The sequence below is a fragment of the Lutjanus erythropterus genome, chromosome 10, assembly GCF_056507025.1.
Source record: "Lutjanus erythropterus isolate fLutEry1 chromosome 10, fLutEry1.hap2, whole genome shotgun sequence".
NCBI classification, from domain to species: Eukaryota; Metazoa; Chordata; class Actinopteri; order Lutjaniformes; family Lutjanidae; genus Lutjanus; species Lutjanus erythropterus.
Window position 1 is genome coordinate 8,638,472 of NC_139326.1, and position 215,945 is coordinate 8,854,416.

General features: G+C 40.1%; 8 protein-coding genes across 13 annotated transcripts; 4 read left to right on the forward strand and 4 right to left on the reverse strand.

Annotated features, from left to right (window-relative positions):
- The first annotated feature begins 42,969 nt into the window (after window positions 1–42,969).
- Window positions 42,970–65,797, forward strand: lzts1 (leucine zipper, putative tumor suppressor 1). Of its 3 annotated transcripts, none has more exons than XM_084728129.1 (9): window positions 42,970–43,177; window positions 57,270–57,616; window positions 57,741–57,878; window positions 59,662–59,824; window positions 60,575–60,966; window positions 61,807–61,980; window positions 62,123–62,254; window positions 63,732–63,926; window positions 65,061–65,797. In XM_084728129.1, the coding sequence occupies exons 2-9, from the start codon at window positions 57,386–57,388 to the stop codon at window positions 65,595–65,597; spliced, it is 1,962 nt and encodes a 653-aa protein (XP_084584255.1). In that variant the 5' UTR covers window positions 42,970–43,177; window positions 57,270–57,385; the 3' UTR covers window positions 65,598–65,797. The 3 variants fall into 3 exon arrangements, with proteins under 3 accessions (XP_084584255.1, XP_084584254.1, XP_084584256.1); XM_084728128.1 differs by lacking the exon at window positions 42,970–43,177 and adding an exon at window positions 53,668–53,877; XM_084728130.1 differs by lacking the exon at window positions 42,970–43,177 and adding an exon at window positions 53,927–54,076.
- An 8,508-nt stretch (window positions 65,798–74,305) lies between these two features.
- hspb11 (heat shock protein, alpha-crystallin-related, b11) lies at window positions 74,306–76,822 on the reverse strand. Its single transcript, XM_084728133.1, has 5 exons — window positions 76,584–76,822; window positions 75,239–75,345; window positions 74,830–74,898; window positions 74,695–74,738; window positions 74,306–74,597 (listed from the first exon to the last, which is right to left on the reverse strand). The coding sequence occupies exons 1-5, from the start codon at window positions 76,673–76,675 to the stop codon at window positions 74,505–74,507; spliced, it is 405 nt and encodes a 134-aa protein (XP_084584259.1). The 5' UTR covers window positions 76,676–76,822; the 3' UTR covers window positions 74,306–74,504.
- Window positions 76,816–83,628, forward strand: smn1 (survival of motor neuron 1, telomeric). The gene is made up of 8 exons (XM_084728131.1): window positions 76,816–76,971; window positions 77,386–77,457; window positions 77,546–77,665; window positions 78,878–79,069; window positions 80,044–80,226; window positions 81,434–81,511; window positions 82,690–82,797; window positions 83,365–83,628. The coding sequence occupies exons 1-8, from the start codon at window positions 76,924–76,926 to the stop codon at window positions 83,419–83,421; spliced, it is 858 nt and encodes a 285-aa protein (XP_084584257.1). The 5' UTR covers window positions 76,816–76,923; the 3' UTR covers window positions 83,422–83,628.
- A 7,178-nt stretch (window positions 83,629–90,806) lies between these two features.
- On the forward strand, window positions 90,807–194,113 carry rtkna (rhotekin a). Of its 3 annotated transcripts, none has more exons than XM_084728134.1 (11): window positions 90,807–91,307; window positions 179,391–179,652; window positions 181,056–181,109; window positions 184,302–184,419; window positions 184,526–184,750; window positions 186,156–186,250; window positions 187,873–187,979; window positions 188,154–188,285; window positions 190,413–190,578; window positions 191,344–191,448; window positions 192,879–194,113. In XM_084728134.1, the coding sequence occupies exons 1-11, from the start codon at window positions 91,197–91,199 to the stop codon at window positions 193,595–193,597; spliced, it is 2,094 nt and encodes a 697-aa protein (XP_084584260.1). In that variant the 5' UTR covers window positions 90,807–91,196; the 3' UTR covers window positions 193,598–194,113. The 3 variants fall into 3 exon arrangements, with proteins under 3 accessions (XP_084584260.1, XP_084584261.1, XP_084584262.1); XM_084728135.1 differs by lacking the exon at window positions 90,807–91,307 and adding an exon at window positions 120,660–121,313; XM_084728136.1 differs by lacking the exon at window positions 90,807–91,307 and adding an exon at window positions 151,141–151,602.
- Window positions 127,804–132,048, reverse strand: LOC146320008 (uncharacterized). Its single transcript, XM_084727701.1, has 10 exons — window positions 131,961–132,048; window positions 131,395–131,544; window positions 130,901–131,127; window positions 130,661–130,797; window positions 130,395–130,488; window positions 129,581–129,692; window positions 129,030–129,256; window positions 128,714–128,888; window positions 128,474–128,604; window positions 127,804–128,121 (listed from the first exon to the last, which is right to left on the reverse strand). The coding sequence occupies exons 1-10, from the start codon at window positions 132,046–132,048 to the stop codon at window positions 127,804–127,806; spliced, it is 1,659 nt and encodes a 552-aa protein (XP_084583827.1).
- Window positions 194,114–197,082: 2,969 nt separating the features above from the next.
- mblac2 (metallo-beta-lactamase domain containing 2) lies at window positions 197,083–203,350 on the reverse strand. The gene is made up of 3 exons (XM_084728137.1): window positions 202,909–203,350; window positions 198,905–199,119; window positions 197,083–197,790 (listed from the first exon to the last, which is right to left on the reverse strand). The coding sequence occupies exons 1-3, from the start codon at window positions 203,348–203,350 to the stop codon at window positions 197,617–197,619; spliced, it is 831 nt and encodes a 276-aa protein (XP_084584263.1). The 3' UTR covers window positions 197,083–197,616.
- On the forward strand, window positions 203,271–210,005 carry polr3g (polymerase (RNA) III (DNA directed) polypeptide G). Of its 2 annotated transcripts, none has more exons than XM_084728139.1 (8): window positions 203,271–203,401; window positions 204,511–204,642; window positions 206,836–206,965; window positions 207,702–207,767; window positions 207,853–207,912; window positions 208,001–208,062; window positions 208,295–208,417; window positions 209,578–210,005. In XM_084728139.1, exons 2-8 carry the CDS (start codon window positions 204,532–204,534, stop codon window positions 209,665–209,667), a joined length of 642 nt encoding a protein of 213 aa, XP_084584265.1. In that variant the 5' UTR covers window positions 203,271–203,401; window positions 204,511–204,531; the 3' UTR covers window positions 209,668–210,005. The 2 variants fall into 2 exon arrangements, with proteins under 2 accessions (XP_084584265.1, XP_084584264.1); XM_084728138.1 differs by lacking the exon at window positions 203,271–203,401 and adding an exon at window positions 204,066–204,332.
- An 842-nt stretch (window positions 210,006–210,847) lies between these two features.
- lysmd3 (LysM, putative peptidoglycan-binding, domain containing 3) lies at window positions 210,848–214,737 on the reverse strand. Its single transcript, XM_084728140.1, has 3 exons — window positions 214,578–214,737; window positions 212,327–212,603; window positions 210,848–211,797 (listed from the first exon to the last, which is right to left on the reverse strand). Exons 2-3 carry the CDS (start codon window positions 212,591–212,593, stop codon window positions 211,090–211,092), a joined length of 975 nt encoding a protein of 324 aa, XP_084584266.1. The 5' UTR covers window positions 212,594–212,603; window positions 214,578–214,737; the 3' UTR covers window positions 210,848–211,089.
- Between the last annotated feature and the right edge of the window lie 1,208 nt (window positions 214,738–215,945).

A 215,945-nucleotide genomic window follows, 5' to 3' on the forward strand; every position in this document is an offset into this window, starting at 1 on the left:
CCAGTCCACACTGGCCATGATGTTATCTCTGTCTCCTGGGTTGACTTCAGCAGTCAGAGTCAGCCCAGTCTAGGGGGGAAACTTCCAAAGTTATGTCCTCTATGTATTACCAACCTGTTCTCTTCCCAAGTCATCAAATATTGACATCTCTGTCATGCTCCCCAGTGTCTCATATGCACATGCACAAGGTGTCCTTTAGTGTCTGTATGAGATGCTGCCAGGCTAGGTTCAGGCAACAAAACTACTTGGTTAGATTTAGAAAAAAAAATGTTTTGGGTTGATATAAATGCGTTACATGACACACCTAATATTATTAGAGTTAAAACTTTGGATGTGTTGGACATGGTTTCATGTTGGACATGAGCCCCAGCCTCCTTGGTGAATGTCCTGTGTTTGTCTGACCCATCCATCCACCCAAACTCCTCCATATAGGACTTTCTTACTCCTTATACTATGTGACCTGATAGGAATGGGTTTGCAATGATGTTACTTGAATGCCTGGCGCAAAGTCCGTGCGAGGCACCGAGGGGCGTGACAAAGTGTCTGCATTTGATGACCTGGGAATGAGAACAGCCTGGTGTTATTATCCCTCCTCTGCTGCTCAACAAGTTAATGCAGTCACAATACAGAGACGCAGAAAGGATACTTCGTCCTCTAAAGACTCTAATTTTGGAAGATATCCCCTTGATTTTTGCATAAAACAAAGACAACAGATTTTGTCTCCTATGTTGGAGTTATGTGAGAAAGAAATGTCATCACAGCCAGTGTGGACAGAGACCAGCAACCTTTCATATTAAAAACTCCTCTGTTGGGAAATCTTACATGAGCAGATTTGCAGCATTTCAACTGGAAAGTGGGCAGATTTCTCTACTTTAAACTGGTGGAGCTAATGTCTTTAACCAGTCAGCAGTGTCCATTATTATATTTACTCTGCACTACAGCATATTTACATACAAGAACGGCCAGGCTGAATAATATTGGACCTTTATGTTAGACAATATATCAGTATATTTATACACTCATTTTACCCATGATGTATTGCTTTTCCTTTCAGCACATACATCCTTGGACATGTGCTAAAAAAATAATCAAATCCTCATGGGCATGTTTGCAAATGAAAGATGTATTTTTGTGTGTGTGCAGCCATATTTTTTTCCCTGCAGTGAATGAAAGTTGAATCTTACCGATGCACAATCAGTGTTTCCACCAAAATGTTTATGTCTTCAGGCGGCACATCAAGTACAGCGTAGTGCCACATAAATGCATGGTACTGCACCAAACATCTTTATGTTACAGACTGATTTAGAGAAAGGTTTACAGTCTGTCAGGGGGAACAGATGTGAAATTAAACTCTGCTCAATATGTTATTGTTAACCGTGGCTGCACCGTATACAGTGAGGTCAGGTCTGGCACAAATTACAGTCATTTCCTAAACTGGTGGGTTTACTGCTCTGTGCTTCTGGGAATATAAAATGTCAAACACTTCAATATAATATGTATATTTTTTCACGGTGAGCTCCACATTCAGCACATTTGAACAGTGATGCTGTGTTTGATGTTTCGGCTCAGTCTTGTTATCATCTTGAATGTCAAAAGATATGGTGACTCTGTGAGGTAAAAAGTACAGACAGTTCCATTTTAGGGATTTTACACCAGTCTTATAACAAATAGTCAAGAGATTTGTAACATCAGTCATCATTTCAGACTATCAAAGTATTTTGAAAAGATAAAATGATACAGAATACTTTAGTTATTTCTGCTTGATGTCTACAACTCACACACATCTTAAGCATCTCTTTTTTTTCTCAGATATTGTTCCTGGCAGTGCTGCAGGCTTTTTGAATTTCAATGTACCCCTGTAAAAGTTTACAAGCTTGTCTAAATTACTCTCAAGGTATTGAATACATGATTTAGAGATATGGTTGTTTAAATTAAAAGAAAGCAAGTCTGCTGGTGTTGGTTGACGAGCCCCCAGTTTGGAGAAGCAGGGAGGAGGACCACCACTGAACTGCTGTGGAGACGGTCTGCAGCACAAGGTATTTTTCTTATTAACTTAAAGTTCAATTAAAAAAAATCAATATCAATTTAAGCCTGCACAATATTTAGGATATTTTCACCACTTCACTTTGCAGCCTTTTCTGACAGGAATTGCTGTCATGAAAGTCAAATATCGCTCTCTCCTAATCAACTAACCTCGACAGGTGAAGTCAGTAATTTTATCTTGCACAATAAGGGAGTTGACATAAAGGTCACACAATAACAAATAAACGAGCAGATCGAGGCAGCAGTAGATCAGCAACCCTGGTTGCAATATTTGGCTTTGGCTGTAAAGACCTTTTCCTGTCAGAAAAGGCTGTCTGACAGCAAGGTAGTGAAAATATTCTATATTTAGGGCATGCTTAATCTGATATAGTTTTTTTTAGGTGGATGTTTTTTAAGTGTCTACAATATGTTTTGCTGCTGACCCTGTCAACAGCAGTTTGTTGGCCCTCTCTGCTTCTCAAAATGAGGGGCGGCCAACCGACGTCTACTGTAGGAAATACACTGACCATCAATAAGTATCCCTTTAAAGGCATACTACGCAGGATTTTCCCTAAATTTGCTTTTATTTTCTCATTATTTTGCTGTGTTCAGGATGTTTCCTGGGATCAGCATAGGTATCTGATGACCTGGGAATAAGACTCAAAATTCAGCTGTATTTCTGTTGCATTTACAAACAGCAACTGGCAAATCCTGCATATTGTACCTTTAAACAAATATATTCAATAATCTATGACATCAACGAAATCCAGGTTGATGTTCGAGAATCAAAAAGCATCTGACATCAACATTAAACAATTTCAGAAGGAGAAATCCATCAAAGATGAAGCAGAGCTGCCAATTCTCCTGCAGCCCCAGTGGTCCATAATGCAATACAGCCTTATTATAGTTCAGACCCCAGCACAGACACAACCCAGTGCTCATGAGTGTTTCTCCAACACAGACATGGGTCCTTTTATGGCACGAAAACCTTATTATTGTTCTATTCTTACCTTTTCGTATTAAATTAAGAAATATAGTATACATGAGCTTACTACAGTGAGCTGAGTTTGTCCGGTTCGACATTGGGGGCCACCTGCAGTCATTTACAACTCTGTATTTCTGTATTTTAACATTGTGCCTGAATAATTTAGAACTCAGTAGAGACTACAGCAGGATTATTACTGGGAGAAGGTAAAATGCAAACAGACTGCAGCATTTGTGCCTGCATGATAACAAGAGCGTGGTGATGTTTCTGGGTTGTGTACTGTGAGAAGTCACTGACTGACACTTCATGTTCAACCCTTTTTGACAACAAAAATGCTTTTTTTTTATTTGGCTTTCAATTAATGTGGAACCAAATAGAGTTCTTCATGCTTCTGCGACATGCCATAAATGTAAATCACTACACTTACCTGTGAGCCAATATATTCTGTTCCATAAATGCAACATGAAAGTGAACTTCTGCCCCGCTGTGTATATTTTACAATCTGCTCAATCAGAAAATTTACAGCTAAAAGCTTTCTGGGCTTCATGTTTACGCAGCTGTCACCAGAACAATGCTCGTCTATAACTCCCTGCCTATTAATCAAACTTTGATTTGGTCAGTTTGTTGCTTACTTTTCAAAAAAAAGTTGATGATGCAGCGTGAGCGATTATGTACTCAGCTCCCCATAAAGGCGATCAAAACTGGCAGATAAATTAAGGGTTTTGACATGTAGAAAATGCAAATAAACTGATCAAAATTCAAACCTGCCTGGAGTGGCTCTGAGTTTGGGGTGAAAAAGACAGCGGATCAGCACTTCTTACACAGCTTAAGTGAATGTATATGCAGGAGACTCGCGCAACACACAGCACAATTTGGAAATGTACCCGGGATTTTATAGAAGATATTCCTGGCGGAGGAGCACAGCAATGGGACAGCTTGAAAAAAGGCAGAACAAAGAACTTTTGATATGGTGACACTTTATTTTGCAGTACACTATGAAGACACAACAAGACGCATTTTGTTGATCAGATAAAAAGTAGAAATAATATGGTCTTTATTACACAATATTATACCCTTTATTAGGATTTATCAGAGTGTAATTTGAGACACATCACAACAGAACTGTGCTGTAAACTAAAGTAAATTTCCCACTGTTACACCCTTATTCAACTTCATCAGAAAGTAATTAGAGACACATTCCCATATCTGCTACTTCCCCATTTAAAAACAATATGCGAACCAGATCAGTAACAGTATTATAACAGTTCTGTTATAATAAAATCAAAGAAGTGTTAAACTGTAGAAAATAATACACTTTAGTTTACTCTTTAGTTCTGTTGTAATGTGTCCCTAATCACCCTCAAAAAAGTCTAATTATAGGATCTAATAAAGGGAAATAATACACTTTAGTTTACAGTGCAGCTCTGTTGTAATGCGCCACAAACTGTGTCCCTTTAATAAAGTTGAGGGTCTCATAAAGGAGCTAATATTGTTTAATAAAGAGCATATTCATATTTTTGGTCTAATTTGATACAAAGTACCGTGAGTTACGTCTTATTACGTCTCATTGCACTGTAAAATAATGCATCCATACTTTCACAGGTTGAAAAATGAACAGCGGCCACAGAGTTTGAATGTTAGAATGATCTGTGTGAATGATCATAACAAAGTGCTCAGCTGCACAACTTTAAAGCGCCGCACACCAGTTGCAGAGTTGTGGGCTGCTCCTTCTGTCTTCATGTCCTTGCATTCCTGTATTTAAACACAGAGCATGCATTCACGCTTGTCTCTGTGTGTGAACGCATGTGTACACAGGGCTGTGTGCATTAGGATATGATTGGGAAGGAGTGAAAAAAAAACATCTTGAAACAGGAAATTTGCTGGGCGAGCATTTTTTTTTCTTTCTCAAAAGAAATCCTCATGGAGTCCAGTTTGTTTCTTCTCTTTGCAGACGGGTAGAAGAGGAGAAGCGGAGGGGTTTTGGGGGCACGGGAATAAGAAAGCGGCAGGTAGCTGTACATTTCACAGTTGATTAATGAGTCAGTGGGATGATGTCTCTTATCAACGCTCTGCACATGGCGGCGAGAGAAGAAAGGTTTACTGGGGCTAGGAATGCTCCAATCACAGACGGCTCCCGTTGCCATCCCATCATTCCTTTCTGTGCTCACCCACCTGTTTTTGTGGGGCTCTCTTCTTCTTCTCTTCTGCACAGCAGTTTGTAGCTGATGCAACTGCACCCCTAACTCCGTGTTAGGTAAGGTGCCAATGAGTTTTGTCTGAGAAATGTGTGATACATCTGTGTATCACGGTCTTTGTTTGGAGATTACCACGGGAACTGATGTAAACGCTTGTAATAAGTTGTTAATGTGGCTTATGTCATCATGCAAGAGAAAAGTAAAGCAGGCTGCCTGCTGACAGCCGAAAAAGATCCGCCAGTGAAGTATTTGGTAATAGTTACAGATGTGCTTGAAAATATATCACTTTCACGCTCGACAGAACTGGATGTTTGATATAAACTGCTGTTTATCAGTTTGATACGCAGCCTGGATGTGTTGATTTTTGATAAATATGTATGGCATGCACTAATGGCTCTCTAAACCACTGCGATATGAGCTGAGAATGATAGTTCTTTCAATGCCTGCATGGGCAGAAATATCCCAGCCACAGCATGTATCCTTAGCATCGTAATGCACTGTGAAAATAAATTACAAGGGAAAAAAATGAGAAAAGAAAGAGCAGCAGACAAATAAATTCAGAGTAATGGACTGTATATATCCTTGCGAGATTAAATATTACTTTAATGCCAACAAAATATGTTCAGATGTTTTTGTCACAAGCAGCAAGCAAAATTATTTTCTTTGTGCTTCCATTTGTTCTCCTCAAGGTGTTAATATTTTACCATAATGTGAGAAATCCTTTCCGCTTGATCGATTTGCAATACGATATTAATGGCAGTTGTTGGGAATTAAAGTGATTATAAGGAGACAGATGCGACACCATTGAGTCGAGCGTCCTGTGGATGGACTGCAGTGCTCGCCTGGAAGACTTTCTGTCTTTCTTACACTCTTAGAAATAAGGGTTCCAAAAGGGTTCTTACTGAAGAGCTGAGGTTCTACCAAGAACCATTTGTTTCCCAAGAACCCTTTTTTGAAGCAACGGTTCATCAACGGGTGTTTGTAAGACTAAGGGTTCCATTAAGAAACCTTTTCATCCAAAGAACTTTTTTTGGAAGAGACCCTTGAAGAACTCTTTGATCAAGCATTCTTTGTATCGTTATATAAAACTGAATAGAACCCCCTGTGTGGGTTCTAGATGAAACTCTTTTAATACAAAAGGGTTCTTGGTAGAACTCCAAGGATGGGCTCTTGTGTGCACCCTTAGAGGGTGGAAAGGTTCTAGCTAGAACCCGCACAGAGGGTCGCACACCATGGAGGTGTTGTCTGTAGAACCTCTTATCGGGGGTTCTGGGTGAAACCACTCTCAGGTGGTTCATGGCATGACCCTTTATTTTCGGGTTCTAAGTGGAATCTTTATAAAAGGTTCTACCGGGGCTCTGCAGCTAGCTAGAACCATTTATGGCAGTGGTTCTTATATAGAGGTTTGGGGACTCCCAGAGGTCCATAGCACTCTGCCAGGGAGTTCAGGAAAAGTTTTCAGATTCATTCATTTAAATTATTATCAACTGATTCATTTTTTTTTTTTTTACTATTTATCTATTACAAAGGACTTTGTAGTTCAACAAATATTTTCATTTTTAATCTTAAGTATTACTTTCAAATCTAAAAATCTGTTTTTCTGTCCTTCTGTCCAAACAAATTTTCTTTAAAAAGAAGTGTAAAAAAGAAAAAAAAGTCAACTACATCAAGTTATTCCAAGGGGGTCCCTGGTATACTCTCTATCTCAGAGGGGGTCCTCGGCTGAGAAACAAATTGAGAATCTTTGCTTTATGGTTCTGGTCAGAACCTTCATTTCAAAGAGTTTAGATCAGAGATTGGAGAAGACTGAAATATATGAAAAAAACATACAAAAGAAAGAGGGCTGAGAAAGCAGAACACCACAGTAACCAGTTTCTTTTCTTTGAAGTTTGCATATTATTTTGCATATTATGTTCTGTAAGAGAAGGATTAATAATACCTGGCACTAAATATTAAAGACAGGAAATATATTGAGTCTTAATCAGGCAACATGGGAAGCTTCCCTTTGTTAATAGCCAACGCTACAGGTGTTTTTAAATTACAAAATCCTGCTTATTAGAATATTCGTCATGCATTTCGGAATTTCAGCATGTACCCCCATTAAATGTATTTTTCAAACACACATTAAATAAAAGAAACCTTGGCGGCAGAGCGGTACCCCAGTGGTGGTGTTTCCAGGCGGCGGCTAGAGGTAATTGAAAAATGTGAACTTCAACACCTTGCATTCTTGCAACCCTGTACACAAATATTTCTGCCTCTCCACTGAATCTCCTGTTATAACAAGACAGATTTGCTCAATATAAATGACACTTCTGCAGTGTGACATTTCTATTTTTTTTTAAACATTACCTAATAACAAGGTTGAAAAACCTTTCATATCTGTCTAATCTTTCCTGTCCTGTTGTACTTGAGAAATATTTACATCAAGGTCTGAGAAATTATATCTAGTTGGAGGTCATTCAAGACGTGTCATTAACATAGTTTGATATAATAAAAAAAAAATACCCATGTTAGGTGTTCACAAGGCCTAAAAATTCTTCTTCCTTCCTCTCTCACACACCCTCCCCAATCCTCACACACATTCCCCTCAACCCACACAACATAACCTACATGCATTTCATGGCCATGGAAAATGAAAGTGAGATTAATAATCGTGGCAATAAAATAGTAAACATCTTAATACATAATAAAGCGTGATAATAAAGCAGGGTGCAGTATGGGTAGATAAATAAATATACAAAAAGACAACAGTTCAGCACCTATTTCGAAACAAAATATAACCAAACAATCAGCACCACAAGGGAACTAATGAAAATAAATAAAAGTGAGTTAGCGCTGGCTCATTGGCAGCTAACTTGATGATCAATCAGTTGATTGCATTTATTTCTCTACCTGCGGCTTCCAGCGGGGTGTACCACAAAGCAAGTTAGCTCTGCAGCTCCGAAACATGTTTGTGAGCCCTCTGGTTGTTAATTTAACTGTCTTTAGCATTGACTAATAGCTGCTATCTAGCTACCTTTTCACAGTCTGGGCAAACTCTGCTGCGAGGAGTACATGAAGACGCCGTCGTAACATTGCAGGTACTTCTTTTTTTCTGTGGCAGCAAAAGCAACCCACAGCTGATCTACACGATTAATGACTAACCCCCCTGTCATGGCAATGCACCAGTATCAACTCAAAATGAAGTTGGTCTCCGATGACTGATTTGGGAAAATCAAATCTCCCCATCCCCCGATAAATTGTTTAAAGTGGAGGCGATGTCAGACTAAATACGGACATTAAGTGTAACAAGTTGACAATGCAGTCTGATGTCAGACTAAGTATCAAATCTGTTTTACTGAAAAAGTTTGTTTTGAATCATTATAAAAGTCTTTCCAAAGTCAATCAACTTACAATGTTTATGCAGCCTGGAGTTAAAACAAATTTTTACAGTGTAAAGAGACTGCATGATTAGATATGGATTCTTGCAAACGAATAGTGATAGCTGCAGCAAACAGTATCTGAAGAAGGTAAGTATAAGCCCATCCTTCAATACTGTCTCACTGTATCGCTTCAGGGAGTGCCACCATGGGGTCCCTGGCCTTTGCAGGTCAATATTGAAAACACCCCTACATACCATGTGTCCAGAACATATGCACATACTTAGCTGACACCTCCCCACATGCCCTCCAGCAATCATCAGATATAGATGCATCAAATTTACATGTTGAGATAAATGGTAAATGGACTGCATCCTAGTCTCCCGACCACTCAAAGCGCTTCACATGCCAACATTCACCCATTCACACACACACTGATACACTGATGGCCGGGCTGCCAACCTGCCCATCAGGAAGTGTATCTAATGTTCATTTACACACACTCGCACAGCGATGGCACAGCCTTCAGGAGCAATTAGAGATTCAGTAGATTTTCCAATTAGTGGACGTCCCGCTTTACCTCTGCTCTCCTTCTTTAGAACGCAGCTGGTGTTCTAAAGAATACAATACAATAAGTTTCCATCTGAACTCTCTCCATGTATTTGATCTGGTGACCCCTGAGCAGATCTTATTCCAGGTCTCTGTGGGTGCCAGCAATTGTGGCTCCCTTTTTCCCATTTTGTTTCAGAGGGAGTCAGTCTTATCTATTGAAAAAAAAATGCACCTATCTAATCCAATCTAAAAATGCATCATACATACAAGAGATGGTTTTGTCCGCTGAATGATTAATTTGCAGATTAATCAACAGCCTATCAACTGCCTTAGGAGCTTGAATCTTATCAAGGTCATCTTTTGCCACGTTTCCACTGCTGGAACTTTCCCCAGGGAACCTTTGGAGGAACTCAGTGTGTTTCCACCACAGGGACCAGGGCCTTAATTCACTTCTGGGTCCTTATTTTACCTTGTATAAAGTCCTTGCTCGACAGAGTAGTACTCGCCAAAAGTGCAGGAAATTTGTGGGTGGGACTTACAGCACTAAACATTTTTGATTGGTTGAGTCAAAAACATTGAAAAAAAAAATGGTAGCCACGAAGCAGTTTTGTCCTGGTTTTAGCTCATGGGACTAAAAGTTCTGGGATCTTTGGATGGAAATTTTGGCAGATATTTATGTGTAGAAAATGTCCCAATTATAAATAAAAAACAGGAGATGAAATTTCTTTTTTTTATCTGTTCAAAAGACTTCATAATTGGCTTGAACTGATCAAAGAGCTGATGCAGATAACTTCACCTACATCTTGACCAGTTCTTAAAATCAGTGTCCATGCGAGGGAGTGGATTAAGTCTCTTATGGACCCAATGAGAGTAACGGCTGAAATGAGATGTAAATCATATGTTGTGTGAACTTTGTCCATTTGTTCATGCTGCAGTCTCTCAGAGTAAGTCCCATGAAAGGGAAATCCTGCTGATTCATGCTGACCTGAACTGCTGGCTCTCTCCATCATCGTTGATCCATACAATAAGTGGATTCAAGTGGGCAGCCCAAAAGTGAATCTACAAGTCAAAGAGAGCTAAACCTCTCTCTTCCTTTGGGAGCTGCAGTGTCTTATATTCAATGCTTGGTCACTTCCCCCGCCATACAAAACATATGCACTGTCCCCAGAATGGATAAGAGTGTGTCTCCTATCTAGGTCATCTGTTTTTTTTTTCATTTTGAACAACAAAACATCATCAGCAAGAATTAATCTAAAACTTTGTCTGTTCAGCATTATATCTATGCTCACCACTGCTACACAAATGCGCATTTTCTCACATCTTCTTAGAACCTGACGTCCATTTTGGTTGTGTGGTCTGTAGACTGGCGTGGTTGGCATGTCTTCAGTGGGCGAGGCTAGTTCAGACAACCTGTCTTTTCATTATCAGGTTTCCATTTTAACCCAAACTATGATCCTTTCCTAAACCTAATAGATCTAATAAGGGGGTAATCTGTATCCCCAAATACTTGTTGCCTGCGCTATTATATTGAACTCTTTGGCACTGAGGTAATTTATGACCAAAGTCTCTGTCTTATCTATGTTAACTGAGTAGCCAGAAATTGAACCACGGTGTCCAATAGACTCTTTCATTGCAGATATTCAACTAAAAGGGGTTTGGGAGGTACACCAAAACATCATCAGCATATAATGGTACCTGGGTGGTGGTGGGTGTTGATTTAGTAGCAGGTTAGGTTTTCTTCTTTCTTCCTGCCCACTAAAATGTTACCTGGCTGAATGCAATAATTCACCAGACCCCTGGGTGGCGCTATTCAGTGTAATATATAGGCTGTGTGTTTCTTACCTCTTAGCAGAACTTGGCTTCTGTGTTGGTGGTGTCTTCAGTTGGTGTGGCTCATTTAGACACTGTCTTTTCACTAGTTTAGGTTCGTAAACCTAACCAAACTGCAACGGTCTTGTCAAAGGGCACTGCGTTCATTACTTCTGACTTGACCCTGGAATGAGAACAACAGTAGATACTACATTAGTTTGTAAGCCGTGCTGAATGTCACAAAAAAGACAGTTAGATAAGACACTTACGTTACATTTCGTGACTAGATCGAAGGCATCCGACGAGTCTCCATTTACTCCCACTCAAGACTGTGGGTTAGAGAAACAAAAAAAATTTTTTGTTTTGTTTTTTTAAGGACAGACTGTTTTGAATGAAGCATTGGAATCCTTCAGATATTTTAGTCTGAAAGAGCAAATGTCTGATGCATTTGAAAAAGTTAAATGGTTTGAAAAATTGTAAGAGTTATTCTGACTTTTCTATTACTTTATCCGACTGCTGAAACAAAAGAAATGTTTTAGAGGGATGGCAGCTCTGCCACATACTGCTGTCCTTCCTGACAATTCAGTGTCTGGTGAAGGAGGTTTAACTTTCAGAAGACCTTTGCACACAAGAGCTCAAGTGTCTCTGATGGACTGTAGGGTTATGTTGTAAATGCAGTGCTTAAGAAATGACTCAGTTATTTGTCAGTGTAGCCCATTATGAGTATGTAGGATATTCTAGATTTGAGAGATGCCACATCGCCAGTTAGGGATTGTTTCCCCTTTTATGTTAACACACAGTAAATGAGATACATGCATATTCATTTTTTAAAGAACTAAAAAGGCTTTCGTTTCTCATTTAATTGTGTTGTTATTTTATTTAATTGGTAAACTGCCTCTGTAGTTGTGTTGTGTTACTTATGATACACAGTTTGATAAGATAAAATTGTTCCAGTGACAGACAAGAGACAAAAAGAGACACTGCAACTGGAAATCATAACAAGGGCCATATATTTTAAAGCAAATATATTTCTCTTCTAATTACCTGTCAAAAATGTATTCAGTAACTTAATCTAACTATCACATTATTAAAGTAAGGTAAGTTGATTGCTTTCTGTTACATTTGGATCACCTCAACACCAAATGGTGAAATTGTTGAGCCTAATAAAGTACTTTATGTTTGTTGTAGGTTTATTAATTGTCTGTACATCTATTTCCTCCTTTGCTATGTGCATGAATCCACATTTAGAATAATAGTGGCAACTGTGTGCATTTGAATGCACTTTGTTAAGCATTTTATTCATACTTCACACTCAAACTTCAACTGACGTAAACTTATACGGTCTTGTGTTTTTACCCACACACCATCTGGATCACCAGCATCACCACCTACATATTTTTCAGCACTAGCAGTAGTGATATTGACGGGTTAGCCGGCTAACTGGATTTCTGTGTAGCTAACCATAGCAGGTTTTTTTTTTACTAGAGGTCAAGTGATGTAACCTGTGCACATTGCACAGGGTAATATATCAATCTTTATTTTAACATGAATTTTAAAATTGTAATCCTCCTAATAATCTCAATTTTGACTCAGTGTATCTATTTTTATTACCTTTATAACCTTTTTTCCTGTAACTGTAATGGAATATAGTTACCTTTATTTTGTATCCTAATCCTGCTCCATGTAATCCTTTACTCCCCAAACCTGGTTATTGGAAAAGAGGGAATTAGGGATGTATCTCTTTTTATGCTAACACAAAGTAAAAGAGACACATGCATATTGATTTGTTTGAAAAGAACAAAAAGGCTTTCTTTTTCCGTTAAATAATGTTGTTATTTTAATTAATTGTTAAACTGCCTCAGTAGTTGTGTTGTGGTATAAACGGTGTTACTTATGACACGTCGTTTGACAAGCAAAAATTGTTCCAGTGAAGAGGAGAAAAAACACAAGAGACAGAGGGAGAGACTGTAATTGGAAATCAAAACAAGGGCCATATATCTTTTTAAGCAAACATCTTCGTCGTCGTCTGGCGAGGGGAGTGGACAGCAGTATTGAACCAGACCACTTGAGATGTAATTCCTTGCTCCATTGAAGAAAGACTGGACATTTCTATTGTCAAGAACAAAAAAAAAAAAAGTGAAGGTGAAAGCAAGAGAGAGGGGACAGGGAGAATGAAAGAGAGGCATCAGCAAGAAGAAAGAGGCGTTGGAGAAGAAGTCGGGGAGAAGAGGGCTCAAGCTAGTGGAACTGTGAAACAATCCGATATAGATTCTGCCATGGCTGTACGACTTTGACTGCGTCATGCTCATCCCTCTGCCTCTCACATGTGGGGTGGTTATTGATGGAGCCGTCATATCCAGGCTGAACATCTGTAATGAAATTCTACTCCTCTTATTGGATTTGGCGATGGGATCTCTGTCTCCCTCACAGCTGTAGTCTGGCCTTTATTGTACAGCCACAGCAGTCCTGTGGAGGGCCCATATACACACACGCTATACACAGCGCTGTATGGAGTCCTGCGCATGGGGGATTATATTGCTGCTCACCAGTGTAGGTATTGTTTACCCTCTCTGGATTGGTCTGTCAACAGTGCATTTTCACTGCATTTTAATACTGTTTTTCACTCTCTGAAGAATGTTGGGGAATCGAATCAGGAGTTAAATTTTGTTTGCGCTTTGTGAAAACATATTATTCTTGCAAAAGGAGGAGGCAGAATGCAAACATAATGGACACAGGCTCCGAAAAGTAAAAAAAAAAAAAAAAAAGGAGCGGAAACTAGTAGCAGAGTTTGTATCAGCAGCTGCTGCAGGCGGCGTGCAACAAAAGGTGGTTTTGGTGGGAAGAGTTCTGCAAGTGGCATTATGAAGGGAGAGCAGGGATGTAGTAGTAATAGAATGAAATAGAGAATAGAGTTGAGCAGAAAAGAATAAAAGAAATGGTATAATGCAAAGCAAATTTATGAATAATTTATCAGTAATGCACTAGAATGGAGTCTGAATATTACAGTGGACTCCATGAAGAGCCATCGTGGCCACGGGAGGAGCTTTCATCCAAATTTCCAAAGGAAGGGAAACCAAAAGGCAAGAGAGCAAGAAAGAGGGACAGCACAAACAGAGCGAGGAGACAGAGTATAAAATTCACATGACAGGTCTCGTTATCTTGAATGCAAATGCCGGCTGTGTGTTTGCTGGAGTGACACATTGGTTCTTTTATTGATAAATTGAGGAGCGCTATGCTATAATGCTACCAATATACTTTGCAGAAGGCCCGGGTAAAGGACCCACTCTAAAGGCATAGATGATGACAGACTGTTTAGACCGCCTCTCATTACTCTTGCACCTCCTGGCCCACTGCGTTTACATGTTTATGACGTCCACATAGCGAAAGATTCATTATTCCTGCTGCCTGTGGTGATTTAAAATGGTATGGGTGGATTTTTGGATTACAGGAGCCCTAAAAAAAAAAAAAAAAAAAAAAAAAAATTCCTTGGTTTTTCTCACTTACTGGAATATTTGAATTTAGAGCAGATGACCCATCAAGACACCTCCTGTAGAGAAAACAAAACAGCAGCAATACACCAACAATTTTTGTTAGTTTCACTTGACTTTCTGCTTTTTCTAGGATGTTGATTACATGATTACAGTATTTCCTAAATGAGGTGGGAGGAATGAATTTTACAGCAGCCCCTTTGAAACTACTCATTAAAATTTCTTCTAAGGGACAAAATCTACAATAAAATAAGATCTATTTTAAATTTTACAGACGCAGAAACTGTTGGACTTGGTGTCATTTCATCTCCTCACGTTTTGATTATTGCAGGAGCCTCTTTATCCAAAAACTCTGAAGCAGCTACAGACCGACAGGGCCGTAGCCAGGATTTTAGAAATACTGAGGTCACGAGTCCTCAGCATGACGGGGGGTTCAGGGGTATGGTACATATCTGTGCATTTTAATGCATTTTAAGAGTAATAATGGATGACAGCAGCCATACATCACTTCTGTCAACCACCATACACCTTTTGGCTGTTAAAGTGCTGGCGCCAAATTGAAAAAATAATGTCATTCGCATGCATGTTAATATGTGTGATAGAATTAGTTTACCATAACGTCACAGTGGGCAGCCAACTAAAACAGAAAAATAGAGTCATTGATTGGCAAAGAAATAGCATCACTGCTTACCTGACTGGCCCCAGGATTTGGGGTCCCAGTGGCTCAAAAGCGATATGGTTTTCTTATTTTATTTATTTCAACTGGCAAAGTGGTTTGAGAGCGGTTATTTAGCCCAAAGAGTGGCAGAAGCATGATGCAGGAGCAAAGTACCCAGATGAGTTGTTCTCATCCATAGGAAATGATGTCAGTCTCAACAGATAGATGAAAACTCCAACACAAGATAGAAAGAAGAAAAATATGTCCAATTTTTAAAACTGCTCTTTTTCAGTTTAGTGTAACAATAAAATACGTTTAAATAACCCACTGAAAAGTCATTGGGTAAATGCATGGTGGAAATGCCCTTCTGCCAAACATGAAAGAAAAGAATAATGACAACAGCAGCAGCTGCCTCCAGGTGAAAGAAATCGAAACTTACTCAAACGTATTTTTCTTAAAAAAAAAAAAAACTCTCATATTTCACAGATTAAAGGAAGTTGTATAAAATTGTTGAAAAGGTGCATTGGCCTATCTTTGGATTATATATATATTAACACATAATATGCCCTCTTCAAAATAAGATACTCTAAATGTAATTTGCAATTAAATCAAAGAAAGATGTATTTCTCATTACTGATTAATAAATGAGGTATCATTTAAACATATTGTAATCACTGGACACACATCTGTGCCTTTCCTGTCCTGATACCTAAAGTTGCAGCATTAGGAAGCAAAAGGAATCAGAAAATCTTGTTGTTTCAAAAATCTTTAGCAGCACAATGACACAGAAGAGACTGACTTCTCTCTCATACAGGCAGACAAAACAACAAGCAGACAGCAACAAGCATAGGCTTTGTTGTTTATTCAAGACTGTTACTGTGCAGCATAACTTTATTATAAAAGTATCAGCCTGTTTCCCAGAAATTCCTATCATGAATATATTTGGCACTGAACATGTCGGAAACTCCTCGTTGATTCTGTGCACAGATGTCTGGACGTCACATTTGAAAGATGTAGGTTAATAGTCTGTGATCTCAGATCTTGAACACAGTTGTGTGCTTTAAGTGCAACTTGTATTCACACAGCGCTGACTGATCTTGTAGTAAGTGTTGCATGTATGTAGGTTACAGCCTCCTCACCCATGGAGTGAATAGAATTGATGTCATTTTAGTTTAATGTTTTGTTTTTTTAAAAAAGTTGAAAAGAGAGAGGAAAAGTAGAGACAACATAACCTTGGCCATAGCTACGGGCCTGCAGACAGAACTCAGCTGCTCTAGAACCAAGAACGACAGTCATGTCACACCTGTTTTGGCGGCCTTATGCTGGCTGCCTGTTTGTTTTAGACAATTTTAAGATTTTATTGATAAAATGGTGTCTGTATCCTGACAGGCTGGTCATTTGACAGGCGGTGGCACAGGAGGGGCATTAAGCGAGTGCACTTTATATCACAAAAAACACTGACTCTGGTCCTGTGACTTTAGGATAACATTAAAAATTATACTCGTAAATCCAAGATAGTGCCATGTGTATTATTATTTTCTCATTTTTATTATAGAAAATTGTTTTTTAAGGATGATTTTGTTTATTCTTGTTGAAAAATGATGAATTATGTTAATGCAACTTTGATAATCAGGCATTACATGTCTGTATCCTGGAGGATATTTTGCCCAGATAAAAACAGAAAACAGGGATAATCACTCATTTTTTTGCATTATCACTGGTGATAATGTCCAGATAATGGTCCAGAGTTCACGCTCAATACTCAAGGGGACAGAGCTTTTACCATCAGGGCCTCGAGGCTCAGAAAGGACCTGCCTGAGGAAACAAGGCTGTCTGAGTCAGTGTCTTCTTTAAAAACATATTTTTATTAGAAACATTAACCTGATCTGCCTGTTTATTTTATTCATTTATTCATTTATTTTTATTTCTTGCTCGTTATTTTAATTGTTCCATTTATGGATTTTATTTCTCTGTTGGTATTTTATTTAATTATCTCTTTGTGAAGCACTTCATAACTTTGTTTTTGTAAGTGCTCTAAAAATTACATTAATTTTATTATCATACTATATATAGATACTGCAATGATATTGTGATGTTAAACTAGATATTGCCTTAGATTTTGGATATTATGTTGTGACATATAATAAAAATGTTTATACAGGGAAAATTTACCTTATTGTTAAGCTCTTTTAGAGCAATTCCCTGAGTTCAGGTTTATACAGGCTATAGGAATATACAGTGTATGATAATAACAATAAACAAATACCTGGCAGAAAATGTCTGGCAAGAATAATGAGGAGCAATAAAAACAGTAAAAATGACAAAAAGGGGGGTTAACAAATAAGTAACAAATCTGACAACAATAAAAACAATAAAATGTAAGAAAAGTCAATTAAAAAATAACAAATAGCAGCCATGTCTACAATCAACCAAACCTGCACACTGTGCAACAACCATATAATCTAGTAGACACTTCAAATGATCTGCTGAGACATACCTGTCCAATTTCAAAGCCTCGTGTAATTTATTCAGTTCATTTGATGCAAAAAAAAATAAAAGCTACTTTACCCAGTTCGGCACTGATCTGAGGGGTTTCAAGGGGTTTGAATTTCTGTGAATGTGTTTGGTGACAGATGGATTTTGGTTTTATAGCACAAGTGTTGTGTTTTCCTGGCTGTAAAGGCTGTGTTACAGTAAAATTATGTAATTAACCGAACTTATCAGACTGTTCTAACTGTTCTATTATTTCCGTTTACCCAATTAGTCATTATATCCACATTACTGATGGTCATTTATCAAAAATCTAATTGTATTAATATTTTGTGAATGCACCAGTGGTCATCCTTACAATTGTGTCACAATATTGATGAAGGTATTTGGTCAAAAAATATTATGATATTTGATTTTGCCTTAATGCATCATATTCTATATGATCATTGTTTGCACTATTTACAGAATTTACAGAATGTTATTTTAAAAATTAGGTGTGCATTTCAAGATATATTTTGTTTATTGTGGTATAAGCCTAAAAATATTGAGATATTATTTTTCTCAGCCCTATTTTCTACACTCCTTTGGTGATACAAATTTAGCTTGCGCTAACATTCTTCATGATATAGCATTTCTACATATTCTTCATCGAATCCCACAACTTCAACATCTAAAGCATCATTCATACAAGACACTGTGAGATATGAAAATCCATTATGCAAATATATTCAATCCATACCTCTGTGTTGAAGGGGCCAATATAGGAGATTCTCTGTGCATTCTCTCTGTGGACATGCACATACTGCATATAACCCGATGCGTGTGTCTTCCAGAATTGTAATCATATTTACATGAACTGTACATATTCCAGCAGGGGGGCTGCATGAGACCCAGTCACCGGGGGAGGACTTTGAAGGCCAGCCCATGGAAAACATCACTATTATAAAGAGGGGAAAAATGGTCCAACAGTGTATATCTGTCAAGAACATCATGCTGCATATCTCAAAGAGATTCCAAATTCATCACACTTATTTCCTCCCTTCTCTTTCTCTGTGATGAGCAAGTGTTTCTCCTGACTGTGGGTGCTATAGAGCTGCACAACAACTTGCTGCCCCCTCGACCAATTAGAAAATTACTCAGCATATGAAATACTGTGCACCAGTGCTTCATCAATTACCGTAAAACAGAGTATTTCGCTGCTCAGCAAATCTGCTGCAACTGTGCCGGTGGTCTTATTTATTTCCTGGTGTTAACAGTCATATCATAACCGACTGCAAATAATATTAATGAATTATAAATGTCGCTGCACAACCAAAAGCAGAGAAGTGAAGTGGTCGTGATTGAGAATCACTAACATGTCAACTTATCAAACAGTATTGACAAAAATGCATTACTATAATTAATATTAGATTTGTCAGTATCAGCAGTTATAATCAAGGAATTAAATCATTTATTATCATTACATAACACAGGGTTGTACAACGAAATTACAATATGTACAGTTACTAATGTATACATAGGTATACATATACATGTATGTGTTTTTTAAATTTTGCATCAGGTTGAATGCAGCAGCAATAAAATGGTGATGATGACATGGTCATTTTCACATAAAAAGTTCGACATCTGCAGTGCACATCAGCTGGGACTGTGTTTGAGCATGAGGCATCATCAGTGTAAAAACAGAGTCATCCTCCCCTCATCCTGCCGGGGTCTTACATGTTGCGTCCAGTCAGCTCAGACTGTCAACCCTTGCATCGCCTTGATCCAAGATGTTGTAGTGGAGCAGGTCTCTGTAAGATTGTGACACAACAGTTTCTGATTTTCATTTTGTCCATTTTGTTCTTCTGACCGGGAATTAGCCAGTAACAGCCTTAGTTCAAGCTGTAGCATAGCTCTTATCCCTGCTCACCTCCTCTTCTCCTGGGGTGGTTCACAGAGCTGCGTCCAGCTGATCTGACTGCATGTTCAGTAAGCTGCTGACTGGATTCACTGCTTCACTGCTCATTAATCCAGAGCTTCAGTTTTTCAATGCCTATAAGAGTATTTCTATCATAGGTGATGTGTTTTACATTGCATTAATTAACTTAAATGTACAAAATGTAGCTGCTAGGAGTCCCTCACACATTAAAACACTAATAAAAGATTTCTCAATGTCGCAAAGTGGTGTGGGATCATGGGAGTTGTTATCATCACTTTTAAACAACCACTGTAGCTGATGAAAATCTATCTGACATGACTCAGGCAGAAATCATGTTCATGGACAAGGTATGTTTATTCACATTACATTTAGTCACATTCTCTGACTTTCTTCCTCATTCTTTGATGAATCTGACGTATTCTGGAAAAAAACAAGATTCCTGGGAAAGCCCATGAAAACCATTTCCCTTTTCCCAGGAAATATGAAACAGCAAACTTTTTCAGAATGTTCAGAACATATGGGAATATAATTGCAAAATATGTGGTTTCATTTAACTTTAATAAAAACATATTCAGTGGTTGTATGTGTGTGCCAGTGGAGCACACAGCGCTTTATTCAATTGATTAAAAAGACCAAAGTGCCATGAATTCAAACACTACTGACCGTTAGTGCAGTTAGTACAGTAACTGAGGAAATCATCTTAGGCAAACAGAACACAATTTCTGCCATACAAAGTGCAGCCTCTGAAAGAGGTATCAAATGCACTGAAAAACAAGCGGTCGTTGAAATGTTTGGAATCAAACAAACTTCCAAGCGAGAGCCCAAAGCGTGGAGGAATACAGGATTTATACTTTATCCAAAACGCTTCTTGGCAAAATACTGGAAGAGATGGCAGCATATGATGGCTTTACCCTCAACAGTTGGCTGTGGCAAAATGTGTCTCTTGCTGAAGAAAGACAGCCAAAATCTACGACCAAAGTGTTTTGACAGTGGTTGAAATTCTGCCTTGAAAACAAATGCATTTCCTGGGATTTCTTGGATATGATATCTGGAATGTGCTCCTGCTTGCAGTAGGGCTGCACAGTATGGTAAAAAAAATTGTGATGATGCAATATTTGAAAACATGTTTTCTTACATCTCGAGAATAAGATTTGTAGGCCAGAGCATCTTTGCAGCACTACAGGACTTCATTATATTATGCTGTTTTGTCACATATTTTTTCCTTTATCAAAAAATTGCAGATACACTTTCTGTTGATTTGGATATTGCAGTTGGCCAAATTAATTACTTTGTGATTAGTTGTGCAGCCCTCGTAGGATATAAAATTTCAAATTTTCAGGAAATTTATTAATCCATATCCCCAGAACAAGTCATAGCAAGGAGCAACTACCTAGGAATGGTTTGCAGGGAACGCAGAGTAACCGTAATTAAATTATGGGTTTCTCTCATTTGCAAATTGTTGCAAACATTTGGAATGATGTAAGTACACAACTTACCCATATATATAACATAGGTCTAGCTTTTTTTTTTTCTTATATTTTTTAATGTGGAATATGGTAACTTTAGAGAAAAAAGGGGGAAAGGATAAAGGGAAGATTTTGACTTCTAAAATACCTTAATGTCTGATTTGTAGCCAAGATAAAAACACAATAGAGTTAGGCTCAGATCAAAAACTGCAGTGAAAGCGTGGACAGAGATTTATTTAGTGGAAAGAAAATCTGAGTAAAGGTGAACATCATACAAAGCTCAGTGCAATGGTAGAGAGCAGCTCTGGGAATCTCAGAGTGATATCGCAAGTGCATGTGGATGTGCGTGTGTGTATCTGGATGTGTGTGTGTGTGTGTGTGTGTAGCCTCGCGTAAGGGTGTGTTGAAGCTTGTATTTTTAGGTCTTTGCCCAGGGCCGTTGTACTACCCTGAGTCTGTGTACTTTATGTATGCATTGAGGCATAGAGAGGGAGGGGAGTAGAGGAGGAGGAGGAGGAGGAGGAGGAGGCGGAGGAGGAGGGGATGAGAGGACCTGAAGGAGGGAAGGATGAATGGATGGAAGAAGAGGTAGTGTTGAACCCCTCCTCTCACCTCTGTCCCTGTCCCCCCCCCCCCTCCTCCTTTAGAGGTGAGCTTCAGGTTTGTATTCCGAATGAGCGTATCGGCCGGAGAACCACACTCCACAACCAACAAACCCCCGACCCCAGAGGACCCCACAGGGCCTCCAGCAGCTGTGGACGGACGTGCCGAACAAACCCAATGTCAGGTCGAAACACCTCCTCTTACAACCACACATCAGGCGGGGCTGAGATAGAGCGAGAAAAACGAGAGAAAGGAGAGGTGTGGGGAGGGGGGGGAGTGCCGGGAGGAAAGGTGGAGGAAGAAGAGATGCGGACAGTGAGAAATAACAAGAGAGTTGGGGAAACGAAGGAAAATGAAAGGGGGTGGAGGGGTGGGACAAGGATGATGTCTTACAGATAGTGATGAGAAGGGGGAGGCCTATATGCGCTGATGTGTATGGTGTATGTGTGTGTGTGTGTGTGTGTGTGTGTGTGTGTGTGTGTGCGTGCGTGTGTGTGTGTGTAGTGGAGAGAGGGGGCAAATGGGAGATGGATATGAAGAGGGGAGCAGAGAACAAGAGGGAAAAAAGGCAAAAAAGTGAGAAATCACATACCTGGGTGAAGATTTTCTTTTTTTTTTCATCAAGTCAGTTTTCTGTGCTTTCTTTCTCCCACTACAGCAGTTTCTTAGTGAATACTGATACAGCACAGACATAAGACCAAGTGCTGCACTTTGTAGCTACAACTAACAATAAATTTATGAAGGCAGCACTTAGTAATAAGTCATAATTACTCCTTCTGCTGAAAAGTGCTGCATTCTGTAAAGCGGGACGATTGGCAGAAAAGAATACCCTTAATAACCCGTAGGCTGTGTAATCATCAGTGTTGAGTAAGTTACTGAAATTTAGTAATTAGTTACTTATTTCTCTCAAAAGTAGTAGGGAGAATTAGTTTTGTAGAAACACTTTTGTAAAGTAATCAGCTGCTATGTTACTATGTAACTATGTCTGCTTCAATTCTCCTGTTAATGCACACATACCTATATTACTTTAGTGTTTCTGTGGTATAGTGTGGGACAAGACAGCTGTCAAATTTTAGTTATTGTACTTTTTATTGCTAATAGGAGTTATTACTATTGCTGGCCAGCAGGGGGCATCAACGACTAACTGTAAGCTATGTACAGCGCTCAAAAGTGAGGTTTCGGAAGTGAAAATCTCATTCACATTTAGATTATCAGTCATAATGTCGTAACCATCCAAGGTAGACTGACCACGAGCTGTGAGACTGTGAAACAATGTTGATTTCATACAAGTTTGTATGATATCAACATCGTTTTAAGAAAAACACTAGATTATTCACAATATCATGGAGAAGTACTGCATTAACAGCGATGTCTCTGGTGGAGCAGGTAGTTCTGCTAGCAGGCTCGCTAGTTAGGTAGCTAACATTAGCTAACATGAACAACTAATAATGTTGTTATGCTGCAGTGAATATAATTTATATACACACACAACTTAAACTCCAGTGTATGACAACGCTGTTATTAACAATGCAAACATTATGACATAACATTAATGGCAAAATGGCATTTGCAAAATAATCATTCACACAGTCTTGTTACTTTGCCTTTTTGCCTTTTTTCCATTTTGCCTTTTTTTTGTTGCCTGAATCAAGTGTCACAATTCATCTTGTTGCTGGTTGGCTTGGTTCCAGGCTTAAAACTCTTTATAAAAGAATGAGCAGTCACTGTTGAGTTCTGTTGTCTCTGTTAGACAGTTGGAAATGATAGACCCAAACTATGCTGGATGTTAACCAAACTTTGATAGTAGTTAATAAATAATACTATTTGATAAATGAAAGTTTCTTAAGTTAATATTAGAAATATTACAATCACTCCACCGAGGTCAAGAAACATTAGAAAATACAGCTAATAGGCTGCGTTTCGTCTGCTACGTCCTATCCTCTGCAGTCGTCAGTTCCCACCAAAAGTAGTAGTTACAGTATTAACATTTAGTAATATTTAACAGTAATATTTATCTGCAAACTGCAATAAATTTCTAGCAAATATTTCTGCTCATGAACTGGAACTTGTTTATTAGTTTGAATTAGTTTATCATTTACATTTTTTTGCTTTCTGGCGGAAAGTTAGATGAGATGACTGATACCTCTTTCATGTCTGCCTGTTACAAAATCTGTCAACCAGCACCTATAAAGCTCACAAATCAACACATTATATCTACTCTGTTTAATCTGCACCAAAGAACAAAGTATAAAAATGATTATTTGCCTTCTTACAGGGGGTTATGTGGTGGATTATTTCGTGGCTGGGAGCGGTAACTTCCTCAGTCAGTTTGGCTCCCACTGCCCGGAGCCAGGCTAGTTGTTTCACCTTGTTTCTCATATTTGTGCAGAGTCATCTTTATCAGCTACTGGTAATACCTTCATATCAAACAGACATGTTACTGAACTGAATTTATTGGCCAATGATAGGCCTATTTCAACAGTCTACTTCCTGAGTCAGATTACGTAACCCTTGGACAAAGCCAGGTTACCTGGTTCCCCCTATTTTCAGTCACTGTACTAAACTAAGCTAATTACTGCTGCATGATGTCTTCCGAGACAAAACTAACTCTCCGCAAAAAAGCAATTAAGCGTATTTCCCATTCGAACAATTCCTTTAAGTTAGAACTGCACAACTGGGAAGCTAGTTTTATAATGAAGTGAATCAATGTGCTCCAAGAAATCTACATGCCTTTATCATTAATGAATGCTGCCTCTCTATCGCCAACATGATGACTGTTCCGTCTTTTACAAGGACATCGCTTGAGACTGAGTGAGATGGAAAGAAATGATAGAGAGACATGGAGCTGCAGAGAGAGGAAGACGGTAAACATTTCATGGAAAAAGTGTGTGTGTGTGTGTGTGTGTGTGTGTGTGTGTGTGTGTGGGGAGGGGAGGGGGGGTGATTAATTGAAGAGGTCAAGTACGCTGAAAGAGAAGAAAGCTGCTTGTTGATGCTTATGGCTAATGGGGGAAGAAGACAATAAGACAATAATGGACAAACAGAAAGCCGATGATTTGTTCTCATAGAAATGGTTCCTCCAAATGCTTCCTGTCAACACAAGTGCTGTTGTCTTTTGCTTCAGTTTTAAAGGAAGTCTTCTTTTTTTTCCCAGGCAGCAGCATTAAGATTCCTTCTGTTTAACATACAAATATTTTCATAGCTAATACCCTGCAGTTCACATCATCCAAGGCCATGGCATTCAAAAACCTTTCATACTCTTTGTTGGCCTTCTGATCTAACTGATTCATTTAAGTGACTAAATAGCCTTTAGAAATGTGGGTGCATTTGAATATATTAGAGAATAAAAGCAAAGGTAAACTATAGCTTTAGTATTTAGAGGACAAGAACTCCAACACGGAGGCTGTAAATGTTTTTGGAACAAACTATATGATGCATAATCAGATTGCAAAACTGTTGGCTGGAATTGTCTTTCTTGTGGGTATCTTCACTTTAATCTTCAGCCAACTGGGACATTCAATCCACTGATACAGGAATAATGATACATCTTCGGGAAATGGATTGAAACCTTGAGGAGGCAAAGAGGGGGGAAAAAAATCCCAACATCACAAACTATGGTATTCAAGTGACAGTGACAGGTTTAGCGTGACAGAGGCTAAAATCTATTACGATATTTATTTTCACTCACTGTCTCTTCTCATTTTTCACTCTCTCAGCAGCACCCACATCTGCAAGTTGCAATAACAAGTGAGCAAGGCTGAAGTTCTCTATGTAGTTTAACTATACACAACAAAAATATAAACGCTTTTGTTTTTGCTCCCATTTTTCATGAGCTGAGGTAAAAAAATCTAGGACTCTGTGCACACACAAGGTTTATTTTTCTCAATTCCTTTTTACAAATTTGTTAAAGTCCATGTTAGTGAGCACCTTTACCAAGATAATCCATCCACCTGACAAATGTGGCATTTGCACTGTAAGAATTACACAGGAAGTGTAAAGGTAAAGTGAAATCAACTAATCTTTTCTCATTATCATGAAGTAAATATAAGGCTTTATTTATTCAAATTAATTCACCTTGAAATTTCTGTCTTTTCAAAACACTTCAAACCTTGTACACATGAGTTCTCCTAACTTGAAATCTTTTGAATCAACTCATTAAATTAAATTTCTAAAGAAGCATGATTAGCACATTAGCAAACTTCCCAGCATGCATTGTTTGAGAGTTAAAACCCTCCTGAGACTCTTCTTTTTTTCATAGTTTGAAGAAAACATGTATTAAGAGAACTTCCTGTGTGTCTCTAATTCGGTTTATGATAAGTCATGGTTGCTTGTTTTCACAGTTATGACATGCATTATTGCTTTGTTAAAAATAAAAACATAAAAATAAAACAAATGGAGGAAGTGAACATAAACTAGTTCATTTTTATGACTGTGAACTTAGTTCACAATGAACTATGAACTTCAACTAGCTCATTTTAATCTCTGTGAGCTGAACTTTGACTTGCAAAACACTGCTAATAAATGTATTTTTATTGTGACCAGTCCAAGGCACACCCAGTCATAATAATGCTGTTTAATCAGCACCTCTCTCTAAGCCACACCTGTCAGGTGGATGAATTATTTTGGCATGGGTGAAGTGCTCAACAAAATTTGAGAGAAATAAATCTTTTGTGCGCGCAGAAGAAGTCTCAGATTTTTTTTACTTAAACTCGTGAAAAAAACTCAACAAAAGGAAAAGAGTTGTATTAATATTTTTGTTCAGTATTAATTTCCTTTCAAAACATCTAGATCTGGACTTACAATTCTGTTCTAAGAGTTGCATGTCTCCGGCTTTCAGCTCCGTCCGCCCGCAGCACTCAGGTCTAATGAGTTGAAACGAAAAGGAGACCAACTGCTGACGTTAGTGGCTGAGCATTAGCTTGAACCAGGCCCCATACAGGCCCACTTATCTGTAAATCACCTGTGTTCTGCAGACCGTACGGCCAATTATATTGAGCTAAACCAGTACACCAGAAACAAATCAGAGCGCAGTGTTGTCATCCGCTTATTCCCGATCCTGAGAGAATTCCTGTTATTTTATTTAACCTTTATCTGCTTATAGAAGATAACATTATTAGGGTATAATGTATTTTTCAAAATCTGGCTTCTTTCTCACTTGCCCGCAAGGGTCAATCACCACTGCGTCGGGGAAGAGGGAATAGTGTGCAGTGTGTATCTGTGTCTGTATGTGTGTGAAGCGGCTCCAAGTCATTAATAATGTTCTTTTGGTCTGATATGATCGAGTTTATTTGAGTTTACCGCACAGAACAGCCAGGCATCAGTTCAATCTCTGCAGGATTTTTCCAACAAGATATGAGGGGCCACAGTGGAATAAAATAGTACATTTTTACTCAAGTTCAGAGGGCATACGAGGGAGCTGAACTCCCAGCACTGTTGGGTCAAACAGCTTCTGATCCAGGAATCTCTTTAAACTTTTGCAGCCAGTCTTAGTTTTAACCATTACAATGGAGTCCCCTCAAACACAAAGAAATTGACCGCAGTATTGATCCGCGTGTAAGAGGTAGAGATAACACTGACATGACATTATGTTGAGTAATTTATCTCTCGACTTGTGATAGAATGATTGACAGCAGAAGGGGATTCTTATCAGGGTCGAGTGGCCCTCCTATTCATCAAAATTATAAGTCAGTGCATGAAAATGAGAGTGTCTGTGCTGATAAATGGACTCTCTCCGAGCGTGTTTGATGTTAGACTTAACTGTGCTTTCTCACCGAGGAAGAGACGATTTAAAACAACCCGCACACACCCAAAAAGCTTGCTTTGAAACAAAAGAAAGTAATTACTGATATCAACTCAACAGTGAGTGAAACGTGTCACACTTCTGCACAGCTTCAACTTTTTTCTTCCGGGGTGTTTGTTTGCGTTTCTGTGTGTGCACCTGTGTTCACTGGTGTGCACTTATTGGTGTTTGTGTCCACTCTCCTGTTCTGCCTAGTGGTCCACTCAAATTACACACTCTATTATCTGGTCTCTCCAGCCAGCAAGCTCATTTGGAAATGAGATTTAAAGCAGCAATAAATATAGAATTATGTGGGGAGGGGGGGGAAAAAAAGGGAAAGGGGAGCGATTTTAAAATTGTTTTGTTGGGGGCCGGTCCAAATCACAACTGGGCGTTTGGAAAAAGGCAGATAGAAAGACGTAATGGCAGTGACTAACTGCTAGCCAGTGTTTTTGTGCATTCAAGCCCCCTTGCTGAAAGCAGTATTTTCTCCACAGTTTGAAATCCTTTTCCCAGGATAATTATCCATTGTAGATGCCCATCCTCAGATAATGACTGCCTCGCCACTGAGATAGGAAATTAACAGGGACCCAGTGTGCTGCAAGCACAATGGAAGGACTGCCCCCTGGATCACTCAGCTAATTTTAACCAAGAAGAGGAACGGGAAAGCTGTTGTTAATACTCCCCTCCTGCTTATAAGGAATAACATAATTTCATTTCATGTATGATATCATCTAGAAGGAAGAGAAAATGAAAAATAATGTCAGAGACCTTGGTTCATGAAGTGAATGGCAACAGTGCCCCCTTGTGAAGCAGATCGGCAACTTCTCTGCATCCAGCAACACAACACAGCAAAAAGATTTTTGCAGTGGCTCCACATTTTTCTTTTCTTTCATACATTAAGAAGCTGATTTGTGCGGTTCAGCCTCATACTGTCAACACACCTTAGTTACTTTAGCCATGCTAAAAAGGATTAAGTGATCAGGAAAGATCAGGACTGACAAAATGGCTGGGGAAAATGGGTTATGTGAAGTTGGGTTATTTTAGGGTACCGGCTCATGAGCAGTTTGTGGCGCAGAAGCAAAGACGGATAAAATAACATTATGAATAAAGTGCAATCACAAGCTGGTATTATGTCTACAGCAAGATTTTTATAAGTGCATTAGTGCAGCAGGGGCTCAGTTTTAATTAGTGTAGCAAGTATTAACACATTTGTTTAGTGCTGTGCTAGTGTTCACAGAGGTTTAATTATATGATAGTGAAGGCCATTTTTCACCAGCTTGGCCTCTTTGTAAAGTAATAACTACTGGCTTACACACTGCTCATGATTCAATTGAGACACTTGTTGAAGAGCTGGCAAGAGGCCCAAAAGTCAGCTATACGTTATAGGCATTAAACCAATTTACATATATTACACCACCAATCCTCAGAGGGGGGTTCTTCAGCTTGTCCCCATATGAGGACCCTTTTTTGTTCCTGGTAGAACCATTTATAAAGGTTCCACTTGGGAACCATTTCAGAAATCTACGTAAAACCCAACAAAAAGGTTTGTACACTGAACCATGTTTCCCACTAAACCACCTATTCTACAATCTAACCTTCCTATAGTGAAATGGTTCCACCAGAGAGCTAACAAGCAACCACTGAGGGGGTTCTACTGAGAACCATTTTATATTCCAAAGATTTTATGTTCTACAGAGAACTGTTTTATATTCCAAAGGTTTTATCCCACCCAGGGGATTCTACTAAAAACCCTTTTATATTCCAAGGGTTTTATCTCAAACCCACCCAGGGGGTTTTGCGCTTTTATATCATGTTATAAAGAGCCCTTGAAAAAGTTCTTCAAGGATTTCAACAATCCTTGAAAACATATTTCTTTCAAATCAGGTTCTTTGGATGAAAAAACTTCTTTAAAGAGCCTTCAGTCTTACAAACAACCTTGACAAAACATTTCTTTAAAGTAGGGTTCATTCTGGTTCTGGGTAGAACCTTAAGCCTTCAGGAAGAACTTTTTTTGAGACTCTTATTTCTAAGAGTGTATGAAGCAAACAGATATTGGAGGGAGGAGGTGTATTCTGCTATTCTGTTCACGCTACATGGTCATGCACCTTGCTACAATTTATAGCTTAGTTACACTCCATATAATCCCTATTACCAGATGCTTAAGACTTCTCAAGGCAGTTAACTGTTGTTAGGCTGCGTAGTGTTAACCACAGCGAGAGATGGATGACTTCATTTGTGAAATTTATATCACACACGTAACACCTGGGGGGCAAAACGGCTGGATCAGGGTGACTTTGGCAGTGGTCCATCTGTACGGCGTGCGGGTGCAGAGTCGCCCTGCGCCTCTACACCCCTGCATCAAAAATTTAAATCATCGGTTCTTCTATTAACCCCGCAACTTAATAGGATTATGGGCAAATCTAGTCTGAAAGGTAAAATGAGGGTGAAACAGCAGCTGGAAGGTTCAAAAACGAAGATTCAGAGAGAGCCTGAGGCACCCCCGACCTGCCTCTCACCTCCCTCTTCTACACAATTCCAACAGGTCAAGATGTATATTGATGAGTAGATTTGTACACACTTAGAAATAAGGGTTCTCAGTTCTCAGTTGAACCCCCTGGGTGTTTTCAAGATAAAACCCTTGGAATATAAACAGGCTGCTTGTAGTATACCTTGAGTGTGCTCCAAATAAAACACTCAGAATATAAAAAGGGTTAACTAGAACCTGCACGGTGGGTTCCGGATAAAACCTTGGAATATAAAAAGGCTCTCTGTAGAACCCCAAGTGTGTTCCAGATAAAACTGTTAGGATATAAAATAGTTCCCAGGAGGGTGTGGTCTTTTTGGCACCCTTAAATGGAAAGGTTATGGATAGAACCTCCAGAGATGGTTCTGCATGAAACCATTATACAATAGAGGGGTTTTCTGCAGAACCTCTCACATAGACCTTTCCTACCAACACTGAACCCGTCCTGGCTCGCTACAAGCACCCAACTGTTCTGCACATTTCCCAAAAAAACAAAAACAAAAGAGTGTCCCAGCTAGATCCAAAAAAAAGCAGGTTTCCCATGGGAACCAAAGTAGGTGTGTAATATTCTACAAGCTGTTGTGCATTCTGCAGCGCCCGGTGTTGATGACATCCTTAATTACAACGGTTCCGCTCAACGCTGGTGGAAATGCAGGCTGATGTACTTGATAGCACCAAGATCCCAAGTATCTTGAATGAACCAGTCCAAGAAGCAGAGTCTGTTTGGTAGAGAAGAGCCAGTTCCAACCCTTTAACTTGGGTTTTAGATAGAACTCTCTAGAGGGGTTCCAAGCTGAACCCTTACAACCGGTTCCAACAGGAAGCAAAAAAGGTTCTCCTATGAAGATGAAGCCAAGGAACTCTCGGTGGTTCTCGTTATCATCTTTATTTGTAAGCGTGTCCGTCTTTGGCCCTACACTTTTCCCTGAGGTGTATTAATCCCTCTCGGTGTATTAGGACGGTGCTGCTCTGGCTCTCTGCCCAACACCTTCAACACGGAGAGTCTGTTGATGAATTAAAGCCTCATCAAACTGTGGCTTAGCAGAGTTGAGCAATGGCACATTAAATCAATACTAATAACCCCTGTATGTGTTTTGTGCGCGTGTCTCAGTGACAACATCAGTATCTGGGTGTGTAATGAGTGCTATACTCTGAACCACTCATCAGGTGTGTGGGACGGACAGACAACTTCATTGTCCTCATCTAACCTGACAGGCTGTTACTGTGCGCTCTGACCGCTTGGTGCCAGCCTTATTTATATGCTGCCGGTGAGAGAGATCTTGGGAAGAGCAAATTGCCTTGCACAGAGAGAGACAGCCATCACTGCTTTGAAGTGTGAGCATCTGTGTGTGTGTGTGTGTGTGTGTGTGTGTGTGTGTGTGTGTGCGCAGAGCCTCGCTTCATCTCCTGCAACGGGCGGTTGTGCGTATTTATGCCAGGGGAAAATTCAAATCTGTTTATGGATTTTATTTATTGATGACAAGTTTATGTTGTCTGTTGTCGGGCAGCGAGCGTTGGAGATTTAGCAAGTTCAGCGTGAAGTCATGTTCTCACAGGTCAACAAGCAGGTGAATGTCTCTCTCGCTCTCGCTGGTTCACGCGGGCAGCTCTCAGCGGAGTTGTGATGCACGGGGCTCGGAGGGCTGCCCTGCCCCTGCTGTACCGGCAGCGTAACGCGAGGTCCCTGTAGTGCCTGACTCCCCGACTCGTGTCCCCGGCTACAGCAGCAGAGGAAGAAGCAGCCATACATCATAGGCCAACTGTGTCCTCTGAGGCAGTGACAGACAAAGCCAGCAGAATCAATAAAGCCTTAGCTCAAGCCCTACACTCTCAGAAATACAGGTGCTACCTAGAACCATAAAGGCTTGTCCTCATAGGGGAGCCTTTTTTGGTGCTTGGTGGAACCTTTTATAAAGGCCCCACTTGGAAACCTTTCAAAACCCAGCTTAAAGGGTTATACCTAGAACCATCTGTGAAAGGTTTCACCCAGAACCCCCCATGAGAGGTTCCACAGAGAACTCTTTGATGGTGTAATTGTTTCACCCAGGACCCTCCCTCAGGGCACTCCTAAGGGCATTTACAAGAACCCAACAGAACCTTTTTATATACCAACCCTTTTATCTAGAACATACTCAGGAGGTTTTACAGGGAACCTCTTTATATTTCAAGGGGTTTATCTAGAACCCAACCAGGGAGTTCTACTGACAACCTTTTTATATTCCAAGAAATGTGTGTAGAACACACTCAGAAAAACCTTTTTTATAATCCAAGGGTTTTATCTAGAACCCACCCAGAGGGATCTACCAAGAACTCTTTTATATCCCAAGGGTTTTATCTAGACCATGCCCAGAGAGATCCAAGAACCCTTTTATAATTCAATGGTTTTATCCAGAACACACTTAGGAAGTTCAACAGAGAACCTTTTTATATTTCAATGGTTTTATTTAGAACACATCCAGGGGGTTCTTCCAAGAACCTTTTTATATTCCACTGGTTTTATCTAGAGTACACTTAGGGCGTTCTACTGAGAACCTTTTTATATTATATGATAATCTTTATTAAGAACTCTTGACAAGAGAGTTCAAGTATTTTTAACATTCCTTGAAGAATTCTTTCTTCCAGAAAAGGTTCTTCGTGGAACCATTAGTCTTACAAACAATCCCAGACGAACCCTTTCTTCAAAAAGAGTTTTTTCAGACGCAAATGGTTCTGGTTAGAAATTCAGCCCTTCTAAGAGTGCACTCCAGTGCACTCAGACCTCACCTCAGCCTCTTTATTCTGTGTTCTTACTCAAATTCCACCTCTTTTTCTTCCCATCTTACATTTATTGTGCACTTTTCTCTCCACTTCTGTCTTTTCCAGAGTAACATCATTTATCTGTGTCTGGCTACAACTTCTGTCAATATTATCTCTATCTGCCCTTCTGCTCGGCCCCAGGTGAACATGCTGATACACAGTGGAACTGTCAGCCTTGACGGGAGATGAAAAAAATGAGAGAGGCACTTCAGAAAGAAAGAAAAGACCAAGGCCCGAGGATTACCGAAGGCCATTCAGCTTGTTAGTGCAGCAGCACCTACATCAGACAAATGCATACTTAATTTTTTTCAGAGGGGCTGAGTGATTCAAGCTCTGGAGGTGTGAATGTTCCCCAAATAGACAGTTTAAATGATGGAGGGCCTTGTGTAGTACCCACAAACCATTTCAGACAGCAGTGGAAATGCTATTAGAGAGATAGAAGGAGCACTGGGGAGTAGTTCACGGTAATTAAACTGGAGCGTCAATGTCACTGCTACCTGTTTACGACCCGAAAGCATAGCAGTTTCCTGTAGAGAAGAGGTTTGCCTTTCATTTATTACTGTCGATTACCATTATGAAGTCCTCCCACAAAGGGCTTGGATTTTATCTGGGGAAATGGTACTTTAATCTCTCTTGGAAATATTTCCCCACAAAAATGGTTCTTGAGAGATAATAGTTGTGTTAAAGTTGTAAAGCACAGATGAAGGGCCCAAATCGAAAATGCTATAAATATATTCTGGAATAATTAATATTTTAGAACTAACCGCTTATTCTGCCCTTGAAATTAAACCTAAAAAAGTGCGTGTAAGCATGTAAGATTTTACTCTAATAGCACGGTGCTTTGCTTCAGTGCCAGTCATCATTTTGCAGCCTTGTTTTACTCCTCTTTTAATTCATTTGGTATGAGATGAAGAAGCTCAAACTGGTTTACTGAAAAACTTTGCAAAACAACAACTTTAATTTTAATGTTTCAGTCAACCAGGGCCTGTGAGACATTTTGGAATAAAATATTACCAACATTTTAATAACATAAAGCTGCTTACGATTTAATGAAGCAACATGTAAAATATCGGTAACTCCAAACACAAAGCATATCATCATAGTAATCACTGACTCCTGCTCACTTCATAGGCTTTTCACATGGCATTTAGCAACAGCCTAAGAAAGCTTTCTCATACTACTTTATGGCTAAGGCGTTTCCAGGTCTGGTTCAGAGCCAGAGCCTAATTTTGAACCAGTTCTTTGTGTTTCCGCAGCCAATAAACAGGCTCTCAGCCCTGAAAACAGGTTCCAGAGTGACACCAACTCTTTGCTGGGAAAAGAGTAAGAACCCCTGAGTCAGAGGCTGGGGGTGGAATTATCATGAGCAGCCAAAAGGAAACATCCACCATTGCGTCTGACATTTTGAGCCGGGCAAAAAGCTGTTAATACATCACTTTAGTAAGTTTTAATGTTCAGAGTGTGCTTGAGATTAGTGTTGCTAGAGATCCAGAGGCACGGTCAGTTATGTAATACCTTGGCTCTCTAGCCTGTGGAAAAACAAACCAGTTCTTAGATGGTTCACAAGATGAACCAACACCAGACTAACACAAGGTTCTTGTTGGTCGAAACTGACACATTCTGAAGTTGGCTAACCCCCGACTTTAGCCTAGGGCTTGCAGGCCGTGCTCCAGAGCAGGGTTGTGGGGTTATTCCCTGAAAATCTACTAAACACCGTTCTAAAAGGGGCCGGCGTGTACCCCAAACAAGAGAAAGATCACACAAGAGCGAGCACATAAGGGTTCCCTTCAATACATGACCCAGGAGGACACCGCTCGCTGCAGGAGAGGGACTTCATTTGTCGTGAGTTTCTATGGTTACGCTGATGCTCTCGCTCTGGAACCTTCTCTGGACTGAAACTTTTCAAAGTGCGAGTGAGGTTCTCCCACTCTTTCACTTTAGATTAGGACGCTGTAGCTCGTAAATGTTTGAATAGTTTGTGAATCTGTAAATATCTAAATAGTTTGAGCTCCTCTCTCACACTTTTTCTCTGGATCTCTGGAGTAGGGTGGTCCAACACAGAGTCATAGGAGCACCATAAAAAAAGATTAAATCAAGTAAAAGAATAAGGAAATAAATAAGGAAATATAAATAGTTTTATTCAGTAAGCTAAATATTTAAATGGTTTGATCATGTAAATATTTAAATAGTTTGTTTGATCGGTTTTTGTTGGGTTTTTTGTTTATTAATATTTTTCTTTGTTGTCCCTGTAGTGGTAGCTTCTTTCATTGGAAAATAGTTGGCAAAACTGTTCACATCAGTTTCTGTATAAACAGACATGTAACCCGGGGCTAGAAGGAGTGTGGTGTGAATAATACAGCCGCAGGCTTAGCTTAACCCTGGGCTAACAATATGTGTGTGTAAACTGTCTCAGTGTTAACTCTTGGCCCAGAGCTGAGGATAGCCCTCAGCTTAGTGGTGGTGATGTGGAGTCATGCAACCGTGGTGTAGTTCATTTCTCGCGATTGCATTTGCACTTCAAAAGTCATAAAAGTGAGGATCATTAGTGATGATTATCTTGCTGAACAAAATGTGTCAGTATCATAAACCTTTGTTTGCTACAGAGCTTATTTTCTGCACAAATCCAAAACCCAGTGGAAAAATCACACTGGCCATTTGTGGAGGAAACAGGAGTGATTCTAACTTCTGGGGAGGTTTACAAAAAAATGCATCATCCCCGCAGTTTAACATCCCTGTTGTCGAGTTGGTTCAGAGAGCAGAGACAGCAGCAAAAAAAGTTTTCTTGCACCCATAACTGACCAGTGGTGAGAAGAGAACTGAAAAGTTACATTACTAAAACATTACTCAATTACAAGTAAAACAGTATTAGTTACTTTTTAACTGTTGATGTTAAATGTATTATCAGTAGCAGGCATTTGACGAAATGCATTTCCTTAAATCTAAATTCCTCCCTCTCAAACAAAAGCAGAGCCAGGTTTCATGTCCCATGAGAAACCAAAATGTTAGTGTAACTTAATATAGTTACTGTAGCCCCAAACATGGACTTAGCCTAAACCAATTCAAACAGGGACCATTTCACAGCCCACATTTAAAAGGCTTTCTGTTGCACTAAAGGGTACCTTGTGCTTCACTATCAGATGCTGAGGTGTGGTGACAAATCGTCAGTATGTGATAGAACTTGTTGCCAAACCTGTGCCTGCTGCAACATTTAGTTTGTTCTTCTGTCCTGGTCTTTACTGGCAATCACTTTACAATCAGATAACCTTACTGGCTACAAAAGTGCAGGTGAAAAGTTTGGATATTAATTCAAACTGCACTCAGTACTCAATTATGATTTTGAAAGTAACTAAGTAGCTTACACAGTGTATGAGTAAAAGTACAGACTTGAAAATATATTCATAAAAGTACAAGTACCCCAGACAAACTACTTAATTACAGTAGTTGGAGTATTTGCAATCAGTTACTTCTGCCCCTGTAACTGACATTGTTTTTTATGATTGGTTTGGTGAATTAACTGCGTAATTTTCATAATAAACGTCCGAGAACAAGCACACCCATTTCAAAACCAATACAGGAAAGTGTTAAATAATATTTCAAATTTTGATAAAATTTCGATTGTAATACTTTCTAGATGCTTACTATCATGTATCACCTTAAATTACATGGTTAGAAGGCTCTGGTGGATTTGGGTTTCCAGAGGCTTTAAATTTAAATTCTGGCCATAGTTTACATTGTTCCTTCAAAATGATAGTTGTAAATCATACAGATACTGCGTGTTTGCTCCATGAGTGATACTACTGTGACTTGACGGTGTCTATTTAATCTCCGGTGGGTAATGTGGTTTCATATTGGATTCGTGTCAGCTGCCTACAACCACCAGTCTGCCAAAAAAGGCATATGTGCAAACATGGAGCAGACTTACATAAGAAATTGGATTTTGAGATCAGCAGTGTGTGTGTGTGTGTGTGTGTGTGTGTGTGTGTGTGTGTGTGTGTGTGTGTGTGTGTGTGTGTGTGTGTGTGTCAGTGTTAACACACTGTTTCTCCCAAATCCTAAGAGTCTAAATGCATGTAAATGCATAAGGGACTATGTATTGAAGGTTACGTGTACATACAATACAATTATAAGTGTGAATGCGTTTGTGCAAGTGTGTGTTCAACTCAGCTGTTTCCAAACTCTGGCCACCCAACATTGACTGGGGTCACTTTCTTGGGCCAGCTGGGTCAACAACATTATGCTGGGTCTTTTTATTCAATGAGGTATTGATCCTCCTCCGTGTGTTTATTTGTATGTGTGTGTGTGTGTGTGTGTGTGTCTGTGCGTGTAGATGTGTGTGTCTGTGGGGGTGAGTGCAGATGAGCAGGGAGATGAGGCCGGGCCAAGAAAAGGAGGCACGTTCTGGAAGAGCAAATTTGACATAAAATCCAATCAATTTCTGCAGCCTGTTCCCAGTCTGACAGCCTGAGCCGCTCCTTCAAGTACAGAAAACACCAAACACAAAATGCACATGAGTAATCCCGCCGGTTCGTTCACTTTGGCAGAAAACACAAAAATCTCTTAATTGTTTCCCTGTAATGCAATCTTTAGAGGCCTGCTAGAAGATTTATATGACAGTGAGTGTAAACACACAAAGAACCATACACACACACTGTAAAAAAAAACAAAAAAAACTATGTTTAAATAAAAGTTAGTGTCTCGGCTGCCTTACAATTTTATGTTGACTGAGTTTGAAAACCCAAGTTGAGGTAATTCAGTTATGATTCAAATCAAATAAACCTTTCTAGTGAAATAAACTTGACATTAATTCAAGTTGATATTAAGTTGAACCTTCAGTCAACATTGATGAACATTACAATGAAATTTAATTTCCTTTCACATTTTCTCAGTTCTTCATTTCACACACAAAAAAACCCTCACAGCTGCAGCTGCTCCCACACAGACAATATGTGAAACTACTCCCAGTGAATTTATTAAATTTCAAGTGTAGGAACTGAATTCAATAGTAACCTTTATCATGGTTTTGCAGATTTTTTTTTCATTATTGTGAATGCAAACAACAATAACTTATCTTAAAGTGTATCAGAGACACACAGCAAGTTTTCTTCTTCAAACTATAAAAAAAGAGCATCTCTTGAGACTTTTAACCATAGAAGAAGAAGTGGGTGGAGTTTCAGGGTCTGAAAAATGATGCGCAAGTGCCTGAGACCTGCATCCTTTCTAATGGCCAGCAGAGGGCGACTCTGCTGGCTGCAAATAGACATCCGATTATATGAAAGTGACCCTATTTCTCATTGATTTATAACCTCAGTAAACAGTGTCCTGATGAGTCTATGGTCTCAATTACTAGTTTAAAATCTTCTATACATCATGATGTCCATTTAGCAAATGATGGTCCCTTTTATAGTAAAATAGACGGTAGAGCAGGATATGCTTTATGGCAGGGCCGTGTGATTAAGAAGTCATTCTCAGTTAATCCATCCACGGCAACACACAAAGCTCACAAAACTGATCAAATCTGGATCAAGATTCTCTTACTACATTCACTATTTCTCACTCAAAAAGTGACTGTTTAGCTGTAAAACAATAAAGATTACAACCAGGGTCATGTCTAAAAGGTAAAACAGGATTTGTGAAACTCTCACAAGATTTGTACACGTTGTTTCCTCATCATGCACAAAATAATTATGTTTTAAGTGTAACATAACAATGCTGTGATTAATATTTGGGTAGGTTTAGGGACAGAAAACGCCTGGTTTCAGTTAAGTAAAGCTCAGAGTTTGTGTTAGAAATCCCTCTTTTGCAGGTCTGGGGTTCCCCTCTATACACAACCCGGTGGCCAACAGAGCCTCCCAGAACTCAGATCAGACTCTAAAACTGTAGTCCACAGACCAGTTGGTGACATCATGGTGGATCTGTCCACTTAGTCCCCTGCCATTGGTTTTAACTCTCAAATAAAGCATGCTGGGAAGTCTGCTAATATGGTGATCATGTTTCTTTATCAACTTAATTTAATGAGTTGATTGAACTCTGTACAGTACATCCATCCAACTCAAGTTAAAAGAACTCAAGTTAGAAGAACTCAATTTCTGAAGTGTTCTGAAAATAAATGCTTGAAATTTTAAGTTTCATTAACTTGAATAAATAAATGCTTCAATTTCCAGGTCCCATAATTTCAAGGTAAATAGTTGAAAAGAAATTACCAACAAATAATCTCCAAATTACCTACAAATTTTATGGTTGATTATGCGAGAATTAGCGAGTACTGTTTTCATGTAGTGGGTGGTAATAACCAACTGTCATGTTTGGAATTTCTCTGAATTAACCCACAAATCCCCCCCAATATTTCATGGTAAGTATGATAAGTCACATGAAAAAGACACTTACAAAATTATCACACACTTACCATGAAATTTGTGGGTAATTTGTGGTTAATTTCTAAGAAGCTGTTAAGTGTCACCTATTTACCATTAAATTATGGAGCCTAGAAATTGAAGTATTACCATTAAATGTGTTTATTTACATTACATTAGTCGACTCCACTACATTCCTGGGTGATTTTTTACAGTGTACTACATGCACACACACTCTCATGCGCAAAAGGGTGTTGAGGTTCATGAATAATAAATAACTATTTTTAACAACCCCGCACTGCACACCATCATTGATACCTTTGGACTGAGGTATAAAAGCAGTCCCTTTCAAATCACACAGGCTTTTGAGGTAACCATGAAATTATACGTTAACATACACACATACACACCCACGCACATGCACAATCCCAAATGCACAGTCGTGCCCACAAATCCACTCATGCACACACAGGCAGATGATTATATGAGGACAAACAGGATACCAGTCAGATTTCAGGCCTTCAAAGAGTGAACAGACAATGACACACTGACTGGTGTACTTTGTCATGATAACAGACAGGTGTTTTGTCATTATCAACCCCCCCCGACACACACACACGATTAACCTGGATGTGGTCAGCTATAGCTGAAAAGTGGGGGGGTGATTATACTGTCAAGTGTCAGAATGATATGATTCAAACACACCTTTGTCACAACTAAGATTAAAGACCTGCATCAAGCACCTTTAAAAACACACAGTTACACAGACACACACATCTCTGGCACCCACTGAGTGTAAAGGTGATGTCCCTGACTGTGTTCCTGGCTACTGATTACTAAAGGAGAATATTTCAAGACAAATTGGCACACCAGGAACACTGAAGAAAGTCTGCAACAGTCATTATATCTCTGGCAAACATACCCACACAGCAAAGAGGAATGTCGTACTTTTTGTTCGCAGCCAGCAGAGAAACATCAAACTTCACTTTATTATATTAATTGTGTGAGAGAGAGTGGAAGTTTTGAGAGTTGCGATGCAGCAGTTGTCAAGAGTTTGGGGGCAACAGATTAAGGATGAGAAAGGTGGGTAGAGAGGAAAGAGAGGAGAAAGGGGGAAGATAACAAGAAGAAGAAAGACATGCAGACAGCTCCACGGGAGAATGATGGACACAGAGAGGCAAAAACAGAGAGATACATGGAGGGGATGTACTCGCATGTCAAATGGGTACACTGCCAACACTGCACTGTGGGGTTATAACCTGCGCACTACCACCCTGATCATTTATTCAACTCATCTGTTACATAAATAAACCAACAACAGATCTGCCCTCAGCTTCGTGTGTGTGTGAGAGAGCCAGTTGGAGCAGTGAAGCAGGTTAAATCTACAGCAGCAGAGCATGGTGGGTAACAGCATGACTCATCAGCCCAGTAGCCACTTACTGGCTTACTTGCAGGTGCACATATAAAGCATGGATACCCTTCATATTTTAACCAATATGGTACCAGTGCCTGGAATTCTGTACTTGTACCCAGCGTCACCTTTTTTCCCCAGTAATTTACTCTCTATATAATAAAAAATAATAATAATTTATATTGTGAAAAAAAGTCCAAACTTCTCAATTTCAATATTGTTAATTATTTTTGAACATTTTGTTATTTATTTCAAGCTTCAATGTTTTACAGGTTATGGACCCCTTAGTTAACAGAAAGACGTTTTTTTGCGTTCTCTCATTTGCCTTTAGCCATAGAGGTAGTTGCAGCTTGGCTGGGCTTTGAGGCACATTTGACATAGTGGCCAAACCATGTAATGACAACATCACATGATTGTCTGCAGCCCAAAATACTTATCCCCATAGATTTACATTGTGAAAAAAAAAACAGCTGTAGAATGGCAGATAAGTTTGTTTGAGCATTACAATCCCTGCGAAATGATTAATTTCACAATCAGAATTCAATTCATCCGGTCCAATAACATTTGGGAAGTCGAGAGAAGCTGCACATCACTTCATCACTTCATCCTATTCAAGTTAGCGGAGGCTAAACCATAACTTGGCTGCTTGTCCAAAGGAAGTCCCTTCATGCACTTGCTTTACAGGTTGCACAATGCAGAACAAACGGAGGCTGACCTCCAATTCTGTATCCAGTTTTCTATAATATATCCATGGTGTTGCACAGTGATTTAGTAGGTTAGCTAGCTCACACGATGACAGAAGGATTCATGGGTAGACTTGTCAATGTTGTGTAAATTGAGTTTTTTGTTTGTCTGCCAGGTATTGAAATTAGGCACAGACTGAATTATTGTGAAATGGTTCTCAGTAGAACCAACATAATTCAGTCAGTACCCTGAATTATCACACCACAGACACATGCATTATCAACAACTCAGGCAAATTTTAATGATTGAAAAACCATTTAGTACATAAAATTAGGTCGCAGCATCCTGAGTTTAATCAGTTTGTTCAATGCTATTTTTTAGCCATGTTACACTGTAGCTCAAGCCGCTACATCTGAGACTCACATGTGTTTCATTTGTAACATCAGACACTGTCCACTGGTTTAATTCCTCATGACTTGTTTCCTCTCCTGAAAAACTGATTTAAAAAAAAGCACAGTTTTTTCACAATTACAATTGTGGCTCCTCTCCCCTACTCTGTAATACCGAAATAATTCGGCCAGTGCCCTTAAAGGAACAGTTCACCCCATACAGTTATCAGTGTATACAGTTTTGGTATGAGTTGAGTTTTAAAGATATCAGCCGTAAAGATTCCCACCTTCCTTCAAACAGCATAGAACTAGATGGCACTTGGCTTGTGATTTTCAAAGCACTAAAGAAACACATTTGAAAAACTCAACAGCAATGTGTCTGTCCAGAAATCATGACCCGGTTGCTCAAAATAATCCACAAACCTTGTTGCGCGCAGTTTCATGTAAGAACTACTGCAGTAGAATCTACCAGAACTACTTTATTTTGTACTAGAAAGAAACAAGGTCTGTGTATTTTGTTGAATAAACAGGTCCTAACTTTTAAAAACAGACGCTGGTTTTGAATCTTTCACCTGAATTTTTTGATGCTTTAAAAACCAAGAGCCGAGTGCCATTTAGTTCCATTATATTGGAGAGAAAGCAGACATCTCTACAAAACTCGGCAAAACTCGGCAACTTACACAAAAAAATCTAATGGCTAAACAGCACTACAGGCCAAGGGAAAAATATGTATTTTGATTTTGGGGTGAACAGTTCCTTTAATGCTGTTTTTTTAACTGTTTCAACCATACTTCAAGCTGTTACAATTGAGACTTACTTGCACTTCAATTGTAGCATTGAACAGCATCGGTCAACTTGTTTAATCAATTGAAAAACCTCAAGTGATTTATAAGAGTAGACACATGTAGGTCATTTGCCGGAAAACATTAAATATGAAGCTAAAAGAAAAATCTCTTATATAAAATAGTGAAAAATGTTACAATCGTAGCGGCTCTCTTTTACTGAGTTCAGTATCCAACTCTAGCACATATGGGCTGCACAGGTTCATATGAATATAGTCAAACAAATGGACAGATGATAAAAGGAACTTTTGAAGCTGCACACCCTCAAACACACAGATATTTCACCACATGCAGATATTGTGTGTGGCTTAGAAGTGTGGGCAGCGATGATGTGCTGTATGTAGGCACATCGAGGCAGTGAAGTGACTTAAAATGAATAGCAAGCAGAGCCGCTGGGCGTGATGCCAGGAAAAGAGGAAAAAAGACAGGTAGAGAGAGATGGATGCAGAGAACGAGGGATGAAAATACTAAAGAAAAAGTGCACAACTAAAGGGAAACGCCTGTAAGAGGTGGACGAGGCAGAGGGAGGGAGTGTTGGATGTTCAGAGTGAAGGAGAGAGTGGGAGGGAGTTCAGAAGGGAGGCAACAAGGATACAGTGTAAAAGAGAGGGAGGGGAAAGAGAGAGAAAGAGCGTGTTTATGGAGGAGTGTGACACTGTGCAGTGTATGGGAGATGGGACGGACTGATTGCACCAGATACCAGGTGTTGAAGAGGGGTGAGAGGGGGAACCAGCAACCAAAACAGACATCTCTTTCTCTCCACGCCAGCAGTGGCAGCTGGACGTGGTTTGTCCACAGTGATCCACACAGATTTGGGAGACAGAGCAGCAGCGGCAGTGACTATAATGGAGGTAAGTCACCTCCAGCCAGACTTGAAGGAAGGTTATGACTGTTTGACTGGATGTGACAGGAGACAAATGATGGGACAGACTCAGTCACAGCTTTGCAACTTCAAACAGGAGTGAGGAGCCTGGGTGCCACTAGCAGAGATTTGAGCGTGTGCGATTTAAGTGGAGCTTGATGTTGCTTACATTAAGTTTTTCTCTACAAAGTAAAAAACCAAAATGCAAATTAGCTTCATTTTAATACCACTCTGAATTATGCCTCTTGTTTACATGTTTAAACATTCTGACTGAACCAAAGTTTCTCAGGGTGGAAGCAGTCCAAGTCTTTTTGCTACTTTTAATATGCAAGCTGAATTTCAAAGTAAAAGCATCTCTGTGTTTGAGGGCATGCCAGCTCTGAATGAAACGTCTGCTTTCAACTTTTTTTTTGTATTTCTTAGCAAGAGCACTGCCAATCACGTTCTTTACTTTCGGCACAGCCATTACTGGACAAACTATTGTTTTTAAACTGGTGAAATAATAGGGAGCAGCTTGGGGGTTTATTTAAATGTTACAGTACACACAGCAATTCAGGAGGAAATAAACAGCATTGTAAGCAGAGGTGGTTGTTAAAGGTGTTTTAAGCATGAATTAAGTGGGTTCATCTATATATGTCCCACCCTATGATTCTCGTGCCCCAATTGCTCTTAAATATTTTCATGATTTTGCTGTATAATTAATATTGCATGGGGAATCATTGCACAACCTCCCAGTTTCGCACATGTGTTGAGACATGAATTACTGTATATTATTGCTGGTGACAAGGTGAGTGGGTAAGTATAGGGCACCTGTTCAGGCATGTTCAGCTTGTAACACAGAAAAGCACAGGTGAGAAGCAGAAAAATCAAGGCGAGGGCGTGGAGGATGAAAGTATGAAGTCAGGTCTGTTGTCTCTTCACAGCAGAGAAATCTGAGCTGTTTATTTTCCTCATGTGAAGTACAGAACGCCTTTTTGATGGAAATATCATGACTTCACTGTTTGTTTGTTTTATCTTTTATATTTTCCTTTTTTTTTCGTGGGAATTAACACGGCTCAGTTCCGTATCTGTAGCGCGTGTGTGACAAACCATTGGAGCTGTCATGACCTGCTAAAGACGACGCTTCTTAAAATAACTGTCCCAGATACCCAGATGCAGTATCCTTTCATGAGTGAAAGCTCTGTGTCAGAGAAGTGCAGCATCCCAGTGTCTTTCAGCTCGTGATGATGCTGCAGAGTTCTCAACTTTTCAGCAATGACTCATGTAAACTTCCTCAAACTATAATTATGTTATGATGGCATTTGAATCAGATGAGCAGCTGTGCACAGCAGGTGAGTATCAGCTGTGACTTTGACACGTCGAACTGTTGAAAGAACCATGTAGAGTTTCCCCACAATGAGCAATTTAGCATTACAAGGTCAGGGAGCTTTTATTTTGGAGCTAAGCACAGGTATCGCCTGCAGCACATATTTCCAGCTGCTTTCAGAATGATATAGACCCCCGAAAGTGAGCTCATTGTGTCTTCTCTTACTCCCACATTACACCATCCACGCACACACGCAGCCACAGCAGATTAGGAGGATGGGAGGATGGTTATGCTCCAGAATGACAACCTTATCACTGAGTCTTCAGCTTGCAGGGTCAATGGGCCCCGGTGCCAGGAAAGGCCTCATTCTTTTCCACCTACCTTTGCATGTCAAACAACTGTGATACCGTATCAGACAAAAACATACAAGACAGACTTATAAAGAATGGTGTAGTGATTATGTATGACTATGTATTTAAAACTTATCATTCACTAGTAGTGTTAAGTTAAAAAAAAACATATTTTATTTGTATCTGGGACACAATTCTGCGAATATCGCAATAAAATAATGTCTCAATACCATATCAGACTGTGACAATATCTACCATCATATCTTATTATTATTATTTTATTTCATAAGAAATGTTACTGACTGCTTCATTGTTTTTGTTTTGCCATCATACCTGGATTCATTTCCAGAGACAATTCAACCCAGTTTTTTGGCACATGCAATAGGACCGCTCTCCCTCCTATGTCCATGGACCCCTTCACCTGCTGGACACGGGGCGTAATGCACGGTGCCATTGGCTACTGTACATGCCAATCAGTGTCTGCAAAATGTTCCTCCCTAGCTGCCCATTTTTCAAGAAAAACAAACAATACACATTTCTTTTTGCTGTTTCAAGTTAATTTCAAAGAAAGTTTTATGGTAGGGACATATTTTTTTCCACAGTAAAACTTTACACACTCAAGAAGACTCTTCTGATTTACTTAGATTTATGGCACATGTGTGACACATGTCTGTCACTCAATAAGATTATTAAGTAGTGATGAACTATGATCTTTTTATCATGGTATTATCATACTGTGAGTTTTTGGTATCATTACATCCCTATCTGATATTGTAATAAAGCCAGAACAAAAAATGTATCTTAAAATCAATCTGATACAATCAATATCCAATAAAATGTGCTTTGACTATAACATATACTTTTTTGACAACAAGCATATCTTCTTTGCTAAAAGCTCAGTCATTGTACAAATAATAATCTGACATCACAATAAAGCTTTTATGACAATCCATCAAGCTTAGATTTCCTATTTGTGAAGCTGTTGTATCATGCATAAGTGGCACAGCCTGTTCAAAACAAGTGAGGGGTAATGGAAAAGGTAAATATTCGTGGTTAATGGATGGGCGATAATTCAAAATGTCTAAAAATACTTCCACTTGTTACAATACATTTCCCCTTGCTGTTTATAGAGCAGGATAAAAGCCTTAGATGTAAATATTTCATGCCTATGGAGCAGGCTGGTGATCTGCCGTAGCTAACTGAAGACACATGCAACCTTTAAAACAATTTTTGGACAGAATCCAGGCCAATGCATAAAGTTTGAAGCATTACAGAAAAGTGCAGAGACATATTGTGAGGCAATAATCAATCTCGTATGGATGGATGCAGCTCAATAAAGAAATATAAAAGGAAATTTCTGATATTTAATTTTAGGACTCCTTAAATTCATGAGCATCAATTTCCATCCTCGTCGCAGCACTAAAGGCTCCCATTTAGACTCCATTAAAAATACATTTTGCTCTATACGCCAGCTGCCAAGGTTATGCAAATGCCTGTACTACAGGAGCAGTAGTTGGCCAGCCATACAAACCCAGCGAGCACCATTGCAGACAACCTCCTTATCTATTAGAACCCAAGGAGGCTGATTGTTTGGTTGACCTAATGTCTCATTTGGATGCATATAATGGCATCTGACTGCAATCTAATTTCAACAGGGGGTCCTTCACTAAAAGCTGGCCTCTAGTCAAACAAGACACTGAGATCGAATTAATGAGTAATAAACGTTATAGGGGAGACCAGGGATGGTAGTAACACTTTTGTTTGAGCATCAGTATCTTACTGGTTGTTTGTGCTAGATCCCTCAAATTTTTATAGGTGCCGTATCAGGAAGTTCATTCATTCATCCAATCCAATCTCTGAAAATTTGACCCATCATCATAGCTTCACACAAGCTCCACCTATCAAAGCAGTCCCGCTTGCAAACTTCATAAACATACATCTCAATAAATATTACAAAAAAAGCAACTTCAACATCACATTACTTTGAAATGTAGCCAGTTACTGAATACGAATTATATTGCAAATTGTGTAATTAGCAACGCAATCCCATGGTTTACAAAAAATGTTACCTAATCTGAACATGCTTGGATTACTTTTGAAATACATAAAAAGAAATGTGTAGTGTAGCAGTCTGAGGAAGAGCTGGTAGCTCACCAATAAATTTTTCAAACTGGAGCTCTTTCAGCGTGCAAATCTTTCCTTTTTACATTTTGATATTTTGTGGTCCCACACCCAACCCACTGGGCTTCGGGGATGTGCGTGTCTTTTTCATAGTGCTTTATACTTTTGAAATACTTCAAAATATAATATTGAAAATATGGCACCGTATGCTAAGAAATTGGACGCAACCATAAAAATTTGAGTTGCACAAATGTTCTTTGTTTCTTTTTAAACACATTAAAACATTTTCAGTATAAATTAAATGCATCTTTGCATGGGGTCTTTTTTGTGGAGCAATTGTCTGAGAAACTCTGTATGTCTGTACACTTATGAAATAATAGAGCATTGCTTATAATTTTAAAATTGCCATATTTTAAAGACGTTATCAAAAATGTGATAAAGTAATTCTCGTCCATGTAACTAAAATTTAATTAAGCATTTTTCAGATGTAGTCTGGGCTGATCATAGTCTCTTATTTTTTGTAATCTCATTACATAATCCTGAGTACATGTCATCCATTACCACCAAACCCTGCATACTGATGACATAACCACAGCACTTCTGTAATTACAGTAGTTACAACCAACCAACGTGGTGTTACAACAATCCCTGGTCTCCCCTACTCTGATTATTCAACTGAACATGTGGTTCTTGAGCCTCTCTCTGCATCCAAACCACTCAAACTTTGAACAGAGGAGACACTGACTGTCTGCTGGACAAGACAACAGTCATCAATGTATAATACAATGTCAGCTCCACAGAGTATAAATATGACCCTCTCACACACTCTGTCTTTCCATGTCTGTGTCCTTCTCTGTCTGCTGTTGCCTCCCCCTCTGTCCGTGCCTGGTATTCCATCTCCTTACTCTAGGGCAGTAATGAGTGTCTGGTATTCTGCTCTTCAGCATTGAAGCCCTATTCATGCTCAATCTCCTTTACAATGCACTAAAAGGATTACCCAATTAGCTACTATTGGATGCCATTGTGTGTGTGTGCTCGAGTGTGTGTGTGTGTGCTTGGTCAGTGGATAGATGTGTTAGCAGTGAAAGTAAAAGATAGATGGCTGTCTGTGCCCCACACTTCATTCCCAGTTGATGTTCTGCTGGAGGCCACATTACTCATCCCCACAGCTCAGCCACAGTGAGTAAGACACAAGACGAGGATGCGTGTATGTGTGTGCGTGCACGAGTGTGTGCATGCAAGTGTGTGTGACTGAGGCCATGACAGGCCACAGAGGATGACGGAGAAAGATACTTCTCAATAATTCAACCTATCAGCCTCATCATTTCCTGGAAATATATTCTCCTCTGACATGTGTGAGCTGTTTCTTCTTCTCCTCGCTCTTTAATTTGCGAGTTTAATTTCTATTGTGTCATGCTTGGGATAATGGGAAATGCCTGATCCACTACATGTGAATCATCAGTTACTTTGTGATCGATTCTGGTTATCTAACGTGTTACATCACACTGGGAGCGATATGTTCAGTGTCAGCGTACATTTAGAGGATCGAACACCATAATAAGGATTGATTTAGACTGATGTCTCCTCTAGGAAACTTATTTTAGTTACTATTCTGTTTGGTTCTATATCTAGCACCTTGGAGAACGTTCTGAAGCGGCATTTGTGTCATGCAAATGGGAAAATATTTGGATACACTACTGCCTTTTAAATTTTTATCTTATCTTTTTAATATTAACCACATTTCCTCTGGGAAGCTGAAACCAGCAATGAATTTTCTAACAAGTATTTGCTGTGAAGTCTCAGTCTGATGTAGCAATGTTGGCAAACATGCTGATGAGTCAACATGGATGTTGTGGAAATGATAACATCAGTTCAGTAGGGTTTTTTTGCGTTTGAAAGGTTGCTCTTCAGTAGTCGACTCCTAGCTCAAGTCTTTGATGTCTGACATCCCCTCCAGCACTTGAACACAACAAACTGGAAGCTTTTGCTAAACAAACTCCTTTTTAAAAGTCTACAAGATGCTGCACTAACATTAGTTAAAAGTGTTGGCTGCATGTGAAATATGAGAAACATTTAAGTTCAAGTAAATAAAAATAAGGTATTTTTGGAACATGAATTTGTAATGTTAGGTAGAAACTGACAAAAAAGATCAGTTTACTCATCATGAGGAATACTCTATGATGCATTCTGTGGCTTTGGGGGAGCATACGAAAGTCAGAAAAAAATACCCCTTGTGATGTCCTGGTGAGGGTTAACTTTTTAACAGAAATCCTGCAGGCATTGAGTGGAAAATACATCTACGTGAAGGGCTTAAATAAAAGATCCTAGTTGCATTATGGAAGTATGTCTGCTTCTGGTTCTTCAGTTTTGATGACTGGCAGGCCTCCTTCACCTAACCCTTACTTTATGTTTAAAGGGACAGTTAATTCTATACATTTTTTCCTCTTAACTGTAGTACTGTTTATCCATCTAGATTGATTAGGTGTGAGATGCCAGGTTTTGGAGATATCGGCTAGTAGAGATCTTTGCCGTCTCTTGAATATCAGGGAGCTAGATTGCACTTGGCTTGTGGTGCTCTAAGCACAAAAAAATCAAAACAATTGAAAACTCAACAGCAATGTCTCTTTCCAGAAATCATGACCCCGTTAAGATAATCCAACCCATTCTCATTCCCAGCTCGTCCAATAGTGACATGCTGTCATGGCCCCTTGGCGACTCGTAAAGGTACCTGTTAGCAGCTGTATGAGATGCAACAGGTTTTTGATGTAGTATAAGACAGAGAAGTCCACCTCTGGAGGAGGAGGGGTGCATGAATGGCTCAAACAAACACAGGGCCCAAGGGACCCAGGAGGTACCCAGGAGACCAAGATCTGTGTCCCATGTGAAACCAAAATGTTATTTAAAATTTTAAGGTACATAATGTTACATGTCATGTGATTTTTAATTTCATTTGTGCCTAAACCTCCCAAAACTGCAGCCCGTTCAACAACATTAACCACGTGTTAAAAAGACTTCCTGGCCACATGTCATACAGCTGCTAAAGGATTGTGCATCAGTATGAGTCACAAGCATGAGCCTCTCCTCCATGAATAGATGCACACTTCCTTTTGCACACTGATATGGTTGGTGGATGGTAGATATACGGTCATGATTTCTGGAAAAAGGCATTGCTGTTAAGTTTCTCCCTTTTTTCCCCTTTTAAAGGGATTTTTGGGGGAACAAAAACTTTATAGTCCATGGTATAAAAAATGAATGGGATAAAATATGCAAAAAACAGCAGAATGATCCTTTGAAGTTTGAGCGGTATGTTACAGATGGAAAGTGTTTCAGCAGGTTGGGCCTCCAAATAAAGAGTTGCTGTGTGTAAAATTCTGTGAGCTTAAGACGGCACACATAAACAGAGAACAATAAGCTGTCTGAGACTGACCTAAAAAAACAGACACAGTGAACTAGATAGATTACACGTGCATCTGTTAGAAATTACCATACGGACAGTGAGAATTAAAGTGATGCCATCTGGCAGCGTGGCAGTGTGGAGGTACAGTGAGAACAGAGACAGAGTTTCATGGACATTGTGACACAGGTATAAATCCTGGACCTTTATAGCACGCTGCTGCCTTCCACTGACTGTGGTAATGGATTGGCCATGCTCTCCGAGTGTGTGTCCCTTTAGTGCGAGTGTGTGCGTTTGTGTATGTGCATGTGTGTGTGTAGGGGAGGGGGTGGTATTGTCAGCTGGTCTTGTGTGGAACAGGGCTTTGTGTCAGGCAGGTCAGCTGGGGCTCGAAAGCTAGGATGACAGCACCCCGCCCATGCACACACACCACCCCCTGCGCACACTCTTTTGTGCAGACACAGAAAATCATGCAGCCAATCAGATGTAAGATTAGACATATGCATGTACCCACATACGCTCACACCCCCATGTCCCACCTCACCAAAGGTCTTAAATCACACTTTCCACTCAAAAGCCGGCAGGTCAGACCATTTGTACTGCTTATTAAAATATGCAATGATGGAGCGGTAAAAAGATTCTTAAATCACTTCAGTATTTGAATCAAATAGAGGTGGAATTGACCAATTCTCTCTGGCGAGTGAGTGGGAACATAAAAGTGAAATGGCAGGAGGATCATTGTCCAGACAAACAGGCTCGGGGTCTGAATGGGACTAATCGAGGAACAATGGTTGTCAGCTGAAAGGATGAGTGAGCGGTGCCGCAGAAAAATGATTATGGCAGATCTACAGAGATACTGTATTTTATTTTATTACTTGGGGAAAGACTTTGAAAACCCTTTACGGTAAAAAAAAAAAAAAAAAGTTTCAGACAGTATGATGTAATTTGTTGCAAACTGTAGTGCAATTCTGTCTGCACATGTTGAAAGATCCCACCAAAGGGTCACGCTGCTTCCCACGGTTGGTTTTTAGTTCAGTTTTAACGAACGGATGTCTTTATTGAGTTTTGTGAGATAATATCAATGAATCAATTGTGTTCTATCTGTAAATATGTGGTAAAGCTGTCTGTTTACTTCACAGAGTTAATGTACACAGTAAGCTGTAACAAGACAAACTTTTTATTGAATTAGACAAAAACTAGAAATAATATGTTTTTCATTTGATTGTAGGTGTACCCAGATTAGACACCTAGGTACCAGTATCAGTACACTAATTAGACACAACAAGCCATACTTTACATCAAATTAGACAAAAACTAGAAATAATGTTTATTAGACCCTTATTAGACTTTAGACTTTTAGACACAAGACAACAGAACTGAACTGTTAACTATGTGGTTCCCATTTAATTTACAGAACAGTTCAGTTGTAATGTGTCTCAAATTTCCCCCAAATAGAGTCTAATAAGGGTCCAACAGTGGGAAATAATACACTTTAGTTTACAGTACAGTTCTGTTGTAATGCCTCCATAGTTATCCTCTAAGAAATCTAATAAATGGTCTAATAGTGGAGAAGCAATACACTTTAGTTTACAGTACATTGCTACTGTAATGTGCCCAAAATTACCTTGTAGGGTCTAACTGTGCAGCAGCAATATACTTTAGTTTGCAGTACAGTTCAGTTGTAATGTGTCTCAAATTTTCCCCAAATAGAGTCTTAGAAGGGTCTAATGGTGGGAAATAATACACTTTAGTTTACAGTACAGTCCTGTTGCCTCCATAGTTATCCTCTAAGACGTCTAATAAATGGTCTAACAGTGGGGTAATAGTTCTTTTGTAATATGTCCCCAGTTACCCTTTAAGAAAGCCTAGGAATAATCTAACAGTGGGGGGAAAAAGACACTTTAGATTACAGTACAGTTATGTTGAAAAGTGTCCTAAACAAAGTCTAACCAGGGTCCAGCAGTGGGAAACAATACATTTTAGATTACAATACAGTTTTGATTTAATGAGTCCCTAATTGCTCTCTAAGAAAGTTGAATAAGTTTTTAACAGTGGAAAATACTACACTTTAGTGTACAGTACAGCTCTGTTGTAATGAGTCTCTAATTACTCTCTAATAAAGTCTAATAAGGGTCTAACAGTGGGGAATAATACACTTCATTTTACAGTACAGTTTTGTTGTAATGTGTCCCAAATTACCCTCTCAGAAAGTTGAAAAAGGGTCTAGTACTGTTCTGTCTAATTTAACTGAAAATGTTATGTCTTCTTAGTGCACTCTAAAATAAAGTGAAACCCTGATGCCTTTACCGATTTTTGTGTGACAATATCAATGAATCAGTTGCGTTCTATCTGCAGACACGTCTGCTTTCCTCACATTAAGAGAACGTATACCTTTACTTGTGACAAAAATGGGGTGCAAGATTTACACGTGTTTTGTCAGCAGCAGAGCTCAGGGGCTCATATCTTTCCTGTTGTTGTTGTTTGTTCATTTGGAACACAGTAGCTTGTATATTTTTCTGTCGTGATGTGTGATTGTATTTCATCCACAAGGTGTTTTGTCAACAGTGTGTACTCTGTGGGATGCTGAACGCTCCACTGCCTCAGAGAGACTCTAGACCGTGTGTGCACAAGTGTGTGTTGTTTGCGTGGATGTGTAAAGGTGTGTGTGTGTCTGAACAAACAGCAAAAAAGGCAGGATGGTGGTAAATCACTATAAAACTGAGGCTCTCCAGCCCTCTCATTGTGAGGACTAGTCATTTATTTAACACTCAAATATGGTCCTGGGCTGTTTGGGGAGAATACATCAACCGGCGCACAAGAGTCCACACAAAGAGCGGCACACTTCAACAGACAAAGAGCGAAAAAAGAGAGGCCAAGCGCCTTTTTTTCTCCTTCAGATGAAGTGTTGTTTGTTCAGGGTGGGTGCAGGGTACCGTGTGGGACGGATGGATGGAGGGAGGGACTGATGGAAGAAAAGAAGGGAAGGGAGGGGGGCTTGAATGGTTATTACATAGTGAATCGATGCAAAAACGTAGGGTGTCTGTGGGTGATAGGAGGGGGGTACACAGGGGGGTGTAAAAGATCTTTTGTGCAGGCTGGGAGTTAATCACTTGAACGGCACACGCCAGTTCTATGGGAGCACATGTCCTACACTGGTTCCCCCGGGTGGGGTGGGGGTGGGGGGGGTGCTGACATACACACACACACACACACACACACACACACACACACACACAGAGCTGAATTTACATGTCGGTTATAATGCAAAGCTGGGTCCAGGCCGACTAGAATAGCAGAAGACCCACCCCCTCTGCTGAACAGTTAGCAGACCCTCCTGGCTGTGGTGATAGTGGGAGCTTTGCATTTGCTGCTGGTTCATTCAAGGGCATACACACTCTCACATGCTCACAGGGAGAGAGACTTAACACACACATGTCTGACTGTTCAGTTTCTCCAGGACTGGATAGATGACTCTGCAAAGGCCTTGCTTAGAGATGGATGCTTAGTTTGACCTGGCAGTAAGTAAAATCTATTGTTTCATTACTTCAGTCCCATGTCAGTGGTGGATGCTAATATCTGAGAGTGATAGTGAAGGCTGGAGTTGAGATTAAGCGGCAGACATCCAAGCACAGATAGTAGAACAGAGGCGGCCACAGTCACGTCAGAGACTGTTTACATCAGTGGAACAGTGGACTGCTTTGCTTTGCACTATTGCAGGTACAAATTTAACATCATATACCATTACTCGACGTTTTCAGCAGCTGTTTACTTTTGTAGAATGTATGTTGAACATCATCCACAGAAAAACAAAACTAAAGCTGTGCTGTGCTTCTTGTAATTTAGTGTCATCTTTACTTTCCTGTGTTCACTTTAAAGAAGCAGTGGTGGAAAGAGCACTGAAAGTCAAGTAGAATAATGGACAATATGTCAATATTATATCAATATCATGATATGAGACTAGATGTCTTGTAGTGTTCCAGGTCTTGAAGGCTGCATTATTTATTTATACAGTTTAAAGTTACAGGAATAGTGTACATTAATATGCATTTCTGTAAATGTGGCAGTTTAGCCATCTTGGTTAATTTTCAACTGTAGCCCCTGGCCAGGTGCAATGACAGTACAATTGTAGTAAAGTGATGTAACATCCTCAACTTGCCAATATGTTCTAGCTGTTCTATGATATGTCTTTACCCACTTAGTGATTATAACTACATAACTGATGATTATGTAGTGTAGAATATTTTGTGAATGCACCAACTACAATTTTGTCCCAATATCGATGTTTTAAATTGTGTTATTAATTTGTCAAAGCATCATTAGTTATCCCTAATATTGTTGCAATATGAATATGGAGGAATGATATTTTATTTTCTCTGCCCAACCTTAGCAGTATGTTATTTAAGAGTAAATGTGTATATTGAGTTATATATCATGTATCACAGAACAGTCTAAAAAATTAGAGATATTGTTTATAAGTAACATCGCCTAGCCGTAAGTAGAAGTACTGTTAAATTACTGACATATTAGTCAGCAACAAGTAAAACTACTGGTTGTTTTTCCTGCCCATATGTCATGGTTTTCATGGGCCAATTTGAATCAGATAGCAGATGCAAAGTTTGGATATTAATTCAAATTGTAGGTCTACCCAGTAGTGAACTGATTTTAAAAGTAATTAAATAGATTATATAATGTAGTACATAGTTAAGTAAGAGTATAATGACAGAGGCTTGGTTCATACTGCAAGCCTTTGTGCTTTTTCTCTGTGGTTGTTCACATTATCTTTTAAATTTTAAAATCTCTGTTCTGAATCATGCACAAAACTCACACATTCACACACAGCACAGCGTCACATGGAGGCCATTGAAGTCAGCATTTACTGTTTTATTTATAAGTATAAACAAAACAAAACAAAAATCTGATTTGGGCACTTTTTTGCACTGTGAGCATAGCCAGATTTGAAAAAATAACAAGTGCCCAAAATAATGACTTAATTACAGTAATTAAATTAGTCGTAATTTGTTACTTCCACCTCTGTAAAAAAGACTATAACTATGCTGCCATAGCAACTACTCAAGCTTTCCTTCTCTTTTCTCTGTGCCTGTTTCTCTGTCTCATTCGCTGTCTGTCTCTGATGCTCCTATTATTCTCCTCATCGTGAAACATCTATTTTGTACATGTCTCATCTAGCTTATCATTGTTTGCTGGACGATGAAAAGTGACAGCCTTGATCAGCGCTCCCGCTCTCATTCAGCATTTCCCTCTTCAAGCATGCCCATCAAACACCTCAGGAAAATGACAGTGACAGCTATGTTTATCCTCACAAACAACCACCGTGCAACCAATAATTATGGATTAGCCTCCAGCCAAATGCAATGTACACTAATAATTGACTTACTGCAGGCCATTAGCCCCGTGCTTTGTCGGTGTGGCCATTATAAAATGCTTAAAGGCTGAAGACCAGGTGGTTAGAGGAGTTCATGGGCCTGATCCGCCGGTACGGAGCCGTTTACTATGACTGAGGGGACTTTTCCCCAGTGGGTTAGAGATCATGTCTAGCAACATCTGGGGTCTAGCTGTCTTTAAAGGGGAGGTGGGGACAGGGAATAGACAGCATCACTAGTAGAGCTGCAACAATAAGTTAGAGTAGATTGTAAAAAAAAAACAAAAAAACAATAGATTTATCATTTCAGTCATATAATGCTTTTTAAATGCTTTAAATTTCTTTGTCATTTTGTCTTTGTGATAGTAAATAAAGAGTCTTTGGGTTCTGGACTGTTGGTTGAACAAAAGAATCAATATGAAGATGACACACTGGGCTCTCTTTGATGTGCATTTTTCACAATTTATGACACCCTATAAACTAAATGAGTAATTAATCAATAATGAATGCAGTATGATACTGAAAATGAAAGTTAGCTGCTGCCCTAATCACCAGTACCTCTGTGAATAAATGTCCTTGTATTATAAGTGAGAATGTTAAAAGCACAAATCCATCCATGTTTTGTGTGCTTAATCTTTACGTCATTAAAGTGCATAAAATGTTATATTTCTGTGTGGTCTGTCTGTACTGTGCACAAGTACAATATCAAATAAAAATTGTTATATATCACTATTCAGATGGCAGCACCAGCCATGTGTTGAGAAGGTGTAAGTAGTCTAATTGCCAGTTTGTTTAGAGGAAGGGCACCTGAAGGGTTATTTGTCAAATTCAACGGTCGAGTCATAAATCCAGACACACAAAGCCAGGCAGAGAGCCAAGATGGACTTTTTTTCTACTTTGTTTGTTTTGCAAATGTGAACACACCTGCTTCAGCACTGCAAGTCTGGACAGAACAGGAAACAATAAAACTGAAGAACTCTAAGTAACTGATAAGCAACGATGAAAGTAATGACAGTAATTAGGTTACACTTTATTTTACAGAACGGTAGTAACATGCGTTGTATCGAAGTAGACAAAACTAGAAATAACATGTTTTTAATTTGACAGTTTTAGACCCTTTAGACCTTTGTTAAACTTCATTAGAAGATTAAAAATATCCCCCGACCTCTATAATTGTGGCCTTGTTGTTGATTGATCTACTTGTTAGATCTGGTTGAGACATTATTTTTAAATGGGGAAGGAGCAGATATATGATTTCACTTTTGTTCACAGTATACATGTGTCCCTAATTACCCTCTAATAAGAGTGTGTATTATTTCACACTTAAGTTTACAGTGCAGGTCTGTTGCAATGTGTCCCAATTACCCTCTAATAATGTCTAAAGAGGGTCTAATACTGTTTGATTTTATGCAAAGTACGGCTAGTCACATCTTATTTGTGTGCTGTAAAATAAGGTGCAACCAGAAAATCTTCTGTTCAAAGCTCAACAGCTATATTCTCAGCATTTAATGTCCCTCCCTTGTCTTGCAGATGAAGCCACTGACAGTCCTTCTCTGGGGTCATGAGTTGTGTCTCCCCTTCACTTCTGTGTAACTCGACCTCCTGGACTTCAGCCCCAGCCTCCGCTCACCTATGCCTGCAGGATCATGGGTAGCGTCAGCAGCCTCATCAACGGCAACAGCCTCAACAGCAAACACTGCAAAGCATCTGACTACAGGTTAAAAAAGGGAACAAACCATCACAGAAAGAGTGGAGGCTGCAGCCTCGACGGGTTATTAAAGTGCGGCTTCACTAACTGCTCCTCGTCCACCGCTCATCCCCATAAAGGCCTGTCCTACTCCCGGTCGGGACGAAGTGAAGACTTTTTTTACATTAAAGTAAGCTCATGTGCCATCGGCTGACAGCCAAACTATGGTTTTATCGGATAAGAAATATATCATACATACATTACAGTGCACTAACATTTTTTTAAAGCATAATGTTTATCCTATTCCGTTTAAGGTGAGCCATAAACCGAGGTCAGTGTACCACAGAGGAGGGTCAATGGAAGATCATGCAAGTGGAAAGAAGAGAGATGGGGATTCAGATGGGCGACTGCAACCAAAACTGCTGCTCATGTCTGGGAAAATGACTGAGAGGGTGAGCAAAATGGCCATTATATCTTCTCTTATACTGTACCCAAAAAATACCACTAGAATTTAAAGTAATAGTTCCACATTTTTGGGAAATGTCTATATTTGCTTTTGTGCTAGATGAGAAGATTAAAGCCAGGGTAGGTAAGGTATTTTAGAAACAGCTTGCTTTTTAGCCGTTTCCAACTTTTATGCTAAGCTAAGCTAAGCTAACTGGCAGCTAGCAGCATCTTCAAATTTAGCATGCAAACATGAGGAAGGTATCAACCTTCTCTAACGCGTCTAACGCTCAGAGAGAAATTGAATAAACGTATTTCCCAAAATGTCAAACTATTTCTTCAGGAATATGAGCTTTAGATGTTAGCTGAGATTTTATTTGCATTTTCAGAGTTTCATAAAATGTAGCTTTGTGCTTTATGTGATGTTGGAGTCTATGGTTCTTGAAGGCAACCATTAAAGGCGACATTTGTTGCTTTTCATTTGGGTGTCCAGGTAAATAGAGTTGATTGAAGCAATAAATCCCTCAGCGCATGCATATATTGACCAAGAAAGCTGAGTTCTCCTGCCCTTTGAGCAGTGCAGCAGTGCCTACATGCACCAGGATGCTTTACGCACTAGCTTTTGACACCTATCACCCCACTTACCAGCCTATGCTATAACTATTACTTTCTTGGCCGAAACACTGAGGAAACACTTCTATTGACTACATTTACCATCAGCACTGACTGGAAAATGAAACATGTCAAATCTCTCCTTTAAGCAGCCACGCTACTTAACTGCAACAGACTTTGAAAACCTTGCAGCGAAGTTGAGGATAAAACGTGCACAGCAGGTAGTTTAATTGGTAGCAGCCATTCCTCATAACCTGTGTTGAACCATCCCGGCTTATTAATCACCCCACCTCCCAGATTAATGACCTAAGAATGCCTTGATCTTCTCACAGAAGTCATTTCTGTGCCAAGAATACGTAGGCAAACTGAGTCTCCTTCAATAGGTCTTTATTCCTCTGGGGCACGAGGGGGGAGAAGGGAGAGGAATAGGAAGCAGCTTTAAAAGAGACAGAGCAGAAAATAAGAGAGAAAAGGGAGAAAGAGATCGAGGGGCAAAGAGAGTTTGAGGGATAGAAAGAGAGAAGAAAAAAAAAAAAAAAAACGACGAACGGCATCCCAGTCATGAAGTCAGTGAGAAGGAATGCTGAGCTCACAAGCTTTACCTCTTACACTTCAGCAGTAGCTCATATTATTAATATCACAGAGAAAGGCTATTCATCTTCCCTCAGACAGCACATGGGGGAGAGATGTAGGATGCAGAGGGGAGGAGAGGAGGACAGAAAAGGAGGGGAGGTACGGTGCTGCTTGTGACGTTCTTGGACAGCACAGATGGGGCATGTGGAGTATAAGTTCATCTATGAAATGAGTTTTCTCTTCTATGACAGATAGTGAATTTTACTTGCAACTACTGCTGTGTGGCTTTTAATGCTGCCAGCTTGTAGCAAAGCTATTCTGCATGCTTCACTGGTTCTATTTCTAATATAAAAAGACATGATTGGAAAAAAAAAACTCTATCCTTTTCATTTGCACAGACTTGCCACACGTGACATTTATCTCTGTGAAAGCCAGTCATTATGATTTTCAAGTTTCAGAATGTGACCTATCCTCGGCTCTTTGTACACTCGGCAACAGTACGAGAGGACTTGCTTTTCGCCGTGCTGTCAGCTACGATGAGCCACTGAATATAAAAACAAAAATAGTGCAGAGCACCCCTGACTGTGTGTCATTTCACTCCTCTAGACCTCTGCTGAGAAGTCATTGGTCCGTTCCACTGCCTTCAAGCCTGTGATTCCCAGGAGTACGTCCTCCACGGAGACAGGCCACAACAGCCTGGACCACATCCTCCGTCCCCCGGAGAAAGCACGGAGTCCAGATAACAGGCAGAAGCAAGACACCTTCTCAGGTCTTTATCTATGGGTTATTTTAAAAAATGTAATATGATGCAATTACTAATTACCTGTTAAAATATATAGCCAGTAACTCAACCCAGTATTAAAGTTATGTAACTTGATTACTTTTCATTACCTCAATACCAAATATGGTGCAATTGCTCAGCCTGACTGTACTGTTAAGTGTACTATTCACACTTCACACTTGAACTTAAAGTAAACTGCCATAAAGTCATTCCAGTGTGGAGCTTGTGTTTTTACCCACACACCATCTTGGTCACTGGCACCACCTACAGTCCTAAAATATTTTTCACTAGTAGGGGTACTGACAGGTTAGCTAGCTAACTAGATTTCTGTGTAGCTAATCTTGCCATTTGGTCTTACCTGAAAATGTTTATTTAAATAAAATGTTGTGTTCTTGGATGATGACAGCATTTTCACAGCTGGAAGGCAGAACTTGCACTGCACTGTGATGTAATTGTCTTTTCCTGATTAAAAGATAAAAAATGGCAAAATTTCCACCCACAGAAAACCTTTTTCTCACCAGAGGCCAGAGATGTAACTGTAATTGTAAGATGGCTTCAGTTGAGGCCAGAGTGGTGGTGTAAGATTTTTACATGACTCTATTACAAGTAATCTGTTAGATGTGGTCTGTTACTACCCAAGCCTGTGTGTTATGTTGATAAGCCTCTGCCTTAAAATGAGATTATGTGGTTTGAATGACAAATTTTAGTAAAATAAAATGTCAACTCTTTTCCTTTCAGGGACTCTCTCCGACTCTGGACGTAACTCCATGTCTAGCCTGCCCACCCACAGCACCAGCGGCAGCCTAAGTGCTTCCACAGGCCCTGTCAGTCACATAGATGGCAGCTCGGCTCCCGCAAACAGCCTCAGCAAGGGAGTGCAGCCTAATTTCCCTCCATGGGTCAACGGGAATAGCGCTAACCTTGACGGTAGCCACAGGGCAGGTTTAAACGGCGGGGGGCCGGCATCTAAGGCAAATGGGGACGCCGGCTCGCCACTTTCTGCAGATGAGCCAAGCCTTCTCTCTGAAATTTCAGGTGGGATTCGTTCCCCCATTACTACAGATGAGTCACTGATTGAACGTTTGGAGCAAAGGCTACTGGAGAGAGAGACTGAACTGCAGGAGCTGCAGGTACCCAGCTGTCATATTACAGAAAACCATCACATGCTCTTAATTAATGGTTTCACTTTATTTTACAGTGCACTAATAAGATGAAATAAGCCATACTCTATATTAAAGACAAAAACTAGAAATAATATGCTCTTTGTTATTAGACTCTTTCTTACACTTTCTTAGAGCGTAATTACAACAGAAATGTAAACTCATTCAGGAGAGGAGTGAAAACATCTTCAGCAGTTGTTTAATTCTTACGTTGATATTTCAGAATTAATTTCTGACATTGCTACCATATCGTGTGACACAATCAAACTGTAATGTTGACCAGAAAGCAGGTAAGGTTTGCTATTATCAGATATGCTGTCTTAGCTTGTAATATGGTCTAATGACCCTCTAGATTTTCACTATCGATTGTCTTTTCAGTACAATCGGGAAGCGGCAGATTTGTCAGATTGTCTACAATTTAACAACCTGGAACACAGCAGGATGTATTTTGTGTGAAAGGCAAATAAAAACAGAATGCAACAAAAAAAATTAAAATATTTCTCTACCTGTATAATTTTGGCCTGTACTGGTAGATCTAGTTCACATATTGTTTTTAAGTGGGGAAGTGTGAGTGTGTATGTGATTTCACTTTAGTTTACAGCACAGATCTGTTGTAATGTGTCTCAAATTACCCTCTATTAAAATCTTACAAGGTTCAAATGAAGTGTCTAATACTGTCTAATAAAGATCAGATTACTTTCAGTTTTTGGTCTAATTTGATACAAAGCACGGCTTGTTACTTCTTATTAGTGTACTGTAAAATAAGTTGTGGCCACAAACTTTTACTGAGATGTCTTCACTTTTGACCAGGTGAGTTTTGAGGAGAAGGAAGCGGACACCTGCCAGCTGTTCGACGAAAGACAAAGGTACTGTGCCGAGGAGATGGAGGGTCTGAAGCAGCGCTGCTCCACAAAGCTACGACAAGTGTCCCAAATGGCTGCAAAGACCCAGCAAACACTTCAGCTGCAGGTCAGGCAGCTCCAGGTCAGCCCACCTCCTCTTTTCATGTCTCCCTTTTTCAGTGCATCAATTAATATACAAAGAGAAAAAGCATTAGCAGGTTCATAGAAATTCCTCATCTTGCACATTTGCATGAATAAATCAAATGAAGTTAACTTTTGTGCAGGCAGAGAAGGAGAGGCTCCAGGAGGACGTCTCAAAACTAACCCGAGAGAAGGATCTTGTTGAACTCAGACTGAGGGCCTATGAGACAGAGAGCACACAGCTTGCTCCGACACTTGAGGAAACTCAATGGGAGGTGAGTCGTGAGTCAGATGTGTGATATCAGTTGAAACCTTGCAACATACAATGCAATCTGATACAGCCTTGAAGGCTGCTGCTGAGGTGTGGGGACATGAAGTTAATCTATCACTGAGGAGAAAATCAGCCATTTTGCATCCTATTAACAGAAATGTATCACAAAAAGGTCAAAGATAGCAACTTTTCCTCACTCTTTTGTCATTAGTTCACACTTTTGCCTTTAACCACGAGGAGCATCATGTACTTTTCGAATCAAAAACGTCTTACTTTGCGATCACTATAGTTCTCTTCATCTGCACAGGTGTAGCATCCCTGCCTGCACACGCTGTGAGATGAGAAAATCTTTTTTTTTTTTTTTTACATAAATAATGTATCAAACTACTGTGTCTAATGTGAAACGGGTCATTCATAGTCACAAACCCACGGTGAATTATCAACAACTCTGCAGTTCTTCTCAACTCTAGGTAGCTTTTTTAGTATCTTTGTTTCGTTTTTACAGCCTACAAACTTACCACTTTGGTATTGTCTCACAGCTGTTTTGAGCAAATAAGCTCTGATAAATCAACTCCATCAACTGTCGGTGATATGAAAACATCAGATTTCCACACAGTCAGAGAAGGTTAAAGTATGCTGCACAGGTGACGCACTACAGTGGCTAATAGCGTCTTACCCTTATCTTACACCCGGCACACAGCAGGTGGCGCAGGTGGCACTGCTATCTTACACCAGTGCAGTTGTGATTTGCCCCATGTTTGCAAGATAGCAAATGAACCTGCGCCTGTCTGTGCACCCATGGCTCAAGATGGAAAAGGTTACAGCGTGCCATGTTGTTGCATTGTGTGCAGTGATGCAGCTAAAAAACAAGAGCCAAAACGTGTTTACCAACCAATCATTTCACCTTTTCTCATCAGCACATGTTGTTATGTGGATTTTTTAATACAAAACTTAATTCCCTTTATGTATAATTCCCCATTTAAATGTTATCCATCTGCATTTTTGTAAGCCACTACATGTTTTATCTTGTTTTTTTAACACACACTTACTGACAAAAACCCCAACGCTGCTCAGCCTGAAGAATCTCAGTTGACTGAGGGGTCTCCCACTAATGATTTGAATCTTTGACTTTCAGGAGGCAGCTCTAGTTTTACTTATCTAAATCTTGAGCTTACTGCTGGCCTGAGGTGCAAATGTGAAAGTAACATTTCCCATGCACACTGCTGCAATATTATCTTTTAGAAAGGAATATAATTTACCAGCACTGTTATGATACAGTGTGGTCAACAAATTCAACAAGCCCCCAACCACCCACCACAAAATGCATAATTGTAAAAAAGTACATGACACCATGTTGAGAGAAATATATCAAAACAAAAATAACTCCTAAAAAAGCCTTTTACTGCCAGTGTGGGGTACGTATCACACACAATATTTACTCTGACTGTTCCATCTTCATAATTGTCTCCGTCCAAATGTAGGTGTGCCAGAAGACAGGGGAGATCTCACTGTTGAAGCAGCAGCTGAGAGACTGCCAGGCAGACGTCAGCCACAAGCTAAATGAGATCGTGAGCCTCAGGGCGTCACTGAAGGACAACACAGCCAAGGTGGAGATGCTCGAGAAGCAGAATAAAGACCACGAGGACAAACTTCACTCTCGCACCATAGAGGTTGAGGTCAGTCTGCAGATGATTCAATGTTAGTTGGCATTCAAATCGTGTGAATAAAAAGCCCACACAGTGCTCATGAGATGAAAGCACTTCTAGTGAGGAAGGATACCTGCTATTATGTGGCACATTCAGCTGTGACCTTCAGACTGTTTTCAGTGTCCATGTTGGAGCAGATTTATATAATCACAGCCCTAACAAGTGAGATTATGTGACACTTCACATGATTAGACATGCACTCTTACAAAAACAACTGCTAACTAGAACCATAAAGGGTTCTTTAGCTCGTCCCCATAGGAGAGCCCCTTTTGATTCCTGCTAGAATCTTTTATAAAAGTTCCACGTGGAACACTCTGAGAGAGTTCTACCAACAACCCAACACAAGGGGTTATACTTACAAGCATCTGTGAAATACAGGGAACCCTTCTATGATGTAATGGTTTCAACCAGAAGCCTCTGTGGGGGTTCTGTCTAGCAAATCCACCCAGGGGTTTCTTCCGAGAACCTTTTTATTTACCTTGGGTTTTATCTAGAACCCATCTAGGGGTTTTTAGAACCTTCTTATATTTCAAGGATTTTATCTAGAACCCACCCAGGGGATTTCTTCCTCCAAGAACCCCTTCATATTCCAAGGACTTTACCTAAAACACACTCAGTGGGTTCTACCAAGAACCTTTTAATATTTCGAGGATTTTATCTAGAACCCAACAAGGAAGTTCTATTGAGAACCTTTTATATTCCGAACATTTTATCTAGAACACACTCAGTGGGTTCTGCCAAGAACCTTTTTATATTCCATGGGTTTTATCTAGAAACCACCCAGGGAGATTTACTGAGAACCTTCTTATATTCCAGGGGTTTTGTCTGGGATCTGGGATATCAACAACCCTTGACGAACGCTTTCTTCCAAAAAAGGTTCTTTGGATGAAAAGGGTTCTTGTTAGAACGCTTAGTCTGGACCCTTGAACCTTTGACAAACCCTTTCTTCAAAAAGGGGTTCTTCAGAAACAAATGGTTCTGGGTAGAACTTCAGCCCTTCAGAGAGAACTCTTTTGGAACCATATTTCTAAGAGTGTGTTATGTCAGTTAAAATAATTCTGTTAATTGCTGCCTCAGTCTGAATAATTTCCATTTTGAATTCAGGTTTGTCAAAATGAGCTCCAGCGTAAGAAGAATGAGGCTGATTTGCTGCGAGAGAAAGTGGGCAGACTGGAGACAGACATTCAGGGGATGAAACAGGATCTGGCTACGGCCAAAGAGCAGCGGCTGCAGCAGCACAGTCCTGCCCAGACTCAGGCCTTGGACAGACTAATCCAAGGCTCAGACTCCCCGGTCCAGGGCCAGGGGGAGGAGAACAGTGGACACGTTTCCACGGAATCACTCCAGTGGGAAGTGGACAGACTGAAGCGGCAGCTCAAGGAGGAGAAGGAGGCGCAGGAGAGGCTAGCCAACAGCTTTGAGCAAGAGAGGCAGACGTGGAACAAGGAGAAAGGCAGGGTCATCAAGTACCAGAAGCAGCTCCAGATCAACTACCTGCAGATGCACAAGAAGAACCAGGACCTGGAGAGGATCCTGAAGGAGCTGACCGCTGAACTGGAGAGCCGGACGGAGCTCGGCATGGACATCAACTACAGCTCAGGGTTACAGACATACGACGACGTTATTGCCACAGAGATTTGACGGGAACACACACACACACACACACACATTCAGTGAAGAGAACTGGGCACTTGACTGTTTTTTCACCACAGATATTTATAATATTATAACACCCACTGCTAATTAGTATTTTACAATGGTTATTTAATAGAATGTGCATGTGTATATTTTGTGTCCAAGTCACAAAAAACAAGACAATTAAAAATAGCTTTTTGTGATGACACTGTTAGCACTTGCTTAAAAGTAAATTCTAAGTTATTTAATGCTCAAATAGAATATTTTTTTATTTTTTTACCATGCTGTCTGATGGGATCACTCCACTCATCGTTCAAACTTGATTTTGGGACCACTTGTTAATTGATAATTGATGCAGGCCGGACAAAAATGATTTATCTGTTTCATGATTAATGTCTGATGTTGACACATGATAAGCAAGATCTCGGCTTAACATCTGTCCCTTCCAGCATGGCCGGTGGCAGTGATGTATCATCTTTTGTGCGTCTGATTTCCCTCACACTGATTTATCTATTCATCTTTGCCTTCTGTGTCCACATTACTGTATGGTCCCACACTGCATGGAAAATAGTTTTGAACCATTTTACGAGTCATTTCACTACAATACACAGGTCTTATGATGTGAGTATTTTTGTTATATCCACAGCAATGTCAACAAACTGTTTTGCACTTCGAAATACACGTCAAAATCATTTGAAGCTGTCATGCATTTTCATCAGTAAATTCAGTTAAAAAGGGTTAATCTAAAGGACTGGTGTGTAGGATTTAGTGGCATCTGGAGGTGAGTTTGCAGATTGCAAATATGTCTTTTCACCCTCCCCTTCCTAGCAGGTAGGAAAACCCATGAAACTACTGTAGGCTACTGTAGAAACATGGTGGTGCAACATGGTGGACTCCGTGGAAGAGGACCTGTGCTCTCTGTATATATAAAAACCTCATTCTGAAATACCAAAAACACAACGCTTCTTATTTTCAGGTGATTATAGACTAATGAAAACATATTTATGAATATTTACTCAATTTCTGCCATATTCTGCCAATGGACACCCCTAAATCTTACACTTAACCTTTAAGTCAATATGCAAACAGACAACACTGAAGTTAATATATTTTACAATATCATCTGAATGTTTTTTGTCATTTTCTGGATCTTGGAAAAGTCAAGAACATTTCAGTGATCAGAAAATTCACCTTTCAAGGAAATGCAAGAACATGTATCAATTCAGGTGCCATATTAAGCCCTAATATCACTTGTAATAACAATTATTTCACTGAGTAGATATTTTATTACACTACTCATATTTCATGTTAATTCCAGAAAAAGAAATGGCTATAATACAGCATATACAAGAGCAGCAGTTCTAATGTTTTTTCCTCAGCCAAGGACGACTAACGAGAGAACTAAAGGATAATAAAGAAAATACTCATGTTTGCCCCTTGGAGTAATCTAATGTAGATATTTTTTTTTTTTTTTACATTTCTGCATCCATAAAGTAAAACGTGGATTCTGATTATTTTAAATAAAATACAACAAAATATGTATAAAATATAGAGAATATAAAATAGGCATAATAAAAAACATAAGAAGAACAATAATAGGCCTAGCCCCAGACTTGAATATGATAGGCTTATAAAACTGAAAGAAATAAATGACTGGTTGCTCTTTATACTCAACCGGAGATGAACAATGTGTTGGGTGTTTTTGCAAAATGGGGAAAAACTGGATAAACAGGAAGGCAATCTAGGCACTCCAAAAATAAGTGGCAACAATGAAGATGGAAATATTAAAAAGCCTTTATCGTAGTGGCTAAATCGTTTAAAATGCCAACATGTTATAACCACTGTAGGGCTTTGAGCAAACAAACACACCTAACCACACCGATATAGTAACACCAGCCAATGGGAGGCAATAACAGTCTGGGTCATGTGATTGATCAGACTCATAAAATTGTTTTTGTGGAAAGGAAATAGTTTAGACTAAAAGTCTAATCATAAAATAAATACCTGAAACCTTAATTAAAGGATAAATCTATAATATATTTATTGTAATAAATCTTCAAACAATAGAGATCAAGGAAACGTGTTAAGCTGAAATACTTGCAGCTTTGACAACAGAGCTAGAGCCAGCATTTCTATTCTGTGCCGCATTTACTGTTTTTGTTTACCTGTTTTTAGTTCAAATTAATGCCAGATGAGTTAGTGTCATAAGAAATGATAAATCATCTTTTAGAGGGAGTAGATTTTCATAATAGTTAAAGTGAACAATATGTTAATGGAGTCTGGCAGGCAGTAAGATAGGCAGTGACTGAACTCAAGCTACAGAGTACAGAACGAACCTCAAAACTTTTCCCGGACCTTCTGGAAGAATGCCACAGCCCCCCAGAGGTCCCCAGACCTGTATTTGACAACCACAGTACAAGAGAACACGTCTAACAGATACCAAGGGCAAATGCAAATGTTGGGATTCACTTTGGGTTCTGTGTGTATTTGGAAAGAGATAGATAGATTAAACGGGCTGGATAGAATACAATAAAAGCAAATATTTTAAGAGAAAAACAAAGAAAAATGGCTGATCTCCCCGTAATGTCTATCTCTCTCCCTATACTGTTCATCTAAGTTCGTGAGAGTTCGCTGGCATCGCTCCACTTGGAGACAAACAATCCTTCCTCGCGGCAGCCCCAACCATTTGGCTCTACTATTTTGGAGCTATTCCACTTCCCACAAGGGCAAAGTAGTTTGTGAAGCAAAAGTTTAACTACTTCACCCACTCAATACTCAGGGGGCTCACATGGACTATCAGGCGAAAATATATGCACACACTTGCGTTGGTCAGGAGTGTGTGGCAATCTGTGTAATGAGGCTGCTTGAGATTACTCAGCTAGCCACCATTACATTGCATTACCACAGCATGTCAGCAGAGATTTGGAGGCAGACAGACTAAGTGGAACTCGAAGGTGAGGTGCTGTAACCAGAGGCACTCAAACTGAAGTGACTGATAAGTGTTTTACAGCATTTACTGTGTGACTTAGCACCAAAAAGTGGTCAAATAGGGATGAAGCAAAAGGATAGTTGATACTGCAGCTATGGCACTGATGATAATTTCTTGGAAATTTAATCAATAAAGTCAAAAGTAGAGCAACTAGCACACCTTGAGCAAAAAAATAAAAATTCCTCAGTCAAACAGCAGGTATACTGAGATAGAATTGGAAATAAGTACCAGCAGAGAAGCTATGGTGCAAACACGGGCAATTTAAAAAGCAGCAAATATTTGTCATTTATGCATCAGAACTCATTCTAACACCTTCTCTAATTTACCTTTTGCTGGATGCTGAAAATCTGTTTATCTCAAAAAAGTGAATTTTACATCTATCACAGCAAACAGATTTGTTTACGGGGCTGTTTTTGCCAGAAGAAGATGGCAAGAAGATTTATCTTTGTTCAATAATCAACAGACTTATTATTGGACTAAAGTGTGTTATGTTTGCTTTTAACTAAAGCTACTTCAAGGAGCTTTTCACTGGTTATGAAACAGTCTCAGTTTTATACTGATGCCTCTATATGACTTACAGAAGTTTACAAGGCCATCTGTGAGAGGACTGACTATTCCTTTTCTTAAAAAAATACTTTTTTATGTATTGATATGTTTCATCCATGCACATACATTGTTTACCATGCTGCAAAAGTATTATGACATATATTTTTTAAGGGGAAAAAAAACAAACCAAAACATCAAATCAATTATTAATTAATTATTCTTACTGCAAGTCACCAGCAGTCGGATTTTTTTTAATTAAGACAAAACAAACCTGTAGTGCTTTTTATCTATCCAGACTGTTTTGGTGTGTGTTGCCTAGTTTTGGAAATATCAGCCAAAGAGATGTCTGCCTTCTCTCCAGTATAATGGAACTAGGTGGCACTAGTCCTGTGGCACTCAAAGCAACAAAAAAAAAAAAAAAAAAAAAACATCTGAAAAACTCAACACTAGTGTCTCTTCCCAGAAATCATGATCATCATGTTCAAAATAATCCACAGTTGTGAGCAGTTTCATGTGGGAATTACTTTTTTTCTGCAGTATAATGTACTGAAATCTTCTCCTAAACAAAGAAAGTGGTTCCTACATGAAACTGCTCACAACATCTGGGAACTATCTCGAGTTTATATCGAGTTTTTGGAAAGAGATGCTGGTTTTGAATTTTTCAAAACTATTTTTTGGCACTTTGAGCACCACAAGCCGAGTGTCAATTAGTTCCGTTATACTGGAGAGAAGGCAGCACCTCTATTAATGGAATGCAAAAATCTAAAAGCACTATAAATTATATTCATAAAAGAAAATTGATTTAATTATTTTATAAATGTTACTTTAACCGCTGCAAGAAAGAGCCGAACAGGAGATCACAGTCTGTATTGGCCCACTGTGGTTTGTGATTGATTTTAAAGAATAAAAATGTTTGGAATGATGACGATATGATTACGCTTTTATTATTCACACATAACCCAGGTATATTAGCACTGTGGAGGTTTTCTGAAATGTCTAAAACAGATATCAGAGTTGCAATTTGCAATGATTGCCCAGTGTCTGTCATGCAAGGAGGAGCCAAACCACATTTCTTCAACACCCCTCTTAAAAAGCGTCATCACGATCATTATGACTAATTTGTGAGGAACAAAGAGAGAAAAACTGTCAGCAGGAGTTCTAATGTTACCCCATAAATTAGTGCATTTTGAAAAATATTGTATTTTATGTCTGCATCTGTCAGTCAGCCGTTACCATAACGGGTATGATAATATTCTAATTCCATGACAGGACAGACTTGATGTTCTCTGTAATTAGGTATATGTAATGGTATCTGCGTCAAAATGAGTCAGAAAATATCGTCATATCAGATATTGGCAAAAGTTCAATAATGTGCATCAAGTACATGGACAATACTGCAGCTATAATGCTGGATTTGGGAGTAAATGTGAATGCTGTTGCTATATATTCAAAGCTGTCAAGTGCACTCTGTCAATCCCTCATTATCATTCTCCATTCCTCTTGGACTTAAATAATGAGAAGATTGTTTTCCTCTCCCGTCTAATCATCTAATTTCGGCCTTTATAGTGTTTCCTTCCTCGGGCAGAAGCTCTCTCCAGCTCAGCTTCTGTCATAACTAAGCTGATTGGACCAAATCAAAACTGAAATCAAATTAAGGCCCATTGTCAATTCGCGTGGCTCCGTCACTGACATGAAAGAAGGACCACACAGAGGAGATAAAAAGGAAATTCAAAGTCGCTGTTTGACATGAAAGAAAATAACGGAGCTGGGATGCGTGATGGGATTTCTTACTCAAAATAACCATAAGAATCCTCACCTACATGATTATATGCAAGTAATATAGATATTCTCATGTGCTTTATGGAATAAGTATACAGCCATTTTAAATGTACTTAACAGCAGAATAGGTCTAAATGCACACTTTTAATGCACATTATGACCATTCAGGAAGAACCATGACGAACTACAGGCTGTAAGAGAAGATAGTCGCAGAAAATAATATTTTAATGGAGGAGTGTCCTCCATTACATTTGCATGTTATAGGAGCAGCAGAGAGCTACCTGGTCCATAAAAGATCTTATGCTGCGTTCCAGACAACTCAGAACTACAAAAATTTCTGAATCCCTCGTTGAAAAGGGAACTGGCTAACGTACAAGTCACTGTAACTCTGCCTGGAAAAAAAATTTAAGCACTGGCTCGCTTTTAATAAGATTTTATGGAGAATCCGACCCAGCAGGCATTAAGAACTATAGAAACTAGAAATAGTCGATCAGAGGCATCAGTATTAAATTGAGAGTATTTCATAACCAGTTAAAAACTCCTTGTAATAGCTTTAATGTCTGTTGAGCTGCTTCATCCTATAATACCCTCAAGTGTAATGCCAAAACTTTACTTTTTGCATTGTGGCTACAAGTGTGTGACTGTTTTCTCCCACAACATTATGACAATTCTAGCTTTCATTTTTTTTTTTTAAATAAAATCTTCTTTTTTAAATTACGGCACGCAGAGGCAGTGAGGCAGGGGGGGTTATGATATGCATCTCTTTGAATGGACTCAGCTGAACATACAGAGTTTTGGTCCAGCAGATGTCTCGGGGTGATTGGACAGCAGTTAGGCAGCCGTCAGAAGACACTGGGTGATAATTTAGCCCTGCCCCGCAGTGACATGATAATAATGCACTCATATCCTGCTGTGATTCTCCTGATCGGCTGACAGTCAAGCACAAAAAAGGCTGAATTCATTAGTAATGGGACGGCGCGCTTGAAAACCTGCTCGACATACAAAAAAGGGCCCTCTGGTTAAATATTCACAGCAAACAAATGTAATAAATTCACAATTTGAACTGTTGTGGGGGAAAAAATTGTACGAATGGGAGTTCGCACTTCATTTCATGGCCCGACCCTCACCTCTAACATCATAATAAATATTCCATACCAGTAAATAATAGATGAGTCAATAACACTGTATCAGTTTCTACCTTGCCCTCATTACTCATTACACACTCACATACTCAAATGTGCTGTATCCCAGCCATACCCCTAAGCAATTAGTTGCTCTAAAATATCAGGGGGCTAGTTATTCAGGCATGTATTTCATATTTTTATTGGTTTATTCGGAGGCCTGCATGCAGACCAAGCTACAGCAAACACAGCCTCAGCAAATCCCCGAGCTCCTCTGCAGTCAGCAAAGTAATTGGGGAGGGAGTCCCAGAGGGTCCTCACACACTGCTGAACCCTTTGCTACCGACAAGTTGAAATGGCAATGGAGGTAGATAGGAGTCAGTGTTAGTGAGTGTGTGTGTGTGTGTGTGTGTCTGTGTGTGTGTGTGTGTGTGTGTGTGTGTGGAGGATATAAGTACAGGAGGTGGCTTGAATACGTTGTGTGAATAGACCCGCAGTCTTTAGAGACTCGCTGGTTGGCCGGGAAACCATCTGGTTCCCCCAACCCCCCAGCTGCATCGCCCATGGTTGCCCATTTCTATGGGGATGTAAAATTCTGCTCATGGGTGGGTGGGGGCGTTGGTGGTGGGGGGGTGCGGGTACGGATGCCAATTTAAGCCCCCACACTGCTCAAAATTAGTTAATTGACTCTATCTCTCACACAGAGAGAAATTTCCTTTGTAAGTAATTCTACCATTCATCACAATCCAACTATTTTATTCAAAAGCTTTGCCAACTATCAGCTTGTGAAACTAGCAGAAACAGTTAAATGTGGGATAAAGAAAAAGGCCCCATATGTGAATCCATAACATTAATACATAAAATGGGTTTAAAGGAGAAGTCTGAAATATATTTACTGTAATTTATCCTAACATTACACCATCAGAGATCAAGGAAACATGCTCAATTGAAATACTTGCGTATGTGACAACAATGCTTCTTGCACAAATGCTGCAGCCACAGTGTCCTCCTTTGAAACTTATATTCCAGGCAGGAATAACTGTTTTAGTTTGCCCATTTCACTTAAATTAAAGTTCAAATTCAGGATTCAGCAGTGATGTTTTCGTTTTCACTTTCCTGGTCGGTCGAAGATGTTCAGAAATATCCTTGCATGAAGTCCATTTTTACTTGCTCCTGTACAAATTGATTTATTTTTGGGCAGTTCAACAAATAACAAATACTAAATTAATTATAATGTTTAATCTAGGGCTACAATGTCTGTGAAATGTCAGAAAATAGTGAATAATGCCCATGCCAGTTTTTTAAAGTCCAAGGGGATGTCTTTAAATGTCTCATTCTGTCAATCTAAAACCCAAATATATTATGTTTTATGAGATAACAAACAAAGAAAAGAGGGAAATACAAGCATTTTCTGCCCTTTTGCACAAACATTACTTTATGATTAATTAGGAGGTGGGTGACAACACCACACTTCAACCACAGATTGAATATTAAATGTGATTTCAACTTATTTAATGTACCATCTATGGCTCCAACTCACTATTTCGATTGCAGCACTCATTTTTGGATGTGCAATTATTGTTCCTTTAACTAATTTCAGAATTTGAGGCCAATTTTTCAATCATATGATTTTTCTGCAATTGCAACGTCACTGATAAGATTAAGATGATAAAATTGACTTTGTTTAGACAAAAATTCATTGACTTTCGAAATCAATGTAGCTCACATATTCATGGGATATTCTTATCCGATTCCCAGTTATTGTTAGCAGCTCTCTGCCTGTCTGCCATGAGGGAGAAGATGTCAGTGTGTGTTATCAGGACAGACTGAGAGCATAATGAGATCTGCTCATATTTCACCCATTTTTGAGAATTGGGAGAAAGCATGTCCTGCCAAAAAAAGAATTTATATATATGCAATATGTAATTTAGCATTTATTTTTGGTCTGCTTTATTCTTCATATTTCTAAACTTGCCCTGCGCCAGAAAACACGTCCCAGATGAGAATTCACAACTTCTATACACACACACATACATATATATATATATATATATATATATATATATATATATATATATATATATATATATAAAAGCTGGACATGCTCCGGTATCTAACATCATTTATATTCATTAAATATTCATTCACAAAAATTTAAAAAATGAAATGAAATGAAAAAAAAAACAAAAAACATAGTACACCTAATGTGTGTTATAAATTATATTATATGTTGTTAATCACAAAACAAACTACATTATCAGCAGAAAGTGCAAATGGGCGACATTATAAAGGTATTTATTTCTGGAATGAAAATATATCAAGAGTTTGATCTGGTAAAATATGTTTTCCCAGCATAATTCACACCTCCTCAAAAAAATTATCAAGAACAAGTGATTTACAATTATCAAATAATTATATGAAGCCAGATATACTGTATAAACACACAAACAAGTCTTTAATTCACAATGATCAAGCATGTCAAGTTTGTACACCGACTCTGTGCACTGATACAAAATGATCATATCCTGAGCTGATGATAAAACGAAGGTGGGTTGCACTGCTGACATTTAGCTGAAAGAGAAAAATAAAGACAAATTGTTGTTTTATCTGTTAATTGTATTCATTCGTATTTTTTGTTTTACATAATTATATTTTCATTTTGACTTACTGAAACAGCATTTGACTGAAGATGTCCCTCTGTACGTTCAAAGTCTATGAGAGAATCAGCTTGTTAATCCCAATTTCAACTCTTTGTAATAAAAAACTAAATGTGCAAACAAATGCTGTAGATGAACCCCCTCACCTTTCTCTATAACAGCCTCAAACTGAGAAGCACTCCCTGACGTATTCCTTTCTATCTTTAGATGCTTGACTGAAAAATAAAAAACACACAACCAAACATTTATAAATGGAAGTATATGTAAATGTATAGTCAAATGTTTGTGCAAGAAAATATGTCTAATGCCGGGGAACATGTTTATATTTACAATGATTATGTTAAATGCGTTAAAGGTGGTAAAATTACATATGGTAAAATACAAATTACATTTTATGCAATGTTTGCAATCCATGTATTGAGGGAAATGATGCAATCTGTGTTTACAGGATGTCATGGGGACTTCAACTCAGATAATTCAGGCAATGACTCTTTGTTTGATTTCTCAGTTTCTTTGACAGTAACAGTGTGTATGACACAATCACAGCTGACATACCATTGTAGCTGTCCACTGTCACAGCAGAAAGTTTTGTGGGTTCAGCAAAGTGAATGATAAACTCTTGAGGAAACATTCCGGTGGACATCCAAAACGTTTTAGTGTTTCTGGGTGAAAAGGACAAACAAGCAACAACCAAATCTTAACACTGGGCCAGTGGGTTTTAAGTTCTGTAGCACTGAATCAAGAGAAAAAAAACATCAAGACATCAACTTTGGCTCAGTGGTGGAATATAACTAACTTCATCTACTAAAGTACTGTACTTAAATATACTTTGCTTACTTAACTTGAGTATTTCCATTCCATGCTCATTTATACTTCTACTCCACTATATCTTGGAAGAAGAGAGCATTTTAAAACTGTAGTATTAGTAATTTTCAGTGATGGAGGAAACATTAAGATCCTTTACTTAAAGATGCTACAAGGAGTTTTTAAGTGGTTAAGAAATCATTTCAGCTTAATTCTGATGCCACAAAATGACCTATAGCACACAGAATGAAAGAGTGAATGTTTACATTTTCCTTAGCAAAGTTATGATAACCAGTTTAAGAGAAGCAGGAGGCTATTTTCATTTAGATAATTTTGATTTTTAACGTTATTGTCTGTGGTTGTGGCAGTGGAAACACTACCCCTTGTGTCCACAGGGGCCTCCAAAATCAACATAAAATGAAAGTTCCTTGCAGCAGCTCTATGTAAAAGTAGCAGTACCACTGAAAATACGCCACACAAATAAAAGTCCTGCATTCAAAACCTAAGAGTACGTAAGTATTGTAACCAAACTTTACTGAAAGTATCAAACGTAAACGTAGTTATTGTGCAGTAAAATGTTCCCTGACAGTGTTTTAATATATACGATGTATATATGGATCTGAAAAAGTCAACTTTTCATGAGCTAGGAAAAAAAAACAGCCTTGTTTTACATTTTATCCAAGACAGTTTTAACTGCTAATCGTTATTTATCTTTATAAATAGGAGGAACAGGAAGGGTATGACAAATTGTGCTCTGAAAAGTAACTAGTTTCTAGAAACTACACAGTAAAGCTGTCAGACAAATGTTGTTAAGTAAAAGTACAATATTTGCCTCTGATACTTAGTGGAATAGAAGTTACATGGAAATTATCCAGTAGCTAAAGTACAAGTATCTTTCATTTGCACTCAATTTTAGTAACGCTGGTTGAGTAAATGTACGTAGTTATATTCAAATACTTGTACTTTAACTTAGCGTTAAGCAAAGTACCTGCATAACGCTACTTATATACACCACGACTTTCACTGTAGCGACTTAAGATTGACAAAACACTTCAGAAACAACTAGGCTAAAGCTAGCTAAACTGGTTGCACTAACCCGTCGGTGATGTTTTCTGGTGGATGATTCTCATCGCAGGATGAAGCCACGACAACTTTTGCACCCAAAGAACTCAGGGAAGAATCAAACATCTTCACAGACTCATACAATAAAGATTCGGATCTCTTGTTGAAGAAAACAGCCGCAGGTTTCGTAAATAATACACAACAATCTGTTTTAGCCTAGGAGAAGTCAACTAGCTACCGTCGTTGCCAAGCCAACCACTTCGTCGCACGATATATACGTCATCATCACTGCAGACGTCATCGGTTCCGACGCACGTTGCGCGTTAGTTGTTAGCAATTAGCAGTTAGCAGTGATATAAACACATCTTCTTCACATGGCGAATGGATGTCAAGACGTGCTGTTTACACGCGGAGCTGGACAGGTGAGTTAAGATGCACCACTGAGCAGAAGGTGGCAACATATGTGAACATTTGTAGGCTGGTATAGATGTGTTTGAGATGATGAGCTAGGAAGCTAACTAAGCTACAAACCAACGGTGAGTTTGGCTAAGTAGGGAAACAAAGAGAATAGAAACTGAAGAAATAAAACTAGATGTCAACAGTTTACTTGACGTCTTGTAGTAGTCCATATATTGTAAAACAAAGACTTGGACAAAAGGTTTTGTTGCGCTTTGACTTCCTGTAGCATCCTTTCCACAGTGCCTGGGACGTAAAGATAAACATAACAGAAATTAACAGCAAAAATTGAGCTATTTTTTGCATTAATTTGGAAAGGCGTGATAAAAAATAATCCTTTTCGTTTGCAGAGGCTGTAAATTTGCTCTCCTCTTTTTCAGAGTGATGATTCAGACATATGGGATGACACAGCATTGATAAAAGCTTATGACAAAGCAGTTGCATCGTTCAAGGTAAAAAAGGTGCTTTGCAGTGTGCATGTGAAAGGTTAATGTTTGTTTTCGCCACATATTGTATGTCTCTGCTCTTGCTTTGCACCAGACTGCCCTAAAAGGCGAAGAAGAGCCACAAGCCTCCAAGAAAAACCCACCAGGAAAAAAACGGAAGAACAACAAAAAGAACCAGAGCAGGAAAAGAACCAATGCACCACCAGATAAAGAGGTGTGGAACTGTAACTAAAAAACTATAGATAAATATAGAGAAAGTAGGCTAGGCTAGTAGGGTTGAGTAATTTTATTGACAGTTTGTTGGAGTCTGAATGACAGCACTAGAATCAACACTATAGGTGTCAGGAACCTTTAAACACATAAGACAGTTTATATTCTGTGTTTTGCAACACATTTAATTTTAATCCATACTTTTTGCTCTCCTGGAATTGATTTACTTCACCTCTGAGAGGTGTACTACGAAACGATATAAAAGGGTTAGTGATTTGTTGAGATCACGAGTTGCCCAGAGTTTTCAGTGGCTCTCCTTTAACCTCACTAGATCACCACAGTAACTTATGCTGTACACCTAGCCTGGATCTGAGGAGCTTATGTTCAGTTTTGAACTTAAATTGGTATAAAAAAGAGCCACCCTTTCTCAATTTCTTTTCCTGACAATATTTTCTATGAGCAATTTAATGAGGGAATACATTATAGATATAAACCTGTTGAGATGTACGTTGGTAATGTTACCGAACAAAGGCATGCACTGACAGTAGTGCAAACTGTGTGCATCATGTTGCCACAGGAACCTACATGCATTACGTTGATGATGCAGAAATTGCATACTTATGTTTTATGTTTGGTCCTGATTTGCTGCCAAGTCTGTTTTACACTTTACACTGGTATTGCAGCTAATAGAACACAAAACAGAAAATTGGTTAATCTATTGGCATTTATTGCAGGGAATATTCAATCCGTAAACTAAAGCAATTTCCATATATCCTGTCCCATTATGTGACAGAGTCAGACTTCTTGGAAATCATATCTAATTGTATCAAGTTTAATACACACATGTCATGTTAGAAATAAATGAGAGGCATTGAAATTGCAGTGAGTGGTAAAATAATTATATTAATGTACAAATTACACATAGAAATACATGATTAGAAATTGTTCGCCAGTATTTCTCTCTCACCCTTAACTGTAGCCACAGTCTTGCTTTTTGCATTAATATGTTTAAATATTCTTCCTAGCTCTCCATTATAACAGCCTGTTATAAGTAGGCGGCACACGATCGGTCAATTATGTGCAGAAGAAGAGTCAAATGACACGTTAAATGGCCTCTTTAATGGGAGCGCAGAGTCTGATGAAGAAACCCTCCAGGAGACAACCACGACAGCATGGTTACACTTTGTCTTTAATCAGAATTTCTATTGTGTCACAGTGGCAGGTTGGGGACTCATGCAGTGCATACTGGTCAGAGGACGGTCAGCTCTATCCAGCCACCATCGCCTCCATAGACGAGAAGAAGGGCACTTGCATAGTTGTTTATACGGGTTATGGCAATGAGGAGGAGCAGAACCTAGAAGACTTGCTTTCAGAGATTTCTGAGGGTGATGAGGAAACAGATGCCAAGGTAAACTAAAAAAAACAATATATAATTTCTAATCATATAATTATCATGAAATACAGTATATTTAGTCTTTTATTATATTGGATTTATTTGTGCATTGGATCTTTTTAGTCCATTTTATTTGGTGTATTATATATGTACAGTATTTTATTTACCACAAGCCAAATGCAAAAGATATTATGTCATGTCCAAACAGTGATATTTAATAGCGTTACTGAAATTTCTTGCTTTAAAAAGTGTAAAAGGTTTTACTGACAGCCCTTCAGAATCAAATGAAGACAGGTTATTTCTAGACTTACATTATGAATATTGATTGAAAACCCTTTCACACTTGCACTCTTAATTTGTAGATGCCTCACCAACTGTTCACTGTGAATGAAGCTAGACTGATTTTTCATTTTTAAAAAAAATCATTCTGGCAAAAAGCCAACTCAAACTTGTTATTTCTGTAACCTTTAGTAAAGAAAGGCAGTATCACTCCCTGTGTTACAGCTCACATAAGGTTGCCTTCCACTCTGCAAAATATGCACACCCCCAATGAAAAATGAACAGCATGTGAATAAAAAGGGATTAAATGATAGCCATGTTACTTTTGCCATACATAAATTCTACATTGTTTAAATTTATTTTGCTACCTTAGATGGAATGTAATGGGAAATTACAGATGAGGTCAGTTGAGGCAAAGTGAGATGAATATAAATTATAGAGCTTGATCTTTATCAAATAATAACTTATTGAATGCAGTGATTGTAACAAATTGCTTCACAGAGTGTAATCAATCCAATGATTCATTTGGAATTAGTAAAGTTGTTGCATTATATATACATTTTGGCAATCGATACGTACATATTTTGTACCTTTTTATTGTTTGTTTCCAAAAACAAATTCAAAAATATTTCAGAAATCCCCTTAGGTGTACTCACCAAGGTATAAAAAAAAGACAAAGACAAGTCAAAGTTATGTCTCTGCATTTAAAGGTAAACGAGGCAGAGTCGTCAACAGAGGAGAGCGACAGGTCGACCACACCAAACCAACACAAACACCAGCCCCACAGTAAACCTCAGAAGTCCAAGGGCCACAGAGAGCCTCCTCCTATGTGGATTCCTGGTTTCCCCGGGTTTCCCCCAGGTCCACCACCACCCATGCATGCTTTCAGACAGGTAAGACGAAGGACTCATTCCCCTTCTCATTAGTTGGTGACAAAATTTATTTTTAATCATATAATTATTAAGATTAAAATGTTCAACCTGAGATGAAAACAGTTTCAGATCAAGTTAGCTCTGTGCTACAGCTTAGTTAAGGATATAATGAAATGTAATCAATAAAACTAGAATATATATATTTATCTCTGAGGTGTTGTATTGCATTGTAATAAATTGGACTGTTGTGTATGATAATAGGTTTCATCTCTATATAAAGATGTATATTTTATAATATCTTAAAGGGTAATTTTGCTGTTTTTCAGCCGGAGCCCTATTTTCCCATATTTTTGTGTTTGAGTGACAAATGGGGAAAACAATTTTTTAAATTCCCACTGCACACGTTTAAAGTCAGTCAGCTAAAAGTGCTTATTTTGCCTCTGAAAGGCTCAGACTGTTATTATACCTGTTAAATATTATTATGTTATATTATTTATGAAAATAGTAAGTAACCAGATTCCATTTACAAAACAGTAATTTTACCTCTCTGGCCTACTGCTGCCTTGTTCAGATGGTTTGTTTGTGTTACTGTGCGACTTTTGGTCTTTTTGTTTTATGTTATTGTGTGACATATGGTGTTTTTAAAGGGTTAAAAATAAATCAAGGCAGCAGTAGACCAAGTAGTTAAAATTGCTCTTGTCAGTGGAGTTTTGTTGCTTTGAACAAAGCGATTCAGAAGCTGTTTCTGGTTAAACTAAAAGAACTTTAAACATAAGATCAATCTCACTGACAATAACAATCTGAGTCTGTCAGTGGCAAAAACAAGCACTTTTCATGCACATACTTTGATGGTGCACAGTGTCACTTCTGCCAGCTGCAGCATTCTCCCTCAATACTGGACCAGTTTTAAAAATTGTTGTCCAAATTACTCACTTAGACACACAAACACAGTAAAATAGGGTCCAGGTTGAAAAATACCAAGGTTACACTTTTACTCTTCCTTTCAGGTTGCTCTTAATATACATGAAAGCTGCTGAGATTACAGACACTGAATGACCTCAGACTGCCCTCCCTTTATTTTATGAAAAGTAGAGTTCACTAAAGAGGGTTGTTGGAGCCGTTAACATCGTTTTCAAGCAAAGTGATCTGATGTAATATCTGGTAACACTGAGGTCACAGTGTGTTGTTTTCACCGGTTTTTCTTTTTCCCTTGTGTCCTCTACCTAAGGGGGGAAGCAGACGATCAGGTGGTCATGGGCCTGTACCTCCTCCTTCCTGGCCTCCCATGATGCCTTTCGGTCCACCAGTGAGTTAGAATACATCTTTTCCACTAATTACAAGTGCAAATGCTAAACAGACACTGTTTTATTTACTCATTCATCTGGTAGCTTGAGAAGCAGCTGTCAATTTTGCATGTTACTGACAACAAATATTGCCAGGAAGGGTGAGCCGATTAGGAGTTTTGGAGCAGAGCACAGATCGCCAGGAGCAGTATTGGCTGTTACCAATCACTGGGTATATTTGAAGTCTTCTATTCAGGGTTTCTGCAGGTCCTTTAAAATTCTAAAATCCAATAATCTGAACAAACTCTCTTAGATACAATTTTGACAGGTCTTAAAAATTGTATTATTAGGTTAATGTCACATTTAGAAAGTTAGAGATGTGTGAGCTTTTAAATGTGTTTTTGGGATAAAAGTTGTGTTGATCACACTACAAAATAAATCTAACATTGAACCAATAAATGCCAATGCATGCTGTGCATGTACTTTTTTTCCAGTATGGATGTGAAATATGTCCTAAATCACAACCAAAATAGTCCTAAAAATGTCTTTAAAAGTCTAAATTTAACTTGTTGACACCTGCAGAAACCCTGCTATTTATTGTGTAGCATTATTATCTAACTATTCTCAACATTGTATATTAAGTATAAAGCAACTTAAAAAAAATGATCTTGGGAAATAGTTTGCAGTTTGCAGATATATATATATTTTTTGTGTGTGTAGAAAAGAAGGGATACTGTTATGATTTTAGCACCTTATTAAAATGCTGTAGTCAAAGAATAATGTATTTAGATGTAGGCTTATGTATTTGAACAAAGGAAAATAACAAAAAAAGAAAATTACCCATTTTAAACAACCTTAATGGTCATTCAAGTATAGTTTTCTGAGTTAATGAGTTGCACCTGCATGAAGTCTCTGTCCCTGTGTGTCAAACTCTGACACAAACAGCAGAGAACAGAAGTAGCATGACTGCAAATTACACCAAAACACAGTAGGGACTTTCAGCATAATTTTTTTTTCGGTATTACATGACTGTTTTGGTGCAAACATGTACCCACTTCATCATCTGATCGGCCTTCATAGAGACCATCATTTAAACTATTAAGAACGAATATCAGCTGATAGTGATCTGTGGCAGATTGCTTGGATATTATCAGCTTTCAGCATCTGCACTGTGATCACACCGTCGCTCTCTTTGCCTCAGATGATCCCTCCACCTCCACCCATGAGCCCTGACATGGTGGATGACGAGGCCTTGGGCAGCGTGCTCATCTCCTGGTACATGAGCGGATATCACACAGGATACTACTTGGTATGTGCACGAAAGATAACTGATGTATTCAGTGTGGCCGCAGGTTCTTAAAATGTCTAGACAATGTCTTAAATTCACTTGAGATGACCCAAATGTTCCAAAATTCAAATGTTACTTTTCATTATGTTGTTGGTAATTGTTATTTTTGGAGATGACGTGAAGTGTGATATTAATCTCTTAATTCACGTTCACACTGTATAGCACAGACATTTTTTTTCGCAAATGTTTTTGGACAGTGTTCTTGCAAAGGTTTTATTGCAAAATTGGCCTTAAATTGAACTAAATGGAGGCGTTAAAAAGTCTTGCATTTAACTTGCTGATACATGCAGACACCCTGTTATTATGGGCTGTTTTTTGCATTATGTAGTGGGTGTCTATGGTAATGTGGACACTGTTTTGCCTGTTCAGTTTAGTTTAAGTTACTCCATTTTTGCTGCTGTGCTTCTTAGCAAGAAGAGCTTTTTCATCAAATATCTCCAGCTTCATAATAGGTGGGAGTCCTTGATTTTTAAAAAAGGGGCTATATTAACATCATTTTCTTCTTCTTTTTTTTTTTCTTTTTTACAGGGGTTGAAACAAGGACGCAAAGAAGCTGCCAATTGGACAAAACTTCACCACAAATGAACTGAACAAGTCAAGATTTCATAGTTTCAGTTACCGAGGCCACCCCCTGGAGCAGCAGCCATCCCCCCTGTCGTGCCTCGTGTGTGTGTCTTTGTATGAAACAGAAAATGAAGTGCACATGCTGCGAACAGAACGTTCAAAGAGGAGACTTTTGTATTCTTTGTAAATAGATTAAATAAAGGCTATGAGAGCACAGTTCATAACTCACTCAGTATTTTGTTTTGATTGCACTGAGGGAAAGACTCACTGTTGTAAAATGAGACTTTATTGGATAGTAGGTGAGTGGATTTATCACAGTTTTTCAGTCAGTTTTCTCAGTTATTTTGCTAATTTGATAAAGAGGTAATTGTGTGCTGGAGGTTGGACGATATATATGTGACACATTTGATGACGTGTGGTTGTAATGCCAAGTATTGTCCAGCAGAAGTCAGACTAGTATAATGTATTCACATATAGGAAAATGTGGCATGAATACATAATATCTTGGAGTTTGAACCTGTACAGAATCAAAGCCATACGGAGAAATATTTTCCACTTTTAATTGTGTCTCTGCTCCACACTTGTGTCTCTTGGCATGCTAAGAATCTGATTGCCAGCCAGACTGGAGTCCTGCTTCAGTCCCCCTGGTGCTGTCCACACAGTTAATTCAGAGAATCGTTCCAGTATCTGCCTTGCATTCGAGCTCCATTTTCCCCGAGGTGTTCCTTCGAACACCACCCGTTATAGGATCGCATCCATCATAATGTTTTTCAACTCGCATCAGATGGGTGCGTATTTCATGGTAACAGTAGGCATGGCTTCAACTAGAGTCAGTATGACACATTGGACAGGTTGTGCAGATAAAGATGGATTCTTCAACAAAGTTACTGAGACATTAAGATCATTAAGAGACAGTTTGTCCTAACATCCTCTGCGCTTGACAGTCCCAAACAAACATGAGACTTAAATGCAGGCAAAAGGACCTTTTATAGGTCAGAGAGAGAACATCATGTTAATACCACTGAAATTGCACACATGTTTTAAAATTGCCTACAGTATGTTTAAACAGAATGAGAGCCTGAGGTCTATTATGTAAGGATTAATGTGTAATTAACAGGTCATTATGGTGAAAAAAATCCAAAAAGGGTGACACAGGCACCTAACATGAAGCAAAGGGGTCTTGAATCATCCTTAATTAAGCATATTTGACTGTTGGAGAGAAAGACAGTTGTCTTAAAAGTTGCTAAAACTATCAGGAAAACTCTGATCCAATATTTACATGAAATAATCTCAATTTTTTTTCATTTACACAAACTTCCTACACTTATTACACTCACTATTTGGGTTTATTGCACTGTTCCTCCGTTTTTCTGCAAAGTTATTGAATATAACAGTCATTAAGGACAAAATGATTGTCAAAGTAATGAAAAATTTGAAATAAAGCACCTGAGATATGGAAAAAAAAATACCTCTGGTGACGCCAGCCCTAATATTCATCCCTAGGAGTATATATATTTTTAATGATATTTTAGATTTGTTTCTAGTGAGATATTGAGTTATTTCAATTACTGCAATTTGTTCAGTGCTTAAAAGGGCACGCCTTTCTTACTCTTATGTCAGTACTTTCTTTCTTCTTTCTTACTGCTGCTGAAAGACTTTGGCGCCAAAGGATTGGTCATGGTTGGAGCCACGGTGTTGAGATCCAGTCCACACGGCCGGCAGACCAAACTGTGAAGCTCAGCTGTCAATCGTGACAGCCTGGTAACAATCTGGTAAGAAAAATGAATACTTGAAGAAACATCAGCTTAATAAAAACTAATCTAAAATAACAGAAACCATGTTAGAGATGTTGGTCCATCTGCTAACTTGGAGGGAGTGAGATTTCTGACCTATACTGCAGCCTGCCACCAGGGGGTGTGCTCTCATGTTGTGCAAAATAATTGGGCAAAATAAAGGGGGTGTTTCAGCCTTCACACAGCAGAGCAAAGTCCCCTCCACCAGTTTAATTCTGTTTAAAGAAGGAGCTAGACCTGTCACATACTTTTGTTTCTCATCACAGTGTATGCAACACTTCAATAATTGCCTCCTCCCCTTTATGAGATTTGAGCCAAACTGTGTATATATGTGCAGGAGAAAGCGCAGCATTGCGGCTGTAGTTTAATGATTTTTTTCCCTTAAAATTGATCCTGGAATGTTTGAGGTTTAATAATGTAAGAACAGTGGAGGGAGCAGGGCAGAGGTTGCAAATACTGCATGCAAGTGTATATTTAGAATATACAAAAACACATGTAATTACAGTGGGAACAGCCACAATCATTCTGCTCAGCCTGTAGCTCTTTCATTCCAAGAAAGAGAAGCCAAACAGATTTCCCATATTTCCTCCACTGGTGATTTGCTGCCTGTTTACACCCACTCCTCTGCTTCTGAACTGGTGGGCACTTGATCATGTACCGTCTGTGTGTGTGTCTACGTGTGAGAGAGAAGCGGAATAGGATTGTGTGCAGCGATGTAACAGCATGATTGTCTCCTGTTTTTTACACCATGTGATCTTCCTCCAGCTGCTCCACGGCCGTTGCTCTCTGAGTGAAGAGCGGCCTCTTTGTTTGTGTGCCGACTGTGGTCGGCATTTTATAGCCCACTGTGACTGTGTCAGCGTTGACTGCTGTATTTGATTCTCACTGTAGCAGCTGCTTTTGTTTTCGCCTGTTTGTGTGCACTGTGAATTTGTGTGGGCAAAAAGAGAGAAAACAGGAGAGAAAAGAGTGACAGCAGCAGGGGAAAATGTAGTTTGTGGGATTTACAAATAGAATATGCACTATAAACGAGGGGTGATAAACCAGACCTATCTTTCCCCCACAGATGGGTTTAAAATCTGCCACGGCAAAGCCTGCACATAAGCCCATTGCTTTCCTGACTCTGCAGCAAACTGAGCTGCCCAAAGGGCTCGGCGGAGCCCGGCGAGGAGTTAAAAGGGGGTCAGACGTAGCTTGGGAAAGCACTGTTCCCCTCTGTGACTGTCTACCCCCTACTGACCAGAGCGGCATGAGGCATGTAAACATAATCTGCATTTCACATACTCCCTTCTAGGAAACACACAGACATCCAAGTGAGATCACATTGCTGCATGAGTTACAGCGCCTTCAGCTATTTACCCAAGCTCCCGACATCAACAAACATCCTGCGCTTAAATAAGAGACTTGAGGGGAGATTAGAGAGACAGGGGCTGCACAGAACCCCTTCCCCTTTTCCATATAGAGACTAAGCACCTCACTGGAAAGCTGCAGTCATTATAGCATATTTAAGGTTGTGGTGCAAACACTATTAACCCCAACGGAGGTGAGTAAAAGTATTTTGAGGCAGGAAAAGATAAATTTGGACCATTAAGTGTAATTGGTGAGAGTTTGGTCTGTGCTAAATCACTGAATTAAAATGTATGCAAGACTTTGTTTCACTTTTAGAAAGTTCTTTGTGCAGAACTGAGGTTCTAACCAGAGCTGTTTGCTGCAGAGGAACCCCTTTTTTAAATGGGAAAGGGTTTGTCAAGAGTTCTCTGTAAGATTTGGGTCCCACTTTTGGGATAAATAGTTTCACAAGGATTGTTGAAAGCATGTGCTCTGTCTGTCATGCTAATGATTCCACTGGTCCTACACTTTTAAAAATAGGAGAACCCATAAGAGAACCCTTTTTGGTTTCACCTAGAACCCCCAGAAGGGTATTATCTAGAACCTACCCCCAGGTTCTACCAAAAACCCTTTTCTATTTCAAGGAATTTATCTAGAACACCCATGGGGGTATTTTGAAAATATCATTGAAGTGAAAAGTTAATAATTTAATGTTTTCAATAGCAAACATTTAATTTTCAAGCACCCAAATTATGACAAATCAGGGTTTCTAAAATTCAAAGATTCAACTTTATCTAAAGAAGAAAAGTAAATTATCTCAACAAAACGTTATAGGTCAGTAAAACCTTTAGTTTACTTAAAACCTTGAGAGTTTGAGTCTGATTCAAAACTCAAAAATCTAGTGAAGGCAGTTTAAATCATGAAATTTCTCAATTTTTCTTCTGTCCCCCACAGAGAGGGTTCTGGGTGGAGCCATTACACCATACAAGGATTTGTTTTTGTTTTTTTCTGGTACAGTCTTTCATAGAATTAGTGAAAGAGTTACAGGTGGAATCTTTCAGAATCCAAATGCAGAAACCTAAAAGGGTTCTCCTATGGGGACAAGTTTTATTCCTACAAGTGTAAGCACCAAACTCTTGAGTAATCTGGTTGAAACGTCGCATGGGAAATGCAGCACAATTTATATTTTTTCTTTTCCAAAGAACACAAACAAGTGTCTACAAATAGACAGAATGATTAAGCAGACAGAAAACAGATGCAGTAACAAGGCTGTTTATGATTCAGACAAAAATTAACAAAATGCGCTCACCATCGCAACATGATACCATGATTCCAGCTAAGTGGATTTTCAGAGTTAATTGCCTACCCAATGTTAATCAAAGCAGTTATGTTGTAAATAGTGGGAAAGTCAGAGTGAACAATGGCTCGCAATTACACAAACCCCGGTGAAGACTTTATCTTAATGCATTGATTTCCAGCCTTGCATCACTAAAAGCCTTTCAACTTATTTATGGCCTTCTGATTCTTCTCTCTTTTAATGGCTCACACTTTGTTTGGATAGTTTCAGGTGTTACAGCGGGTCACGGCTGGGGTTACAAAGCGTCTGAATGTGCAGAAAACGGATAAATAGAGCTTTGTTGAGCACTGGCTTTTCGCCACAGAATAATTCCTGTAATATCAACACTGAACTGGCCAACAAATCACTGAAAAGTGAAAGAGAAGAAAAAGGTCTGACACTGGAGCATTTCAGGCAGGATGTACAAAGTGTCAGCTGGCAGTGTGTCAGGACGCTGCTTTTTTAAAAATTATAAAAATGAACATCCAAACACGCGCCTACCGTGAGACGAGGGTCACGGAGCTGTATTCCATTACATTTACACATAATAATTAGATTAGAAATACATTTAGTAAAAATGGGTGGTGATGCTCGTGACCAGAGTGGTGCAAGTAAATGAAGTTTGGGTGTATATTTAAATGTGTATAATCACATCTATTCATTTAAACGTTCATTCACACGATACAAAGGAGAGAATATCTGGACAAAAACTAACTTATAATGATCATAAAACATTATATTAAGCAGGGGTGGAAGTAATTAACTACAAATACTCAAATTACTGTAATTAAGTAGTTTTTTTGGGGGTACTTGTACTTTTATGAATAGATTTTCAAGTCTGTACTTTTACTTGTACTTAAGTATGCACTGCAAAATGTAATCTACTTAGTTACTCTTAAAATCATACTAGAGTACTGAGTCCAATTTGAATTAATATCCAAAATTTTCATCTTCATTTTAGTAGCCAATCAGGTGATCTGATCACCGAAAACAATTACATACACATGAAAAACAAAATGAAATGCTGTGGCATGTTCAGGATGAATCATTAATTGATTAATTGCTGGTAACAATTTAACCAATTAAAAAATGAATTCATGGATATTTAATCAATAGACATGGCAGTAATTGCACCTCATTTGATGGAATAGGAAAATTTACGTTACTTTAAAAAAAAGTAGTTAGTAAAATAATCCTAGTATCACAATGTTAACATAATCCTCCCCCTCCCCAGATCCCAGGTTATATGTGAGGCCCAGTATCTGTATAAAATGTGTTGTCTTATGAGACTGTATAAGCAGCATCAGCTTGTGTCATGAGGCTGGGACTTCCCAGCAGACACCTCTGTCGCTCTCTGTGTGGATGTGACCTCTGGCTCAGTGAGACTGATCCTCACTGACTTTCTGACCCCTCAGACTTCCCCTCACAGCAGGTTCAGTAAAGTCCTGGTGCCGCCAGAGATTGCGCTTCACATTCCTGCTGGATCTTCATGCTCTGCTGCAGACGCTCATAAATAACATGTTGTACCATGAAGTCAAAGCCCGCAGTACCCTCCGCTTTAGGCTGCATTATTATTAGTATTAAGGAAATGGGAATTCTCAGAGGATAAAGAGAAGCAAAAAAATCATCATTACTGGAAAAAAACAGTACATTTAAATTACCCAGCTGGACCCACTGATGGATTTATTATTCAAAGAAAGTTATTATTCAAAGAAAGTTGGCCAATGTATTAAAGACCTAAAGATTTCCAACACTATCAAACATGCAAAATTAAACTCAACACAAAAAATCATTTGATGGAATAGGACAGTGCTAAAACTGGCTGTTTGAATGTCACCCAAGACAATAGCTTTTATTTGCTAAGTCCCTCCACAACAGAAACTTTTATTGAATTTAATCACAGTGGTTATTGTCCTTAGTGTGCTCTTATTTTGAAACTACTTAAAGGGAATTTTAATGACATCTTCAGAGGGTTAAATGGACTGCTTATTAAGGATAGGGCTGAAACTAGGTCTATTCATTACTGATAAATCTGTTGATTGTTTTCTTGATCAATCAATTAGTTGCTTGGTCTACAAAATGTCAGAAAATGGTGAAAAATGTTCTCAAATGTCTTGTTTTGTCCAAAACCCTAAAGATATCAGTTTACTGTCATAGAACATGAATTTTAATCTACAAACTAAATTATTTTTTTTATTTTTAGAGTTTAGATTATTATTTAAGATATAAAATTTAACAACTCACAGGATAAGAGCAAAGTCAAGGTATATTCACAGCATTGTCACTCTCTGCTAAACAGTCTCATCCTGCAGAAAAGTGAAATATCCAAAGAGCTAACAGAACAATGGTGAGTATCAGGGAGATAGATGATGAGATAGAGAGATAGAGATAGATAGATGTCAGTAATCTGACACGACCTTGTTGATTAATCTGTGAATCATTTTCTCGACTGACCAGTTGCTGAAAAATGTTGATCGAAGCTCACAATGATGTCCTAAAATGTCTTGTTTTGTCCAAAACCCCACAGATACTCAGTTTACTGTCACGGGTGACAAAAGAAACATGAAAGTATTCACATTTGGGAGGCTGAAATAATAGAATTTGGATTTTTTTTCTTTAAAAAAAATGACCCAAAATGATTAATCAATCATCAAAACAGGTGTCAGTTAATGTAACAGTTAACAACTAATGGGTCGCAGTTCTGATTGAGGTAAAAACACTGAATAAAAACTAATAATAATAGAAAATAGACAAATTTCGATTCATTCTAGTTTTTTACGCAGATTTTGTTGCTTGTATTTATGGCAGAAGGGAAAACATTGGCCCTCAGATGTCAAATGTAGTTGAATGACTCGGTGTTTTACTGAATGACTTGCACAAACAGGCCCGTGAGAGTCATCAGAGATGTTGCAACAGTAAATCTAAGCAGTCACCGACACTGATCGCCGGTAGAGGTCTCCGGATACAGGACAGGCCAAAGTTGGTCTCAGCCGCACCACATGGGGTGTCATCGTGTCACTGGCGGACGCACACGGGCCAGTGTTTGGAAAAGTGAAAAGTCAGCTGTGAAGGAAGGAAGAGAGAGTGAGTTTTTTTTTCCCTCCTGCTTTCTTCAGTCTCGGCAACCCACATCAGAAGAAACCAGGGTGGTTTATTCAGGAGGGGGTGTTTGCCTAAAGTCTCTCGGGACGTCTTCTTTCTCCGGTGGGGCCGTTTTGTGCCGCCTGGATCTGCGCTGGGCTGGGGTTTTTTTTTTTTTTTGGCACTTTTCGAAGCGGTTCCTCTCCTAATAACGCCGCGCACAGGACTATCTGTGAAGTTGCCAGAAAGCGGAGACGATGTTTTGCCGAAATCAAACAGCGAGAGCAACCGTTGCCCGCGGCTCTGCCCTTGAAATGGAGATACGACGAGGGAAGTTCAGAAAGAGCGTTTTCCTGGACACATCACAGGTAGAGTCTGATTGTCCGCCAGTTATCACCACCGTCTCTCCACACACTCTCACACAAACAAACACACACACACACACACACACATGCACACAGACGCGCTGTGGGGGATTCTCTGTTTACAGCTCTGACTGATCTCTCTCCCTCTGCAAACTAACTTATTTGGCACTCGTTTAATCTTGTTCTGAAGGCATTTTGAGTGTGTGCGCTTCGCTTTGTGCGGCATTTTAATTACGCTGCACCGGGGAGCTGTGCCGTGGCGTTCAGGTTCCCAAATTAAAGCTCTTAATTGCTGCATTTCCCAAACTACTTTGCATTTTACTCGAGCCTTAACAAAAACCAATAATATTCCTACAGAGACTCAACAGTGTGTGTGAGGTGCTCTGCAGTGGGCTGATGGGAACTTAAGCTTTGTGTTGTCTTCCAGCTCCCAGGATATTGTTTTAATATTCCTCCTTCATGGTGTAATATTGTATATTTCTGTTGCGATGCTGCACCCTCGGATGGTTATTACATGACATTTGTTTTTCATAATGGCTCATTTTTAATTTTATAAAATCCATTATCCTTTTGTAATTTTGTTCTCAAGAGATGTCTTCTTCACTTGATATTCACCTTGTACAAGTGTTCTCAAACAATTTCTTTGAATAACATTTAAAAACTGCTCCTCTGCAGTCGCTCTCTTGCTCATCCTTAAAGGGAGAGGTCACCTCAAAATTAAGAAATGCACTAGACAGTTTTGGTGTGAGTTAAGTTTTGGAGCTATTGGCCATAGAGATGTCTCCCTTCTCTTGAATACAATGGGACAAAGTGGCTCTGCTCAAATAGCCAAAATAAAAACTCAACAGCAATCCTGGGCACAGATCCCAGGGGGGATGAGGGGAACATGTCCTCTTCGACTTCTAAAACACATGAACTTGTCCCCCGACAAATTATTTTGAAATAAATTCTGTAATTGAAAATATAGACTCAATAGAAGCCAACACTTTTTGAAGGGTTTTGTTAATGTCCCTCTCACTTGTCCTGCTAAGTGGTCTGAACAGCATACGTCACTTTTGTCTGGTTAAAATCAGTGCTGTGACAGCGGCGGGTCAGTGTGTGAAGAGTACGTCAGTGGCAAACACTTCATCACAAGTTATTTAATGACGTTAATGTGCCTGTTGATCAAATCGAATCAGAAAAGAATCTCAGTGATGGTGTAGTAGTCTTTCCACTTGAAAGTCCACCAAGAGCAGAGTGTGTTTTAACATGAATAATTCACATTCACCGAGCTGACCGACTGTCTAATAATGAACATTGTGAGCAGCATAAAGTAAAATAGGAAGTGGGGCTAAAACCAACCACAGCGAGCACAAACTGCAATCAAAATAGAGGCAGTGACTTCGCTCCGCTCTCATGGTGGAACCCACTGCAGTGGGTGTGGACAAGTAAAAGAGGTAAATAAAAAAAGAGAGTGCCAGTGGCTGCACTCAGAAAGTTGAGCAGTGAAGATGTCTAGTGGCAGTAAATGTACAGTTTGCCCAAGAAAACATTGCAGAAAGTATCCAAAAAGTTCCCATGTCTGACCTCCTATCTGCTGGGTGAAGTGATCGGAGAGCGTACGGGGTGAGCCTCTCATCCATGAGTAGATGCACACTTCCTTCTGCACAGTGATATGGTTTGCAGGTGTAGATCAGTAGAAAGAAAAAACGGGTCCTACATGAAAGTGCTCTCAACAAGGTCTGTAGATTATTTTTAGTAACCAGGTCATGATTTCTGGAAAGGGACATTGCTGTGAGTTCAATTACATTACGGCAGCCAATATCTCCAAAACTCAGCAACTCACACCGAAACAAGATGGATAAATAGCACTACAGGCCAGAGTAAAACTGCACATTTTTCATTTTTGTCTTGACTGTAGCGTGTGGTGGACAGTCACCTGTGAGGGAGCTGCCATTTTAAAAAAAAAAGACCGCAGCCAAAAGTTGAGAACTAGGTCAGAGCTGTGGCCTGTGTATCGCTCTCAGCTGTTTATCACTGGATTAAACTGCTGCTCTTCATGCATGTTTTCCTCTTCCTCTCTGCAAAGCTCCCATGTCAGCATCTGCTTCATATTAGCCACCGTTTGTCGGCAGAGCACACAGACACAGAAGTGACTTCCAATCTAGCCTCTAATTATTATTACTCACAGACCACTTTAATACTGTTTTGATGGAAAGTCCTCCCTCTGTCTATCTCCATTCTCATCCTTTCTCTCTGACACTTGTCTGTGAGCTGTGTTCCTTTCTTAGGGGTGTTTGTGTCTGTTAAATTAAAACTAAAACCACATTTTAGATGTACACAGTTTTTAGAGGATTGTTTTGGTAATACTAGACTGACGTTAAAAAAGAGGGGTGTGTGTGTGTGTGGAAGAGAGACGGGGGGCTCAATGGTAAGAGGATACTTAAGGAATGTTAATGGTGCAATACGGCAAATGGAAAAGATAGGGTATTGATCCTGTCTCTCTGCTTTCCTCCCTGAATCTTTCTTGTTTTTCCTCCTTGTCTGTGTGTGTGTGTGTGCAGGCATACACATTGTCAGCTTATGTGTATGAGTTGTTTATGATTCATGTCACAGGAAAACACCACTAATCCCCGGGGGAGCCGGGCACACTCTGTCATATTGATCTGCCGTCAGAATTAGCCTGATCTGGTGTCTGAGTATAGTGAGTTCATATCTGACACACAAGCTGGTAAAGGCTAGTAATATATACCACTTCCTGGTGTTGCATAGTGTTAAAGGGATAGTTTGAAGTTTTTGAAACGGGGTTGTGTGAGGCACTTATCAATAGTCAGTGTATTAACTACCGTAGATGGCGGTCGGCACGCCCTTAGTTTGGAGACGCAGCAGGAGCATTGATGCTTGAAGCTAAGAAATGTACTGCTGGCACAGGGTCAAAAGCAAAACACATTTTTAGCCACCTAAAAATGTCAATATCAGTTTAAGTGTACACTATATTTTGAATATTTTCACTGCTTTTCCTTGCCATCTGACAGCCTTTTCAAAATCGTTTTGCAAAAACAATAATTTTACCTCAAAGAACGTGGGAGGTGCAGGTATGCTGCTGCCTCAGTCTGTTAGTTTGTTTGTGTTATTGTGGGACTTTTGTGAACTTTTTATGAGCACAATAGCACAAACAAACTAACTGATCGAAACAGCAGTGGACCAGCAACTCCCGTTTCCTGTGTGTGAACCAACTGTGATGTCATCTATTGGTTTGTGGACTAATGTTGTGAAGACTCGTGTTTGGCACTATGGGAGTTGCCATCTTGGCTTGGGTGGTTTTGGCTCATCTGTTCATGTGGAAATACCGCCGGTCTGCCTGGTCACAATTTTTCTGTATTACAATTAAACAGTCACTAAATGATGTTTCTGAAAACGTTTTAAGCAAGCTTCCTACACCGCTACTCCTGCTGCTTCTCCAGACTGGGGGTGTGTCGACCGCCATCTACTGTAGGTATTGCACTGATTGTGGCTAAGTACCTCATACAACATCACTTTAAAAAATCTGCACTATTCCTTTAATGTGGTTACGCGTATACAGTTTCTCAGGCTGAGGCGAATGATGTCATGTGTTTTCGGGTTTATTTTGAGCTGGTGTGAGTTGATGAGAGTCTACAGAGAGTACAAACAGTGTAAACACTTTTCCTCAGAGGCATCGTGATAAGAGAGATGAGCAGTGGCATTTTTTCTTTTTTATTTATGTTTTTCTTTTTCTTTTTTTTGGCCAGCGGGGTCTGGTGAGGGTTAGATGAGGACAGAGCATAAGTGGAAAGAGGAGGACTGTTGTTTACATATTTTTTTTTTAGGAAAAAGGGGATAAAAAGGGACTGACCAGGCTTATGCTGAACCACATTCATCTTTAGATCAAGCTTCATGGATATTCCACCCCTCGCTCCTCTTACTTCCCCCTGTTTAGTCTGTGTATTAGTTATTTATCAGGGTAAAGACTTCCTTTCCTTTCACAACAACAATCACTGCTTCCTTAACTCTGTAATCTGCTCTCCGCTGGTTCTCATACAAGATTAATTTGTGTCTCTGCCTTTGTTGCCAATGCTAATGATCTCCTTTCAGAGACCGGGTCTCTCCTCCGGCTCTGTGTGTCAGGACTCTCTCAGTGCCACCGTGGAACCAGCCAGTGGCATTTCAATGAACCAGGCCACCTCAATGTGAAAGCAACCCATTTTCACCCTGCCAAGGGATATCATGTTGGTGTGTGTGTGTGTGTGTGTGTGTGTGTGTGTGTGTGTGTGTGTGTGTGTGTGTGTTTGTTCATTTGTGGCAACATTTGAACCTCTTATATAAATATGTGTCTGTAAAGGTGTTTTGTCTGGAGTTTGTGTCGGTCAATGACACGTTATCAGAGAAAGATAGAGAACAGCTCCTTGTTGGCCTGAACCCAAAGTGAGTAAGAGTTTGTTTTACACACTCATTTGTGTGGATATGAGCAATGGAAATGTGTGTTCACTAGAGAAAACATACAGGTTAGGACTTGCTCACCCACATTAGGCCACTTGTTCCCAACATGGGTGTCCCAACCCCTATTAGGAGTCGCCAAATCTTTACAGGTGGCTGCGAGAATTTGCAACTTGCAAGGCTGCTGAGCCCGGTGCTCTTGCTAGCTAACAGCACCGAACAGTTACAGTTAGCGAGAAGCAAGCCAAAGCGACATAAACCAGAAATATTTTCTTCATGAAATGTGATTCAGCTTCACCCAAATCAGTGATTAAAGATACAGAATTGTGCTTTTGTACACTGAGTAGTTCTCCAGTCTGAATGTTATTCTCCCTCCATGCTCTGCTGCTTCATTAGTAAGAAAGCATTTCATTGGATGCAAATTTAGTGTATTCCCCTGAGTGCAGGATGAGTCATCAACAGTTTTGAGGAAAACAAACTCTGAAATACCATTGAGAACACCTACAAAGACTTTTTTGGAAGAAAGAAGAACTAACTAACACCTACAAAGACGTTTTTGGTAATTGTTGGGCCAGATACTGGTTTAAAGGTGACGTATAGCACAATAAAAACACTTAAACATTGATTTTGACTTCATGGGAACCTTAAATGGACACTGAGCATCCTTTGAATGGATTAAAATGCTTACGAAACACTTGCTAGTGTGTGTCTGTGTGTGTGTTAAAAGTGCCTGGGGGAAAATGCCATGAGCATGATTTTGTAAGACTAAATGACTGCTATTATTAATCTAGAGTCTGCAGATCCAGACTTTGGGGATTTCTCTGGACTATGTGCCTAATTACAGCAATCAGTTATGTACATAACAGATTAAAATGTTTAAAATATTGCGATACACCGAGTTTGAACGTTTAGACATATTATACCCTATCCAAGATATTGTTCCTGTGTGAATATGATTCAAATGTCTCAGCATTATCAAAAGAAGACCTGACAGTCTATCTCGCTGTGTTCCTCTGAGGTTTGGTGGTGCTGAATCATTCTGCTGTGTGCGTATCAGAAATTGACAGGCTAATATGGCCAGAGAGTGGAAGGAGAATGAGAAACGGAGCAAACGATTACACGCTCATGCGGCATTTGTCCAGAAATCCATTCTGCAGCCGTCCTGTCGATCCTCTGCTCGCTGCTCTCAGGGGGAGCAGAGAAGACATCTGCTTTCTACATCCCTCCTCTCTGATCCACGGGGGCCACCAGTGTGTCTGTGCACTCTGCTCCCTCTCAGCCCTCGCCAGCTCTGCTGCTTCAGCTGAAGCCACCCAGGCATGCAGTGGGAGCCCGGGCTGGAGTGCGGTTATTATTATGGAGGTGGGGATGGAATGTCCTCTGTTTCAATGCTCCGACTCCGCATTTTTATGTTTAACTCAAGGATGGTCCCTACTAGTCCACGCCGCCGCTGTGGCTACCACCAGCTATGCAGGGCCAGGAAGTGGTTAGATGTGTGTGTGAGGACACACCCATCCACCCACACTCGCTCCCAGCCTGAAGGAGTGTATGGCAAAGGTCTGGGAGTCTGCCATTTGTCTTGAGTAAAAGCTTTAACAGCTTTGGGCTGCGGTTTGGTTGGTTTTGGTGCTCTGCCCTTCTCCACCCTGTAGATCCACACACTCTCACCAGCAAGTATCCAAGATGAACACACTGGTGGCTTCAGTGAGATTTTGGATATGATGGGTGTTCCCTTTGCTCAGCGTGTCGTCCCCCAACCTCGAAAGAATGTGTCGGTCACACCAGTTGTGCAGTAACGCCTATCTTGAAATTTGAGCGAGGTGATACGTGAGGGTTTTTTGTTCTTCTTTTTTTTTTTAAGTCAACAAATAGTTCATCCTAAAATCAAAAATAGCTACATATTTTCCTCCTCCTTTCCATCTGTAGTGCTATTAATCCATCTAGATGATGGCGATATCATCCATAGAGATGTCTGGCTTTTCTCAAATATAATGGGACTAGATAGCATTAGCCTTTGGCTAAAGGCACCAAAAAACTCTGATGTCTCTTTCCACAAATCATGATCCAGTTACTCAAGACAATCCACAGACCTTGTTATGAGCAGTTTCATATAAGAAACTACTACTTTCTTACTACTTTTCTGCAGAATACAGCCATCAGCTGTATCACAGTGCGAGCATGCATCTACTCATGGATGAGAGCTCAGTGGATGAAGCCTCTCCTCCATGAGTTCCTTTCACATGGTGATACGGTTGGCACATGGTAGAGAGAAAATAGTTCCTACCAGGTGAGTGTGCTTTTCTGATAGTGGTGCTAAATTCATACTTTTAAAATGATACCGGTGCCTGAACAGGGTCTGAACCGACACTTGAAAACATAGAAGCACAAAATGACATCTAAATATTTAAATAAACACAAAAGTCTTTAACAGATTGTCTTCAATTAATTCAGTTTAATTCACATAATAAATAAAGGCCAACTTAACAAAAATAACTTAACAGTAAATAAAAGTGACAGTACTTGTAACGGCAACATGAATAAAAATTCCAGCTTCAAAAGTCAGCAGTTCTTTTGCAGACACTGTCTAAAATGAGAAAAGGCTGGTGTCATCATCATTATGCATAAATGTCTAGACATTATGACACATCACATCTAGTGTTCTTTATCTATGCTCCTCATCACCGGGGTCAGGGACGCCCACACTGCCGGCAGATGTGCTTGACACAGGATCACACAAGCGACTGGGCACGATGCATCCTTCTGCTTTCAAGTGAGTCCCTGTTCATCGCCAGATGCTTCCCCCTGTACACACAGTTGTTCTTAAACATTTAGTGAATGTCCCACCTGGTGTTGGAATCCATTTGAGTGAAATACGACCACACTTTAGACCTTTTAGCTCAGCATTTTAACCATTGTTAAGGCTGCTGCAAGCTAACAGTAGGCTAACGTGACTTTGCTTGCTGCCAGAGCCATGTAGAGAGAGTGTTGCGCTAATGTGAACGACACGTTTGATGAACGTCTGAACCAGAGGGCAGCTATTTCAATCAACAGCTTAGGTTTGTGGCACTGAAATTAGGTTGTTAATTTGTGTTGTATAAATTTGTGTATGAGTTTTGGTACCCAACCCTACATCCCACATGAAACTGCTCACAAGATTATCTTAAGTAACTGGGTCATGATTTCTGGAAAGAGACATTGCTATTGAGTTTTTTAAAATGTATTTTTTTTTTTTTTGCTGCTTTGAGCACCACAAACTGAGTGCCATCTAGTTTCATTATACTTGTGAGACGGCAGACATCTCTATGCTCGATATCTCCAAAACACTGCTACTCACACCAAAACAATCTAGATGGATAAATAGCACTACAGAGAAAAATATGTATTTTTGATTCTTGGGTGAACTTTCATACATTTGCAGAAAAGAAAGTTGCTCTTATCGGAACCCATTTCAGCTCGAGACATGTTTACTTTTATTTTCTCCATATTCTGATCTTTCGGGTATGAGGAATACTTTGCTTTTATCAGTGGAAACGGATGCGTTGTGGTATTATTCCTCCCAAGTCTGAGATATTGTGTAACTGATATGTGTTCTCCAGATGCTTGGATGTATGGTTTATAGTTCACGGAGGCAGACCTGCACTGTAAGCAGCCTCATACTCAGCAGCAGCCTCTCAGTGTGGCTTCTGCTAGTGTTTAATGTGGCCTGGCAGAAAGCTGTGATGAACTAAGCCTGTTTATGTAAGCATAGGTTTGCCTCCCCATATACGCTGAGGGAGAGAGGTCGTATAGATGTTGCCAGGACGACACGGAGAGGAAGCACCTCAGACCATGAACCCATTGAGAAAAGAGTCGTTTTCAAGGAATGCCAAATCTTCCCCCGAGTCTCCTTCTCAAGGCAGCTCTGTGTACCCAGAGAACAATGGGCCGTCACTGCACAGTCGCCCCAAACCGAGCCATGTGCTGGGGCATGAAATGCTGGGTAAAGGGGCTCAGGAGCCTGGGGGTTAAGAATGGATGCATTCGACCAGATTTCTTCCACAACTACAGTCTCAGAATTAACACAACTGGTGTGCATAGAGTTCTGTGAGAGTTACGATACAAGATTTATAACCCAATCTAAATTAGCGTGGGTCTACCCAGAAGTCAGAGGTGGCAAAGGTACACACATTCTGTACTGAAGCAGAAGTACAGATATTTGTGTAAAAAAAAAAAACTATGAGATAATAAAAGTAAAAAAGCAGAAGAATTGATTCAACGTCTGTACTCATGTACGAGGATCTGAAATGTACTCAGTCTCAAAGCAAAAAGTCGCCCTCTGAAGGACATTTTCACTGACTGTTTCTGTACAAAGCTAACTTTCTAAGCATCGAACTCCCTCTCTGTCTGTTTCGTCTTTTGCATCACTTGTTGTCTTGTTACATCTTTTTTGTCTTGTTACATCTTTTTCATCTTTTACAATGTTTTTTGTCGTGTATCTTATTTTTTTTATCTGATTATGTCATCTTGTTACACCTTTTTTGTTTTATTCCTTTTACATAGTTTTTCGTCTCCTGTTTTTTTCGTATCTTTATCTCTTTTTTCATCTTGTTTTCATCTCGTTAATATATTTTTCCTCTTGTCATGTCTAGAAAGTACACATATTTGTGTTCAAATGTAGGGACTAAAAGTAAAAAGCTGTCAGAAAAATAAATACTCAAGTAAAGTACAGATACTTGAAAACTCTACTCTGTGTGCGTGTGTGTGTGTGTGTGTGTGTGTGTGTGTGTGTGTGTGTGTGTGTGTAGCCCCAGGCTTTCTGGCATGTTGAGCGCTGCATGGGGTGCAGGGGAGATGCCAGGGAAAAGTTTACCCCTCTTAAGACCCTTCCCCTCAAACAAAGCTCGACCATGGGAGCTTTCTGCTCGGAGGCTTTCTTGGTATGTTGAGGGATATTTTAACTAGCAAATGTTTAACTTTTTTTATTGCCCAGGCAGGGTATGTGTGTACATCATTGTGGAGCACTGTTCCCAGTCAGCCTGTGAGTGCTAGCACAAATGAAAAATTGTTTAATCTCAGTTGCTTCATGCCGTGAGTAAAATTCAGCCAGTGTCCTGCTTTTGTTCCCATGGTAATGACTGGGCTGTTTGTCTAATAAGGCTGGTGGAAAAGAGAACAAAGCATTATTGTCTAAATAAAGTACTTAATAAAGATTCTTACTTCACATTGTGCTCATTTTATATCATTTCATGCAATAAGGGAAGGTTATTTTGTAGTTTATAATTCAACATAATAGACTTATTGTCTGTAGGGGAATTTTATACATCAAATGTAATTCACGTAATGTCCTTGCTGTTTTTGTCTGTTTCTGTCTCTAATTGTTCATTTTCACTGCGAGCCATCTGAACAACAGCTGATGATCCTCATATTCTGTACATTTATTCACTTGGTGTTGGGCCTCAAAATGCCTGAGGGTCTCTGTTCTTTCCTATTTCATATGATCCACAATATCAGCCTCACAGTTAGCGGATGTCCTCGCTACAGACAAGGACAGTACTTTCTTTCACAGCCTTATCTTATCTTATTGTCACTGACCGGACATGCTGGACAAAGCATTATCCAGTATCTAAGATTTAGGGAGATTTATTGTCAGAATATGTCAGAAATGGAACATAATATTCATACAGCATCATATATATGGCCTTTCAGATTCTTCACTGTAGATTGGACTTACTTACTTACTAGTCCAACAGCAAGTACGCAAACTCTGTGTCTGCATTTTATTTCACAAAGCTCTCACCAATTACTAAAAGCCAGTCCAACATTTACCCTTGTCCGGTGGTCGTACGTCTTTTGTGGTCATTTTGTGTCTCTTTGTAGCTGGTATGCATCTTTCTGTAGTCTAGTTTCTCTTTGTGGTCATTTTGTGTCTCTATAGTTGTTTTGTTTTTCTTTGTGTTGTGTGTATTTTTGTGGTCATTTTAGGTCTCTTTGTGGCTTCATTAAGTGTTACTTTTTGTGGTCATTTTAGGTCTCTTTGTGGCTTCATTTTGTGTCTTTTGATGGTATTTTTGTGGTGTTTTGTGCCTTTTTGTCATCAATTTCACAGGTTTAGTCTCTTCAATGTTATATTTCGTCTTTCTGTAATTGTTTTGTTTGTTTTTGTGGTCATTTTGCATCTCCTCGTCATCGTTACGCATCATTATACATTTTTTGGGTGAAGCTCAGAGGGACCCCTGATCTTTTGGCCCCTGGGCCTGTGCCCGGTTGGCCCATTCAGTAATCCATCCATGCTGCTGAGCCTGGCGGTTACATTGTCCACTGGTACGACAAACCTCCTCTCGGTGGTCCAGAGCTCCTGTGCTAGCCGTGTAAACACCAACCAACCAGCTAACAGCCACTACATGTGAAGCAGTTTACTTCACTGTCCAACAGGAAACTCTGTGAATCACAGAGCTGAGGTTGAGCAGCTGGAGGACATCAAGGGGAAAACCAGTGAACATTTTCTGAAGAAAATATGATCCAGTTTCACCAAAATAAATGACATAGTTGGTGGTGTTGGTGCCATAAAGTGGCCACCCAAGTTACATAGTGCGAGAACAGGCGCACGGGGCACAGAGTGGGAACAAGAGACACCATTCACCCTATTTTAAGTCGTAGCTTAAAATGTAGCTTTGTAGCTTCAAAATGATTTTAATGCTGTTATTTTAAGTTGGAATAGTTACATAATGTTGCTTCAGTGTTTTGCTTGGAGACAAATTGGCATTATGAAAGTAAAATTTGATTTCCATCTCAGCTTTTTTTGGCAGTTTTCAGGTTTAGCAATGGATATCATGTTTTTATTGTTTTCTCTCCCACATTTGCTGCTTTGTTACAGTGTTGTGAGGCCATTCACTCGTCTATTTCCAGCCTCTCATATCTTTAAATGGATACAGACTTGACTGCTTTAATGTGAGCTCCGTGCATGTTTTTAGTCAGAAGTGTTTTGGCCTTGGAATGTGGTTAGCAGCCCGTGTGTCTATGTGGCAACTGGTGTCAGGGTGCAGTTTAACAGCTGAGGGTCTGCTGCTGATGTTGCAAGTGGACCCCACCCAACCACAGTGTGTTTTCCTGGACCTCAGTCTGAGCAAGGCGTTAATAGAGAGAGAGCAAAGATAGATAACAGACGTGTATGTACACATATAAGCACACAAAGAGGAAGTGAGTCACATGCACTGCCAGCATCCAGGTCGCAGATGTCTGCACATTTAAAACCCTGCGTATTTTTCTGCAATGAATGAGAGCTGCTGTTTTGAACTCTTCATTAGTCATTCACGATGATGGCAGTTTGTCAGCCTTCGTTTCACACACACATACACACACACACCTACAGACAGTGACTAAGCCACAGTGTCTCCTTGAGCAAGGTCCACTGGATTTTCTCAGACATAGACAGGCTTTTGTTCACACAGTGTACGCTGTCCTGTGCGAGGCTGTCACCGGCAGTGACTCGGGCGGTTATGGAGAGATGGATGGAGGTGGCGTAATCACTGGATTCTTTCCCGCTCCCCCAGATGGGAAACTTCCTCCATGCATCATCAAACCTGTCTGATTCAGTTACCACCTTGGCTGGTGAGGTGGATAATGCAGGGTAACCCAGAACTGTTGCCATTCAAGTAGCTTCTTGTCTATTTTTACTGTGTAATACTGGAGAAATATTACGGTGGAATGACTTGGGATCACCTGAGCTATTTCAGACAATATGAATGGCACTGAGCCGGAGAAAAAGAGGTATAAAAGAAACTAGATTGGAGCATAAATTATCTAATACAGTAAAATGATATGTAGTTTTAGTAGTTTTTTAGTCTAACATTAAAGGGACAGTTCAGATTATTTGATATGGGGTTGTGTGAGGTAATTTATCTATAGTTTGTGTTTTAGCAACAAAAGATGGAGGAGGAGAAGTTGGTCTACTGTTACATTGATCTGTTTGTTTATTTGTGTTATTGTGTGACTTCGGGAAATCCGATCTATCCTTTTAAAACACAGAAGCTACGCAATAACACAAACAAACTAACAGACTGAGGGAGCGGCAGACCAGCAACACCTGTGTCCTGTGAGGTGAAATGAATGTTTTTGGCTTATGGGGTTTGGTTGGTTTGGAGAGCAGGATACTTGGCTCACACAATGGTGTTTTCCTGTCAGAGAAGGCTATCTGACGGTAAGGTAAAGTGGTAAGAATATATCGATATATATCTTGTTAAAGAATCGTACTGCAGGTAAACCCTCAGCTCTTTACCTGCTTCCTGCCTCTGTGAGCTTTCATGTCCTTCCACTGTTTCATTCTCCCCAATCTATCAACCTGAACGCCTCCCGTCCCCAGGAGAGCCACATTATGTGGGCCGCACCACTTCTTTGAGGCTCAGGTCCCCTGATATCGCAGGAAAATGGGTCTTTTTTGTCACGCACTGTAGGGCTAACCCACTTTCCTGATCCAGATTACACAGAGAAAGTCCTCCTTTATCTCCACCTCTAGACAGACATGGAAGATTACTGTTTGTTTTATCTCTCCATCTATTTTCACTGTGCGTATTTGTGTACACACCCCACCAGAGACCCTAACCGTAACCTATCGAGCATGGCGCTAACAGACTGTAAAACAGGACCTGACTACCTCATGCCAAAGGTATCTTCTTCCTGTGAACATAAGACCCCCACTGCGCTCTGCTCTGTTAAACATTGACAAAAAGACACACACACACACACACACACACACATAGACACAGATTCCGATGTGTGGTTTCATTTACAGTCCAGGACACTTGTTGTCAGCCGGCTTTGAGTTATCACAGAGGGCTTAGAAACATGAGAGGCTTTGTCCCTATGTGGAAAAAAATGCCATTCTCTGACGAACATGCTATGCTGGGTGTTGAGACATAGAAAAGAGAAATAGTCGGACATGCTGGAATTTTAAACCTGGTTGCCTGCAGTTCCAAAAGTAGTAAACTGCAGGTGAAAGAAAGGTGCTTTTAAGTCAAACTGGGAAACAATAGAAAAATGGGAGCCCCGAGGCTTACTTCAGGCACACTCGCCCTGAGCCAATGTAGTTTAAAAGGCTTTATTAGTTAGAGCATATCAAAGTTTAAAAAATAACAAAAAGAGGATGCTTACTGGTTTCGACCCAAACTGGATCTTCTTCATGGAAAGAGGAGTCAACCAGAGTGGATGTGATGATTTCTTATGCGGACAATTAGTGGCCTGGAGGCTAAATTACACCAGCATGTCACACAATAGATATACCACAAGTAATAACAATAAAAATGAAATACAGTGGAATCCTCTTATAGTCATCAACTCTGTCCAGGTCAAATTGATCACTGCTATTAAAACCGAATTGATTTCTTTTTGGTTAGTTCTCTGGCAGCGCCATTCTTTGCAGAGTTTGCATGTTCTCCCTGTGTCCATGTGGGTTCTCTCCAGGTACTCCAGCTTCCTCCCACAGTCCAGAGACATGCAGGTTAATAGGTGACTCTGAATTGCTCATAGGTGTGAATGTGAGCAGGAATGGTTGTGTGTGTCTGTGCCAGACCTCTATGTGCAATGAACTGGCAACTTGTGCAGAGAGCCCCCCCCACCACCACCACCTCTCACCCAAAGTCAGCAGGCATTTATATAGCAATGTTATCATGCAGAAACCTACGTCATGTCACCTCAAAAACCCCATAATGAATGTAGCTCCTCTTTAAGACTTGGATATACCAAAACATCAGATTTAAAAATCCAAGAGGACTGTCTGAGGTAGTTCATGAAGATGATCGCTAGCATTTTTGTAACTTTATCCATCCTTTTTCTGTTTTTTCTTGTAAATCTTACTTGATTTGACCTCTCTGTTAGAACACTAGTCAAAAAAGTAACACACAAAGCAGATGTAGTGGGTTTTATTACATTGTGTACGGACATGGGAAAAAAAAAGGTCAATAGCTGAAAATATGCCTTAGACTTTACAAAAAGGTAGTATAAACCAAGACCGACAATGAAAGTCACTTTGCTCTCGGAGTGGATCCATTACAACACTGTACGCTCCAAGTTTAGCCTGTAACTTCACCAGGGACAAGTCATTAACCTTCAATTCCACACGGTCATTAAGGCTGAAGAATATGGGGCATGTCCATGTCAGCGCACTGTGCTACACGCTTTCTACGGTTCTTTCTATTCCAGCCTGTTCTCTCGTTTCTTTCCGCACAAAGAGGCTTTTTATCCTGTGCACCTATACATCACATAACTACCTGATGTTATTGTGAAATAGATGGAGCCGGGGCCTCTCTTTCATACAGAGGAATGCACTGTGAAAGGAATCAATACTGAGGAATGTGAAGAGGTGTATATGTGTGTGTGTGTAGGTGTAATGTGCATGCCCATTCCTGTGCTGATTTGGACTATTGTTTTCATTTCGTGCAATCTCACCAAGTTACAAAGTGATGAGTTCAAGCTCAGTCACCTCCTGCCCGCTGTGAACTGTGTATAATACCCAGCAACTGCTGGTGTTTAGCTGATGGATGTAGGCATTGTATTGCAGTTCCGTCCTCGTACTCTTAAAAAAAAAGACTCTTTGTAGCAACTAATTGAGAGCAACATTGAGCCTGAATTCAAAAGTGCGTCGTAGATGAAAGGAGATTTTTGTGGCGGAGGAGATCACTTGGATGTGTGCGTGGAGAGAAGAGGGCAAAGGGGCACAACCACCGATGATGTTGCTCTGTGTTTTTGATGATGCCGAGCAGGTGTTTGACTTTATGAGAGCAGATGGGTCTATTATGCATGTCTGCCTCTCCCTGCATGCTGCATGGTGTACTCGTCCCTGCCAGCATGCCCGTGTTTTAATGTGTTTGTTTACTGGGCCCGGTGGCAGACGGTGCGGTGTCAGATCTTGTTGTATCGTCGTGTTGTTCCTGCACTCTCAGCAATTATTTTTTTATCGTGTCTGTTGCTAGTTTTCCATTACTGCCCACCTCAAGAAAAAGACAGAAATCACCTTGTTTAGATGTTCGCTCAGGTGGATTTGGACACTTAATCACCTGTACTGAAGGTATGAATGAAGCTGTGGATGCTTCGATGAGCATACTATGGACTATAAAACGTGGACAAAATAAGCTTCTATGAAAAAGGACTTATTTATTTTTAGTTTTTTTTTATTTTACTTTTATTTTAACAGTCCCTGGCCAACGTTGCATCATATTAGAATACAACATGATACACAACAATCCACAATAAAACTCCATCACCACATTCATTATGATGCCCTTGAATTCATCAGCAGATATGAACATTTCTAATTTAAGATCTTTCTGTAGATTATTCCATGCCCAAGGTGCATAAAAATGCAGTTTTCCCCAGATCTGTCAAACCTCAGGGTCTACATTAAAAAGCAACCACTTGGAGGAACTTAGCTGTTAATTACCAGAGCTGAGACAGAGGTAGGTTGACTTATGGCTTTACAGATAAAAATATACCATTGCTGTTGTCTGTGAGTGGTCAATGACTTGCAGCCCACAAAATCATAAAGAATGCAGTGGTGAGAAAGGGTTTTGCATTTGTAATAATGCAACACAGAGATTTATGGTACACTAACTCGAAAGTCTGAGTCTGTAAAATTGAGGGGCCTGCATGCATCTCTAATACGTCACCAGAACGATCGCTGACAGAAAAGTTTTTTTGTCGAAGTAGAAATCATATAACAAAAAAATGTCCCTAATAGGTGGATCGGGTTGAATGCCAGTTAGCACCATTTGTCAACATTAAGAGGTCTGGCAGTCAACACTTTAAAATCTGATAGCAGCATAAGGCAAATCATTACTGTCAAAATTAGTTTGTGTAGAATATATTTAATGTGCTTTCTGGAAATAGTCCAAAAGGAAGTTGAATATATTTTGCAGTGATGAGTTCCTTCAAAATTAAGCCTTTTTTTTTTCTTTTGAAGTGTTGAACCTAGGGCTGCAATATTTTCATTATCAATTAATCTACTGATTGTTTTTATGGGGCAGTGATGGCCCGACTGGTGACTGAAAGGATGCCAGTTCAATCCTGTGGACAGGCTAGACAATCTGGCTGGGGAAACTGAAAAGCAGCACTTGCCCCTCCCTCATTACCACCACTGAGATGCCCTTGAGCGAGGCCCTTAACCCCAACTCTTCCAGTAGACAAGACTGGTTGAACTGGGCAGCTTTCACTCTCAGGCAAACTTCCCTGAATAAATAAAGTTAAAAAGAAAAAAACATCTATAAAATGTCAGAAACTGCTCATCACAATTTCCCAGAGCCCAAAGTATTCAGATGGCTTTTTTTGTCCAACCAACTGTCCAGAACCCAAAGACTCTACATTTACTGTCATAAATGACAAAGTAAACCAGCAAATACTTAAAATGTAAGCAAAAAATGCTGAATATTTGCTCGTTGTAACATCTCAACGCAAAGATTTGCTGTTGTTCACTGTTTCATGTTGCGAATGAGTATCTATGAATTTTGGACCCTTGAAGACGTCACTTTGAGCTCTTTGGAATTTTTATGGAAATCCTTTTACTATATTTAAAAGACTAAATGACTCATTGATTTAATTTAAAGAAGATAGATGAATTGGCCGTGTAATCAGCCAAGTATCTAGGTTACTTTATACAAACTACCATATATTGTATGTATTTTGCTTGTAAAATTCTGTGTACTGTATGTGTAGCCGACTGTATGTGTTTTATGTATTCCAGACTCAGCTCTCATCAGGGGATTCCCCACAGTGGTGACTCTCTGGCCAGATGAGAAAACCAGCTGACTAAGAGATGTGTGCAGCTGATGATTTGTGTGTCATCCAAGTAAAAAACACAAAACCCAAATAACTGATGTGATTTTGAAAGGAAGGCAACTAAAATAACACCAATAAACATTTTTATTAAATTTAATTGCTAAATTCAATGCAATGGATGCGTAAGAAGATGAGTCTGGGTGAATGAATCTTAATTTAAACAAAATAAATGAGCAGAATGATTCAGGCATATTGACATCGTGATTAGTTTGTTGTTCAGTCAAATGCCTCATTAGACTTTCTTCTCCCTCACTTCTGGCTGACCAGAAACCAGTAGACTTTAAAGACGTCACGCTCGTCAGTCTGAGATCTGCTCTCCCTCATGTCTTCTCTGCAGATGTTTAGATTCTCATATTGTTTCTGCAGATGTTTACATTTGTGACTTCTGTTTTCGATTTTTTTTCTCCCCAGACAGACTTTTACTACAAACAGCAGCCTCTTTGTGCGAGCTCGACTAAAAATATTTATTATGGTCTGACAGAAGTGACCTCACGGCAAATAAAAGTGCAGAATTTCATGTTTTTCCTTTTGAGCCTGACTGTTTATAAATGGAACAACGAGTTTTGTTGTGTCTGCTCGCCCTCATGTCTGTGGAGCTCAACCTCATCATGTCTGCTTTAACCGTTTTTTTCTAGTTTAAGTTTTTATATATTTAAAAGCCGATCATCACAGTGTCACAGAACACAATGAGACTAAAATAATGTGGAGATCATTGGGCAGCTGTGACAACCCCTGCACTGATAATTTTTAAGTCATAATTTGACATATTTGGCTATTTAGTTTGGTACGACAGAGGGGCAATTAGTCTCCATTAAGACTTTAACCGATTAAAAATGCATTAATCAATGACTAATCAGTAGTCGAGAAATGGCATTAATTGTGACTCATTTGACATTGTTTTGTCTGGCGGACGCATTTGTTGAATAAGAACATTTAAACTAAAAATCAGTTTTTCAGCATTTCCAACTATTGGTTAAGGAAAATGCACAAAATTTGCAACCCTAAACTCCTATTAGCCATAGTCCTGGTGATACAGGTACAGTCGAACCTAACCGCTTCCCTGTGTTCTAGTACTTCTTCCCAAAATGACTGAATAAGTTTACAGTCACAGATTGCATGTAAAAATGTTCCTGTTCTTGTCTGACATTTCCAACAAAAATTAGTGGTCAGTAAACTCATCCTGTGGAGCTTAGAAGGAGTAAAATAAAACCCATGTATCAACTTAGTATGTCTGGTTTAACTTGAAAAGGAATACAAGCGCTCTACCATCTTGAACACTCATTCACTTTCTGAGTCTCTTTAGAATTGTTCAAAAATCAAGAATTGATCTACTTCAAGGGACAGTTCACCCCCAAATCAAATTTTTTTTTTTTTTCCCCTGGCCTATAGTGCTATTTATCTGTCTATATTGTTTTGGTGTTAGCTGCTGTGTTTGTGATATGTCTGCAGTGGAGATGTCTGCCTTCTCTCAAATAAAATGGAACTAGAGGATGACACGGGAATGGGTTTTCACTCCTGTCTGATACCACTCTGACAAAAATACTCGTCCTGATCCCAGAAGAATGACTCCCATCCTATCCAGTTCACGTCAATCCACAGTCCACACCTGTCATGCACTGGTCAGGTGGCTGCAAACAAATGGCAATACAGACCAAAGGGAAAATATGGAATTTTGATTTAGGGGTGAACTGTCCCTTTCATATGTTGTTATAACTAATGAAGTACTGTGCAACATCCTGGACTGGTAGTGTTTCCTGTGGTGGCTCATCTTGCTGTGTTGCTGCTTCTGCTCTGCAGAGGGAGCCATTGCTCCATTTCAGACTCTGCAGCAGCAATGACGCACCTTTCCCTCTTCTTATTCACCTTTTTCACATTCACTTTATATTCACCTTACAGTCAATGATAGTAATCTAAGAAAAGCATTCACCTTTTTAAATACTAAATGAATTGCCTCAGTGTACAATATCCTCCTAAATCCACAGATATCCTACTCTGATATTGCAAAGGCTGCACCCCTGAGGGGTGGAAATCGATGGAGATGAATTGCCTAACGACTAAGTTTCTCTTTCACTGAGCTGCCTGCTTCTTCAGACTGATGAGATGCTGCAGTCTCCTGTGACTGGTTGAGGTAGCGCTCCTGAAAGTCAGCAAGAATTTTGGGAAGCAGCCAGAGTGCTCTGCTCACTCCTGACATGCTGCTCAGCTGTCTCTATAGGCATGTGTGTGTCTGTGTGAGAGTTCATGAGCCTGTTTTTCGTTCCTTCGTGGCAAACAGTACACAGGGCGATGCTGAAAAATAAGATGGCTCTTTAAAGGGATAGTTCAGAGTATTTGAAGTGTGGTTATATGAGGTACTTATCCATTGGTGTATTACCCACAGTAGCTGGAGGTCAACACACCTCTAATTTGGAGAAGCAGCAGGAGTACTGGTGTAGGAAGCTAAGGATTTGTGTTGCTGTGGACAGGGTCAGCAGTAAAATGTATTTTAGCCACATAAATCAGTTTACATTTATGCAATATGTAGAATATTTTCACAGCTTTATCTTGCTGTTAGACAACTTTTTTCATCTCAACCGGACTCCTTTGGACCTGTGGACAAGGTCAGCAGTCAAAATGCTGACATCCTTCTGGATGTCTCAACCCCTCGCCCTCTGATAGTTGTCTGACTTAAAATAAAAAAAACTGTCATACCGACAGGCTTACCGGTCTCTTTTTTTTATTGACAATTTATTTTCAGGCTGTACTCATTTTGTCAGCGTCATGCAGCCTTTCTGTGCTTTCATGTTAGTTTGCATTTATTGCATTATGTCAGTGAAACTAACAAACAGTTTATCAAACTATTTTCTTATTGCTATTGATGACGTGTGTATCACTGATAGATATCACTATCGATTTATCGTCTAGGCCTAATTTTGGCCCCTAAATTAAAATATTAAACTCTATATGAGTTTAATTGTACACTGAATATTTGCACAGCTTTATCTTGCTGTCAGACGAAGCCACTGTTATCTAAGCCAATTATCACTCTCTGCAAAGGAAACAGCAATTTTGCTTCACAGAACACAATAGTTGCTTGTCTACAACTATCTCAATGTGTTAGGTTGTTTGTGTTATTGTGTGAAATCCAAACTGACCCTTGAAAAACCAAAGTCACACAATAACACAAACTAACTAACAGATTGAGGCAGCTGTAGGTCAGCAGCTCGTGTTTTCTGTGAGGTAAAATTACTGATTTTGCCAATGGAGTTCTGTCGGTTTGCAGAGAGTGATATTTGGTCTATATAACAGCCCTTTCCCTTTGGAAAAGGCTGTCTGGCAGCAAGATAAAGTGGCAAAAATATTCCAAATTTAGAATACACTTATACTGATATGGAGTTTTTTCAAGTGGGCTCTTTTTTAAGTGGCTAAAATACATTTTGCTCCTGAGCTTGTCCACAGCAGTACATCTACTAGTTTCCTGCATGGGTACTCCTGCTGCTTCTCCAAATTGGGGTCATACCGATTGGCATCTACTGTAGGCAGTACACTGACTATGGATAAGTACCTGATACAACCCCACTTCAAACAGTCCAAACTATCTCTTTAAACCAGGTGTTAAAAAGACTCCCTGTCCTGTTATCTCTGTGTGCGATGAGGCAGACTACTCCCCCTTGCTTTTCCAATCTAATCCACAGACTGTGACGCATACATCCTCTTCTTCAATCTGGCATTTCCAGTAGAAGAAGAACACCAGCTGCATGATTTATGGGACCATGTCCAACATTTCATTTGCAGCATTACTCAAGTTTTACTCACAGATATTGAGTAGAACGTTCTCTATATGACATGCATCATCGTAACATCCCCTCTATCTAATCTAAAAGTTGAAGTTAGATCATTCAGACATCACAGACTGAAACTGATACACCTAATAACAAGGTAAGACCGTCGATGGTGATTTACAATGTCATTACAGCGTCTCTGTGTCTGAGTTATGACTGTGTAGCTGTCAGCGCAGGTTTTTCATGCTCCATAACTGAGAACTGACCTCTGGGGGGATTTCTCTCATGATACGTCTGGTTTCACAGCTCGTCACGCGCTGCTGTCATCGAGGCGAACAGATGTGACCCAGTACCTGCCGTGACACAGCCGTGGAATTGAAGTCCTGTGATATTCAAATCTGTGGAGGCAGATTTTTTTTTTTTTTTTTTTAGTAGACTGACTTTTAAACTGTTGCTGCTTTATCTGTCTGTCCCTGTGCTGATCAGAACATTTTTCTCTCTTCGCAAAATCACAGAAAATTTCATTCATGTTGCCATCACAAAAACTGTAGACCTTTGAGAATTTCTTTTTATTTGTGTTGCATGTTTTACTGGAACGGATTTGAAACTTGGTGTTCTGGCAGATCCTGTTTTCAGTGACTAAACATCAGTTGAAGATATCTCTCTTTCTCTCACTGTTGTTGTGCAACCAACTGTCTGAGGAGGGTTAAAATATACTGAGATTGAAGCTCTGTAATAATTCTGTCTTGCGATCGCTTGCGTGTGCACATATGTGTGTGTGAGATTAGACTTTGGTGGTCAAAGGTCACTGTGACCTCACCAAACACATTTTGGCCATAACTTAAGATTTCATATACTAATCATATCATTTAAATAAAAATGATGAGGTGATGACATTTTGATACCTGATATCTTAAGTTACAGGTCAATATAGTGGTAAGATCCATATTAAAGCTACTACAATGAGTTTTTAAATACTTATGAAACTGTCTCAGTTTAATACTGATGTCTCTTTATGACCTACATAAGCAAATGAGACAATCCGTGACAAGATCGGCTATTTCGATGTCTGCCACTGGGTCAGATTCTCCAAATCAGATGAAATGAGCCTGTGTTTACTTTTTCCCAGGCAAAATTACAGTAAGGAGTACATGAGCTAGTTAAGAGGAAGAAGGAGAGGATTTTTATTTAGATAATTTTATTTTTGAAGTTATATTTTGTGGTTACGGCGGAGGAAACACTACCGCTTTTGTCCACAGGGGCCAAGTCTTCACTACATACATTATATGGGTCTGGACAGACATGAATTCAAACTGTAACTAGACTGATTGGTGGAGACAAACAGTTGCAAGGCAGTAATCCCATATTTTGTCTGCTCTGTTTTATATGACCACTGACAGCTGACGTCTCACTCTTCTTAACTGACTGCTAGGGGCCACAAGCGATCGACAACGGCTTCACTTTTAAATCTTGTTTCAGTTAGGGACGATGTATGTTTGGGTCAAGTGAATGTTGAAGATGCTGGCGGTTGTGGTGGCATTGCAGTAGGTGCTTCACCATCTGTTGCCTGGTGGGGATCTGCACTTTACTTAGTGCATTTCTCTAGTTTTATTGTTCTTTGTGGATTTTCCAGCAGATTTTGTTTGTAGTGACTGTAAATCAGTCTTTATGCAGTAAACTGTATTGAAAGTGAGAATGAAAGCTCTGTAATGATTCTCTTATTTTATTTTTGTGGCTGTTTGCTTGGCAGGCCACAATCAGACCTTGATCAGTTCCGTCTGTCTCATATTTTGAGACACTTCTGCCACAGTTTAATTTTGTGTGTGTCACTCTGTTCACATGCTTCACAGAGTGTTTGTTTATGTCTGTTTATGCCTGGGTGTGTATTTGTGTATGTAAGTGTAGGTCTGTGTCTCAGTTGCTGAGTGGGAGGGAGTCGGGGTGTGGGTGGGGTTCAGTTTTCAGATTGGGTCTAGATGACAGTCAGGGCTCTTTGTTGTGGTTTGGGGCCCGGCCGGTCTGGGGCCCTCTCCTGTTTCCCTGCCCTGTTCTGCTGTCACACTGTGTGTTAGACTAAAGGCCGACTTTAACCTCTCAGTCGGCACAGACTCCACAGTCGTGAAAATAAAAGGTGGAGCTGCTATCTGAGGCGATAAGATGGTGCCGATTAGACGCTCCAAATGACATTTGGATGATAATCATCGGTCTGTTTGTTTTCTTTACGCTTTCCAGAGTATCATATGGATCTCCTTAGGGTTCTTTTTTGTTTTCTTTTGTAGACTGGCTGTCTGACCACTGGGCTTTCTCTGTATTCTCATTTATGGAAGCCAGTTTCTGCTAGAGTGTTGAAATAAAACATGCTGCAAGTCATTGTGATGAGAAGTGTCCTCATAATAATGATTTATTGACTCAAAATAACTAAAATCTCAAGATAATGACTTACTTTCCTCAATATAATGAAAACATTTTTAATTGTTTTGAAATACTAAGTTGTTATTTAGAGATAGTTTCTCATTATAATGACTTACAGGATCTTTTTTTTTTGACGTGCTTCCATGCTGAAGCACAGACTAGAGGTGACAGTTTATGCTGATAGAAACTGATGACCAACACTATCTTTTACAGTGGATTTTAAACCAACTGATCAATCAATAACTGATGTTTTAAAACATGAAAATTGTACAATAAATACTTCCACTGCAAAAACCAAAAAGCTTGATTTGGTCCTGTCAGGTGGCTGTGAGGGCTACTTTATATTTTTGAATGGTCTTTCATGCTTTTAGCTTGTTGAAAATCCTCGTTACAAATAGTTTGTGCATGATAAACAAAAGAATATAGATACAACCAGTCAGCGGTAAAAGAAATTGGAAGCTTAGCATCAAAGTCTGTACTGATTCAACATGTTTCAGTGTCAAGTGCACAATAATGTCTATAACAAGATGGAATTAAGACATGTTGCTTCAGCAAAACTATTCTTAAAACTTCAAAATAGAAATAGAACATTGAGGAATTGAATCACATAATATCTGCTGAACATAATGATAAATCACTGTTTAAACCTGTTCAGTCTAACCACTGCAGAGGCATTGCTGTGGTTCAATAATCATCTCAGGTAGCTTAAGCTCCTCTGGAAGGGAAAACAAATTCAAAATCGAAGAGTATTTGGTGGAAAAAATGGTTACAACAGTATTCTACTCTGCCATGCAGCACTGTGGGGACATCAGCTAAATGGAAGTTGTAAACATTCAATTATTCTTCTTTTTGGGCCAAAATGTTTCAAATGCACATGATAAATTTGGTGTCTGAATTATACTGTTTCATGTTAAAATAGCCATTATTGAAGGGAAGAAGAGAAACATCAATACAACAGGTGATTCCAGACTTTTGAATGATAGCGTGTATATATATATATAACACTTCCGTCCGTAATCTGTCTTTGGTGTGGCACCACTGGCTGACAGAGTGACCCTCAGCTGTGACTCCAGCATGTTTCCTCCAGCTGATTAGGTGTACGGACAGGAAGTTTTCCATATTCCTCCACACATCCGCTCAGAAACAAGAAACGCACCGGCTATTGTTTTTAAGGAGTCCAACCCCTTAAGAACGTACTGCACAGGAGTGTGTGTGTGTGTATCTGCGTATGCGTGTGCAAGTGTGGGATTTCATCCAAATTTTCTAATCTTTTCATGGAACAAGTGATTCCTGTCAGCGCTGTGTTTACCTAATCCTCTCTGTTTTGATCAAACCTCACTCAGAGTCGGTGTTGGATTAACTGATTGTGTAATGTATTGCTTTCACTCCTCCCTCGTGGCGGCCAATTAGCACATCTGGCCCCGCTGCAGTCAGACCCGGGCCTTTAGTCACACGCTTACTAATCCACATCCCATCAGTAGGTAATCACCATTTTAACATCAGAAAATCCCGGTCAGGCCCGAAGCTGTCAGGCCTCTGCACCAACCACTAATCTACTGTCTCTGAATACCTGATTCTGCCTCGTCCTCGGTGGCTCCCGGCCAAGAAGCAGCGTTGTTCTGTGTTTGAGCGAGTCGTCCGCCTGCCTGCCTGCCTGCCTGCCAGTGTGCCCTGTCATTGAGATAATAGCTGTTTTCTGTCTGTTTTTGTTCAGCCTCTGGGCTTTTGTCATAAGGTGTCAGTCTTTGTGTTTTACTGCAGGGAGATTTACCTGCAGCGTGTTCTGCTCCGGGGAGCTGCCACCGGTGTAATCGGGAGACTAAAGAAAGACTAAATGGATTAAGTGGCACTGGAAAAATGAAATGTTGTCCTGTTGCATGTTCATCCTTTAAAGTTGAGGTGAAATGAGAAATGCATTTTTAACCTTTTTACATCACATCCTCTGTTGTGTTGTGCAACTATTTAACAATATATCAGAAAAAATAACTTTCCATTTCTTCAAATTTTTATGTCAAAGTCATGGAAAATCTGTTCTTTTCTTTTTAATGTAAAATAAAATATCATGGCCGCTTACATAAGCTAGAACCAAACACTTTCAACCAATAATATTGTGGCGTCTGCTACACCTTGCTGTAACTGGCTGGTCAACAACTTATCAACACTGCTGTGTGAATAATGATGAGGAAGCGTGTTGATCTTTTAATGCTGCCCTTTATTATCTGAACAGGAAGAGAATATGTGCTGTGCTGTGAATGGCTACTACTGCTGAGCCGTGATTGGCTGGCTCTTGTTGCCTCAGCGACGTGTCCGTGTGATTGCCCGAGAGCCTTTCTAATGCTGTGAAACCGTAAACCACTATCTTTTCCTTATCTTTTTTGTTCCTATGCAAACCAAAGTAGTTTTCTTGCTTAAAACTAACCAAGCTGCAAATGAAAACTGAAAAGTCAACAATGTCCTTAAAGGAAAGTTAACAGTGACATATAGCTTCACACGGGACACAAAGTCCACATGTGAAAGTTCAATCATCCACCATGACCTCCTTGTTAAACTGCCAGCCGACACTCACGCTTACAGCCAATTGGAGCACAGTAGTTGTAACCAATCACAGCAATATAGCTTTACTTGTTGGCACAATAGCTAACCGCTCACTGTTGTTAGCTTGGATAGCCACACACCTAATGCTAAGTTAGCTGACTAAGGAGACAAGGACAGCAAGGAAGACACGGTTGTACTGTCTTACCTGTCGTCAATCCTTTTACAGTCTCTGAAGTGGTGTACGGTCTCTGTCTCGCCATGTTTACTGAGCGCTCCGAGTCAGGCGGGTTAATGGACTGCTACCATGTAGCTGTATAGCTGGGGGGGTTTGCGTTAATGCTCATGCACCACTATTAGCTACTGCAACAAATCCCTCCTTTACTGCCTGTTTTTACAGGAAACATGTCAACATGTGGAAACAAACAACACTCTGATTTCCATTTTATGATGACTTTAAAAAAACATCCACATCTGTCGATGAAAAAGTGAGAACAGCTGTGAGAAAAATGGCATCGCTTCATTAAAGCAGCTACGCCTATTTTACCAGAATTCAGTAGTGTTTAAATTCATGTTAAGTGAATATTTTTCCAGTCCAGCTGCACGCCAAGATCCACTTTCAGAGAGGACTGACTGGATATGAATCGAGTGCATGCACGCACACAGTGTTTTGTGAGCACCCATAACCCTCCCTGTGTGCATTCACCTCAGCTATTTCTCTTTCCACCTCAGAACAATAAATCTCTTCTCCTACCGTGTGTGTGTTGGTGTCTGCGACAGATTAGCCGGGTGATTTAAACTCTCGAGGGTGGAGGCTTTTCTTGGGGAAATGACCCGGCTTGCTGCTGCTTGCACCACCGGCTCCTCTCCCCTCCTCTCCTCTGAGGTGAAAGGGCTTTTACAGCTCCTTTGTTTTCACTGTTTGCCTGTGTGAAAGACTTTGGAGAGGACATGTTTTCAGAGTGATGGAGAGCCATATGGGCAAGCGTGTGGAGAGGGGTGGTCCCAAAAGTCATGTCAAAGTCATATACATCAAAACAGTCATCCTAAAAGCAGTGGTGGAAGAACATTCAGATCCTTGTCTTACGAAAAAGTACCAATACATCAAGTAAGTCATGTGAGAAACTTTGGCTGGGATGCTGGGATACAATTAAGAATAATAATGAAATAAAAATATACAGTGATAGAAAATACTTAACTGCCTAACTTTACCTGACTAAACCAGATCATCACAGTTCTACTGAGTAACTGGTAAACCTGTTAATTGTAGTTGAGTAGAAGTGTAAAGTATCACGAAATAGAAATATTCAAGTAAAGTGTAAGTACCTCGAAACTGTGCTTAAGTACAGAACTTGAGTAAATGTAGGGGAGACCAGGGGCAACTGTAACACACAATTCCTCCAATAACATGAATAACATAGATGTTGCTATCTAGCATGCAGGATTTAATCAGGGCTGCAAGACTGGGGCCAACTGTAATGCTGTGTTACAACTGACCCCAGGCCACATGGCCCAGTGTAAGCTGAGTCAAACTTTCCTGTTAATGTCAAACTTTTCTGTTAATGTTAATGTAAATTACATTTAACCCAATTCAAAGACTTAAAATCTACAACAGTTAACAATAGAATAGTTGCCTAGTCCTCTGAAAAAAATAGAAATTGCTTTGAATGTATACTAGGGCTGTAACGATTATTTTCATAGTCAATTAATCGTCTAATAGTTGTTTGCCTCTAAAATGTCAGAAAATGGTGAAAAAAGTTGATCAGTGTTTCCAAGATGACGTCTTCAAATGTCTTGTTTTGTCATCAGCCAAAAGATATTCAGTTGTTTATTATAGCAAAAGATACCTAGTTTATTTCAAGTAATTTGTGAGTTATGAAGGAAAATGTAAAAACATTACAATAGCCCCCGGTCTCCCCTACTCCGTTACTTTCCACCACTGACTAATACTTTATTTTCTAAAACTTTCCTGCGGGGAGTGATCTTCTTCTCCCTCACGATGAGCTCTTTAAATTAGTCAGTGACCCCCTCACCCCCTCCTCTGTTGTTGATGTTGGTGAAGAACACCAGAAGAATGTGTGTGTTTTAATTAATGTGCTTCAGTGAGCAGCGCGCAATGTGACGCTGGTTTCCTGTAGAGAGGTCAGTTTGGCTTGATCTCACCCACGCCACAAGGAAGGATACACACATTACACACAACACACACACGTGCTCTCCCTCCCTTCTCTCAAATACACACACACACACACACAGACAGTCACAGCTGTATCAGGATTAACGCGCTGGAGAGTACAGAGGAGAGAACAGGATGACTCTGCTCTGACTTGTCATGTATATTCTGGTGAGAAAAGGCAGATGCAATGGCTGTAAACCAGTTTTCCCAGAGGGCAGAAGCGGAACCATCAGGGCAGTTTATGGGTGAAAGTCTCACGGAGTGAACTTTCGGATTCTCTTGTGAGGAACAGAGGAAACTGGCCACCAAACAGCTGGACTGATGGGGACGCAGACTCGACTTTAAATGCTTATCTCCTCCAGAGTACGGAAAAATTATTCCTTTAAAAACACTTTTTGCAAAACCTAACTGTACCCAACCCTGAAGGTGAAGTTGACTCGTGTTTTGGGAGCTGATATTTGTGTTAGATTTGGCAAAAAAAAAATGCCAGGAGAGAAATTAATATTTAAAGGGTTAAAGCAATAAAAGATTAAAGAGATCTTTGGCACTGGGGATCTGAGCTATGAAATATGTATTTGACTTTGCCAAATGTTTGTGACCCTGTGACCTACTAAACTAAACAGAATTCCTTCTTAAATATCTGCAAGTAACGCTGCAACTGTCATTTTCTCGATTAACCGATGGGTTGTTTGGTTCGTAAAATGTTGAGAAATGTTTCCTGAAGCCCTAAATGACACTCTTGTTTTGCACACAACCCAAACATATGCAGTTTACTGTCATAAATGAGAAAAGAAACAAAGAAATATTCAAGAAGCTGAAATCATAGAATTTTGGCTTTCTTTCTTAAACAATAATACAAACCAATTAATGGATCAGCAAAATAGTTGATGGATTAATAGTTGCAACTCTACAAAAAAAGTTGCATCTGGACTGTTGGAATCATTAAATTACACTAATATATCACATCTAGACTTGAAGATAACATTTCTGGGTGTTCATTTTCACTCTCACTCCCCCTTTAAAGACGAGTGCCAGCTGACACGGTTATAATTTCTCCATTTATTATCACGCCAGTAAAAAAAAAAAGAACAAAGCTCCTCTCCCCGCCATGCTTGTGTGCTGCTGTGGTATTTGCTATTTGTTTGTTTAAAAAGGGCGTGGGGTCTGCTACAGTAGTCTCTCCCTCTTTTTCCTCCCTCTTTTTTCTTCTTCTTCTGTTTTTTTAAAAGTTCATTACCATCACCAGAGGCGCGTCGTAGCAGGGGTTAATTTAGCGCCGGGTTGGGGAGCGTCAGGGCGCACACAGTGGACCGCTTGTGTCGATCACTCCCGCAGAGGCGATGCCCTTTTGTGGAGAGGTCTCTTGTCACACACAGAGGACAGACGGTATTCACAATCGGGACACAGGGACACAAAGAGGAGAACTGCATTTTAAAAGGCTCCATTCTTCCCCCGCGGCCGCTGGGTGTTGACTGTGGGTGTTTGAGAGGATCTTTGTTGCCCGGAGAAAAAGTACAGAAGAAGAAGAAGAATACGCGCCGTGAACGGGTTGGGGGAATTTTTATGGACAGGGTTACTACAGTGCAGCCGATGCTGTCAAACACTCCACCTCTGCCTGTTCTCCCGTAGTCTTGTTGCGGATGAGGAGCGGAACTTTTACGCATTGTTTTACGCACTGATTTGTACGAGGACGCTGTCAGAATGAACTTTGTGTCCCCGGTACCTGCGGGGTAGCGGTTTGAGACAGATCTTTAACTCCGGGAAGAAGTAATTTTGTGGATATATACTGTTTATAAAAGGATGCCAGTTGATAAATTCGCAAACATGGAGGAAAAACTATGGATATTGGAGGACCTCAATATGATGTACATCCGTCAGATTGCGCTCAGTTTACAGGTAAAAGTTTGATATCACTTGTTTCTTGCGTTTTTGCTGCTCTTATTTGTCACCAATTTATTTTGTGGGGTGTGACAGTGTGAGGAGCGTGTGTGATCATGTTTCAAACTATTTTACTTTCCTTTTCTTTATTGATCGGCTGTCATCCGTCCTCAATACAAGCAGGTTCAATTATAATCATTCTTTGGGAGGGTTACTTTAACAATGTATGCACAGTTACTAATTACCTGTAAAAAAAAAAAAATGTTGTCAGTAACCTAATCCAAGTATCACAATATTAAAGTAATGTAACTTGATTACATTACTTTTGGTTTACTTCTAATGTCAGTGGTTGGTCCATAGGGATAATGGTCGTAGTTGGTCTGTGCTAAAAGCTAACGTTTTTGTATCCTAATGTAATCTAGTTAAATGTAATCTGTTACTCTCCAAGCCTGGTAAGAACTCAGGTCTTTTTTCAGACGTTTGAATAGTGCATCTCTGTGTTGGCAGACCGGGTCTGCAGCTGCGCCTCGGCGTGTTGTAAAGTTTACAGAGGGGTTGCTTGAAGAATCTTTCAATGTGACAAACAAGTCGAGCTGACACTGGTGTGGTCTCCCCCTCTTTACAGATGGCAAAGCTCTCACTGACAGCAAACAGAAAACAACACTGCATGCCATCCATCTCTGTGTCTCCCCTTCCAAACTGGGGTTCACGCACAGTCCACAGCTGCACATATGGGCCTCATGAGTCCCTGTGGGAGTCTGTGTGCATGTGTCTGTGAGCAACTTATATTGTGTTCTGAGTCATTCCATAGAACATGACATATGATTATCATCTAACCATCTCTTTTAGCAAATCTCGTGTCACAATTATGGCTGTGTAGTTATGGATTTTTTCTGACCACAGTGAAAAAGCAATGTATTCCTGTGGAGTGGCTGTTTAGCACGACTTCCCAAATAATTATGTTTTATTGGACTTTATTGAAGGATACTGCTGTAGGCTTGGCGTAGCTCTTTTAAAGTATAGAGCAGTGCATAATGTGCGTGCAGCTAGTGGAGCAGAAACATATAGCGGTAAGTCATCAGTCAGGCAGTAAATGTACAGTACAGGTTTCAGTTAATAAACACTGCAGCTCATCCACTGGCAATCCCATGATGCCTCGGGTTAAGTGTTGACCAATCAGTGGGTGACTTGTTGTTTGAGTCGCTCTAATCGAAAACACATTACACAATGGAATAACATTGTTGCAACAATTTGCAACAGTGACTGTAATGAGCTTACTGCATTAATGTGGTGATCATCACAGGCCTTATCATGATACAAGGATTGAGACTGCTATCAACAACTATCAACTATCTTACTGACCTGTGATTGGCCTAAGTCGCACAATTTTCTAAAGGCTGAATACAAAACCAAGAGATGCAGATGTCTAGTTTTCTCTCAGACCACTTGAACTATAATATGCTGAAAGGTTATCATGGAATTTTTAAAAATAAGCTGTCTACCCCAACTTTAACAGTTACAGAGGAAATAGCTGAAGAGTGCGTCTATTTGACTCTTAACAGAGTTGGAAGGAACAGTAGACACATGGCCATTGGAAATGTTACAAGAATTTCAAAGAGAAAATCTAATAGACTTTATTTTCTGGCCCCATAATCGAAGAAGATATGGTGCTGTCTGTGCTGCAGCTGTTTGGAGGTGTAGAGGCAGACCGGTTCTAACTGAAATCCAGTCCAAAAAGCCTTCAGCTGTGTGACACAGGGGCTGGAAGAGTGTTGATATCACTCACTGGTGTGTTGTACCTGCTAGCAGTCTGGCATCGTTCTCATGTGTGAGGTGTTTTCTTTGTTTATCTACCTGTGCCAAGTGCCACAGAGCGTGCCAGGTGTCTGGCTTTTTACCACACAAGAGGAGATATGTGACTATGAAATAGCACACACTCCTGCCAACTTTGTGCGAAGCTGAGTTTATTCTCTTTCTGGGATGTCAAGGTTCCTTAAATGTTGGCCTGTCTTTGAAAGTCTCATCAAACTTTAGAGCCACTTGAGCTCAAGAGTACAGAGTAAAAGGGATTTCCCTCGCCTGTAGCCTGAAAACCAGCTATCACGAGGTCTTTTTACCAACAAGTATATCAGGTCCTAATCTACTTATTAGTTCCTGTCACAGAGCCTCCTTTGAAGCAGAGTCTTGTTTATATCTTGGACACAGTCTGCAAAGTGGGACTTGGGCTGAATATCAAATCTAGGGCATTATGGGGGAATGTAGATAGGCGTCTCTGTCTGCTGATCGTTGTGCATTTAAGCATTTCATTGTCTCAGTTCCAGTTTTATTCTCGTAAATGCAGTTACCAGGGCAGGAATGTATAACAACAGATGATGAGCTGTTATTTAGCCCTGTGGGAAAACTCTTCTTGTCGCTTCGCCTCCTTCAGAAGGAGTTCAGAGGTCAGGGTCGGCTGCGGAGAGGCATTAGTCTGCAGTAACCTGGTGAGGATCTCAGTTTGTTGTGCTCGTCTTCAGCTCGTACGAGTATTTTTGTTGGGTAACACTCACTTGTTTGTTCACATGCTCGCTCACTCCCCTCAGTCACCTTAGCCTCCCCTCCCTCCCCCCATGTCTCCTCTGCCTGGGTGGGTTTATGAGACAGGGATTCTTTGTATGTTGCTGAGCTGCACGGCCCACAGTCCAACTGAAATTTCAGCGAGCTATGGATGCTTATTTTGCTCCAGAGTCTTTCATAAACGTCCTGTTAGGTGATCATGAGTTGCAGCTATTACACTGTGCACCCTTTTCCGCTGCTTTTGTTTTCCCTGCAGCAACATGAAAAGCCATTGAAAGCCACTACCAGCCCATGCACATGCATACATTTACAATATATACAGTAATACATGTTGGTTGTTAGTTTTCCTTCACTCATCGTCTTACAAGATCAGCGTATCAGTCCATTTTTAAAGAAAATAAACAGTGTCAAAGTGAAAGTAAAAAGTGAGAAGATCATGCATGTCCTGAGGTCCCAGCATTCCTCAGACATGTATAATTGCTGTGTCAGGAGGGCACACAGAAAATTTTGAAGAGTTAATTTGACTCAATTTGAGTAAAATTTTACTCCCAAAAAGATAGTATTTGGTCCCAGTCCAAAAAGAGTAAAATTTACTCTCGTCAAAGAGTTAAATTTTCAGAGTTATTTCTGCTCTATCGAGAGTTCATATTTTACTCCACAAGATTAAAATTTACTCAATTTAGCATAAAGTGAGAACAACTCCAACACCATTTCACTCAATACAGAGTTGTATTTTACTCTGTTCAGAGTAGTAACTGCCTCATAAGAGTTCTATTTCTACTATTAATAAAGTTGTATTTTACTCTGTACAGAGTAGTAACTGCCTCAAAACAGAGGCCTAATTCTACTATGAATAGAGTTCTATTTCACTCAATAAAGAGTTGTATTTTACTCAATATTGATTATAATAACAACTCTGGATTAAAATGTTTGAAATAAAAAAGACAAGAAATAAAATTCAACAATGTAATTGTATTTTTCTTAAATGCATAACATATGCACTGAGCACTCATAATATACATGTTTGGCCTTTGTAATATGACAGCATTGTATAATACATGCAACAAAAATCTCCATGAATAAGGCTCCACAGGCAGGGTAATCAATATGAGGGGAAAAAAGTCTTTCAGGGTGACACATCCCTATAATTTCATAATAAAACAAACAGAATATTGCAAACAGGTATGCACACTATCACCACACCATCAGTAGCTGCAGATAAGGCTGTAAATTTCTGCAATAGCCATCAGCCCAGCCAAAACATTCACACCCAATTGGTGGGCCATCACAATTTGGACACAATGTGCTCTTTGAAATTGGGTGGATTAGATGTATCAGATAAAAGAGGAGAAAATAAAAATAAATTAGAATTTGAGTTATGGGCAAAGACATTCTGAAATCCACTGTTCATCCCCAGTGCAATAGTTAGCTTAGCGATTCTTTTATCACAGGAAACAGTATGGAACAATAAATGAACTTGAATCATCATTATTGTATGACATCTGCATATCGAATGCTTTGTAACACAAAAGCTCTTTGACATCAACAACATGAGGTCCATCTGCAGTACACACAACTTTAAATGCATAAAAATGCTCATCCATACACACTGTTTGTAGTGCAAATGTAAACAACAGTAACCTCTCATCTTTAAGAACAACATGGTGGATTTTGTGAAAAACTGGCATCTCATTAAGCACTTTCAGACAAACAACTAAACCTGGACGATACATATTTCCATGGTGTTTGGCCCATCTAACATCTAACACCTTAGTGTCAATTGCTACCTGAAGAGCCTCTGCTATCTCACAGCCCCTGTCCATCACATTTAAAGCTACCATTTTACTTGGACCAAGCACCAGTCTGTCGGGCTCAAATATCTGCCAACTATATGCTACTTGACTTTGGTGTTTCTTTGCCAATGTTTTAGTTATATTTTTGAAGCTTTTTAGTTGCTTTTTAAAGAAATTGTGCTTCGCTTCATAGCGCATGCACCAGGTATGCAAAAGTGGTCCAATTTTACGAATACATGTAGGATAATGCACCATAAAATGATGCTTTGGCAGTAGCTTCTTTTTGGGAAACAAATGCTTGAATAACCCATGGTGCTCTGAAATCAAATGTTTCAAATAAATGGTAATGCCAGTTGATAACATAGGAGAAAATACAATATCTGCTATTTGAAGCAACAACAGAAGCAAATACCAGTGTTGATCATCTCGACAAACCAAGTCTCCAAATATAAGTGGTAGATTGCGAAGTAAACACCAAGATTGGATCGCATTTAAACCTAAGTCATTTGAGTCCTCTACTAACTTCAATGCAGGTGGCTTGTTGTTTTGTTCCATGTAGCCATAGTTAAAGTTCTTAATTCTTCTGTCTATTTCCTTTGATGTTGTGTAGTTTTTGATCAAGTGTAGTATTAGCAGCTTCATTTCGTATTGTGCCACGCCCTCCAAGATATCGTGCATAATATCTACAGAGAAGTTTTCACATGTATTGAAGTACTGCAAGGAATTTAGAACACAAGAACGTTTAACACCCATCACATACGGAAGACTAGCAGTTTTCTCCATTATCTGGCAGTGTTCTGCGTGAAGTGCTTGAGTTCGCATCACTATCTTGGGTGAATCTTCTGTGAATTCTGTCTGAAAGTCCTCTTTCTCAGCAAGACAAAAGCGGCAACAATATCTGGCACTGAATGATTCTACGAAACCAAACAAACCATGAAGGCCAAGGTTATCACCAGTAACTTGGACAATAGTTCCATACACATTTTCCTCATACAGTCGGACCGGAATTCCTTTAGTCTCCAGCTCTTTAATGTCTTTCACAATTGGAGCAAGTATTTTAGAAAAGCCATATGTTTTAATGTCTTGTGCATGGAATAAAGCGACCAAATGAATATTAAGCAGCATTGAGTTGTGCTTTGGAGAAATATTACGTAAGGTGAAATAGATTGCTCCTAATTTATGTATTCCCTTTTTACTGCCCAATGGATTTGCGCATTCAAAATCATCATAGAAAAGTTGCAACTGAATTGCATGCTTCTGTTTTGAAAATAAAGGATGACTCTTGAAAAGATCTCCATCACAAAAGTCATTAAGAAGATCTTCTCTTGAACTGGAATGACTCTGCATCATCTCTTTTATCTTCGGGTGTTTGTAAATTAAGTCTAATGTTTTCAAAATTGGGATATAAACAAATTTATCAGTAACAACAGCTGGATCATAAGTTCCAGTAGTCCGATTGCGCCGTGTATCAAATCTTGTACCAAGAACAAATTCAACGGGTTCCACCCTTCCCCACTTCTCTGTGAAATACTGCCTTCTTTTAGTTTCAGAATTTAAGACACCAAAGGGATTTTCAATTTTTTCAAAGCACTGATCAATTTTACACTCAACCTCAGTTTTGATAGGTTCATGTAAAGACAGACACTGCTTCACAGATTCTTTTGCTTGATTTTGGATATCATCAACAATCTCTTCCATTGAAGTAACCAAAGAATTAATGATTGTTTCACCTACACCTGCCACTTTAAGTTCAGCCACTGTTGCAGCACAGCTGTCTACAAGACTCTTATTAAGGAGGACTGGGTCAGAAGGGGCACTGTTTGATGGAAAGTCATCAACAAAACTTCCGGCTAAATCTTCAGTTGTAGAGGGGCCTTCACCAGGATCATCACAAGGTTCATGTGCTTTAAGATGCTTTCGAAACCCAGAAAAAGTACCAAAAAAATGACAACAACCAAGTTGACCACATTTCAGACGAAGTGTCTTTCCTGAACAAAGTCCGTGGATCAACTTTAAGTGCTTAATTAGTGAATTGGCATTTGCCTGAGGGCCTTTGCAAATAAAACAAAACATCTCAATCACAATCAGTGCAGCATCAGAGCCCTCAAAATAGATCTTTGCAGTATAGCATCAAAACCCTCCAAACCAAAGCATCAAAATCAGTGCAGCATCCGAGCTCTCATCTCTTTGACCCTGGGATTCACCTTGGTGGTAGCAGCATCAATCTGGTAAACAGCGGTTTGCAAGAAGTGGTAGACATTGGCCAGATCCCTGTTGTATGAGGTAGCGAAGACAAAATGAGCTTTAAAAAGCTCGTCAAAAGAGGCAAGAGAATCTGGTGACTGACACGGGATAGCATGTTTGTCAATCACAATGAAATATTTGTGTATGGCGCTCCTCCGGGTCCCCACAGCCAGTAGATAGGGTTGACGGCTCTCTGTGATGCTGTCCAGATGCCCCTCAACACTGGTCCCAGTCTGTTACAAGAAAACTTAATTAGTCTTGCTATTAAAATTAATCTGTTGCAGTTAAGGGCCCCATCATCACCACCAGAATCACTTAATGAAACAAAACGCAAGATGAACCATAACATTTTCAGCCTTATATTTTTTATTCTGCTAAATGTAAAAGAAATAAACTTATTCATATCAGCATATCTCAGGCTGATGATAGATCTGTGGGGAGCAAAATCAGATAAATATCACAGGGCCCTCACTGATTACAGATGAGTATGGTCATCGCATGATTTCACAAGAGTATAGTTTTAAGGTTTAATATTATGGCCAGAACAGTGAGCCTTCTTAAACTTCAATTAAACTGTAACATTACCTTGATAAATTTCACAAGGTGGTCAATGGCTTGTCTGGCGGAGAGCTTTCCTGGTCTCTTGTTGCGGCCATGAGGTGATGGTGGCATGAGGTGGATAAGGAGCAAGATGGAGGACATCTCACTGTCCCATCCTGAAAATACAAGAAAATTCAGAAAGACATTTTTACTAAACTGTTTATATTTTTGTTTCAAAACCATTTCCCTCTTATTATTATTATTATTTCTTTAATTCAAGTGTACCATCATCCAGTTCTTCTGTTGTGGATTCAGCGTTATGAAGAAGATCTTCAAGGTCGCTTGTCTGGGTGAGGCCACGGCTTTGTTCAAGGACTTTCTGCCTGTAGTGAGTAGGCCACTTCTCCAGGAACTTAGCAGAGATGTCATCACCAAACATCAGACTGAAATCCTGCTCTATCTGCAGACAAGATGGAAAACAGAAAACAACATGGCATACATTGTTAATACATGCACCAGGGATGACCAGGGATGTGATCTGTTTAAGGTCATTTTTCATTTCAGCTCGATTTTAATGCAAGGCAGTTTAAGAGCGACATACCATTCCCGTGATGTCAAGAAATCTCGGAAAGGTGGTGAATACTTCAGAGGACTTCACTGGGTCATGAACCATTGCTTGGCGATAGGTGAAGGTCTGTTTCATCTTCTCCTTGATGATTGCTTCATCAGTTGTATGCTGCATGAGTGCGATGGCCTCATGACACTGGGTTTCCGTGGTTAGCTGGTTTTCCTTACTGACGGGGGTTCTGTCACCAGAATCTGGACCACCTGTAACAGTTACCAGTGAACAGTGACCTGTAACAGTGAAACCACATACCGCAACAAGACAGAACTTGCGACCCCAGGAAATTTTAAAAATTAGTCCAGAGCTCATTAATGAAAATTAAAAAAAAACTGTAAATTCTTCAACAAAAACAGAATATAAAATGTCTGCACGCTGCAGTTGGGAGTACGGATGGTATGAAATTAAATGATCAAAGGTGACCTGATATCTGAGGTAAACATCCACTGTGACTGAAAATGCCCTTTAAAAATGAATTTAACATGTGAATTCTCATTAAAAAAAATCTAACTACACTCAAAATCATGTACCTGTCAGTGGCTGAGGGTTTCTTTTCTTTTGTCCCTCTGAGGCTTCTTTTTGAAGCGTTTTCACTCTCCATGCAAGAAATCCACTCCCATCTACTGGATTGTAATACTGCTCCTAAAAACCAAGAAAGCGTTTTATTTTTCCTCCTTAAAAAACTAACATGTCCTTGTCTGGAGAATTGCTAAAATCAAGGTCAACCAGTCTGAAATGTGCTGTGTTCACCTTGTTGAGGTTAGGAGAAAGGGTCAGCATACAAAAATGTTAAAGGGATAGTTCAGGTCTTTTGACATGAATCTGTATGGCATCCTCATCAGCAGTGTAGCGCATCAACAGTGACTTACCCCCGACTGCATCCGGTGAGCGGAGTTCTGGCCTGGTTTTGGTGTTGACGAAGGTAGTCCGGCTAGTTGTCTGGGGTCACGAAAATAAAGCGTTTTGCTTCTCAAAACAATATGCGTTCAAAAGAGTGATATATTTGCATCACAAAACTGCTGTCCTCAAAAAAGTCAGACCTCAAAATCGCCTGGCGCTATTTTGAACGCATACTGTTTTGAGAGGCAAAACGCTTTATTTTCGTGACCCCAGACAACTAGCCGGACTACCTTCGTCAACACCAAAACCAGGCCAGAACTCCGCTCACAGGACGCAGTCGGTGGTAAGTCACTATTGATGCGCTACACTGCTGATGAGGATGCCATACAGATTCATGTCAAAAGACCTGAACTATCCCTTTAATATTTGGTTGAAATCTCACTCGGTTTTTGGATCAATACTAGAAGTATTGATTAAAAGGTTAGACTTGTTTTATGTACTTACATAGCCCAAAGTGCCCTGGGGATCGGCCAGGTATGGAAACAAGGCAGTGATGCCCTTTGCGTAGTCCTCTTTAACACGCCTTGAAGGACTCGTCCTACAGTGCGCGCACGCGCACACACACACACACACACACACACACACACACACACACACACACACAGAGAGATCCAAACAAAAGTACTGCTATGCCGATGCCTTCTGCATTTGGTCTGTACCAAATAAAATCATAAATGTTTGGGTTGGATGTTAATTACATGACAACATACCCATGTTCACTCGCCATGTGTGCAACCAATATCTTCACCATGTCACGTCTTCTGGAATCTGTTAGGCTTTTTTTCCGAGCATACTCTGTAAGGATCCTCTCTCCACCAGGTTTCTCCCTCAGAATGTTTTCAATGATCTAAGTGTGTGGGGGAAAAAAGAGGGAAGGGACACAGGGATTTGGTGGCCAATTACATTTACAGTGATAAAAATGTTAGCCATGCCCCGTATTTCTCTGCAACTTTACTTGGCCACTCCCCCTCCCCTTTTTTTATCAGAATCACCATCTTGATCACTCCATCTGCAAAGCTTACCTGAGCAAGACGAGTCAGGTCATCTCTGTTTCTTTGGGCAGGACTAGACTGCAAAATGATGGTGTCCTCTGAGTCCCCTTCATTTTCTGCACCAGAGCTGAGAAAGGAGCTGCTGCTGCTGGCAATGGAGTGGCTTGTAGAGGGGCTCACTGAATCTAGCATGTTGACATAACAGGTGTGATTATAATAACATGTCACTAGCAAGAGGGGATAATCTGTGATAAGAGTAATGTAAAGATCACGTTAGATTAGGATGGATCCACACACCAAGCTAGTTATTCCTCAGATGCTTTCTTAAGTGTCAGAAGAGGTAATTATTCAAAATGTCATGCAACATGGGTAAGTCTCTCTTTACTATGTTGCATTACAAGGTTAGCCAGGATTGTATGGATTATAAGACTCCAAGTTAAAAAGTGACTCACCGCCAAAATCTGAGCCCTTGGACAAACACACCTCAAGCACACCCAGGTCTGGTTTTGTTACAAGAAACGCAAATGCATCCTCATCAACTTCAGTGTTTAAATCATCATAGACTTTTAGGTCCAAGGTAGGAATGTCAAATTTCTTGGAAACTGTGAAGACAAAACAATATTGCACAAGACTGATATTCTGTTGTGTAATTAATCTTATTTTTATTAAAAGGTCACATCAGCGTCACTTTAGATCCGAACCACTTAACAACGATCTTATACTCCAAAAATAGCAGATCTGCAAGCTCATACTGTAGCACGAGTGCCATGCTGAGCTTGTAGATCTGCATTTTATTTTTTTTTTAAATCATGAAGATTTTTCTAACTCAAATAATTCTTTTTCTCAGGGTACACGAAACAACATTTAGAGATTCCAAAATCAAATACATATACTTCTAAGGGTCCTTGACAGTAATAATAATAATAGTAATAATAATAATAATAATAATAATAATAATAATAATAATAAGACAGCACCACTAATTTACACATGAGGTTGTGCAATTTTTTTCACTTACCACACTCCAAAAATGATTTGAAGGTCAGTTGCCCTTCATAACAAATGTATTTCTGGCGGTCTCTGTACTTCACTCTTACAGCCTGCATCCTTTATGGGAAAAAATAAAAAATAAAACAGTTACTAAGATGATATCGAGCACAACAATTCATGCATTGAATGCTACAATTAGCTTAAGTACTACAAAAGCCCCATCTACAGGTAGGCTCCATACCACTCTGCATTTGCACCTAATTAAATGCTGTTTGAAAGCTGGGTAAAATAATTATTTTTCTCGTTGGGTGCTTCAAATGTGTTAACATGCGTTTCAATTCACATAGGCAAGGCAAGGCAATTTTATTTGTATAGCACCATTCATACACAAGGCAATTCAAGGTGCTTTACAAGAACTTAGAAATACAATAAAATAAAACATAAAAATTTCAGATCATTAAAGACAAAGGCTAAAAGAAAGACAATAAATACAAAAATGCATTTACCTACCAAACGTAATGTTGCTGCTGCGCCAGCACACACCACAACACCACATCTCTGAGCTGCTATTGGAAGAATGGTTGGGGAACCAGTTTCATTTGAGTTCACCACGTAAACCTCGCATAATTCCATTCCACTCATTGCTACACGGGGAAATACACAACTTATTTGTGTAACGGATGAGTGTTCCTCACAGCCAATGTCTCCATTTGTGTCTTACAACACACACACAAAAAAAACACTTGCTAGCCGAAGAGCAGGTAAAACCGTAACCTTAGGTTAAAGTTACAAGACTCAATTCAGAGTAAAATACACATGCTTGCTAACCAAACAGCAGGTGAAAACGGTCCACAAAACCCCCCCAAAAAACTAGCTAACCAAAGAGCAATTTAAACGGGCGGTGTAAATGCTTCAATTCAGAGTAAAATACACGTGCTTGCTTGCTAACGGTCCATGTGTAGGTTAGCTAGCTAACCGAAAAGCAATTAAAACTGTCGTGTAAATGCCTCAATTCAGAGTAAAATACACGTGCTTGCTAACTGTCCACACAAAAAACCCCACTCAAAAACCTATGAACAAGTCCGGTAAAACGTCATGACTCAACTCAGAGTAAAACACACGTGCTTGCTAACCAAACAGCAGAGAAAACAGTCCACACATACAAGACTGGCCCATAAAAAAATAAATTTAAACACACTTACTAACCGAGAGCACAACTAAAACCTTCTTCGATAAAATGGTCAATAAACAGTAAGCTCAGTAAAAACACGTGGTAAATTAAGCTAACGTGAGTGAGGCTCGGTTTAAATTCACATCTAGCTAACAATTTGTACTGAAGCTAACGTTAGCATCGACATTGGCAGTTATGCAGTGTGTGAGACCCACAAACTCGCCAGCTGCAATGTTACTCACAAGCATTACCTTTCAAGCAAGCCAACAAAAATTCTGCTGACATTTTATCTTAAATAAAACCGTTTAGTAAGCTACTTTGCTGACTTACCTGGCTTACCGCCGTCCACCACTTCACCTCGACCTTCCACTGCAGGGATAACAGATGGCGGCAGAAACGAAACCTAAGAAACATTAGTGGGCGTGTTCTTGATATTACTCCAGTAGGATTTTCTCTATTTTTTTCCTCCTACTCTAGTGGCCACTGGAAATAATTACAATCCAAAATGAATAAAAAATACTCTTTTAGAGGAAAATAATGGTAACTCTGAAAAAATTACTCTCTCATTTTTCCTGTGCAGAGAGAGCAGGCATTGTGTTATTTTCAGGCTCTGTTGGAAGTAACATTTCTGCTCTTCAGGTTTTAACAAGTCTGTTATAATAGGAATGGAGCATTCTTGGCTCCAATCTACTGTTTTCTTTCGTCTCTCCCTCCTCTCATTTGAGGCCCTAAGCAGAGGTGGGGCCAAGTCTTTGCACCAGATGTTGAATTATTGTATTTGTACTATAATTTTAACAGTTGTGTGATATATGATCAATAACTAATGATAATCTTACCGTTTCAGTTAATGACTGATCACAACTGATCACATCATCTTATCAGCATCACACTGATCAAGCAGCTGGTAAAGCAGTTTGTAGATCTGGGGCTTTTGTTTTGACAGATAAAAATAGAAGGAGTGATTGTATAATGGACTGTATGACTCTGGGTCAAGTGATACACAGTTGTTGTCTTGTGCAAATGATGGCGCCTCTATGTAATATGGTGCACATGGTATAATTTTGCAATTCAATGTGGCATCCTGGCTCCTTCCTAGGTTGTTTCAGTACACCTTTATATAATAGTTTTTGATAAAATACAATCATTTTAAAGTTACAGCACAATATTGCTGTGTTTTCCATCTGGCAACATGCACTTAAGTCCCAGGTTAAGCCAAGTCTTAAACCTTGAGTTTTAGGTCTTAAATAAGTCATAATGTAACAACCTCACTGATTTAAAGCATTACTAAGCATTAGCTTGCTAACTGTCCTTTGTTCCTAGTTCCTCTGTACCTTCTACAGGTTCAGCTAATAGCAATGGTCAGTTCTGACTCGTGATACATCAACAACTGCAGCAGAACCGAAAAAGGGAGTCTCTCTTTAATCTTTCATCAGATGACATCACTGGTATGATCAGCAGCAGCCAGAGCTGTAGACGCTAAACGCCCCAGACTGCACCCCTCCTGATGTGAGGTCAAGACACACATACACGCTCACACATAGAGAAAGTATTGTACTTTGACAAACAATGACTGACTTACAGAATAAAAATGCTCAGACAAATCCCGCTTTTATAACTCAGGCAAAAAGGAGTGACCTCAGAAACCCTTCTATCAAATGTCCACATTTAACTCTGGCAAAGCCGCGATCCATGGATTCACGGCCAGTCTGCAGCCTAAAATTAGAACAGGGAGAAAGAGTCCATCTACGGCCCGCTGGCTGTGGACGGGACAGAGGGACAGGACAGGTTGGACAGACCTTGAGATGGTGCAGAAGGTCGCAAAGCAGGACAGGAAAAGGGGACATAAGAAGCAAAAAAAATAAAAAAAATCTGTGTATCCGGATCTGTGGTGACAGGAAATGATGTGTATGTGTTTATGAATGGCAGTGGGTTGAATGACATCATGTTGTCGCTCCCGGTGGGAAAAAGTAATTACACAAGACCATTTCCTGTTTCCCATCGGCCACCTCACTTCTGAGGGCAATCCTGTATTCTGTGGGCAAAATTCCTTTCACGCTTTGCATATGACTCACGAAAAAGTGGACTCAAGTCACAGATTTGATGACTTTAGACTCGACTTGATACCTTGTTCCACCAGTCAATTAATTTCCCTTCAATTTCATTTATTTATTTTATTTCAAACATTTTATAAAACAACAATAGCATGTCAAGTACTACCCCCATTGTACTAATCTGTCAATAAACAATCGATTACATGATCCCACTCTCTTCCCCAGCTTCCATCTCCACAACTAAACCACTATGCAAGTCCCCTTCATCCTTAATCAACAACACTTCAATATGAAGAAGCTTAAAAGCAAAGAAACCCAGTCACAACAGTATCAACATTAATGTGCATTTCATTTGTGTACCTCTCAAAAATAATTTATTTCTACATCTTTTTAAACCGTCTGGAATTTTTATATTGTTTGACTTCCCCCAGTGAGTAACACAAAATCACCCCACAAATTAATTCATACATGCTCTTAAGATTGAGGATTATAGCCCCCTTTCTCTGTCCATAAACATTTCCAGGAAGTTGTTTTATTTTTCTTGCTTTGAACATTGTTTGTGCAGTCATAAATTCCACCAGATCCCTGAATTTCAATGCATTTGACCTTAGAAAGCTAGTGTGTTCTCGATGTTCTCGATGTCCAACATCCTAATCCCTTTAGATTTTAGTTTAATCATCACACAGCATTTCTTGTAATGCTTTTTAATTCCACAGGGTATTATGTGAGTAATCAGAAAACTTTAATTTTAATATTAATCTCTTGAAGTCCTCAAGCAAAAAGAAAGACTCACATTGATCCTAAAATGTTGCGGTCATGGAATCTCAACCTCTGATCCTTGTTGGCAAGGGCGAGCTCGCTTGGGGGTCAGGTGGGGGGTTTTTTGCTGCCTCACCCGGGACTCATGTTTGACCTCTCACACGCTCCCAAACCCTAAACTTAGCTGCGGCCGTGCCTCAGATAGTTCTGCAGATTCTAGACACCACAGGCGGCCTCAAATGTCCACTGGCCGGCATTCACGGAGCTTCCTTTCATTTGATCTCCGATCTGTGGTCAAGCTGCCTCGACCAATTGATCGAGTGGGACCTATCAGGAGTCTGTTCGCTTAGATCAGTGTAACCTCTGTTTGTATTTGAAACCGATGTGCTCTACTTGCACACTTACACAGAAAAAGCTTTTGTATATGATTCTAATTGTTCCATTGCATATATTTGTTGTCACTCTGGTTATTTCAACATTTCCCTTCAAAGCTTTCTAAAGATCTTCCATGGTAACAGATATTCAGAGCCCACAAACCTCCTACTCTCTAAATGTAGGAGGTCCAGGGGGGCAAAGGCCAAATTGACAGTAGTTAATCCCTGCCTGTTTGTATGCCTCTGGGACAGTGGAGCAGTATCTTCTTGTGCACTCTGGCTAGACTGATGAATCTCAACCCTCATGATGAATTTGTAGTGAAGGCAAAGGTTAATCTCATTTATACTGGGACAGCAAAACAGTGGAATGTGAGGTTTAGCTTCAATCCTCTGGCTTACCTGGATCTAGACTCGTAGTTGCATTTAATTTCATTTGTAATTTTTAATCTCATATTTTCTATTCTTGTCGTCACCAGTTATCTTCTTTGTCCTTTCTCCTTTATTTCCATGTAATAAATCTATCCCTTTACCACAGCCATCAGTACGGATGTCACAATACCAGAAATTTAGTCGTTCATACCAGTGAAATTCCATGATTTTCAATTCCACGATTAAAACAAAACAAAACAAAATGATAAATCACACGTGCATATTTTGATGACGCCTGCTGTAGTTGTGGGAAGCGGTGTAGCCAATAGTTGAAATGAGGAAAAACCACAGGACAAGATGAGGAAGTCCACATGTTGCAGTGTATTTAACGTCCATCACCATCTACAACGCTGCCTCCAGGTTCTCAAGAGGTACATTATTACAACAGCAATGCCATGTGTGTTGTTGCCAGGAACTTTTGACTCTTCCTCTTCCTTTTTGTAACTTTTGACTTTGAGCAGCACCCTCTAGTGGATGTTTTACCTAACATCCATGCCCAGATAAAGTACACATGTGGACAACAACAGTTACATTGTTTGAAATGGACGTATCTACTTTCTTACATAAAAGCGGCATAAATAAGCCTCAAGGACGAAGGACGGACACCTATTACTATAAGCTATAATGTTAGCCTTAACATGATAGCCTTTAGCATGTAGCCATTGCAAATATTGTGGAACATAGTCGGCTACCCTACCATAGCTGGCAATACCAGCTGTTTCAACAAAAATAATGGTAACGTGTATTTCAGGATGTCAGGAGGAAGTTGGAAGTGTTTTCTCCTTTTGTTCAATGGCACCGTTTGCATGCATTTTTTTTTTGTTATTAATCACTGATGATCCACCACAAACACACAGTGTTTCCCAAACTTTTTTCTGAGGATCCACCTTATATACAACCCTTATATGAATGAGACAAAATAAGTTAAGCAGAATTAACTGGCTCTTGTTTTTCCTCTAATCAGTTAAACATTTTAAATGCTTTTTAAAAGGTGTGCTGCAGCCATAAATGTTAAATTTGCAGAATTTCTTCTATAGTCTTTTATTCATTTGACAACTGACAACCCAGTCTCTGTGATTGATTACTGTTTACCATCACTTTTTCAGAATTTTGGCATCAACTTGGTACCAGTTCAGTTTCTAAGCACATCCCTACACTGGATCCAGTCTCATTGTTGTTTTTAATTTCATTTGTAATGTTTGTATTCTATTTTTTCTATTCTTGTCTTTCTCAATGATCTTCTTTAATCACAACTGTTTCTGTCCTCATGATAAATTCATTCTGTTAGCATTGTGTATCCCTCAGTGCAGAAGCAGTCAGCAGTTAAAATCCGTGTGTGTGCATCTGTAGGTGGCTGTGTATGTGTGTGTGTGTGTGTGTGTGTGTGTGTGTGTGTGTGTGTGTGTGTGAGTGTGTGAGTGTGTGTGTGTGTGTTAGTTCAGCTGTGAGGTTGTTTAGGTAGCCTAAGTTACACCAGACCTGCTCGCTTCAGTGGAAGGTGTGCTAAAGCTAACAGCGCTCGCTCTGCTGTGATACAGGATACACACTCGTATCTGAGCCAAAACACATTCCTGCACAACGAACCACTTCATCGTACACAACTCCCTGCTGAGCTCATCTCTGTGTGTGTCTGTATGCTTCTGAGAGTGTGAGTAAATATTTGCAAAGAGTAATAAGCCAATACTGTAAGCTATATAATCAAGGGAAGAGCTTTGATTTAATTAGAGACATTAAGTTTATCAGCCTGGATTTCTCTGTGAATGTGAGGTGTTTTTATGGGCTTTTTGCATTTGCTTTGAATTAGATGAAGATTTTCCTGCAGCCTAAAATGACTGGAAACAGACAGGTTTATTCACTTGTGAGTGTTATGTACATGGGTTGTGGTGTGTTTGCTGTGTGTGTGCGTTGTGTATCTGTGTGTGTGTTTTTGGCATCTGCACCACGGATGGCTACAGTGGGTTCCAGTTCTTCCAGTGCTGGGAGCCAAAAGCAGGAACGGTGTGTGTGTGAGGTAGAGGAGAAAGGGGGCTTTGTATCACATCACGCACACCCATCGCTTCCTACCAGGTCCTCCTCTCCTTCTTGGAACCACACATCTAGCTCCTAACCGTCCTCTAGAGCCCGACCGATACTGGATGTTTAGGACCGATTCTGATATTAGGGAGTAAAAACAATTGACAAGATAAGTCAAAAAGATTTTCAGGGTCCCTTGAGTGGGTGTAATGTAAAAGGAGGAATAGAATATTTGAACTTTTATCACATTTTTTGGACGTTGGAACTAGACCACGATTATGTTGGTCTGTATTGGCATACTCAGACTGATTAATTATTGAAATAGTTGGCCATTAATTTAATAATCGAATCATAATTGATTGCTCCACGCATATTGGGCCAATAATATTGGTTGGCCAGTATATTGGTCAGGCTCTGCCCTCCTCCAAGCCTTCCTCTCTCCCTGCCAGCCTCAGGTCTACTGACTCCAAACCATCTGGGTACCCACCTCACCTCTGCACCCCAGCACTCCCTTTATAACCCCCCCTGGACTTCACCACAGGGTTGTACCCCCTCGTACCTAAGTCTCCACCCCGGCCACCGCCCATGCAGTGGTTAGGAGGAGCGGCACAGGTCTGAATAGGCCGTCTGTGCTAGCAGGAACCAGTTAGCTCCCGCAGCCTGAGCCAGTTTCCTTTGAAAAACAGCAGGCGTGAGCCAGGAGAGTGAGAAGGAGAAAACACTGAGCGCCATGCCAGGAGGTGCTGCTGTTATTGGAACACCGACCTGACTCCCTGCACCTCCCCAGCCTGTTTCTTTTTGTCATTCACTTCCTTCTCTGCACTATCTCAGCCAAAATCTGTTAGATAATTTTACTCTGCTGTTCTCGTCTCTCAGCTTTCAGCTCTTATTTCCTCACTCTTTTATCTCAGCCTTCATTATCACCTTTCTTTAATCCCCCTTCCCCACTCTTTCTGCTTTCACCTGTACACACACTGCATAGGAAACTTAAGTTCTAGCAGTCAAAGATTTTCTTTTTTGCAGCAAAGAAAATGGGAGCCACTTAAGCTGTTTGAATCGAGCCTTCAGGCGTTATGCAAATCAGCACAGATTGGATTTAAAGCTCTGGCTGCCTTATCGTGTCAACAGCTCACGAGTCACTGTTTTCAAGTGGCGATATTAAAAAATGTCGTATTCCTTTGTAAAACATGTAATTAAGAACATCTGAGCATGTTCTTGAGATGCAGCTGGCGGCACAGGCTGTTTAATCAGATGGCTGTCTTTGAAAGTGTGTGCAAACACACATTGTGTTAAAAAGAGCAGTTGGTAATGTGCTTAATTGAGCCTGTAGATGTTACTTTTGTGTTTGTCCATATGGATGCAATTTACGCTCTATCTGTTTTAGAGCTTTCCTGCCTGAGATAAACTGAGTGCACATGATTGTTTGCAAGTTTATGGCCCATGCGCTGACTTTATTGATTTCTGAGCCTTTGATGAAGTATATTATATGTACAGTATGTGGAGGAGTTTTAGGCGTGCATGACTAAATTCAGCCTATTTCTGTATGTTTATCTCTCTTTTTCTTATCTCTGACCTCTTCACACTGTTACTGTGCAAAGTGAGCGCCCTGCAATACTGAGTGGGTGGAAGTCAGAGAGGCAGAGGACAAGTACGAAGCAAGAGCATCTAAACAAACAATTACCGGCATTAAAACAACACGTTCCCCAGTGCAGAGCATCTGTAGCATCATTTGTGACCCTAAAGATTGTGTCTTTTAGGGCCGCGAGTGTGTGTGTGATCTGTGTTTAAGCAGCAAGCCAAAGTGTCTAATTGAATCACTGCACACTGCAAGATATTTGGCCACTAAGTTGCTGCATGTGTGCCACTGGTGAGTGTGTATGTGTGTGTGGCAGGTGGAACATCTCTGTCAGCATTTGGAGGGCTGCCTTCTGACCATCTGAGAGTCCATTCTGCTTCTGTCAAGGACAAGGGAGGATCTCTTGTCTCTTTTATATGTGATGTAATGATGTTATTGGCTCAGTCTGATCTTCTCAATGTCTGTAAGAGACCCAGTTACATCAGATAAATAGCAGTTTGATTGTGACACAGAGTGAGCCGAGCAGATGGCCTCACAGCATCTGCACAAGGATTTAGTGAGAGGGTTGGGTGCAAGACCCGGCTCTTTTAAGGGTGCTGACCAAATTGCATCAGCACTAACGAGCACCAGTTCACATTAAATAAATCTCTGCCAAATTTCAGGATGTGAGAGCGCATCTGAGTAGAGTATAAAATCAGAGAGAAGGAGAGAGAGCCGGACTGACTCCTCTCACAGACTCACAGTGAGTCAGGGAAACAGTGGGCCGAACTTAGACAAAAGTGTGGACAAACTTTTCAAAACTTGATGCTGGCAACATTCAGCTCACCTGTTATCCACACTTATCTCCAAGTCAAATCCAAGCCTGAACTGTTAATATAAGTCCCACAACCTGACTCACACCTGTGAATAAACCCACAAGCACAGTCACTTGTCACTAACTTGTGTTCTCAATTGGCGCAGCACCTGTACCCCTGCAGCTTCCAACGTGTTTCCTCAGCAGCCCTGCGCCTACATTAGCTTGTGGCTATCAGAAGCTAATGCTTTTTGGCAGTCACAGTCATGCCAAACATCTGACTTAACCTTCGTCCACAATTTGGTGTCCTCCACTGGCTTTTTTTGCCTTTATGTCATCCATTTTCGCTATCAGCTAACCTTCATCAGTGTCAGATCAAACAGTGACGTCCCATTATTTGGCTGGATGGTGATGTTACAGGTGATGTTAGTGGTTTAGCAGATTTAAATTTTAAAAATACTGCACAATCATTTTCAATTTTGATTTATTGTTCTGACCTGCTACCTGCCCGCATTTAGTGAAGTTTTACCTACGCTTGTACCCATGTATCTATAGAAACATATTTCTTACCTGTGACACAGCTTTTTTGGGCATTACCCAGTAGGTACCCACAGGTACCCAACCCCCTGCAGGACTCTACAGTGACAACAACAACACAACAGGGAGGATATTGCATGTGCTACTTCTGAGACATGAACAAGAGCGTTAAATGCCCTGGTGTCAGACTGACAGACAGGAGGTTATAAGGACAGGTTTGGTATGGAAGTAGGGAGGGAATTTATTCTGTGTAGTGTGAAATTGAAAAGTTTGAACTGAAATTACATTTTTAGGTACTGTTGGGTACCGGTGCCAAATTCCAAGTACCAGTGCTGGTACCGTATCACTTCAAATATGAACCAACAGAGGAATCTGAGCAGATGACCTCACAACATCTGCAGAAGGCTTTGTTATCACTGAAATAAGAGACTAGCATGACTTTTATGTGACTTCTATTGTTGCATGCCGCCTTGCCTTGAGAAGAAGACGGATGGCCATGTTGTTGAGGAAAACCTAAATGCCGAAGGCAAAGCCATCACAGGGGAATTCCAGGGTTTGGAGGCGGGTCGGCAGGAGCTGCTGGGGCTTTAAGGCCGAGGTAGATCTGAGGGCCAGGGCTGCTGAAAGGGGCCTCTTGTTGTGGTGCGAGGTGTTGAGAGGCATGGCTGAGCTGTTCCACCCCCAGACAACACCCCCCTAACCCCCCCCCCCGAAAAAACAGCCTCTCTCTGTCTCACCATGATGAGATCAGTGGAACAAACTCTCCAGCTGCATGATGTCATGGTTGGGACTCGGGGTCAAGATCAGGGTCACGCTAGAAGAAGATGTGTGTGTGTGTGGGTGTGTGTGTAAGTGGTGTGTGTATGATATCCTCTGAGAGTTAGTTAGAATTTTACCCGCTGTGTCCTCGTTCGCCCTCACCTTTAGTGAAGATATTTAAAAAAAGCTTCTCAGGGTGTCAGAGTTGAAGGACGTCCATATGTCACTGTCTGTGTTTCTAACCTTGTCATCGTGAGGAGATGAAGAGGTTAATCCATCTTATCTTCACTGAGATAAACTAAGGAACTGGACAGGGATTCCTATTGGTTCTGGGGAGAAGCACGGCTCGATATGATTGGTTAACTGGACTAAAGGCCCCTATTAACCCCTGTTACACCAAGCCCCTCTGAAGCATTGGTCAGTATGTCACTGACTGGATGCAGACTGGTTGTTATGTAACTACATGTGTTAAGTTTATTGAAGCACTATTTTAGACCGACATAAGAACACACACACAGCTCATGTCCTCACAGCTGTCACTGTACCATCAGATTGACAGTCAGTATATATATATAGCTCTGAATATGATCACTGTTAATTTAACGTGCAAAATACTGAGGTATAGGTTGCAACAGCTATGTATCACTGGTGACGTTCAGTGTCTCATGATGTTTGTTCAGTTTCTCTTGTTGCAGACATTGATACTGTTGTACTGTTATCAGTGTTAGCAGTTTTGTGACTGCAATACTTACATAGTTCATGCAATCTAAATTTAGAGGTTTGGGTCTGACCAGTACTGGAGTTTTAGGCCTGGTACTAAGGTTAGGAAGTTATAAAAAATGTCGTTATTGATATAACGCCAGATATTCTTTATTTATATTTATTACATGACTTTATACTTGATTCTCAATCAATTAAAACAAATTAAAGTAATATTTAATTCTTATTGATTTTTTTAAGCAAGTAGCTCTGTAATAAGTGGGATAATGTACAGTGAGTCTGTTGGGGTTTATTTTGCAGTAGTGAGCTGCTCACTGTACATTATCCCTTTTTAAAATCCAAAATGGCATTGGGGCACTGAAACAGTAAACTTTCACTGGTATTTTTAAGAATTATTAGAGCTGGTATGTCAATATTGGCCTTTCACAGCTATATTGTTCTGTCGGTATCAGCACAAATGTTGTCCAAAATGCACCTGTATGAAAACGTGTTTTTGTAAGAGAACTTAAAGCAGTTTTTTTATGTGTAAGCTTTACAGGCAGCATTTTCTTGATTCATGTTTTATATATAGATATATTTTGCCCTGGTTCTGTGTGGTTATTACTAGTTTACTGTTTCAGGGTCTTGATATCATTTTGGACAATAAAGTTTAACTTTAAATCCTGCCTCCATTACATATCTTTTGAAGGAACCACTTTTGACAGATTACTGCAAAAAATGACAGGAATATTGGCTGATATAATGATATCAGAATTTTTTACTCCTGAATATTGGTATCAGCCCTAAAAATCCAGTATCCATAGGGCCCTAATAATTAAAAAAAAATATATATATAATTTTTCAAAAAACGCAAGAAACAACTTGAATTAGGGATCAAATATACATGGAAGATGTAGTTAAATGTATAGGCACCTAAAAAAACTAACCTGCATTATGTTATGTAAATAAATATCAACATATATGCTAATCTCAATATGGACTAATGCACTGGGCCAATATTTACAAGCTCAGAAAGTACACTGCTCGCAGAGGTGAATGAATATCATATCTGTTATAACAGGTTTGAATCAGTTAGCCATGATGTCATGGCTGTTTGTTGTGAGGCTCTGGTCTGCTCCCAGCACACCTGACGTTAAACAACTGTTATAGCACCTCAGGCTGCCTGACACCAGGAGGAACGCAGGTCTCTACATGCTTCATGTTCCTTGGGTAAAAGACAAAAGAATGACAGACACATATCAATATGGACACAGTTCAACATTAAGATAAAGGGGAGGACTGAATGATTCTGTTTGTGCCTGTAGATGTTGTAATGCCCGCTTATGACCAGCAGGGGGCCGATAAGCTGCTCAACATGAGTAAATAAGTGGGTGAATTGTTTTCTTCTTCCGTGTCTCATCCAAAATCGAGGCATTCTGTTGTAATACAAATGATGAAAGAAAGAAAATAACAGAGTCAATAAATACTAGATTAACACAGACTGTGGTGGGGCTGCACAATTAATATGAAAAGGTTGCAGCTCATTTATTTGCCTGAAGTTTGTTTGTTGGGGCAGCTGTGGCTGAGGAAGTAGGTGGTTTGATCTATATATACATTGTAGAAGTGTCCTTGGTCAAGACACAGAATCCTGGGTCGCTCCCCGCCCACTGGGGGATGCAGAAGCCAATGCATTCCTTGCTGCTGTTCCCTAAGCCTGGATAAAATGACGAGGGTTGCATCAGGACGGGCATCTGGCATGAAACGTCTATGCCAAATCAAATATGTGGATCATAAAATCAGGTTCCCATGCCGGGGCCCAGTTTGCCAGTGAGACACAGATGATCTGCTGTGGAAGAAGACGTTTATTTGTTAGAATAATGGCTGGGTATGTGAATATTCCATATAATTCAGGTTCCAAGCCCAAATCCTGGCCTATAAATTAAAATGCGCATTGTTAAATCAGTCATTTTTAGACCAGTAATCACACTGCAGTATAGTGCATGCTGCATATATTTCTCAAATGGGGTACTAAGGGTGTCCTTAGGGGTACTTTGGAGTACTGCAGGGGGTACTTTTTTAAATGTTGATTAAGAAAAAATTGAATGATTCCTAAGATAAGTATGCTATAATAAACTATAAGAACATACACGTAAGTTTGATTAAACCACGTTTTATATTCAATATCCCTATTTTCAGTGTAATCAAGCAAAACAGTTAACTGCTGAAAATGCTGCACTGCTATAAAACCTCACAGAAGAAGTAAGCAACAAATGCAATCATGTTCGTTGTAGGCAGGAAGGCAGTGTTGGTGTTGCATGACAGACGAAAATCAAGAAAAAGGATTGGAATATAGAAATAATACAGCTAAAGAAACAGAGAAAGAAGTGAAACAGAAAGTGAAAACAGAGGCAACAAAATACCATCAGTATCAGGAAGTATAACCTCTTTTTTTTAATGAGATTTACCTCAATGAGCTTATTGCAATTACCGTCAGTATTATGCCGCTATAAAAGAAATAGCGGTCTAAAAATATGGTGGAAACAGGGAGAAAGGTAAACTCTTGTGCTTTCACTCTTATTCCCACTCGGGCACCTTGCAGTAAAGCAATTGAAGCTTATCCATGTGGTTCAGTGCTTCCTTTGGGGTCAGTTTATTTGAAATTGCCCTGAGACCTTTACTCAAACAAAGGGCTGTGAAAAAAAAGAGGGTAAAATATGTGAAAGAGAAACACGGGCCTGTCCTTCAACAACTGCTGTCAACAAAGGCACCACATTCCAATCTGCACAAACCCGAAGGATGAATTTTGGTAATCTTATTTACTGTGCAGTTACTCCTCCAGGCCGTGATAGGAATTAAGATTTCGTTCTCATGAAAAGATTACAAATTAAACAGAAACGGTGCAGAAAGACGATCTATAATTAGACACATGGCTCCAACAGGCTCCTCTATCTGCAGGAGGAAGGAAAGGATCCAGAGGATGTACAGTAGATGCAGAGAGGAAGAGAAGTGCTTGTTTGGGGAAAAACACTCTTGTCAGAGAGTCAATAGGAAGTGCCCGGGTCTCAGAGGGAGAGCGCTGTGTAGGTTAGTCTGGCTGCAGGAATGTCCTCTCATCCTGTGAAATGCACTGTAATGACACTGGGAATGATGCTATCATTCATTCAGCTGGTCCCACTGACTCATTCAGCAACTGTAGCTGACCCTGTGCAAGCATGAGCCTTGAATTTATTTACAAATGTCAACATAGGTGTTGTTTTTTTCAACATATTTCATCATAAACCTTTTTAACAGGTAGATCTGCATAGTTTTGTTTGTGTTTTTCATTAGGCTTGGGCTGTATAAATGTATTATGGTATACCAGAATATTAAGAAACCGTCGCAGTATAGTTTTCATACTGTCAAAAATACTCTCGTGATGGTGTAGTGCACAGCATGTGCCACCAGAGGTTAGTCTCTGTAGTGGTGTACAAGGCAGTGCAGCTGCACTGAGAAATATGGTGTCTGGGAGATAAAGTTACAGGACTAACTAGTGGAAAGGAAAAATGCCTCTGCCACTGTTATTTCTGGTTTAGTCCCAATGATAAAGGTGAGCCAGCAAACATCGGTTACATTGAGTGCACTCGAACAGTGAACAGAGGAAGAGGTCAGTGAAGTTGTCGGTGTGGCAGTAAATGTACGGTTTAGGTTTGAGTTTGTCAATGAATAAAGTTGAAGCTTCTCAAGACCAAAGCAGAGCTACTTATTGTTTGTTGTTGTGTGTTGTTGTTTCAAAAAATATCATAGTGCCATTATTTTGACAGTTATTGCGATTGTGATATGATTTATGATTGGTGGTAATTTTTGCATCACAATTTTCATTTTCATCGAAACAACTATTAGAATCAAGATGGTGTGACATTTGTTGGAGTCCGTACCAACCAAACACACAAAATTTGTAGGCCAGGACATCTCTGCTGCACCACAGTACTTCATTATAATGCTGTTTTGTCACACAATTTTCATTTCAAGGACTGTTCATTTACTGTCATAAATGACAACAAAAGCAGCAAATCCTCACATTCAACAAACTGGAACCAATAAATGTTTGACACGTTTGCTTGAAACGTCTGAAACGATTAACTGATTATTAAGATGATTGGCAATTTTCTATCCATCGGCTAATCCGTTAATTGACCAGTTGTTGCAGCTCTACATGTATTGATATTGTTGCTCATACGTGTTGTTTCCTGAACCCCTGCAGTGAACTGTGAGTGTAGATCTGTCTCTGGCAGCACTTTGCTGGCCGTCTCCCTGGCACAGCTACTTGGTGATGAAACCTTAATCTGATTAACTGTGGGATATTTACAGCTCTAAGTCCTAAGTTATCAAGGCTCATCTTGTTTTTGTTGCACACGTCTACTAACACACAGAGATGAGGAAACACAGAGAGACAGACAGATTTGTATAAAAAGTTAAATGTCAGTTGACTTGAACATTCCTGTTTGATGATTTCGGTCCACACATTTAAGTAAAAGCCAGTTCCCCCTCCTCTGACGTCCTGAGCTGAAGGGAAAGAGCTGTACTCAGCCAGCCTGATGCACAGATGTATTATTGCACCATTGAGATGGACTTTGTTGCTCTGTTGCCATTAGCCAAGGCTGCCCACAGACTGACTCTCTCCTCCTCCATCCTGATCCTCCTACATGTCATCTGCTGCATCTCTGGACTGTGTGTCTCATTCCACTTCTCATCTCACCCACAAACATACACAACAAAACAAGTGGTGCGCTTTATATCCTCCTTCATGTTTCCATTTTGATCTGCTGACATTTAGGAAAATGTTAAAATAATAAAAATGGGGAACAGTGTTTGATAATACTTTCCTGCAGAGGTATATTTTCATAACGTTCTCCTTGTGTTTGCTAGAGACAGCCCGAACACACTCCGTTATTAGTTTTCCACTGCGGATTTCCTGGAGCCCAAGTCTCAGTCAGCTGGTTCACCGTAACCCCTGGTTTATTCCCACACTTAATTCTAGCCGGACTCATCTGTGTTTTCCGTTTCCACCTGCCCACAAATCACTCTCATACATCACCGGCCGACAGGGCGATACACTCCACTGCACAACAAGTTCCCGGTGTGCACACACAGGCAATAAGGAGAGGCAGGCTCAGAAAGAGGAAGGGCAGAGGGAGACGCATTTTTATTTTCCCTGGAGTGATATGTTGTTCTGTCAGTATAAAATTTCATATAAATGCACCAACTTTAGGCTGCTGGCCAACATTATTTATGTTCACCATGGTGTTTTGATATTGGAGCATTAATTTTCTGTATTTAGTCTAACTGCCTGTCGAATTCCACGTAGAGTTATTCAATTTTCATTGCCAACAAATCACAATAAATGCAAATTTCCAGAGAAGCTTAGAATGTGATGGTACTATACTTTATCAAACCACTGAAAATAGAAGTCAACTAGATCCTTTCCAGTTTACACGTGTAATTGAGGTACAGATAATGTTGCCACAGCCATGATTTCATATCTTATATCTTTTACATCTTTTAATTGTTCAGTTATTCTAATGAAGGCTGCCATGTTGCACCATCATGCTTCTACAGTAACCCAGAATAGTCAAACCTAACACAGGCTTACTGCTATATGCCCATAAATCCTACATACTGGTCCTTTAATGGTGCTCTTTCAGTACCCTAGGACTGGATCACAGGGGCACCCCAGGGGTGTGTTATTTTACTTGTCCCTTTTTTTCCTGTTGACTCCAAGTCCCATCTCACTCCCTCTTCCTCTCCTTGCAGTTCTCATGCAGCAGATCAGTGTTGTTTCCTGTGTTGCCGTTGTCTGTGTCCTTGCTCTGGATGCTTTGACATGCAGTACGCTGGTGTTCAGGTCTGCTTTTATGCAAATGCAAATGTTGTAAATTGCTTTAAATAACTGATCCTGGCCATTCAAATCAAAACAAGAAACTATGCATGTAGCCCAGCACTCAGCACACAGCCTGTGGTCATCCATGATGTAACCATCTCCCAGGTACCCTACAGATACCTTGGTGTTTATATTGACAGCTTAACCTTGAGCATGCATGTTGATGGTCTCTGTAATGGACTACAACAACGTCTGCACTTCTAGTGGTGACTCAGAGTGCATGGTGTTGGTCAGCGGTTTTAAAGCCGTCTTTTATCAGGCAGTCTTTGAGAGCCTGATTAGATAAGGAATCACAGCTTGGTTTGGTAACCTCTTGGTGCAACTGAATACCAAACTGGTCTGCAACTCATGCAGACCACATGGAAGATAATAGGTGTAAGACAGCACCCATCCCTGCAGTCTTCCCACGAACAGGGTGCTCTTAGGCTGGCCAACAAGATAATAACTGACCCATCCCATGTGCTACACACCGAGTACCAGCTACTGCATTCTGGGATGAGTTTTAGAGTACCACGTTGTAGACTGAATAGATTTAAAAATAGCTGAAATAGCTGCATCATTTTCCTAAACTGCATGGTCATGGTGCCATGCCTGGCTTGCATAATTAACAAAAATTACTAATATTATATAAAAAGATACTTTAGACTCTGTGAACTCAAGACAAATGCAGAGATAAAGACTTTTTTAGAAACTTACAGTATTTTTGCAGCTTATTTGAATCATGGCAGCGAACAGGGACACGTGGGAAAAAAGCAATGTTTTGCCTGCACCAAACAGCATATTGACCAGTGCCTTGTGAAAAAAAAAAGTTGAGTCATAACTTAAAAAAAGAAAACCGTCTTTTTTCCACTGTGGGCGGCGTAGGCACAGAGCAACCACAGTGGATTTTACTGACACTCTTGCAACCCACTTCAAACTGCGGCCAAACTCAGAGCTGCCAAATCCTTCTTATGTCAGTTTCTCCCAAATAGCTTTAGACCACGATGCACTGCCATTTTGAAATGTTTCGGAGAGACCCTGAAGCCCACTGGGATAGTAAACACTTACAAACATGTCTGCGTGTTACTACAGTGGGCTGACAACAACAACCCCTTAGAAAAATATCTTAGTGCATCTCATTCATTGTGTCTGCTGATTGTCAGTTGGAGGACACCAGTGGTGGGAAGTAACTAAGTACAAATACTTTATAACTGTACTTAAGTAGAGTTTTCACAGATCTGTAGTTGGAGTATTTATTTTTCTGATAACTTTTACTTTTATTCCCCATATTTTAACACAAGTATCTATACTTCCTACTCCTTACATTTGTTAAACAAGTTCATTTCTTGTCACTTTAGTTCCAGTACATACAACATCATTCCCAACATCAAGACCGGTTTCAACTTAAATGCATGGGACAATAACACAATAATAAGACAAAAAAAAGATGCAATAAGGTGCAAAGAATGTAACCAGACAAACACGATGAAAGAAGACATAACAAGGCGAAAAATTCTGCAAAAGACGTAACCAGATGAAAATGATGTAAAAAATGAAAGTCATTCAAGATGGAACAAGATGAAAAAATATAACAAAACAAAATGTAGAGGATGTAACAAAACAAAAAAAAGCCCTGGGAAACAATATGAAATTGACTTAAAAGACATTACAAGACAACACAGACAGAGAGGAAGACTCGATCATGGAAAAAAAAGGTGACGTTCAGTAAGTTGGGAGCAAAAGTAAAAAGTTGACCGAAAAGTCATTACTCAAGTATTTGCATTTACTTCCCATCTCTGAGAAATGTATTTCAGAGAATTACATTTTACTTTTGTTCTAGGAGCACGTTTCAGAGCCTGTACTTTTTTTACTTGAAGAAATAAGTTCAGTACTTCTCCTTTTACCAGTTTTTTTTTTTTTTTTTTTTTTTTTTTTTTTTAAGTGTGTGTGTACTTTTGCCACCTCTGGAGGACACTGTTAAGAAATTGCTGCCAACGCCCCCTGGGATGCTCCTCAAGGACCCCTGGAGGTCCCTGGAGCTTTGACAGCCACTGTCGCTCTCTTCTGCCTGCACACAGATTAGGAACACACATACACACACACATACACACACACAGACTCACACACACACACACCCGCCTCCTCAGAAACGGCTCTCGGTTGGTCCATCAGTCGGTCAGTCTTTATCCTCTGTGCGGCTGGTGCTGGTGGCGTGTGTGTGCGTGTGTGTGAATCCGGACTGGAGCTACTCGGACGACGACGACAATGATGATGAAGATGATGAAGACAACACAGAGAGAGGCGCACACACATGACCGCTATCCTTCCCAGATTGGCAACAAGAGTGCGTTTTGTGATTTCTGCGCGGATCCTTAACAACTTCTGAGCTGAATAACCGGCAGCTGTTTTCGGATTGTCACTGGATATTTCTGTTTTAGTCTATAAATGGAGGTTCCTCTGAGGGAAAATCTGAGTTAAGGTATTTCTCGGGGTGTGTGTGGGACGTTTAACGGACCCTCGGTGTTGCGTAAAACGCCCGTGCTGCCAGTTTTGGAGAGTTGGGAAGCGGAGTGCTCCTCTTGGAATAGGATGAACAACTCAAAGAATCAGAGGGTAAGAGCTGCTGTTTCGTTTCCAGACGGTTATATTGAAGAAAGAATGAGAGCTCTTTAAGTTTGGAATGAAATGGAAAATGTCAGTCAGTTGTACTGCACGTGACACCCGGGGTTTATTCGTCACCGTCAGATCACGCAGGCTGTGATCCTCAGGGACTTGGAGACGTCTTATTGGGTCTACCATTGATTGTAGCAAGTCTATTCCGATAATGTGCTGTTAAATCGGTTTGCAGAGACGCGAAGCCACTGGTGAAAACCCTGGCATGTTTGAAGTTGTGTTGTTTATCTTCCAGGTCTGCATTCCTGATTGGACCAAGCAGGACCAATTTTGAATCAATAAGATATTTAGATGAATTCGGCTCGTGGCTGATTGAACCAAATGATCTAATTCATAAACTGTTCAACTTTTAGAATTGATTCACTTTTGTTCTTAAGTGTGGAAGACGACTGGTAGATGAACCAGTTCTGAAATGTGAATTTTCCAGAAATAATGTTGAATTGGTGTATACTGTTTATCCCGAATTATAGAATGGTACTTAACGACTGTGACAAATTCTATGTGACGTTATATAAATTAATTATGTCTACTAATTATCACGATTTTTGTTAAAATTATGAGATTTTTTAGGGAATTTGGTACAATGCCCAATTTGAGACACAGCTCCATTATTAAACTATGGCATATTAAGGTTATCTTGTTTATCTTCCAAGTTTGGATTTCTTATTGAACCAATTCTGGACTCAGTTTGAATCAGCTGATTCAACCAGGTTATCTGATTCATAAAATTTCCAACTTTTAGAAGTGGTTAATAGCAATACACCAATTTTCCTCCTAAATTAAAGAAGGTAGATGGAATAATAGGTGAACCAAATGATTTTGAAATATTCTACAAACTAATAATGACAGTTTTTGTCAAAGGTGCAGGATCCCAAAGTATCCCAAACACAATGCCACTATGGAAAACCCTGACATCTTAAAGTTGTCTTGTTTATCTCCCAAGTCTGCAGTCCTGATCGAACCTAATGAGGACTTATTTCGAATCAGTAGGATATTTTGATTAATTCAGCTCATAACTGATTGAACCAGTGGATCAGATTCATAAAATTTCAAACTTTTAGCATCGGTTCACACTGCCCCACAATTTCCTAAGTGGAAGAATATTAGGAGAATAATAGATGAACCAGCTCCAAAATATTAATTTACCAAAGAAAACTGTTGACTTGCTGTACAAGATTTATGCAGAATTCAAGCATGGCACCTAATTATTTGAAAAATATTGAAGTCATGTTCTACAAGTGAATAACTTCTACTAATAATCATGATTTTTGTTTTAAAGAGCAAGATTTCTAGGGGAACACCACTATTGAAAACCATGAATTAATGACATATTTTGATGAATTCAGCTCGCATCAGCAGATTTAATTAATAAAATTTCCAACTTTTAGAATTGATTCTTTCTCCTTTTTACTGACCACCATTTTTCTTCCTAAATGGAAGAAGATTGCTGCTATAATAGATGAACCAGCTCTTTCACTGGAGAAAACTGTTGTATAATATTTATGCCAAGTTAAAGAGCATTACTTAATGATTGTGAAATATTTTACATCATGTTCGATTAGTTAAAAACATCTTTAATGACAATGTTTGTGTAAAGTGCATGATATTTAAGGGAGGTTTGTTGCAGTACAACCTAAATTGTCAGTTGTCCTCTGACTTGTAGGTGAATCTTTTTACATCAGTGGAAAGGCAATGTTGCATTAACTGTTTTAACTGACTGTAATTTCCAATGGGCACAGTGACCAGCAATAATAATAGCCGCCAATGATTTTGTTTCTTTGTTGTGTCCTTAAATAACTCATCCTCTGTGTCTCTCTCTGTGCTGGTTGCTCCATTAGTAGGGACTAGTAATTCTCAGTCTCATGTTGTCTGACTGCACTGTGACATGTCCCCCAGCCTCTCAGAGTTGGAACAATGTGTCAACTGTGGGACATTACTGCAATAATGACTTACATCTCCCAGGCGTCAACCTTTCCCCTCTCCTGTGAATAAATCTTTCCTTAACGCCTTGAACTGGCAGCACAAAAACAGCCACATTTAGACTGAATACTTGAGTAGAAAAGACCTCTAGAGGTGAGAATATTTTTGCTTTCCATTCCTTTCCCTCAATAAAATCATAAAATTCCACTGTTTTCACTTAAAGCTGCTGCCTCTGTGGCTGCCAGCCCACATAGCAGGGACATGTCTGTCGTACATTCATATTTCTATTTCAAGAGGCACTTTGTGCTTAAACACACGCACTCCGAACCACAGAAAAGTGCTGAAAAGAAAGGACGGCTACCAAAAAAAATGTTTTCCTCAGCATGAGTGTGTGTGACAGGCAGTCATTCTTAGTTCGAGCACACTTGAGCGACAGGCCGGTAGCTTTGACCACTTCCTATAATCAACTTTTCAATCACCACTGAAACTCTATCCATGCACAGATTATCCAAACAACTGGCTGCATCTGTGTCTGTTGATTGCCTTCACTTTACTTAATGACAGGCTGCTTCCTGATGCAAGAGAGAGAGCTAGAGTTTAGATCTCATGTTGATTTAAAAGGTCACCTGCGTCACCATCAGTCAGAGATTGAGAGAGCAAGTCAGATGTGATCTTTCCATTCCTGGAATACAGCCTGCACTCCTGTCTGTGTGTGTATGTATCTCTGTGTCTCTGTGTGCGCGTATCGTGTGTGTTTCGTCTTGTCCCTACTACTGTTACAACCACAGCCATCTCTGATCGTTAGTAGTGAAAAGGTCACTTATGTGCCAGAGCTCCTCCTCGGTGTGACCACACAGCATCCCCAACACGCAACCTTCCTGATGCTTTTTGTGCAATGATTTTGTTGCATTTCCTGTTAAAGGGATAGTCTGGATTCTTTTCAGCAGGATTGTATGAGGTACTTATTCATAGTCAGTGTATTACCTACAGTAAATGGCAGTCAGCACACCTCAAGTTTTTTTTTTTACCAGTTTAGTGTACACTATATTTATAATATTTTCACTGCTTTACCTTTCTGTCAGACAGCCTTTTCTGACAGAAAACCACCATCATGTAAGTCAGATATCACTCTCTCCAAAGCAACCAAACTCCATATATGAAATCAGCCATTTTACCTCACAGAATGCGTGTGTTCCTGGCTTAGCACTGCCTCGATTGATTAGTTGTTTGAGTTATCGCTATCGACTTTGGTGAATCCAAACTATCCCTGTACAACACAGAAGTTATACAATAACACAATCTACCAGACTGAGGCAGCGGTAGACCAGCAGCTCCTGTGTTCTGTAAGTTAAAATTACTGTTTTTGCTGAAGGAGTCTGGTGGCTTTGGAAAGGGCGTCCCAATGGAAAAGACTGACATCAAGGTAAAGCGGTGAAAGTATCCTAAATCAGTGGTTCTCTAACTTTTCGAGTCGCAGTGCCCCCAGAAAAATTGGATCCCCTCCCTCTGTCCACTTGAGACTGTTTTTGAATTGCTGTACAACACATGAGAGCTACTAAACTGTGTAACTGTCGTGAAAAAGCCACTTCCTGACTCTCCTTACATGCTGCCTGCCATGATATGTTATTTACGTTATTCTCCACAACTCCACAATCTGGCAACCCTCAGAAGTTATCTCAAGACCTGCTTGGGTGTCCCAAGAACCACTAGTCTAAACATAAACTGATATAGATTTTTTTGTGTGTAGACCCTGTTTCAAGTGCTTAAAATACATTTTGATGCTGAGTCTGTCCACAGCACTACATTGGTTAGCTTTCTAAACTGGTACTCCTGCTTCCAACTGCCATTTACTGTAGGTAACACGCTGGGTATCAGTCGTAAAGGTAGAGAATCACTGATTTAGAATACTTGCACAGCTTTACCTTGATGCCAGACAGTCTTTTCCAACGGGAATTTGCAGGTACATAAGTCAAACTTCAGCCTCTCCAAAGCCACCAGACTCGTTGCATAAGTATCTCATTAAACACACTTCAAATAATCTGGACTGTCCCTTTAAATGCATTTTTGCTTGTGCTTTTCATTGCGTTTGCAATTATACAAGAGGAGAAGGGAGAAAGTCAGCATCCTGTGTCAGCTGACTGGCCTTGGAATCCTTCGGCCCTTGTCTTACAATCAATAACCACTTACTGCAGAGGAGCTTTCTGCAGTCAAGTCTCTGTCTGTCCCCCCTGCTCGCTGTCTCTCTCCTCTTTCTCTGCCTGTCTGTCACGATATCTTGAATGTCTCCTCTGCTTGCATCTGTCTGTCTCTCCTGCTTCTCTTCCCTCCCCAGCCCTCATTCACCTCTGCAGTCACGTGCACATGTGCGTTTCTGCCCCGGCTCCGCGCTGCTGCAGTTAGAGGTCATTCTGTTTTCTCTGCTGATATTGTCCATTGCTTTCTCCCAGGAGGCAGCTGCTGAGACTGAGATAGGTAGGACTTCCTCAGCCTGAGAAACACGGGGGGACTGCAGCCCATTACTCTGTACCGTACGGCGTGACAGCAGCTGTGGAGGAGGAGGAGGGAGGGGAAGAATTGGACTTTGTTTTGTGTGTCTCCTTGAGCCAGTTGTCTAAGGAATAGTGTGAAAAATGAGCCACTTACACCCCGCTCCGCCAAAGTATTGCCTCTCCGCCCACCCAATTATAGATCTTTTAACTCGCACTTATACATACACACTCTTCTCTCCCTCTGGGGGGTCTCTCACTTCTTTGCAGCCTCTCTCGCCAGCTTTGGTCCTCATCGCTCCTGCGTTCACTTTCTGGCTTCATGACTCAAATACACGCTAAACAAAGCCAGTTCAAAAACTGGCCTGACATGCTTCGGCAGAGCTCTCTCAGTAATGTTCTGTCCTATTTTTCTTTCTCCTTTTAGAAGCAAAGTGTTGTGGCAGAGCCCTCGGTGGGTTTGTCCTGACATGAATGCCTCTGGAAAGAGAAGAAAGAGTGAGAGACAGAAAGGACGGATATAGCTCTTAGAAATAAAGGTGCTAAATAGAACCGTAACTAGTGAACTAGTCCCCATAAGAGAACCCTTTTTGGTTCTTGGTTCAACATGGAACAGTTCTATCAAAAACCTTTGCACCTTCTAAGGGTGTAAACAAGAACTCACCCAGGAGGTTCTCCTGAGAACCTTCTTATGTTTCAAATGTTTTATCTAGAATCCTCACAGGGGGTTCTATCGAGAACCCTTATATTATGGTACATGTTCTTAATGTAACCCTGAGTATTACAAAGAACCCTTGTTGAACGCTTTATTTGAAAAAGGGTTCTTGAAAAGCATGAATGGTTCTGGGTAGAACCTCAGTCCTTCAGGTAGAACTCTTCTGGAACCATTATTTCTGTAAATCTTTGTATTATAAGAATCCTCCCTGGGACATCATGCATATTTATACAGAAGCAGACTGATGGTTTGGTCTTGTGGACGAGGAAAGGAGTGATGGACAAACAGAAGACAGGCAGATAAACAGACGGACAGGCAGACAATTAGAGAGGAGTGATGACCTGGCGATGCAGAGGCAGATTGTGGACGGATTGATGGTCATGCAGGAGAGAGTTCAGTCCCACAGACAGATAATCAGACAAGCAGCTAATGCAGAGCTGCTGGCAGCGGATCACAATCAGAGCCGCTGCACATCTATCTGTCATGTCGTTCTGAGGGAGCAGATGCTGAGCTGTCAGTCATTTATACAGCACTGTCTGACAGGCTGTTTAATACCTGCTACCTGTTGTCTTTGTGTGTGTGTGTGTGTGTGTGTGTGTGTGTGTGTGTGTGTGTGTGTGTGTGTGTGTGTGTGTGTGTGTGTGTGTGTTTGTGTGTGTGCTTGGGTGCAGGCTTGCTTTCATTTCCCTCTACATCCGCTCTGCCAATCCATGATTAGGTTATGTTTATTTAGTGGAATTGCTCTCATGTTGCAGATACACACACTTACTAGACCTGGGGAGATCTAACATAATGGGTAATCCATCCAGGCTACCCCCTGTCCTGCTCCCATGGCCTTCTGATGAAATGCTGGCATGGCTTTACAGAATCGATAATAATATATATATATAAAAAATGCAGCTTTACACTTCATCACATACACACAGACTCACATCATGCTGCTCACATGATACTTCACTGTGGGTTGGGGTTAGATGCTGCAGACAGAGAGGATTGTGTGTGACAGAGGACACAAAGTAGTTCATGGATTTGCCAAGCCAGAGAATGTGAAAGGGAGTGCAGTACATCAACCCGGTCTCATCAATCTTTTTACAAATAATATGACTTTACATGTCAAATCATGTCCAATGCATACGCCTGTCCTTTTCATTAAATGTATGTGGAGAGCACATCCATAGTCAGATGACATTTATCATCATGGTAACAAAAATAAACATAAGGATGCTTTATTGTCATTCAGGAACATGTTAAACATGACAGAATGAAATGAGGTACTTAGGTCCCAGTGTAGGAAATAGCATTAATGAAAAGAGAGAGAGACACAATACACAGTAAAAACATATTTTAAAACACCATAGAATCTAGTAATAATTATGTAAATCTAAATATAAGAAATAAAACAAGACTGATAACACGGTGGTCAGTGCTCAACGTTAACAGTGTGAATGGGATGCAGTTTGGTTTGGTTTAACCGACAAAACTGCTCAGTTTGATTTAGGAAAAGATTATGGTTTGGGTTGAAATGAGTACATTTAGTCATATGATGCACGGCCTCCTGGGTCCTGACTGTTTGACCCATCCAATCACCGCACATCTTCCATATATAGACTGTCTCACTCTTTATTCTACATCACCTGACATGTTTTAATAGGAAGGATTTGTGCATTGCATGAAATTTTCAAGTCTAAAGTTGGGTTATTCTTGTGCAGATTGGAGAAACTGGGCTGGGTGTGGAGTCAGTGCTTCTAAGACAATGGACTCGGTGTTTCCCCGGCCATTGTCTTGGCAGTGAAGCCCGCGCCCCTGAAAGAAACAAAATATTTGATTCATTTTATGTTGAGACCTTTATTTTGAAATTTTGTGTTGAGAATATGCATTTGTTCCACTTCCTTCCGCTCATTCTCTGCTGTGTTTCTGCAGTTGTTATGGTCACTCGTTTCTTTCTCTATATTTCATGATGTTGCACCGTCCAGTGGATGTTGAGTGTATTTACTGTACCACTGTAATGTCAGTAACGACTCATTCCAGTAATTAACCTGCTCCAAAATTAGCCTCCTCAAGTGATAAGCTAGCTGGTTTGCTTTTTACAGCTTTGGTACTTTCAGTACTATGAAATGTTAGTGTTTTATTGTTTTTGAACAATGAAAAAGTATCAATACTTTGATACTTTTGACCTTAGTGTGTGTGTGCAGACGGAAGCAGAGCCTCCATAAATACACCTCACTTAGCAGTCAGTGACTGTCAGACCTCTGTTCTGCATTTGTTCCACACTGGAAAAACTTGACCGATATAGGCCACTTCTGATATTTTTAGACTCACTTGGCCAGTAGCCAGTATTTCGAAAGCGTACTCATCTTCTTTCAATTTAAACTTCCAGACAGTAATGGTATTAACTGTTTTGCCCTAATGCTTTTCTTTTTTTCATTTCTGGATTTCAAAGCAATTTGAAGCATCTAAAGCTCCATGGGACAGTGATCGAGGTGTAACACTATCTTGAATATTGCAATATGGCAATAAGAAAACTTCTCTATATGGTACCAGACTGTGATGAACATGATACAGCTGTCTAACAAGGGTAATCATTTTTTTAATAATTATTTTCATTTTAGTTTATAAATGGGCTGCTACTGACTTCTGCATTGCTTTGCAGTTGTATATACATAATTCAAGCAGTCATTGCCCAGACATGACTTTTATTTCATTTTATTAAAGAAGGAAAGCGGAAACACTTTAAGTCAAAAGCAAGAACAAATTTTATACCAATAAAAAATCTGATTTTGTCATCGTATTGTGGATTTTTTATCATGGTATTATGGTACATTGAGTTTTTGACAGTGAACCTTTGTAATTTCAAACCTAGGCCCACATAAACATAATTTAACTGATTAATATTGACAGTACAAAGAAAATTAAATTTCATCATAGCTTTAACACACTGTTGCGTTTATGGAGAAACTACCGTCATTATTGCTTCCAGATTACAGTAGATGACTGCAGGCTGAAATAAATGCTCAATAAGAATCCAGTATTTAATGAAAGGCCTTTATTGGGCCAATTTCTCAATTTCACTTTAATTAAAATGTGCTTCAATATTGTCTGTGTAAATGGCCTGAATGTGCAGGTTTATCTGTCCTGTGTAGATGAATGTGTTGTACTAATTCCCCTCACAGAACAGACAGCAGCAGAAAGACAAATGGGGCTCACTTTGAACCGCAGTGTAAGAGCATGTGAGAGCCAAACCAGCTCTGTTCATGTCAGCCTGCTTATGCCACATGTACATGTCAGCAGATAGAGGCTGTGCATTGTTCTGCTGTCGCTGAATAAATATTATGTTGAACTGCTGTCTGTTTGTGCAGAGTCGCTGTGCAGATAAGTGCTGTGGTAAATGAGGGTGCAGAAAGTTTTAGGTTTTCTGCTAGTTTGTGTGGCTGTGTGTAAATGTTGATCCCCCAATCTGTTTAAGTTGTTCTGGAGTGCAGAGATAAGAACCATGCACACACACACACACCAACACACACTTTCTGCAATTAATTATATTCCCCCTCTTGTTCTTTTCGCTTCTCAATCTCAGTTGCCCTTATTCGCTTCCTCGCCTTCCCCAACTCATTTTCTCACCGTCTCACACTGGAGTGGCATACATGCTCGTGCACACACTCATATGCATATCACGTACACACAGGGACTCCAAGGGTTAATGTGGACCATTAGTAACCAGAGCAGGCTGTAAGTGCTGCAAAGTGGAAGGAGGGTGGAACCAAATGTGACAGACTCGGGGACTGTGAGTGGATCTCACCTTACATGTGTCCCCCATGACATTAATATGACTGTCATTAATCAGGCCAGTGAAACACATTTATTATCTACCACTTTTATTGTCCTGTGATACCTTAAATCATGTCTGCCTTTAATCAGTGGTGTACCACAAGGCTATAAAGCTGTCCTTCACAAAAAAAGCAGTGGTTCTTGTATTTTGACTTTAGAGGTTTTCAGTTTTGCAAGTCTTGATCTCTTCAGGAGACTTTAAAGGGATAGTTTGGATTATTTTAATGCAGGGTTGTGAGAGTTACTTATCGATGGTCACTGTAGTAGCTGGAGTAGATGCTGGCCTGCACGCTCTCAGTTATTAGAGGTAGCAGGAGTTCCAGTGTAGGAGCAATGTACTCCTGTGGACAGGGTCAGGAGCAAGAGGCGTTTAAGCCACTTAAACCGACTTTTTTAAGTGCAAACAATATGTAAAATACTTGCACTTTCAGACAGCCTTTTTTAATGGGAAACTGTTGCTATGCAAGCCAGACATTTCTCTCTCCAAACCAACCACTCCACAGTCAATCGGTCCCTTTAAATTTTGTTGCTGAATAATGGAAGGTACAAATACAGTAATTTCTGAAGTCATGAAACTGTTAAAATTGTGAAATAAGCAGCTTTCATCAGCACATAAGCTTGAATCCCCACTCACACATGCACACACATCCTCAAACACACCCTCCAGCTGTGCCTCATCTGTCCCTTTCATGGCCATTTTGCCCTCAGGGCAGAGGGGGTCGTGGGTCAGTTTAGTCATATCCGGCTTCGCTTTAACTCGGCTCAGAAGTCCCGCAGCTTCATGAATATTATAATGAATGGCATTCACTTCAGGGCTCTCGCTGGTCGATAGTGATTCACGACCACAGATAAACACACAGCTTCAGCACAGAGTGTCTGCTGCCTTTGTTTGTCTCTGTCCTGTCTAACACCTCCATGAGAGACAAAAACGTCCCTCCAGCAGATCTCACGTGGGGGCAGCACATGTGATTATATATATATATATTTATACACACATGTGGCCATATATTCTAAATAAGGCAACAGTAGCAACAGTGATAAATAATAGAGAGTGATAAAAGCAGCTCCAACTACAGAGCTCCTGGCTGGAAATCAGGCTCAGAGAGAGGACACCGAATAAAAGAGCAGCACAGATGGAGAAAATAACTACATTTACATGGATTGCAATATTCCAGCATTGGTTAAGACAACAGACAACATTGTCTGATTACTTTTACCCCTATAATGCAAAAGTTGTAATAAGGATAATTGAATTGTGGGGTATTCCAGGAGAGTGGGGAGAAGATAAGTAGAGAGAATAGTGGACACACACACACACACACACACACACACACACAGTATAAATATAGAGTGTGGACCATCTGTGTGCTCACAGGGTATAAATACCTTTCAAGTGAAGCTGCCAGTCAAAAAACTGTTGGCATGACAAGCTATCGCTGCAAATTAAATGCTTTTATTTAGCTTAAATAAGTAAGCTGGATACATCCATACAGGAAGTATGAGTTTTCTATGCAATTCTGTTAATAAAATTCAGTAATAGAGTGTCAAAACATGAGAAGAGATTTGCAAAGTTTAGAGTAAAGTGTTGTGTGGTGTTGTAACCTAGCGTCCTGGGTTCACCTAACTTTATAATGTTAATAAAGAAACAATAAAGTTGATAAGTCTAAATATCTGAATGTAAACATAATTTATTCAGCAATTTTTTTTATTTATTTAGAACATTACAAGCAACAGAAATTTCTACAGTTTTGGACAGAGTCACAAAAGCTGAAATTCTAAATAATTTACACTTGATGTTGCCTGTTCAAAGGTCAGAGCCTGCATGTGCCACGTTAAAGTCGTAGTGATTCAGAAAGTTATTGATTTGATATACAGCTGATCAGATTGCCCCCACTAACTGAATTTAATTCCAATAAATAAACACTATCACGTTCAATTTTTCAGGGTTATAACAAACCATATTTCATGAAAATTGGTTGAGAATTAACTAGAGGTACATTTGATTTCATAGTGAAGTCTCCATCTCTTATTTGTTTAGCTGACCATGCATAGTGGATATGGCGATGAAGCTAACAAAACAGGATTTATTCATCTTGTATTGTGCCTAACTTTCATGGATCATAACATATGTGGGATATGATGATGAGATGAAATTAAACTTTTCTTTGAGCCACAACAAAGGCCAAAATGTGGCCAGCAACAGACTAGTTTAGCCTTGTTTTTTGCCTAGCAGTTGTTGATTACTTGTGGTCCCTACTAGGCGGTTAAGAGGGGTGAGGAGTCAGGCAGTTGGTGTGAAACAGAGCAGTTAATAATATAGGTTTTTCAAGGTTGCAAACCACTTGCACCACCATGTGCACAAAAAATACTAGGCCAGTGGGTCCAGTAGTATGCAAGATTAGCTTAAGCCCCACTGGTCACTCACACACGTCCACACATGAATTATTTCATGAGTGATAACAAACAAAAAAAAAAGCATAAATCCTTAATCCTTTCTTCCTCCTTGCCTCAGGTCTATTGGCAGCTGCCAAACAACAAAACCATATCATAAGCAGAAGCATTGGATGTGCAAGATTGTTTATGGAAATTTTATATAAGTAGCATATGTTAGGACTTTGTAAAACCTCTGTTTTGCCCATCCACGCTACACTGCAAGACAAATGTTTTGAAATCTGCTCAGTCTGAAGAACACGTTTGAATGTGAATAGAGGGCTAAACCTGAGAGGAATAATGCATTTTCAGATTTATCCGCATTAATGTGGTCTTAGCCCCACATGCTCTGCACTTATCTTCACCCCTCCATGTGCGTCTGCGGCACAGCAAAGAGAGCAGAGGTAAAAGACAACAGGGAGGGGAGTTTGGCAGGCTTAAACGCTAGTTAGGCCGGCTGAGCTAATTAGCCCCGATTTCCTCATCCTGATTCAGACATGGAGGAAAGCCTGGGATTACTGAGTTCCAGCATTGTGTGCTGCTGAAATTGTGTCAGGCTGTTGCAACTGTTCATTGGCAGGGGGAGGGGTGGGTTGAGTGCGCTTATTTGCAAAAGTCAACTAATGAGAGCTTTACAAATGTGTTACAGTGTGTCACACAGCAAGTGTTAGGATGGGCTTGTGGTAGTGAGATAACTAGACACCCCTCACCCGACTGAGGAGGATGAAAAGGAGCTTAATGGCACGGGACCCAGCAGGGATGCCACTCTCCTTCAGGAAACTGTAGCACTGTGACCTCTTACCTTTCATGCCCTCCCACCCTTTGACCCTTTAGCTGTTGTTCATCTGCCGTTTGTCTCGCCCTGTCTTCCCACTCCAACAACACACAGCCTATTACATCCCTCCCATACCTCTTTTGACTTGTTTCCATCTCTGTGCCTGTTTGAATGGTTTCATTGTGAAAAGAAAACACTTGTGACTTGTCAGTAGGGGTGTCACGATTCTCCTATTCTCTATGATTCAATTCAATTTTTGATTTAAACTTTTTTTTCAGCATTGACAGCTATGCCATTCTAGACTAACAAGTTTTGATCTGTAAAGATCAATAGATGATTGGTTCTTTTGCCCTGACAGCTGACAAATTATCCTTTCAAATTCATGCAGCCACAGTCATAGAAAAATGCTTCCGCCTATAAAGGGTAGTTAAATTACTTTAGTCAGCCAATGTCGCGAGATAAGCAGATAATGATATTTACTGGAAGGCTGTGTATTGTGTTCACGGTCACAGAAAAGGAATAAAAAGCCTTTGTTCATGCATGCGTCCTGCATTCTTCACAGCAGAGTCGAGTGAAATGCTCCTTATCATGGATAAATGTGACCAGTGGAAACACTGAGGTAGCTGCTAGATAACAGGGTTGGGCTGATGGATGATACCATCGTCCATTGCAATGCCTGATAGTCATGGACGACTGTGGCCTCTCTCATCATAACCGTGATTTAAATTGGTGAAGCAATATAGCTTAAAAAAGAAGGATGGGTTCATTATTCTAATTATTATTATATCTGCTTGCACCGGATTTACTAAAGAACAAACAGCTTACTTAATCACACTCTTTAGTGCCCAGTTTTTCAGCTTCATTGCTGAAGCACGTAACAGAAATACAAAGATGTCATCGTCCCTCACAATGTTTCACTGTGGACATCGTCATATGCCAGTGTGGTAGACATCCCACAACCCTAGATAACCATAGGGACAATGGGTAGCGAGGGTCAATCAAAGAATTGGATCCATCTCTGACGCATTATTTTTTCTTCCGGGGTTTGTTTATTGCTCTGTGTGGAGGACTTCTGTAAAATACGCAACCAGTCGTGAGGTACATTTAACCAGTCACAGGCAAACATGTGAACAAGGCTTGAAAAATTTCATCAGACCAGCTTGGACACATGGCGGAGATCAAATCCAAGGCCTGTCGTTGTGTCATTCTCCTTCCCCACGGTTACCCGAGGTGTGAGGTAACGTGTCAAACTGAGAGCTGTCAGTCACCATGACACTCTCTCACACACACACACACACACACACACACACACACACACACACACACACACACACACACACACACACACACACACACACACACTGAGGTTCTCTGGAGAGTCGTATATATGTTTTTTTTTTTTTCTCTCAAGTGTTGTGCCACGTACTCCTCCCAGCCCCTCACAGCCTTATCAGCGTAAGTGATAAGTGACACAGCCAACTTCTGTTCACAGACTAACACCTCTCTCCGAACAGGATTATACAACAGTTAGTTCTAACCAAGTAATTTGATTGGACAAGAGACATTTCAGGAGTGTTGATTTAGAGTATAACAGCACTTTTACGGGTATCGCTCTGTTTTCCAGGTGTTCTAATAACAGTCACATTAACGTTACAATGACTAACAGGTAGAGGACGAAAAGGTCGTGTTTTGTATTGTAATAATTTGTGGTTTATTACTGTTGGATCTCTGTCACACTTTTTAATCAGACAGACAGAGCAGGATACTTAATCAGGGAAAATACCTGCACTAATGTGCATATGTGTTACCATGGTTACTAAATGATTTGCATAATTATATGCATGTCTCACGCAGATCAATAATGAAGAGCTTACTGTGAGGCAGTTTTATCGATCTAGATATATTTTAATGAGCTAGTGAATGCAGAGATGGTGCCCAGTCAGTCCAATGAGAGTTACAAACAAGCATTTTCTGGCTTCCATGTTTACTTCCTGGTTACGCAGCCCACTGAAAATGCGTAGTGGTGTCTCTTCCCTTGTCCGACTCCCTCCATTGATCAAAAATTCATAATAGAAAGAGTCATAAATGACCTTGTTCGCAGTTTGAGGTGTCCTGCCAACAGTTTTATATAGACGTCTCTTCTATAAAAGTAGTCTATGAGGGAAAATACTTTCTGTGATGGGCGATGCCCTGTCTAGTTCTATAAAAGTCTATGGGATCCATCCGACCAACTTAAGGAGAGATCTACTTCAGTAACATACGCTGAGTGGCTAGCAAGCTAGCGTGCAGGAAAATGTTTGTGTTGCTTGCCAACAGTCCAGTCCCAGTCCAGTTTCAGTGTTTGGAAAGACAAATAAATCATTAAATAAACAAAAAAAAATGTAACCTATTGTTGTTTATTACAATTAACTCCTAAACGACACATAAAACTATTCGTTAAAGGTAATATCACACTCAAGCTCGTGCTGTTATACGAAATAGCAGCATGGCTGTGATTCTCTCGTAGGAACGAGGCTGCAGAGAAAGAACAGGCTGTAACGACGTGAAAAATTCCAGCACTGGATTACAATGTCACATCATGGCCTTTTCGCCTCATATGTGTATCTTTTAATGTGATTAAATCCCATTTACTCAATCTCCCCACTTAGGGATGCACTAGCAGAGTGTTCTAACTAAGAGAGATCAGAGCAGTCTTTGATCAGGGGCTTAGAAAGACCTGCTTCATACTCGTTCATTTCTAAACCCTCCTCTCCTTTCCCTGTTCGGGCTTCTGGCTTTACAGGAAAAGCTGGCTAATCAGTTAATAACACTATCAACTTGTATAATAGTCTGTAGCTGTGTTCCAGGCCTGCAGTGCACAACACTGACTGTGCCAGTAAAGTTCACTGATGAGGTTGCTGTATTGCTTGTGTGTGTGTTTCTTAATTCATTAATTGCCTCTCGCAGCCCCCAGACAGTCCAGTGTGCCAATAGCTCTCACTAGGGTTTCTCCATTACTGTTTGCCTGGAAGAGGAAGCTACTTGGCAACAACTCCTGTCCCTTTTTGTGTCTCCTTTCTCATCAGAAGCTGTGGATCGTGTTTTGAGCTGTGAAACTCCAAAACTATGCCAGAACTGCTCAAGAATACAATTATTACAATTTCTTGCAAGTTTCTTGTTGCTTTTTTCAGCCTAATATGGGCTGTTTTGATCCGCGCAGAGGATTATGTATTTTTTTTTCTTTCACTAGCAGAAATTGGCTTCCATTAATCAGAATATTTGCATGTTGGATTTTTTTTTTACTCCCTGACATTGATATTGGCATCAGCCCCTAAAATCCAGTATTGGTCATACCCTTCTTATTTTAGAATCAGCTCTGTCAGTCAGTGGATTTATAATCTAGTTTATTATATCTGAACATAGCATTATTTTTTATGTTTTGAACGCAGCCCAGTTTGCTCCCGCTGGTCCTCTTAGAGGTGAGATGGAAGAGTAACAGGGGGGTCTTGCTGTTATTAGTGTTTTTGTGCTGTTGTTACTCATAATAAACTACCCTGCAGCTTGAATGTATACCTTTTTTCCTCAACCCGCAGTTATTTATGAGTCTGGAGCCCGGAAGCTCTACACAGTCTTTCATAAATCTATACTCTCCAGGCCTGCTAGTTATATGCTGAGAGACCACACACAGTCATACAGTAGATGTACTAACACACACTCAGGTGCTCACTGACTCTCTATTATCATCACCTATACGCTGCCTTCAAATGATTCTGCAGTTTACTTTGCCTGCCTGCTGTTTCTCCTCCCAGCTCCCTCTCCGCCACTACAGTATATGATAATGCGGAGGCTGTGTATTAGGCTGAGTGTGCACAGCCGTGTAAGAGCCATCAAGCTTTAGTGTGCCTATAAATTGCTGAAGTGATCACTGCTTGGCAGACTCTAAGCTCCCTGCGCTCTCTCGTAGCTCTAAACAATTTGTTTTATAGCTTGAAATTCACTCCAGTGTTGCTCTCCTTTGGGCCAGCAGCCAAAAAAACAAATGCACTTGCAAGTACAGAGTGCACTCACAGAACAAATATGCATAGATTCACTTCTGTGCACTTGTTTGCATACACAAGCATATTCCTTCACCTCTTGCATGTACATAAATCATGATATAGGACACAGACGGATGCATATTATTCCAGTGTTGAGGACACGGAATACAAGTAACTGTGATATATATTTAAAATACAAAATACGAGTAACTGTACTTTGTTATAGTTCAAATTGGTTGTACTCTGAATACAGTTAGTGTCTTTTAAGGCTGCAACTAATACTTATTTTCATTATCGATTAATCTGTTGATCATTTCCTTGATTATTCAATCAGTTCTTTGGCCTATAAAATGAGAAAAAATGGTGAAAAACATTGATTGCTGTTACCCAGTGCCCTAGATGATGTCCACAAATGTCCACAACCCAAAGATATTCAGTTTACTGTTACAGAAGACAAAAGAAACCAGAAAATATTCACATTTAAGAAACTGAAATCAGAGAATTCTGACATTTTTTCTTTTAATTTAACAGTTGACAACTAGTTGATTAATCAACTAATCACTGTAGCTCTACTATCTTTAAAAATAGATTACTTTATTTCTTTTTTTTTCTTTTTTGTTTTATTTGCTCTGAAATTTACATAAGACACACATTTCTAAAACTATTATTTTTAAAGTGCAACAACTGCAACACACCACACAAGAGGAGATGTACAGCAGGACGCTGTCAGGGACGCTTTTGTGGAATGGAAAAGAGTTGCAAACTTTGTAAATTTTCCTTAGTTGAAAGAGAGACCTCTAGAGGCATAACTTGCACATTGTTCATTTAACTTTAGTAATCTAATGGATAATATTATAGATTGCATTTCAGGGCATGTAATCACTAATCTATAGTCGTATACATTTTAAAAGTAACCCTCCCAACCCTGATTATTCCTCTCTTTAGCACTTTCTTTTCTGGCTCCGCCCAGTGTGTTCTGAGAGCCAGCTGCATTGAAACACACTGCCTTTGTGTAAGAACAGCTGGCTGCAAAGTCATTTGGACACACGCTCGCACACACAAGCACTTATGGACACAGACGTGCACACAGTTTTCCATGCAAGCAGAGCTAAAACAGTCTCTATTGTCAGTGAATAATTGAATGCATAAGCTGTCGGGAAGGGGGGGGTGGGGGCAGTTCACAGCGTTCCAGCTATAAGGGCGAGTTGGTCCACCGTTGTAACTCTATAGCAAAAACACCTCAGTAATGACATCAGCATGTTGGCACCTACACCAGGGCACACAGGCATATGAGAGGGCCCTGGGAATGTGTGTGTTAAGTGTGTGCTGGCACTGAACAGACTTGGACTGCTCTGCAGCCAGCTTTGCTTTGCTGTCGTAAAGGCAAACGTAAACCCTCCACCCAGTTACTGTTCATGTCCCCCCCTCCCCTCTGTCTGCCTTGACCAGTGCCCGACCAGTTCCCTTCACTGGTTTTGTGCCCAGCAGCAGCTGGAGTCTCAAACACTGTGGGGACCTTGTTTAGTGAATTGGACCATTGTTTTTGAGTGGTTTGGGTTTGGTTTGGGATTGTCGTCTGTTTTATGTTGTCTCCTAATCTGACTCCAGGCTGTGTGTTCTGTAAATCATTCTGCTTATGTGTATGTACTGCACTTAAAGGAATGGTTATTTGAAGTGGAGCTGTATGAGACTTATCATCAGTAATCAGTGTATTACCTGCAATAGATGCCGGTCGACATGCCTCCAGTTCAGAAAAGCAGAGAGGAGTACCAGCACAGAAACAAAGCAATATACTGCTGTGGACGGGGTCAACAACAAAACATATTTTAGCCTTTTAGCTACTTAAAATTGATCCACCTAAAAGAATCATTATCAGTTTAAGTGTATTATATTTAATAAATAGCATCAGACTTTTTCTGGGGAAAATGAATGGTTTTCTCAGGAAATGGGTACTATATAAGCCATATATCACTCTCTACAAACCAACTAAACTCCATAGACAAAATCAGTAATTTTACCTTGCAGATCATGGGATTAGCTGGTCCACTGCTGCCTCGATCCGTTAGTTTGTTTGTGTTATTGTGTGACTTTGGTGTTTAAGAAGGGTAGTTCAGATTCATCAAAGTCCCAAATTAACACAAACAAACTGACCAATCGAAGCAGCCATAGACCAGCAGCTCCTGTGTTCTGTGAGGTAAAATTACTGATTTTATCTATGGAGTTTGGTTGGTTTGGAGAGAGCAATATTTGGCTTACATAACGGTGGTTTCCTGTCAGAAAAGGCTGTCTGATGACAAACTAAAGCAGTGAAAATATTCTAGTCAGAGTGCTTTTTCACACCTGACCTTTGTTAGAAATTCTGAATCATCCGAAAAGTTTTCCACAAGAAACAGGCTGAAAATGGATTTATTTGGTCTGAGACCCCACCTCTTTCCGTCAGACCAAGGTTCGGCTGTTTGGTTTCAACCTTTAAGTCTGAGGGTGTGGACCAAAAGAAGTAGGGGTGAAATGGCCTTAAACTATGTTTTTTAAGTAGCTATAATACATTTTGCTGCTGATCCTGTTCACAGCAGTTCATAGTTTATCTTCTGTGTTGGTACCCTCTCTGCTTCTTCAAACTGCGGGCCGTGCCGACTGGCATCTACTGTAGCTAATACACTGACTATCAAGAAGTACCTCATACAAACCTCGTCAAAATCATCCGAACTGTCCCTTTTATGTGTGCTTTGGTATGTGTCTGCAGGTGTAAGTATGAAAGTCACATTTTTTGTGTTACTGACAGTCTGCTGATGAGATTTCCTCCCTCTAACAACCCAGCAATTCACCCATATTCTATCCATCCTTTTCTCCATCATCCTTCCTCCTCTCCCTATAGTCTGCTTGTATCTTCATTCTCACTTTTCATTTTCTCCTACACTCTAACCCTCTCTCGGCTAATTTGCCATTGATTTTTTTCCTCTTTTCTTCATTTATCTCTCATTCCTTCTTGCTCTGTGAGCCGCTCTCTCCACCCTTTAACTGCAGCCATGCTCTGGGTGTGGAAGAGGGTTAGAGGGTGACAGCATGAGGGAAAAGTAGCGGAAGAGGGTGGAGAGGAAGGCGAGGCACATAGTTGTGGCTGGCTAATTGAAAGCCAGCAGTTTGGTCAGTGAAGTCCCGGAGTATGGGAGTGGTCAGGAATTCACAAATCTCGGTTGTATTTGTGCATGTGAAACGGAGACGGAGCACATTTGTGATTGTGATTGACAGCTTGTGTATGATTTGACTGTGTGCGCTTGTGTGAGTAAGACTTTTGCCTTTTTGTCTGAGTCTGTTTTCATCCTGCTGTTGTTCTCCTCCACTGCTGTCATCTCACTTCTCCCTTTTCTGTCAGCGTCTTTCACTCTGTCTGGTGTGTCCAAGCTTCTGTACTGGCTGCTGCAGCGTTTCGTCTGTTCACAAACAATCAACTTCAGAGTCAGAAAAGAAAAAAAGGTGGCACAGTTTTCTAGTGGTTAGAGAACCAAACCTTTAACTCGAGGATGCAGATTCCATCTTGATGTCAGCAATCCTTTCCTTGACCTCTGACCTCATTATAGAGGAAGATGAGCTGAATGATATTCTCTACTGGCATCAGTATTGATGTTAAATGTCTCCTGTGTGCATTCACACGTTTCAGATGTGCAGCATATTATTGTGCACATACTACTGCTACGGTAAAACCCAACACTTGTCCTCTTGAACTGGTGTAATCTTAGCCTGAAAGCCAGATGAATCTGCAAGCTTATGTTTCATTTCCTTTGGCTGAAATGTCTAAGAGAAATTTCCACCCATCCTGGATCTCTTCACAACCGTTTATTTAATATGGGGCGGGTTTGATATGACGACTGACAGAATAGCGTTACCAGTCCAATCATATGTTGACAGAAACACATTTTAGTGTACTGTCTAGCTGTAATTTGAGAGAGCTTGCAACCAAGCACCATCCCATGTTGCATGTGTCATTCAGCCCTACATCACTTTGTCCAGCTGACAGAGGCATTTTGGTCTATACCTGTTGAGAACCCCACTTAGAAATCGAAAATGCAAAACTTCCGGTGATGCCAGGCTCATATAACCTAACAAGACAAACACTCAGGCCACACGAGCTCTTCCTGTACCTGTGCATGATGGGTGATTCGGTGAACTGCTGCAGCCTGCATGCCTGTGGTGTCCACACAGGCAGTGTTTCTGCCAGCTCTGCAGAAAATCGTGTGAAGAGAAACGAGACAAAGAAAAAGAGAGAGCATGGGAAAAATCCTGCCCTTTACCTAATTTTTTTTCGTGTCTGTTACATATTCCACAGATATCGCCAGTCAGACTGTAGTGAAAGATGTCATGTTGCTGGTATGAGTGTGCCGAGACACTAAATCTGTCTGCAGCCGTGCTGCTCACACTGGCTGTGTGGCCGTTCTGACCTATTAATATGGGTGCCAAAATAAAAGCCAAGCCAGGTTTGGCAACGCACATGTGCTGCTTATGTAGCCATTGTCGCCCAGGCAGCCATGCTACCATGCTAACAGTGCTGCGTGTTTGCAGGTATAATGTTTAGCATGTTCGCCATCTTAGTTTAGTGTGTTGACGTGCTAACATTTGCTAATTGGCTGTGAACACGAAGTAGAGTTGAGGCTGAAGGAAGCCTCATTAGTTTTTCAAGTATTTGTCCAAAGTGTTGGATAACATGAAAAGTCAGGATATCAGCAAAGTGATTCAAATTCATCCTGTGGAGGAACATGAATGTCTTTTCCGAAAGTCAGGTGGTCACCAAAGTCAGGAGTATTCATCATCTGTCAATTATGAGAGGCTGTACCAAATTTTATGTCAATCCATCTGTCATGTCCTCTGTAAACAAACCAAGGCTCTACTGGAGGCTGAAACATATAAAGGATGCCAAGACAAGTTATCAGATGAAAACTTACAAGCTTTATTTTGAAGAGAAGGAACCACACTCAATGTGCAGCAGAAAATAAACAAAAATGGTTGGAGATCCCAGCCAGTAGTTGTTGAGATATTTCAGTCAGGACCAAAATGACTGACCAACAGTCTCGCATGTTGAAGTTGCCATCCACAGATACATGCTGCTAGTGTGGCTAAAAATGCACTGGTGAGAATATGCTTTCTATTTTCAGCTCATAAATTAGTTGCAGCATTCCACAGTTGTGAATGTGAACAACTTTGTTCAGAAATTTAAACACAATTTAGTAAGAAGTCCTCCTCCCCTCTGTGGTTTCCGTTCCCAAGTGTTTCGAATTAACATGGTTCTGCCGTTCAAAGCAAAAAAATGTGTTGTTTCTCGATCTGTTTCATGCTCATTTGTGAGTTAAACTCCGTGGACTAACCCGGTGCCGTAAGCACAGTCATCTGGTCTGCTGTGGGATAGAGGTCAGAGGTCAGGGGTCAGTGATCTGAACAGGAAAGCCTACTCATGCAGAACAACGCATCGTAAACAAACCATTACACACCATCTGCAGCGGCGTCAAATCCCCAACCAGCATGCGCGTGTTTGTGTAGGTGTGTGTGTCACCGTCTCTGAGATCACACCCACAGACAGACACACACACACACACAAGTGAGGATCAACACACAGCCAGACGGGGACAGAGAGGTGACAGAGGAAGTGACCATCTGGTACCTACTGAGGCATCAAATTACCTGCTGAAAGGTTACATCGCCATTACGTATTAACTGTGTGCATCATGTAGGGAGGTTCTTCAAATATAGTGTTGTTTGAGGCAAATACTGCTATTTACTATTGCTATATTTATTTTAAAAAATTGATTTGATGCATTTTTTAAATTAAATTCGTCCTTGCAAATGTTTAGAAAAACATTTTTTCATCCACACACATTGGTTTTCTTGCTCAACGATGCCACCAGAGCCGCAGTTCATGGCTGCTCTGCCATCTTTATGATTTAGCACAAAAATTAAGTACATAAAGTAGTAAGTAAGTAAAAAGTGTTCAGCAGATCAAAACTCTGTCATAGTTCTCTTTCAGAGTTAATTGCTAATGAGTAATTTTCTGTCCTTTGCCATTAGTGCAACTGTCAGGTTTTGAAGAGACACACTTGTCTTTTTTCCCCTCTTAGACAAAGACACTATCTCCCAATTATTTCCACGCCTGCTCATTTTCAGAGCTTTATGCTTCATTGCCTCAGCAGCAGATTTGCTTATATAGAACCCATCACCTCTTCCTCCGTTACCCAATCTCTGTCTCTTCATTTCCTGGTTGCTACCTCCCTTTTGCCACCACTTCCTGTGATTCTCCCATTAATCTTGTCATCTTCTGTAAGTTCAGCACCTTGATCCACCTCCCAGGGGTGGAAATGATTAATTAAAAAAAAAACTCAAATTACCGCATGTACTTACTTTCTCATTTTCTTCTACCTTTATGAGTATTTTTTCTGTCTGTAAGTTTACTCTTACTGAAGTATGCATTACACTGTGTAATCTACTTCACTAATTTTATACTTTGAATTAATATCCAAACCTTTCATCTGTATATTTGTATCCAATAAGAGTAAACAGGCAATGAAAAAAATGGCGTACAAAATGAAACAGTGTGCAGAGGTGATTGTGACCGCGGGGGAGAAGAGCACGGGAGCTGGGAGCAATTTAGACTAAAGATTTGGAGAAACAGAAACCCCTTTGACTGAATGATAAAATATCAAGATGCTCTTTTTCGGTTATGTAACAGTGCTTGTATCCTCTTGCTTGTCGTCCTCCCTCTTCATCCCCTCACCCTACACCCTGCTTGTCTCTTCACATTCGCTGCTTTTCTGTCTTTTCTCTCACTTCCAGTTCCTTTTCTTATCTCTTTTTCCTCCCAGCTGCCTCTCACGCTCAACCCAGACCTTTCGCCCCGTCACCTCGCTTCTCCTCCTTTCCTCCTCCAGTCCCCTCTTGTTTTCCTCGACAGCTTTACCTCCCCGTCTGTGTCGCTGCTTGATACCCAAACTGCGCTGCTTCCCTGTCGTCCATCCACCCTTGCTTCACCCTCTCTATCTGGCTGCTGTCCACGCCGCCACCGTCACAGGCAGACGGCCTCTCTGGCAGTGCCCACTGGTCTAACACCTGCCACTCTGAGCACACACTGTGCGAGGGAATCACTGTGACAACGTGTGCATTTGCGGGCTTGTAGTTATGCGTGCTGCCTGTGAGCGTTCCTGACTAAAAAAAGAAAATGAGTTTATCATCCAGTCCAGTCTGGACGTGTCCTGCTTGTTGTTACATGTGTTTAAGCCGGAGTTGTTTGGTCTACTTGTCCGTCTGTGAGTGTTTGTGTCAGTTTGCTGTGGTCTGTTGGCCTGACACACAGACAGACAGACAAATGTGTGGATTAGAGTTAGATCTAGGCTGCTCCTTTTCTATTCTGAGATCCCCAGAAGGAGAAGCCTGTTAATTTAGCTGCTATAAATACAGGACCTCCTGCTGGCAGGTCACTTTAAGACCTGCTGGACTGTGGCGACAGCTCCTTTACTCTCTGTATATGTGTGTGTACTATACTGTGTGTGTGTGTGTGTGTGTGTGTGTGTGCATTCCTTCAAAACTGGCTGGCTAGCCTCCGGCTCAGTGGTGCGTGGAGCTGGTTTGTGGTGCCACTACTGACAAGGACGTTTGGACACAGCCTCAGCTGCATGGGCTTCGTCTTCTTTCTATCTTTATCCTCACGTTCACGTTTCTTTTGTTCTCCTTCTTTGTCTATGTTTATTGCTTACAACAAATTATTTTGTTCTGATCAATAAACTATATACTAATTAACCCTTTGGAGAAACAAGCTCAGGCTTTTGTTTTTTCTTAAAATAAACCCTATGTTTTTTTTTTTGCTTGTAACAAGTAATTTTGATACATATGAGCTATAAATTAAAATACACATGCTTGTGTGTAGAGCTGCAACAATTAATCAATTAATCTGTCAGCTGTCAGTAGTTAAATTATTCACCAATTATTTTGATAATAGATCAATCATTTTAAGTCTCAAATGTGAATATTTTTTTCGGTTTCTTTATTCTTCTATGACAGTAATCAATATTTTTGGGTTGTGGACAAAAGAAGACATTTGTGGACGTCACCGTGGGCTTTGGAAAACAGAGATCAACATTTTTCAAAAATTTCTGTCATTTTTTTTGGTCCAAACAACTAATGGATGAAGTGGTTTCATCCCTACTTGGATTTTTTTTATGTTTCATAAATTCTAATCAGGGATTTCTGTGTTCTTATATCAAATATTTCACTCTGAATAACTTAAGTTTATGAGGAGTTAATGGCTTTAGCGCACTGGTTCCCAACCTGGGGGTCCTGACCCCTACCAGGTGTCACCAAAGCTTTGTGGGGAATGTGAGACCTCTTGTGTTCTGTATGTAGGATATGAAGCATGTAAAATATATCACTTAGTCAGGAATGGTCAGATTACTGGTAGAAAAGGGTCCCTTAAGGGAAAAGGTTGGGAACCATTGATGTAGGAAATATACACAGACATATTCTCCTCCTCTTTGTTAATGCTGTTTAAGTATCGATCAAGTGTCCACAGCATGAATATCAAAAACAAAAAAACAGGCTTGGATCTGTGTTTTCCTCCTATCTCCTCCTCCTCCTCCTGAAACAGTTGGGTAAAACAAAATCAGCTCAATCAATCGGCCAACACTTGGCCTATAAAATTGAATTCTCCTCGCAGAAATCCAGCAGTTAACCAACATCTCTGTTTATACTATTGCTGTAATTTGGTCTCCTTTCTTTCACAGTCAAGTGTACTATAATTGCCTTTCAGTCAGCGAAAGTGTTTATTTAATGACAGGCTTATTTGTGCAGCTACATTGTGTTCGACATCCACAGTGCAGCTGTTACATGACCCAGACTGATCATTATCTTCATCAGTATAAATACACTCAATCATGCTCTCATTTTCTCTGATTATTCTTCAGTCTGGCAGCGTTTCTGAGGAGAAATCCAGCAGTAATCGCCTCCGTCTTTTTAATGTTAGACTATCTAAGTGTATTAAGTGCTACTGTAATGTATGTCAGGCTATTACTGACAGTGTTTTCATGTTTTGGTGGTTTGGTTTAGAGGGTAGTTGTTAGGATCTTATGTGTGATTTACAGCCGTTTGTGCAGCTTTCACCACCATGCAGAGAAAGTGTGGTCACATCCCAAGAAGAAAGTTAGTTTTTCCAATACAGTGGTTAATCAGAAACCTCATTTCGAAGCGAACTGCGGCCAAGCGAGAGTCTGTGTCCAAAAGTGGACTTTTATGTCCAAACTGTATTCATTCCTCTCCCACTGCGCCTTTGTTGAACAAAGTGTGGGAGTCACGCTGGCGCAGAGGCAGGTAGAAAGGAGAAAGAAAGAGGGAGCGGAGGAGAAGAAAGAAAAGCCGATTGAGGACGGTGAAGTGGAACGGATGGAGGAGTGTGAGAGAGGGCGGAAGAAAATGAGCAGTGAAACTATAAAAGCTTAAATCAAAAGAATAAAAAATTCATAAGAATCGGGCAGGGGAGAGGGGGAAGATAAATGAGAAATATCGGAGTAGAGGAGGGGAAGGTGCATTTATCAGGCACATAGCGGGGTGGGAAAAGAAGGGCAAAGGGAGCATGAGAGATTATTTGTGGAGAGAGTGTGAGCTTGTTAATGAATCGCTAAAGAGGACAAACACACACATATATTCTCATACACACGCTCCAGCAGGCAGGAAGATGTTACACACCATTTAAAGCTATTATATGTAATATTTCCACATTAAAATGTCTAGAAATGCCAGACCTGTGTTATATATTTTGTTGAGTTGTGTACTTATATTATCCCAAAAGTTTCCAACAATGATAAAACAGAGAATTTGGTCATTTATTCAAGGTAATGGTACGTTTCCTACTTGCCAATAGGTGCTATAACTTCCGGGGAAAACCAGCATACATCAGAGAATGAAGAAGGAAGTCAGCAAACGTGACTAAATATAACAGAAACGCGGCTGAACACATGCGGAGCTGCAACGCTTAGTCAAGTGCCAACTATTTTGTTAATCGATTCATGGTTTCAATCATTTTTCAAGCAAAAATGTCAAGCAATTGCTTGTTCCAGCATCTAAAGTAGAAGGATTTTTTGCTTTTCTTTGTTATTTATGATAGTAAACGAAGAGTGTTTGAGTTTTGGACAAAAAATGCAATGTCCTAGAGACCACTTTGGGCGTTTTTCACTGCATTTTCCACCATATTTTGACATTTTATATAGTAAATTATTAATCGGTTAATTGTGAAAATAATCAGCAGATTGATCAATTATTACCTCATTTGTGAAAGTGATTTCTGCTGGAACTATGTCAGATTTTCATCTCAACTCAAACTACGTCTTTTGTTGTACGTTGTTGTGATTTGTTCAGTATTATTCAACTACAGTTCAGTTTAGCATCCGCTCTTCAACAAACCTTCAAATATTCCACATCGTTCCTACATTACTGGGATTATTCAACAGCAGTTCACTTCGGCGTCAGCCTTCAGCAAATATTAAAATATTCCACATTGTTCCTGCATTTTTTTGTATTGTTTAGTATAATTTATGGTATAATTTGTTCAATCAGTTCTTTAAAGGCGACCTTAGTGATAGATATTCCATGCACTGAAGCAACTGATGTGCAAATGCATGATTCAAAGAGGTGTTTTAGCTTGAAAGAGAGCACTGCCACTAACACTCAAGGTCAACCCGGCTTTGCTTTTGCTTGGTCTTTGTTTGATTCTTGGATCCCTTTGTGCTCTCTCATCCTTCTCACTCTGCTGACAGAGTGAAGAGGGGCTTAGAGATTTGTTTAAACTCTGGACAGCGTCACAGGGGACAGAGCCAGACAGTTCAGGATTGAGGAACCTTTACTGTCTGCATGTGTTTGGGTTTGTGAGTGCATGTGTCCACGGTGTACAGAGTCTTTTTAATCACAAGCGCGATGGCGGTCTTGCCCCAGATAAGCCAGGTCACATTTACTTTAATGATGTTTTATTTTTCCTGTGAGGAAAAGCACAGTGGCTGGAAATCACTAACTGTGTGTGTGTGTTTGTACATTTGTGTGTCTGGGGTCTCTCATTTGGGCTGCAGGCATTCAGTGTTTGACAGCTTCATTCTTTATTCTCTCACTTGAGACACGCTGCTCCCTCTGTGTGTGTGTGTGTGTAAGAGTAAGTTGCACTAAATGATTCAGCATCTTCGTGTCTGCTCAGCAGGGGACGGGCTCGTCGGTAAGAGGCCAAGAGGCCACGTGTTTGAATATTGTCCATGCCACCACACACACACACACACCACTGAACACACAGACTCATGGGTGCTTTCAGAGACACACCTCGCTAATGTATCCACAAGAGACCTGTAATCTACTGCAGACTTATCTTAATCTTCTTCTTTCTTCTTCTTTCTGTCTACCAAAATGCCCTTCTTTGTGTCACTATCTGTTAAAGAAGTCTTTATTCACCTCTTGCACTTCTCTAATAATGTCTGATTCTTTCAGTTGTGTCATTATCCATCATTTAAGCCTCATTTCACTCATGCCCTCTCTCTTTTTCCCCCTTGTCCCTGCAGGACAGCGACATCCAGAAGAAGATTGACCATGAGATCCGGATGCGCGACGGGGCCTGCAAGCTGCTGGCCGCCTGCTCCCAGAAAGACCAGGCGCTGGAGGCGGCGAAGAGCCTGCAGACCTGCAGCACCCGCATCATGGCCTACATGTCGGAGCTGCAGAGGATGAAGGAGGCTCAGGTCATGCAGAAGGTCACACGGAGGTCGTCGGACGCCGGGCCAATGGACGACAGACTTCCCTGCAAAGGAAAAGTGGCCATCTCAGGCAAGTGGAACCTTGTCTGAAGGCCTAAGTGTACTGAAAGTGATAATCAGAAAAATCTGAATCAGAATTCAGAAACTGTTTTATTGCCAAATAGCTTTTCACTTACAAGGACATTGACATTTGACATTGAATGAGTTTGCAATGTGCAAAATAGAGAAAATAGAGAATTATCTTAATGTAGCGTACAAGAGGGCGGGGTGGGTGGGTCAGTGTCAGTGGGGGTCATGGGCAACATTGATGAGGGCAGTTGCAGAACTGTTGTTGCAACTACTGAATGTCAACAACTGTGGATTAGACCACAATACAAAGATTTTTAGTTTACTGTCATAGTGGACTAAAGAAACCAGAAAATATTCACAATTAAGAAACTGAAATCAGAGAATTTTTTACTTTTTTCCATAAAAATGACTCAAACTGATGAACTTTTTCAAAACTTTTTTTTAAAAAATGAATTTGAACTATTCTATTTATCACTGCAAGTCATGCGCCTCATTTGACACGTCAGTGCAGTTTGAGCTTATTACGTGACCTTTTACTATGAGCTGAGAGAAGCAGAAAACAGGTCAAAGTTAGTTCCAGTTTCTACATTATTTTATGCTATTTTCAAGGTTCATTATTATAAGGTAGGTCAGCTCAATTTATGTGAATTAACAATGTTAAGATATCCTCTGTGTATGTGTGAATTATTTCATCAGATGCTTTCAGATGTACGTATGTGAATTTGTATGTATGAAAAGGAGGGGAGTGGAAAAAGATTAGAGGAAACACTGTCAGGTTTATAAAAGGAATATACAGGAAAATAGAACCTTTGTTCTCCATTTAGTGTTGTGATTTAATGCAGAGCTCCTCTTGTCAGGCAAAGCTTCAGATCCTCCTATTAGAGGATGTTTCACTCTGTCTTTATTGACTGAGGTGAACGTGGTGACTTGCAAATGCTGCCCTGTGCAATATGAAAGAGGACAGTCGGATGAGTGATAATGGTGCTGCTCTGTTTGTATCACAGTCAGACTCACTGTAGAGACGTAATTCACATCAGGGAGCAAGACAAAGCTATTCTTGTTTTGTTTGTTTTTAGAACATGATGAGGAGGTAAAATATATTAATATTAATGAGATGTGAGACTGCAAACGTGTGTGTGTGTGTGTGTGTGTGTGTGTGTGTGTGTGTGTGTGTGTGTGTGTGTGTGTGTGTGTGTGTGTGTGCTTTTGGGTGGAGGTTCATGGGGCACCGCTGCATGTCTGGTACCCAGCTGGAGAGCATGCTACACACAATCACAGTTAAGTCAGTTAATTAGCTGTGGATACTTTAGCCAGTGAGGAGGGAGACTCACATGCAGATGTCAGTTAGACAGTTGGGGTGATTAACATTTTTGTGGTCTAATCCGCTGTCCGTTGTCGTTACAGATCTTCGGATTCCTCTCATGTGGAAAGACACGGAGTACTTCAAGAACAAAGGAGGTGAGGAGCCATCTCTGCATGAGTGTGAAGTTCATTGATGAGTTATTAATGATTTATGCCTGCAGGACTTATTAATGATTTCTTTCAGATAGAGGTTTTGTGTAGCTTCACACTCTTAAAAAAGTGTCTAATTCAAAGATACTGAATGTGTGTGAAAGCTTTGTACCATCACAGGTATGGAAGTGGGATTCCTCATGGTTAAAGAACAACAATCGTGCAAAAAGTTTACAAAAGCACGCACATCCAAACGCAATAAATACGAGGTGCTGGACAGAAGTACATGTGAAAAAAGCAAAAATAGAGGCCACACACTAGATTATGCTCTCATGAAAATGTATTAATATATCACCATAAGTGCCTAAGCGGTGGAGTAAGCAGAACAAATGCATCCCCGTTATTCAGTTGACCCCCTTAAGTTAGCTAATGTCAGCAAAATGCAAGCTAACTAGCTAGCTAAGTGAAGAATCAAGTTCATTTATTTTCACTTGAAAACACAGGATTGTACAATGACAATAGAGTTGTAGTTCCTTCACGCTGCATACAAAATACAACATATACAAATAATTAATTAAATTTGATTTATATCTGTCATTAGCGAGCTGGTTAATTAGTGTTTTTCTACGATTGGTTAACTTAAGATATGTGTTGCTTGTACAGGAAAAGGAGAAAGTTGACCAAGTTACCAAATTTACTCAGCTGTTATTGGAGCACAGAGCAAAAAGGGGTGGGACTTAGGAAGAGTAAATTAGGGGGAGCCATTATGTTTCTTCTACCCTACTTTTTGTCTTTTTGTAAATAAACTTATCCTCATACAGCCCTATATATTCAAGTGATTACATTTAAGCAGCCTATATCAATGATTATTTTACTATTTTCAGAAACAAATATTTTTTTAAAAAAGATATTTTTGGACTGCCCATTGAGTTGGATAATTCAAACCAGACGCTGATCGTTTGCCACAGCATGCTTTGTCAGTTTCTTTGTTTTTTTAATTTCTGTCCTTAAAATAGTAATTATCTGATTTAAAATCACATGCCATCTGTCTTTGTGTACAGATTTTTGTGATGTGACTGGCTGAGAGAGCATTCAATAATCACCACCCCCACTGATCTATATTCATCTCCACCCAGCACTGTAGCGTGAAGGTGTGCATGGAGATGCACAGTCTGTGCACCAACCTCTACCACGTTGTGTTTGGTTTTTATTATTCAGATTTTAACTGAGGGTGCAGTGCATGCTTTTGCTCTCTCCTAGAACCGGGCCTGGTTTTGTTTACCAAGCTTGTTAGAGTGACGTTTTTGCTGTCATCACCATTTGCATCTATATAACCAACGTCCCCATGATTAAATTGTTTACTGCAGAACTAAATTGCTTACAAGATCACAAAGTTCTTTTTAGATCTAGCCTCTTAATTTTGCTCTCAAAGTGCGGCAGATTGATGATGTTGTTAGATGATGTAGTAATGCAGGACATTTGTTTCACAGTTCTTTCTGTCTAAAGAAACGTCACACGGTGGCATATTACTAAGTGTTCGTGGTGGCATAATTAGAGGGTGGAACAAAAATCATCTTTGATCATTGGCTAGAGGGTGAGGCACTGATATTTTAAAAATATTCAGGCCCATGGAAGTGTGCAGACCATACAGTGTGACATTTTTCTCCTCTACGCAAGGTTCATCACACTTCCCGGACCTGATCATTACAATCTGTTGCAGCTTCACCAGATATGTCAGTATTTTTTTAGATGTGAGAACCTCCTGGCAGCACAACCTGACCCACTGTTCGCTCCTGCTGGCTTTGCCTTTTGGCTCTGGAAGCAGCAGCACACAGACAGCTGAACTGGGTCATTATTAGCAGGGTAGAGGAAAAAAACTGCCCTACAAACGATGAAAAACAAATGAAATCTGTTGTGCATGTAAGGAACTTCCCGAGTCTTTTGTCCTGTTGAATGTTACTGTGGACCAGGTCATATTTAAATGTTTTTTATGGCAGAATTCAATGGTGCACTGAAAATATAACAGTTATATTGACAATTTGCTATCCCGCCTCCTCCTGATAGAGTCAATGTGGGTTAACCCCTGTGCAGTCATTATAAGAGTCTCAGTGCTCAGTCTCTCCCCTGGCAACTTGAATGGAATTAATCTGCATGACCTGTGCATGTAAATGAACTCAAGAGACAGGTACTAGACTCTTAACAAAGCTTAATGAGGCTGTTAGTCAAGGTCATTAAGCACACCAAGACATAAACTGAGCCCCGGAGGCAGGGAGGAGTAAAGCGCGCTCCTCTCTCACGTGTCCAATCATATTTTATTTGTTTGAGTGCTGAGCTCATACTTGGAATAATAAGCTTGAATATTAAGTGTCGATGTGCCGAAGCACGTAAGTGAGAGCGGACCACCTCTGTCAGCCTTTTCACTTGTAACCTTGAATTTTAATGAGAAGGAGCGACTTGGCTGAATTTGGTTGTGCTGCAGCAGAAGAAGAATAAAGACAGTGGACCATCAGGGGCCACAATATTTATATTACAACAATTATGTTTCTTACAGACATTTGCGCTGTCATTATGGGTGTGATGGTGTTGTGTTTCAGAAAAAGGATTCAGCTAATTACCCATGAGCACATTGAAGCATGGCCAAAACAGGGTATTCTTTACAACGCATGTGTGTTCACTGATACATGGTTAGTTTTTGTAAGAAGGCAGCTGTTGTTCTTCCCTAGCTTTCTTCTGCAACATTAAAGGGCTAGTTTGGATTATTTGAAGACAAGTTGTATGAGGTATCAAGTGTATTGACCCTCCACTGTAGCTGGAGACAATGGATTACCTCCTGAAACCCCACTGCAAATAATGCAAACTCTGCCAACGCTATTGTGCTTCAGTTTCAACCACAAAACAGCTAACAGGAATTCTTTGCACAGCCAACCATTGAGATTGCTCAACTGAAACTAATGACGGTAGAAGTGCTTTTCAGCCAGGTGGAGGAGCCAATCTTTCTGGCTTTAATTACTCAGGTCCCACGCCTTCTTTAGCCCTTGCCTCAACACTTTGTTAAAACAGTTACCTGTGTCTTCGGGGCTGCAGGTGATGCTGATGTTGAGCTGAAAATGAGTTTTCAAGTGATGCAATTGAATCAAAGCCGTTAAGATGTCTAATAAATGTTTTTCTCTTTTGTTCTGCCATTTCCTATCTTTGCAGAGCTTCACCGGTGTGCAGTGTTTTGCCTGCTGCAGCTGGGAGGAGAGATCTTTGACACAGACATGGTGATCGTGGACCGGACGCTCACCGATATTTGCTTTGATAACACCATTGTATTGTAAGTCATCTGTCTGCCACATATAAACTGCTATACTTGTTAAAACCCCTCACATACAGCCTGTAGGTGACCCTGATATGTTCATCATGTGTGTATCTTATCTCAGTAATGAAGCCAGCCCGGGCTTTGAGCTGCGTGTTGAGCTGTACAGTTGCTGCTCGGAGGACGATTACTCGGCAGGGAGCACGCCGAGGAAACTAGCCAGTAAACTGAGCTCCTCACTGGGACGATCAGCTGGGAAGAAGCTCCGGGCAGCCATGGAGCCTGGACCCTGCAGTCCTGTCAGCAATGGAGGGGCAGCTCCGCTTCTGCTGCCAGTTCCCTCTGTACCGTAAGTTTAGTTAGTTAAAGAGACAGTTCACTCTAGTGTTGGAGACGTCAGCTGTAGAGATGTCTGCATTTCTCGAATATAATGGAACCAGACAGAAATGTAGGACTTATTTTCTTTCTACCAAACTAGATCCTTGTAAGGATGCTTCAGTTTTTTCTGTAGGAAAGCAGTCCCAGTTTCTTACAGTAATGCATTCAGGGTCATCCTCTGTGAATTCAAGAGTCACGCAGGGTGATGCATCACTTCTTTTTTCCTGGTAGATGTATTTTCTTCCATTTTAGATATTGTGGCAGTATTAAAGTTTGCTGCGAGTGCTTTATGATGTAGGTTTACGAGTAGATGAAAGGTAGATATCCACATCATTCACGTGCACGGCTATCAGAAACAGTGTCAAAGACAAAACGTCAGGGGTGCCATGGTAGCACATTTGGTATCTCTGCCCTTAGCAACAACCCAGGTTCAATCAAAATAATAGTTTTCCAAAAAAAAAAGTTACTCAATGACAAAAGTTTAATACTGACAAGTTTTAATCCAGTGTGGATCTTTGCTAGGTCAAAAAACATTCTGACATTTTTTCTTTCTTTTTTTCACCTTGTCCTTTACCAAACTACACCCACCAAACGTATCACCGTGCAGAAGGAAGCGTGCATCTACTCATGGATGAGATGTTACGGCTCAGCCAAGTCAGATGACATTATTGCTTACATCCTGCACTGTCACAAGCACGAGCCTCTCATCCATGAGTGGATGCATGCTTTCTTCTGCACTGTAATACAGCTAGTGGAGGTAGTCTGGCACAAACAAAATAGTTCCGACATGAAACTGCTCACAACAAGGTCTGTGGATTATCTTGAGTAACTGGGTCATGATTTCATTGCTGTTTGAAACATACTCAAAGTTTCTTCTTACTATTCTGGAAAAAAATATTTCTAAAGAGTAAAAAGTACTGGTAAGAGTACTACTTTTTGCTATATCTAAGTACATTTTTACACAAGTACTTACTTTTAATGATATTATAATATACCACAACTTCCGCTGGTCTCCTATCTCTATACAGATACAGAAACTGATTGTTTTGTTGGTTGAACAGATGGAGATGATGACATCTCTGTGTGCCTCGATTAGAGAGAGAGAAGGCAGATATCTCTATGGTCGATATCTCAAAACCCAGCAACTCACGCCAAAGAAAATCTAGGTGGATAAACAGCAATAGAGCCAAAAGGAAAATTATGTAGTTTTGATTTGGGGATGAACTGTCCCTTTAACATTTTATACCAGATAGAAATTGAATAGAGGGAGAAATAACTTATGTTTTAGAGCTCAGACATATTTATGGAGACTGTTTTCCACTATAAACATGCTCTAACAGAATAAAAGTCTCTCCTCTCTTCTTGTGTGTTGACAGGGGTCCTAAGTACCACCTCTTAGCTCATACCACCCTGTCACTGTCGCACATCCAGGACAGCTTTCGCACACATGACCTCACCATCTCAGGCAATGGTGAGTGGCAGCCTTCATCAATCTGTCTCCTCACCATCTTTCTCGAGTCTCTGCCAAGTCAGCCATCTGTCTGTTTTTTTTTTACCCTCCTCTCACTCATCACTTTTCCTCTCTGCATTCTAATAATTTCCCCTAAACCAATCGTATTCTGCGTCTTTTCGTCCTCCCCCTCCTTCTTTCCCCTTCTTCTCGTTCCTCCCATGCTCTCTGACAGACAACCATTGTCAAGGTCACCGCAATAAAGGCTGCGCTAGTGAGGTGACTGCTGTGTAAAGCTGTAATGATGCAGGCTAACAAGGGCCCAGACCTCAGACAGACAGGCCCCTAGTGTTTTATTCATTGGCCCTTCAGCATGCTGTAAAGTTTCATTGCTGCACTTCATGACACTCCCTGCAGCTGCCAGTCTTTTACACCCCTGTGCCTTGTTTTGTGTGTTCGAGGGGGGGGCAGCATGACATGGGGGAGAAGTGTGGGTGGATGCATATGTTGCTCTGTGAATTTTGAATGGCGTGTCAGGATATTTTATTCATTAATGCCAGAGGTGGCAAAACTACACATTCTTTACTCAGTAGAAGTACACACACTTGTTTTTAAAAAAAGTGAAAGTAGAAGTACCAGTTCAACTTCTTTACTCAAGTAAAAGTGAAAAAACACAGGCTCTAAAATGTACTCCAGGTATAAGAGTAAAAAGTTGCCCTTTGACAGCAACTGAACTGAACTGAACCTTTTCTCCACGGCTGAGTTTCCCTCTCTGTCTGTTTTGTCTTGTTAAGACTTTTACTTTGTTTTTTGTATATAAGGTTAATTTTTTTTACATTTTTTTTTTGTATTTTTTATGTATTTTCATCATTTTTCATTTTATTACATCTTTTTCATCTTATGTTGTTTTTTATCGTCTTGTTACATCTTTGTTTTGCCTTGTTACTCATTAACACATCATTTTTGATCTTATTACTTTTTTTTGTCTTAATGTTTTTATGTTGTTTTTCGTCTTGTTACTTTAGATCTTGTTTTGTCTTTTATGTGTTTTGTTATTTTTCGTCTTGTCACGTCATTTTTCATCATGTTAGGTCTTTTTCATCTGGCTGCGTTTTTTTTTTTTTTTTAACATTATTTCTCATCTTGTTCGTCTCGTCACCTTTCCTTCCTTTCCTTGTCACTTTTTTGTCCTGTTACATCTTTTTTTTTTATCTTGTCATGGTATTTTTTTTGTCTTGTTACATAATTTTTTGTGTTTTTTAAGTCTTTTCATCATTTTTTTAAATAGGTGTGTTGTGTTTAATATCCACTGATAGATACACACAGTTGGTATTTTTTTCTATGTGTAATTGTTCCATCCAGTCAGGTTGAAATCTGTCCTGATGTTGGGAAAGCTTTGCAAAATGATGCCAATTAAAAATAATCAATAATGGCCCTCAAATGCATTAAAACTTAAGCGACAGCCCTGTTTTGAAAATGTAAGGAGTAGAAAGTACAGATTTTTGTGTTTAAAATATAGGGAGTAAAAGTACTAAAATATAGATACCTGAAAACTCTGTGTAAGTACAGTTGCAAAGTATTTGTAAGTATTTTTACTTTCCGCTTCTGATTAATGCTGTTTATTTTTGTCTGTCTCCCTGCAGAAGAGTGTTCTTATTGGCTGCCGCTCTATGGCAGCATGTGTTGCCGCCTCGCAGCTCAGCCTCATTGTATGACCCAACAGATGATGAGTGGATGTTTGAAAGTGAAGGTAAGTTGGCAGGTGTTTGTGTGGGGACTTTTCCTGTCAAGGTTTCCATAGCTTTTTTGGCTTTTGTCCTGGTTTATTTCTGTCTTTTTCTCCTCCTGCGCCTCCCTCCTCTCCTTCATATGTTGTTGTGTCTCTTTGTGCTTCTTTCAAATGATCTTTTTCTTTACCTTGCAGCAGTTGGGCGGTGACCCCCAGAGTTGGACAGAAGTGTACGCTGTTCTAAAAGGAACCAGCCTTTTCTGCTACCACCGGCAAGAAGATGTGGAGGCGAACGTTGAGCCGGCTTTCACCATTGCCATCAACAAGGTCAGCAAAGGAATCACAGAAAAATGGAGAAAAAATTCTGTCTCCAGAGGTTGATCCAGCCTTACAGAGCCCATACAGTTGTGTTGTTTTTGGTAAATGCTTCAGGCACTGGTAGCCTAGATGATAAAGGAGTGGGATTGTGGATTCCTTCCTGTTTGAATCTTGAGCCAACTAGTAGACTCTAAGCCAAGAAAAGTAAATAAGAAATCATGATCTTTTCTACTAAGGTGCCCTTGAATGAAGTCCTTCACCCTGTACTGCTGCTCAAAAGCCAAGTGTAGAGAACTGGGTCTGTTGCTCAACTTGCAGGTGTAAACTGTGCAAATCTGGTCTATTCAACTGGTGGCCCACGGGCTGGATACAGTCCTTTTGAAATTTTTCTGTGTACCCAGAGAGGCTGCCTGCAAATCAGGCCGGTATGTGTGTGATATGATAAATAAAATTTAAGTGTTACTGAGCTACTCTGAGACATCTGAACCAGATGAGACTTTATGATCTGAATCAATATGACTTCGACTTAAACTTAAATGTCCTCCGAGAAGCAATTTGTCGTCCAGCACAGAAAAACAGACACATTAAAAGCAAATCAAACAAAAAGCATCAGCAGTTTAAGATCATCTGTTGCTGTTGTTATATATATCACCACAGGCCAGGCACGCATTAAAGTACACATCAGTAACTACATAAAAATATCATAAAAAGAGCAGAGAGTATACTGACCCACCCCCACATATTCATGTGTTTCAGTGGCTCCTGCATTTAGTTTAACTGAATTATTGCCTTGGGAGTAAATGAGTTTTTTGCCCGGTTTGTGGTTCTGATCGTGTGGTATGTATACGTCTGACCAGGAGGGCTTGGCTGGAACTCCACTGACAGTGGGTTGGATGTGTCCTTGAAGACCTTGTCTGTCCTCTCAGCTACCGGTGGTACAAGTCAGTCTGCTGTTGCCCCATGATTTTCCCACAGGTCTTAACAATGTTTCCTGATTTGTTCCTCTGAGTAATTTTGTAACCCCCTTACCAGCATACAACATTATCAACATTAAAAGAAGCTCAGTTTTCCAAGAAAATAAATATGCTGTGGTCCCTTCTTGAAAGTAGGATTTAAAAATAGCAATTATGTCTTTTTAAAGCACCTCACATTGCACTCTGGACTAGCAGGCCACAGACAAACTCAAGTTTTTAAGCTCTCGTGATGTTGTTGCAACAAATGCATTACTGTGATGACAGAATACAAAGAGAAGAGGCACCAAGTCAAATCATGGCTAGTTTTCTGACAGTTTTCCTGAGGACTTGGAGGAATATATCTAGTGTTGTTGAGTTGACAAAGTATTCTGTGTGACCCACGAACACCCAGTGTTCTTGAACTTGCCATTGAAGTTGAAAAGCTCTTGTGTAAACGTTCAGCAATGCTAGAAAAGAGCAGGCACATCTGTATAGAAAGCTTTAAATGTCTCCAAATGAAATCGGTTTGATATCTTCTTGAGTCTTTGCGCACTCAATGAGACACAGCCGTGAAGTTCCGTTCAATCAGGCATCGTATTTCTCTCATCCGTCCGTTTTTCCAGGCACCAAAGTGAAGAAGAGTCAGTCAGCCAGTCACGTTCTCGATCATCTTATTTCCTGTGTCTGAGAGTTGATGTGTAGCCTGTGGGGCTTCTCATTCCTTCCACTGTGACTCACTGAGTCTTTTGTAGCCTCTGACCCTGAGCTCACAGCTGACCCAAAGCCAAGTCGGTCAGATCAGGTCTGTATGATCCTTTGTTCGTCAGTTGTCTGGCTCATCTTAAGATGAAGGAGGATAGACGGACGGATGAACGGATGGAGCAACACTGCCATCTAGTGGTCATAAACAGACCCAGACTGCTCCTGGAGTGGAGCAGGGAGGTGGGAATTGGGAGTCTGCACCTTTTGTTGGATAATTGCTGAAGGGAAATGGTTTGGAAGAGGACTAATTAGCGGCTTTATTAGTGAGGGCTTATTTTCAGTGGGGACTCACAATTACAATTGCTGTAATGATCACTTGTTGCAGCACATAATTTTGCTCATTCAGGAGCACTGGCATTCATGCCTGATTGTAGTCATTTCGTGGCAGATGATTGTATTCGTTGTCGTTCCCGTGTTTCAGGAGACCAGAATACGTGCATCAGAGAAAGACCCTCACAGTAAAGTTCAAAACATCTGCATCAGTAACCAGTACGGAGGCGAGGAGGTCACGCACACGTTGACCACAGACAGCCGCGAGGACACACACCGGTGGATGGAGGCTTTTTGGCAACATTTCTATGACATGAGTAAGTACTTGATATGCTGTTAAATAGAAAGTTTGTCTCTTTTGTATACTCACTACATTCAGTCACATATTTTACCATGGCTGGTTAAAGGGTAACTTCAGTGTTTTTCAACCTGGGCCCTATTTTTCCACACTTTTGTATGTAAAGCCACATTTCCACCCAAGTAACTATAAGGTTTCCTCAGCCCCTTGCTGCCTGTAAGGGGCTTAGGTCCAAAGATTTGTTGCAAGAGCAATAAATCAGAAAAAGGGTCTATCTCTGTAGCGATTGAGCATTTTTAGTGGACTTGCTTTTATAGTGCACATTTGCTCGGAGGGATTACATTGTAACTCCGTTTTTCACTTCTGCCGAGCGCAGTGCGTCTCTGTAATACTGGACCTATTTTAGAAATTGACCTGTCCAAAGTCCTGCCCCTTTTTGTATTTTATTACAGAGTAAAACACGACCTAACTAGCTAGCTAATGATTGATGTAGATTAACTACAGTTTTGCCAACATTAGCTGACTTAAGATGTGAGTGGTAGCTGAGTAGCTAGTTTGCTAAATTTGACCAAAGTTCTGCGAGGTACCAAGCTTGTTCTTCTGTTATTGGAGTGGAGCAAAAAGAGGAGGAATGTAGGATACGTCAGTAGTTGTCTCCATGAGTCACTTATGGTACAGGTTGAAAAATGCTTAAGTTACTTTTTAAAAGACTTTTAGATACTGTTGTACGTTCTGTATCCTCGGCTTGTTGCGTTGAAAGTGACAGTTTGTCTCCAACCTACAGGCCAGTGGAAGCAGTGCTGTGATGACCTAATGAAAATTGAACTTCCATCGCCGAGGAAACCGGCTCCTGTCACACCAAAACAGGGCTCTCTCTATCACGAGATGGGTAAGATGACCTCTCCCTGATCATTATTATTGTTAAACTTTTTTGGTCACTTGTAGCTAAAACAATGAAAAGGAAAGTTAGGGAAAGGAAGCACTGTGGCTGCACTGCATGTGACTGTGTCTAGCTTTAATTCCTCGGGTCTATGTGCATGAGACGCTGTCACAATTAAATTTTCCTCTCCGATATCTCAAACTCACACTCTGCTTTACTTCTCTCTTCTGTAGAAAGAATGGGTCTTATCTCTGACACGCTGACTCACTCTCTGTCCTTTGTTTCTCTGTCCCTCTTTGTCCTTTTTCAATTTTCCTTGTGTGTCCTGAATCCATCACTCCTTGGCTTTGTCTCTTTTGTCCTTCTTTATTATTTCCTTGTGTCCTCATACATTATTCATGAACAACACCACATTTTTTATCAACTTTCAACATTAATTTTTAACGGGTGAATTATCTTCTATCCTTGAACGAATCCTTTTTTTGTTCTGTCATCACGCCTTAACATTCATTTCCTTCACAAACATCCGTCGACCCTTATCGACTTCTGTCATTAACCATCAAAACACACAAAATCCAAACCCCACCTGTTGCACACGTCCTATCCACTCCACCTTTTCTCTCTCCCTGACCTCCCTCTCGGTTTTCCTAACCCCCCACCCCGGCAGCCCCTCTTGCCACACCCTCCTGTGAGGGTCTTCTGCTGCAGGATAACGCTGTGTCTGCTGAGATTCGTGCTCTGCTCTCGTCCTATTACAACGACAGGTGAAGTAACAGGAGTAGGGCTCCATATATTATGTTTTAGAAGACTGCTGCCTTCAAATGGCAGGAGTCCATATGGACATGTCGTGACATTGTTAACTGGAAGTTTTCTGAAACCTCCAAGCTCATATTACTTCTCTTGTCATAATTGTGAGTTGAGGATTTCCATTTGAAGGCAGCAAATGTTCCAGGATTCACTGCAGAATCAGAATCAGCCTCATTTGGCTGATAAACGAGTTGATTCTGCAAAACACAACATGACAAGAACTTTTTGTTCATCATCATTCAGCAAAATAAAAAGAATACTTGCTTGTTTTTTAAATATACTTTATCGAAAGACAAAGAAAATCATACAGTGCACAATTACAGCAATATTTTTCCTTCCATTTTTCTTCTCTTTACATGAAGAAATGTTCAGAATTAATCACCTTAAATTGTCATTTTGACACATTTGACAAAATTAAAATGTAAAAAAAAAATGTATTTTGTTTTAAATTATTCTGCACAACTGTACAAATCATTGCATGCATTACCAAACAAACAAGGAATCAGGGGCCGCATAACAGAAACTTCAAATCTGAAGTCTGGCCTGTCATATTAAAATCCTGATATTAAAAAACAGGTTCAGTCCCATTACGCAGCAGTATAATGATGAGTTTTGCTGCATCTGTCCTGCAGTTATTGAATCATCTGATGACCTCAGCAGCACTGTGTCAGACATCCTGGCTCGGAGGATGCAGGAGCTGGAGCTCCGCAGCCAGCTGGGCACCTCCCCCACCTGGATGTCTGTGTTTGACGAAAAAAGCGCTGGTCGCCCCCGTCCCTGTACCTCTCGCCTCTCTGGCCACAGCCCCTGCACCCCTCATCGCCTGCCCCGCAGCCCTGTGAGCCCCCACCGCTGCCCACAGCTGGGTCTGTTGTCCTCGGACGCCAGCCTGACCTCGGACAGCGACAGCCACTGCAGCACCAGCCCCTGCTCTCAACGCCACGGCTGGCCCGAGCCTTCCTCAAACTTCTCCCTCCTGTCGTCCTCCCCCTCTCGGCTGAGGCCGCGCACTCTGTCGCTGGATGCTAAGCTCAGCACCCTTCGAGGGAGGGGGTACGGAGGAGGAGGAGGAGGAGGAGGGACCTTCCAGTGCCCCTGCCAGCCTCCTCCCTCCTCGCTGCTCGCCCCGCTCCCCATCTCCTCCCGTTCGCCTCGGTCACAACGCAGCACGCAGACCACCCTCTCCTGCTCCAGCTCCACCTCCAGCAACAGCTCCAGCAACAGTGAGGGCAGCCACAGCCCCGAGTCATCTGAGGGAGTCCCGTTCTCGAGGCCCTCCCCGGCCAGACGCAGCCTCAGGAACCTCAGGGCCAGACTCGATCCTCGCAACTGGCTCCAGAGTCAGGTGTGAGCTTTTGAGCGGCGGCCTAAAGGCAACAGTGCTCATTAAACCTTGATTTAGCTGGCTTAACATATGTGAACCCACCTCAGGCAGTCTGCGAGGCCACATGCACAGCCCTGAGGGGGATAAGCTGCCTCTAGCCTGCCTCCTGGTGGAGGACCGATCGTGGAAGACCCTCCTGGGGCAAACTGGAATGTCTTCTTACACAAAAGACAGGTGACAATCACTGCAGGCGACTCTGACTTTTGAAGCTGGTCCAAAACTAAATGGGAGGTACTCTGCTTGCTTTGAGAAATCATGCTCATGCTGCTTGGGAGAAAGTGATGCTAAAGAGCTAACAGACTTTGGATAAACTTGTCACACTAGGCCTACTGTCTGTCCTTGGACTAATTCTGAAATTAGAAAAGGTTTTGTCACAATTATTATTTCAAGGTCATCTCTTTTAATGCACTAGCAGTATTTTGACTGGATGTTTCCTATCTGTATTTTATAAATAAATAAAGGTTTGCAGTGTTTATGCTATGAGAGCCAGTAAGCATGTGGTGAGACGAACATGCAAGATGAACATAAGGTATAACACCTATTCTTGAGAACTGGGACAAACCATGTCCCACCAAAAGAAACTTAAAAAAATATTAATACTAACACCCTAATTCCAATTGGTGAAATTTTATTCCTACAGGATTTATAGAAATATACGTAATTTATTAAATGTTTTGGTTTGCTTCAATTTTTTTAATTTCTAAACTTCTGCCATTCACAACCTCAAAAAAATGTTGAAAAATATTTTAAAAAAATATTAATCACTGGGAGGTTAGCTTGTTACAAGGTTTCATAGCCAAAAGTTTCATCTTTTAAAATATATTTTCCCAGCATAATTTAAGAGGAAAAAAAAATCAAAGCTTCCTCAAAGTACTGTTTTGTCCTGGTTCTCAAGAATAAGTGATGATCAAGAGATTTACTGTTAAAGGTGGAGGGACGGGTTGGTGTCTGTTGCCTGTACTGTGATCTACTTTGGTGTACGTATCTAATTATTCATACAGCAGAATAATGATCTTTGTGGTTCTCCTAAAATTACTATGCACCATTTTGTTGTTTTTTGCATGATTTGACTTTAACAGTTAAAATGTTGAACTACTTGAGATCATTTCGACGATGAATCTGGTGAAAGCTTAACTTTATGCAAGTGCTCATACTTACTGTACTGGTTATTATTACTGTGATCTCTTCAGGGTAAAAATCTGTGCTCTGGTCTTAATTCTTATACATTTATCTGCACACTATTGACAGGCTGTCATCAGAACTGGGTAATGGATCCGTACATTGAACAAGCCCTGGAACCAAAGTATTATTGAAGACCCAAGCCATACTTATAATCCTTCTACCTTCTACTGTCCCACTGCAATATTGTGGGATATTAAGAATAGTGGTACCTGATTTTGGAATTACCAATCAATGTGAAACATCCACCAATCAAATATCATGTGACACAGAAACATTTCATAGGAATTATTTTACGGTGGCTGTATTCTGTGAAACATGAAACTCCAGTCAACCTGTAAGGCGTGATAGTAAGAGCAAAAATTCATTACATTCACACACCAGCCATTTTCCTCAAATGTTGTACTGTGGTGTTCAAGGTTGCAATTCGTATAAATGTAGAGAATATAACAAATCTTTATATTGTAATAAATTCTAGCATATCGTCCTTTAGCCGGCGTGTAACAGTAGCTAATGCATTATGAAATATAGGTCGATGTTCCACCAGATTTCCAGTATATATTGTCTTTTCCATCTCTGATCAATCAGGAAGTGGTGACATGATTTGTCAGATTCCCTACATTTATACGAGTTGCAACCTGGAACATTTGAGCTTCTCACCTGGACGTCAGAGGGAAATGGCCATGATGTGAATAAAACGGTTTGTTTCCACCGCCACCATTTTTCTTTAAATTATGTAAGTTATTGTCATTCACTCAACTCTGAACGGCAGAATCATCTAACTAAAGGCATCCATGTGAAAAACAAATCTCATAGGAGAGTCGGTGTCTCTGTCAGTGCAGTAAAAGCCTCTTCTTCTCTGTCTCTGTTGTTTACTGTGGATTTTAGTTTTCCCTCTTGGGGCTCTCAGAACTCGGGCAAACATTTTTACTAAGAATTAAAACTGTCAAATGTTTGGAAATACAAGCATTTGTTACTGTAAATTAATTTTTATAAGTTAACAAATAAACCTCCTCTCTATGTCTTTTGTTACATTATTGATTTTGTTATAAATGCAGCTATATTGATACCTGATTATCGTAATGTTAACAGATGATGTGCAGATCTTTTAACTGTTACGAATAGATAACATTGAATGTTATAACCTTGCAAGAGTTTCCCGTGTTAGCAGGCTTTGTGTTCTGCATGTACGCCGTCCTAGAAGGCAAAAATAAAATGAGAAATGTGGAAATCTCATGTTTAAATAATATAACATTAATTATAATAAATGTTTTATCAATTCACGATTGACTGTCATTTTTGTCTACAAGAAATGAAATAGTACTGTGTTACATTCAAGATACTTGTGTAAAAAAAAAAGATTGGTGAAAGTAGAAGTACTGATTCATCTTCTTTAAACAAGTGGAAGTGAAAAAGTACAGAGTGTGAAATGTTCTCAAAGTATAAAAGTAAGAAGTAGCCCTCTGAAGGTCTTTAATACCAGCTCTTTCTGTCCAAAGCGAACTGAACCTTTTACCTTTTCTCCATGGTCAAGTCTCTATCCTTTTTCTTTTTTTTTTTGTCTTGTTACTTTTTTCATCATTTTTGTCATCATCTTTTTCATCTTGTTTTTCATTTTGTCGTGTTGTTTTGTTCCTTTTATGTCTTTTTTTGTCTTACTACATAATTTTCCTCGTTACGTCTTTTATGTTGTTTTTCATCTTTTCATCTTGTTACACCCTTTTCATCTTTTGCATCATTTGTGATCTTGTTACATATTTTATGATGTTCTTCATCTTATGTAATTTTTTAAAGTCGTTAACATAATTTTTATCTTGTAATATGTGTTGTGCATTATATGAATTGCTGAATACACCAAGGAATCGTTTTTTTCAATGTGTTATTGCCCTGTCCATTTAGGAAAGATGGTGCCAATGATGCCTCATAAAAATAATCACTAATTCCCCTAAAATGCATTACAGATACCTGGAAAATCTACACAAGTACATTAAAGTATTAGTTCATAGTTACTCTCTACCTATGCATTGTGTTCTACAGAAGTAGGTTGAGAGAAATGTTCTTTCTTTTCCACCATGTACACTTTTTTCTGCAGTGGGAGATCAGTAAAGCACCCTGCACTCTGAGCGTATGATGGATCATATTCTACCCAACTCTGTTCTTCTTCTCTTTCACCCTCCAGCAAAAAAAAAATCCCACAGGAGATCCCATCTCATGTAAAGACGAGATTCCATACAGAAGCTGCAGCTGTCTGTAATGTAGACGCATCAAGAAAGGCAGGCAGAACGGGTGCTTTATTGTCAGTGTTTGATAGCAAAGCCTTAGATTTGTCAATAGTAGAAAGCACTGTTAGAAACATAGGAGGTAGTCGAGTCTTCACTGAGCATTGTAAAATGCATAGAGAAATACTATGGCCATATTGACTCAGAGGAGAACCGAGAGTTGTACCATTGTTGTGCTATTGTAATTTCACAACTGATTAAAGTATAAAAACATACATATAATCATATTCAATGCAACAACATATCATCGGTATAGAACAGAATCACACTAGTAAATACTTTATATTATTATATGCTTCATATAATGCTGATTATTGACTTATGTAACCCAATAAGGGCATTTTACACAAAGTTTGGCAACTATATGATTTCTGTTGGATTACATAAGTAAATGAAAAATGTTACACATCAAGTTGCAGATAAATGAGAGGTGCAGCCCCCCTCCTCGCCCTCTTTCATGTCGTCCATATTTAAACACTTTCTTTCTTTGTGCACTTGTGCTTCCTCCTGCTCCGCGACCCCGTCTCATTAGCAGGCGCTCCGTGGATTACATGCCCGGAGCGCCACCCCGGCCAGAGTTCTCCAGGCGAACGTGGAGAACTTCGCAGGGCACGTTCCAGCTCTGCTGATATATGTGGATGCAATCCGGTGGAGCCGCTTTGCCCCAAAGGTGTTGTAGTGTCCTGGGAGGACTTGGTCAACCTGTTAAGTGAATTTTCCAGTTGTCAAACACTTTAAAATGATGGCCCGTACATGCCGCATGAATTCTTAAATAATCAGTTCTGACAGACTCAAGCATAATTTCTCTTAGTACCAATCTGTACTCATTAGTACACAGTGCATGGCTCAGTTGACCAATAGTAGGTGGTGGGCGGCACACCATTAGTTTGAAGCAGACAGAACCAACATGGAAGCTAAGCAATGAACTGCTGTGGACGGGGTCAGCAGCCACTTAAAAAAGGACATCATCTAAAAAGGACATCAACACCAGTTTAAATATACGCTATATTTTGAATATTTTTACTGCTTTACCCTGCCATCCAGCAGCCTTTTCCAGTGGGAAAACGCTATTATATAAACCAAATATCGCTCTCTCCAAACCAACCAAACTCCACTGAATAAATCGGTGATTTTAGCCTCCATTGTTTAGTTAGTTTGTGCTATTGTGTGACACCTGTGTTTTAAAAGCTTAGTTTGGACTCGCTGAAGTCACACAACAACACCAGCTAATCAATCGAGGCACCCGCAACTTCAGAGTTCTGTGAGGTAAAGTTACTGATTTGAGAGTCTGGTTGAGCATGAGAGAGTGATATTTGGCTTAAATAACGGTTGGATTCCCATCAGAAAAGGTGGTCTGACAGTAAGGTGAAGCAGTGAAAATATGCTAAATATAGCATACACTTAAGCTGAAATATGTTTTGCTGCTGACCCTGTCCACAGGAGGTCATCGCTTAGCTTCGGTGATCCTCTTTGCTTCCCCAAACTGACAGCATGTCAACCACCAACACACTGACTATTGAAAATTCCTCATACAACACCAGGATGATTATTACCTGTAACTGGAAAAAAAAATCTAATAAATCTTCTGATATACATGTTTAGTTAAATATCTTTCCTTTCTTAACATACATTTGTTTGAGAAATGCTGTACAGTCACTGAGGGTCATGAGTAAAAGTCAGCTCAGCACCTAAAATTTTCATATAATGGACACTTTTGTGTAATGTTTTCATCATAAATCTAATATTTTTAGACTACAGAATTAGATTTATTGATTGATTCTGATAATTAAAGCATTTTCCTGGGTGTCAGCGTTACCTGTTCGCTGTCCACCAGCCCCACCAGGCGCTCACAGCTGCTGATGTAGTCACTGACGCGGCTGTAGGGCAGCCAGTCGATCATGGAGCCGTCGTACACCACGTCGCCGCTGAAGAGCAACTTATTGTCACGGTCGTGGAGGCAGATGCTGCCCCGAGAGTGACCGGGCATGTGGAGCACCGTCAGCTGTCTGTCGCCCAGGTTGATGACATCACCTGGACAGGAAAGAGGCAGAGACGGGATCATATTTTCAGGATTCTCACACACACACACACAATATAACTTAAAGCACATCCCACTCCCTGACTTACATCCAAGCTAAATCCTTTATTTGGCCTAGTGGAATCAACAATCACATTTTCCACATGTCATCTCTTATCACAGTGATGTAAGCCTGCAGACTCAAGGACATTCTGTGTATAATTGATTTGGTCCAGACCAGCTCTGAGTGGCACAGTGTGACAGGAGGGTGAAACTGACACACACAAGCAATGAGATATTTCATCTGCACTGCAGCAGCGGCTCTGACACAGCAGAACAAGTCAGCGTATTGACCCACGGTGCGGGAATTAGTCTCTGTAGGAATACTAAACACGCTCACAGGTAGTTTCTGGTCCGAACTCCGACAGGAACCGAAGCTGCTCATCCCAGATGCAGCACCCTGAAGCACAGAATGTGAGTTTTAATCAATTAGCGATTGATCTGGGGACATGTTTATAAAGCCTCCTAGTATAAAGAGTTGCTCCCAGTGACTTTTTTCTAAGAAAATTCTTAGAATTAAGACATTTTCAAAGAATTACTCCCTTAAGTTAGAAGATGTCAATCTTCTTTTTAAAAATATAAATCCCATAATGTAGTGTGGTCCCAAACAGTTGTCTCTATCTCAGCATTGGCCCTGAAAGTTTTAGGATGACTTAAAACAGTGGGTGGTGGTGAAATGCTGATTTTTATAAATTTATTAGGAAATGTCATGATATGGTATGAACACCAGCGTTGATGCCTTTCATCACAGCACAGTAATATAATTAATTTTACAGCTCAAGGAGCATGTTTTAGTGTGCAGTACCTCTTTGTTTAATTAATCATTTAGTCTATAAAATATATTTAAAAAAATGTGAAAAATGCTCATCACAATTTCCCAAAGTGACGACTTAAAAATGTTACTTTTGTCCAACCAACAGTCCACAACCCAAAGACTCTTCCTCTGTTGTCATAAATAATTGACTAATCATTGTAGCTCTAGAGGTTATGAATACTCCACGCTAGAGCTGCAACCATGAATTGATTAATCGATCATTAGCGCATAATTCTTTAAGGAGAAAAGTCAAAATTTTCCAGCTTCTTAAATGTTAATTAATTCTTGTTTTCTCTACTCCTCGATGACTGTAAAATGAATATTTTTGGATTGTGGGCAAAACAAGACATTTGACGATGTCATCTTGGGGTTTAGGAAACACTTTTCACCTTTTTTGGACATTTTATAGGCAAACAACTATTAATCGAATAATCAGAAGAATAATTGACCGATTGATCAACTATGAAGATAATCATTAGATGCAGCCCTGCTGTATGCCACATATTTCAAACTGAATCCAGCCCGGCATCTCATTTCACATGGCCAGTGAGAGTTTACAAAGAATATAATTTGTGCAAAGAACTTCTAAACTGCATTACAGAAGCACAGCTCCATAAACTACATGTCCCAAAATTAAAGACACACTGATTCAGTTTTTTTCAGTTCCAGTCCGATACCTGAATCTGGATATCTGTCGATACCAAGAACCTCACACATTACACACTTTTCTGTGTTTTGAGACTAAAATATTTCTACACTAACGACATGTTGAGTTAGCCAACTGTTAGCTCACTTAGACTGTCTCATGTTATGTTACAGTGGGTTAGGATCCAGTGCAAACTCTGCATATACATACTATACTGCAATAATTAATGAATATATTTGTGCTACAATATTTTGCCTAAACTTGCATTATTACATATTTATAATTCATAAAAACATCAGGCTATAAAATCTGGATCATTATGTGGATTGATGACGTCAGTCCGATATCCGCTATAATACTCATGTGGCCCAGGATGAAATTGAGTTTGACACCCTGCTCTATGCCATGGAAGCAGCCCACACACTCTCAGTGGGATGCTTTCCATAAGTGCGGCCCGTCTCTGCTGCATTCTCTTCTTCTTTCTTTCTTAGAAGTAACAGAATCAGCACAGCGGCTTAAAATAGAGCTGCTCTGCAAATACAGATAAAGAATGAGCCGTGTAGCTGCCAACAAAAAAATGATTTCTTCTTCTTGTCCTTGGCAAATGACCCGTCTCTGCACTCTCTGCATAGTGTGTTATGTAATGGGTGTGTGTAAAGATGTTTGCACCTGCATGAGCACTGGCCAACACCTCATAGTGTAACTCTGCCTGCAACATCCTTCATTACATAGGCTTTGTTCACCATGCACAATATAGAAAAACATTATTTTGACAAAATTACAACTGCAATATGATTCGCTATTAAGGGGAATTATCATTTTTGCATGAGAATTTTCATTTTCACTAAAAATATTATTAAAATTGTAATGATGTAACATTAGTTGGGATCTGTACCAAACAAATATATATTTTCTTACATCTGTAGAACAAGATTTGAAGGCCAGGTCATCTCTGCAGCACTACAGTCCAGGACTTAAACACAGGGACTGCCTACTTGCCCAGGGCAAGGAAAATGCCATGGCGGTCAAGTAAATCTGGCAAGTCACTTTCTTGACTGGGCAAGTAGTAACAGAGAATTACTATTAATCTATTTTGACAACCAATTCATCATTAAAGTAATATTTTGGCAAAATGTCAGAAAATGCTGTTTTCAGTGTCTCAAATAAGGAGATTCTCAATTTTTCTTAATTTATTATGATACTAACCAGACTATTTTGGGGTTTTAGAGTGACAAAACAAGACATTTAAATACATCACCTTCAAGTGTCAAAACTAGGGTTTCTGACATTTTATAGCCCAAATTAAATATGACAATATCTTTAGGCTTTGTTGTTCCTTAATAACTGCTAATAAAACAATTTGTTCAGGGGCAAGTAAAAATTCACTTTGGGCAAGAAGATTTCTGAACTACTTGCAAGTGAAAAAAGCATTAAGATTGAACCCTGCAGTCCCCCTGCAAACACTGCACTGTCACACATTGTACCGTTATAGTTGGAGCTGCAACCATTAACCAATTATTAATTGACTATTAAATCAGTTGCCAACTACTTTGATAATCACTATATGGTTTATAACAAAAAAAGTTAAAATTCTCTGATTTCAGCTTCTCAATTGTCTTTACTGCTCTCTGAATAAACACTGAATATCGATTATGAAAGTAATAATTATTTACAGCATTAATTTTGTTTATTTTGACAGATATTTCAATATGATTCACATTTAATGTGAATGATATTTTTTGTATCACAATTTTCATTTTTATTGAAAAAAAATAAAAAATAAATAAAATTATGATGATTTATAGGCCAGAGCATCTCTGCATCACTACAGTACTTCATTATAATATTGTTACAGTTTAGCTCAGATTATCAAAAAATTGCAGATTCTGTGATTTGGATATTGCACTTACTGTGATTTCAATAATATTTCGATTAACTGTGCAACTGTGTAACGCTGCCCCTCACCTTATACTGTACCTGTCCACTGTATCCACTGCAGATTTTACATGCCTCTATATTCGCAGGTCATGTGTATGTGTGCCTACAATCATTTAGCAAGTCATGTTTGGTCTTCTATAAAATCCATTTCAGCTGTGAAGCCTCCTGTGGGGATACAAAGGATTCCTCACAGAGCATGTGCACACAGACGCAGCCATTAAAAATGGTGTAATGGCATCGACCATTACTGCTTATCATTTGGCAGATGCATTTAGACCTTTGATCACAGATTCACTGCCTTACAGTAAATCATATCAGCCCAGGTCGTGTGCATGTCCTACCTACCTTCCTGCAGGATGTGTGTCGGTTGCACCGCCTTCACTTTGTAGTGCCTGGCCCTCCATCCCGGGCTGGGAGCCTCGGCTATCTCCCGGTCGCTGAGCCAAGTGACCGTCTCGAAGTTGTCCCCGTTGGCCAGGGCATCGACCTCGGCGCTGTGGACGCCCACCTGTTGGAACTGATGCAGCCCGCCCGAGTGGTCGAAGTGGGCGTGGGTGGCGATGGCCAGCAGCGGGTTCTTCCTCTGCGGGTCTTTTCCCAGCAGCCCCTTGGCGTCGATGTACTCCGGTAAGCTCCTCAAGCCCAGCCCGGTGTCGATCACCACGTCCTGGTGCGAGCCGCGGAGCAGCCAGATGTTGGCCCGGTTGTCCGACTGGTAGAACCGCTCCTGGATCCAGAAGAGGCCGTCTCCGAGCGATTTGTGAGCGTACCAGTCGGCTGCAGACATCCCAGTTCACGCACTGGTCGAAGTAACCTGCTGCGGGAGTCGAGCTGTCAGGTGATTAACGCGGTGCAGAGGTGGAACTAGCCTTCTAGCTGTAGGTGATATGTTTTCATTGAGGTTAATGTGATGGTGGCCACTGACACACCCTTGTTAGAAAAGAGCGTTCTCATTGGACGAAATGATGAGTGACGACAGCCTAATGCGCGCTACTATTGGCTGAAAATTAGCCACGCCTTCTTAAACGTCAGGCAGGGGCGGGTTGAGTAAAAAAAAGCCGGTGGTTTCTGAAAGGGAACCCCAGAGCTGCGAAAAATCTCGCGAGGGTTATTATTACAACCAAAATCTTGAGATTTCTGATTCAATTTAAGATTATTCTATGTTTGTTTTGTCCCTAAACCCATCCAGACATTAACTACAGCGTTGAAACACTATAAAACATAATTAGTTTTGGGGTTTATCTTCACCGATCCCATTTCTTTTGACATTACATTTTTCAAACAGAAATATATTACATTTGGCGATATTAAAATATGATCAAATTACATTTTTACAACAATCACTAAACATCGTTATTGAACACAATAAAAAGGAACATGAATACAAAAGAAAAAAATAAGAAAAACAATAAACGTGCGCAATGATGGAGCAAGACGTACAAATCTCGCGAGAGTTTTGCAAATCAAGAGTTCTCTTCTAGAAACGTCCGTCTAAGCCACATTTACTCATTCTGCTGAGTGTAGTACGAGCAGAGGTCTCCACGCCGGCTGTTAGCAAAGCTGTACAACTCTTCACTAGGTTTTCCTTTAAACATAGCGATTTTAGGAGTTCGTGTACGAGCCGAACAAGAGATGAAACTGAGTAGCTGAATGTTGATGATAAGAAAACACGAAAAGTGACTTGGTGAAGGCTAAATGCCGCTGAGTAGCCCTGACATACAGACTTTTAGGACCATACACATTAGGAGCAGTTTACTAACTGTCCCATAGTGAGTATTGCAACTTATTGTCTATGTTTATGAGACTCTGGTGTGTTTTAATGCTGTATTAAGTGGGTAAAGTCAGACAAAGGGCGATGAAAGTGCTCTGTGCTACAGTGACTTGTTGTGTGTACACGTGTTTGACAGTGGAGTTGACTGTTCACATGTGGACTCTGTGCTGCTGCAGGTTCACTGGAGGTTTGCAGTCATGGCAGGGAAGGGTCGTGGAGTGGCTGCCTTCACCTTCAACATCGAGGCTCTGGGCATCGCCAGGGGCAGCATGCCAGAAGCCAGGGTGGGGCCCAGCCCGCTGTTTCCAGTAAGTACCGAGCCGAGCACACTCACTCACCCACTCACTCACTCACCCACTCACACAGCTGCAGAGATCCCACGATGACTTATCACATTGCAGTATATTAAATTCACCTGTAGCCCTGAAAGTGTTGCATGGCACAGCATTACAAAGAGGGAGGAAGTCAAACCTCACTGTATTAGTGTGTTGACACATCAGACACAGAGGCAGGATGAACTCTGCATGGAAGTAGACATGCAAAGAAAATGTAAAGGTTCTGCTATAATCTATTTAAACAAAAGTACAAGCTATGTAATACAGAGCTTCATGTGCATAAATTAAATTATAAGTTGGGTTAAATAATACTTGTCATGGTCATGTTAAGAGCCTCTACCCGTGTAAACACAGTGTCACATTAAGTTCTTCTTCCTTGAGCATCCTCCTGTATCAGATGGACTATTATTTGACATAAGACATAGGACACTTTGTTTGTCATTGTAGGCAAACAAAGATATTATGCTTGCTAACTCTCAGATCAGCAGCAAAAGAAAACAAGATCAAAAGATAAAACCAAGATAAAATACAAGAATAAAAGGATAAGAATGGGAATAAAATGATAAAAACAAGAATGAAAGGATACAAGGAGAATAAATGAGACATATGAGGAAGCATCCTCCATACTACTCCATCTCATCTGCATCTTACTGTGCATATATTTGTTAGTTATTAACATATTGGAGAGTAAAATATATAAAATATCATTATATTGGCTGATGTTCTTTGTGCAAAACATAATATACAGAATATTGAATATATATATGTATATATAAAGACATATTTTTTGCAATGATCCCTCAAAATTATTTATCACTATTAACAAATATATGTAATGGAGGCCGTTTTTTTTTGTTTTGTTTTTTTGCAAGTTTTGCAACAACCTTAAGTGTCCGAAATGACATCAGGGCACTGAAACAAACTTTCACTATTATTTTTTTAAATAATTCTACCCATAAATAATTTTAAAAAAACAGAGCAAAATGTATGAATATATTAAACCTGAGTTAAGAAAAAGGCTCAAACACAGAATGCTGCCTATCAAGCTAACAAATAAAAACATTATCAGGTTGATAATGTACACTAGATTAAGACACAGTTTCTCTAGGATGGTTCAGTTATTTTTTTTGCATGAGTATGATGCAGCAAATATGGAGGGAATAGGGTAAAACTTACTTGGGCCCCATTTAACTCCTCTTTACCATTCTCTCTGTGCATTTTGCATTCATCGTCTTGCTTTTACATACATTACATACAGCACACTACATGTGACAGGTTAATAATATTTTGCACACAGGCGCACAGACCAACCCTGACATTGTGATTTGGTGGGATATATTCTCACATACTACAGACAGACTGACATAATTGGGTTTTTGAGGCCCCTGAGGGTCAGTTGCCCTGTTGAATATTAACCCTTGCTTTGTATGTGACAGCTGCGTCCACTTGGTTAGGCTGAAGGCCCACAAAGGACGTATGTGTTCAGGATGTTCTGTGTTTTTTTTTATATACATACTTTGATGCCGTATTAGCCTTAGGCTCGTACGGAAATGTTGCTGCCACATTGGTTCCTTCAATACTGGCCTGTGAACAAACACATGTAAATGGGAAAGCTGTGGTTTTCCTGCTACACTTTGCCATGATGACAGACAAACACATACATACAGGCTCACCAGTTGAAATTTTACTCAAGGGTAGACAGGAATGATTGAAAACTTGGATACAGTGATCCACAACCTAAAACAAATATGGTCCATGAGGGCATGGAGTGGCCCCAGGATGACTCCTTCCCTACTCCCTACCTCCCTCTACCGGCACCTTTGCTTGGACCACACCCATCTTCAAACTCTGCCCTCATTTTAATCTCAATTACGCACATGTAAAGTTTTGTGACTGCATCTTTCATGGTTGTGATGCTATCATACTGACAAAATCTCAAATTGCGTCCGTGTTGGTTCCCGCTACAGTAGATGTCTCCAGGACCGCATTTTGCCACATTGACTCACACAAATACACATTTGCATGTTGTAAACAATACTAGCCACACGTTGTTGTGGCTGGTGAAAATGCTCCCACATGTGCTCCGCAGTGTTGATCAAAGATAACCGTACAGAAACATACCTGTTCTACATGATTGCTATCACCTGCCCTCTATCTCTCCTCCAGAATACAGACTTTAAGCCGGTGCCTCTGAAAGCAGGCGAGGACGAGGACTACATGCTGGCATTAAAACAGGAGATGAGGGGAACGATGCAGCGGCTTCCGCACAACATCAAGCCTCACTCCAATAAAACAGGTGAGGAGGAGAGCAGTGCATTAGAGAAACCTGACTGCTAACAGAAATGATACGGCAAGACAACTGGCTGCTGTGAGGGAAGATAATGCAGCACTTAGGAAGTGAGACATTTAATTACAGTCATATCTGGGAAAAGGAGAGAAAGACAGAGGTATGGCAGAATATTGAGTTAAAGCTGCTGTCTCATCTGATAGTTTTAATAGAATTTCTATGGTCCAGCCTGATAGAGTAGGAAGCTCTGTCATTCAGCAATGAGCTAAATATATCCTCAGCATGTATAGTAGATAAAATTCTTAAACCCCATTTCCACAAAAATGGGACATTGCGTGAAGTGTAAATGAAAACCGAATGCAGTGATTTGTAAATCATTTTCGTCTTGCATTTAGTTGAATACAGTACAAAGGCAAGATATTTAATGTTCAAACGTTATTGTTTTTTGTAAATATAAGAGGCAAAGCTGAGAACCAACATTGAAAACTTGTGACTTTCGATCCCTCAGAACTGCATTAAAAAACCCACATATTTGTATAAAGGGTACTACATGGGCTCAGGAAAACTGTTGTCAGTAAACACAGTTTGTCGCTGCATCTACAAATGCAAGTTAAGACTTTACCATGTAAAGAAAAACCCACATATCAACAACACAGCAGACTGAGACTGAATGTGATGTTAGGGTGATCTGGGACTTGTTTAGGAGTTTACTGAAGCAGAACTTTCTCTTGTTTACATGAAACAGAAGTGGAGAAATACACAGAGAGATACTTGAAGCTGCGCCAGATTGATGATGAAGAATGGACTCCAGGTACTTGCACAACATACTTTCATGTGTTTAAAGCAAATTGAGAAAGAAGTGGAAAATAACAGAAATACTATTCTTGACGTTTTAGACTGGAACCTCTTCCCAAAAGAACTGATGCCCCAACAGAAAAAGCGTCGTGCTAAACCAGGTATATTAAAGGCATTGCATATGTTACATATGATTTTCTATTTTGTGGCTATTAGAAGGATTAAAGACCACATGCTTAAATCCAACAGGCACAAAGAAGAAAACTGTGATATCACGCAAAGACACAGAAGATATGCTGAATAAATTGGATGTAAGTTTCTCTTCTTCTTCTTTTTGTTTGTTCTGTGTTCAACTAGTGAGCATTACATGTACTGTTTATTTTCTCTTGATGTGATGTGTTATCAAGTAACATTTATAAAGGCGTCAAGTTGGTTCAGCATAAATGAGCTCAGGATCCTTTTACACTTACCAGGAACTATGTTTGTCTGTCTGAGCTAGCAAATGTTTGTAAGAGTAATTCAACCTTTCTGTTTATACTGCAGGAACTGGCAAAGAAAGACGACGGGCCCACTGAAAAATCAGATGATGAGACCGAAAAGAAAGCAAGGAACGAGGATGAGGAAGAAATTGAAGAGGAAGAATATGATGAGGAGGATATTGAAGAGGTGAGATTACAAATGATAATCCAAAATCATTATTATCTAATCAAAAATGCACCTGTCTCTGTAATGCTGTTTATCAATCTAGATAGTTTTGGTGTGAGTTGTAGAGTTTTGGAGATATTGGCTGTAGAGATGTCTGCCTTCTCTCCAGTATACTGGGACTAGATGGCACTTAGTTTGTGGTGTCAAAAAATGGGAAAAATTCAGCAGCCATATCTCTTTCCTGAAATCATGATCATGTGAAGAAAACCCACAGTACTTGTTGCAGTTTTTCCAACATCCGCTAAACAGATCACTGTGCAGAAGGATGCATGCATCTACTCATGGAAGGGAGGCTTGCACTCACGACAGCATGGGATGTAAACATTAATAACATCCTCCTCAGCTGAGCTGTAACCCCTCACCTGTGAGTAGATGCAGGCTTTCTTTTGAACGGTGATACAGTTGGCAGGTGTAGTTTGGCTAAGGCTGGGTGCCAAACCTCAATACTTTTATGGTACTGACTGAAATGATTCAACACTATCAAGTACAGAAAAATGCTTTGTCATTCGATACCAAATTTCAATGCCTCAGGAGTTTTGACAGTGATTTATATTTTTATATATAGCCCTCTAGTCAGGTTATCCTGGTTGAGTCAAGTGCCCAGAAAAATTTCCAAATTCTTCTTCCTTTAATGTGACTAATAGTACCATTTCCTTTTTGTTAAAATGGATTTTAGGAAATTGATCTTAAAAAAAAAAAAAAAAGTATCATTCAGGAACTGGTATCGAAACCAAGATATAGGTACTGAAACCAGTATCAAAAAAATGTTGAACAATACAAAGCCCTGAGTTCAGCAGACAGAAAAAACACAACAGCATCTGGGGATTATCTTGAGTAACTGGGTCATGATTTCTGGAAAGAGAAATTGCCTTTCAGTTTTTCAAAAAAAATTGCTGAGCATCACAAGCTGACTGCCATCTAGTTCTACTATATTCGAGAGAAGGCAGAAATCTCTACGGCCGATATCTCAAAAACTCTGAAATTCACTTTAAACCAATCTTCATAGATAAACAGCACTAGTTAAAAATACATTTTTGAGTTTGGACTGTCCCTTTCAAATGCAAACTTATGTAATATGTAAGAAGCAGAGTTAACGTTTTACTTGATCTGTTTCTTTGTAGGAAAACGACTACATTGAAAGTTATTTTGACAACGGCGAAGACTTTGCTGCAGACAGTGATGATAATATGGACGGTGAAGCGACTTACTGAGACCAACTCAACTGCTGCTGGAGTTAACAACTGTGTGATTGTTTCTGTTGTTTAAATATTGGAGATATGTTGGGAATACTGTTTAGAGTGTGTGTAGAGTAATGATTGTTTGTTCTGTTTGATCCTGAGAGTCAATCTTTCCTTATGGACTCGTATGTAAATAAGAAATGCCAAACTATGTGCATACTGGCAATAATTTATTCAAAATAGATGTATTTATTTTCCAGCCTGTAGCACATTTCCACAGTTTGAAAGGCACATACTGTCGACAACACCTACTGCTTTTTCATGAAGTGTCATGTGAACACAGTGATAAAATAAAAGGGCTATATAACAAAGTCTAAAATTTCACATAATTACAAGTATGAGTCATTGTGGGAATATTGTGCATTTCTCATTTTTGTCACCATTCTCTTAGAGGTTTTTTTGAAATGACAAAAAGCACATCTTTCCTGACAAGCTAAAGGAAAGAAAAAATTCAAGCAACTTTCATGGAATATCAGAAACATAATTTAACTGGCAATTCTCCAAATACTGATACTGTTAAAGTAAAGGCTAATGCTCAATAGTCTTAAAATAAATTAATTCTATATTTAACACAATGGCAGCAATAACATTGGAGAATGCACTATTTCTAACAATGAAAAAAAATAGTCATCCTAAACTGAGTAAAAACTGCTTTAAAGGGGCTCTTCAGTCCAAAATCAAAAACATGTTTTCCCTGGCCTATAGTGCTATTTGACCATCTACATTGTTTTGGTACAAGTTGCCGAGTTTTGGAGATATTGGCTGTAAAGGACTGAGGAGGCAGACATCCCTACGAGCGATATCTCCAAAACTCTGCAACTCACACCAAAACAATCTAGAGGGATGAAAAGCACAACAGATAAGACAAAAAATTTGTATTTTTGATTTTGGGACGAATAGCCCATCTAAAACCAAATCCACAGAATTCATCAGCATTCTCTTCAGGTGTGGCCACTGCTCCATTACTGAACAAACTGAAGCCAGTTACAGCTGTACATCTGTCACTGAGTGAATTTGAGAGTAGCTCACAGAGAATGCAGCAGCATACATGGAAACAAAAACATCCCAATTCTACTGGCTACACAGATGAACTCTGAAAGTATCTATTATGTAAAAGGTCCAGCCAAGCACACCACTTGTTGGCTTTATCCCACTTATCTTCCCTGTTGTGAAGCATATAAACGTAAATGGACAGACACAAGTAATGACTGTGGCCACACCCTTACTTCTATTTTCTCAAACCTATAAAAAAAAAGACTGTTCCCACTATAAAGTGACTGTCCCTGTCAGACAGATTGCATTGATGTATTAAATCTACAAAAACTACTCAACCTGGGAACACCTATTCAGTTTATTAGGTCTCTGAGTTAGCAACACATTTGTGTAAATCCCTTGTTATGTGTTCTCATGCCCTCCGTGTTCACCGTCTCCTTTTTTGCCCTCATTGGGTCCCTTTGGATCTCCTTTAAACTTAGCTTCAGCATTGTTTCCAGCTTCAGGCTCTGCATAGTTCTGTCCTCTGGCATGAGCTGCATTATGGCCATGTCCAAGAGACATGTCAGGATGAGCTGGTGTAGGAACGCCATGATGGCTGACATCAGCCTTCATAAGAACCTCGTAGTACAGCAGATAAAACACAGGTGTGACAATGCCAACAACCAGCATGATGGCCACAGCCGTCCACCACCTCATGCCCCAGTCTGCCCCATAATAAGGGTCCTTTCTCTGTGCCGGTTTATACTCGACCTCTCCCAGCAGTGGTTGCTGCTGCTGCAGTGTCAAGGAGGACACGACCTCGTTCAGGCTGCTCCGAGACGGACCTGTGGATTTCACCAGCCGTTCAATGTCCTTGTCCTTCTCCAGGAGGAACCCTTCCACACTGTCGGTGGAAGAGGAAGAGTCTGTGGAGGACTCTGAGGGGAGGGAGGTAATAGAGGAGATCTGGGGTATGCGCCGAGCACCTGAGGGGGACACAGGTTTGAGAGGTCCAGTGGTGTGAGTCTCGGTAAGGACGCTGAAACGCCTCACGGGAATCTTGACTGACCGCAGGGCGAAGAAGTCCTGCTCTGTCAGGAGGTTGTTTGCACGCTTTATATCAGCCACCTGGAAAACACGCAGAAGAAAGATCCATTCTTTATGTGAACCATCCAAAAAATGTTCTCACACTAGAAACAAACCAAACCATAGTTCAGTCTGATCCATACCCTGACCACTTCTTTTTGCCGGACCAAAGTTAGATCAAGGTCAGGTCTGGACCAAATGAGGCAGTGTGAAAACACTCCCTGTATTTTTGTCTAGATTTAAACACGCAATAATTAATTGGTTTCGGCTACTCACTGTTATGAATACAACACTGAAACATTATCACCTTTGAAGTTGACAAGGCAAACTTGTTGGCAAAGAGTTACTTATTTACACATCCAGCAGTTACAGAGAAATGTTGTCATTCATTTGGAGTCATGTTACTACTTAGTGATGGGGGGGCAGAAATTTAAATTAATAACTATTCTGAAATTCATTTGGGACACAAAAGTTGGGTGTATATGTGTTATGTAAGACAAGAAGTAAGATAGTAAGGTCTACATCAACATCAGTGCTTCCCAAGGAGAGAGAGGAAAACAGATAGACATACTGAGCAATGGTACTGCAGGGCGATACTGTTTAGGGTGTCACCCTCCTGGATATCTCTGGTCAGGTAGATAATGTCCTCCATCCTCTCTCTGGAGGTGCTCCTCCGCAGCCTCTCTTTGCCACGTGGTCGTAGCTCATAGATCTCCCCATCCTCCTCTGACAGGTCATTCTCTGAGCCATTGTTTCCAAACAGATAAGCATGCCCGCCATTGGCAGGCTGCACCAGGGTGGCTGACTGGAACCCATAGTGCTGGCTTCTGCTGGACATTTTTTCGTCACTGTGGTGGGAAGAACACAGATAGGCTTAAGTACCAAATCCTGAACTTGTACTGCTTATTCTTTGGAAATACCACTAGCAAGGTATTCTTTACCCTGAAGGAAGATAACACAGACTGAGACTAAAATAAGCTTAAAAGAGGATACAGCTAGAACAAGTTAGGAATATCCTGGAAAATATGGTACATTCCCACAAGGCACACAAGCAATCTTGTTCTACAGCAACTTGACAGATGGGGCAAAGGTTGTCAAAAGTATCAATATTTGCATACATTTTCAATATTGCATGTTTAAAACAATACAATACTGATATTTGATAGTACTGTCAGTTCAGAAGTTGTAAAAAAAAAAGAAAGAAAAGATCTAAGTTCAGTTCAGTTTAATTTTATTTATTCATTTTCCTGCCAGAAATGTGGTTTGCAACAAAGCAAAACCAGACAGCATTCAGTGACTTTTTCTGTGCCAGCACTCTGTGGAGGTTGTTAATTTAAATTTTTTTACTCCATTTTGTTTGCCCAGGACTTCTTTTTCTTTTTGACCTGGTATTGTAAGAGTATCTTTTTTTACTTTATAAAGTTCTGGTATTGTGACAACCCTAGATGTGGCATGAAAAGGTTGGCCTGACACTATATGCAGGTGATCATGTTTTTGTTTTCACTAGTTTTAACAGTATGGGGTTAAAAATACAGTGGATGTTTTTATATATAACTGTCTCTCTGTACAAGAACTACAAATTATGTACATTTTCTTTAACCAGTGGTTGAAAAGATGAAAAACTGACTAAGAATTAAGACACAAAAATACTACACCCCATTTCAAGTTTAAGTTTCCTCATTCAATAAATTACTCTGCCAGATCAAATGAGGCACAATTACTGCCATTTCTATACTATTAATTACATACATTTTTAATCAGTGAAACTTTTAACAGTGATTAATCAATTAATGATTAGTCATTAACATTCCTGTCTTGTACCAGGACAACATTCATTGTTCATATAAGCTTAAAACAAGATCAATTAAACTGTTGTAAAAAGAATGGTAATTAAAGCTGGTATGACACCATACAAGACTAAACATGCATTTGTTTCTCTGAAACCTGTATTTAGATGTAGGTGTGGCAGCAGCAGTTCCCTTTCACTAATTATTATTTCTCAAGTTGTTCAGCACACTAAAAATTAACCAAAGTCCATTTCTCTGGCAGTCCAGAGCATTCAACTTACAGTACAGCTAGATAAGATTGGGCCTCTTCTCGTATGATAAGAGACACTACAGGCAGTACACTGAGTCCTCTTCATGATGTATCAGTAAAGGTCCTCTGTTGATGTCATATTTCTGCTTCATTACCCATTACGACCAAGAGAACATCGCCAGCTAATGTGACATGCTGTCAGATAATACTACCTATCTATTCCCCAAAGACAGCTGCAAAATCAGAGCAAAGAGAAGCAGACTTCACTCTAAGTTATTAAAATCAAATGCCCAGATTCTTGGCCAAAGTAAAGTATGTTAGCTAAGCTAGCACCAAACAATCTATGGTGATGATTTAAGTAAACCAACAATCATTTTCAAGCACACAAGATCTGACCAACTTTCACAGCTTGCTTAGTTGCTGTTGCACTAATGAAACAATATGTATATCTAACATCAAGGCTAATGCTAACACCTCAGTATCTCCCAGCCAACAAAAGTCCGGTCGCTATCGTTGTCCGATAAGATTAACTAACGCAAGGTAAACGTAGAAAACTAAATCAATGTTTTAAATTAACTGTCACGTTGGTATGTTACAGATAGATACAGAGCACACGTCCACAGTTAGCAATTTAGCTAAAAAGCCCCTGCACAGACTCGGCTAATGCTAGCTAGCCGTCCACCTCTGTTAGCTATGTGGCTAGTAACGTTTGTGTATTTCTAACCGTCAGTGGACAAATTTAATGACGAATATATTTGGAGGAAGTCGTCAAGCCCCACACTTACCTGAAAACGTGAACACAGATCGATCAGTTGACCTGAATAATATCCATACTTCTACTGGAGTAGCTTCGGTCTCACCTTGCCTCTGCTTACCTGCTAGTAGCTACTGTTAAATTGCTACCGCTCACGCCACGTCAACAGAATATTTGCGTAATGACGTTACCGCTGACGACTGCAAAAAAGACCCCACTTTTTATCGCGAGATGGCGCTAAAGGACAAATTGATAAGAGCTGTCTATTCTATAGGAGCAGTCAGATTGCCCTGATTTTTTTTTCTTTTTTTACTAAAATTAGAATTGGATTATTTTTATTCAGACATCTGTATTAATATCAGTGTTGGCAAAATTCTCAATGTTAACCTAAACTAGCTGCCCACTGATTTAAAATGCAAGCTATCATTTCCAAATAGGAGCAACATCTGAAAGCATTTAAAGTATCAATAACTCTGTGGATAAACTGCTCAAAGGAAACTATCCTAGCCAGTTCATCTCTCCATCCTCTGAAGCTGATTTTCTCTTTTGACTTCAGCACTATCCTTCTTCCTTTAATGAGGGCTACTCTCACCCAAGAAGACATGCCCAATATGCATAAAGATGGACGCTCAGTTACTTCTATTTCCAATTTGCTGTACAACAGCTGACCAGAAATCATGTACCCTTTCACATTAATATAGTATGTGGGCCGATGCACCCCTTTCTTTTTTGCATCTCGAGCAGCTATCATCCTTTCTCAGCTGCAACTGTGACATTTTTGACAGAGTCCAGTATTCTAATATTATTATAAATGAAATTAAACATGTCTGCATGTCTTGGGCTATGGGGCAGCATCTCTGTGCTGCTTTCCTCCATGCTTCCTTAGCAATAGATGCTCCAAAATCTTTTTTCCCATAACACCCTCATTATTTGGGGATTGACTGATGTTTTCCAGGCAAATGCCAGCAAGAGGTTATTGCTATTACTGCTATTTAACAGAGGTAACATGTATGTTACAAAATTAATCTGGGGTACCACAATCATCTTTAAGGTATTTATCCCCTCTATCAACAGGAGACTTAATTTTGACAAGTTCAGTAGATGACCTCAGTTTCTGGGTTGTTTTTTTTTTTTCTTTTTTTTGCATTTTATTTATCATTGTGTAGAATAAAATATATCTTTTGATTGTAAAGGTTGCAGACCCCTGCATTAGCTAAATAAATTGACTTTGGCCCTTGCAAACATTAGTGTAGGACAGTGGTTCCCAAACTTCATGCCCCCTTTCAGAAGCTGAGAAAAGTTTGCACCCCACAATTTTCTTTTTATCACTTATTAACAATAATTGAAAATGCAACTGATTAAAAAAAGAGATTCAAACACTCAGTTTTAGTGAAATAAA

What these genes read in the sequence shown, in the direction of transcription:
- LOC146320008 (XM_084727701.1), bottom strand. Translation starts at nt 132,048, where the DNA reads ATGCAGGCTGTAAGAGTGAAGTACAGAGACCGCCAGAAATACATTTGT. An exon ending in CAAGGGCTCAGATTTTGGCG is followed by an intron (nt 131,128 to 131,394) that starts GTGAGTCACTTT and finishes TCAACATGCTAG; the next exon opens with ATTCAGTGAGCCCCTCTACA. An exon ending in CCCAGGGCACTTTGGGCTAT is followed by an intron (nt 129,693 to 130,394) that starts GTAAGTACATAA and finishes CTTGGTTTTTAG; the next exon opens with GAGCAGTATTACAATCCAGT.
- hspb11 (XM_084728133.1), bottom strand. Translation starts at nt 76,675, where the DNA reads ATGTTTGATTCTTCCCTGAGTTCTTTGGGTGCAAAAGTTGTCGTGGCT. An exon ending in GACAGTGGACAGCTACAATG is followed by an intron (nt 74,899 to 75,238) that starts GTATGTCAGCTG and finishes TTTATTTTTCAG; the next exon opens with TCAAGCATCTAAAGATAGAA. An exon ending in TGAGGCTGTTATAGAGAAAG is followed by an intron (nt 74,739 to 74,829) that starts GTGAGGGGGTTC and finishes ATTCTCTCATAG; the next exon opens with ACTTTGAACGTACAGAGGGA.
- polr3g (XM_084728139.1), top strand. Translation starts at nt 204,532, where the DNA reads ATGGCAGGGAAGGGTCGTGGAGTGGCTGCCTTCACCTTCAACATCGAG. An exon ending in GGCCCAGCCCGCTGTTTCCA is followed by an intron (nt 204,643 to 206,835) that starts GTAAGTACCGAG and finishes TCTCTCCTCCAG; the next exon opens with AATACAGACTTTAAGCCGGT. An exon ending in TGATGAAGAATGGACTCCAG is followed by an intron (nt 207,768 to 207,852) that starts GTACTTGCACAA and finishes TTGACGTTTTAG; the next exon opens with ACTGGAACCTCTTCCCAAAA.
- lzts1 (XM_084728129.1), top strand. Translation starts at nt 57,386, where the DNA reads ATGGGTAGCGTCAGCAGCCTCATCAACGGCAACAGCCTCAACAGCAAA. An exon ending in TTGAGGAAACTCAATGGGAG is followed by an intron (nt 62,255 to 63,731) that starts GTGAGTCGTGAG and finishes GTCCAAATGTAG; the next exon opens with GTGTGCCAGAAGACAGGGGA. An exon ending in CTCGCACCATAGAGGTTGAG is followed by an intron (nt 63,927 to 65,060) that starts GTCAGTCTGCAG and finishes TTTTGAATTCAG; the next exon opens with GTTTGTCAAAATGAGCTCCA.
- mblac2 (XM_084728137.1), bottom strand. Translation starts at nt 203,350, where the DNA reads ATGTCTGCAGCCGACTGGTACGCTCACAAATCGCTCGGAGACGGCCTC. An exon ending in GACACACATCCTGCAGGAAG is followed by an intron (nt 199,120 to 202,908) that starts GTAGGTAGGACA and finishes TTTCCTGTCCAG; the next exon opens with GTGATGTCATCAACCTGGGC. An exon ending in GGCTGGTGGACAGCGAACAG is followed by an intron (nt 197,791 to 198,904) that starts GTAACGCTGACA and finishes TTCACTTAACAG; the next exon opens with GTTGACCAAGTCCTCCCAGG.
- rtkna (XM_084728134.1), top strand. Translation starts at nt 91,197, where the DNA reads ATGTTTTGCCGAAATCAAACAGCGAGAGCAACCGTTGCCCGCGGCTCT. An exon ending in TTTGATAACACCATTGTATT is followed by an intron (nt 184,420 to 184,525) that starts GTAAGTCATCTG and finishes ATCTTATCTCAG; the next exon opens with TAATGAAGCCAGCCCGGGCT. An exon ending in TCACCATTGCCATCAACAAG is followed by an intron (nt 188,286 to 190,412) that starts GTCAGCAAAGGA and finishes CCCGTGTTTCAG; the next exon opens with GAGACCAGAATACGTGCATC.
- smn1 (XM_084728131.1), top strand. Translation starts at nt 76,924, where the DNA reads ATGGCGAATGGATGTCAAGACGTGCTGTTTACACGCGGAGCTGGACAG. An exon ending in AAGCAGTTGCATCGTTCAAG is followed by an intron (nt 77,458 to 77,545) that starts GTAAAAAAGGTG and finishes GCTTTGCACCAG; the next exon opens with ACTGCCCTAAAAGGCGAAGA. An exon ending in ATGCACCACCAGATAAAGAG is followed by an intron (nt 77,666 to 78,877) that starts GTGTGGAACTGT and finishes ATTGTGTCACAG; the next exon opens with TGGCAGGTTGGGGACTCATG.
- lysmd3 (XM_084728140.1), bottom strand. Translation starts at nt 212,593, where the DNA reads ATGTCCAGCAGAAGCCAGCACTATGGGTTCCAGTCAGCCACCCTGGTG. An exon ending in CCCTGCAGTACCATTGCTCA is followed by an intron (nt 211,798 to 212,326) that starts GTATGTCTATCT and finishes CGTGTTTTCCAG; the next exon opens with GTGGCTGATATAAAGCGTGC.